This window comes from Schistocerca nitens, chromosome 7 (genome assembly GCF_023898315.1).
Source record: "Schistocerca nitens isolate TAMUIC-IGC-003100 chromosome 7, iqSchNite1.1, whole genome shotgun sequence".
In the NCBI taxonomy this organism is placed as follows: Eukaryota; Metazoa; Arthropoda; class Insecta; order Orthoptera; family Acrididae; genus Schistocerca; species Schistocerca nitens.
In genome coordinates, this window is record NC_064620.1 from 411,008,112 (window position 1) to 411,296,469 (window position 288,358).

General features: G+C 40.6%; 1 protein-coding gene across 1 annotated transcript; it reads left to right on the forward strand.

Annotated features, from left to right (window-relative positions):
- The first annotated feature begins 10,454 nt into the window (after positions 1–10,454).
- Positions 10,455–155,685, forward strand: LOC126195665 (uncharacterized). Its single transcript, XM_049934290.1, has 9 exons — positions 10,455–11,569; positions 23,425–23,514; positions 49,889–50,048; positions 62,683–62,724; positions 65,019–65,128; positions 107,877–108,023; positions 126,150–126,423; positions 155,010–155,167; positions 155,331–155,685. Exons 1-9 carry the CDS (start codon positions 10,455–10,457, stop codon positions 155,461–155,463), a joined length of 2,229 nt encoding a protein of 742 aa, XP_049790247.1. The 3' UTR covers positions 155,464–155,685.
- Positions 155,686–288,358: the final 132,673 nt, after the last annotated feature.

The following is a 288,358-nucleotide window of genomic DNA, read 5'->3' on the forward strand; positions in this document are numbered from 1 at the left end:
AACAAAGGTCGCATGAACGTCCATTTACAGAAGGTGTCCGAAGTGATGACCATTGGTATCAATGCAGTGCTGCAATCTTCTTATCATGGATTGAGTGGTATTCCTTATCACATCGGCACTTATCGAAGGACATGCTCTGACAGTTCTCTCTTGTATATCATGCAAATAGTAAATATTCGCCGAAAATGGCATATTCATCTAATGTCCATTGACATGTAAACACCATTCAACAGTTTTGCAATACAACACTATTAGGAATGGTAAGACTAGTATCATTGAATCAGGCAAATGTGAATGATGTATTCCTTTAAAGAACAAGTCGATATGCTTCTGATTTATGGAGAATGCCAATGAAATTCAGTGAGAGCTAGAGACTTAACATGCTGAAAGATATCCTCACTGTACCTACCATACATGTCGTACATTTAAATATGTGTATCATAAATTGAGAACAACTAGATCTTTAATGCATGGGAAATATATCTGGCAAATGAAAATTGTCAACGAGCAAATGGAAATTGGTAATCTTGCCATTGTGGTTCGAGATCCTTGTGTTAGTTTGTGTCAAATCGCAAGGGAATCCGGCATGAGCCAGAATAGTATTGTTCGTGTTCTGCATCTTCATAAATATTATTCTTAGCATATCAGTCTCCACCAAGAATTAACTAGTACATATTGTATGTGTCCCATTGAATTCTACCGATGGGCTCAACTTCAGATTCAGAGCGATGACACATTTATTAATTTGATTTTATTTACTGATGAGGCTACATTCATGAACCATGTTAATTTGCATAACATGCATTGTTGGGCAACTGAAAATCGACGTTGGCTGCGGCAAGTTGCACACCAAAAACCGTGGTCAGTGAATGTATGGTGTGGGGTTCTGGAGGACAGAATTATTGTCACTGCTATGCCCTCTAATAGAGCAGCTCGTTTAACCTGAGTGGAGTGTAGACTAGAATTCATCTCTTTGATGACAGCAGGATAAGAGTGTTTTCAGTGGTGAAAATCATCCAGAGCAATAATTGCTGTATGACTTTGTTGGAGGAACTTCATCAATTTGAGGGTCCAGTCTTTCACAGCTTATGACTGCTTGTGATGATTAGAGTTTATTTTTGTGGACATTAATGGATTTCACACATGTAGATTTATCATGTAGGTGATGAAGAATATCTTTTTCTGATATCTGTACCTCCTTTTTATTAATTTAGAGTTGTGTAAGGTGGATTTTGGAAGTATTAGGAGTTAAACTCTTTATTGTGCTACAGTGGGGAGCCTGTACACTGAATAAATTTTCAACTTCCAAGATCATGAAAATCATTTATTCATATAGATTACATTTTGGTTTGCATTTTAAAACTTTTTGTCAGATGATTTGCTGAAAATAGGTGTCCTCGAATCAATTTTTACGAGGTGCATTCAAGTTCTAAGGCCTCCGATTTTTTTTCTAATTAACTACTCACCCGAAATCGATGAAACTGGCGTTACTTCTCGACATAATCACCCTGCAGACGTACGCATTTTTCACAACGCTGATGCCATGATTCCATGGCAGCAGCAAAGGCTTCTTTAGGAGTCTGTTTTGACCACTGGAAAATCGCTGAGGCAATAGCAGCACGGCTGGTGAATGTGCGGCCACGGAGTGTCTTTCATTGTTGGAAAAAGCCAAAAGTCACTAGGAGCCAGGTCAGGTGAGTAGGGAGCATGAGGAATCACTTCAAAGTTGTTATCATGAAGAAACTGTTGCGTAACGTTAGCTCGATGTGCGGGTGCGTTGTCTTGGTGAAACAGCACACGCGCAGCCCTTCCCGGACGTTTTTGTTGCAGTGCAGGAAGGAATTTGTTCTTCAAAACATTTTTGTAGGATGCACCTGTTACCGTAGTGCCCTTTGGAACGCAATGGGTAAGGATTACGCCCTCGCTGTCCCAGAACATGGACACCATCATTTTTTCAGTACTGGCGGTTACCCGAAATTTTTTTGGTGGCGATGAATCTGTGTGCTTCCATTGAGCTGACTGGCGCTTTGTTTCTGGATTGAAAAATGGCATCCACGTCTCATCCATTGTCACAACTGACGAAAAGAAAGTCCCATTCATGCTGTCGTTGCGCGTCAACATTGCTTGGCAACATGCCACACAGGCAGCCATGTGGTCGTTCGTCAGCATTCGTGGCACCCACCTGGATGACGATTTTCGCATTTTTAGATTGTCATGCAGGATTGTGTGCACAGAACCCACAGAAATGCTAACTCTGGAGGCGATCTGTTCAACAGTCATTCGGCGATCCCCCAAAACAATTCTCTCCACTTTCTCGAACATGTCGTCAGACCGGCTTGTGCGAGCCCGAGGTTGTTTCGGTTTGTTGTCACACGATGTTCTGCCTTCATTAAACTGTTGCACCCACGACACATCCATAACTCCATCACCACATGTCTCCTTCAACTGTCGATGAATTTCAATTGGTTTCACACCACGCAAATTCAGAAAACGAATTATTGCACGCTGTTCAAGTAAGGAAAACGTCGCCATTTTAAGTATTTAAAACACTTCTCATTCTCGCCGCTGGCGGTAAAATTCCATATGCCGTACGGTGCTGCCATCTCTGGGACGTATTGACAACGAACGCGGCCTCATTTTAAAACAATGCGCATGTTTCTATCTCTTTCCAGTCCAGAGAAAAAAAATCGGAGGCCTTAGAACTTGAATGCACCTCGTATGTTAATTCTAGAAATAACGTCTCTTTTTGTGTGTCATGTCAGGTTCTTACACAAAATAAGAAGTAATATTTTGACGTTTTAACTTCTGAGCCCACGAATATGTTCAAAGACCATTTCACACAAGTTGAGTCTTTAATCAAAACACATTTAAAAAATAAAATACATTTAAAAATACTCTACAGGACCCTCCAAAATTTATTTCATGACTGCGTTGTATAAAAATATGAAGTCAACAGTGTTTCATTAATTTTTAAACTTTCTTTTCTCTGACTTCCTTGCAGGTCCTTGTATATTCCAAATATCTCTCTTTAAAAATCCAACAGTAGTTGGCCATCATAGTTGCATTCCAGTTCCATTGGTAACTACTCTTCATCTTCTTAATATTTTAGTAAAAATGTTCGCCCTGATCTTGACTAAAAAGTTCCAAATTTTCTGGAAAGTAGTTGATATGTGACTGTGGAAATTGGACTTTCACATTCATGTTACAACTCATCTTGAAATTTTGCAACATTTTTTCAACAACAGTCTTGTAATTAGAATCTTTGTTATTCTCTAGAAACTTCTCTGTAACAGATCAGAAGGTGCTCGATCATCATTTTCTCTCTTCTACATTGTTTTATCAAAATCTCCATCTTTCATCAGTTTCTGTATTTGAGGACCAACAAAAATTCCAGTTTTTAATTTGTCTTGTTTGATGAAGGGAAATTTCTTGGAAAGGTGCTTAAAACGGGGTCCGTTCTGTGGCAGAGCCTTTACAAATTGTCTCATCAAGCCAAATTTTATGTGTAGTGCTGGAATCAAGATTTTTTTTTCTTTTACAAGCAGTTTGTGCAGAATATTTTTAGTTTCAGGCACAAAATTTTTTCTCTCTGGTCAAACTCTTTTGCTCCAGTTCCTTTGCCTTGCCCGACTGGCTCATTCACAAAGAAAACAAACGTTTTTGTGAAACCAGTTTGTTGTCCTAGTAGTGACTTTGAAGTCACCATAGATAAGCCATTTATGTTCCTCATACTGGATACTTGTTAAGAGTATGTTCATGTTCTCATATGTCTCTTTCATTTGAACTAAATGGGACACAAGAATGGACCCATACACATTTTCATCGTGCAGCAATGTTTCTTTCAGTCTGCTCACTGATGAGTAGAAAAAGTCTCCACTGAGCAGGATCATGTTCAGCACCATAGAAGTGCATTAACTTGTTTATGTTTTTGCAGTAACCCAGGGACTTGTTCTGTGAAAATAAAGGAATTAGTTCTGTCTCTCAGTGTCTGTACCTTGAGTATCATGTTCCCGGATCCAGAAGAACTTACTTTTTAACTGGGAGCCAGTCCGCCCCCGGTAGCTGAGTGGTCAGCGCGACAGACTGTCAATCCTAAGGGCCCGGGTTCGATTCCCGGCTGGGTCGGAGATTTTCTCCGCTCAGGGACTGGGTGTTGTGTTGTCCTAATCATCATCATTTCATCCCCATCGACGCGCAAGTCGCCGAAGTGGCGTCGAATCAAAAGACTTGCACCAGGCGAGCGGTCTACCCGACGGGAGGCCCTCATCACACGACATCATCATCACTGGGAGCCAAGAAGTTCCACAATTTCCTTAGGCAAATTCAAACCTCATACATGATCATTAAGATCATTGTGAGAGAACAGTCATGGAGCAAAGTTACATTCAGGCTGGGAGACACCACTGTGATCTTTGTTGATTGCATCGGCTTTATTTTCGTCATCATCTTTTGCCATGTTCTCTAAAACAGCTGGAGGGAGAGGAGCAATCAGATCTTCCCCATGTGCAACTGCCTAATGGTTGAATCAGTGCTTGGATACACAGTTTATTTCTTATTTTTTGAACTACACTGTTGGACATTAACTAACAGAAGTAACAGTCATGAAGGTGATTTTTATGCTCCCTCCACACCTCACTAGTGGCAAACTGTCTGTGCTGCTCATCCCTTGTTCTAGCCACCAAGATTCATTTAAAAATAAGCATGGTAAGCTTTTGTCACAAAATCTCTTATAACCATTCTCTACTTAATAAACTGTATAATTTCCACAAGTGTAACAGAAAACATTTGGGGTTGTTCACATACATTGTTGACTTTTTAGTAACTACAAACAATAGGTGAACTCTATTATTCATACTGTCTTAAATATAGAAAATAAACACAATATAGCACTTAAATGCAAGCCTTGGAATAAACAACACTTTCAAGGTCACACAATAACAACTAGAGCAACAAGTCTTAACAGCCTAAACATATATCGGGTCACATTGAGAAATTTCCCTCCAGAAATATGCACAGCAGTATATTTTTGAAATCAAATTGTGACAAAACAGTATGTGACAAGAAAAACTGGAAACGGATTTGGAATCAGCATAAAAAGTTGAGGTAGACTCCCTTATTAGTTTTCAAGCTTCTGATACCATTTATACTGGTGTTACCGGTTTCGGCAGTTCTGTATTGCCATCATTGGATCTGCAAAAGGTGGGACCAAATGCTAGGATACAGCAATGAATACATGATACATAATAATATCCAAGATTTGCAGTACATGGAATAACAACATAGCTACATTTGAATGATTTCACAATCTTTTCTTTCAGTACAGTAAGTGGTGCTATACAGTGTATGTCCATGTTGTCATTATGAGCTATGCTAGCAGCTAGCATGTCAATTTTAAAATTATAGCTATTTACACACGTTATTGTGCCAAGTACTAGTACTCACACTCATTACTTTACTACTGACATATTCCAGCGTAAACTCCTTAGTGATATGTAAATCATCAGATGGCACAGTGGTAGTATGAACCGATATTGTCATCTCACAATAAGGCATGGATCGACTATTCCATATAATTACATATGTCTAAATTATTATCATGCCAATGGCCTTGCCACAGTAATAACACTGATTCCCATGAGATCACCAAAGTTAAGTGCTGCCTCACTGGGCTAGCACTTGAAAGGGTGACCGTCTGGTCTGCCAAGTACTGTTGGCAAGCAGGTTGCAGTCAGCCCTTGTGAGGCAAACTGAGGAACCACTTGATTCAGAAGTAGCAGTTCCGGTCTTGTAAACTGACATATGACCAGGGGAGCATTGTACTGACCACATGCCCCTCAATATCCACATCCATTGACGTCTCTGTGCTGAGGAATACACGGCAGCCAGTTGGTACTGTTCGGCCTTCATGGAGTGCTCGGGTGGTGTTTAATTTGGTTTAAATTATTATCATAATACACAAGCCAAGTCAGTATTCAACAGTTTTAAAAAAAATGTCTGTAAAATTGTGTGCAACGTTTTTAAGACACAATTCATTCGTAAACCTTTTTACATTATTACTGTAGAATACAGATTTAGCTTTTGTGTTTTGATAATTATTTAGACATATATAACTACAGGGAGTAGTAGATTCATGCCTTAATGTAATGTGAGATGATACTGATTCATACTACTTCTGTGCCATAAGATATACTTATGTAACACTAAGAAGTTCACACTGAGATCTGTCAGTTGTTAAGTGATGATGAATGTGAATACTAGTAATTGTCATAATAACGTGTGTAATAGCTGTTATTTTAAAACTGAAATGCCGACTTCTAGTATAGCTCACAGTACCAACATGGTCATACATTGTATAGCACCACTTATTGTACCAAAGGAGAAGATTGTGTAATGTGGAAGCATAAGTTTGCTGTTATTCCATATGTTGCATCTCTTGGATATAATTGTGAATCCTGTTCTGTTAATTGCTATATCCCATCTTTTGCCGATCTGAAGATGGCAACAGGGAATTGCTGGAACCAATAATGTGTATGAATAAATGATATTAGCCATCTTGGAAGCTGAAAATTTATTCAGTGTTTACAATACTACAGATCAGCCCCACGCTGATGATGTCAGAAGTGTATAATGTGAAGCATGTTTAGCTGTTGCCTTAATTTTCCTTATATTAATTAATTTTGGACATTTCTTGTTGTATTTTGTGTCCTAAGATATGAAAAATGTCTAATATTTTCTCTAGCTGATATTTATGACCTATAGCACTGATAAAGATATGTGAATTATTGTAAGACCAATATCTTTTATTTTCAGGTGAGGAAGACTTCCAAGAGAGCTGCGAAATGCTCTCAACCTAAGACAGCAGATATTGAAAGGTATGAGTGTGTTACAGTTTTTCTTTTAAGATGAAGTTTCACATAATATGGTAATAGAAAATACTAGATAGGATGATAACAATTATATCATGAAAGATAATCTCTTAGTATATAGAAGAATATGTGAAATAAGAGAGAGACAATCATTTACCTATAGAGGATTGGTGCATGGTCCACAGAAACATGTAATAGAAAACAGTTAAACAGTTAACTTTTTTCTATTATATGTATCTGTGTGCCACACACCTGTCCACTATAGGTGAAATGCTGCCTTTTCTTTATTTTACTTATTCTTGTGTCCAGGAATTTTCAGTATAAGCACTGTCCAGTCACATTAATATGACCACCTATCAAAAGTGTAAATAACCAACTTTTGCAGTATGGAGCACCACAAGGTGATCAGGAAGAGAGTTAGTGAGGTTCTGGAAGGTACCAATAGGGATATGGAGCAATGCTGACTCCAATGTCATGGGCAGCTGTACTAGTTTTCTTGATTGAGGATACATGGCACAAACAACCTGATTGATGTGGTCCTCACAGATTCTCAATAGGGCTTAAATCTGGGGGGGGGGGGGGGTTAGAGGAGTACAGTAAAGTCATCCTAATGCTCTTTGAACCACGACTATACACTGCGAGCTGTGTGAGATGTTGCATTGTCCTGTTGCTAGACGCCATTGTGCCGAGGAAATATAAATTGCATGCAGTGATGGACATGGTACCCAAGGGTAGATGCATACTTCTGTTGATCCATTATGCCTTCCATAATGACAAGATAATCCAGTGAATGCCACAGAAACATTCTCCAGACGATAATGCATGCAGGCATGCAGGACCTTTGCTTTCAGACCTTTTACACTGTACACACCAATGACCATCTGTCTGATGCAGCATCAAACATGATTCATTGGACATCCAGTTATGGAACTGGTGAGCAAATTCCTATCTTCATTGCCAATGAACAGCTGGCAGCAAGGGTACATGAACCAGACACTTGCTGCACAGGCCCATATGCAGCAATGTTCACTGAATAGTCTTTGAGGAGACACAGTTGGTAGCCTCTTGGTTTGTCTGAGCAGCCAGCAGTTGCACTTCTATTTGCCCATACACAACTCCACAGCTGTCGTTCACCTCTGTAATTTATGGCCCATGGTGCACTAGAGTTGCCTTGGCATGGGTTTTGGACAGTGCCATTTTGCCATGCAGGGTATACTTTAACCACTGCAGCATGTGAATAGTTTAAAAACTTAGCCATTTTGGAAATGCTTCCACCCTTGGCCTGAAAGTCAGTGATCATGCCCTTTTGGATGTCAGTTAAATTGCTTCGTTCAGCATTATAACAATGACTGCACTGTTTTCCGCATTCCCAAACATTCTGTGGATACCCTCCACTGCTAGTGCTGCCACATGCCATCTGTGAGTGGTAATTGTACATTGAGATCAAAAATAGGTGGTGGCCACATTAATGTGACTGGACTGTATAGAAAGGAATTTAACAGTGACTATGCCCATAGCCATGATGTTTGTGACTGCCATTACTCATTTATTTGGCTTGTTGAGTTCTTTGTCAGAGTGCTCTATTTACCCCAAACGACCCCCTGCCATACCAACACATTAAATGATGCAACTTCACTGCTCTGTTGATTTTTGGTCATTGACTTGGGTTTTTAAATGTTGGTCCACTGCTCAGTGCTTCTCATATTAAGTGAATGTTTGTTACGAAATAATGTTGTTGTTTTTGTTGTGGTCTTCAGTCCTGAGACTGGTTTGATGCAGCTCTCCATGCTGCTCTATCCTGTGCAAGCTTCTTCATCTCCCAGTACCTACTGCAACCTACATCCTTCTGAATCTGCTTGATGTATTCATCTCTTGGTCTCCCTCTACGATTTTTACCCTCTACGCTGCCCTCCAATACTAAATTGGTGATCCCTTGATGCCTCAGAACATGTCCTACCAACCGATCCCTTCTTCTAGTCAAGTTGGGCCACAAACTTCTCTTCTCCCCAATCCTATTCAACACCTCCTCATTAGTTATGTGATCTACCCATCTAATCTTCAGCATTCTTCTGTAGCACCACATTTCAAAAGCTTCTATTCTCTTCTTGTCTAAACTATTTATCGTCCATGTTTCACTTCCATACATGGCTACACTCCATACAAATACTTTCAGAAACGACTTCCTGACACTTAAATTTATTTATTTATTTAGTCCTTCAAATCCTATATGTATAGAATATATACAAGGATATTGGACATGGTTAGGTATTTACAATATAAAATACAGTTTGTATTGCAATCCTAAGGACTAGATATTGAGGTAATTTAACACAGATTCATAAATACAACAAACATTACAGGCAACATACAAAGTAGAATATTAATAATGCACCTATACTCGATGTTAACAAATTTCTCTTCTTCAAAAACACTTACCTTGCCATTGCCAGTCTACATTTTATATCTTCTCTACTTCGACCATCATCAGTTATTTTGCTCCCCAAATAGCAAAACTCCTTTACTACTTTAAGTGTCTCATTTCCTAATCTAATTCCCTCAGCATCACCCGACTTAATTCGACTACATTCCATTATCCTCGTTTTGCTTTTGTTGATGTTCATTTTATATCCTCGTTTCAAATAATAATAATAATAATAATAATAATAATAAAAGTAAAAAAAGTGAAAATATTGATTATTGCACACATTTATGAAAATAAAGTGTTTAAGCATATGTAACAGTAGAAAACTGACATTTTTTGATGTTCTGAAAGGACTATTCTACTAGTGTACAATGTAAGCAAGCTTAAGATCCCATTCATAAATGTTATCTCATTTAAGACGAAGAAATTCTGTGTGAACATTAGTGTCTCAAACCATTGACATCCAGATGAAACAGCACTAGATACTGATGTATTGCTGACCCAAGACTGGCACTTACATGCTACATTCAGCGATGAATGCTGTTTCAGAAAGAGAAAGATACTTGAATTTATCTAACTATTCAGCTGTTTTTGTCTGACTTTTATTGATGGTCTTTAATGATGCTCACCATATCAGGCCTATCTTTTCAGTTCTTGTGTATGGGAACAAATTAGTATTTCAATTTATTGTTATTTTTCAACAGATTTTCACCTTACTCATTGGTATTTAATTCAAGCAATTGTACAGAAGATCATACTGTTTAGTGCCTTTACCACAAATCATCATCATCATCATCATTATCATTATCATCTCGTACCTATATGTAGGAAAGTAAGTCTTAACTCATGTTAGCTTTCATACAAATGCCATTTAGTACATCTTTTTATCTAGCAATATTTTCTCTTATTTCACAATGAAGAAATTTATTACTCTCTATGTTCCTCGTTCTCAACAGACGTGAATAATTTTGCAGTTGGTAATTTCAAGTTTATTTTCTGTTTCCTTATGGGTATGGTCAAGAGCTTTAATGTTTTTAGTGTCTTATTTAGAATTAAATTGACATTATTTGTTTGATTATTCATAAGGCTTTTTGCATAGAACATTATATCCTCGTATCTGAAGTTCCAGGATACTCAGAGAGGAAGAGCAAAGGAAACGAGTGAAGATGAGAGAACTGTCCATTGTTAATAGAAAGTTAGATGAATTCAAGAAAGAGATTGAACTCAGCAAGAAAAGATTTGATAAGCATGCAAAAATCTTGGATACCTCTTTTAAATGTAACAAAAAGAAACCTACTCTTAAAGCACCATTATCTGTAAACTATGGTAAGACTGCTGAAACAGGACACCAGAAAGTTTTGCAATCCTTTAAGCACAGTTCTGCACAAATGTCAGATGAGAATAATGATTTCTGTGAACGTGATTGTGCAACCAATAAGGAACAACATGATACTTTGTGCCCCGAAAAGACTGAGATGATAAATAGGCTTGAACAAATGCAGTCAAATAACTGTCAAACAGTTTATCAAGAAAAGGAAAATTGCTCTGAACCATCAAATTATGCCAGAAACCTTCCATGTTTAATGAAATGCCCAAGTGTAACTGTAGAAGTTCGCAATAGTGTAGATAATATGCCTAAATCAGGAGATTTAATGAGTGGTTCTAAATGTGTCTCTGAAGCAGTGAACAGTACAACTATTACTGATACATTCTCAGATGAAATAATAAATTATAAATGTGATTCATTAATGTGCAAAGTTACGAATGTAGGATGCATTTGCAAATGTGATACTGATGTTGTAGGTGGGATGCAGGTAACAATAATTCAGCAAGAGAATGAGTCTTCAGGAGGTAAAGTTTCCATTGAAACTGAACAAAATTTTAGCCCACAATCTGATGTGAAAATGAGTAAGGATGATACCATAGATTTTATCAAAGATACACAAGAGGTAAATGCTGCAGAAAGTCAAGTGAGTGAATTGGAAATATGTTCAAAAAAAGATAGAACTTTAGACGATGAAGGGGATGAACAGTGTACTCATCTGGTATCGTGTGCTGAAACTGCATTGAGAAATTCTTCAAAAAAATGGTTTGCAGAAGTGTTTGTGAGCACACTAGTCAGGAAAGATATGCATACAAATCACAAGAAAATTTTTTTGAAGGGAAATCAAAAGAAAGGCACTTCTCTGTCAGTTAATGGAAAACCTGACAATAACAGAGATGGTAGTCAGGCAGAAATACTGCACAAATATTGGCTGTTGTGGAAAGATCACACCTTCAGGTAAGGCTAAAATTACTTGTCAAAATGTAATTTTAGTTACAGAATATGCTGCATGTATTAAAAAATTTGCACTTGATGTATGAATAAATTTTTGTAGATACTTAGTGTGATTAGTTAATTTTTTTATTATGAAGTAGACTTCCAGATATGACAGAACATATAAAACCAACCAGAATAAGTTATGTTTGATATATAAATTATCTCTTTACTAGTGTGTGATTTATTCTTGTGCTTATGTTATAAATAATCAAATATGTTGTCCCTCACTATCATTTTCACAGTGTTTTTTATTTCTATTTTATTTATTTATTTATTTTTTGAAATATTTGGTTCATCTTCTTAGCATAAAAGATAACATTTAATATCACATTTACTTTCTCAATTTTCATCTATTTCAGCTTATTAATTTGAAGATATTTCAGTTTGAATTTCTTTCCTGCGCAGTTCTACGGTTTATCAAAAAGCATATAATGTATATAGAGATTCTCAACTCTCTCTTAGGATTGGTACAATACTCTCTTCAGACACTGTAACAAAAATGGACGAATTTTGTAATCCTTAAAAAGGCCACCTACATCACTTGGTATGTTTTATTAGGATAACTAGCTTTGACTCATAATACAGATCATCTCCAGATCCACGCTCCAGTTAATTGTGAATGCAGCTTGCCAACTGGGTGAGGATTCAGTTTTCATGAAATCCTTGACCTGCTGACAAACTGTGTTTCACAGTAATGAGATGTACTGATCTGAAGATGACCTATAAAATTGTCCTGTCTGATGGATAGGCTGATGGTTATACTTTCAGTGGTATGGATGTCGACATCTGAGGGAAAAGATGAATCTCTCAAGTAATCCTGAGGAGTGACAAGGGGAGAGACATAGGAAATCCTCACCATTAAGATGGTTTCCACATTTCAGTGGAACTAGAAAGGGTTCAGGTCACATGTGGAAGAACTACACATATTAGCTCAGTGTAGACCAGTATATATCTGTCTCTAAAGAGACACACCTTATACCCCTGAGCTATGTGGCTACATTCTGCACAAAAAGGATGACCTTCATGGAGAGACAGCTAAAGGAGGAGTGGTTGGTTGTTTTCACAAACAATGCTTACCACTTCTCACTCCTTTCTCTCATGAGCAACTCACAAGCAGTCACTGTATCAGTATGTGTACATCATAGGGTGACGATATTTCACTCTGTCTGCCACCCCCACATGAGATACTAAATGAAGAGCCTTTCAGTGAACTCCTTACTCAGACTCCCCAACCCTTCATCATCTGTTGTGATTTTAACACACACAGTGTGCTTTGGGGTTCCACAATTACATGCCCCTGGAGTAGAGCAATTGAGAGCCTTCTCATGTCCTAATGTGTGTGTTTGTTGAACTTGGAGCAGAGCACATGCTTCAGCATTGCAACGGGGTTGTCCATGGCTTTTGGTCTCTTGGTATCTTCTCCGGGTCTCGCATATGCTGCTCAGTGGGAATTGGTCAATAAGTTGCACTCATGTCATCACTTCCTGACCTGGATCCATTTGCCAGACAGAGTGGTACCCGAAAGAAAGCTATCATGATGAGTGCTCATTAGGACAGACTGGACACTTTACAGTGAACTTGCCATGTTTGAACCCCATGACAGCACCTAGGAATGGGTAGATCATACACTCCTGGAAATTGAAATAAGAACACCGTGAATTCATTGTCCCAGGAAGGGGAAACTTTATTGACACATTCCTGGGGTCAGATACATCACATGATCACACTGACAGAACCACAGGCACATAGACACAGGCAACAGAGCATGCACAATGTCGGCACTAGTACAGTGTATATCCACCTTTCGCAGCAATGCAGGCTGCTATTCTCCCATGGAGACGATCGTAGAGATGCTGGATGTAGTCCTGTGGAACGGCTTGCCATGCCATTTCCACCTGGCGCCTCAGTTGGACCAGCGTTCGTGCCGGACGTGCAGACCGCGTGAGACGACGCTTCATCCAGTCCCAAACATGCTCAATGGGGGACAGATCCGGAGATCTTGCTGGCCAGGGTAGTTGACTTACACCTTCTAGAGCACGTTGGGTGGCACGGGATACATGCGGACGTGCATTGTCCTGTTGGAACAGCAAGTTCCCTTGCCGGTCTAGGAATGGTAGAACGATGGGTTCGATGACGGTTTGGATGTACCGTGCACTATTCAGTGTCCCCTCGACGATCACCAGTGGTGTACGGCCAGTGTAGGAGATCGCTCCCCACACCGTGATGCCGGGTGTTGGCCCTGTGTGCCTCGGTCGTATGCAGTCCTGATTGTGGCGCTCACCTGCACGGCGCCAAACACGCATACGACCATCATTGGCACCAAGGCAGAAGCGACTCTCATCGCCGAAGACGACACGTCTCCATTCGTCCCTCCATTCACGCCTGTCGCGACACCACTGGAGGCGGGCTGCACGATGTTGGGGCGTGAGCGGAAGACGGCCTAACGGTGTGCGGGACTGTAGCCCAGCTTCATGGAGACGGTTGCGAATGGTCCTCGCCGATACCCCAGGAGCAACAGTGTCCCTAATTTGCTGGGAAGTGGCGGTGCGGTCCCCTACGGCACTGCGTAGGATCCTACGGTCTTGGCGTGCATCCGTGCGTCGCTGCGGTCCGGTCCCAGGTCGACGGGCACGTGCACCTTCCGCCGACCACTGGCGACAACATTGATCTACTGTGGAGACCTCACGCCCCACGTGTTGAGCAATTCGGCGGTACGTCCACCCGGCCTCCCGCATGCCCACTATACGCCCTCGCTCAAAGTCCGTCAACTGCACATACGGTTCACGTCCACGCTGTCGCGGCATGCTACCAGTGTAAAAGACTGCGATGGAGCTCCGTATGCCACGGCAAACTGGCTGACACTGACGGCGGCGGTGCACAAATGCTGCGCAGCTAGCGCCATTCGACGGCCAACACCGCGGTTCCTGGTGTGTCCGCTGTGCCGTGCGTGTGATCATTGCTTGTACAGCCCTCTCGCAGTGTCCGGAGCAAGTATGGTGGGTCTGACACACCGGTGTCAATGTGTTCTTTTTTCCATTTCCAGGAGTGTATTATCAAAATGCTCAACCATCACCCTGAACCATCCATTCTGCAGTCTTCAGACCAGCTGAAAAGGTGGTCTGTCCCTCAGTGGACCAATGAATGCTACCTTGGCAATCTTGACCAGGTAGGTGCCTCTGTCTAGGTTCAAATGCGAACCAACTGTAGGAAATCTCACAGCCTTTCAGGTAGTAAAGGTGAAATGTTTCTGTATTATTAGAGAAAGCAAAAAGAGATTATGGCAATAATTATTGGCTGCCATAAAGTGTTCCAGAAAGAGTGGAAGCATTTGAGAGACCTGAGGAGGCTTCTAGAAGAGGAGGGAGATGCCCAATGACTGCTCCAGAGCAACCCGTGAGACAGCCCAGACTACGGCATCCTAATTTGGCTCTGTTATGACCACTGCCAGTCAGGATGCAGATTTCCGACACTACAGAATGGCTGCTGAGAGGAGCAGTTGGAAATTTACTCCCACCTATGATAAGAATACATCTGTCCCTTTTCCATATGGGGGCTGGATTCTGTGTTACCTTCAGTTTGTGATACATCACCTGGCCATAATAAGGTCCACTGTAGTATGTTATGGCACCTCTTAGGGTGGAGCAGCAAATTCCTCCTCACACATTTTAACTTCATTTAAGTGTCAGGACACTTTCTCAACTGTAGGAAAGAGGCAATTTTAATTCTGCTTTTAAAATGTGGGAAGGACCACACATCTATGAATAGTTATTGTAGTGTTGTCCTCACTAGCTGCGTGGGAAAGACATGGAGTGCATTATCAACCACCTCCTTGTTGGATCTTAGAATCCAGGCAGCTTCGTAGTGTGGGCTCAGGAAATATCACTCCACCTTTGATAATCTGACTCTTCTGAAAGCAGCTATACTTGACTACTCTGGTATCACTTAATGGATATATTTCTTGACATCAAGAAGGCAAATGGTACTACTTGGAGGCATGTTATCCTTGGAAAGAACCATGAATGGGGCTTTTGTGGATGTCTTTCCATATTTATATGGTCCCTCCAATATCGAGTCATTGGCGCCCCCTCTGATCACTTTGAGCAAGAGAACAGTGTCCCTCAAGGTAGTGATTCAAGTGTGACTGTCTTTGCCGTAGCTATAAATTGCATCATATCAGTAGTTAAATTTCCTGCCGAATGTTCTTTGTTTGTTGATAACTTCTCTGTCTTTTGTTCCTCCTCGAGCCTTGCAACAACAACTTGTGAGTTACAGGTGTCTACTTGACAGCTGGAGGAAGGGATGGAGAAGAGGGGTTTTAATTGCTCCACTGACATGTCTGTGTGCAATATTTTTAACTGTTACTTACTGTTTTAAATATCCCCTAAATTGTGGGTGGAGGACACTGTTCTTACTTTTAAATACATGGTTAGGCACCCTAGTGACCAGAAAAGATGGTCCCTAAAAGCACTCAGTATTTTAAAATATCTTAGTCACAACTTATGGGGAGCAGACGAAATTTGTATGCTCCAGTTTTACAGGGCCTATGTCTGGTGTTGGCTTGATTAGGGGTGCATGATATATGGGTCTTAGTTTAAAAAGTTGAAGGGTAGTGTGCCAAGAAGGAATTTGACTGGCCACTGGAGCCTTTAGAACCAGCCTGAAAATGACTTTTTGCATTGAGGCTAGTGAGCCACCTGTTCATATCAGGCATCAAAACCTCAGAGTGCAACAGGTCTGTAAAACATGGCCCACACTGACCTGCGTACCATAGCATTCCTTGGCTGCCAATGGAAAGGCTTTCTCATAATCATTAATGAGTGACAGGACCCTATGGGATTTGGAGGAAGGATTGCTTTTTAAAGTTTTACATCAAGGTTGGTGCCGATATCCACCATGCCTGTTGCAGAGGCCCAGATTTATTTTAGACCTGATGAATTTTAAGAAAGATTAGATTCCAAATTTTATGTTTCAGTCTCTTGTTTTTTTAACATTTTGGACAGGCATCACTGTTTTAAAGTTGTGTACCCTGGGACTCCCTTTGCTGTTCAGTAGTATTCCCACATAATGTCCTTAGGATTCATCTTCTTGTGAATGTACTGTGTTTACTACAGAGCTCCATGTAATCCTAAAGACATTCAAACAGATGAGGCACCTTCAAGGCAAACAGTTTCTCATGTGTTCCTCTTCTGTTAGGGCCCTACAATCATTGCAGCACATGCACCTGCCAGAGAAAATAGTCTAGCTAATACATGATCACCAGTACTAGCTTCAAGAGTGGTATCATTTTGCTGGGTATTGGGCCATGCAAGAATTTGGGGATATCACTGGGCAGACCAAGCCACCAAGGTGGCCAGCAGGGAACATGATGCAACATGATGTTTTACTTGCCTGTGGGGTGTCATTTTTCTGGTGTGTCAGAGATCCATGGGAGGAGGACTGGCTGGCAGTGATGGACAATAAGCTGTGGTTGGTGAGCTTTATGTCTGGCCGTGGGATTCATCCTGCTGCTCACTCTGGTGCGGTGAAGTGACCAAATCGCCACATCCCCAAACCCATGGCTTTCTTCTCTGATGAGAAGCTTTTAGGCTGGAGATTTTAGTGTGTTGCAGAGTGGCTGGATCATCTTTTTTGTTTCAGCAATCAATCAGCCACAGCCATCTGTTGTGTTCTTTTACTTCTTTCCCTTGCTTTTTCCTTTTTACTGTATATTTTCAGTCTGTGTGTGTTTGTGTGTGTGCATATGCATGCACTTGTGTGTTCTTAGGGTGTTCTTTCTGTTTTTCCTTGTAATTACAAATTTAATCATTTTGCATTCCTTAACCACACTCGTCTCATGAAATTTCAGTATGGGCACTAAAGACCATGCTGCCATGCACCTGCACCAACATATCACCACCACCATCATCATCATCATTGTTGTCATAATCATCATCCTCCATGTATGTGTTGACCGGAGAATTCATCCTGTTGTGCAACACAATAAACCCTTTGCCTAGTTCCGTTCCATTTAAATGATCTTTAGTGATACAAATGCATTGACAAAAACAGCCTCTTCTCTTTTCTTTAGAACGTCAGCATATCATCCCAGATCCACTTTGCCTCACCCTTCTCATCTCAGTGGACTACCACACTGATGGGTTCTTAGAAACAACTATTTGCATCAAATGCACCTATCACCAACAATAACCCAAATTTTACAGCTGTTACCTGTTCTGTGTGAGAAGTCCATCCCCTAAAACTTTGGTATTTGTGGATACCAAATCTGCATATGAAAACAGGGGTTATCTGAATGTGTTGATCACCATAACAGAGCCATTAATAACAAGCAATTTCTTGCATTTTTAATTTGGAAAGAGAGTCCCCCTGCCATCATCAAGCACATTTCTCATGTAATCCATTCAGTTGTAAACAGGCATGGGACTCCATCACCTGTCGCCAGATTCGAACATGGGTTATCTGCTGGGTATGAGGTAAAGGATGGTGAGGGTATGTCCATGGATGGCTCCTGAAGACAGAATAACAATATTGATCAACTGCAATACATTGGTTGTTGGCCCTCTAGGCAAGGTTTACTTTCACTCATAATATTCTCAGCAGTGATCAGGGTAGGCGGTGGATGCTCACACGTATGCCCGCTGTGGCAACTGTATGTGTGCTGGCATAACTGGAATCCACCGCCTCAGCAGCAGTGCTACGGGCATTCTGGGTCATACCATGGTGGCTGGAAATACACGCCTAGGGCCTCTGCTGTGATCAAAGCATAGGGGGCTTGGTGGCGGCAGCAGTGGGATAGGTCAGTGCCATTTCAGTGACCTGTCTGGTGTTGGCAGGCCAGAGCCCCTGGCTCCAGCCCCAGTCATGGCATTTGTGCAGGCAGCATCCCAGCATGAAGGCGACAGTGTGTTACCACAACCCACTCTAAGCAATGACTCCCATTACAGACAGCTGCCCACTGATGGCGTCATATGTTAGTGATGGTGATAACTGTATCAGTGGCGTCACTCTGGCACCTTTTAGGTGATGACCTGTATTACAACAGTGACTATTATGATGACTATGATGACAGTGATGACTTGGAACTGGTGGTGGTGCTGAGTTACACAGTCTCTGCATCACTCCAATGCCTCACAATGGTTGATGATGATGAACTGGCTGCCAGTCCTTAAGTATGGCTTTCTGCCACTGATGTCTGCAGTTCTTCCTCTGCAGTAGGTAAGTGGAATATTTTGATGTTGCTCAGTTAGCATAACTGACTCGATTAGTGCTTTCAATGTTGACACCCTAGTGTGCAGTGAGCTGCTTCTTGTCATTCCTCCTTTGGTCAATGACACAGTGTTCTCCTTTGTGTTGCTCAGCTTGGTGCTCCGCCATCCCACTTGCATTACGGTGCACTGCACAACAGAATGTAACTCACGTATGACTTCTGGCTCTCAATATTCCTTCACATTTGAAGTAACTTCATTACTGTTAAACTCCTATCTTCAACTAACTTAATCGCTCTAATCATTTGACACTCTACTCAATAACCAGTAATCTCTTTAATACATAATATCAGCAGTATCTTGAAAAAATGAAATCCATCACCATGGTTTCAACTGCCTTTTGCCCTGCCCTGAAATGAGAGATAACCCTACCCAAAATCCTACCTCTTCCTCCTAACTGTATTCTCTCTCCCAATTAACTTAAAACAGTGTTTTTTTTTGGTTCTAAACACTTGCTTGTGTCCTCGTACAGGTATTTCTTATCCAGTCAACTTAGCATAACACAATATGAACTATTACTGCACAGTATTCATATTTGGGTATAATATTTAGCATGCAGTCTACTCAGACAAAATGTCACTACAAGACTATTGCTAAATGCAAACTCCACCACCCAGTTGCTGAACATGCAATGCAATACAGCATCAGTAATTCAACAGCTGCTTCACCACCTATATCATTTGGAAGACATTTCTTGTACATAATAAAAATTCGCTTACAGAATTTCAGGAGGCAAAATATTACTACTGCCAGTAGGCCCTTGTAATAATACAGAACACTATCCTAGCTTTTGGAATTAATAATTACTTCCTTGAGGAGGAAGAATGGTAGTTTAGGAAAGGTTAAAAAGGAAGGGCAGATTACTCATACTCTAGAATGAGAGGAATTCACATGTTGTGAGGAAGAGGTAGACAAAGATCTTGTCCTGTTTGCCTCTTGGCAATACTGATATTTCACCCCCTAATGGCAAGTCTTAGCCAGCTATTCTGTCTCATAATTTTATACTTTTCTTGAGTAAATTTTCATTTCCATAAAATTTCAAGATCTATTTTTTTCTAGGAATTTAAGAATTAGTTGCGGTCTTCTGTGAATCATAGGTGAAAAGAGATATGTAGAGAGAGAGAGAAGGGCAGAGAGATGGAGTAGAAAACTAAAGAAACAAAACACCTCTAGTGTAGGTACTGTTAATGTGAGACAGTGAAGAGAGGAGCAGATTTTTTTTTAGCAAACACACTTCCCAATCTCAATCCATTAATCATACTAAAAAAAATAATAAAAGAAACCAAATATGCCTAGAGGTTTTAATATGTTCTTTGTCTCTTGAGAGCTTGTTTCTAAAATGATATTGTGTCTTGGACTATTGCTGTGGTATGTGAGGTCCATACTTATAGTGGACACGAGTGTTTACAAAGAACATTAATGTGAATGGTCATGCGAATGTTCATCTCTTGAAAAAGTGTTCTGTAAAATGTGAGTCAATGGAAACAAATTTATTGCAAAAATTTATTTAGAAAATTTACTGAATTAGCTTTCACTGATAAATCTGAGAGTATTCTTCAAACCCCACATACTGCCCCTTTGAGGTATGCAGATAAATTTATGTACCTGATGACTGTTCAATGCCTCATCTGTATGACGAGTGGTTGCCTGTACGTCTTTCAGTATTTAATAGAATAAAAAATTCGCTTCACTTACCAGTAATTTTGTATTTATTGGAAGCCTAAAGCTTCATTTTCAGCTGCCACCAAATAGTTATGGAACATAAATGTGTGGTGGTCAGGCCAGTCAGCCATGGATGGCCCAACCCACATCAAACAAACACTCTGGAGTGTAGGACCAGCAGCCGTGTTGCCCGGCTCAACAGCACTCCATGGAAGTAGTGACTTCACCTTGCAGTTGTTTGATGTAGGTGTAACCCCCACCCAGATGACTGTCTGGACCCACACATATATGTTTCCATAATTATGTGGAGGCACTACTGAAAACGGATCTTTAGGCTTCAAAGCTGATTATGCAATAAATAAGAAATTACTGGTAACCTAAATGAATTTTTTGTTCTGTTGCTCTATTCCTCACATGTGAATGTTTGCCTGATCAACTATTTCTTCCATTATTTGTACAACAACCAGAACTTTCTAGTATTGGATAAAAAAAGTAGACTAGTAACAGCTTACACAGAGGCATTTAAGCAGTCAGTATTTTCACACCACATCTACAAACTATCTATAAAGAACCTTAATGAAAAGAAAAAGAAACAGAATGCCCTTTTCCATGAATCGTAAAATCGATTTGCAGAGTAAAAGTGGAAATTTAGAGATGGAGCTGTTATATTTTCTCACTTAAAGCATCAGGACATTATGATACTTAAGCAACATGGTAACAAAGAAATCATGAAATAATCTGGATCATATTGAGCTCCACAGCTGACACTGATGTTGCTGATTAATGAAAACTGTCTCAACTATTTATTACAAATTTATTGTGTTTTGACCGGTTTCATTTGTAGGACATGTTTAGGGTGCCGAGTTGTGCATGATGCAAATGGCCTGGTTCCTTTATGCAGTGTCAAAGAACAAATCAAAAACAGTTTCATAAATATTCTGCTGACCGCATGGCAGAAGTATGGCAAGCATACACTGCATGCTGTGCTGTACTTTCACCAGGCTCTTGGCAGAATGTATATGATCATTGTTTGAGGATTTGGGCTGTAACATTACATACAACAACCAGAGAATTTGTGTCACAACTTTAGCATGACTTAACAACCTGAAGATGTTCTATGAATGTAGCCAGTTGTAACACAATAAATTTATGATAAGGTAGCTGAGGTAACATGTCTGCTCACATACCATCTGACTTTCAGAAAAGCATCATCCACACAATTCCAAAGACTACAAGAGCTAACAAGTGAGAGACTTATCGCACAATCGGCTTAACAGCTCATGCATCCAAGTTGCTGACAAGAATAATGTACAGAAGAATGGAAAAGAAAATTGAGGATGTGCTAGATGACAATCAGTTTGGTTTTAAAAAAGGTAAAGACACCAGAGAGGCAATTCTGATGTTGCGGTTGATAGTGGAAGCAAGACTAAAGAAAGATCAAGACATGTTCATAGGATTTGTCAACCTGGAAAAAGCCTTTGACAATGTGAAATGGTGCAAGATGTTCGAAATTCTCAGAAAAATAGGGGTAAGCTGTAGGGAGAGCCAGGTAATATACAATATGAAAAATAGTCAACAGGGAATAATAACAGCGGATGACCAAGAACGAAGTGCTCATATTAAAAAGGGTGTAAGACAGGGATGTAGTCTTTCCCCCCTATTGTTCAATATGTACATCGAAGAAGCAATGATGGAAATAAAAGAAAGGTTCAGGAGTGGATTTAAAATTCAAGGTGAAAGGATATTAATGATATGATTCACTGAGGACATTGCTATCTTGAGTGAAAGTCAAGAAGACTTACATATTCTGCTGAATGGAATGAACAATCCAATGAGTACAGAATATGGACAGAGAGTAAATCAAAGAAAGATGAAAATAATGAGATACAGCAGAAATGAGAACAGTGAGAAACTTAAATCAGGATTGATGGTCATGAGTAGATGAACTTAAGGAGTTCTGCTACCTAGGGAGTAAAATAACCAATGATGGACGGAGCAAGGAGGACATCAAAAGCAGAATAGCAATGGCATAAAGGGGATTCCTGGCCAAGAGAAATCTACTAGTATCAAACATAGGCATTAATTTGAGGAAGAAATTTCTAAGAACGTATGTCTGGAGTACATCATTGTATGGTAATGAAACATGGACTGTGGGAAAACCAGAACAGAGGAGAATTGAGACATTCAAGATATGTTCCTATAGACGAATATTGAAAATTAGGTGGACTGGTAAGGTAAGCAATGAGGAGGTTCTGCGCAGCTTCGGAGAGCAAAGGGATATGTGGGAAACACTGTTAAGGAGGAGGGACAGGATGATAGGACATCTGTTAAAGACATGAGGCAATGACTTCCATGGTACTAGAGAGAACTGTAGGAGGCAAAAATTGTAGAAGAAGACAGAGATTGGAATACATCCAGCAAATAATTGAGGATGTGGGTTGCAAGTGCTACTCTGAGATGAAGAGGTCGGCATGGGAGTGGAATTTGTGGAGTCAGAGGACTGATTGGGGGGGGGGGGGGGGAAGGCTGAGGTGGTTTTTATTATTCATTAACAGCAATTATGGAATGGTTTCTGTTTTAATGCACTGTTTTCCTTCTGGCTAAAGGTCTTCAGTGTACTGTATTCCCTTACATGAGGTTTTGAGTGATATTCCTTTAATATCTAGTTGATGTGCCATATGTTTATTTTTTTGCTATTCTTGTCAACTATTGGAGAAGGAATATATGGTAAAAATAACTCAAAATATTGCTATATTTGTTTACTTTAATAAGTACCTCTGTCTTAATCACGGCTTTAAACATCATTTCTATCCAAATAAAATTGTTTGTATTTAGTGTAGTGCTCAATATGTGTGCTCGCTGTGTCTAATATTTTCTGTTATTATTATATAGAGAAATGCAAAAGACTAAAGTTGATCGTCTTCTGAGTGCCCTGGAGGAATTCCAAAAGAATGACCAACCAGAACAACATGTGCAACAAAGGTAAAATTTTCAACCCAAGTTTAATTTAAATGTAACTTAATAATTACCGATGGTTACTGTAGTGCAGATACCACTTGTGCATTGTGAATAAGAAATTTTTTTTCAAAGTGATGGTTTTTGTCAACATGGTAATATAGTTATGATTATAATAGAGGGAAACATTCCACGTAGGAAAAATATATCTAAAAACAAAGATGATGTGACTTACCAAATGAAAGTGCTGGCAGGTCGACAGACACACAAACAAACACAAACATACACACAAAATTCAAGCTTTCGCAACAAACTGTTGCCGCAACAGTTTGTTGCGAAAGCTTGAATTTTGTGTGTATGTTTGTGTTTGTTTGTGTGTCTGTCGACCTGCCAGCACTTTCATTTGGTAAGTCACATCATCTTTGTTTGTAGATATATGGTAATATAGTTAGTTATATGCATGTTCTGTGGACATCTCACAACAATATGGAATGAGTCACTATTACAGTTACAGTACATCTTCTCAGTGAAAAATATGGCAACATGCCGACCATTTAAATAACTTCTAATTTATTTTTTACAGGTCCATACCTACCAACTTGTAAAATGGGACCCTTATAGGATCACTTTGTTGCATCTGTCTGTCCGTGTATTAAGACCCATTTTTTTTCAGGTACAGATAGAGGTATCAAGTTGTAATTTATGTCAGATATGAAGCTCCACAGTCACTTGGAGATATAAAAAGTTCAAACTTCTAAGTGAATGCAGTTAAAAGATACTGCCATTTATGTAATATATTTTGGTACTCACAAACTCAGTCATCAAAACCTAATGCAAACTACTCTGGTCTTGTGGTTTTATTTGAAAGGATACAGGTGACTGTAAGTTTACACACTTTGAAAAGACCCACTATATGCAGATCAGAACTTCCAAGAGATTTCCTTCTAGTGTGCATATAAAATATGATGACATGGAAATAGGAGAAGTTGAGAGTGTAAAATTCTTGGGATTAGAACTTGATAATAAATTCAGTTGGGAGCAACATACTAATGAACTGCTAAAGTGCCTAAACAAGTCTGTGTTTGCAATGCGAATGATGTCAGACATAGGAGATATAAATCTAAAAAAAACTGGTATATTTTGCTTATTTTCACTCCATTATGTCTTATGGTATCTTATTTTGGGGTAATTCCACAAACTGAGAAAAAATTTTTAAAGTACAGAAGTGTATAATAAGAGTAACATGTAGTGTAAATACAAGAACATCGTGTCGAAACCTATTCAAAGAATTGACCCTAGTAATGTAACCACAGCTTCTCAGTATATTTATTCCTTAATGAAGTTTGTTGCAAATAATACATCTCTTTTTCCAACTAACTGCTTAGTACACAGTATCAATACTAGGAATAAGAACAATATACATAAAGATTTAAAATCACTTACTCCTGCCCAGAAAGGAGTCCAGTATTATGCAACGCATATTTTCAATAAGTTACCAGCAAACATTAAGAGTTTAGTTTCAGACAAAGCACAATTTAGACATAATTTAAAAGAATTTTTGGTGGCCAACTCCTTCTATTCCATCCATGAATTTCTCAACAAGTGCAGTAGACCATTTTAATGAAAATTTATTGTACTTCAATTTTTGACAATACTTGGTTGTAACAGCCAAGTAACTGCCTACTGTGTGAATGATGGATGTATGGAAACCAGATGTAAGTCTTAAGTCTGTAAATAATGGAAGTTTAATTTTAAATCTTTTACATAATTTGACTGTTCTTAACTGAGGACATTGAAATGAATAATTTACTTTAATTTTTGACAATACTTGACTGTAACAGCCAAGTAACTAGCTACTGTGTGAATGATGGATTTAATGAAAGCAGATGTAAGTATTAAACATGTAAATATTAGAAGTTTGATTTTAATTCAGGTACATAATTTTACATTTTATTGACTGAGCATTATTAAAATTAATAAAATTCAAGTTTTTCTAATTACATTTTTGTAATGTGTTTATCTATCATGTTCCACACCCAGGAGGATTCCCTCTTTTGTAGGTCTATGGAATGAGTAATTAATCTAATCTAATATAACTTTAACTTGTAAGTCTTCCACTTGTCTACTTGGCCATGCATCTGCTAAATTGATTCTGCTCTCTGACTGGTTGTTGTTGCTTGCATGGAGTTTATCACCTTTATCAGATCTTAAATAGAGCTTGAGTGCTGAAATAATTTAATGAAATGAAGGTCATGTCATTATTGCAGTCAATTTTGATGGTATATAAATATAGGCAACAGTTAATGATCATAAAGTAGGACAAACAACACAGGTTAAGAGAGATGACAAATAAATCACGAACTGTTGGCAACACAAATAGGAGCAACATATAATTAGCTATCCACTGGGTGGTGTTTGGTTAGCAAAGACTAAGGTTTACCGTATTTACTTGAATCTAAGCCGCACTCGAATCTAAGCCGCACCTGAAAAATGAGACTCGAAATAAAGGAAAAAAAAATTTTCCGGAATCTAAGCCGCACCTGAAATTTGAGACTCGAAATTCAAGGGGAGAGAAAAGTTTTTGGTCGCACCTCCAAATCGAAACAAAGTTCGTCTAATTGTAATATGAGACACAATTTAGGTCGAATGAATGACGATATAGCTGCAGTAGTTTGGTTCGAGTCGTAAGCTTAGCAGTTACGGTTTACCAGGAGCCATTGCTACGCGTCACGCGCTCCGTCCATATTTATACGGATATCCTTCCTTTTTCACGTGCTTCGTCTGGTTTGAATTGATTGCTTATTTTTCTTTGATCTGATAAGTGCCGTTCTCTTTGTTATAGGTGTTTACGTCACTCTAAGCTGAAAATGCATTACTGTACTGTGTCATGCATTGTTTGTCGCATTCTGATAGTGCGTGTTTACGGCCTGTCGCCGCTCGCGGTGTGGCTTGCTTTTGTGCACGCTACCGCCGCTTACAAATAAAAAATAGAGAGGAATCGTTTCATTAGCGAAACATTTGTTGTTACTTACACTACTGCTTTCTTTGATAATGATCAACAAGAACCAAATAATAGACTGCGTATGATAGATGATGTTCTGAACGAAATTTTAGCGAAAATTTTTCTCCATTTGAAAATCTTTGCAGGTGCCTCTTTAGTTCATTACATTCAGCACAGAAATTAGAGTCATCTTAGATTTAAAAATCTAGTCAGTTGCCGTGCTTCATTTCTGACTGTATCACTATCAGGCATAAGAATAATACGAATATAAACATGACATGATATGTATATTCTTCTGCGTTTGCTGTTGTCTCACTCTAGTTTCGTAGTTTATTAGGCAGACAGGATTTAAATGAGATAGTAGCAAACACGAAACAGTACATGGCAAAATGTTTATATTCGTATTAATCTTATGGCGAAGAGAATACTACATGTGATTCACAATTCATAAAAGCTCCTATTAGCAACCATCTCTTCTCACAGGTAGGAAAAAATTCAGAACATAGAGTTGGCCATATTGACAAACATCCCAAACAGTCTTGCCAGTCGGATTTTCGTAGTACATTGAAATGCTGCTACATTCGAAGATCAACAATACAGAATTTGTATTTACTTCGTTGGATAATGTACCAAAATGCAGTGGTCGAAACTCTGGGCGGAGGAAAAAGGCTCGTCTTCCACTTTTTTTTTTTTTTTTTTTTTTTATTTGCTGACGCAGAGATTTTGGTGCCAGTATTTTATCTTTGTGCCTACAAAGCATGCCTGTGTGGCGCTACATATATTCGACAGCAGAAGTTAGTTGTGGCGGCACCCACCAACATTTTTCAGAACTCCCGCTTGCTTTGCACTCGATTCTAAGCCGCAGGCGGTTTTTTGGATTACAAAAACCGGAAAAAAGTGCGGCTTAGTTTCGAGTAAATATGGTAACTATTATCTACCCTGGCTCAAAACATGGATAAAGCGATCTGAAATTATCTAACACAGAATAGACTTTGATGGAATTATTCACACCACCAGATGTACTACACATAAGTTATACTATATTGGTGCAGCTGAGAACAAGTGGTGACACTGTGCTTCTGTTTTCTCTAAAAAGCCAGTGAAGCAATAGTGTACCCCTTTCTTGATGTGTAGCGCTGTATCTGGTGACAGTCATGGTGCAAGCATCTGCAGAGTAGTGATGTGTGGGGCCCATAATTCATTATTGCAGGCATGATATATGCAAAGTCATGGGCAGGCTATCTGTTAGACAGATCGCAATAACTCTCTGTTGGAGCCATGAAATCTTGGCAGATACCAGAGTGTGACACTCCCATCATCCAGTCATACCACTTTGACTCATTTATACAGCAGTATGCACAAGGAGATCAAACACTAAGGTAGCAGACCTGATATGAATAAGATTGCCCTCAGTACAGCAAGTTGTCCGAGATGACTGAGGTCTAAACCGTCGGTACAGCTAACACTTCACCACAGACTTCCCACTCAAGACCAGTGCCAGTTCGAATTCCTGCTCAGGACAAGTGTACCAAGTGCAAACCGAAAACAACAAACAACAAACAACAGTCAACGTGTAAAACAAGATGCTGGCATTATTATCTGCTTGCTGATAGTCATGGAAAAGGACTGGCAGAAATTATGAATGAAAAAAATAATAAAACAAAGTGTTGTTGGATTTGTGAAACCAGGTGCTACACTACGAGAAGGTGCTCAATACATTGACACATGCATCAACCAAGGAAGTTGCAACTCTTCCATTATTTTAGCTGGAGCAAATGATGTCTACAAAAACGAGGCAAAGTTTGCCTTGAGATATTTAAGGGAAGAATTGGAAAAGGTTACAGAAATGAAAGAGTTTCTAACGAGCATACCTATGAGACATGACCTCATGAAAACATTGTGTGTGAATGCAGAAATTGAAGCAGCTAACCAAAAGATCGAAAAAATTTGTAAGTTTTTCAGCAATGCAACATATATTAACACAGATAGGCAAAAAAGGGAAGGCTTCACTACCCATGGAATGCATAGAAACATGAAAGGCAAAGAAGCACTATGTGATGTAATACTGAAACAATTGAATCAAAATCAGTCTGGCTTAATGAAACCTACAATTATAGCAACAGCAACAGAATCATCAGCTTCAACTGAAGAACCACATACTTCAGTGATCCGAGAAAAAGCTGAAGAAACAAGAAACAGATCTCCAACAAGTTTAGCTACAGTGCGCCAAGTTAAAACTTCAAAAATCACATGTGAAACACCAACTCACTACGCATCAACCCGCACCACTCGTGAAAGGAAAGAACCACAACGTTTTTTATGCTAAGTGGCTCCAGAGAAATGTTACATCAATCGTGTAAAACATCATTCTGGAAAGAAAACTTCAACAGTAAAAGTGAACGGGGCTATGCAAGGGAAGATGTGTTGGAAACTATAAGTAAGTGTAAGTCTTCTTTCCTAATGCACTGGTTCATAAATGGCCGAAATGCAACATATCCTCAAGATAAAACCACAAAAATTGACAAGCTGCAAATTATTCTTTCACAAGGAAGAAATACCAAAGTTGTTTGCCTAAATGAACACTGGCTCATGAAAGATTCTATCACAGTTTTAAATAAGTTAGAAAACTTTAGGATAGTTAGTTGTTTTTGTTGGCAAATTAGTGCTCGTGGAGGCTCCTGTATACTGATTAACAATTCTTTGGAATATAAAGAAAGAGGTTTTAAATTTCTAAATGAAGAGCTTGTATTTGAATGTTGTTTTGTAGCACTAGAACAACAGAGTACCATCATCATCTCCATATACATAATTCCAGGTAGTGATGTAAATACATTATTCTTAGATAAATTCCAGTGTCTCCTATATAAACTCACTAAAGAAAGCCAGCCGGAGTGGCCGTGCGGTTCTAGGCACTGCAGTCTGGAGCCGAACGACCGCTACAGTCGCAGGTTTGAATCCTGCCTCGGGCATGGATGTGTGTGATGTCCTTAGGTTAGTTAGGTTTAATTAGTTCTAAGTTCTAGGCAACTGATGACCTCAGAAGTTAACTCGCATAGTGCTCAGAGGCATTTGAACCACTAAAGAAAATGGGGAAAATTTTGTAATTGCTGCTGATTTTAACATAGATACAGCAAGCAAAATAAGCATGTCAGTTACGTTTATTGTCGTAATTCAAGAATTTGGCTTTAGACTAAATTTCACTGACTTTACCAGAGTAAAGGAGTGAAAATCAATATGCATAGACAATATTTTAACAAATTATACATTTGAAGACACTCCAAATTCTCTTTAAACCTAAGTATCTCAGATCACTCTGTTCTGCTTATAGAATTAAACTTAAAAAAAAAAAAAAAAAAAATGGGAGGAGATGCTTCGTGAAAAGACAGTTCAGTGAACAAAACATAAACTTGTTCTGTTATAGATTAAATGAGACAGACTGATCATTACAATAAGAAAACTCATGTTCAGAAAATTTTGATAAGTTTTTAAACAGCTTTTTACATGTCTTCAATGATACATTTCCACCCATAGCTTGCCCAATAAGGGCAACAAATAAAGTGGATTACCACTGGCATAAAAATATCTAGCAATAGAAAGAGGGAGAGACATGCTGAGCAGAAATCAAATAAGAGTTCTGAGTCTATAAACTATCTTAAAGTGTATAAAAAAACTATTTAAGAAGGTTGTAAAAGCAGCAAAGGAAATGGAAAACACTAAATTTATTAAAAACATACAAATAAATCCCAGGCTGTAAGGACAGTAGTCAAATCTGAACTTGAAATCAAATCTCTAAAATAAAGGTACAAAACAAAATAATTGTACATCCTGCTCATATATCAGAAAATTTGAATAAATTCTTCATAAATGTAGCAAAATCTGATGTTGATGTAGACTCTTATCAAGATAATGTACTTTTGTTTGGCTCAAGTCAGAGCAAGAAAGAGAGCCTAATTAAATTTCACAAAGTAACAGTAAAAGATGTAGAAAAAACTATACTAAACGTAAAAAATAAAAATTATGTGGGATGGGATGAAATACCTGCCAAAGTCATTAAAGCAGCTACAAATATAATAGCACACCCAATACACAAAATAATTAATCAATCTCTTGAAGGGTACTTTCCAGAATTTCCAAAATGTGCAGAAGTCAAACTAGTATTTAAGAAAGGCTCCAAAGATGATATGGGAAATTACTGTCCAATTTCCCTTCTTCCTGTGTTTTCTAAAATATATGAAATGGTTGTTGCAATTCAAATTCAAAATTTCTGCTACAAATACAATGTAATCTAAAAAAAATTAATTTGGATTCCAGAAGGGCAAAAATACAATTCATGCAATCAATGAATTTGTGACTAAAGTTAGTTCCACTTTGGACAAGTTACAAAAAGCTGCAGGAATCTTCTGTGACTTATCCAAAACATTTGACTGTGTGAATCACTCCTTAACATCATATAAAATGAAAAAATATAGAATTACGGGTAGCGCCTTACAGTGGTGTAAGTCAAATGGCTGTCATAACATCTAGCAAAGGGAAATTCTCCTCGAAGCTGAGAACCATCTCACAGGGAGTACCACAAGGCTCAATTATGGGCCCAATCCTCTTTCTTTTTTATGTAAATGACTTACCCATAAATATAAATCATCATTCAGTTTTATTTGCTGATGACACATCAGTACTGGTAGGAAAAAAAAAAAAAAACACAGAAGAAATTCCTGAAAAAACTCTAGAAAACCCAGATGTTTGGTTCCGTATAAATGGCCTAATTCGAAATATTTCAAAAACACAGCTGATGCAATTTAAGACAAAACAGTCTTGAATAAATAATATTCACATTATGCACAGAAGCCAGGAGCTGAAGCAGAGCATGTTAAATTGTTAGGAATGCAATTGGACAGAACCTATAGTGGTCCTCATGCATAGATTAACTAAAAAATAAACTAAACTGCCTGACATTTGCTATTATAAACTTAGACTTCAGTTGATGGAGCGGTGACCAACTATTCTTAGTGACGTATAGCGATAGGATTGGAGGAGGAGAATTTGCACGTCTTCTGGAAGGAGAATGTATGGAAGGCGTAGAATGTTGCCGTTGGTTTATGGACATGCTGATGCATTATTATTCATTTATATCTACATCTACATAGTTGCTCTACAATTCACACTTTAAGTGCCTGGCAGAGGGTTCATCGAAACATTTTCATACTACTTCTCTATCATTCCACTCTCGAATGGTGTGTGGGAGAAAGGAACACCTAAATCTTTCCGTTCGAGCTCTGATTTCTCTTATTTTATGATGATGATCATGTCTCCCTATGTAGGTGGGTGTCAACAAAATATTTTCGCCTTCAGAAGAGAAAGTTGGTGATTGAAATTTCGTAAATAGATCTCGCCTCAAAGAAAACCGCCTTTGTTTCAGTGACTGCTACCCCAACTTGCGTATCATATCAGTGACACTCTCACCCCTATTGCATGATAACATGAAACGAGCTGCCCTTCTTTGCACTCTTTCGATGTCCTCCGTCAGTCCTACCTGGTAAGGATCCCACAGCATGCAACAATATTCCAGCAGAGGACGGACACGTGTAATATAGGCGGTATCTTTAGTGGGTTTGTCGCATCTTCTAAGTAGTCTGCCAACGAAGCGCAGTCTGTGTTTTGACTTACCCACAATATTATCTGTGTGGTCTTTCCAATTTAAGTTGCTCGTAATTATAATTCCTAGATATTTAGTTGAATTGACATCCCTTAGATTTGTGCTATTTATCTTATACCCAAAATTTATCAGATTTCTGTTAGTACGCATGTGGATGACCTCCCACTTTTCTTTGTTTAGAGCCAATTGCCACTTTTTGCACCATACAGAAATTCTCTCTAGATCATTTTGTAATTGGAATTGATCATCTGATGATTTTACTAGATGGTAAATTACAGCGTCATTTGCAAACAGTCAAAGGGGGCTGCTCAGATTATCACCTAAATCATTTATTATGTAAATCAGGAACAGCAGAGGGCCTATGACACTACCTTGTGGAATGCCAGATATCATTTCTGTTCTACTCGGTGATTTACCGTCTATCACTACGAACTGTGACCTCTCTGAGAGGAACTCATGAGTCCAGTCACACAACTGAGACGATACTTCATTTGCACAAATTTTGATTAATAATCGCTTATGAGGAATGGTATCAAAAGCCTTCTGGAAATCTAGGAATATGGAATCGATCTGACACCCCTTGTCGACAGTACTCTTTACTTCATGGGTTGCACAAGAACGATATTTTCAAAATCCGTGTTGGTTATGTATCAATAAGTCATTTTCTTCAAGGTGATTCATAATGTTAGAGTACAGTATATGCTCCAAAATCCTACTGCAAATTGAGGTCAGTGATATGGGTCCGAAATTCAATGGGTTACTCCTATTTCCTTTCTTGAATATTGGTGTGACCTGTGCTACTTTCCAGTCTTTAGGAACAGACCTTTCGTCAAGTGAGCAGTTGTATATGATTGCTAAGAAAGGCGTTATTGTGTGTGCATACTCTGAAAGGAACCTGATTGGTATTCCATCTGGACCGGAAGACTTGCCTTTCTTAAGTGATTTGAGTTGTTTTGCGACACATAAGATATCTACTTTTATGTCACTCATGCTAACAGCTGTTCTGGTTTCGAATTCTGGAATATTTACTTTGTCTTCTTTTGTGAAGGAATTACAGAAAACTGTATTTAGTAACTCCGCTTTAGTGGCACCATCATTGGTAACATTTCCATCGCTATCGTGCAGTGACAGTATTGACTGTTTTCGGCACTGGTGTACTTTACATACCACCAGAATCTCTTTGGGTTTTCTACCATATTTTGAGCCAAGGTTCAATTTGGAAACTATTAAAAGCCTCTTGCATTGACATCCGCACTAAATTTCGAGCTTCCGTGAAACTTAGCCAATCTTGGGGATGGTAGCAACGTGACAAAAATGTTAACTTTGCAGAAAAAAATTATCAGAAGCATATGCAGTGCAAAACCAAGAGAATCTTGTTCACCATTATTAAGAGATCTTAAGAGACTAAGTGTTCCCTCATTGTACCTGTATGAAATAATTCTTTTCACAAGTATTAACCCTAAACTCTTTTTGTCAAATAATTTCCAGCATAGTTACGAAACTAGAAACAAAGAAAGCTTCATGCTACCTACACACAGGCTTAATCTTTTTGCACAGGATCCACAATATATGGGAATGAAAGTATACAGTAAACTGAAAGACACAAATTTTGGAAAGGTCCAAGCTGAGGGAGTAAAAAGAGAATTGTGTAGCACCCTGGTGCAGAAATATCTTTACTCTGTTGATGAATTTTTTAATGATCTCACCATCTGAGCAGGATAAAAACAATAATAATAAATAATATTCATATTTTATTGTGGTTATATTAAAAAAATATTGTATTCCATGTAGGCCTATAATTTATCATTGTTATAGCTGACGAGTCTCCTGTACATAAAATCAGTGATTTAACTTGTACATTATGAGACAATAAAATATTGATTCTGATACACAGGAAGACTAGAGAACTGATCTGACAGACTCTCACAGAAAAAACATCTGAAATGAAGTTCCCTGATGAAATATCTGATCTTTCAGAAGTACGTACTGTAGTTCGACAAAGAGGTGGTCTCTCCCCACATCTGTTTAACATTGTATTAGACAAAGTGATAAGAGAATGGGAGAGATAAATTGTAGGTATAACCACCAGGATTTCAGGACGGAGAATCAAAATGAAGTGCTTAACTTTTTCTTATGATCTAGCTATCTTCACTAAGGCTAGTGAGAAAACCAGGTATGCCATAGGCCTATAGAAGTTACATGAGCATTAAACAAAGGTCTTCAAATATCATAATACAAGACTCATTTTATGGAAAATGTAGATAAAAGTATCAGAAGATTCACACTACAAATAAAATATGGGACAATTTCATATGTGCCTTCTTTTCAATATTTCAGAGAAATCAAAGCACCACCTGGACTAAACAGTAAAGCCAGTTTAGAAAGAGCCATCAAACTCTAGAAAGCATGCAGAATAACATGGAATAACTACAATAAATGACTGATGTGAAACTTGGGTATTACAAGACAACTGTCTCACCTGAAGCACTATATGCCTCAGAAACTACATCTCTAGGAGAGCATTAAGAATGAATGAAATTGCAAATGAAGAGTGAAAAATTCTAAGAAAAATTTAGGTCCCACTAATACAAATGGCATGCGGACTAAAAGAAATACTAGAAATCTATACAAAGCAATGGACAAGTTCTCTGATGCAATATGTAGAAGATGGTTGAAATTCCATGGACACATCTGCAGAATGGGCACCATTAGCTTAACAAGAAAACTGCTTAATATAAAAAATTCAAAAAAGGTAAAAATCACTTGGTTAGAAGAAGTTCAGCAGGACTTAAGAGAAGTGAATGCCGCAGAAGATAACATCAGGGAATACACTAACACTTTGGAATCCTAGTTGCAAATCATGCAAGAGGGAGGGGGGGGGGGGGAGACACTGAAAAATATTGGACACAAGAAACAACACAGCAAATTCATTAAGAGATTTTGGAAAGAGGATAAGAAAGAGATGCTGTCAGATCAAGCTAAAAAGTTTGAACATACTCTTCAACTGGGTGTAACAAAGAAAGAAGAAGAATACTAGAAGGAGAAATGATTTTTTATTTATTTATTTATTTATTTATTCATCCGTAGGCAACTTGTGTTGTATGGATGTCGTCAACTGTATACATGGTATGAGTATATACATAATAGTACTTCTGGTAGTACATATTTCTATGGTGAAACTTAATCGTTTGTACCCAAAACAAATACAGACCAATCTTAGTTACAAATAAATATAAATTTACAAATGTATTCTTGCATGGATTACACAAAACAAATACATACTAGTCTTAATTAAAGATAAATATAAATTTACAAAGGTACTCTTGCATGAATTGAGGTGAACACATGTCATTTACAGTATTCTTTGACAGTATAGTAACATTTATCTGCTAAATAATTTTTTGCAGCTTTCCTAAAGGCATGTATTCCAGTTTCAGCTTTGATCTTCTCTGGAAGTCTATTATACATTTTTAATCCATTAAATAATAAACTATTTTGGGTTTTTGTTTTGTTTTTTCGTATGAAAGGAGTGATGCACTCATCCGTAAAAATCTTTGGCAATCTATCTGGTGATATAAATATTTCAAGGGATAATAAAATTACAGTCAACATGGATGGAAGTAATATCTGCTTGACAACTCCTATACTGCAGAAGAATTTCTGAACAGAGTGTGTATGTGTATGTTTAAGAGAAGGACACATTGAATATACTTTCAGGATGGACCCAGTCTCACTTATGCTCTGGTCCATAGCTGTAGATATTATATCTCCTGAACTATGTGTTGTGCAATGACATAACTGAGCAGCTTGTTGTGCAATGACATAACTTAGCAGCTACATTCAATAGTACAAGTGAATACTGTCTGCAAAATTTGGTGCAAATAGATTTAGTAGTAAAGAAATGACAAATAAATAAAAAAGAAAAGAAAAAAAATGAAGAAGTAGAAGAAGAAGAGAGAGAGAAGTGCAAGTAGGACTCACCTTCTGAGGGTTCTGTACAAACTTAATTATGTATGTAAATAGCTCATCTATAAGTTGTGATGAGTGAGTTTGCAAGTATCAAGACAAATATCATAAATGGTCAAATCTTTTGATTTCAATGACTGCCGAGGACCATAGCCCTTGGCAACTGACATGAATCTCAATTTGATATCTCTACCCATTTTTGAGAAGAATAGGTCTTGACAAATGCCTGTACCTTCTGACTGCACTGACTTAGAGGATTAAATTTCTTACACGACACTGGGTCCATGGACATTATTATTTGACATTAACCTGGTTTTAACAGAGGGAAAGACGGACAACAAACAGCAAAAATATTTTTTTAATGTGATATAATTACAAGTCAACATTTTTCAGATTTTTCCTTTACTTATCCTGTGAAACCTTGCTTTTTGCCAAATTTCAAGTCAATGGAAAGTAACCTATAGTTACACATATACCACTGAGTGTACCTGCATAATTATATCAGTGTGTGATATGTAGCTAAGGAGATATGACTCATAAACATTGAAAAACTAGCTTTTCCGTAACACTCAGTACAAATTACTAAGACCATACTTATGCAGTGTTTGAGAATAAGAGCACTTAGCAACTTCCAAAAAAATTTTAAACATACATAATCCAAAACGTTTTACAGCTTTTCCTCGCTTACATGCGTAACGTCAAGTATTTATCACATAAATTAACTCATTTGTAAAGTAACCAGAAGCTTGAAACTGTTTTATGCATGGTAGTTTGCTTCTTTAAATAAACAGGGCTTTGCTGGCATTGATAGATAATGTGAGGGTACAGTTGAACACATAATTTAAACTTTTTAAATTTTTTTAAATTTTGTGCGACCACAGTAATCTATTAACGGAATGTAAATTAAGTGAATAAAACTTAAATGAATTAATTATGTTCTTAGAAGAGGAGTTTGTGGCACAACTTGACTACAGGGTGGCACATGAAATGTGTTACCATTTTGTTTTTGAATATAAACTTTATTGTCAATACAATCTGAAAGGAACATATACTACAATGAAGAGCCGTCCATGGAGATTTGTCCTAACTCAGCACATGCTCAATATGTCCTCCATTTCGTTTCCAAATGCCCTTCAAATGAACACTCAAGTTAGTGATTACCCTACGGCACACGTCTTCTGTAATTTCACTGAAAGCTTGAATAGTAAGTCTTCTGAGCTCCATTAAATCATGTGGACGTTTTGGGAAAATTTTTTCCTTTAGGTACCCCCCAAAGAAAAAAGTAACATGGATTGAGGTCTGGACTATTGGGGGACCAATTTTGTCCATCATTGAAGCGACCTGGAAATTTGAGTGAAATGATCCGCATGTCGAAATGCTCGTGTAAAAACTCCAACACAATGTTTGCAGTATGTGGTCTTGCTCCATCTTGCATGAACCACTGCGTGTTGAAGGGCAAGGCAGTAGCAAGAAGCTGTGGAATGAAGCTATTGCAAAACATTCTCAAATAACACTCGCTGTTCGCAGTTTCTTCAAAGAAAAAGGGTCCAGTAAGTTCGTGACTGGAAATTGCTGCCCACGCTGTAATCCTCGGAGCATAATGTTGTCGTTCATGAAGCACTTGTGGGTTTTCAGTGTCCCAAAAGCGTACATTTTGTTTGTTAATCACACTGTCTAAATGAAAATGTGCCTCGTCTGAAAACCAAACGTCGTTGAGAGTTTCTTCCCTATCCTCCGCCCACTGAGCAAACAGTAGTCTCTGCTGCTTGTGTTCTTCAGTGCACAGGTCATCGTGTATGAGTACACATGGAGGTCGCTTTTAAGAATGCGTTTAACGGAGCGTCTGGATATTCCCAGTTGCACTGCTGCCTTTCTAAATGATTTCCCGGGATTTCTCTGTACAGCAACTCATACCACTTCAATATTCTCTGGCAAACAAACAAGCTAGGCCGAGGTCGCTTCGCTTCCAATACTGTTCCTTCCTGTACAAATTTATCATACAACCTGTGGATGGTCTTCTTGCAAGGGGCCCATCGTGTGTTAAACTGTTGTCGAAAACGCCTCTGACTCACAACAACGCTTTTCATTTCATGAAAAAGTAACCCAATTGCCGATCGTTTCTGTGTTGTCAGTCTTCCATTGTCAGCCATTGCTGCTTACTAGTCTCCTAGTGGCAGTATTGTGAATTACATGTCATTTCATAACTCATTTATTTTTCCAAGCTCTGCTGGTACTGCTGTAGAGATCCCAGCGGGATATCTAATGTGTGTCATAAATTGTGAAAGAAACAATTGGTAACACATTTCGTGCGCCACCCTGTAGAAGAAGGGATCGGTTGGTAGGACATGTTCTGAGGCATCAAGGGATCACCAATTTAGTATTGGAGGGCAGCGTGGAGGGTAAAACTCATAGAGGGAGACCAAGAGATGAATAGTAGGTACTGGGAGATGAAGAAGCTTGCGCAGGATAGAGTAGCATGGAGAGCTGCATCAAGCCAGTCTCAGAATTGAAGCCCACATCAACAACAGTGATCTTCAGTGTGAAGGCTGATCAATTGTAGCTCTCCATACTGGTCCACCCTGTGCAAATCCTTGCGTAACTACACTGCAACGTACAACCACTTGCACATACTCATTGTGTTCGAGACTTGGCCTCCGTCAAAAATTTTAACTTCCTACACTTCCCAGTGTTAAACTTGTAAACTCTGTCCACAGGCCGTGGCTGGCCAATTGGTACCAGCCTCCTGCCATGTCATTGTCTGCCAATGGCATTATTGGATGGACGTATAGTGGGGGTTGGGATCAGCACACTGCTCTCCTAGCCACTGTCATTTTTGTGACTTGGAGCCATTACTACATGGTCAGGTACCTTCTCAACTGGCATCAGTAGGCTGAGTGCACCCTGTTTCAATGCTCCTTTTAAGGAAATATCCCTGACAGTACAGGGGATTGTACCCAGGCCCTCCTCATGGTAGTTAGCCACACTCACCACTCAGCTATGGAGGTGGACCTTCCCTCAATTACCAAAGTAATTATGCCTTGATATCTCAAAATGTATCATATCAAACTATCCCTTCGTTGGTAAGGTTGTTCCATAAAGCTCTTTTCACTCTGGATAGACACAAAACCTTGACCCGCCCCAATAGTACAAGTGTATATGCCTCCATGCTCCATAGACGATGAAGAGATCTGGTTGGCCAGTTGATCTGGGAAGACTCACAGACATAACTGCCTCAATAACAGTAACATATCAAATAATGTGCTGACCAATTTGTTCATTGTCATTAGAAGAAATGTGATTACCACAGATAAAAGTCCCCATTCTACATACACAAAGCCTTGGATGGAATCACAGGGTCAATGAAATCAATCAAGTAACTATGAAAAGGAATACTCATAGTTGAGACAAATAGAGCAACAAATCTCTAGGGTTAAAAAGTGCACGGGGAATATGCTATAACCATGGAGCTACATATTTCATTTAATGACTATAAAAGTTTCATATGAGGTACTGGTGGAAGTAAAGCTGTGAGGACTGGTTGTGAGTTGTGTTTAGGTAGCACAGTTGGTAGAGCACTTGCCTGTGAAACGCAAAGATCTTGAGTTCAAATCTCAGTCAGGCACACAGTTTTCATGTACCAGGAATGCCCAGTGTTTTCTGAAAAGAAAACATTTCAGAGAATTAAGATCACTCAGCATATGCATACAGTGGGACAAAAAAGATATGTAACACAACACTGGATTATATAATAATGAAATCATTCAGCTCAGCAACTGAATGACCCAGTCCTGAAACTGATGCGGGCACAAAAAGAGATCCACAGCTATTATCTCCAACACCTACACTTATCAATGTGATTGTGGAGCGGCCCCCTTCAACAATACAACAGTGAAGGCACAACCAAGAGATTGACTATGAAAGAATCACTGCTGTTCAGGCAAGCATTTCCCCTCAGCAAATTAACAGCCAAATTCACAATCAATCTTAAAGTGAAACTAAGCCTCTGACTACCCAAAAATTGTCACAAAGTAAACACCTAGAAAAAGGAATTGCCAAACCCAGAAGATCAGCCTTAAACCATCTGACTACACATCATTTGTATTTGACTGATGACCTACAAGATAACTTTTCAAATAATGTATTATGGATATTGATGTCTGCTCCAATGAATCCAATTAAACTCAACTCTAAATGAGATAGCAATCCGTGGTTAAAGGGCCACAGGCATCAATAGACAAGCTGCTGCAATCTTTATCCATCTCTTGGGCAAAAGTAGAATGCCCCTCCGAAGAACCAAAAACCATGTGGTGTGAGGAAGAAAAAATGTAAAATAAAAACTGACTTGGCAACTACAATTCCTTCAGCTACAACTCGTCCTAAATGTGAATATGAATATGAATTTTGACAGTGCATCACCCACCAAGATTGTGCAAGAACAACAGTAAGGGGCAGTCAGATGAAAATGAGACAGATGGAGGAAAAGTAAGTAAACCATATATTATTTCAAAAGCAATCAACATAACTGTTAATACATTTATCCTACTGTGAGACAAGATGGTCAGTACCACCATGGAAAAATGTTTGTAGTTATCTATGGAACCATGATTGTATCCAGGCATGCAACTCTTCATCCAAGGCAGATTGACAGCCATGAATGTCTTTCTTCAGGCTCACATGTTGCCAAGATTCGTTTGACTACACTGCAAAAGTTTTGCTGGGAAGCCCTTATACATCCTCCAGACAATCCTGATCCCTCCTCATGTGATTTCTGTATTTTTGGAGCCCCAGAGACAGACATTCATGGCCTTTGATTTGTTTTGGATGAAGAGGTGTATGCCTGGATACAATCATGGTTCTGTAGGCAAACAACAAATGATCATCTTGTCTCATGGGGGGGGGGGGGGGGGGCAAATGTATTAACAATTATGGCATTTACTTTTGAAATAATAATTATATTGTAATTATAATACTGCTACAGTGAAACTGCAATGGCTATTTCTACCATCCACCACTTTCTACCACTTATCTAAATGTCTGCAGCCAATCTGATTGTAGTCACTGCACTACAGGAAACTGTTTTTCCCAGGTGATTGTCACCTTATCATCAGAAATTGCAATGCATACCACGAGAACCATGCAAATACAGACAGAGCATCTAGAGGAGTATGTTCATTAGCAGGTGCAGCTTGTAATTATAGGCTCTATGGTGAAGCTGCCCTGAAATATATATTAAAATAAGTTTCTCAATAATGTAGTACAGAATTTAAATTTTAGAATGTGTTTCACATATTTTGCACACTGATTGACTAGAATTATTTAACTACTGGTCAATCTTTTTGGAACTGTTGATATGTGATGTCATGCGGTGTTTTTCAGACAGGTAGTAGGTAGTCTTAAGGCTGCACCTAGAAATGCTGCTTAGCTCTATGTAGCAGAGGTTTGGTGGCATGGCTTGCTGGGAGTACAGCTCTTATGGGCATCCCAAAGACTCTGGTGTTTCAGCTTAAGAGTGTCCTACCAACCTGCACACAATATTCACGCTCCACTGGTTACATCAAAAGGCAATGAACCGGGTTGTTGGAACTTCACTATCAAATCTCTGTCTTTTTCCAGAGAATACATGTTTGGCTAGAGTCTGATATTGTCCCCTCCCCCCTCCCAAAATTTTGGCTGTGATGACAGACTGATACATAGCGTAGCCCAAGGTCTAGGTTAGTTCTGATCGATAAATGTTCTGCTTTCTCCAATATAGAAACAATGAGTCACACCTGTTCATTAGTATGTGTTCAGTGAAGAATTGCCCTTAAGTACTAAATTAGAAGCAGTTGCAGCACAGCTACCAGTTACCTGTCAAGGTAACAGTGTGCAAAATTTATCTGCCACTAGACAAGGAGCTCTTCCTCCAAAATGTTATTGACCTAGTAGACCAGTTACCATCACCAATGCTACTATTAGGATACTTCAGTCCACAAGCTCTACCTCCACAACACCACAGAATCAGCCCACTGCAGCACCACACATGGCACATACTCCAGTTAACAAATCAACAGCTTTCTGCCCGGTTTACTGTGCTAGAATACCTATGAAGACCTATGCAATAGTGATTGTTTCCCAGTGATTTCCCTACCCTTCTCAACTTCCAACAAGTAAAATGCTCACCATGCTGGATATTCTGAAAGTCAAACTGGCCAGTCTTTAGCTTCAAAGTAAAACTTATTACTGACCTTTTAACTAGAAGAGACAGTCCATACAGAATATCACTAAATATATTTTACGTATTGCAGAAAAGACAAATACTTCCTTTTTGGGTTCCCCTTACTGGAAACTTGTACCCTGTGGCTAGGTGGCCAGAAGACATTGTAGTCATTGTCAGGGAACACAGATTAGCATTTCAGCATCAAGAATGTCATTCCTCCACAACTAAGACAATTTTAAAAGAATGTCAGCAATGTCACATTACCTAGTAAAAAAGAAAAAGAAGAGCTGTTGGGAACAGTATGTATCATCAGTGAGTGTTCATATTTCATCATGTATATGGCAAGTTACATCAGATCAGAGGCCACCAGCTTCCCACAATCACTGTGTGAATATCCACCAACAGCAAAATTATCACCAATTTGTCTTGACATTGCCAAACACCTCGCCCTGAAATTTGTCAGGACGTCTGCATTCAGCAGTTATCTTCCTACATTCTTACATCATAGGGTCACATTGGAATCTATCAACATTTCATTTTGCTCACATGTAGTGCAGTACAGTGACCCATTCAGCAGATGAGAGCTTCTCAGTGCACTAACTCAGCACAGACATATATCACCAGGGACAGATAGGATCCACAATCAGATTATAAAACACCTTAACAAAAAGAGGAAAACTCACATTCTCAAAAATTTTAACCGTGTATGGTAAAAGAAGAAAATCAAATCCCAGTGACAAGAAATTACCACCATCTCCATCCTGAAACTGTGGAAGATCCACACTTTTTACACAGTTATAGACCAATCAGTCTGACAAATAGACTGTGCAAGCTATTGGAAGGAAAGATAAACTAGCCTCAACTCATGTGGGCTCATAGCCCTGTACTGCTGCGGCTTCTTTTAATTCTGATCTACTATCTAGTGCATTTGAACTACATAGTTAGAGATGATTTTGTACATTAATCACAGTGATCCTGGACTTGCGCAAAGAATGTGAAACCACCTGGTGCCACTACATCCTTACCACACTCCATAGACAGCATTTTATGGTACCTGCCAATCTTCATCAAGAACTTCTTATTTATATGATTGTTCCATGTACATATTAGAGCAAGCCTCGGCAAACATCACACATAGGAGAACACATGTCCCTAGGGATCAGTCTTGAGTGTTGCACTCCATCATGATCAAACACCCAACACCATGGTCACCATTATCTCACCAGCACAATTTGTAGATGACTTCTGTGTACACTATAGTGCCACATCAATGTACATTGCTGAACACTAGCTCCAGAGAGCCATTTGAAAGGCACAAACAAGACTGGGTCCAGAAACATGGTTTAAAATTCTCTGCATAAAAAATCCAGTTCATGCATTTCTGTTGGCTGAGAACAGCTCTTCCTCACACTGAACTAACTAGAACTGTCTGAACAATGCTACTATTGTGTCTTTTCTTTGGTAGCAAACTGCAATGCTATGCCAACTGAAAATAAACCTACTTGATGAAACTCAGCGCACTGCAGTTCCTCATCCGCACCGACTTGGAGAGGGCGGATGGGGACAGATACATATTTCTCTTATGATTTTATAAGTTGCTAGTTCTGTCATACGTAGACTCTGGGTGCATAACATATGGATCACAGCTGTGGTGGTATTATGCCGCTTGACCCTGTCCACCACATCATGGATTGCTGAATGGAACTTTTTGCACAGGCTTCATCAACAGTTTTCTAGCAGAGGCTGGAGTGTCGGCACTAAAAGTCGGGTGACAGGAACTAATGTTATTCATTTCTGTTCCATATTGTCAGTGCAGGCTATTTACAATCTGAACAGACAAAGCAGATTGAGTATGACTGAAACCTCTGAGAAACAACCTCTGGAGGTATGTGGAGGAAGATCTCTTTCTGCTATATCTCCAAAACAGGTTACTCAGTCTGTGACATGTCTAGATTTGTCCCTCAGGTCAAAGAAGAATACCAATCTAATGACCTTCCATTGACTGTTTTGCTCAGTTCTCAGTGATTACCCCAACTCAGAAACTATCTACACTGATGGCTCCAGGATTGACCAGCTAGTGGATTTTTCTTTTGCTTGCAGTGGTGTATCTGAACAACACTCTTTACCAAATACATGTAGTGTGTGCCACATAAACACTCAGGAGAGTATGAGCTTCCTAATAAGATGTGAATCAATGCACAGTTTACAAACTATTGACCTATGTTACATACATAATGTTCTTGCATACATCATTCAGGACCAGCTAGCACAGTTTCATGATGTTGACCTTCATGTCAAATTCATTTGGAATATGCCAAGCAATCTAGTCTATTGGAACCCCTCCATTGATGTACAATCCCAATTAATACACCTAATCCTAAAAGGAATGCCAAATCACAATACCTAGCAAGAACTCATCCTGTGGAACAGTCAACAAATTCTGCCTGTAGTGGTCACCAGCTACCCTCCCCCGCCCCTGTCTCCTCCCCTTAGTCCATAGTCCACCATATGTTACTACTACAACACATCAGAAACCCAGACATCATACTTATTGTCCTAGACATTGGTCTACTTCAGTATCACTACAACAGATGGTCTTCTGTAATGGAAAACAAAGTATTTTTTTCCTCCGCATCATCAATAGCTTTTTGAACATTAAGTCATCAAAGGGAGCAATGAAAATGCAGTTTGGTCCCACAAAACAACTGTCATTATCATCATCATCATCATCATCATCATCATGAGTTTATGAAGAATTTGAAAAATGTAAGCTGAGATCACAAAAAATTAAAAGAGAAGTAAATTTAAATGTGATGGCGGACTGAAGTTTTGTACTAGTTAAGAGGAAGAAAAGAAATGGCTGGCTCTGAGCACTATGGGACTTAACATCTGTGGTCATCAGTCCCCTAGAACTTAGAACTACTTAAACCTAACTAACCGAAGGACATCACACACATCCATGCCCAAGGCAGGATTCGAACCTGCGACCACAGCGGTCACGCGGTTCCAGACTGAAGCGCCTAGAACTGTATGGTCACACCGGCTGGCCAAGAAAAGAAAAATAAGAGAATGTGGATTGGAGGAAAAGAATGAAAGATGAGCAACATAGTGAAATTTTGCAGAGAGTACATTCTAATTGATGCTAATACTTGGTTTCAGAATTATGAAATAAGGTGGTTGTGTACTTGGAAGAGACATAGTGACACCACAAGGCTTCAGATAGTTTCTATAATAGTTGATCAAAGGTTTTCAATGTCATTAGCCACATTTAGGAATTGAAATGAATCAATGATAACAGGTGAAAATTTTTGTCAGACTGTGACATGAACCCAGATCTCCCATGTAACGCTAGCTGTCGTTTTAACTACCTTGGCCATCCAAGCACCATTCCCTCTGTTACACAAATTCCAGCATCTTACTATTAGCATAGTATCACCTACCTGTGAAACTCTTATATATATGGTGCAATGACTGAAGATCCTTTTTGTGTTCTCTGCTTGTCGCAATGAAAGGAGACGACCTAAGATGCATCCATTCAGTGTGGATTCACATCAAGCCTAATCTGTGCTGGGAATCTGAAATGCTAAGTAAGGGGCTCTTGCAGGAATCTGAAATGGCAAATAAGAGGTTCGTGGGTATATGATAGTAAGACAGAGATTTCAAATCAGTTTTCAAACTGAGTAAGATTTTCAGGAGAAGATGTGGACTCTGGCCATAATTTATTAGTTACAAAATTCAGATTAAAGCTGAAAAAATTGCATAAAGTTATGAAATTAGCAAAAGGTAACTGGATATGTTGAAACAACCAAATACTGTTTGGAGTTTCAAAGGCAGCATTAGGCAATGACTGACTGAAATAGTTGAGAGAAATACAATATCAGATAAATAGAAATGAAAGAAGAGGAACTGCAGGTTATAAAGACAAGATCTAATAGGAATCCTTATTGAGAAGCTTATTTTAATTGATGAAAGAAGAAAATATAAAAAGGCTACAGATTAAGAAGACAAATAAAAATACAGACGTCTAAGAATGAGATTGATGATAAGTGCAAAGTTGCAGAGCAGGAATGGTTAGAGGAGAAGTGCAAAACTCTGGAATCATGCATGACTATAGGCAGGATAGACGCCATTATCGGTAAATTGAAGAAACCTTTGGTGAAAAGAGAAGAGACTTTGGAAACTTTTCAAAAACAAGAAAACATTAGGTAAAATACCTCCTCACAGCTGTTGTTGGAAGAGGGGAACACATTGCTGCTAAATAAAACAGAAACAGCTATCTTGTTGTACCTTATAATCAGTAAGAATGTAATCTTGCCAGTGCATGTTCATGAAATTACAAGTATGATAGAAATATGTGTATGAGGCAGTATGGAGATAACAGCAGAACATAGAGGAACAAATATGGCAGATATGAACATGACTAATGGCAGGCATATTGTTTATAACTAAGAAAAATCATCAACCCAGTGCAAATATACAGTGAATGCAAAAACACAATGAGACTGTCAAGACTAGAAGAGGATAATACTATAATGGTAACTTTCAGGCATGTCTTGAGAATTGATCATCTATACAGCAAAAGAATAACCTTCCCATCTCCAGAATTCATTGACAGAATTCAGCTAAAAGCAAGAACTTTACCAACAGAAATATATGACATTTGGGATCTGTGAAGAAAAATTTCCATTGGATGTTGTAAATTATTGGAGCTCAGTCTTGTCTACAGTTATAGTGTTCAAATTCCAGGCCAAACTATTTTTTATTGCAGATTATCAATGCTCCAGTGTGATGTATGCAATAGGCATGGATGAATGAATTAAAAATAGCTCAGAAAATAGACATGAGATTTGCATCTGTAACACAGGACTGTAGGAAAATCATAGCTTGTCTGTATCCAGGGGCTTAATACAAGAAAAGAGAAAATGCCATTCAGGCCAGCATCTGCACAGGTGATAAAGGAAGGCCAGACCCTATGGCAGCAATTATAGTTTTTATGACATACACTGAAATAATGAAAATTAGTTGGCTCTGTGCCAATCATGCTGTAGCTATAGAAGTAACGGACCAGGCTGGACATTTCACAAATACATATTTGCAGTATTGTCACAAGGGACAAATATAATCAGAGAAACTAAATGCTGTAACTGCTGTAGGTAAAAGCACAAATCAAGTAACAACAAAAGAAAAATAACTGCTTAGGTTCAGCAAAGAAACAAATGGCAATCATTTAGAGCTGTAAGATTTAATACAGGAACTAGATTTACAAATTGTCAACATACCTCTAAACCCCCCACACTTCACAACAAAGCTGCTGCCTCAGATGTTGACTTAATCCTAGACAGTTGTGAAATACCCTTAGGAAGGATATGTCATGGACAGTGGGAGAAAGTCTTACAGTCAGCGACCATAACCTTCTGTTGCACAACCACAGAAAATTCCACCAGAAATTAATTGGTGCCAAAGAATATGAGAGGCAACTATGAATTTATAGCAATACCAGACAAATATACAAAGACTTGTGGAACCACAAGAAGGGACAATCATGTGAATATTTTGTTAAAGAATGCCTTAACCAGTGGATAAGACCATGGGTGACCTTATATTTGTCACCAGGTTATATGGTGTTCCACAAACATTAAAAATTTGTATTTGTAATGTTTGTGGAACACCATATAACCTGGTGACAGAAAATATAAGGTCATCAGTGGTCTTATCTACTGTGAGAAACAGTGGAATTTGTAAACAGAGCTTTAGTGTCATCATTATCTCCATAGAAACATATGACATGGAAATTTTGATGAATATTGTGTGTGGATTTGAGACTTTATGATTACCTGAAGTATTGCCAGAAGTGAAAGAAATGAAAAGATGTGGATAAAAATTCTAGAACTCACTGGGGATAGAACCCTAGACATTTAGATCTGTATACCACTTTATTATATTAGACATTCCTCCACTTTGGGGGATTTAAATTGTTTTTGAGGATGTGATGATTTGTACTCTGGGAGCCAAAACATGTTTTGAATTTGACACTTGTCTCTCTCTTTTTGCCTGTTCCCTGGAACTAGTTGATAGTCTTGCTTGTTCACAAGTACAACAAATTTAGTGAACCCAAATATTCCTGAGCCAGTCGTGAAGAGTGGCAATTGGTGAAGAATTGTCCATGAAAGGAAGTTATCAAGGTCAAGACCTAGTGTGGCAAGAACTTTTAATTTTTATGTAATTGGGTTGAACTTCTTTAATTTTTTGAATGTTCTCCAAACTTTGAAACAAAACAGATCACTTTTTTACTAAAATAATATTAGCATTGTCAGTAAGTGTATTATAGCTACATTAATTAGTAAATATGATACATATTTCCAGAATTAAATTTTCACTCCACAACAGTGTGTGCACTGATGTGAAAATTCCTAGCGTATTAAAAATGTATGCTAGAGCAAACTTGAAATGGGACCTTTACCTTTTGTGGGCAAGTGATCTACCAACTGAGCTGTCCAAGTATGATTCCTGACCCTGCTCGCAGCTTTACTTGCACCAGTACCTCATCTCCTACCTTCCAAGCTTCACAGGTGTTGTTCTGCAGAACTTGCGTGACTAACATACATGGAAAAAAGAATATTGCAGAGACGTCGCTTGGCTACAGCCTGGGGATTGTTTCAGAATGAAGTTTTCAGTCTGTGTTGGAGTGTTCTCTGATTTGAAACTCCATGATACTGATGAGAATGTATACGGAAACGATTATACTTTGGATGATACTGTGTTTGCCAGGCTATTTTTATAATAAGATCAATTGCCAATTTTGGGATATAAAAATCAGTAACATAAAAAGTCTTACATATTTTCATCAATCACATAGCACAGTGAGGTAAAATGATTCATTTCTCTTAAAAACACATATTACATGTAACATCTGTTTAAGCGATTAGTATTGCTTCATAATAGAGTTAGCATTTAGAGAAATTTGTTATTAAATTTATGTATTATTGATATGACATGAAGAATATGGTGTTAGAAGAAAAAATAATTTGAAATGAAATAATTATGTATCAGCACTCTGCCATACAACTCTTTGTTACTCTAGGAAACAGAACATTGGGTAGAAAATGAAGTTGATTTTGTTGTTGATCACTAGTTGTATACAGTGGGCAAGCTTTTAAATAATGGAATAAAGTCAGCAAATACAGATTTGTACTTTGTGGGTATGCAACAAAATATAAATTTTAATGATGTAAACATAGCTGTTATATAAACATCTTAATGTCTAAGTTTGATGTGATCCCTGCAACATATAACTATCCAACTTAACTCCCCTGTAATTGGAAATGACTAGAAATTTAATTTGCTTGTAAATGGCTGAGGTGTAATGTAAGTTACATTACTGTTTCTCTCTCCACATTTAACGTGAGTCAAAAACTGGAATAGGACTTTATTTTGTGACAGTTAACTGTGTACATTATGCATTTGCTGCCTCCACCAAATTTCATTTGAGAGGATAATATAATAAAATCTGAAATTTGAAAGTGTATGTTTTTTATATCTGTGTTTTTTAACAAGAAAACACAATTTTTCTGCCATTTTGTAACAGGGCTGGCTGCCACAGTGCGGGTCCTGTATTAGACAGTCAAAATGTACGGAATAGTAGAGAAGATCTGTCTAATATGGCAGCTTACAAGAAGAGAAAAAATATAAGAAAATCTGTTCGCTGCCAGTCAATGCCAGCCACATCAAATGTTACAAGTTGCCAGGTAAATAAATAGACAGTAATCAAATCATGAATAATATTTCAGTGTGTATATATTGCTGGTGTGTATTTAGCATGCCCTTTTAAAGAAATTTGGGATAGTATTTATCATGAATACAGATCAAAGAAAAAAGAACAAATTAAATGAAGCATAGTGGGCAGTCAACTTAATCAAACTAGTATACATGCCACACCTACATCTCTTTTATCACATTTTCACAAATAATAATTTAATTTGTTGTCAGATGGAAGCTTTCAGTCTACTTTTTGCATTATTGTCACCACATGTCACAGAATTATGAAGAAATTTCAAGAAAAGTTTATCTTGTTTAGCAGTGTTTTTGTTCTGCCTACTTGTGACTCATTATCTTCACTATATGGTCAGTAGCACTCTATCCTTGCCATAATATTGTCTTTATTCTATCCTGGATTTTCCAATGTTTGATTTTATCTTTAATTCATTTATTCATACATCGTGTACTGTGAATCCTATCATGAAAGAGAGTCTCCAGGGATGTGGAACAAGACAAATTGTACATTAACAGGCAGAAGAAGCCAATGTTGGAAACTTATATATACTAACATAAGATTATGATTAATGCTAGTCTGCTCGCACTGACAACTGTGGGAGTTACTTCTAGATCATTTTATATATGTATGTTGGGAGATAAAGCAATTGTTTTAGAGAGCAACTGCTGTTTCTCTTAAACTACTCAGCTGCTGTTCTTTATTTAATACTTCAAAACAAAGCCTTATTCAATTTTCCACTGCCCACTGCCTGCAATGTGTATACTGGAATCTTCTTTTCAAGGTTTAACCTGTTGCCTGTTCCAGATTCACAACCAAAATCATCCTCATCTTTTTTTAGGTCTTCCAGTATCTCTTTTTCCATTTGTCTTGTAGTTCAGGGTCTTCTGGGGAATTCTGTGACCTGACATTCTCATGAGGTGTTGTCTCCAATCTTCATGATAATTTTGAACTCTTTCATTCATCAGGTTACCCTCCATTCAGAGGCTGTTGCACGCAGCGACCGTTATTTTGATTTGTAAATAATAGATTACAGCTATCAGTTGTCCTTTGGAATTTTTATTGGCAGATCTAGATTTCAGCTAGAAACTAGCCATTCTCAATGCTCTATCATTTTTGGTCAGTGCATGTAATGCCTGTTGGTTGGGCTTTGTCCACAGTTCATTGAATACTAATTTTCAATGATTTCTAGCTAATTGAAGATGCACAACTTTATGTGCTTGTGTGAGCAATGGCCTCTTGCGAGGTTACCAACTTCAAGTGTTCATTTCATGCAGTTCCTATCGCACTGTATTTTTACCAACAGGGGGAGGGGGGGGGGGAGTGGACCTTCATCATTTACTGCCTGCAGCAATCCCTGTCAGATTTGAAAGCAATTTTGATACACGAGCCATGAAACAAGCCTCTGGTCCCTCTCAGTCAGGATCATTTTTCAACCGCCATTCTGACATTCTGCTACACCACTGCTTGTAGACGTGTTGTACAATCCACTGCAAAATATCAACATAGACAGCAACTTCATACAGCATTTGGCTGTGAGCATGGCCAAACACAATTGCCCTTTTTTACCAGTCTGTCATATTCTTACAATTACTCATGGTTACATACAACGTAAACTTGAAACAAAAAGGTCTCACTGACACTACTTCCTGAGGCTCATGTAGAGGCAGTACATGCTCAATTGCTGCACCATCTGCAAAGGCTTAATCATTCATATGTGTTTGAGCACTGGAGCAACTAATTTTTTGTCTAGGGAGCTTAAGGTGGTGAATTATGAAATTTCTGGATACTTGAGTCTAATGGATTTTCTTCAGTGGCCTAGGAAAAATTAACTGAATTTAATGAAATACTCTTGAATTTAACATCATCTCTTTCACAGCTACTATCTACACGGAACTAAATATCATGTGCCTTTATTTTATGATTATTAATGCTCTAAATTGCCCTTGATGTTTTCTTGGAAGTTTTGACTTATTGTGTTTAGTACATGGTTGCGGCCTCCATGATGGCATGCTGAAGAATTCTGTAATATTGTTTGTAGTATTCCTTTAAGTCGTAATTAGAGCTAGTCCTCTCTGTTAAATAAGTCTCTGTGTACCAGGCCCAAGGTTTATTGATCTTAGGTGTTAGCAACCCTTTCTTTGAACTTCCACTGTAATTGCCCTGATATGTTGTAGATGAAAACTGGATTCATAGTGTATAAGGGGTATCCAATAAGTAATGCAACACATCTTTTTTTTCTCAGCCAGTTTCAATAGGAAATATGTGGAATTTGTTGTGGAAAATCATGAAATATTCCCACTTCAGCCCCTATAGTTGTATGAAGTTCAAATAGGTGGTGGCACTATACATAGTCTTAAATCGGCGTCTGTAATCGAGGTGTGTCCCAAGCAGAGAGCTGTCATTGAGTTTCTTTTGGTGGAGTGTCACAGATATTTATAGGCACTTTCTATGGAGACCTGGCAGTGTTGAAAAGCATTATGGGTCATTAGGTTAGGCATGTGTCATCATTGCAACAAGGTCACGCAAACATGTCTGACGTCCTATGTGCCAGCCATTCTGCACATATCTGTGACTCCTGCAATGGCAGAACATGCGGACTCTCTCATTCAAGGTTATTGACATATCACAATCTAACACCTTGCTGCACAATTGGACATCTCTGTTGGTAGGCTGACACAGTCATCCACCATTTGGGGTACTCAAAGGAGTGTGCCTGTTGGGTTCCTCACCATCTAACAGAAGACCTTAAAGAGCAACAAAGGACCATTTGTGTGGAATTGATTGTACGTTACAAGGCTGATTGTGAAATTTTTTTGTTGAACATCATCACAGGTGATGGAACATGGATTCATTACTTTGAAGTGGAAACAAAACAGCAATCCAAGGAATAGTGCCACAGCCCCTCTCCTCTGAAGGAAAAGTTCTAACCCACACCCTCCATTAGTAAAGTCATGCCGACAGTCTTCTGGGACTCTGAAGGGGTTATTCTGTTTCATTCCCTCCCTCATCGTGCAACAATCAACTAAGAAGTGTTTGTGCTACTCTTAGCAGATTGGCATTCCATGATAGTGCAAGGCCTTACACAAGTCTGTGCAACCAAGAGCAGCTCACAAAACTTCATTGGACTTTTCTTTCTCATCCACCCTACAGCCTGGATCTTGCACCTTCTGACTTCCTTTTGGTTGGTCCAATGAAAGATGCACTCTGCAGGGAGCAGTACATGGATGATGGTAGTTACTAATGCAGCAAGACATTGGCTGCAATGTCAACCGGTAGAGTTGTTCCGTATGGCCCTCCCAGTAAAGTGGTGTAAGGCCATTACATTTAATGAAGATTATGTTGAAAAATAAAATTCTGCAGACAAAAGAGTGAGGAGTAACATGGTGTATCAGAATCCTGAATAAAACCAACCTGCTTTCAGAATAAAAATTTATTGCATTACTTATTGAATGCTCCTCATAATAAGAATATTTTTAGGGAAGGATTCAATTGGACAAATTCTTCACAGAGTTCTTGCTGTGTCAAATTTGACCTCCATTGTCTGTGTCAGGAGATATTTCAGTAGGCTGTGCCTAATAGTTCACTGAAATATCTCGTGACAGCGATGGTGAAGGAAGTCATTGAAAGCCTGAGACTGATTAGTATGACATGCAAGAACTCTTACTAAATGAACCTGTTATGAAACATGCTGCTCTTCTTTGGATCTTCTTTGTTTCATCTGTTAGTCCTATCTGTACGGATCTCATACTGAGAAGCAGTATTCAAGTGCTGACTGAATGAGTATTTTGTAAGCTACTTCCTTTGTTGATGGATTACATTCCCTGAGGATCCCTGCCATGAATCACAGCCTGCCATCTGCTTTACTTGCAGTTGATTTGATGTGGTCATTCCACTTCATATCACTTTGTACACATACTTGTGGATATTTTATGCAAGTAACTGCTTCCAGTGATGTTCTGCAATTGTGTAATCATACAATAAAGGGTCCTCCTGTCTATGTATTTGAAATACATTATATTTGTTTCTTTTGAGGGTCAATTGCCACTCCCTGCACCAAGTGTCGATCCTCTGCTGGTATTTCTACATTTTGCTACAATTTTCTAGCCTTGTGACCTCCTTGCATACAACAGCATCATTCACATAAAGCATCATGGCACTTTCAATGTTACCTACTAAATCATTTGTGTATATTTTGAAAAGTAATGGTTCTGTAACACTCCCCTGGGGCAAGCCTTAAGTTACTTTTGTATCTGGAGACTTCTGTCTGTTCAGAGTGACCTTATGTGCTATGTTTGCTGGAAACTCTTCAAGTCAGTCTCACAGTTGTATTTTGTTCATTAGGTGGCAGTGTGGAACTGTATTGAATGTCATCCAGAAGTCAAGGAACATAGCATCTACCTAGGCATCTGTATGTAGTGCTTTCTGGGTCTCGTGCATGAACACAATGAGCCATATTTCACATGATCATTGTTTTTAGAACCCATGTTGATTCCTAAACAGACTTTTGGCCTTCAGAACTGTCATAATATGTGAGCATAAAATGTGTACCAAAATGCTGTAAATGGCTGATGTTAGAGATATAGGCCTATAGTTCAGAGCATGCGATTGATAACCCTTCTTGAAAAATGGGAATAACATGTGCTTTTTTTCCATATATTCATATTGAAATTGTCTCAGTGCCACTGTGATCTAGAGAGTGTCTGGACAAACCACTTTGATCTATTTAGTGAATTAACATAAGACCAAAACCTGTTAGGATTATGTGTCAAGTTGGTAGAAAGAATTTTACTTATGAATTTTCTCTTTGCTTTTGTAGCAGTTTTCTAATGAATCATATTGGTATTCTATAAGGTCCAGTGGCCTTCCCCCTGTTGAGCAATTTAGTTGCTTTTCAATCCAATTGTCACTTATTTCAATGTCAGTCATTTTGTCCTTTGTGAAATGAATTAATGGAGGCACTGCAGTGTGATCTTTGTCTGTGAAACAGTTTTAGCAAAAGACATTTAATATGAATATTTCAACTTTTCTGTGTTGTCCTCTGTCTCAGTGCCACTGTGATCTAGAGAGTGTCTGGACAAACCACTTTGATCTATTTAGTGAATTAACATAAGACCAAAACCTGTTAGGATTATGTGTCAAGTTGGTAGAAAGAATTTTACTTATGAATTTTCTCTTTGCTTTTGTAGCAGTTTTCTAACAATGCTGTTGAACCAGGGCGGGTATTTTCCATCCTTCACAACTTTGCTTAGCACATACCTGTCTTCCACTTTCTGTGTGTAGGGCATGCTTGACCTTCTCAAGGGAATTCTACTAACATCCACTAGATAGCAGAGATTGAGATATTTGCATCTGATACTGTCATAGAATCATCCAAGCCTCTGGTTTAAACTTTCTACTTTGGTCCAAACCAGAGGAACATGATCGGTTCTGGGAATGATACTGGAAAAAGATAGCTCTACTTGACCCCCATAAATAGAATGGACACAAGGTTTCTTTCCTGAAATGCCCACTATTTTCCTGAGGGTCACTCCATCAGTTGCTGAGTGCTGGAGCTCCCAGTGGCAAACAGACCCATCCCCTGTACTTGTCTAAACCTCTCAGGGTGATTGTCCACTGTCCCAACAGGCAAAGCATCCCATGCTGATCAGATGTACCTTCATCAACAGGTAATACTTCAAACATGCTTTTAAGATGTAAGGGGACAACCTTGTGGCTGGTACCCACTTTTTCCTTCTGCTCACAGATTCGCGACCCCACCACTGTTTGCCAATCACCATCAGGTAAATGTTGACCAGCCGGTATGTGCAGGTTGGAAGCAATAGCATCAGGGATCCCAGGGAATGCTAAGGGCTCCAGTGATGCCAAAGCATTCGTCTCAGATGCACCTATATCACTGCAGCTCAGGGCAGCAGTCTGAAGCATGATAACTTTCACCAATCCCAGCTTCCAGCTGTTTATGGTCAACAGCCAATTCCCCGTGCATCCTTACACAATGAGTGCATTCCCTATCCAAGTTTAATCAATTATTTCCTGAACCACAGGCAATATAACCATAACCTAGGACACTGAACTCACTCAACACAAGTGACTGAAAAATTCATGAACTCTTACAACAGAAATAAATAGCAATACAAAATACTGCTAAAAATGCATATTGTTCACTTCTGCTTGGGAGCCAGTAAGAATAACATTAAACTAAACGAAGTACACAGTCTGTGTATAAACAATAAGGTAGTGCTACTGCTGCTCATTCCATTCTGCAAGGAGGCTGGAGCTCTACTCTAACCAGTAAACCACTGTGATGTGTGTGACAAAGGTTAGTTCCCATTATACCACTTATTAAGTTGTCTTCTTGTTCTATTCACATACGAAGTGTGGCAAGAATGACTGCTTAAATACTTCTATACATATAGTAATTAGTTGGGTCTTGTCTTCACCATCCCAATGGGAGAAATACATAGAAGTCAGGTGTATATCTATAGATTTTTCACTTAATACTAGTCTTTGAAACTTCGTTAGTATGCTTTAGGGCCACAGTTGGCATATATCTTCAGATGCGTGTCAGTTCAGATTTTCCAGCATTTCCATGGTGCTCTCCTGTGTGTGAAACAAATTTGTGACCATTCATGCTGTCCATCTTTGTTTACCTTCAGTATCTCTAGTTAATTATACTTTGCATGGGTCCCACACGGTTGAGCAGTATTCTAGGATAGGTCACATAAAATTTTTTTAAGCAATCTCATGAGTGAATTGATTACATTTTCCCAGTATACTACCAATGAAATGAAGTCTTATCATCTGTTTTACCTGTGATTAACACTCAGATATTTGTATGATGTGACTGATAAGCAGTCATTGATATTTTCGCCATAGTATATTACATTTTTGCATGTTTTGAAGTGCGCAATTTTACATTTATGAATGTTTGAAGCAAGTTGCCAATCTTTGCACGACTTGGAAATCTTATCAAGATATAACTGAATTTTTGTCCAGTGTTTTTCAGACAGTACCTCATTAAAGACAACTGAATTTGTCTGCAAAAAGCCTGAGATTAATATTAACATTTTCTGTGAGGGCTTTGATTTGCGACTTGAGCACATCCCTTAAACATACCTGTAGCTGCTTCTACATCTGTCGATGACTTTCTATCCAAGATAACATGCTGCATCCTCCCTATCATGGAATCTTCAATCCATTCAAAATTTTTGATATCCCTGATGACAGTACTTTTGTTAAAAAATGTTGGTGTCATACTGAATCAAATATTTTTTGGAAATCAGGAAATACTACAGGTATATGATTGTCTTGATGCATGGATTTCAGAATGTTGTGTGACAAAAGGGCAAGTTGAGTTGTGTGTAATCAATGTTTTTGGTATCCAGTCTGGTTGATGTAGAGATCAATGTGCTTGAGATACCTCATTATGTGCAAATAAATAGAGGTACCGTGCAAAGGAATTTAAAACATCAGTAGGCAAATCATTTCCAGAAAGGGGGCACACACACACACTCACAAACACATATACACACACACTCAGTGTAAACACTAGTGCCACCACAAAACCAAAGATGACCAACATCGGAAGTTATTTTTTGTGTGTCCATCCTTTTGACTGGAGGTCTGAGGGACTATGGCTGTTCACTATTGTAAAACAATGAAATACCTACAGCCATCCTTGTGCTGTCATTTATTGTGTAGTTACCAGTTTTGGCACTTCACTGCACCATCTTCAGGCCTTAGTTGATTTTAAAGGGGTTATCATGATCCATACATATGATGCATCGGTGGCCAATATAACTGTTTTACACAGAATATCTCTGACTGTGAGGTCAGCTCTCCACCCGTCAACAGTTGAAGGAGTAGATTTGTTGATTGAACACCAAACCCTACCTTATTTAACAACAACAAATCTGACAGAGGAACATGAGCGAAGAGAGAGACAGCATCCGAACTTGTAAACATATCGGAGTCATTCAGATGCATTCCCTGTAATCAATGTAAGAAATCTGCTAAGTTCTTAATGTGATGCTTAAACTGATATACTAGTGAGTTATACAGGATAGCACAGTGTTTCGTTGCATGATATGTCAGAGCACTCACAATCAGTCTTAAGAGGCACCCCTTCCTTTTGGGCCTTTGGAAAGCTATATATGCTAGGGGACGGTACAATAAGAATTAATACTCTAGAACAGGAACTTTTCTCCAGGAGACTGCCAGTCATTTTCATAATTTGTTTGTTGGGCTAGCAGTGATCCTGCGATATGCTGAATCAAATAGTAAACACTGATCTTTTGAACATAATCCTATCTATTCAACACAACTGTAACATTGTCCTAGTTCATGGGTAAAATAACAATATCAGGTTCCACTCATAAGTGAATGTAATGCAGTTCTTTAATGTTCCTGTCTAGTTTTATGTTTGTAATTTGTGTTTATTCTTGAGCTGAATTACATATGATTTGATATTGTTTTGTTATTGATTATTTTTCTTTTAATTTAACTTAGTTTAGTTTTGGATTTGATCATTAGTGATTAGTGCTCAAGATTCAGTTTATTCTTATCAATCTAGTTCTGTTCAAGACTCAATTTATTTAGCTTTTTACCATTCTAGCATTTTTGACATTGTAGTTTTAATTTAAAGAATTATAATATATTGTTAGTTGCTAGATTAAGATTGTTATCTTTTTATATTTTTTGAGGGTAGATTGTTTCCTACTTTACTTTTCATTCTAGGTTGAAGTTATCAACCTGAATGGATACAGGCTGGTGTCTTTTCAATTTTTTGTACTGTAATTGCTGGTTTGCCGTAGTTATTACTTGTATTTAAGTTTATGACTTTTGTGATATATTTAATTTCCTTTATTATCTGATTTTGATACTTATCATCTTATATTTTTATAATTTTAGCATTTTTAGTAAAGACACCAATATTTTTAGTTCATCTTTGATTTCCTAAGGTTCTTGTAGAGACTCCAATTTCTCGTAGTCTAATCCTTGCCAGTGTTTTATTGAAACTAGGTGGATATGGTACTTTTCATGTAATAAAGGTTATTTATTATTTGAATTTAAAGTTTAATTACTTTGATTGTCTTTAGGTGTACTAGGTGGTTAATTGTTAGAATTATTTGTTTAAGGTCGATTTAAAGCCTTTAATTGCTTGTTCTTCTGTTACTCATATGAGGATGGTTACTGGTAGTTTAATAACTATAAATTGGTAGGTCCCTATAGACTCACTGTCTTTAATAGTTGGTAATGGTTTCTGTTCTTCTGGTTTATTTTGTTTATCAAATATGATTTATGAATGGGTAAAAAATGTCAGGAGAAAACACATATAAAAGTTAAGAAAATGTGCGAGCTTTCAGAGCTACTGGCTATTGTGCAAGCTTTCAGAGCTTGTGGCTCCATCTTCTGGCAGAAGGGTTGAAGGAAAGGAAGAGGAATAACCAAAAAGGACTGGTGAGATTAAGGATATGGGGCGAGTTACAGAAAAGTCATCAAGAACCAAGGCTCAGGGGAAACTTACCGGATCGAATGAGAAGGGAAGACTCCTGTCCAGTATGTCTTCCCTGACCTAGTGTTCTGGGTGACTTCTCTGTAACTTTCCCCATTCCCGAAACCTCACCAGCCCTTTCCCATTATCCCTATTCCTTTCCCTTCAACCCTTCTGCCAGAGGAAGGAGCCACCAATTCTAAAGCTTGCACATTTTCTTAACTTTTATATGTATTGCCTTTTGCAGCCACTTGATGAGTAGATTTTTTATCAACTCAGTTACATTATATTTTCAAAAATTGATTATTTTCATTGATTTTTGAATGTTGTGGTATATGAAGTTTATTGGTTAATAAGGATCCAATTAATATTATACCTAGTGTAACACTTTGATGGTTCCTTTTAAGATCATCAAATATAGCTACTTCCTCTTCTTTAAATTTAGTGGGTAAATTAGGTTTATTAAATAGATTTATACCATGATCTTCTTTTAGATTTGTAGTATTAATTTCTTTTAGAGCTGTTTCTCTATTGTATATGTTTTCTTGGTCTCAACATATTTCTTATTATGGTGGTATATATTCTTCTTCTCTTGGTTATTTGCATGAATATAATCTTTTATTTTTTAAACATTCTTAGTTTGAAATGTGAGTTTTTCTTCATTTTATTTTACTTATGTATTTTAATAAAAATATTGTCTTGTGGGATCAATGATATGAAGTTCTTCATCTTAGACTGGTGTTTATTTTATGTTTGTTGATTAAATTTTTCTTTGTTTTTGCCTTGAACTATAATCTTTAGTTTATGTATTTATGGAGTTTTTGTTGAATGGGAACTTCTTAAATTTGAGGATTTTAAAGTGGTGATGAATTTAATTTTACACTGAATATCTCTTATTTTTATATCTTTTGTCAAACACAGAAGTGCCAAAGAATCTGGTACAGGCATGCATATTCAAATACAGAGGTATGTAACAGAGTTTATATGACACGGGATAACTAGTAGATCCAGGAAAAACCCAGGAATTTTTTCATCTGGAAGGAAACCGGGAAAAACCCAGGAACTTTTTTTAAAAGTCACTGGAAGTTTTTGCTTTAGATTTCAGTCAAATTTTTGTAATTTTGACTGGTAATAAACAATACTCTAACAAAGGATATTACTGTACACCACTCCTGCAGAATAATACTGCGGCATTAAAGTATGAATGAGAGAGAGACAGAGAGAAGAGAGAAGAGAGAGAGAGAGAGAGAGAGAGGAAAAAAAAAAGAACTTAAGTTGCAAAGGAAATGTGCCATATACAACAAAAAAAAAACATATTGCCCATACAAGCGTCTGCCACCAGCAAAATGTGTCAAAGGCTTTAGGGAGATTATGGAATGCTTCATAACAACAAATTGCCTCTGGTGAGCGTGATGTCACAACTGTTTACGTTAGATTCGTTTGAGCAGTTGTGAGCAGGCTCAAGCATATGCGCAGTTGAGTTGCGCATGTGTAGCACCTTCTCCCACTTCTGGCTACAGAACTGTGGCTGTTAGCTGCATAAGCAGTAGCAGCAAGCAGCAAGCAGCAATATGCTACCTGGAAAAATTTTACTGGCAGGCGCAACCTACCAGATTCACTGGGGGGCAAACCGAGTTATCTGCCCTGGGTGGCAATTATAAGGGGGGGGGGGTGGCGGAGGGGAGGGGTTGCCAAATTCATATTCTTGGGGAAAAAAGACCTTGTCTCACAAAGCGCATAGTATCCAGCACATGTTGGTCTGTCGATCATTCATATGATTTTGAAACACATCCCTGTTGCTTTTTGAACATATTCTGAGTTTATTTCTGGATGAATCATAAGTTGATTTTTGAATGTATGCATGTGTCTGCCAGGGGAATCCCCATCACATCTAGAAATAAATCTTCCTGCAGACAGAAGGGGAGAGGGCTGTATGCACTCAGTGGAATAAAGCCGAACAGTTGAATGCCAATTGCTGTTTAAAGACTTACCTTACGGGGAAAAAAGGACAGGTATACACTCGCACACACACACATATCCATGTGCACACATACAGACACAATATTATCATACACTTATGATATGTATCTACTATCACACAATGAGAGAAACAGAAATGTCTCCACTTAAATGTTATCATGATGATCCTGCAGGATTCCCAGTGCTCCTTCAAGCTTGCAAAACAAGTATTGACCCAAATCTTCATTTAATGATTGCTGTAAATTCTGTTGATGTTTCCCATGTTGTTTTCCTCTTTAAGTTGTTATAAAAACTGTCATGAGGCTGATACTGTGCAAGTGGTTGCTTTCCATTTCTAGTAAATTTTGTATTAGCCTTTAAACAATAGAAAATCTAGGATGGAATAACAATAATTTGAAATGGATAGTTTACTATTCACCACATAGAGGAGGCTTGGAGTGGCAGACAGTCACATGGAAAAAAAATACTGGGCCGTGTGTGTGAATGTGCACAAGTGTCCTTTGCCTTCATCCAATGAAGGGTTTAGTCCGATAGCTGATTCTATCTAGCAGTCTTTTTTCAGTGTGTCTGTCTGCCACCAAACACCCCTTCTATGTGGTGAGTAGCAATCTGTCCATTTTATAATGTTAACATTTTTAGCCTTCAGTTGTATTAAATAAACCTCAGTGATGGAAAATGTAAATCAGATGAGTAATTCACCATAATTGTATAATGTAAATGTTTTGCTGGCATATGCATTTTTCACACATTCTTATGTGATTATAATGTTAGATTATGAGAAAAATTGTAAATTTTGATACAAGTTTGATTAATGAAAATAGAGGAAAATTTAGTTATAGTGTGCTTCTTGTCTCTCTACTTCAGCATAATTATGTCTTGCTTAGGCTAATTTCATTCATAAAATTCTTCAGTCAGTGGACACTCTTTATTTACAGTAACATCATTATTAATTCTAATCATAATAAGCTCACTGCAACATATCCTCCATCACAATCACTCAATGGAACTGGAGTTCTATTTTTAGTCTAACTACGTGTTTAGGATTAAACATAGACAGGCAAACAAAGTATGAGTGAAACTTGAATGTTTCTGACATCCAACTAATATCTTAGACATAATTTGTTTATGGATGTTGCAGATCAACAAAAGAAGAGGAAGAGAAAGAAACAGAAAACAACAGGTAATTTCATTCACATTAACTTATTCTTTAAAATACTTGCTATTGTAATGCCATGTAACTACTATTAATTTTTAAATTCTTGATTCTTTTTTAAAAAAAATACGTAGTTCTCTGAAATATTTTGGAGCTGACAATTGTGTAACTTATTTCAACAAGTATAATGTTTTACAAAATAATTGTAGATAAGAATGAAGGAAAGTATTCTTTGTTGGTAATGTTGAGTAAGGTGTCATATGAGAGTTGTTGTTGTTGTGGTCTTCAGTCCTGAGACTGGTTTGATGCAGCTCTCCATGCTACTCTATTCTGTGCAAGCTTCTTCATCTCCCAGTACCTACCTCAGCCTACATCCTTCTGAATCTGCTTAGTGTATTCATCTATTCATCTCTTGGTCTCCCTCTACGATTTTTACCCTCCACGCTGCCCTCCAATACTAAATTGGTGATCCCTCGATGTCTCAGAACATGTCCTACCAACCGATCCCTTCTTCTAGTCACGTTGTGCCACAGGCTCCTCTTCTCCTCAACTCTGTTCAATACCTCCTCATTAGTTATGTGATCGATCCATCTAATCTTCAGCATTCTTCTGTAGCACCACTTTTCGAAAGCTTCTATTCTCTTCTTGTCTAAACTATTTATCGTCAACATTTCACTTCCATACGAGAGTAAGAAGACTTTTTGTCTTTATTTGACTTAAAGTTTCATATTTGGTTATATTATCTGTACACCTATCTTCCATTTACAAAGGTGAGACCATTTTGTGGATTGACTGACTTCTCATTTTCGCTCTGAAATTGTCAATGAAAAATATGTTCTCACAAGATGATATTTTTTAGAACAAGACTGGAAAAATGTATACTTACAGGGTGTAGTGGAAAACATTGGGCTCTGAACAATTCTGAATGAAGACAACTCATAACACATATTTGGCCATGTCAGCCATTTTACCCAGGTGATGTAGCCTCTCTTTTCTCCTCCATTCAGTTTGAAGGAGCTTGTTTTTCAGCCTCAGCCTATATAATTTTTGTAACACAAGCAAACCTTTTGTGTGTACAGTAAATGTGTCCTTATGGAAAGATATATTGAATGAGACACAGCTTGGTTAGCTTACCTTTTTACATTAAGGTGTATGATGCACATTAGTTTTTATAGTGAAGGAGGTAGTTTAATTCTATATTATGTAATTTGTTTAATGAAGGTAATTTTATTTACTTGATTTACCCTATCAAGAAAGAGACATCATTTATACACAACCATTCACTAAATCAGCACAGTGTTTCGTTATGAAATAGTATCAAACTTAAAATAATGTCCCACCACTTTTACTTATTTTCTTTGTGTGTTTCTAAAGCTTCAGCAATAGAATTTCAATTAGAAACAGTTAGCTTGCTGATAATGAGCCCAGACCACCAGTTCATATAGCACAAGCATGGGGAAGAAAATGGAGCAAAGCCCTTTTTATTTATTTTTTTTTTTTTAACCATCCTTGCATTCACCTTGGATTATTTAAGAAACCATGAAAGAACTACATACTAGATAGGAGAGACTGGATAGGGGTTTGAACCTTGCTCCTTGCATTTACATGGAGTGAGATTCAGTTTCTGACCAGTCATCTTAATATAGGCTTTTCATGGTTCTCTTAAGTAAACTAAGGTGAATGGCAGAATGGTTTCTATGGAAAGGAAACAACAGACTTGTTTTTATGACCTACGTTATCTGGGCTTATGCTCCAAATCTAATGACCTAGTTATTGACAGTACCCTGAATTCTATGTGTAATCCCAAATGGAAATAAATTAATACATAATTTAGGCAAAAATACATGTGACTCAGCATCTCCACTGTATGGTGAGTAGCAACTTTTCAATTATTATTGTGATGTCATTGTTTCTCATACCTTTATGAAATGTAAAAGTATAGCTGACATCAAGTAAAGGTTATTTTGAGTGCCACTAAGAATGGTTTTAATGGAGGTGGTACATCCTTGTGTTTCTGTGAATGGAGAATAATAAGGGTAATCAGCATCAGAGTGATAGTTGGTATTTTTTCCATACAAAGCTCATAGAATTTTTTGAGGACAGAGTCACATGAAATCCCAGAAAGAAACCTGATATTTATCCACTGGTCCTTCAAATCAAGCCCTTTTAAAAGCTTTCTAGAATTTCTGGTACTAGTTTTTTATGAAATTGGCAAACATGTACCTGTTTGTTATACCTGGTCATGCCAGTTTAACAGACATGAATAATGTAACCACATATTTACTGTATTTGTTACTTAAAATGCATGTTTTTCTGTTTAGGATATGATCGATCATATTGAGAACAAAGTGCGTGAACTAAGTGCAGAAAGACAGAAGAGGGAGGCTGCCCTGTCTCAAGAGAAAGAAGAAATGCACATGAAACCTTATGGGTAGTGTACTGGTACCAGAGTGGAGGGCTCATATTTCATAAGTCAGAAATTTTATGACTGTTTCCTTTCAATTTATTACTTGACAGTCTGGGTGCTGCCATCATTTTAGCACTTGTCTTCAATCAGTTACTTGATTTTCTGTATATCTCATCAGATGCCATTTCTCTAGTCATTTGTAAAAAGAATTTTAACATATTTCTTAAAGTAAGGACTGATTTTATGAGATGTTTCAAGTTCCTGGTTTATGTTATATATGAATACTTTGCAAAAATCAGTACTTTATTTGAACTTAATCTCTGATGTTTCTATAGAACAGAAGGCATTCAGGGGAACTACAGTATCTGTCTCATTTGCAGTAGCAATTAACCTTTTCTATCATATCATCATCATCTTCTTCATTATATATATAAATGTGTCATCAGACAATTTACAGTTGAAATTTGTCCTCTATGATGACTTATTCCTTGTGTTTCTTCTAGCAAGGTATTTCTTCCCTCAGATCAGTCAATATACCATATATTATACCTCTTGTTTTTTTGCTGTTATTTTTCCTTCAGTGATAGTTATCATCATGTACCCCTACAATTGTAACCACCTAACAATTTTGAGATCAGACTGAAACTTGAGCTATAAACTTCCTGTGGAGAGGAGAAGGTGCCTGTCCAATCTGCAACACTAGGATTGTGGCCAATGGTTACAGTGCCACATAGTTACAGTGTCACGTAGCTATTGCTTTGGCAGGATATTGCTGATTGTGAGAGCTTTGAGTCAGAGTGAGTGACATCAGGGCAGATGATCTGCAATGAAACAGATAAAACAATCACACAGTGGTGCATACACTGAACCTGCTGTCTCATTAGACTGGGATAAACACATTAATACACATAATTACAATTGCATGATCTTCCCATTCTTATCAACTGCCAACTCAGTGGGAAGAGAGCCAAGTGAAGAGAACTGGAGTCATGTAATTTGTCCAGTGCCTGGCTCATTCAATGACTGATGAATAATTTGTTATGGCTACAAAACATTAGGATGTGTTTGCTGAATTTTCAGCTATAGAGAAGCTGAGGAGTAGGTCTCTATTAATCTCAGAGATACTTTGGTCTTGCAGTAATGAGGAGACGTACCAGACTTCTTTACTTCTCACGGAAGATTGAAAATGTGTCAGGGGCTCATATTTCATTGGAATATAACACTACAAACCAATAAGGATCTGCACAATGACTTAAGTGTGCTGATGTATTCACTGTGTTCCTTGGATACAGTGAGAATGAAGAATAATAGAGTAGGTACAGGCATCTTTATTGTTGTCTTTGAGATGAATAGCCTTCATGAAAAGTTAAGATAATAGTATACTGATGTTATGTTAAACACTACATGTCTCCACCTGTGAAGTGCTTCAAGTGCCCAAGGTTTGTGCGTATGTCATTCTACTGCACCAACAATCCTATCCATGGGAAGTGAGGAAGGGCAACACACAAAGAAATGTCATGTGAACAGAATATGTATGAACGGTCCAGAACAACACTGCTGTAATTTTCCAACCTGCAATGTATTCGAGAAAGAGAAGAAGAATATAAAACACTTGACCACCTGACATATAAAGGTGCTAGAAAGAAATATGGAAGACTCCACCCAATTGATATGGTGTCATGCTTCATGGGGCCAGTTATAAAACATTCACTACATACTACTCTGACAAAACATTTTCTATGCCAGACCAAAGCCACCCAATGAGCAAGACTCCCCACCTAAGGAAAAAGTTACCTCCCTATCCTCTCCTCACCCTTCAGCCCCCAAACATCCAGCAAACTTTTCTCAACCCTGTACCTTATCCAGCACCTCCAAGAAAGCAAACACATACCACAGTACTCTATGCTGAGAATGAAGCATATCTGTGACCTGGCATCAACCAGTGGCAGGAAGAATCATTGGCTGCAGGGTGCAGAGCAGATAACTCATCTTTGTTCCTAAAATAAAGCCAGTAAAACCCTCCCAGGAACTAAAGCTTCATAGGGAAAACAAGAAAAACCCAAAGGTGAAACATGACTTGGTAACCCTAGCTGTCCCTTATCCCACTCCATTCAGGTATGAGGCTATGAATATAGAAGGCATGTCACTTCACATGCAGATGTAACTTGAACATCAGTTGACACTCTCCCAAGAAGCTTAAGGTAAACTTCTTTTTCAATATTAGAACAGTAGAACTGTAATGTCCTTTACTGCTGCCTAGATGAGCACCACATACTGAACACTACCTACCCTGTTGTGTTTGTTGCAGCACAAGAAACTAGGCATTTATAATGTCACTGAGCATATATAAGAATAATAATACTAATGAACAGATCATCTGGGGGGTTTTCACATTGGAACATTCTGGTATCTGTGTGGAGCAAGTGCTCTTAAACATCATAGTAAAAGCAGCTGCAGTCCATGTTCAGATTTCCAACAGTATAACAATATCGAGATCAATCCCAAGAAATAAGGGGCCTCATGCAACAACTTCCCCCCATCCTTCTTGCTAGTGAAGTTATTTAATGCTCGCAACCCACTGTGGGGTAGTGCAAATAAGTCCAAAAGGTGTCAGACTGTAGAAAAATTACAGAACTCACTGTGTACATACTCAGTACTGGAGCTGTAACACATTTCAGCACAGCTCAAGGCATGTACGAGGTGGAATCCAAAATTCTTGGGACTGGTGCTGCCATCTGGAAAGTAGGAGTAGTAGATCTTTGCACCACTAGGTGGCAAGAGCTGCGTATCTGGTGAGTCAGTGAGTGGATGGCATTCACCTGGGAGGACATGTTGCGTGTCCACAGTGATTTCTGTAATACTCTGTGTTTGGTGTGTGGCCATTTTATAGCATGTTGAAGTGTGCACGGATCTTCATCTGATGATCCAACCTTCTTGTCATGGGTTATCACCGGTGACAAGAGCCATATTTATGGTTATGACCCAGAGACAAAGCGACAATCGTCCCAGTGGAAGCACCTGGACTCTCCAAGACCGAAAAAAGCGAGACAGGTGAAGAGCAAACTGAAGAGCATGATCATCGTTTTCTTTGATACCAAGGGAATTGTGCACAAAGAATTCATCCCATCCAACCAAACAGTGAATTCCACGTACTAGTGTGATGTTTTGCAACAGCTCCATGAAAACGAGTGGCGACGATCGCCCAGACTTTGGCATCAAGGGAACTGGCTGCTGCATCATGACAGTGCATCCTGTCACACATCCTTGCTCACCAGGACCTTTTTGGCAAAAAACAACATACTTGGCACCTTGCGACTTTGCGCTATTCCAAAAACTGGAACTCAAGTTAGAAGGCCGTCAGTTCGACACTCTAGAGAGGATTCAAGAAGCGTCGCTGGCAGTGATAAACACCCTCAAAGAACAGGACTTCCAGAAAACATTTGACCAGTGGTGGAAGCACTGGGACCAGTGTGTACGTGCAGATGGGAACTACTTTGAGGGTGATGGTGACCATTAGTCCAAAGGTAACGTTTTCAACAGATGGCAGCACCAGTCCCTAAAATTTTGTGTAGCACCTTGTACATCTGAAAATTTGTAATACAAACCAGACTCACACATTCCAGTGAAACAGCACAATCACCTATGTTATAGCCATTATTTTCCATTATTCTCTCCCTTCTAATTACTAACTAACAGAAAACCCAAGTGGTCAGCTTTCAGTGCCAAAGTAGTATTTGAAGTTAACCAAAAGAATGTAAACAATCATACACACTACAGAAGCGAGAATACCCTGCTCATCAGGGTAGCTCCATTGGAAACTTGTTTCATGATGGTGAGAAGAGATTGCTGAAACCAACATACTCGACATTTGAGTGCTTTAATGGTTTATGGGTCATCCTTCCTTGGCAAACCTAATTGCCATTAAAATATTCTATGTGGAGGCTCACTTTTTAATAGGACAGGAAAAAAAAAGAAATCTTGGGAACAGTAAAATCAGTCAGAACCCATATGTCTTCTTCAGATGTATGGGCTAAACTGCAGCTGAGATTACTTCCAAACCTCCACTCAAAACATATGTCTCTGACTCTTTTGTGTCTGAGTCAGAACATTCATCAGCATGAGATTGGAATTATCCTATGACTTCTGCCTACATTACTGGTCCACATCAATGGTTGCAGCCAAATTCTAGTTCCAGGGACCCATTTCAAAACCTTGAGACTAGGTCCTGTATGGTGGCTCCAATTCTCCTCTCTAAATACCCACATCGTGCACTTCCTGCAGACCTCAGAATATGGACCTGCATCTCAAATTTTACCTAGCTAATCAAGTATTAAACATGATGGAGCAGTTTCACTTCCTAGGTTTTCTTTTCATTGAGAAGTTAACATTGTTACCATACAAACACCAGTTAAAGGTTCGCAGTGGGAAAAGATGCAACACACTGACACACTGATTCCTCATTGGTACATTTAGGGGAGCTGATTGTACAGTTCTTTTATGATTCTGTGAATCCTTAATACAGGGTGGGCAAAATAAAATTGTTCCAGAAAATTCACTGACAGAAAATATCACAACACCAAAAAATAATTAACATAGATTAATGAAATTTTGGGAATATATTTGTCTATGTAACATATTTAAGTGATTAACGTTGCAGGATCACAGGTTAATGTAAGCTTGAGACAAGCAATCGCAAATGTGAAATGCTGGTACATTAATAACATGTGTAACCACCAGAATGTTACATGCAAGCATGCAGATGGGCATGCTTTGTGTTGTACAGGTGCCAGATGTTAAGTTTATGGGATGGAGATCCATGCCTGTTGCACTTGGTTAGTCAATACAGGGATGGTTAATATTGTTTGTGGATGATGCTTAAGTTGTCTTCTGATGATGTCCACTATGTGTTCGATTTGGAGACAGATCTGGTGATTGAGCAGGCCAAGGCAACTTGTCAACACTCTATAGAGCATGTTGGATTACAACAGAGGTATGTGGGCAAGTGTTATCCTGTGGGAAAACACCACCTGGAATGCTGTTCATGAATGTCAGCATAACATGTTGAATTGTCAGACTGATGTACAGTTTTGCAATCATAATACATGAGATAACCATGAGAGTGCTTCTGCTGTCATAAAATCACACTCTAGACTATAACTCCATGTATAAGTCTAGTGTGTCTATCACACAGACAGGTTGGTTGCAACCCCTCAACTGGCCTCCTTCTAACCAACACACAGCCGTTAGTGGCACTGAGGCAGAACCGGCTTTCATCAGAACACGCAATAGATCTCCACTCCGCCCTCCAAGAGCTCTTGCTTGACGCCACTGAAGTCACAAATGATGATGATTTGGGGTCGGTGGAATTCAAGCTATGGGCTGTCTGGCTTGGAGCTGTCTTTAAAGTAACCCATTTGTAATAGATCTTTTGTGTCTCTGTGGTGCCAAATGCTGCTCAAACTGCTGCTGCAGATGTAGCAAAATGCACCAGAGCCATACACCAAATGTGATGGTCTTCCATCTCAGTGCCTCATTACCGTACAGAGCCCAGTCATCTTACGTCTGTACATTCTTGTGACCACTGCTGCCAGCAATCATATACAGTGGTCTACACTCCGCCAAGTCTTTCTGCAATATCCCACAAGGAACATCCAGCTGCTAGTAACCCTATTACATGACATTGTTCAAACTCTATGAGGAGTTGATAATGGCATCTTTGTCATGTCAAAGGCGTTCTTGACTAACATCAACTCACCATGTCCAGTCTCAAAGATAATTAACACTCATGACCATTACAGTGTGTATTTAAAGGAAACCTGTTATGTAACCTCATAGTGGCGCTACTAGCACCACTCTTATGTGACTGGTGCAAAATTTGAAATGACATCGTCTTTCAGATGTAGAAACACTTTTGTTTGTCACACAACTTCTTCCTGATGTTGCAAAAAAAATTCTGTCAGTGTATTTATAAGACTCATGTGGAATTGACCCTTGCTAATGAACAGGAGAACTGCCCATCACAGAAAATAAATAACTGTTTGGATATTTTCCGCAAGACAGAGCAACATCTCACAATATTTGGTGATGAGAGGGCAACAAGCAGAGACCGTGCAATCTATTGATCATCTTGACTGCCTGACCTCTCTACCTGTGATTTTTACCTATGGGGAAAATTGTGGGTCAGGATTTATTCCTCACACAGTGGAAGAGTTACAATGGAAAATTAAAAACACTATTGCTACTATCCCTCAGTTAGAGGTGTTACGTGGTGTCCCACAGTTTGAAACATTGAACTCATCCCTGCATCAGTGTCATGGTGGCCATATCCAGAATCTTTTTTGATGTTCATTAAAAAGTGTCAGTTTTATTGTAAATATTTACGGGGCCAGTTTTATTTTGGCCACTCCATTGTCCTCTTTAGATTACGGATGCATGGTACATGGAAACATACACCACGTGCATTAAACTCACTACAACGTGGTTCCGGTTGGTCATTCTATGCATATAGTCCAGAATATTAGAAATCTGTACCATCTATAACCCTGAATTGAGCAAATACCAAATTCCCTCCCTAGGTACCTGACTATATTAGTATGATTAAGGAATTGACTCAACGTCTGTGTGTGTGTGTGTGTGTGTGTGTGTGTGTGTGTGTGTGTGTGAGGTGATGGTTTGGAGGTGGGGAGGGGGATTCACAGTGGCCCATGTATTGACTATGTCCCAAGGAGAGAACTGATGCTGAATACCTCTCTGCCCTTGATACTGGTAAGTAATGGAATAACTGTTAGAAGAGTTCTAAGATTCAGAAGAGAATGTGGATTTTGCCATAAATTTTGATAATCATATCAACTTTTTGTTGATGTGTGGAGTGAATGTTGAGGGGAAGCCTCTCACTGCAGTAAGTACTGTTAGGGGCTTGTACATCTATGTCTTCATCAATGCTGTGCAAACCACCATGAGGTGCAAGTGTTCCACCTCCACATTGATATATCCAACAAATTATTTTAGTCTTTCTAAGAATTTAATCCTTCTAGCACCAGCAAATCTTCTCTGTCTTATGTTCTTAATTTAAGCCTAACTGACATCAGTATTTTCCCAAGTGTCTTCTCAGATTTAAGTTGTTGCATGCAGTGGATGTGAAGAGAGAGTTTTGTCCCATAATAATAGCCCCAAGGGGCCTCCAATTGAGCTGTGCACCAACACTCTCTAGCATTATCTTAATTTTGTAAATGGATAACTTCTCTTTAGCCTTCATAAACCAAGAGGTTTTTCGTTGGATATTTACACATTCTTCGCTTGCTTGTCATTACTTCTGTCAAGTAAGTATAATGCAGTACTTTGTCACATCAAATAGACTGGACACTGAAGAAGGTCACTGTTTATCCCCTTCTCATCATCATTAATTGTAGAGTTCACCTAGGATGGAGGGGGTGTCATCACTGTGAAGCTACAATCATCATCATCTTATTTAATAACTTGCACTCTCTTTTCTCATAAATTTATTATACAGATATTATGTAAGGCTTCGTCCACATATCTGTCACATAAGTATTAAAAGGAAGTGGAAACTTCTCACACCTCTCTTAACTATTTTATCCATTTCTTTCTCATATACTCATATCAATTCCCTCTGTCTTAGACATAGCTATTTTTTTAGTTTGCAGTCCTTCCTGGGAGACTGCTCTTAGATGCTGGATGTTGCAGGTTGCAGACACAGCAGTGTTTACTCTGTGGAGGGGTTATTGGCCAGGTGCCATGCCTCTTGGGCATGTTGTGGTTGCTGGGTGTCAGCTGTCAGCCACTTACTATTGCATCCCTCTGAGGCGGGGCCATGTATGCAGGTGAAATTGCAAGAGCTACTCACATGTTTGAGGTCAGTTTGCCTGTCTCCTGGGGCTCTGGAAGAGTCCATCTTACATCCAGCCATTTCTGCATTAAGTAAATCATTTGCTGTAGTCCATTTTTGGCTAATGAAGTGTAGCTTCCTTGCAAAGGTACTCTTAGTTTAATTTGACAAACCATGCCAACAGTGCTCAGCTGTGTACAGACTCTCTCAGGCTCCAGGTGTGATTCCCACAAAACAAATGCTTATATGAGTGGCAACACTTGAAAGATAAAAAAAAAAGAAAAAGAAAAAATGCTCTTAATCAGTACTATATGCTATTGCCTTTCTACAGGCATCACCCAGTAATTCCGGAGCATCTTTAGCTCCTAAATTATCACACGGAAACACCAATACAACCAAAATAAACATATAAACTCTCATTTCTCTTAATAGCTAGACTAGGCTGCACCACACTATCTCAGTGGAGTTTGAGAATACTATTTGTTGCACTGCTATTAGACAGTATGCCCTGCAACGCAAAGTTCCTTCAAAATATGTTTGTAAGTTATCTTCCCTTAGCTTTTCATCTGTTGCTGATTAAACTGGCATCGAGAACAAAAATAATGCTTGTGACTGCCAGTTGGTTTCCCTACTGGATTTCTCCAAGTGAGTACTGTTTTCTACTGTTCCCTTTTCTAACTCATGTTTGATGATGAGTTCAGCTGACAATATATTATTCTCACATTTTAGCTTGACTTTAGTTATTGACCAAGTTATCCCTATTCACCCTTAACTTTTTTCTTTCTTTTGGCATTCTGCAACTTTCACGAAATTGGTGCCACTTGGTTTGTCTCCATTCTTAATGTACTTCTATTACTGGTTCTCCTTTTATTTTAATAAAATTTTCATAATATTGTGTGTTAATCTGAATTCTCTCTTCTCTCGGTACCTGATTTTGCAGCTGGTTTGCAACTGGTAACATGCATGGAAGAACTAGTCGTCCAGTCTTCAGTCTGTGTGTCAAATGTGGAATGTAACTGCTGATATTGGCTGCTAAAGAGTATTCAACCAGGTCATCAGTTCTATGAATGTGGTCTATTAGTTGTATGTTTGTAACAACCTTGACCTTTAAATCTACTGCTCATTGAAGTTGTGGTCTTGCTATGCAATGTCAGTCATAGCTGTTTTGAACTTCTTCATTATCTGCAGGAAAGAGCTGTGATAATGGAAGATTATGTTTGCTGGCCATTGGCTACGACATTGTGTAGCCACTTCATTTCAAAATACTTCTGTATTTAACAATCCCCATAACACTTTAACATATAAATTAAACACTCACATTTAAGCTCATAATAACTAAACTCATTGACAGGCAGATTATTAGCATCCCAAACTTAAGAAGTAAGTAATTAAGTAAGTAATTCCGTACAATTTCTTTTTTTTCTGTCTTAACAACAGCCATTGTCATCTTGACCTCTCCTTCCCTGGCATCTATGGCACCCTAAAGTTGCTATGTCAAAATGTAAACAGTTCCTTCCCATCAGAAAAAGACTCACCTTCTGTTGTGCCTTGTAGGTGTACTGCACTTACATGTGCTTTTCGTGTCTGCACGTAAATAAAAAAATGTGTGCACCACATGTCATCTTTCCTCTGCCACTTCCACCATGAATTAAGGTTTCTATTTGACCATCTTTCATTGGCACAGTAGGAAGGAAATGGGACATGTAGCTACCTTGAATAACAATGTATACCACCACAAGTGCTGTTTGATTTTCTACTCACTGTCTGCATGGTATTTGGCTAATTTTTGTTCACATACTCATTGTGAGCAGGCCAATGATGCAGATAGATCTTGTGATCCAATCTGCCTCTGGATGGTATTAGGTGGGAGGTGTGTGCTGTTAAAAATCCGCCATGCACAGGCTGTCACTAGATGATATTTACTGTCACGAGAAGAACAGTTCCCATATAGTTTCCATCTTGTCGTTTCGAACCTACATCAGGACATGCTTATACACCTCCAGTTTCCTCTTTCTACTGAATTTTACTCCATTTTGGCAACTTTAAGTTGACAGAGGCATTTTCCTTCCCTATCTTCTGGGTTTCCATAACTGAGAAACCCATTTGTGACACCTTATAACTACTTGGAAACTCAGTACACAGTATTTCTAAAAAAGAAAAAAAAACCCCTACTTACTGCACGAACACACACACCCAAACAATATAGAAATTTAATAAACACCTTTATGTTTCCATTATTCTGTATTCCCCTTTCAGTGCTTGTGATAGGGTCTACTACAAGAAAAGAATGACCACTCAACAGTAGATGGACCATCAAACTAAAGGTAAAACTTCCAGATTTTTTCTCCACTAGCTCCAACTATTTAATGGTTTCAGAATAGCACTAAATCACCGATGTTAATCATAGACTTTTTACTGTTCACTCATGCCATTCCATTCATTCATGACATTCCATTTCCAGTGCTTCGTTTACTCCTATGCACTATAATGCTATCTTTAACTTCATTTGCAAACCCACATTTGGTGGAAAAGGTAATTAAGAGCTTCTCAGCTTCTGCAATGGGTTTCCTTGTGAATCTGCTTAGCACCAGCTCAGCTGTTGGGTAACTAGCGGTGTTAAGAATTAAACTATTAATAATAGTTATGAACTGTGGGAAGTATTCTGCACATTTTGTATGTTTATCTGAAAAGTGTAAATGAGCCGGTGTTCTAATTTCTCAGAAATACCTTTCTGTCGGATTTGCCACCACATGATAAACAGTCATCCACTGTATGGTGATCCTCACTTTGCGTCACATTAATCCAAATTCAGGAGGTGAACAGAGAATTATTGTCCAGAGAGACACCTTTAGGATTACCAAAACATTCTGCATAGTGTCTCAGGCAGCTTACCAGAGAGGTTATCACTGTTATCATAACTGGATACAGTTAAATGTATTTAGTACATACATCCAAAATGGGAGACAAGGAATGTACTACTCCTCTAACTGCCAATACGAGTCAAGATGGACTGATACAAAAATGTTTTGCTCCAGTTCAGTCAGCCTTCTGCTTCCTGGTTTTCCCTTCTGCCACAGGACACACTTTACTAACAGTTTAACTGTTATCATCTCCATCTTCTTGAAATGAATGCCATGTTTCAGAATCATGGGGCAGTTTGTAGCATCATAATGGGTGTAAAGCAGGTGAGTCCAATTGTTAAGCCTAGCCAGCATTTTCTGTGGTCTGCAGAGCTTCCATCTCTTGTTGTTTGTTGGGTTTGGACACTCAGTCCCACAATTTATGATACATGCATACAGCCTTGCTCTCTTGAGCTTTGAGAATTTGATTTTTTTACAGAGTGATTTGGAATCATCTGACTGATTTGCAGCTGTTTCCTGTTGCATGTGCCTCATCTTGGCATCATATGGTAAGTTCTTAATCATGTGAGTGACTATTTCCTTGCTCTCCGGTTGGTACAGATGTTTGTCAGGCATTCCAAGTGGAAGACAGGATAATGTGCCTGGAATAACATTGTCCTTGCTAGGCATATAGTGGACAGTATTACCAAACTTCTGCAGCACAAGTGCCCATTGAACTAGTCTGGCATCCAGGTGCCGACAGCTCTTCTGAAATGTTAGTGCTCAAGGGTCGGTCACTGTCTTTAACTGGTTACCTAAAATGTATTGTTGGAACTGTTACAGACTCCATACTGTGCTTAATACAGTGTATATACACCCCGGGATAACTTGGAAATCCTGGAAATTTTTTCATCTGGGAGAAACCTGGGAAAAATACAAGAATTTTTTAGAACTCCAGGAATTTTTCATCGTTTTACTTTGCAGTTAAAGTTTTGTTATTTTGACTGGTATGAACTGATAATCTAACAAAGAATTTTACCCTAACTTGCTACTGCAGAATAATACTGCAGCAGTAAAACATAAATGAGAGAATAACACAAAAATAAGACTTAAGTTACAAAGAAAATGCGCCACTTACAACAGAAAAACACAGTGCACACACAAACATCTGCCAACAGCAAAATGTGTCAATGACTATGCAAACTTTGTAACAACGAATTGCTTTTGATGTCTCTTTTTCATGGAGCTTGTTTGATGAGTGTGATGTCACAGCTGTTTACATTTTTAACGGATAATGGTAAAATATTGCAAATGGTGGTTTCAGAAGTATTTTCAAAGGAAATTTCCTTTTCTGCAGGATAAATTATGTTATGTGTGGTGAATTTCTTAAATCATGGAGTGTTCAGGCTCTCATTCGAAACTTAACCCTGAGAACTAGCCACTTAGAAAAATTTTGGGGCCAAAAGACCAGCCATTTATGCCATTACTTAAAATTTTACTGAAACATTTGTGTTTGACATATGTTAAAGGGTAATACACGCTTAAAAAGACACGAGTTTCAAGGTTAGTTTTTCATATTTATTTTAGTTCTTCCATAGAGTAAAAATTATGCATTAACAGTGCTAAAAATTATAATTATTCTTCCAAAAAAATAATTATCTTTCCAAAAAAAGTTTGAAGTGAATTCTTGATCAATTTCACATGTCATTGGCTTCTCTATGGAAAAGTAAGTGCTTGATGGTATGTGTATTCAGCCACACAACCCACAAAATGTTCTGTGCATCACAGTGAAATTTATAATTATGCTCATAAGAAATATTCAACTGCTGCAATTTAAGCTGCGCTCTTAGGATCCCACCAGCCACATCCTTGGAAAAAAAGAAAACAGCAAAAAATTTTTTACAACCTTTATTAAATTTGAAAGCTTAGCTCTTCTTGTAGCTATATATATATATATAGGTTAGTTAGGTTTAACTAGTTCTAAGTTCTAGGGGACTAATGACCTCAGAAGTTGAGTCCCATAGTGCTCAGAGCCATTTGAACCATTTGAACCATTCCACGTGGAAAAAATATATCTAAAAAGAAAGATGATGAGACTTACCAAACAAAAGCGCTGGCAGGTCGATAGACACACAAATATACACACAAAATTCAAGCTTTCGCAACAAACTGTTGCCTCATCAGGAAAGAGGGAAGGAGAGGGAAAGACGAAAGGATGTGGGTTTTAAGGGAGAGGGTAAGGAGTCATTCCAATCCCGGGAGCGGAAAGACTTACCTTCGGGGGAAAAAAGGACAGGTATACACTCGCACACACACACACACATATCCATCCACACATACAGACACAAGCAGACATATTTAGAGACAAAGAGTTTGGGCAGAGATGTCAGTCGAGGTGGAAGAGTAGAGGCAAAGAAGTTGTTGAGAGACAGGTGAGGTATGAGTGGCGGCAACTTGAAATTAGCGGAGATTGAGGCCTGGCGGATAACGAGAAGAGAGGATATACTGAAGGGCAAGTTCCCATCTCCGGAGTTCGGATAGGTTGGTGTTGGTGGGAAGTATCCAGATAACCCGGACGGTGTAACACTGTGCCAAGATGTGCTGGCTGTGCACCAAGGCATGTTTAGCCACAGGGTGATCCCACTCCCAGATTCAACCAAACAGCCCTCGTCAAAGATTTACTGTCCTACACCCATACTCTCTGCCACCCTCCACCTCAAAAAACTATCCAATCTCCTGGTTTCCCACCTCCGGAAAGGCAACTCACTCACCCTTCACAACCTTTCCAGCAAACCTCAACCACCTCTCATTGCACACAAACCCAGTCTCTCCCATCTACTCAATCTCCCACTTCCAGCTCCACTCCCTCCAAAACCTCAAAATTCCTTTCAACACAATCTGGAACCACAACACCCTAATTCAGTAGTTAACCTTTCCTCCAAACCTCTCTCCCAATCCGAAACCTCTGTCCTATCCAAAGGCCTCACCTTCAGCCCCACTCCCAGATTCAACCAAACAGCCCTCGTCAAAGATTTACTGTCCTACACCCGTACTCTCTGCTGGAAATATCACTTTGCCACGAAGAAAAATGATCCTAATCCTACTCCTAATGATCCAACTCCCCAAGACACCATCCAAATTGAACCCTGCCTGTAACAGTTCCGTCCTCCGTCACAGCGGGACCCACCTCCTCTTCCTCAAAATCACCCTCTCCAAACCTTCCAGGAATTTCTGACTTCCAGCCTTGCATCTCAATCCTTCTTAAAAAACCTTAATCCTACACCCAACATCACCACTGCTGAAGCCCAGGCTATCCGTGATCTGAAGGCTGACCGATCCATCGTCATTCTTCCGGCGGACAAGGGTTCCACGACCGTGGTACTTGATCGTCGGGAGTATGTGGCTGAGGGACTGCGTCAGCTTTCAGACAACACCACATACAAAGTTTGCCAAGGTAACCCCATTCCCGATGTCCAGGCGGAGCTTCAAGGAATGCTCAGAACCTTAGGCCCCCTGCAAAACCTTTCACCTGACTCCATCAACCTCCTGACCCCACCGTCACCCCGCACCCCAACCTTCTACCTTCTTCCTAAAATCCACAAACCCAATCATCCCGGCCGCCCCATTGTAGCTGGTTACCAAGCCCCCACAGAACGTATCTCTGCCTACGTAGATCAACACCTTCAACCCATTACATGCAGTCTCCCATCCTTCATCAAAGACACCAACCACTTCCTTGAACGCCTGGAATCCTTACCCAATCTGTTACCCCCGGAAACCATCCTTGTAACCATTGATGCCACTTCCTTATACACAAATATTCCGCACGTCCAGGGCCTCGCTGCGATGGAGCATTTCCTTTCACACCGATCACCTGCCACCCTACCTAAAACCTCTTTCCTCATTACCTTAGCCAGCTTCATCCTGACCCACAACTTCTTCACTTTTGAAGGCCAGACATACCAACAATTAAAGGGAACAGCCATGGGTACCAGGATGGCCCCCTCGTACGCCAACCTATTCATGGGTCGCTTAGAGGAAGCCTTCTTGGTTACCCAGGTCTGCCAACCCAAAGTTTGGTACAGATTTATTGATGACATCTTCATGATCTGGACTCACAGTGAAGAAGAACTCCAGAATTTCCTCTCCAACCTCAACTCCTTTGGTTCCATCAGATTCACCTGGTCCTACTCCAAATCCCATGCCACTTTCCTTGACGTTGACCTCCACCTGTCCAATGGCCAACTTCACACGTCCGTCCACATCAAACCCACCAACAAGCAACAGTACCTCCATTATGACAGCTGCCACCCATTCCACATCAAACGGTCCCTTCCCTACAGCCTAGGTCTTCGTGGCAAACGAATCTGCTCCAGTCCGGAATCCCTGAAACATTACACCAACAACCTGACAACAGCTTTCGCATCCCGCAACTACCCTCCCGGCCTGGTACAGAAGGAAATAACCAGAGCCACTTCCTCATCCCCTCAAACCCAGAATCCCCCACAGAAGAACCACAAAAGTGCCCCACTTGTGACAGGATACTTTCCGGGACTGGACCAGACTCTGAATGTGGCTCTCCAGCAGGGATACGACTTCCTCAAATCCTGCCATGAAATGAGATCCATCCTTCATGAAATCCTCCCCACTCCGCCAAGAGTGTCTTTCCGCCGTCCACCTAACCTTCGTAACCTGTTAGTTCATCCCTATGAAATCCCCAAACCACCTTCCCTACCCTCTGGCTCCTATCCTTGTAACCGCCCCCGGTGCAAAACCTGTCCCATGCACCCTCCCACCACCACCTACTCCAGTCCTGTAACCCGGAAGGTGTACACGATCAAAGGCAGAGCCACATGTGAAAGCACCCACGTGATTTACCAACTGACCTGCCTACACTGTGATGCATTCTATGTGGGAATGACCAGCAACAAACTGTCCATTCGCATGAATGGACACAGGCAGACAGTGTTTGTTGGTAATGAGGATCACCCTGTGGCTAAACATGCCTTGGTGCACAGCCAGCACATCTTGGCACAGTGTTACACCGTCCAGGTTATCTGGATACTTCCCACCAACACCAACCTATCCGAACTCCGGAGATGGGAACTTGCCCTTCAGTATATCCTCTCTTCTCGTTATCCGCCAGGCCTCAATCTCCGCTAATTTCAAGTTGCCGCCACTCATACCTCACCTGTCTCTCAACAACTTCTTTGCCTCTACTCTTCCACCTCGACTGACATCTCTGCCCAAACTCTTTGTCTCTAAATATGTCTGCTTGTGTCTGTATGTGTGGATGGATATGTGTGTGTGTGCGAGTGTATACCTGTCCTTTTTTCCCCCGAAGGTAAGTCTTTCCGCTCCCGGGATTGGAATGACTCCTTACCCTCTCCCTTAAAACCCACATCCTTTCGTCTTTCCCTCTCCTTCCCTCTTTCCTGATGAGGCAACAGTTTGTTGCGAAAGCTTGAATTTTGTGTGTATATTTGTGTTTGTTTGTGTGTCTATCGACCTGCCAGCGCTGTTGTTTGGTAAGTTTCATCATCTTTCTTTTTTGATATATTTTTTCCACGTGGAATGTTTCCCTCTGTTATATATATATATATATATATATATATATATATATATATATATATATATATATATATATATATATATATATATATATATTCATTATGTGTATGTTCATGCTGTTTGGAATGATCTTTCTACTGGCTGACTACATCATGTCTCCTACACTCTGAATATCTACTGCCACTGGCAGGTTAGATCATGTGACATGAGCTATGTTTGGTTAACAAGAGCACCCCACAATCTTGATTTCAGTGCTTTGGAAGCTACCATGCTTTATTTTGTGAATGTTGTGTTTATGATTTCATAATACGAAAATATGCTGTGTAAATGTTGCTGTGTGTCACAGATCTTTCCAAAATGCATTGTTCTTTCTGAGTTCCATTTCCTAAAGTGCAAGAAAATTCTAAGCCGTTGTATAAAATGTTCACCATTCAAAGGATTGATTAGTTTTACAGCTGCAAAGGAAGTGATACTGTCACATAACAGAAAAAAATGTGTTTTCACTGGGAAGTACTTTCACTTGAGAAAAAGTATGTTTTCACCAAGGAAAAAGTGTTCTTTCACCCGAGAAAATGTGTGCTTTTGACAGGGAAATCTGGGAAAAGTCTGGGAATTTTTTTCTTGGCTGCATATACAAACTGTAATAGATTCTTCTCAGTCACAATGTAACTTCGCTCATTCACTTAACATATAATATGAAGAGGAGGGAGGGTGGGAAGAAAAAAATTGCTTGATGTTCTGTTTGTTCTCCCATTCCATATTCTTGGTTCAACTTCACACTGATGGCATAGTATGAAGTATTATCACAAAGAAACTCTGGATGGTGGAATGTAATTTTATTGTTAGCAAGTTCTTAAATGCCCAAACCTCAAGCTTGCATTATTCTGTCCAACAGAAGACAACAGTCTCCTACAGAAATTTTATTAAGTGGACACTATTTCCAGTGTAAGCAAGGTCATACGTAGGGAAAAATTCTGTCGACACTAAGAAAACTTTCAACAGTTGCTGGCTTTCAGGTGAACGGAATTGACAAGTGGGCTCCACCTTCTCATCACATGTTGATGTACCCTCACTGTTCACAATATGACTGAGGAATTTCACTTCCTGACAAGCAGACCTACACCTCCTTATCGAGAAGATCATGCAAGCACATGAAACTGCTTGTAACACTTCTCACAGAGCTACTCAGTGCTCTCAAAAACTGTTTAGGGAGTTTGCAATGTCATCAATGTACAGGGTGACTTGTCTAGTGAGATCCTGATCCAAGCCAGCATCCAGTGTGTGTACAAACATTACAACACTTAGATTTAACTCAAATGACAGCACAGTATGTTCACAACTCTTGCCATTGACTAAGAACACTGTATTTTTCCTGGACTTCTCAGGTTTTGGAATGTTTCAATACAACACAGTCATATCAAACATGGAAAAGAGTTTTGCTCCCTGAAAGTGAGTCAGAAGGTCTTTGACTGCTTCTGGTTAGTCTCAAACAATGGAAAATCTAGGATGGAATGTAACAATATTATGAGAGGGAAAGTTGCTACTCATCGTATAGCGGAGATGCTAAGTTGCAGATAGGCACAACAAAAAGACTCTCACAATTATAGCTTTCGGCCATTAAGGCCTTTGTCAACAATAGACACACACACACACACACACACACACACACACACACACACACAAACACACTTGCAAATTCAAACGCAACTCACATACATGACTGCAGTCTCAGGCAACTGAAATCACACTTTGAGCAGCAACACCAGTGCATGTTGGGAGTGGCAACTGGGTGGGGGTAAGGAGGAGTCTGGAGTGGGGAGGCGGAGGGATAGTATGGTAGGGGTGGCGGACAGCAAAGTGCTGCAGCACCCAGTCGCCACTCCCATGCAATGGTGCTGCTGCTTGCAGTGTGGTTTCAGTTGCCTCAGACTGAAGTTGTGTGTGTGAGTTGTATTTGTGTGTGTGTGTGTGTGTGTGTGTGTGTGTGTCTGTCAATTGTTGATGAAGGCCTTAATGGCCAAAGGCTATAATTGTGAGAGTCTTGTCGTTGTGCCTATCTGCGACTCAGCACCTCCACTATATGGTGAGTAGCAACTTTTCTTCTCATAATCTGGTTAGTCTTGTTCGGTTATCAGAACCCGATTTATGTGGCAAGCATGTAACACTAACTATGCCCTCTTCATGTTTTGTTTACAGAGGGAAATACCTTATTGAAAGTATTCCTCAATCTGTTTATTACAGTCCACTTGATCATCTTATTTAGCTCATCCTTTACCATCTCACACCTTACAATGACTTGGGGTAGGGGACTGAAAAATTTGTTTGATTTCTTTTATTCGAAGAGAACAAGTATATGTCAGTAGTCTCCCTGGTCTGTCCTGAAAGAATGCTACATACAGACATATCTTTTGGTGCAACTGTGACTGCTACTTGGGACTCGAAACAGCTCTCTTCATGAATTTGTTTCTCCAATTCCCATTCCCACAAGAGTGAGGGCCGCTGAGCCTGTCTCTTTCTCTGTCTGCAAGCAATCTGGCTGGCCATGTACTTGTCCTTGTACCCCAACTGTGGGTGAGCACAGTCATAAAACCGGCATTGTAGGGGGCCTTCCCCTTTTCAAGTGTGCATTCAGAGCTCCATAAAAAGGCTGTCCTAGCTTTCTCCCATGTATCCTAATGCCAATTTCAGTTAGGTTATCTACTCAGATCAGCCATTGAGGACCTAATAAAATGGGTACAGATAGTTGTCACAGTGCGTGGGCCAGCTGAAACAAAGTAACAGAGATAACTGCTGTGACGAAGCAAGCTGGGATATTTTTACTTCCCCTCTTGTTTTGCCATCTGCCTCCTTAAATTCGTTTTTTTTTACTTTTAGCTAATTAACGTTAACATACGTGAGCATAATCTGCATTTTCATAAAAGAGAAAGATTTCTCTTCAGTTTTAAAGAATATAATACGAGATCTAATTTTGTGCTTGGTTTTAGGTGTGTAATTGATTTTCTAATTTATTTTGACTATTCCTAGTTAGTATCTTTCATTATAGGGCAAAATCAGTAATTGTTTCGTAACTTAAATTCTGTTGTTGACTTATAAACAAATATAAATTCTGTAATAACTGTAAACATTTGGAAGACGAAATGCTAGTATTATTAAAGTATCTACACCCATGCTCCTAAATTATGGATAATGTTGATACATGGTTAAACAATGCTCTGGTGGGCAGTTTGAGGGTTTAAATCATCTTGGGATATGACCATGCGGTGCATTTGACCTGCGGTTGTCGCACGGTGTTGCTGGCAGCAGTCCACATACGCAGAGGTGTGTTGGTGCATGTCAGAGTATGGTGCAGCGAGTAAGCCTGCAGATGTTTTCAGACATGCTAATGGTGACTGTGTGTTGAAAGTGGCTCAAAGAACACATATTGATGACATTATGAGAGGTAGAATACTAGAGCGACTGGAGGCTGGTCGAACACAGCAGGTCGTAGCACGGGCCCTCCGTGTGCCACAAAGTGTGATCTCAAGATTATGGCAACAATTCCAGCAGACAGGAAATGTGTCCAGGCACTACAGTACAGGACGTCCACAGTGTACAACACCACAAGAAGACCGATACCTCACCATCAGTGCCCGCAGACGGCCACAGAGTACTGCAAGTAGCCTTGCTCGGGACCTTACCGCAGCCACTGGAACAGCTGTCTCCAGACACGCGGCACACAGACGACTGAACAGACTTGGTTTATTCACTCGGAGACCTACAAGGTGCAGTCCACTGACTCCTGGTCACAGGAGAGCCTGTAAAGCCTGGTGTCAAGCACACAGCACATGGCCATTGGAACAGTGGTCCTAGGTTATGTTCATGGACAAGTCCAGGTATAGTCTGAACAGTGATAATCAGTGGGTTTTCATCTGGCATGAACCAGGAACCAGATACCAACCCCTTAATGTCCTTGAAAGGGACCTGTATGGAGGTTGTGGTTTGATGGTGTGGGGTGGGCTTATGTTTGGTGCACATACACCCCTGCATGTCTTTGACAGAGGAACTGTAACATGTCAGGTGTATTGGGATGTCATTTTGCACCAGTATGTCCACCTTTTCAGGGGTGCAGTGGGTCACACCTTCCTCCTGATGAATGATAATGCATAGCCCCACCGAGCTGCCATCGTGGAGGAGTACCTTGAAACAGAAGATATCGGGCGAATGGAGTGGCTTGCGTGTTCTCCAGACCTAAACCCCATCGAGCGCATCTGGGATGCTCTTGGTCGATGTATTGCTGCATGTCTTCAAACCCCTAGGACACTTCAGGAACCCCGACAGGCACTGGTGCAAGAATGGGAGGCTATACCCCAGCAGCTGCTCGACCATCTGATCCAGAGTATGCCAACCCATTGTGTGGCCTGTGTATGTGTGCATGGTGATCATATTCCCATACTGATGTCAGGGTACATGCACAGGAAACAGTGGCGTTTTGTAGCACATGTGTTTCGGAACGGTTTTCTCAACTTATCACCAATACCATGGACTTACAGATCTGTGTCATATATGTTCCCTATGTGCCTATGCTATTAATGCCAGTTTTGTGTAGTGCCACATTGTGTGGCACCACATTCTGCAATTATCCTTAATTTATGAGCATGAGTGTATTTGGCTCTAGTCAGAAACATGTTAGCAAAACCAGCCCTTAATTAATTCCAAAGTAATTAACAATTTGGCCAAAAGTATTGTTTATGTAATGATATTTGTTAATTTCATGATTTAAACAAATAATTTGGCCTAAGTCTTGCAGTAGAAGAAACTGTTAAAAAGAACCAATTTTTTGATGTATTCAGTTAATTTAATGAGTTAAGTTTTAATTGTAATTTCTGTAAATTTAACTTAAATGTGTAGTTTCAGTACCCATTATTACGAGGATATATAAGGACCCGAATGTTGGTTCTGAGATAGTCAGTCCAAGGCTGAGTTTCTGATGAGAAACCTGTGTTTGTTAGAACAATAACAATGCTTCAACTTCACTGTGAAATAAGTGTTACACGATTAGGCCATGCTTTAAGACAATGACAGTGTCTGCTCCATATGTACCATTTTATTCTTCAAGAAATGTGGACTATGTGGTTAGGCTTTTACTGCCCGTAGATGTTCAACAGGAAACTATCGTAGCAAGACCGAAACACGCAAAGACGCAGGTACCACAACACGCGGCGAAGCATTTTCGGTGGAAAGGAGGATAACACCATCCCTAGCCGTGAGGCGGTAACGCAAAGCGTAGTAGTTCTGCAACAGATCAGAAGTCTTAGCGGACGGACAATCCGGCCAACCCTTCTGAATACAGCGTAAAACCCGGGAGAGAACGCATAGCAGCCGCCAGCCGGTCCCGGGTGATGGGGAACCCGTCCACAACCCGCTGCTTGGCAACATCCAGGTGGAAACACAAAAGTTTGTCCCTATCGAATGGCAGATCAGGACCCATGGGAAGACGAGACAGTGCATCAGCATTCGCATGTAGAGCCGTCGGCCAGAAATGAATCTTAATAATTGAAACGAGACAAGTGAAGAGCCCAACGCTGGAGGTGGTGTGCAGCCTTGTTGGGAGTGACATTGATGGATCAAACAAGGAAGCTAGTGGTTTGTGGTCCTTAACAAGATGAAATTTGGATCCATAGAGAAAAACACCAAACTTATGAAGAGCATAAATTATGGACAAAGCTTCTTTTTCAATTTGAGAATACTTTCAGTGGGCATCCGTGAGCATTTTGGAGGCATAAGCAGTGGGTTGTTCAGAACCGTCAGGAAAATGGTGCGCAAGGATTGCACCAACCCCGTATTGAGAGGCGACCGTGGCAAGAACAAGATGTTGACCAGGTGGATTAGTAGCCAGGCACAGGGTCTGTTTCAGCATAGTCTTCAATTTCTGGAAAGCCGCATCACATGACGCGGACCAGTGAAAGGGCACATTTTTATGCAACAGGTGATGAAACGTCTGAGCCACCAAAGCAGCAGATGGTAAAAATCTGTGATAGTATACTATTTTCCCCAAGAAGGCCTGCAGTTCCTTAACAGATGTAGGGCGAGGAAGGGCATCGATCGCAGCGACAGTTTGCTGAAGCGGATGAATACCATCCCAAGAGTGTTGAAACCGCAAGTATGTGATAGATGCCTGAAAAACTTTTGATTTCTGAAGGTTACACTTAAGACCGGAATCTGTAAGACATGAAAAAGTGTGCAGAGATTCTGAAGATGTTCTTCAGTGGTGGAGCCAGTGACAACAATGTCGTCCATGTAATTTATACACCCAGGAACAGGGAGCAATAATTGTTCCAAGAATCGCTGAAAGAGAGCAGGGGTGCTGGCAACCCCGAATGGCAATCATTGGTATTGATAGAGGCCGAAAGGTGTGTTAAGGACCAGGAACTGCAGGAAGCAGCATCGAGAGGAAGTTGATGATAAGCTTCTGACAGGTCAAGTTTAGAAAAATACTGGCCTCCAGCAAGTTTAGTGAACAATTCTTCAGGTTTGGGCATAGGGTAAGTGTCGATGAGGCATTGAGCATTTACAGTGGCTTTGAAATCGCCACAGAGATGAATATAACCATTGGGCTTAGCAACGACAATGACAGGAGAGGACCACTCACTGGAAGTGATAGGAAGCAAGACCCCTGAAGCAGTGAGACGATGCAGCTCCCTTGTGACCCAATCACGAAGGGCCACAGGAATGGGCTGAGCCCGAAAAAACTTAGGCCGAGCAGTGGGTTTGAGCTGATATGAGCTTCAAAGTCGTTTGCACAGCCTAACCCAGGAGAAAAAAGGGACGAAAATGTCGTCGACAAGGAACCCAATTAAGCATAAGGAATAGCATCAGAGTAGATATTGACAGAGTCATCTATGGAGAACACCAAGCGAGGTGGCGCAGTGGTTAGCACACTGGACTCGCATTCAGGAGGACGACGGTTCAATCCTGTCTCCAGCCATCCTGATTTAGGTTTTCCGTGATTTCCCTAAATTGTTTCAGGCAAATACCGGGATGGTTCCTTTGAAAGGGCACAGCCGATTTCCTCCCCCATCCTTCCCTAACCCGAGCTTGTGCTCCGTCTCTAATGACCTCGTTGTCGACGGGACGTTAAAAAACACTAACCTAACCAAATGTATGGAGAACCTAAAAACGTGAAAGGCATCGAAACCAAAAAGATTCTCCGCGTTACTATGGTCGACCAAAAATACGGGAACAGTGCGAATGACGGATTTGTAAGATGCCTCAGTATCAAATTGACCCAAGAGAGAAATCTTAAGTTTATTGTATGTCCGTAATTGTCTAGTGACAGGTGATAGGATTGGAGAACCTAACTGAAGATACATCTGAGAATTGAAGATAGTGGCAGCAGAACCAGTATCTACCTGCATGCGAACATCCCGACCAAGTATGTGGACAGTGAGGAATAACTTCCCTGAAAGGGTAGAAGTACCATTGACAGACAACACAGAAGCAGAATCAGCATCACGTGCATGAACATCAGGTATGCGGTCGCATTTGCAAACGGATGACACATGACCCTTCTTGTTGCATTTGTGACACACGGCCCAACGTTGGGGACAATCCTCCCATGAATGCCAGAATGAGATTTTCACTCTGCAGCGGAGTGTGCGCTGATATGAAACTTCCTAGCAGATTAAAACTGTGTGCCCGACCGAGACTCGAACTCGGGACCTTTTCCTTTCGCGGACAAGTGCTCTACCAACTGAGCTACCGAAGCACGACTCACGCCCGGTACTCACAGCTTTACTTCTGCCAGTACCTCGTCTCCTACCTTCCAAACTTTACAGAAGCTCTCCTGCGAACCACACAGAACTAGCACTCCTGAAAGAAAGGATATTGCGGAGACATGGCTTAGCCACAGCCTGGGGGATGTTTCCAGAATGAGATTTTCACTCTGCAGCGGAGTGTGCGCTGATATGAAACTTCCTGGCAGATTACAACTGTGTGCCCGACCAAGACTCGAACTCGGGACCTTTGCCTTTCGCGGGCAAGTGCTCTACCAACTGAGCTACCGAAGCACGACTCATGCCCGGTACTCACAGCTTTACTTCTGCCAGTACCTCGTCTCCTACCTTCCAAACTTTACAGAAGCTCTCCTGCGAACCACGCAGAACTAGCACTCCTGAAAGAAAGGATATTGCGGAGACATGGCTTAGCCACAGCCTGGGGGATGTTTCCAGAATGAGATTTTCACTCTGCAGCGGAGTGTGCGCTGATATGAAACTTCCTGGCAGATTAAAACTGTGTGCCCAACCGAGACTCGAACTCGGGACCTTTGCCTTTCGCGGGCAAGTGCTCTACCAACTGAGCTACCAAAGCACGACTCACGCCCGGTACTCACAGGTTTACTTCTGCCAGTACCTCGTCTCCTACCTTCCAAACATTACAGAAGCTCTCCTGCAAACCACGCAGAACTAGCACTCCTCAAAGAAAGGATATTGCAATATCCTTTCTTTCAATGTCTCCGCAATATCCTTTCTTTCAGGAGTGCTAGTTCTGCGTGGTTCGCAGGAGAGCTTCTGTAAAGTTTGGAAGGTAGGAGACGAGGTACTGGCAGAAGTAAAGCTGTGAGTACCGGGCGTGAGTCGTGGTTCGGTAGCTCAGTTGGTAGAGCACTTGCCCGCGAAAGGCAAAGGTCCCGAGTTCGAGTCTCGGTTGGGCACACAGTTTTAATCTGCCAGGAAGTTTCATATCAGCGCACACTCTGCTGCAGAGTGGAAATCTCATTCTGGAAACATCCCCCAGGCTGTGGTTAAGCCATGTCTCCGCAATATCCTTTCGTTCAGGAGTGCTAGTTCTGCGTGGTTCGCAAGAGAGCTTCTGTAAAGTTTGGAAGGTAGGAGACGAGGTACTGGCAGAAGTAAACCTGTGAGTACCGGGCGTGAGTCATGCTTCGGTAGCTCAGTTGGTAGAGCACTTGCCCGCGAAAGGCAAAGGTCCCGAGTTCGAGTCTCGGTCAGGCATACAGTATTAATCTGTCAGGAAGTTTCATATCAGCACACACTGCGATGTAGAGTGAAAATCTCATTCTGGAAACATCCCCCAGGCTGTGGCTAAGCCACGTCTCCGCAATATCCTTTCTTTCAGGAGTGCTAGTTCTGCGTGGTTCGCAGGAGAGCTTCTGTAAAGTTTGGAAGGTAGGAGACGAGGTACTGGCAGAAGTAAACCTGTGAGTACCGGGCGTGAGTCGTGGTTCGGTAGCTCAGTTGGTAGAGTACTTGCCCGCGAAAGGCAAAGGTCCCGAGTTCGAGTCTCGGTCGGGCACACAGTTTTAATCTGCCAGGAAGTTTCATATCAGCGCACACTCCGCTGCAGAGTGAAAATCTCATTCTGGAAACATCCCCCAGGCTGTGGCTAAGCCATGTCTCCGCAATATCCTTTCTTTCAGGAGTGCTAGTTCTGCGTGGTTCGCAGGAGAGCTTCTGTAAAGTTTGGAAGGTAGGAGACGAGGTACTGGCAGAAGTAAAGCTGTGAGTACCGGGCATGAGTCGTGCTTCGGTAGCTCAGTTGGTAGAGCACTTGCCCGCGAAAGGCAAAGGTCCCGAGTTCGAGTCTTGGTCGGGCACACAGTTGTAATCTGCCAGGAAGTTTCATATCAGCGCACACTCCGCTGCAGAGTGAAAATCTCATTCTGGAAACATCCCCCAGGCTGTGGCTAAGCCATGTCTCCGCAATATCCTTTCTTTCAGGAGTGCTAGTTCTGCGTGGTTCGCAGGAGAGCTTCTGTAAAGTTTGGAAGGTAGGAGATGAGGTACTGGCAGAAGTAAAGCTGTGAGTACCGGGCGTGAGTCGTGGTTCGGTAGCTCAGTTGGTAGAGCACTTGCCCGCGAAAGGCAAAGGTCCCGAGTTCGAGTCTCGGTCGGGCACACTGTTTTAATCTGCCAGGAAGTTTCTCCCATGAATGGTTCGTAAAACACCGCGGACATGAAGGAAGTTGCCGGTGGTTTTTCTGCAGTTGCTTAGAGGTTTGTTTACGGTGAGGCCGAGGCTGCACTGGGGAGTGTACTGTGGCCACATTGGCCAGCTGGGACATGCCGCACACTTTGTCAACAGCGCACAGAGGTTGGACTTTCCCGATGTCACCCCATGGCTCTATTTGCGCTCCAGCAGCGCGAGAAATTTCAAAAGACTGCGCGATGGATAGGACTTCCATCTAGAGTCGGATTTGCCAACTGAAGGGCACGTTGCCTAACATCTTTGTCGGGCACTGACCAAATAATAGCATCCTGTACCATGGAATCGGCGTAGGATTCTTTGTGAAAGTCAGTAACAAATTGACACTTTTGACTGAGGCCGTGAAGTTCAGCAGCCCAAACGTGATAGGATTGATTCGGTTGTTTGTGACAAAGATAAAAGGCAACATGAGAGGCTACCACATGCGTATGCTTTTGAAAATATACGGACAGAAGTGAGCACATTTCAGCAAAGGACATAGACGCAGGATCTTTCAAAGGAGCCAATTGTGACAACAACCGATACATATGAGGTAAAATCCATAAAAGGAACAGAGACTTACGTGTTTGTTCATCTGCGACATGAAACGCCAAGAAGTGCTGCCAAAGTCGTTTTTCGTAATCAGACCAGTCTTCCGCCGTCTTGTTGTAAGGGGGAAAAGTAGGTATAGACAACGACGAGAGACGCCCCGCATTGGATGCTGCGACGAAATCATGAATCGCTTATGTGAGAAGCATTTGCTGTTCAATGGGACCTTGCAAAAGTTGCTCTAAAGTAGCCATGGAAACCTGTGGGTCAATGATGAAAAAGGAAAATCACATCCTCGTCACCAATTGTTATAACATCAAGTTTAACAAATATATTTCAAGGATGACACAATACATGTTAGTCACAGATCAAGTAAACAAAGTAAGACATGTGTACACTGTAACAGTCAATCACTGAGTCCAAGGCTAGCTGCTGCTGGCTGGCTGGCCGCTCTAGGTGGCGCTGCTGCTGCTTGGCTGGCAGACAGCGCCGCATGTAGAGGACGCGCGTAGGTGCGCGGCGGCACTTTGAAAGATCGGCGTATCACAACCCGTTCACCTGCAATCTATTAATGAGGCTTATTGAAAGTTAAACGATAGTGCACTAGCCACATAACTGAGTGTTTTTTTTTTTTTGGGGGGGGGGGGGGGTTGTGATCAGTGAAAGTAAAGTACTGTAAAACAGTTTTTCAGCCAGTGTATCAACACCAAGGACAATCAGTGAAGAAATAAAGCAGGCAGAACCCCTACACTGCTCCTGTGTTCTATAGTACCAAAAAATTGTAGTTCTTTGTAGGGGCTGTGGTATGCGTACTCCATCAGATGACACACATTGCAACGTCTGCTGATGGCTATTGTTGGCAGTTCCTCTCCCTTCAAGATCATTGGACACAGGTAGGAGGAGTAACTCGACTGTGTTTATCAGTTTCTTTCAGTCATGCCTGGAACAGAGGCTATCACAGCAGGCAGCATGTATTCCACCGTATTTTGTGTGACCTATGTCACCAGTGGTAGACTTTCATTTCTTATGCCTTGCATTTTCAATTTTCACTTGTTACATTCCAATCTGCCTAGTTTGACAAGCAGTAATTGGCATTGCTGCTTTTTTTCTGACTGGCTATTCTACCTACCAGATCTGTCCACAGTCTGATGATGGAGTGTTTGTGATCTGTTTTTTGTGGCATGTTTGCCCATTGTTTATGATATTCCACTGTATGTACTTCATCTGTTGTCTAATACAAACAGAATGTCTGAAGACTGCTCAATTCTTACTATTGGTATAGTCAGCAGTTGTCTTCTTGCTCACTCAGACATTCTATGATACATAACCAGAATCATATCTTCTGAATCTGTCAGCATACTGTGAAAATCTTGCACCCTGAGAGTTTCGCCATTAGCAGTGTATGCTGTGCTGATTATAAGAGCATATCTAACTGTCTGCTAATGTGCCCAATTCAGAAATCATGCCCAGAACTCTCTGCTCAATTGTACAAAATCCTGAAAATACCTGCTGCTGATATGCCATCACAGGCTCACTTCAGGTATCGAATGCTGACTGAACATGTTCAGTCACTCATGGGAACTTAACATGAAGCAACTAAAACCAAACACCAAAATTGTGGAGAGAATCAACTGGGTGGGTCTTGGAACTCATTCACTCTAGCTTCTCCCTAGAAGCTGAGGGAATATTTAGGTGTGGACATCATTTACAACATTAAAGTATGAAATTTCCTCCTGTTCAGAAGGTTGTTTGTTCAAGCTTGCTGGAACTGCCATAATCTTTCTGTGGAAGTAATTTATCTTGATTGGTTCTATTCCCTGTGTATAAATCTATGTGTACATCTACATGCATACTTTGCAAGTCATCATATAGTGCATGGTGGAGAGGACCTTGTACCACTAGTAGACATTTTCTTTCCAGTTCCACACACAAATGGAGTGGAGAAAAAACAACTGTATAAATGCCTCCATATGAGCCATAATTTCTCTTTCTTATCTTCATGGTCATTATGCAAACTGGGCATGGGTGGCTGTAGAATCATTCTGCAGTCAGCCTCAAATGCTCTCTGAATTTTCTCTTTAGTACCTCATAACAAGAACATAGGTTTTCCTCGAGAGATTCTTATTTGAGTTCACAAAGCATCTCCATTTGTGTGCCGATTCAAGCTGCTGGTAACAAATCTAACAGCATGTGTCTGAATTGTTTCAATGTCTTTCTGTAATTAGGCCTTTTGGAAATCCCACACACTCGAGCACTACTCAAGACTGGGTCCTACTAGGGTTCTGTGTGCAGTCTCTTTTATAGATCAGTTACACTTTTCTAAGATTCTGCCAAAAAACCAAAGTTAACCATTCATCTTCCCTACTACCATCCTTAGGTGATCATTCCATTTGATATTGCTTGCATTGCGATGCCTAGATATTTCAATGGCATGATTGTGTCAAGCAGCACACTGCTAATGCTATATTCAATTAGTGCAGTAGTGTTTTTCCTACTCATCTGCAGTAACTTACATTTTTGTACATTTAGAGCAAGTTGCCATTTGTCACACCATTTAGAAATTCTGTCCAAGTCTTCTTGTATCCTGCTACAGTCACCTAATGATGACATCTTCCTGTACAAAAAAGCATCATCAGCAAACATTTGCAAACAGCTGCTGGGCTTGTCTGTCAGATAATTTATGTATATAGAGAATAAGAGCAGTGCTTTCACACTTCCCTTTGACAATCCTGTCAATCCCCTCGTCCCTTATGAAGTTTTGCTGTCAAGGATGACAAACTGGATTTTATTACTTAAGAAGTCTTTTGAGGCACTAACACATTTGGGGACCCAAAGCATATGCTCAGACCTTCATTAACAGTCTGGAGCGGAGCACTGTGTCAGCTTCTTTTTGGAAACCTAGGAACCTGGAACCTGGAACTCTAGGAACCTGTCTGTTGCCGTCCATCCATTGCAGGATAGCATATGAGATAAGGGCAAGTTGAGTTTCACATAAGTGATGCTTTATAAATTCTTGCTGATTTGTGGACAGCAGATTCTATGTTTCAAGGAAATTTGTTATATTTGAACTCAGAAGTCTGCAGCAAATGAATGTTATGGATATTGGTCTGCAATTATGGAGGTCCATTCTTTTACCCTTGTTATATACAGGAATCTGTGCTTTTTCTCAGTTATTTAGGACTTTGCACTGGGTGAGAGATTCATGACAAATGCAAGCTAAGGAAGGGGCCAATGTCATAGAGTACTCTCTGTAAAATCGAATTGGGACTCCATCCAGACCTGGTGACTTATTTGTTTTCAACTCTTCCAGCTGCTTCTCTATGCCAGGGATCCCTGTTACTATGTCCCGTATACGAGAATCTCTGTAATGGCCAAATGATGGTACGTTTTAATGATCCTCTTGAGTGAATGCTTTCTTAAACACAAAATTTGGAACTTTAGCTTTCCTTTTCATTGTATTTTCTGTCAATATACTCACTAACATTCTTCTCCTTGCTCCCTGTCATACATTGATACCCCTGGGCTGTGCTAGGTGGAGCTATGTGCAGTATCCAAAATGTTAGGAGAAAAAAGAAATGGAGATGAGAGAAAACATCCTTGAAAAATTTAATTCATCACAGCCAGTCATCTGTAAAGGAGTCAACTGATTCTGCCTTCAAATTCAAGGTCATGTTAACATTACATCAAGGTAAGCCTTCAATTCTTCTAACGAAACATCTCTCCATGAGTGCCAAATTGACTGTTTTGTAAGTGGAGTGACTTTTGGTATCTTTTCTTTATCATACATATTTATAGCATTCACAGTTTCAATAATAAAACTGTCAGCGAAGAAGAGTTGGATGTATTAAAATCAGAAATTGGTCAAACACCATAATGAATGGTGAAACCGTCCAGTATGATAAAAAAAGGAAACTTCATGAGATCACTGTGGCTATCACAATAAACCTTCCAGGTTTTTGCTACAGGTTGTGTCTCTTTTTCCACTCCACCAGTAGATTCTGATCCACTAGAACTGATAACACTGCACGTGGTAGACATTTCTTCCCAGTCATGTTCATCACTAAATTCTCATTCGTCCTCAATGTCTTCAAGAAGCCACCTGGCAATGTCATAATCACTCATACATTTTCTACCTGCCTTTATACTATTAGAAACATACAAACGCAACACACTTTAAGCGGTCAAATCTTTATACTATGTGCTCCCATTCTTGCTAATTGAGCTGCATCCAGAAACCTCTGTCAAATTCTGCCAACAGTCTCTGGGTTGTGGCCAGCTGTTTCATTTTAAATATAATGTAGGGCAATTTATAATTTAGGTTCAAATGGCTCTGAGCACTATGGGACTTAACATCTATGGTCATCAGTCCCCTAGAACTTAGAACTACTTAAACCTAACTTAACCTAAGGACATCACACACAACACCCAGCCATCACGAGGCAGAGAAAATCCCTGACCCTGCCGGGAATCGAACCCGGGAACCCAGGCGTGGGAAGCGAGAACGCTACCGCACGACCACGAGATGCGGGCTATAATTTAGGAGATGAGCATTAAATGAGGGGTAGGTATGTTTTTCCCAATAGAAGCACATCAGAGAAGTAATATAATGAAATGGTGGGATACTATTGATGGCGACTGTTGGATCTACTGCCCAAATTGTAGCATAGCCTCATACCTGAAAGGTCTTCCTCTCTCCTTGATCATGGCGAAAATCTATAGCAGGTATTTCACCTAGAACGTGTTGCAGAACTAGGGACACTGTGAAAACCACAGACAAGCAACAAAGAAGAAGAGAACCTTTTTTGTCACCCTTTGCTCAGAAATGGCCATGAGAGAGAGTGGCTGATGCAGCCAGAAAGCAATACAATGGGACACACATCCTCTGTTCACGGCTCACTGTACCACCAACACCCAGAGGACCAGCAAAACAGCTGATGACAACACCCCTAGTGTGATAACTTGCTGAATATGAGATAGTGCAAAGTGGATGAAAATTACGTGCATTTCATTCCATGATAAGAGGTTAGTGAGTATGTTGAGTACATTCTTTGGTCCTCTAACCCAATTTCTCACTGGTTATAGGAAGAAAGAGCCTATGCAGTTTTTGAAAACCACTATTATTGTGGAATACTTGAAATTTATGGTTGGAGTGGACAGGGCTAATCAGTAATGTGGTTGCTATGGTTTTACAAGACAGTCATGCAAGTGCTGGATAAAAAATTTTTCTTCTGCTTGACTGAAATTGCTGTGGTGAATAGGTATATTCCTTACTCAATAGACAAAAACAAATGGGGAGAGTGGCTGCAGACTCATCTTTCCTATAGAAGAAATATAGTCAGACATTTAGTCAACCAGGTGAGAGATACAGATTCAAAAGAAGAGAGAAAGACGATCGTCGTCTGACTCTGAGGAGAGGCTAAATGGGAAGAAGCATTTTATAATAGGGGAGGGGGGGAGGGAGGGAGGATTACATGATTTGCAGCAAACACAGGAAGAAAGGAGGAAGTCTGGAATTCCCCCAGGAGAAAGTTTTAAGGAGTATCATACAGAAAAAAAAAAAAAAAACGTAGACAGCTGTAAACAAAAACATGATGTAGTTTCAGAAAGTAGTGTAAAAGAAAATGAAGTTGTCAAGTGGCCACATATAGCATTTTATTTTTTTTAAACAGTAGTGTAACAGCCTGTAATCTCTTACATCTTTAGTCACATAAAAAGAATAAAAGCTGGATATAATGCAGTGCATAGAAAAATTTGATTGGAAAGGACTATGGTCTCTCCAAAGTGTGTGAAATATCAACGAAATGTCTCAGTCTTAAAATAGGACATACTTTCTTGACATTGTTGTCATGTTCTGCCAAGCACTGACTAAAAAGTCAGTTAATGTAAAACTCTTTCAGTTACTGGTCTCACACTGATTACATACTTTTCTAATTTTCTTCCACAAATTATTCTTTTGCCTCTCTTGAACTTTCCACATACTTTGCTCACCATCTGGAAGTCTCCAGATGTTTGTCCTTGCCATCATACTTCATTGAGTCAAAAGGACATTAAGAATATTCTCATCAATTAACAACTTTATAGTTTTCTTTTCTCCATCTCTGTCATTACAGTCACATTCAAAGCACCTAATTTCAGATGATTTTAATTACTTTCGTTATCTGTGAGTGGAAGTTTCTTTATCTGAACACAGATTGCACAACTATAGTGTCAATTCAGATATGTGATGATGGCCATGCACTGGAATTATTTCTGTTATTGCAAAAAACCATTTGCTAGAAAGGGTTGTAGTTGTTGGGATTAGGGATATCCTGATGAATCTTTCTGTAGTGTTTTCTCATCACCCTATGAATTCTTATTCCATTTACCATATTTGGTTCTTCCACATCTAGAACAATTTCTCACCTCTAAGACAAGAAATTGCCCTCCTCCTTTTTCAAGATAAGGTGGATTGTTTATCCCAGCAATCATTTAATCACCACCTAAATTGGCTTCCTTATGTGATGCCAAATTTTTACTAAACAGTGGTGTCGGCTAATGTTTTATCTTCTTTAGGAACTGGACATTAAAGGTATCAGCAGTCCTCTGAAACATGTGTCCTGATCTAGTGTTTATTATTTCTTCAATAGTTATTGATTGTTTGTATCTTTCATTTGCTTTTTAGGAGAAATTTTACACACTACACAGCATCAACTTAAAGTGTTTTGACAGGGATGCAGTTACCTACAAAAGCTTTTTAAATGAGTAATTGAAGAAACTGCATAGTCTCATTCAAGTACTTTATTTTTAACTGAAATACAATTCTGCAAATGGTATAGGAATAATATGTGAAATCATGTACAAGGAATTATTTTAAGAAGTGTGATGTAAAGTTAAATCAATTTATTCTTAGTTGAGTTAACATACCTTATACACAGTGGTATACACTGATAGACAAGCTTCAAAGAATTGATATTATTGAAATGATATCTTCTTCTGTAGTGGTCAATCCAAGGATTGGTTTGCAACAGCTACAATGGCAGCTTGTCTCCATTCCGTGCGTCTTTCAGCTTTTCTCTTCATTTCTTTATAGGTGTTACATCCCACATCTTTCACGATTTGATCCATGTACCTCAGTTGTGGGCTTCCTCTTTGTCTTTTTCCCTCGACATATCCCTCTATGATTGTGTTCAGGAGTCCTTTATGTCTTAATAGATGGCCTGTAAATTGCACTCTTCTTTTAACAGTGAAACTCCAGAAGCTTCTCTTCTCACCTGCTCTTTCCAGAACCACTTCGTTTGTGACCTTGTTGATACATTGAAATGATATACATGTCATAAAATGGTATACACAACATAAGCTTGTTGCCCTTGTGTTTCATGCCTTTGACTTTCAGTGTTCCTCAGTAGGAATGCTAATCACAATAATGTCAGACTCTGATTCACAGAAAAACTGCATATCATTGTGAGTGTGGGTGATTCTCAAAAACTGAATGTATTTTGTGTGAGAAAGTAATGGCAAGCTTATCATCCCTTATTTTTCACAAAGGGTACTGTCACTGTGTTAGCCTATATGGAAATGTTAACAGAAAGGTTTATGCTGCAAATATTGTAAGAGGTCCCTAATTCTCTCTCAGGGAAAATTGATGTTCCTCCTCATTTTCTTGAAAATATTTGTGAATAACTGGTTGCCAACCCACTAGAATACTGAGTCAGCTGTGCTGGGAACAGAGGTACACTGATGCTGCTTTGGCCTCTCCCATCTTCTGATTTTACTCCATGATTTCATTTTGTGGGACACATGGGGAGTGTTGTGTATGTCCCCTTTCTACTTCAGTAATTGAATGCTGTGAGCAACCACACTTCACATGGACTGGACGTAATGTTATTCCACAGAAATTGATCCGAGGGGGGTTCTAAGTTCCACATTAACAGGCAGAAGCAATGACTGCATGCAATTCCCATAATGTGTACAAATGACAAATTACAATTAATGCTAGTCTGCTAAGTCTGATAATTACAAGCTACTTTGGAAAAGCCAATTTTCCTTTTCTGAAAATACTCAGCTTCTGTTTTTATGTAATACTTCAAAGAAAGTATTATGTAAAACGAAGGAAAGGCAACCTCTCACCTACAGCTGATGGAAGTGTGGCTTGTAGAAACATGGAACATAAAACAGTATTGATCTTTCTCTAGTACACACAGTCACACACACAACCTCACAGACACTCAAACACACATGGCCACAGAGATAATGATACTTACTATTGATTATCAATAGCAGTTGCATGAACAGGTGGAGGTGGGAAGGTGTTAGAGAAGGAAGCACAAAATGAGGAGGGGTAGTGGGATAGAGTTTGAGGCAGGTCTTTAGGCAGATGATGGTGATTGCACAACAAGACAAAAAGGAATTGTTGGGGTAAAGCATATAAAAAGCAGAGAGAGGGAGAAGGGGGGAGGGAGAGGAGAAATGGAGTGGAAGGTGGAGATCCAGAAGGAGACAGGGAGGGAAAAGACGAAGGGAGAGGGGGGAGATGGGAAGGGGAGAGAGAGGTGGGGGGAGATAGAGAGTGTGTCCTCGTGGTTGAAAGGGGGGGGGGGGAAGAGTGGTGGTAATCTCAAAGGGGAAGGAGTGGTGTGGGCAGAAGAGAGAAGCAAAAAGATAAGGTAAGGTAGTGAGAAACAGGATGGTGGAGATTTAGGCCAGGGGATTGTGAGAGCAGATGATATATTGGGGAGACAACTCCCATCTGTGTAGTTAAGAGAAGTTAGTGCTGGAAGGGAGTATCCAAATAGCTTGCATAGTGAAGCAGCTGATGAAGTTGTTTGGCCATTTGTATTGTGGCACATGTTTGGTAGCTGGATGGTCAGATTCATGGTTTTCTACAGTTCGGTGATGGCCATTCATGTGAATAGACAGTTGTTTACAAGTTATGCCTACACAGAATGGTGCACAGTAATCGCAGCATAGCTGATATAATGTGGCTGCTTCTTCATGTGGCCTTGCCTTTTATAGGGTAGAAAATGCCTTTGGCTGGACTGCAGTAGGAGTGGTGGGAGGGTGTATGGGACAAGTCTTGCACCTGGACTGATCACAAAGAAATGACCCATGGTGTGCAGGATTGGGAGCAGGATTGGAATACAGTTGGACAATGGTATTCTGTAGGGTGAATGGGCAATGAAACACAATGTTAGGTGATGTGGATAGGATTTTGCCTAAGATAACCCTCACCTCAGGGCACAACGAGAGGTAGTCAAAGCCCTGTAGAAGGATGTGGTTGAGCCTTTCAAGGCCAGGGTGGTACTGGGTGATCAGAGGAGTATTTCGAATTTCTCTGATCTTTGTCGATTGGAATTGTCTCCCCAGCTCTCACAATGACCCTGGCCTAAACGTTCACTAACCAGTTAGCCATTTTCTCATCTACTCCTTGCACCCCTTGCAATCTCTATCCTCATTTCCACCTTCCTCTCCTTTTCTCCTTTCCTCCCCTCCCCTCCCCTGCCCCTTTCCTCTCTGTCCCTCTTTTAGGCTCTACTCTCTGAACTCCCTTCATCTTGTTGTACAGCCACTGAGTCATCCATCTAAAGGCCTGCTTTGCAGTATCCCACTATCCTCTCCTCTCCTCCTGCATCCTTTCCTACCCCCTCACCACCTCCATCATCCCAGGCAATTGCTATTGATATTCTGCAGTCAGTCTTGCCATGGCTGGAGGTGTGTGCATTTGGATGTTTGTGTGGTTGTGTGTGCTTCTACTAAAGAAAGAGCAAGAGCTTGAAATCTAGATAAACACTTTTTTCTAGTGTCTGTTTCTAAGTGCCAATTAGGGGAGAAGTTGCCTTTCCTTTATTTTACATATTATTCCATCCAGGTTTTTCCATTCTTGTTAAAGCATTTATGTAACTTTACACAGAACAGTACCAGTCATTTATATACACTTGTCTATATACCTCCCAGAGTTCTAATGTTCTTATAAATTATTAAAGTGCTTACCGGTAATAAGGTATTAATTTAATTTGCATTTGTATATCTGTATATCTTCGATTACCTGCTGGATGTCAACTGGAAAACTGTTACATACTTTTGCATCTGAGTATGAAACTCATTTCTGAAATGTAGACAGGGATATGTAACTTATATGATTATGTTTCCTTTTAGTATTGTGGTTATGAAATGCCCTGTTCTTAAATTTACACTTGTTATTGACCACAAGCACAACTTGCAATAAATGTATTGGCATATGAATGTAAGAACCACTCCTCTGCAAAATGTTTTGTTATCAACTTACTGTTATATTCTTATTGTATGCATCTGTAGAATAAATATTTTTTTGCCTTAGCGGTAGTGTGTCAATTGACAATAACGAAAGAAAGTATGCTAGCAACCCTGTCTGAAGGTCAACACAGTGAAACAGATTTCTAACTGTAAAGCAGACAGAACTGAGCTTTTATTTATTTTTTTGTTTGTTTTCATCAAAGAACACCTCACAATAATAAAGTAGTTGTCATGGTAGTACAATTAAAATCAATAGCTGAAAACATAGATTTACACAAAATGCTTGAGTATGCTCCATAAGGATAGGACAGATGGTTGACATGGTTTTGATCGTGGAACCAGCCTGGGATTTGCCTGAGGTGATCTAAGAAAGCCACAGAAAACCCACATGAGTATGATCAGACACAGCAAATTCCATCCTCCCTAATATGTGGTCAATGTTTTACCAACTGCAGCACCTCATTCATTTGGTCTGTCTTATACAATGTTCTTTGACTTACACACAAATATCATCTGATAACTAATAATATGAAACACAGTTTTGTTGTTCACTGCCAAACACACATTAAGGACATTTGCTGATGACTTCTGGACCATGATGATGATGCTATGCCCCTTGTGATAGCTCCAGCCTATTTGGACATCCAATTTCTGGGGCACTAACACTGAGTTATATTCCATGTTTCCTTTGTATCCTACAGTATTAGTAAGACATTATGATCATGCACTGTAGATTCTGATTCATGACTTCCTTGCGAAAGCAATAAACTGTGATCATGCACTGAAATGTGACCAGATGTTGTACTTAACCACTTTCATTGTTACCCAGCATTCTGAATACTTCAAGTAATCTTTAAATGTATAATAAGCCTTAGTTATGAAGAATGTCTTAACAGTCTTTTTAAACATATGTGTTACAGTAAGATCTTTCATATTCTTGGAAATTTATTATATAATTTTATTCTCCGATAGAAAATACTGTTTTGCGCTTTTTGTTTGTTTTTCCTTGGTAAATGCAAACCCATACTGTTTCTTGTGCACTGATTGTGTGTAGAACTACTAGTGGAATACTTAGATGTTATCCCTGATATGCTTCACAGATTGGTAGATGCACTCACTTGGTGAGGAAAGGATGCCCAGTTATCTAAACAGCTCTCTACAGTGAGCCTGGCTACTACTTCTCATTATTATTTGTATGGCCCTTCCCTGCAATTTAAAAACTGTGTCCTTGTTTTGTGCCTTTGATCTCCAGAAAAGAATCCCATAGTTAAGAAGTCAGTGTATGTAGGAACAATATGTCACCACAAGACATTAGCCGTTACAAACTGATGATAACACCCTAAGAGTGTAACATGCAGATGACATTGCCGGTATCTTGTGTGTGCTCATTTTATGTTAATTCATTGTTCATCCCTAAGATCTCTGTGCCTGTTACACAGTCTCTAGATTTTTCATCTGTGTCTGATGTGGCAGAGTTCTTTTCCCTCTTTATCCTAAAGTGCATGCTGTTCATTTTCTTTATATTCAATGTCAGTTAATTACATATTGCCCAATTGTAAAAATTCTTAAGAACTTCATTTGCTTTTTCTAATAGTGACTCTGGTGTTTTACCATTGACTATGATGTTTCTGTCATCAGAGAAGATAACTTTTCCTTTATGTCTTATACTATCGGGAAGGACATTAACAAATATGATGAACAGAACTGGACCCAAAACACTACCCAGTGGAACACTGGTGTTTATGTGTTTCTTATCGGACAAATGTTTTACTAAATACTTATCATCAGGAGGTATGTTAAATACCTGTACCTTTTGCGCCCTATTTTCCAGATAAGACTGAAATCAATTGTTCACTATTCCTCCTACAACTAGTACTTCTAGCTTGTTTAGTGATGTTTTACTGTCAACTGTGTCAAAACCCTTGGGCAAGTCTTAAGAATATGCTCAAACCACAGTCATCTTTGTCAAGAGCATCAAGAACCCTTTTGTGAACACAATAATAGTTGATGATGTACTTCTCCCACTGTGGAAACCAAACTGTGCTTCATTAAACATGTTGTATTTCTTCATGTAACTCGTTAGTATATCCTTCATAATAGATGCAGTTAGTTTTGAGAAAGAAGATAGTACTGGAATTGGCCTGCAGTTTTCAATACTTTCTGCATTACCTTTCTTTAGTGAGGGCACAAATTATGCATGCTTTAGGAACTCTGGAAAAATACCTGAACTGAACCTATTTATTATGTTTATGAATGGGGCTTGTATGCTGTCAATGAACCCTCTCAGAACACAGACTGGAAACTCATCTAGCTTATTTTTGTTTTAGTAAATTCACCTATGTGTTAGTGCCACCTCTGTTAACTATCCTTATCAGTGCCTAAGAATTTCATACCTTGACCCTCATTCATGGTGTTCTTATTGATCTTTAATTTTGGTACCTGTACAATGTTTTTGGAACTGCATAATCTAAGTCTTTGTAAGATAAAGTATTAAACTCTTTGTTGTTACCAATTGTAATACTGTTCCATTTTGCATCTGAATGTATATGAATGTATTTGGTATGGGTAAACTTTGGCCTGTTATCAGTATAACTGTGTCATCAGCAACCATAACGGTTTATGCAGACTCATGTGATGTTCCAAGTAAATCGTTTGTTTAAGTCAGGCACAGGAATAAGCCTAGCACCAAACATTGGGGGACACCATATTTAATGTTTTCCCATTCCAAATTTAGTCTCATTTCAGTGGTATCATTTGTAAATATGATGGTTTGTTTTTCTACTGTTAAAACATGACTTTACCATTGAAGAGGGTACCTGTAAATCCCTAAAAGTAGAAATTTGCAGTCTATACAAGTGAATCCATGGGAACCTTGCAGAAAATGGTGACAAGGTAATTTTTTTTTCTTACATATTTCCACGAGAACTGAGTTTATGATATCCTGTTTCACTTTTTCTGTAAAGGATCCTATGTCAAAGTCAGACAAAGCATTTATTGAAAGACTTCCATCAGAAACACTTTCTGTACTCCATTACACAATGTCTTCTAAAACATTTTTGGGAATGGACAAAGGAGGAGTAGATAGTTCCAATTCATGGACACTTCCTCATACCAGCCTTTAAAGATCGATGTTACTGTTGCATATTCCAGTATTTCAGAAACACACAGTTACTGACTGACTGATTGAGTTTAATTGGATTTGGACTCTATCCTGTGAACACAAGATTTCAGTAGGTTGAAAGATAACCATATCCATATTCTTTTCAGTGATCTAAAGAAATATTCAGTACTTGTCTAAGTAGATCTAATGCTCTGCTGTCAGTGCTCCATTTGTAGTCCTTGTGTGTTCTGCTACTGTTAGAACAAAATAACTGAATTAATTTGTCTTGAAGCAATGTTATCAGATATTCTGATATCATCTGCTTTACAGGTTTTATTCATTTTCAGCTTAATGATACTCCAAACTGCCTTTGATATGTTGACCGAATCATCTGTTTGTGTGCTGTGAATGGGTTTTCTTCTTTCATGGTAATGTGAACAATTTTGCAGGATTGTTGAGGTTTACTTTTCCTCTGCTTTGAATAAACTTGTCTCTCCATTGTACAAGATACATGTACTACATGTGTTATTAATACTTTATTTTTGCTCTCACAGTAACTCTCCTTTCCACATTTGTAAAGGAAAACTGGATCAATTAATGCTGTAAGAATATTTATAGGAAATATTACATTTTTCATAAAGTGTGTCCTTTCTCTAAGAAGCTGTAGTTGTTGCTCAAATTCATGCAGTATACATCTGCACTCTTAAGAAAATTGTCATTGTGTACTTACATGACTACCTGATTGATGGATTTGTTAGTTTCCATGCAAAATGCATTTTGCACAGTAGAAGAGTTCTTTGTACAAAATAAATGGAAGTTTCTGCAGAACCTTTATGCCCTACACAAATGCTAAATTCACAACTACCGTCTCTCTCTCTTTTTTTCAAGCATTTCAATTTGAGAGTATTAAGTAATGTGCAACAAATTTAAAATGATTAAAAAATAAACTACAGCACAGTATTCATACATAAATGAATCTGAAGTGAATTGAAACTTTCAAACTGTGTAATCTTTGCATATGTACATCTGTGCAATGTATTTTGTAAATTTTAAGCTTTAATGTTTTTATTTGGCAGATCAGAATAATGGTGTGTATGATATCCTGATGTCCTGAAATATTTTTTGAAGAATGTGTTCAGGATAATCATGTTGTACTGCACACACACACACACACACACACACACACACACACACACACACACACACACACGCACACTCTGCTAGCCATCAAAATTTCAACACCAGGAAGGATAGCAAGTAATAAAATGTTACATATTTGACATTTACAGATTAGGAAGGATTTAGTACACAGAGCAACCACCTCTGGTGCCCACAGCAATTCTAAACCAGCTGGGCTTCAAGTCACACTGAACTTGGGGGCAGGTGCATGGATGTTGCTCCATACTGCTCCAACTTTGTGCTACAGTTCTATTTATCAGTCATAGTGGCTGGCAAATAGTGGCATACCAGTCTCCCAGAACCCAATAACCAGATGTTTTAAATGGATGCAAGACCTGGAAAATATCCTGGCCATGGCATCAGTTAAACTCCTTCTGTATTGATATAGATCAGGACAGCATTGGCAACCTGCCATCTTGCATTATATTACGAATAGAAAATGTCACAGGGACCTCAAAGATGGGGCACAGGCAACAAATTTTAGCATATCATAAATGTTTCCAAATTAGCAACTATGCAAAAAAGAGATAAACATTTTGTGTATTCAGTAGGACCTCTTGCCAGCTGCTGTGCCTATATGATGATAATAAGTGCAATTTGGTGACATTCATTCTCGTGTGAGCCTTTATACACGTATACATGCATCATGATGCTTTATGGAGAATCAGGACCTGTCTAAAAAAAAACATGACATGGTCCATTCCTGCTTCTGGTGTTGTCATTAAGTGGTGATTCATAGTGCTCCAGACATTTTCACACTGTCCATGTGGATACTTGTTTGCTATAAACAACTGACTCAGAGTTACATGACGCAATTATGTGATCCTACATGACCGAGCAAACAATATGAATGCCCTGTCTGGCTGTAATCAGGTTGGGGAATTGAAATTCTGCTTTACACTGGGTATGGCTGTCATTGATCCACTGATTCCATTTTCACATGACAGTCATGAGATCCCAACCAAATCGTGAAGCAGTTAACTGCAGACTCGATAGGCAAAGATTCTACCACTGCTGAACTGTAACACTGACATTTCTTCTTCTTGCACTAGACATAATAGAATCTGCTCAAAAACAACCAACATCCAAATGTGATTTTTAATTGAGAAATCCAGTGCATGAAATTCCTTATAGGAAGCATATAGATGGCATTACTTGTACCTGCTTTGTGTGGTTCCACTGAAATTTGCATATCCAAGCATGTAATACACTTCATGCCAATTTGAAGTTTGTTGTATGCAACCTCCATGCTGTTCCAATTCTAATGGCCTACAGTGTACATATTTTTTTTTTTTTTTTTTTTTTTTTTTTTTTTTTTTTTGTTATCATAAGGACTTCTTGAGTTGTAGAAGACATTCTGACTTATTTTGTTGCTTATGTAGCACTAACAGTAAAACATAGTTTGGCTAAAATGTGAATAGTTTACCATCTGTTTCATTGGTTTCAACTATATTATTATTATTATTATCACCATTCCAGAAAAGTGCCATTCTGGGCTCTACAACCAACAAGACTTATTGCCAGTGAGAGCATACGCCGTGCTCAGGAGAGGAAAGAAGCAATCAAACTACGACTAGAAACAAAGAGGCTGCAGCAGGAACAACAGGCTGCTGCTGAACAAATGAGGTAAGGACATGTTGAGACATGATTACATTTATTTGTTAGTAATTTATTTGAATTAATTTACTCCATTTCAGTTATAGCAAGTTATTATATTTTCAAATCCACATTCAATCTCTCTCTCATTTTTGACTTGGGATGCACTGTCTAAATTAGAGTTGTGGTAAAGATTCACAACTTTCATTTAGAATGAGGTGATGTCAGATCCCTGTACAGACATATTAAGTTTTTACTTGGCTTCACGAATACCGGGATGATTTCTGTAAAAAAAACAACATAGATAATTTCCTTCCCCTTTGTTTTGCAATGGACATCATTCCTAATTGTTGTTGATGGTATGTTAATCTAGCTTTTTATCTGTAGTGGAAGAGTCTGAACATTTTTTAATCATATTTAGTATTTCAAAATAATTAATTGAACTACTTTACATAGCTGTATGGTCTTACACTGAGATTGTTAAATGAAATGCACTGTATTTGTCTCGACAGAATTATATCAAGTTCTATGTTTGGTAAGGCAATATGCTATTTTACTGTCAATTCCTACACTTTTCACCACAAGGCAGCATGTACCTCTCACTTAAAGAACATACTGCTAGTAACTGTAACAAATAATTTTCCTTTATTCTAGCTTGGCTTCACTCATATATTCATACCATGGTCAGTCACTTTCGTACAGTGGTTTTCAAACTTTTTGATTGTAGGGCTCCCTGAACGTAAAGACCTGCAGCTCTTTTTTCAAATGACATCTGACTCAAAAGTCTGAGGAGTAAATAAACTTAAGTTTAGAAAAAATGAATAAGAGTAATTATTTCTTTATTGGCTGTTGACATAATACATTTAAATGTTACTACATCTTATTCTGGCAACAAAATTGATGAGAAGGATGAGCTGCATTCTTCATCATCAGTTCCTCAAATCTTGGCACAGGTTAGGAGATTGTGAGTCACAGCTCTTTCTCCAATCTGTATTTTGTACTGGAATCAAATTTTCACTCTGTGGCAGAGTAGGTATTGACATGATACTTCCTGGCAGATTAAAACTGTGTACTGGACCGAGATGAAATGAAATGAGACTCTAACTCAGGACCTTTGCCTTTTGTGGGAAAATGCTGTAGTGACTGAGCTACCCAAGCACAACTCACACCATGTCCTTACAGGCTTATTTGTATTTTGTACTGACAACTGACAGTGCTGCAAAATGTGCCTCGCAAAATAGGATGTTGCAAAAGGTATCAAAACTCAAAGGGCCTTGTTATTTATTTGGAGATATTTCTGCTTCAGCCAACTTCAGAACTCAAACACTGATGAGGAAATGAACTTTGACTCGAATGCGGAATTTGAAGAAATATTAATAAATTGTTCTTGTTCTGTACTGGTAATTATTGATGAAAGTTCTGTAATGAAAGGATGCTTGATCCAGTTGTATTGATCAGCTTCTTCTGGAGAGTGTTTCAGAGAGTAATCACTGAATTCAGTTAAATGATCAACAAACAAACATTTCAATTATATGTGAATGTAGACATTTCCGGTTTATACTATTGATGAGAAGCTCTTGTGTTTCCAGCCAGGTGGCAATATTAAAATACTGCTACTTTTTGAGGAATGTTATACTCATTGCCTTCTAACAAAGTGTCGCAGTTATGTGGATATTGTAATGTTTATACTAGTTGTGCCCCCTCTCCACTTGCCAGTGGCCAGACAGATGGCCACTGTCCTGTTGGCAGTGGGGAAGGGTTCAAAATGGCTCTGAGCACTATGGGACTCAACTTCTGAGGTCATTAGTCCCCTAGAACCTAGAACTAGTTAAACCTAACTAACCTAAGGACATCACACACATCCATGCCCGAGGCAGGATTAGAACCTGCGACCGTAGCGGTCTTGTGGTTCCAGACGGCAGCGCCTAGAACTGCACGGCCACTTCAGCTGGCAGTGGGGAAGGAGTGAGGTTGTAGTAGTTGAGGTAGTGGGTGCATGGGAGGCTCCCTTCATATCCATGTTTTGGTATTCTAGATATGTATTGCATGCTGGACAGTGCTGGGAGCACTCTCAACATACTTCTGCTAGTACAGGTTTCTATTCTGAATTGAGTTAGTATGCTTTGTCCTTATTGACCAGGTTCTTATGAATCCTTATTTTTTGTGGGTTACTTTATAATGCTGTCCCAATAGTCAGTTGCTCAGCATAGCATCTTGCTGTTATGAAAATCAAAAGTGCAGTCTTCCTTTATACTGAGCTCTGCTATCTCTGATTTCCCTCGTGTCCCATTCATATATGCGTGATGTGCTCCTTACAGTATTTCAAAATTCAGTTATGCATTTGCCAGATCTATTGTGGTCACATTCACAAGAGATGCTATATATCCAAGGCACATTCAGTTTCAGTGAGTCTTTTGCAGAGATGATGTATTCTTTTGCTTAATAAGTGGACAGAAGGTCGTTTTTATGGTGGATTTTTCAAGCACCCAGCAATTTTGGCTGAGAGTGATCCCAAATAAGGAAGGGAAGCGAGTCTCATTGTCTTCTTCCTCTCCTCCAGAGTTTCTGCATCTTTTCTCCTCTTGAAAGCACTACTACTCTGTGCTTCACTGAGCCCATTGTTGTGAAGTCCATCCTTCAACTATTGTAATTTGGGTGGGAGGCTTTCCTTGTCACAAAAGACGCATGTCCTATGTACCAGCGTGGTTAGCACTGTCTACTGTTGCAGTAGATGGTGGCAGTTCATTGCATGCAGGTACAGCCTTTGTTGTCTTCTTCCTTTGTACTGTAGGGCTTAGTGTATCGTCTGCTTTCTTCTTTATTAATATGTCAAAGACAGGGAGACAACCATTCTCCTCTATTCCCATAGTGATTGGAATGTTTTGATGGATGCTGTTGAGGTAGTCCAAAACTCATCCAGTGCCTGTCTGCCATGCTCATACACCACAGAAGTATTGTTGACATAACGGAAGAAGTGTTTCAGTTTGTAGCAAGCAGTTTGAAGGGCCACCTCCTCAAAGTGTTATATGTAGAGCTTTTCAATCCAAGGACCTGTGGGGATCCCGTGGACACGCCATCTATCTGTTCATAAAACTCTTCATTCCATTTGAAGTAGGTGGTCCTTAGTGCATGTTCAAAAAGTTTAACTATTTGTGGCTCAAAATGTTGAGCAAGGAGCACTAGAGAATCTTGCAGAGGTACTTTTGTGAAGAGCAATACAGCGCCAAAGCTTATGAGCAGGTCATCCCCTTGTTGTTGCATTTTCTTATTTATTTCCATAAAACTGGGTGCATTTTGCATGTGGTGACAGCAGTGTCTGATGAGGAGTTTTAAAAGCATCGATAGATATTTGACCAGCTCATAATTGTGTGAGTTGATGATGTCTAGTATTGTCAGCAGAGTGACACTTCCTTCTGGATTTTGGGAAGTCCATAATTGTGTAATATTATTTGTGCCATAGGATACAGCCACTTATTAACTTCCTCTGGTAGGCTGTGTTCTTCACAAGAGAGACAATTTTCCTGGTCATTGTCAAGTGTCCGTCCTTGAGCTTGCTGGATCCTTTATCAGCAAGCCAGTTTTATGCTGGTAGTCATCTATGTGCAGCTGCATTGTTGCTTTCCTTTTGCCTTGTGAATGGACAATAGTATCAGCATTATCTCTCAGTGATCAACTGCATTTGAAATATCAGATTCTGTACTTACATTTTAAATTTGTCAATGCTGAGAGAGAAACACTAATAACCGAAAACAAACAACAATTAAAAATGATCTGCATTTGACAAAACTAACCTACAAACTGATTATTATTGAATAGTAACAAATGAGTTGTCCACACATTATTCCTTTATTCAGCAACCAAAGAAACTAAATCATTATTTTTGTGAAACCACTGTGATGCCCCTGCCCTAAGGCCACAACATGCCTACTGTATGGCTATGACACCCCTGTGAGCTGTGATGCACAGTTTGAATACCTCTGGTTTAGCATAATACCTTGCTTTAATGTTGTATGGAAATTCAAGTTGCATCTTTTAATATGTGTGTTCAACCTTATTATATGTAGCTATCATGACTGCTTCTTCTGTCTGTATGTGGTAAGTATTACTGGCAGCTTAATTTATGTAAAATTACTGCATGTTATAAAATAGTTTACCTGTTTCTTCACTGCTTTAATAAAGTGACAAGTAAGTGCATAATAATTATTTGCTGTAAATGAATCTGTGCTTTCTGTTCACAGAGCTTGCATTCATTGTATTGCTTGCCTATGATTGTTTCGCTTACAAAAGAAATGAGCAGCCTAAAACATAATTTTGATATTATCACAGAAACAATTTAACTTTCTTTCTTTTAAGTTGCATTTTTTTCCAGTTACAACCTTCTAAATTTGTTTCATAGGTCCCTTTCACTGAATCCATGAATGAAGATCGTAAAATCAGGCTGTTGTTCAATATAAATTAAAGATGGAGAAAGTTTAGGCACAAGGGGAGAAGTATGTAAGCGTAATAAATACATGTATTTGTCAGAGAAAGCAGATACAAATTGCCAATGCTGCTACCAAAATGCTTAACCATTCCTTTATGGTGCCCAGTGCTATTGCCTGAATTATTATTGAGATAATTTCATGAAATATCTATCTTTTGAACTGAATCTTCTTGGGATCTGTGATGTAATTCATTTGAATGCATTCCTCCAAATCGTGGAGTACTTGTCCAACATATTACTACTCTTTGTTAAAATATTTTGTACACACATGACAATTCTAGATCATACGTTAACTAGTTATATCGAGCTCACAACAGATAGCTGTAGAAGGAACTAGCACAGAATCAGCTGAAATGAAGTATATGAGACAAATAATGTACATTTTAAATGTGCTGCATCTTTAAGTAAATTTATTTGCCTTGAAAAGTTGTTTTTCAAGTGAAAACTGTGAACTTCTCAATAACAAAAGCCATTTGAGTATCATGTGGCAGAAAGAGACAACTATACAAACTAGCCAGGATAAATACAGATTGAAACTGCTTTTATATTTTAGAAGATATTTTTAGTGAATGAGAAGAAATGCAATAAAATAAAAACCTTACATGTAATTCCACAGATTAAAAATTGTGAAAATAAAACAAACCAATAAGAAATGTAATTATTAGATCATTTTGTTACCAGAAAGACTTTTCTACTTATCTTTTAACTAACTAGACAGTTCATGAGACCGAACATATAGCAGGCCTCTTTAACAATTACTACTAAATGTAACTGAGAAACTTGGTGTTGTAAGCTCAACAGATAAAGCTTTGCAGTACCGTCTGTGACAATTAGTATCACAAGCATCCAATCAATTTGAGATCATTACAACTTCTCCCTGGTCTACCAGGGAAATAATTTACTCTCTCTTAAAAGCATGAATCATCATGGGGTTGATAACATTTCAGGCTAAATACTAATCATGTTCTTATACTAGAGCTATAGTACTGTACCCAGCCGTATACTTAATGCATCACTTTCATGAGATAGCTTTCAAGAAAAAGTATGCCATAGTTTAATCGTTCTTTAACAAAGATAATAGAACTGATGTTAGTAACTATTGATGCATTTCAGTATTAACTTCCTTCTCCAAAGTTTTATGAAAGGTAATGTATTTAATATGGTTGATCATATTAGCAACTTTAAGATTCTAATCAATTTTTCGTAGGCAGTTAAGGTTTATAATCTTTGAGATACAATAAGTAAGTGTTTCACTTGATATTTAACAGATAGGAAGTAAATGTGTATGTAACTCCCATGACACATCTTCTTCTGAACTGTGACAAATTGATTCAATTCTGGGACTTAGCCCTTGCTAAATGTTAATGGCCTGCCATCTTACAGTTATAAAGCAGAAATAGTGATCTTTGCTGATGATGTGAGCATAATAATAAGCCCAACAGATGTGCAACTACAGAAGGAACAGTAAATGAAGTAATCAGAAGTATTATTGACTGGTTCTCAGTGCATGGTTTATCACTTAGAAAAAGTGCTACTCATTAAATTTAACTCAAGCAAGATATACCATCGTCAATAACAATATTGCACGGGGGGGAAAAAATATAAAACTGATTGCTCAAAAGTCTTTAATGTGCGTATTTGTCAGTACTTGAATTTGAAATCACTTGTCAAAGAGCTTATCAAATGGTTAAGCTCAGCAACACATACTTTAAGTGTTACTGCTGATTTTGGTCAGGAGAGCATTAGAAAATTAGTTTACTTTGCATACTGTCATTAATTCACGCCAAAAGGGATAATTTTTTGGGCAATTCCTTACACAGATATGAAGTATTCATTGCACAGAATTGCATTGCAAGAATAAATACAAGCTCAGTTACACCTAGAGTATTAGTAACTGGAGGACACCCTATCTTGGGATGCAATAGGTGCATTGCACTCAGGCACTGGCACCAGGGCGGCACCAAAGGCTGAGTGTATGATCAGTCACTAAGCTAATTATTAATTTTTAAGCAAAACTAATAAGTTGATAATTGTATTACTTATGGGTGTCATATGAGTGGCAGGCTTCTAAACACTCAGGAATCACTTTTTTAAATGGGCACTCATCATATTGACATTGTTGCAAAGTAGACTAACCAATTTATTTTTGGTTACTGTTGAACTACGGTTGAACACTGTCTCTGTATTGAAATTAAAGCAATTGTCAAGGATTTTGTTAATACCGCAACTTGTAAGTTAGATTTTCTTTAAATAAGAGATAGTCCACAAAGTAAGTTCAATTTGGTTATATAAAACAAACATGTACAGATACAGAAAAAATATTTATTGTACAAAAATCTACAACTGTTAAACTACTTTTCTACATAGCTTCTGAAATTTTGTAGGCACTTGTCATAGCGTGGCACAAGTTTTTGTATTCCTTCTTCATAAAAGGTTGCCGCCTGTGTATTGAACCATGTGGTAACGTGTTCTTTCAGCTCGTCATCATTGTTGAAGTGTTGACCACTAAGGACAGATTTTAGGTGTAAGAAGAGATGAAAGTTGCTAGGAATGAGGTCCGGGCTGTATGGAGGATGCAAATGCATCCCAGTGAAATTAATGTAAGTCATTTGGTCACATTTGTCACGTGAGGTTGAGCAATATCACAGTGGGGGAGGGGGGGGGGGGAGGAAAAATAAAACAAAAAAAAACTTTTTTGACAGTAATCCTCAGCGCTTGTTCTGTATTGCATGGCGCAATTTCTTAATGGTCTCACAGTAACCATATGCATTGATTGTTTGGCCTCGTGGTAAGAAATCAATAAGCAAAATGCCTTTTCTGTCCCAAAAAATGGTGCACATGGCTTTTTTGAGGTGTCAAGATTTGCTTAGGCTTAACCTTCATTGGTGATAAACTGTGCCTCCGTTCCATTGATTGCTGTTTTGTTTCAGGGTTGTTGTACGATACCCAAGTTTCATCCCCCGTGACTATCCAAGAAAGAAAACCATCGCCTTCTTCATTGTAGCATGTCAAAAACTGAAGTGCACTGCCCATCTGTTGTTTTTAGTGTGCTTCAGTAAGAATTTTGGGTACCCAACGTGAGCAAATTTTTCTAAATTTCACTTTTTCAGTAACAATTTCATGAATTAGTGATCATGAGATTTGCTGAACTTCCATAGCAAGGGCACTAAGTGTAAACTTGCACTAAGTGTAAACTTACAGTTGTGCTTAATCATATCTTCAATTGTGGGAACCAGTTCGTCATTAATCACAGACGGATGTTCACTTCGTTCTTCATTGTGCACTTGATCACATCCTTCATTGAACAGTCTGACCCATCTTCTAACCAGTGAATCACTCATAGCATTTTGTCCCTAAACCTTGCAGATTTGCTGATGAGTTTCCTTTGGTTTAATATTCTTTGCATTTAGAAAACGAATCAAAGATCTGATTTCACATGCACCAGCATTTTCAATTATGGCTGACTTTATAAAGAAGCACTACAAAGCACATGTGGGCAGCAGTGATCTTTTAATTTGATTCAAAGAAATGAAGAAACTTTTTCTGCAGTAGTGGTCAGCATGCACATACATATTACATATAGCTTGTTGCATGCTGACTTAACAATGAATATCAAACAATTTCACAGTTTTTCGTGTACGATAAATTCAAAATATTGTCTAATATAATAATTTCTTTTGTAATAAAGAACATAAATATTGTATTTATGATTTTTTATATTGTTCCTCACACGTTTACTAGTCACTACTGGCTGTGAATATGAACACACCAAATAAGTTTCAAATGAAAATATGAACATAAACTGCAAGCTACTGTTGCTGATTTTGGGTTTCAGGGGATTAAACATCTGAGGTCATCAGGCTCCTGTTCACCTTTATAATTTCTTTAGGTATTGTATTTTTGAAAGTAATGCTCATTGGTGGCACAAGTAGTGTCAGCTGAAGTAAAGCTAACACAATTGTATTTAGTTGGTTATTAGCAGATACAATACTTGCTAACACAGGAATTCAGTACTTGTATTTTATTTATCTCATATGTTTTACAGGCCATCTGTCCTGTTGTACAGGAGGCAGCTAAAGTTTTATCTTATACTAAATTGTGTAAGACTATTCTCATGAATACAGTATTATGTGTAACAGAATAATTTTATTAAATTGTGTTTCCATGAACTTTAATGAGAGGTATTAATTTTGGAATGAACCTCTTATGAATGTATTAATTTTTTTCGTTTGGTGAGAAGTTTTCAGCAAAAAAGATGTTAATTTCAAAGATGTTCAGTGAAGAGGTAGGTAATATTATTAGCTTCTTGAATAATGAACAACACAATATTCTCTGAGTGTCAGCACATATGTTCCTAATGAACATTTTGCAATAACAAGATTTGTAATATGTGCCTTGAATAATCCCCCTCCCCTGCCCCACCCTCTCCACCATCCAAGATTAAACTGTATCTAATCGTAGACTCAAAGAAATGTGATATAACAGTTTTGTGCTATTCATGACTGTTTCCTAGATTGTATGTGCACTGGAACAGCAAGGCTGTTTCGCTTAGTAGATAAATAATGTATGTGTATGTACTAGTTTAAAATTCTAATGTACGAGCTAAACTTCTTCCTTAACTTTATTTTGACTAGTGTCACTAATTTTTGACTTGTGTAAACACAGCCTTTCAAATGTTAAATTTAAGACCATTTTCTTGAAACTATGGTTCTTGATTTTTGTTTTTTTATGACACCAACAGAAATTTTGTGTTTTCATTTTCAATGAGTACCAGATTACCATCTGAAAACACGACTGGTTTGTCCTGATAGGCGATTTATGTGAAAGAGAAACAGGATTGATTCTAAAATCGAGACTTATGGGACTCATTTGGAAATTGTACTCCTTTCATATGCAAAATTTTTAGTATTAAATGTCATGATTACTCTTTGTTTCCTGTTTATTAAATTAGAGTGGAGCTACTGCAGAGCACTGCATCTGATGCCATTTCTGCCTAGTTTATAAGCAGCATGAAGTGATTCTGTGGATCAAATGATTTTATAAGGCCACAGAAGATACCTGCAACTTCATTTCTTTTTTCCAGTTATGAGCTGATGTTTTCAATGAATTTTTTCAATTGTATTCATAGCATTTTTCCCTTTTTGGAAACAGTATATTGATGTCTGAGGAAACATTGTATTTTGAAATAGTTTTGTGAGTATTTTCAAACATTTTGAATAATATTCTAAGGATAGAGACTTGTCTTTTTGTTAATATTTCACATCTGCATACTTAAGTACCCTTTTGAAAGTTTGGTTATTCTCATGATTAATTGATTATGCAGCTCTGCATTTTAAAATCTTTTAAACAACGTTTTGGTATTGAATAATGGTTTTTATACTTTTGGAGCATTGAAGGTGAGCATGTAAACAGTTCCTCACCATCAAGTAAGATTTTCTTGGAAATGAGGACAATGATTTATGCTTCCACTTCCATTCATAGATATGCATCATATGTTGGTAGGCATATTATTTTTTACAAATTAGTTCAGAACTGTCAATAATTTAGAGTATACAATGGAAAAATAAACCAATAAGTGACAGTTCCAGGTTTTAACTTTTTAAGGAAGAAATTTTTTACATTTAGCTATTTTACCATGATCTTCTTAAAGGGTGGTGTCTCTTTTCATAATTTCCAGTTGTATATGTTGTGCAGATATATTTGAAGGCATTACCATTGTTATTGATTGCATGTGCAAACTGAGGCATAATACCTAGTTTAATGTGCATTGAAGGGAATAATATTTTGGAATATTCCACAAGTGGCTCATGTTTTACATTGCGGAGCCAGCAGACAGAGATCTTCAGAGTGGCCTTCTTTCAATTGTTCACTCCGTGCATGACTGTTCCATTCACACAAGAAACAAGAGTGTTTGGTGTAACCTATTTATAAGCCCAGTAACAGGCTTATCCTCCTCAACATTACCACACAAAAGCCTCTGATGGTCTTTGTAGTTAATGCACTCCAGCAAATGCTTAACAGTTTTATAAGTTTCTTTCATGTGAATGGAAGGGGCAACTGAAATAGGCCCAAGAAGATTTACCTTGTGTAGTAACACACTTTTTAAGCTTAACTGTGAGGAGTCAGCAAAAGGTCTCTGCAGAGAGATCTGATGGCCTCTCTGTGTAGACCGATTTCACACCAAGCAAACCATGGACTCACGTTCAGAGAAGGAAGATACAATGTGCTGTTCCCTTTTTCTGTACCATGCAAGAGTAGCTCTACATGCAAGAAAATTTTTGGATTTGAATCTTGATCCTAACACTTTTGCACTTTCTTTTGATAAGTTCTGTTCACGGATCAAGCCATTAACTAGTTATGTAAATGCCTCTGGTAAGGTGGCACTAACACTGGACTCAAAGCCTTTTATGAAGTCTCTGATATTTATTCATTGTTTAAACACAACAAATGTCCCACAAATAAAAAAAATAAAAAAAACTCACACACATCAGCACTACTTAAATAACCGCACAAACCCATAATTATTGCTCGACTGCAGTCAGAAAATTTCATTGATGGACTTCACTTCTTCTTCTTCTGCATATATAAATAACACACTGCCATACTGCATCTTCCTGAAAGAACTACAAGTATATCAAGCTGTTGTGAAACAAAATATCAGGCTATGATGAAACCTTAAAACAAATTTAAATATGTCAAGAGGCTGTGCAATAAAATACCATGTTGGTGCAAATTTCTTAAACACATATTTATAAAATTTACAATTACTACAAAACCTGATGTGGTTGATACGAAGTCTTGTGTTTTTGAACTAAAAAAATTATTCATCATTAGACATAGATGCCATACTGAGTTGTGATATTAAAGACAGAAAATTTGCTGTTATATAATGCACAGTTTTAAACACTTTGGTGGGTATTCCATCTAATCCTGTGGAGTTTTCATTTTTGAAGGAAATATGAGGATTTTGTACATCCTGGTGGGAACAAGGCTAAATGCCAGATGGGTATCACTATTATGGCCCAGGCCATTGAAACTTACTGTTTTGATATACACCACTGGCTTAGATTTTGCTACATTTATGAGAAATTTGTTGAAGCATTATTATATTTGTACAGGGTTCACGATAGTAGTATTTTTTGGTTTTACTCTTGAAATTTCTTGGCAGTTAACTCCTGAACCATATTCTGATTTAATATCAGACCATGTTACCTTTGACTTGTGCCTGTGTCCTAAAATAAATTCATAATCTGAGATTGTTTGGCAACCTTCACAACCTTTTTAAATACAAATTAGTAATGTCTCACATAGTCAATAAAGTCTGGGTTGTTAATGTGTTTCAGTTCTTTATGTAACTCTTTTTTCTCACACTAGATGATTTTATGCCAGAAGTAATCTGTTTAGTTTACCTTTGGCTTTTTTATGCCAGGTTCTAGGTGGTAATTCATTGAATACCTCTAGAAAAATTCCTAGAACTGATCATAGTTCTCAGCAATTGACATACTATGATCTATGAGTAATTTTGATGCATTTATCTTGTCATGGAACAGTTTCACACTGTTTCTGCAAATTTTTCTTATATAAACTTTCATACCGTTTGGTATTTATTCCTGACAACTGAGTAAACAATGCAGAATGCTCATAAATTCCTAAGTCACAAAACTTGTTTTTAATCATGTACTTTGTTAACATAATGGCTGTGCAGTTAGTATAATGGTCATTATCTCTTATCAGTTCACAAAAGTTTAGTTCAAAACCAGGGACCTGGATTAAGTCAATGAACATTTTTGAGCCACTGTTATGACATCACGCTTACTTTTATGGTAACATTTTTTTTCTTTCTTTCTTAAGTTTCTCTGCAAAATCAGAGTTTGGAGAAGAAAATTTTACTTGCTGTCCTTCCTAAAATACTTCAAATTAATATGACTATTGAATTGATATCTTTTAGCTAAATGCAACACCTTTTGAAAAATCACTTGTGACATTAAGACCAGTGAGCCCACTAAGCAGTTATGTTCAAAACAGAGTTTCTGGGTTGAGCATTGTGTGACTTGGCGAGTTGCCGTTTAGTGGTTGGCTAGTGAGTGGACACTGGGCAGTGTGCCTGAGTCGTTGAAGTTATTGAAGCAAACTACGTATGTAGGTAGGGAGTTGCTAGGTTGGTTGCAGCAACCTAGCTTAAACTGAGAATGTTCACTGGTAAACACTGAAGCTACTTCTTCCAGATGTGCTGTGAAAAATCTAAATACAGTAATGAACTGAAGTTAGAGGTGTGATGACCTCACTAAAATTATTACCATCTGTATAAAATCATAATTAACAATTTTATTACCATTTATATTAAAAATTGTTTACAAAATGCAGACAGGCAACATACACTTATGACATAAAGTTGGATAGGGCTTAATGTCAGCTAGACAATGGTGTTGTTTAAATTATTGTTAAAAAACAAATTGTTATAAATTATTTGTTAGATAGGTCACAACATAGTACCTAAACAAAGATTTCTACATACATACAAAATGGTTAGTTTCAGCAGCAGTGATTTGTCCCATAATCCTGATGTTATTTAATAAGAATTCTGATACCATAACATAATGTTTCTAAGATTGTCATTTGAATAGCGTAGGGCTGCACTGTAGGAAAGCTATCCATTTGACCTGGTACTGCTGTTCCATTTGTGGTGTATAATATGTAAATAAAGCTAGTTATTTAGTTACAGTATGTATAAAATTGCATAATGCAATTTCAGACTGCAAATCAACTAAAAGTATATGTCATGTGTGTTTGCAATGCTGTAATATGTGTAATTTTAGAAATGTTGTCAATTTGTGAGTTGCTACATTGAGTAAATCAGTTGGTCACATGACCAAGCTTGTAAATGGAGTAGGGATCATTATCTTTTGATCTTCTTCTGATGGTAAGATTTGTGTGGCCAGAGAGCCACCTGAGCTCAGAAATATTTTGATGTGCACCAGTTTGGAACTTAAGAATATCTTGATGTATACCACTTTGGGACTGAGGAACATTGTGGGATTCTGAGTGATAGTGGGCTTAAACTCATAGTAGGACTATTAGTGACAGAACTTTTCAGTCATAGTGAATTTGTTACTGTTGATGAACTTTAGGACTGTGGTGCAGTTCAGGTGATTCGATGCATGACTCTATGCCTTAGTTTACACTCATTACTGCCTGTGAAGACACTACTTGCTCTGAAAAGTCAATCAGTTTCATTTCTTGTTTCTATATTGTGTTCAGTTGCAATGTGAATGAGGTCACCATTCAGAATAAATTTGTGCCTGATATGAATAACTCAGTAGTCAAAATTAATCTTTAGTTGTAGCCCACATTATTATACTTCAGTATAATAATCTTTGTGACATACCTTTAATATCTGAAGGTAGCTAGGGTAAAATACAAGGAGTGAAAGGCTATTTACAACGTATGTAGAACCCAGATAGGAGTCAAAGAGCATGAAGGGAAGCAGTAGCTGACAAAGGAGTGAGACAGGATTGTAGCCTTTCCCTGGTGTTATTCAACATGTACAATGAGCAAGCAGTAAAGGAAACAAAAGAAAAATTTGAGGCTTGCTGATGATATTGTAATACTGTCAGAGACAGCAAAGGGCTTGGAAGAGAAGTTGAATGGAATGGACAGTGTCTAGAAAGGAGGAAATAAGATAAACATCAACAAAAGCAAAACAATTATAATGGAATGTAGTTGAATTAAATCAGGTGATGCTGAGGGGATTAGATTAGGAAACAAGACATTTAAAGCACCAGATAAGTTTTGCTGTTTGAGCAGTAAAGTAACTGATAGTGGCCAAAGTAGAGAGGATATGAAATGTAGACTGGCAATGGCAGAAGAAGCATTTCTAAAGAAGAGAATTTTGTTAAAATCGAATATATGTTTAAGTGTTAGGAACTCTTTTTCTGAAAGTATTTGTATGGAGAGTAGTCATGTATGGAAGTGAAACATGGACATTAAACATTTTAGACAAGAAGAGACTACAAGCTTTCAATATGTGGTGCTACAAAAGAATTCTGAAGATCAGCTGGGTAATCACAGAACTAATGAGGAGGTACTGAATAGAATTGGGAGAAAAGAATTGTATGACGCAATCTAACTAGAAGAAAGGATTGGTTAATAAAACACATTGTGAGACATCAAGGGGTCACCAATTTAGTACTGGAGGAAAGTGTATGGAGTAAAAAAATCATAGAGGGAGACCAAGAGATGAATATAGTGAGCAGATTCAGAAGGATGTAAGTTGCAATAGTTATTTGAAGATGAAGAGACTTGCATGGGATAGAGTGAAATGGAGAGCTGAATCAAAGCAGTCTTAGGACCAAAGACCATATCGAAAAAAAATTCAATTCATTTATTAATTTATTTGTTTAACTCACTGATATGTCTATACTAAATTAATGTACCTCATGATTGATCCATGTTTCCGTAAGGGGTTAAGGCAACAGTCCACATTTACACCTCTCCTGTTCAGATGGGCCATACACAAATTTAAGGTCATACACTTGCTCTTTTGTTATTAGGTAGCAATAAATTGGTCTCAGCTAGTGATTAATTTCATATTAAATTGTTACCGTTCCCCAATAGCATTGTACACTCCTCATTCAAGCTGTCAAAATCTTTTTTTGGTTGTAACTTCACCAAGCACCCAGAAGCACCAAGAAAACTGTTTGGGATCACTTCCTTCTTCTTCTTATAATTCAGGCTTGCTTATTTTTCTATTTGTGCTTTTTTCTCGATACTTTTTTTGATTCTAGGATACTGGAACTTTTGTTTAATGTCACTTGGTAATAATGACATGCTATTACTGTATTTTCTACTAGTTAACTTCAAAGGCCTAACTCACTCATGATAACATTTATTTAGTGTATTTTGCAATGCATATGACATGTATAACTATAGTTATCTTCTATTTTTGGTATATTATCACATACAATGTTTTTTTTTTTTTATTTTGGAACTCTTTCACAAAGTATTACATCTTTGTTTTTCTAGAACAGCTCATGTTTTATGAGCTGATCGCTATTTTTTTTTTTACTCACACATGTACTTAATTTCTCATTCATTCCAGAATTTTGTATTAAAATGTGAGATAGCACAGATATAGTATTGTCCACAGCATTGACCTTGGCATAAAAACATATCAGGTCATGAAACACTGTGCACAAGAGATACTTGAAATTTTATGGTCATATTTATAGAATAGACAGTAATAAGCTCATTAAAATGCTACCCAAAATTATTCATTCAAAGCAGTTTGAAAACAGCTTGTTAGAGGAAACTAGATAATATTTATGAGACATGAACTTAATAGTAGAATACTAGTAATGAAGCACAAATTGATGGCAAAGCTAACAGCAGAATGTCAAGAAATGGTCAGAAGAATAGGAGGAAAAAATAGTGAATTCATGAAGAGATGGGAGGATGTGAAGGCACACAGGATTAAGCACACTACCAAGTTTGAATTGATCTCCAAGAAAATAAAATGAAAAATGAATAAGCATGTTCCCTGTCTGTCAGTCTTGTTCCATGCTTTCAAATGGTACTTGCTATGTAGATAACTGTCTTCTCCCAGTGATATTGCTGATTTTATTTCTGAGGGTGTTTTTGTGAAGAAATCTGAAATTTTTACTTGTGAATATAGAGATAAATGTTATTATCTGTGGTTATCTGAACAACAATGAAACATTTAAGCAGTGACTTAACTACAGACATTTAGATATAAATCTTTTCCTGTTCTTATTTAGCAGACTAAAGGGGAAAATTGGTGTTAAGTTGGGAGATAGTTCAAAACTCTTGTTTCTAAGAGGAATAATATGGAGATTGTAACATTAATATCTGATTTTTTAAATAAAAATTTGCTACTTGACCTTTACAAGAACATATTCATTTGCAAGTGATTTAATTTGGAATAATAACCCAGAAAGCATTACCAAGAGTTAATATTTGATCAGATAGTAAAATAAAGTAATGTTAATACTTTACTTCAATGTCCAGTAAAGAGGCCCTGGCTTCATCAGTATCAATTTATACTCTGATAACTTTTGTTGTGATTTTTCATTTACTAAACGAAGGTAAAATATTGACATAAATCGAGTTGTTGACAGATTTGATTTTCAATGTAAAATTTCATACAAGGTCTTATGGAAAAGTAATACCTCTGATTTTTTAAAGTGACAATTCTTAAAGCTTTTTAAATAAATCAAAAGTTTTTTCATCCTACATCTTTATTTTTGATGTCTACAGATTTACATATTTCTCAACATAGTCACCCTGGCAACATACACAAATCACCCAACAAGAGACCAGTTTGTTGATATCTTTGTTGTAGAATGTCTGACTTTGTTGGCAGAGCCAGAATTTCACCTCCACTTCCACCACTTTATCACTATCAAAGTGAAGTCCTGTAAGCTGTTTGTAAAGTTTTGGAAACAGATGACATACAAATGGGGTGTAGTTTGGACTGTGCGGAGCATGATCAATGACAGTGAATCCAAGGTGTTGGACCATTGTGATGTTGCAGCATTTGTGTGTGGCCATGCTAAAGGAGAGGTTACCCCATGTGTGGACAAACTCTTCAAATTTGAATCTTGATTACAGCATACCCTTTCTCAAGCACCAGCATAGTAACATTACATACTACTGTGTTACGCTCTACAACTTGGAGCCCTCTAGTGGCAGACAGCTGCAAATATATGGACATGAAGAATGAATTTATAGAATGTTAATAACATTAGTCTTATTTAAAAAGCATGGAGAGTTATGACATAAAAAAAATTGGAGGCATTACTTTTCAGGATGCCCTCATAAAATAGATCACTCTACAATTTTGAGCCCTTTGTGGCAGATGGCTGCAAATATGTAGACATAAAGAATAAAATGAATTTATTTATAAAGTTTAGAGAGTTATAACATAAAGGAAATTATAGGCTTTACTTTTTGGAATTCTCTCATAAAAAAGGTCTCTTTAACATTAATGTACAAATATGCAAATTACTGCTAAGGTGCTTAAGTGTTTTAACTACTTCATTTAAAAAAAACTCCAGTGTTATACTCACATTATTTGCAGCATCAGATTAATTTATTAATCATTTAACAATCATTATGTATAGGACTGTGTACAGTTTCGGTAATCAGACTGAATATTACTAAGTGCTTTTGTAGAACATCCTAACCATTAATTTTATACGAGAACAACTGCACCACATAAGTCCGACTACTTCTTCTCTAAATATGACAATCTTGCTTCAGCCAATCCCAAACTTGAAAATATGCCTTGTAAAATATTAAAATTTTATGCATTTAACAACAGTATGTTTTTATTGTTGGTAGGCACAAAATTCATAATTCTTTCATACAGTATTGAATAATGAGACAAAAGTGTGAAATATGGTCACATAATAATAATAATAATAATAATAATAATAATAATAATAACACAATAAAAGTATTAAGTTCTTTACTAATTAGATGTATCATGTAGTATAAGAAGTCTGAGTCTGTTACATTACTACATACAAAATAATTATATCGATTGCGAATGAGATTTTCATACTGCATCTTTTGCCTCACTCCAACTTGTAGTTTCCTTTAAAAGTCTGAGGCACAGTTGTTCACAGAGTTGATACAGTTTGTAACTTGTTTAGGTTGGAGGCTGAAAGAGAAAGAGTGCGTGCTCTGCATGAACTGGTGTGGACACAATATAAACGGAAAGTTTCCCGTCGACTCTTACTGGATCCACTACGTGCTCTTGTTGCTGAAAGTCATCAGAAACAAGCTCAAGCCTCTGCTTTTGCTTGTCGTCTGTTGCTTAGGAAGTACTGGAAGGCATGGAGACAAATTACATTTGAGAAAATGAATGTGCTTTCAGAAGTAGTGCGGCGAATTAGGATGAGGCGTGCTTTTCAGGCATTTCTTGAGGTAATTATTTTCTGCACAATTTCTGCTCATGTTCAAGTATCAGTTTAATTATAAATTTTAGCTTCTCTTACAAAGTGAATGGGATTGCACTGAATAGAATGTTTGTTTTTGTATGTAAGTGTAAAATTTGAGGGGTGTTACATCATGGAATCCATTGTATTCTAATACTAATATTTTAGTGTTTCAAAATACACCAGTATTTCTGAAGTACCGCTGATGATTGGATCAGGAAACACGGTAGTGATTTTACTTCAAACCTTCACAGTCTCTGGTTCTCAGTTCAGTTATCACAGCTGGGTGGCATACTGGAGATTAATGACACACAGTAGTGCAACATATTTGTGGAAAGACAAATGTAATACATTTTACAGGCTAAACAGTGCTTAACATGACGCAAGGTTGCCTCATTTTCTGAAATGACTTTGAGCTGTAATACTTGAAAGGAGAGGTCCCCAGCAGTGGGATCGACTTTTTGAAACAATCTGTATGGTGATGTAGGTTAAGGTCCAAAGAATCACACCCTGCAGCCATTCACCCTGGAAGGCCCTCATTGGCAAGCAATAATAATAATAACAATAATAATAACAACAAATTATTTTAAAATCTTTTGCGAGATGACTCTGATCACTATTTTTATTCACTTAGTTGGTTTGCTCACTTTTTTATTTATACTCCATTGTCATGCCATATTAATCAGTATACTAACTTTCTCAGTTGCTCTTATTTTTTATTGCTATCGTTCTTCTTTCATTCGGGTTCTTTGTGTATGTGTTTTTGATTATTTCCTTTTATTTATCATGATGTTTAAGTGTTTGAAAATGCTGCTCTGTCAGTTAAAAAACAAGAGATGAAATAATCTATTTATATTGACTGTGCAATGGTGTCAACAATATATTTTTCATCACAAGATCTAGATATTTTTTGATAGCAATTGTCATACAAACATTCAAAATATAAATTCTTATTGGAATATAGACAAAATAACACATCTACATCTACATCTGCATCTACAAGATTACTCTGCAATTCACATTTAAGTGCTTGGCAGAGGGTTCATCGAACCACAATCATACTATCTCTCTACCATTCCACTCCCGAACAGCGCACGGGAAAAACGAACACCTAAACCTTTCTGTTTGAGCTCTGATTTCTCTTATTTTATTTTGATGATCATTCCTACCTATGTAGGTTGGGCTCAACAAAATATTTTCGCATTCAGAAGAGAAAGTTGGTGACTGAAATTTCGTAAATAGATCTCGCCATGACGAAAAACGTCTTTGCTTTAATGACTTCCATCCCAACTCGCGTATCATATCTGCCACTCTCTCTCCCCTATTACGTGGTAATACAAAATGAGCTGCCCTTTTTTGCACCCTTTTGATGTCCTCCGTCAATCCCACCTGGTCAGGATCCCACACTGCGCAGCAATATTCTAACAGAGGACGAACGAGTGTAGTGTAAGCTGTCTCTTTAGTGGACTTGTTGCATCTCCTAAGTGTCCTGCCAATGAAATGCAACATTTGGCTAGCCTTCCCCACAGTATTATCTATATGGTCTTTCCAACTGAAGTTGTTCGTAATTTTAACACCCAGGTACTTAGTTGAATTGACAGCCTTGAGAATTCTACTATTTATCGAGTAATCGAATTCCAACGGATTTCTTTTGGAACTCATGTGGATCACACAGATGATGATTTGAGCAAAAGCAGGGATTATAAATAAAACAAAATCCAAGCAAAATAAGAAAGAGAAATAATGAATGTAATAACATGAATGAAAATGAAAGATGACAAAAGAGAAGAAATTAAATCAAGGTTAACATATTACAATAATTAAAATCACATGAAGAATGACTCCAAGTAGAAAAAGGCTTATAGGAAGAAAAAATGAGAGAAAACGAAGTATTTTATATGTTGGCAAATATGATGTGACAAAGGAAAAGAGAAAAATTTACATTTAAACCATTTCATCATCATCATCATCATCATCATCATCATCAGCCAATTCAATCATTAAATAATGTGGCCTCTTCGAGTTGTGGATTCAGGTAGGCTTTCAGCAGTTCTCTCCAAGTGGAATGGTCTGGGCAGTTCTCTGCTGGGTGCCACTAGTGATCTTCTTGATATCTTAGTCCCATCTGTCTGGTGGTCTGCCTCTAGGCCTCCAGTGCTCTCTCGGACTCCACTCCAGTACTAGCTTTGTCCACCTGCTGTCCTTTCTTCTCACAACATGGCCAGCCCATTGCCATTTCAAGGACCCCACTGTCTCTAAGATGTCCTTAACCTTCATCACAGATCGGATGTCATCTGCCCTTTTCCTGTCCTTCTTGTGTAGCCCAGCATTGATCTTTCCATGACTCTGTGCTGTCCTAAGTTTCCCTTTTGTAAATGAGTTCAGTGTCCATCTCTCACAACCATATGTCAGCACAGTAAGAATGGATTGATCAAATAAGGTTTTCTTCATTTTTACTGGCATTTTTGATCTGAATACTGTTGAATACCTCCCAAAGCTTGATGCGCCGATAGATTTCTGGCCTTACATCTCCCTTCATATTTATAATCTGGTCAAGGTAGATATATTCACTGACCTCTTCTAATGGACTGTCCTTGACTTTCACATCTCAAGCTGGGACCCATTTGTTGGACATTACTTTTGTTTTGGAAAGGTTCATTTCAAGCCAACCAATAGACATTCCGATGAAAGATCTGTAACTAAGTTTTTGAGCTCTGCAATATCATCAGCAAATCTCAAGTTCATAAGCCTTCTTCCATTAATTTTAATTTCCTTACCTTCCCAGCTCAGCTTTGACATAGCCATTTCCAGTACAGCCTAGAACAGTTTTGGGGAGATGGGATTGCCTTGCTTGACACCCCTCATGATGTGGAATTGTTGAGTTGATTTGCCAATATTACAATAACCTGACGCACTCTCGTAGATATTGCTGAGCACTTTAATGTATGCTGCTCCCACTCCTTGCTCACTCAAAGCTTGGAGGACAGTTATATGGCTAACAGAGTCAAACGCCTTTTCGGAGTCAATGAAGGCAATGAAGAGAGGCAGTTGGTATTCATTTGCTCTGCTTATCACTCCACAAATGGTCAGAACGTGGTCAATAGTGCTCAAATAGCTTCGGAATCCTGGTTGTTCTGTTGGTTGGGCTGAGTCTCGGGTGGAACTAATGGGATTTAACAGGATCTTTGTGAAAATTTTGTACAAAATTGAGAGCAAGCCGATAGAACGATAGTTTTTGATATCGTGAATACTTCCTTTCTTGTGTATCAATATAATCTTTGCCTTGTTCCATGATAGTGGGATTGAAGCATAAACCATTTAATTGAATAAAAATAATGATCAAAGTAATTTCAATAAAGATTTAAAAATAAAAAATTTCCAAGCTCGTGTTGAGATTTGAACCCACAACTTTTTGCAAATGAGGTCAGTAACTCAACCATTACACTGCACAACCAGTTTGTAAATTAATGCTATTTTTAATAGTTATATAGAATCAAACAGTGAATCAAATGTGAACTTTATCAGTGGGACAAGTAAATTTGTGTGTTAAATTATAATAAAGTAATACCATTGGAAGAATGACCATTCTCTCAAAACTCATTTCAGGTTGAAAGTATATGTTACTGCATGTTATTATTAGTCTATTAATTTATATCACATATGTTCTCAGGTATTGAGGCTTAGAATACTGACCGTTGCCATAAGGTGTTTGAAATAAACACTCTTCGTTTCATGTTAACTTCATAACATACTGCTGATTGTTATGATCTTTTTGTTATGTTCATAGTCATAGTGGCAATACTATGTACTGTTGCTTCAGCTACAGATAGTCATAGAAAATGAATAATTAAAATAATAATATATTTTTAATCAGTTTACATTTTTTAAATGGGCAAATGTGATTTTAATTCATCAGGTGTTTTTAATTTGTCCCTTACCAGTAGGTCTAGAGTTTTTATTGAGAACTTCCTTGCTGTCTAATTAGTGGTGAAAATTTGAGGAAGTAATCATCTACTGTTATTTACTTCTGGAAAGCAGTGTCACTGTTGTCATCTACACATTGTGTGACTTTAATGTTGATACCAGGTCACATTTTATTGAAGTTGCTCACAATACAAAAACATTTCTGTCACAAAAAGTACTCTGTAGATCAACAACCAAATAACAGCACACACCATTCACTCTCCACTCACAAACCAGTCCATATCCAGAGAGTGTCAGTAGCACAGTTGCTAAGAATCCACAGAATGCCCAGAGGCTAAACACATATGTTGAGTATTGGAGATTTACATCTACATGTACATATGTACTCTGCAAACCACCATGGGGTGCATGGCAGAAGGTACACCCCATTGTACCGATTATTAAGGTTTCTTCCCGTTCCATTCATGTATGGAGTGTGGGAAGAATAATTGTTTCAGTGCCTCTGTAGATGCAGTAATTATTCTAATTTTATCCTCCTGATCCCTGCATGGGCAATACATAGACGGTTGTAGTATATCCATAGAGTAATAATTTATATCTAGTTCTTGCAACTTTGTTAATAGCTTTTCTATTTATTTTTTATTTACACATCAAGTTCCGTAGGACCAAATTGTGGAGAAATCTCCAAGGTCATGAAAGGTGTCAGTATGTGTAATTACAACATAAAAGTAATAACAGATAAAAATAAAATGTTTAAGAACCCAAAAACGTCAATCCATAAGTTTAAGTAAACACAGTCAACAATACAAGAAAATCATCTTACTTTTTCAAGGAACTCCTCAACAGAATAGAAGGAGTGACCCATGAGGAAACTCTTCAGTTTCAGTTTGAAAGCACATGGATTCCAGCTAAGATTTTTGAATTCGATCGGTAGCTTATTGAAAATGGATGCAGAAGTATACTGCAGACTTTTCTGCACAAGTCTTCGTTGATCCATTATGGATCGTGGGATGACGGCTGGCATGAACTTCTTGATGCAATAATTTAGCAACAGCTGTATGTATTGTAGAAATTTATTTTATTTTATGAACTTCTATGTGCGACCAGTTTCGGCATTACGTTGATGCCATCTTCAGGCCCCACTCGTCATAGTCATAAAATCGCTATACACAGAATGAGCCCTATAACTGGATCCGTGAATCAATCATGAGCTGTTGCAGGAAGATTGATTCACGGATCCAGTGAGCTGTTGCAGGACGATTGATTCACGGATCCAGTTATATGGCTCCTTCCGTGTATAGCGATTTTACGACTATTGACGAGTGGGGCCTGAAGATGGCATCAATGTAATGCCGAAACTGGTAGCACATAGTAGTTCATAGAATAAAATAAAATTCTGCAATGCATACGGCTGTTGGTAAATTATTGCACCAAGAAGTTTCTGCACAAGAGTTAAGGAAGTCCTATACAAATACAGGTTTGATTCCTGCCGGGTATTAACTGAGTGAAAGCTGCTTATTCTTGGGAATACGCTAATATTGTTAACAAGAAATGACAGTAAGAAATATATATATTGAGAGGCAAATGTCAAAATAACCAGACTCATGAACAGGGGTCAACAAGAGGTTCGTGAACCTACACCATTTATTGCCCAAACCACCCATTTCTGAGCCAACGATATCCTTTTAGAAGGGGAAAGAGCTACCCCAAAATATACTACCATATGACATAAGTAAATGAAAATAAGCAAAGTAGACTACTTTTTGTGTTGAACGATTGCTCACTTCAGATACCGTTTGAATAGTAAAAATGGCACCATTAAGTTTTTGAACAAGATCCTGAATGTGGGCTTTCCACGACAATTTTGCTATCTATCTGAACACCTAGAGATTTGAACTGTTCAGTTCCACTAATATTCCCATTCCCATTCTGTGTTAGAAACTGTAAAAACTGAGGCTTACTGGGATTTAATGTTACTTTATTTTCTACAAGCCATGAGCTTAGGTCATGAACTGCACTATTTGAAACCGAGCCATTGTTGTATGCAACATCCTTTACTACCAAGCTAGTGTCATCAGCAAATACAAATATTTTAGCATTACTCGTAATACTAGAGGGCATACCATTCATATAAATAAGGAACAGGCGTGGCCCCAACGATGATGCCTGAGGCACTCCTCACTTGACCGTACCCCACTCAGACCCCACATCACAGCTATTCTCAAAATTGTGAATAATGACCTTTTGCTGTCAGTTGTTAAAGTAAGAGGTGAACCAATTCTGACTACTCCCCGTATTCCATAATGGTCGAACTTCTGGAGCAATATTTTGGGATAAAACACAATCAGATGCCTTAGTCAAATAAAAAAACATGCCTAGTGTTAAAAACCTGTTGTTTAACCCATCCAGTACCTCACAGGGAAAAGAGAATATAGAATTTTCAGTTGTTAAATGACTTCTAATGCCGAACTGTATATTTGATAACAAATCGTGTGATATAAAATGATTATATATAGTTACAGCCTTTTCGATAATTTAAGTCAAAACTGATGGCATAGAAATAGGTCTAAAATTGTGTACATTATCCCTTTCTCCCTTTTTATAAAGTGGCCATACTACTGGATACTTTAATCGTTCAGGAAACTGACCAGTCATAAAGGCAAAATTACAAATATGGCTAAATACAGGGCTAACATGGACAGCACAGTACTTTAATATTCCGTTAGGCATTCCATCATAACCATGAGAGTCCCTAGTCTTCATTGATTTGATTATTGACTCAATCTCCCCCTTGTCTGTATCAACGAGGAGTATTTCAGACATCAATCTCGGAAAGGCATATGTGAAGAAAGTTATATGATTCCTTGTAGAAACTAAATTTTTTTTAAATTCACCAGCAATGGTCAGAAAAGATTGTTAAATACTGTAAATATATCTGATTTATTAGTAACAGAAATATTTTTTCTATGGACTGACTTTATATCGTTGGCCTTGTGTTTCTGACCAGACACTTCCTTCACAACTGACCATATGGTTTTAATTTTATCCTGTGAATTAGCTATTCTATTTGCATACCACATACTCTTTGCCTTCCTAATAATGTTTTTAAGCACCTTGCAGTACTGTTTGTAATGGGCTACTGTAGCTTGAATGTGACTACTTCTAACATTTTGATATAATTCCCACTTTGTTCTACATGATATCCTTATCCTGCTGTTAAGCCACCCGGGCTGCCTATTACTGCTAGTACCCCATTTAGAATGTTCTAATGGAAAGCAACTCTCAAAGAGCATGAGAAATGTGTTAAGGAAAGCACTATACTTATCACTTATGTTATCAGCATTATAAACATCCTGCCACTCTTGTTCCTTGACAAGGTTTAAAAAATTCTCTATTGCTGTTGGATTAACTTTCCTACATAGTTTGTAATTACGTGTGACATTTGTTTGAATACAAAAGCCTTTTAGTGTTAAAATTCGTGCAACATGGTCTGAAAGGCCATTCACCCTTTTACTAACAGAATGCCCATCTAGTAATAAAGAATGAATGAAAATAATGTCTATGGCCGTGCTAGTGTTCCTTTGCACCCTTGTCAGGAAAACACAGTCTGCATCAGATCATATGAATTTAGGAGATCTACCAACATCCTTTTTTCTGCACCATCATATACAAAATTTATATTGAAGTCACCATTTATAACTAATTTCTGGTACTTCCTACAAAGTGAATCAAGAGCCATCTGTAGCTTGAGCAGAAATCCTCTGAAGTCAGAGTTAGGGGACCTACAAACAACAATAATTAAAAGTTTAGTTTCACTAAATCCAATTGCCCCTGCAGAACATTCAAATATCTGTTCAGTGCAGTGCCATGATACGTCTATGGACTCAAATGGAATACTGTTTTTACGTACATAACCATTCCCCCACCCCGCAAGGAAGTCCTGGAAAAACTGCCAGCTAATCTGTATCCTGGTAAAGGAAGTCTCTGAATTGTCAGGTTATGTAAGTGGTGCTCCGACATACCAATAATTTCAGAGTCAACGTCTATAAGCAGTTCACTAACTTTATCTCTAATACTTCTTATATTTTTAAAAACAAAGATGATGTGACTTACCAAATGAAAGTGCTGGCAGGTCGACAGACACACAAACAAACACAAACATACACACAAAATTCAAGCTTTCGCAACAAACTGTTGCCTCATCAGGAAAGAGGGAAGGAGAGGGAAAGACGAAAGGATGTGGGTTTTAAGGGAGAGGGTAAGGAGTCATTCCAATCCCGGGAGCGGAAAGACTTACCTTAAATATGTCTGCTTGTGTCTGTATATGTGTGGATGGATATGTGTGTGTGTGCGAGTGTATACCCGTCCTTTTTTCCCCCTAAGGTAAGTCTTTCCGCTCCCGGGATTGGAATGACTCCTTACCCTCTCCCTTAAAACCCACATCCTTTCGTCTTTCCCTCTCCTTCCCTCTTTCCTGATGAGGCAACAGTTTGTTGCGAAAGCTTGAATTTTGTGTGTATGTTTGTGTTTGTTTGTGTGTCTGTCGACCTGCCAGCACTTTCATTTCGTAAGTCACATCATCTTTGTTTTTAGATATATTTTTCCTACGTGGAATGTTTCCCTCTATTATAACCACTTCTTATATTTTGATGAAATATGCTAATTCATTCTCTACTTGGAAACATGACATCCTCTGAAGGTGAGCCATTAGTTAGAGGGACTTACTTTAAGCAGGTATACCTATCAGATGACTTTAATTTAAAATAGGTGTACTTCTTACACCAACTACTGCAGGAATTTTTCCATGAGTGATCCCACCACCACCTACTACACTGTCTCCTGTAAGATTTGCCAGTCTCCCCTTCCCATACCTATTGAGGTGGAGGCCCTGCCTAGTGGAAACAGCAGCCACATTTGTTGTGCAACACAAAACATTCTAGTTAGGAAGGAAGTGCCAACTCCACTTTGGAGAGCATGTTGTTGACTGCCTTCAGTGTGCCCTGCTTGCCATCAGTTTTTCCATTTAACAATGAGGTGACTATGTAATGTGCTTCATGTGTGTCTGTTGTTACTGGAAGTAGTACTCATATTAACATTTGATCTTTCTACAGAAAAACATGAATCCAGTTGTACAACTGAGATGATACTCCATAGTCACACAGTCTGATTAGAAATCATTTGTGAGGGTTCAAAAGCCTTCTGGAAATTAGAAATATGGAATTCATTTGGTGATTGAAATTTCATGAGAAGATCTTGCTACAACGAAAACCATATTTGTTTCAATGATTGCCATCCCAGCTCACATATCATATCGGTGAAATTCTCTTGCCTCTTTTATGATAAAACAAAACAAGCTTCCCTTCTTTGGATTTTTTCAATATCCTCCATCAGTTCTATCTGGTAAGAATCCCATACCACACACCAGTACTCTAGCAGTGAATGGGCAAGTTTAGTGCAGGCAGTCTCTTTATTAGACCTGTTGCATATTCTAAGTTTTCTGGAAATAAAATTCATTCTATGTTTTTCCATCCCCGTAGCATATGTGATACTTCTAATTTAAGTGGTTCACAGTTGTAATTGCTAGGTGTTTTGTTGACTTGACAGCCTTTAAATTAGTGTGGTTTATTGTGTAACCAAAATTTAAAGGGTTTCTTTTAGTACTCATGGATGGCCTCACAATTTTCATTATTTTGGGTCAACTTCAACTTTGTGCACCATAGAGATATAGTGTCTAATGTCATTTTACAATTGATTTTGATCTTTAGATGACTGTTAGATGGTAGATGACTGGGGGCTGCTCAAACTGTCTCCTAAATTGTTTATATAGATTAGGAACAGCAGAGGTCCGATAAGACTTTCTTGGTGAATACAAGATGTCACTTTGCTCTACTTAGTGACTTTCTATTATTAGAAACTGTGGCCTTTCTGGTAGGAAATCACAAGTCCATTCACATAACCGAAATGATGCTCCATGGGCATGAACTTTGAATATGCATCTGTTGTGAGGAATGGTGTCAGAAGCCTTCTGTATATCTAGAAGTATGGAATCAATTTAGATCCCCTGTTGATAGCACTCATTACTTTGTGTGAATAAAGAGCTAGTTATGTTTCAAAACAATGATATTTTCGAAACCGTGCTGAGTATGCATCAATACACCATTTGTTTTGGGGGTAATTCATAATGTTCGAGCACAGTATATGATCCAAAATCCTGTTGCAAATTGTAATTAGTGATATGGGTCTCTAACTCATTGAATTACACCTATTTCCTTTCTTAAGTATTGGTGTGACTTTTGCAACTTCCCAGTCTTTTGATGAATGAGCAGTTATTTAAGACTGGTAGGCATGGAGCTACTGTATCAGAATATTCTGAATGGAATCTAGTTGGTATACAACCTGGACTGGAGGTCTCGCTTTTACTAAGTAATTTGAGCTGCTTCATTATACTGAGTTATCTACTTCTAAGCTGCTCATATTGATAGCTGTTCTTGATTCAAATTCTGGGATGTGTGGATGATGTGGCGTATTCTACACCTTATTTTGGATCTATATGACAATGCTGTGCTGATTATATTTATATGTTTTGACAATGCCATTATGGCCTTATCACTTTAGGACATGGTGTAAAAAAGATCTGAGGATGGTCATATGGACTGAAACTGGTCATCGTCTAAAGAATTGATATTGTGATCAAAGACTGGAATAAAAAACATTTGACAGTATTGGATCACTGTTTGTATATGCGACTATGTCGCAGTTGGTGAAAGAAACAATCCATCACCATTGATATTTAACGTATTCTCTCTGAACACTGTTAGTTCGCTTGTAAAAATTTTCACTAAGCTTACCTCCGGTTGTAGGCAGCTTTTGGTACCTAAAACTTTTTGAACTTCAGCGCTTTCTATTAGCACTTGGAGCTATGGCAGTTTAGGTCTAAAATAATGATTGCTGCCACATCTATCCTTGTCCTGTGTTTGTCCTGCACCTAGTGAAACTGAAGCCTTTTCTATATTTTCCCAAGACACCATAACCTAAAAATCCACCTAGTCCATTCCACACAGCCCCTGCTACATGTGCAGACACTTCCAGTATGTAGTGAATCCATGATGTATTAAGCATAACCTGAAACCCCACCATTCTATGGTACAAGTCGAGTAATCTGCAGCCTACACAGTCTCAGAATCATGTGGGCATCTGACTCAGACCCTCCACTTGGCTCTGTACCAGAGGTCCACAATCAGACCTATTGATGATGCTACAGATTGTGAGTCCTGCTTTATCTCACAAGTAAGAATGATAATTTTTAGCAAATTCAGATAGCCTCCTAAAATCAGAGAGAATCTTTTCTCATCCAAAGCAACACACATCCTTAATTTTAACATGAGCCACCAGCTGCCATTCACTATACTCTTGTGTTCTTTGTGGCATCAGGAAGTACCTGTTCCACATCTGGAACGACTCCTCCCATTATACTTACAGAGTGCATACAGGATTTCTTCCCTTCTGTGGTAGCCACTTCCCTAAGGAACTCCACTGCACACCTAACATTGGAGCTCCCAACTACCTGGAATTCCCACTCTCCCTCCCTCTCCCTGTGACTGACTAGATCTTGCAGGCTGAGAGGCTTCCTCTGAAACAGGACAAGTGACTGCTTCTGTCCCAGAAAATCTTTTGCTGACTGCCACACTTTGAAACAATCTCCCACTTGACCACAGGTGAGGGATCAACCTCAGTGTGGGCAGTAACTGGGTGGGCCACATTAGTGGACGAATCAGGGAATACGTGGGTCATAAAAAGGGGTCATGTGCTTCTTTTGTGCCCAACATTGTACTTGTAGCATAGGTGTTCACAAGTGTCCAATCCTCCCATTGTGTAATTGTAAAAAGTCATAGTTTTTTGCGTGCACCTGCATCTTAAAGTATGAGGTTGGAACTTAAATAGTTGCAACTATTTATTCACAAGCAATACAAAAGAGTTACATGTTTGCACCTGTTACTGTCCTTCAAAGTACTCACCAGCATTGTGTAGAACCCATTGTCAGCGAAGTGGTATACCATTAACAGAGCCTGTTCTGTTGATGGTGCTAATGGAGCTGTATACTGCCTGTCGAATCTCTTGAACAGTTCTGAAGTGAATGCCACAAAGTGGTTCCCTCGTCTTCGGAATCAAATGCACAGTATTACTGTTTATTTATGGAGAACCACCTGTGACCAGCTTTGTGAAAGAAGTGGCGACACTTTCTGCGGTACCCACCCATCATTTTGCGTGACAATGTGTGGTTGCATACAGCTCAAGCTGTGGCTGCTCTGCTTGGTTGATGGGACTGGGAAGCACTGTACCTATCCACCATACTCCCTGGACTTAAGTCATTGTGACTTTGATTTGATTCTAAAGATGAAGGAACCACTTCGTGGCATTCGCTTCAGAACTGTCCCAGAGATTCACTCCATTTGCACCATCAACAGAACAGGCTCTGCTATGCAATACTATGCCTTCCACATCACTGGCAACGGGTTCTACACAATGCTGGTGACTACTTTGAAGGACAGTAACAGGTGTAAACATGTAACTCTTTTGTATTGTTTGTGAATAAATAGTTGCCACTATTTAAGTTCCAACCCTTATATGTTGGCATCACATTGCATTCATTATATTAGAACTAAATAGTGAGACTTCCTCAGAACATAAAACACAATACATATTTTTCTCATAAAACCAGGTAAACTTGAACTCATCATCTAAGTGTTTATTGAGCAGGAGCTCATCAGGAATTTTAATGTTTATTTTTGTCTAGTGTTCCCACTTAAGTTGGATTAAAGTCAATCAATATTCTGGCTTGTAATTAGACTGCCTGAAAAAACCATTAGACTGCATTCTTTCATATATCTCAAATGTGTACAAATAGAAATTTCTATATTCTACTATAGCAACTTCTTTTTAGTCCGTATTTCTTTGGATGTTTAGGCAAATACTGTGTAAATGAGCACTGATTTCAAAATGAAATGAGTTAGTCATCAGCTGTCTGATATTCTATAGTGGTATATGCTTTCATGTATTTTTTTCAGATAAGGGTCTAAAGTTCATGAGTAGCAAACAGTAGGCAGATACCTTCATCTCATGATCATGTAGACCTTCTTAATGTATAAATACCAAGTGACATGACTATTTGACATCTCAGTTCATTAAATAATCAGCCTCTATTGCCTTTTTATTTTTTAAGTTGGGCTACTTTGGCTAAACGGCTGCTTGTTTCTTTTGACTATTATTCACAGTCACCATTTAAGTGCCAGAAGTGGCTGTAATATCTGAATAAATAACCTTATCATGTTCAATCTGAGAAACATCTTGCAGATTCATCATTATCACCATCAAAAGGTAATTCTGCAACAATTTCAAGGCATTTTGTCCCAAAAAAAAAAAAAAAAAAAAAAAAAAAATGCGTTATCAGGTTCCCCACAACTAAAAGGGGAAAAATTGTACATGAAATCATTTGTAAATAATTCCATTTAGTTATATAAAAACATATAAATATTTTATTTAATCTTGTTACAGAAAACACACCTGCACCCCATCAGATGCACAGAAATTACAGTTTAAAGCAAAACAATAATACCAACAATATCTCTGATTACACTATTCTGAATATGTAGACAGTGAAAGAAAATACATTTCTGTAGAAAGTTTCTAAACAGGCAAAAGAAAATTCTCTCAGATCACTTTATCTAACACAAATACTTGTCTTTGCACTACATCATTAAAAAATGTAAAACAGTTCAGGAAAGAGTGCAGCATTCAAGAATGTGCTGTTGCAGTTACTTGATTTAACAAATGTAACAGCTGCGTATTTTTTGTAAACACATATGACTGATTAGAGAATCTGATCTTGAAGGAAACTATAATTTAATACATTTACATTAGTACTTACATTGAGATACACATATTGTGGGAAAACACTTTTCACTCAGGAGTCCCTAAACTGGATCCTCTTCTCCAACCACAAATTCAATTTTTTTATGATCACAGTACATTCATTAATAAAGGATTGGTTTTCTTTATTTTACAGCATGACGACTTTCACAAAATAATAACAGCATGACAACTTTCACAGTGCAACCAAATCGTAAAATCAGTTTAGTGGTTGACAAGCTATGTTAACAATTCCCCCTGTACAAAAAGATATATATAGATATCAAACCTAATATTAATGATGTCATTGTCTCAAGTTCTGTGTGAGACTAACTTTTATGTACACACATTTGTAATGGTAAAATGTATGTATAAAGTTACGTTGTGCAAGACGCGACAGTTGGCTGCGACTGCGACGCTGCCCCCTCCTCTTTTCCCACCCTGGCAGACGGCGACACGGCCGCAACACGACTGGAGTCGTCGCCGTTTCCCAAGCTCCGGTCGGCGGCGGCGGATTCAAATACATAAGAAAAATAAGAATTCCGATTTTCTTGCTGTAAAAAATACTGTATGTTAATGCAACAAAGTTACATCGGCTCCCAGAGTTAGTTTTTTGATACAGACTCTCCTTTTACTTTAAAAAATTGAAAAGTATCTCTTCCGGTTTTGCGTGTTTTTTTCGCTGTATATTACTTCTCTATCAATTGCGAGGAAAGTAAAAGGCACAAAAAATTGATGTGTGCGTATCTTACAGTTTCACATCACAGCTTGATAATGAGGTGTCTATTTTTCCGATATTCGTCACAGTTGTTCCGATACTTAATTTACAAGTAACCTACTGCATAAAATTTGAATTGTGTACAGTGAAAAATGTGGTCGCTGGCTACTTTACGTATGGTTCACGTTAGGTCATACATCGTTGCCGATGAAAAGAAGCTAACATATCGAAATTATTTTTAAAGTTGAGATCAGAATGATATCGATCTCCGTTTCCGAGATTTGGGCTCATATATCTCCGGGAGCGTCGCGACTAGCCGCCAGTTCTGTCGACGCACAATGAGAATCGTGTGGTCATCACACGATAGAGAATGCATTTGTTTTGTTTCGCTGACACATTTGAACCTAATGAAACCATTTTATGTCATATATTTCTCCGGTATGAGTTACTAATATTTCTCCATATGGTCTTGACAATTTCATTTAAAATGCCACGAAATGTAGGTTTCTTAAAGCCAAGTGATCAAGTAGAACTCATTTTCTTGGTTTTGCTGAGGCATCTGAACCTTTTCCAAGCTTTCTTTCTCGTTTATTTCTCTGATACGAGTCCCGAATATTCCTCCATCTGTTTTTGCACATTTCACCTAAAATTCCAATGAAAGATAAGTTTATTAACAATAAGCGCATGCTAGCGTCATTGCATTGTTTCAAGTTCTTGACAACAACATAGGGTTACACCTTAAACATCCAGAATTTTCATTTTGAACGTCTACAGTATACACTGGCAGAAATGTGGAAGAAATAATGTCCGTGCTTGTTCACAAAATTTCCCCAAATTATACTTGTCAGTTTCTCCCATGCAGAAACTTTTGGAACAAGCTAAGGCAACTTTCATAGCCGACTGACTCTTTATTCCCATCCAAATGAACTTCCATATTCTTATATTCTGACAGCATACATCGTTATGGATGACATGAACATTTAATCTTGCCAAGCTGCACTCAAAAGATGACTCCAGGATTTTCAAAAGACGAATTTCAATTGTGAACTGTGTCAGACCAGAAGGGCCTTGTAAAACAGTAGTGCACTTTTGGCACAAGTTTTTTGAGCACCATCTTCTACCAATGAATTGAAGTGAATGTGACAAATTACTTCTTGCAGCATACTGTTTGCGCAATCTGTTGAGAAACGCCTTCCTCAAAAACGAACATCTATTGATTACAGAAAGCTGTACAACAATCTGGTGGTGGTTTTTCACAACTAGAAGGTATCATCAAGACACCAATCTACCGTTTACTTTCAAAGTGGAGGTATTGTAAAATGTAACTTTCTCGTTGTACTTTAGATTGTTCATTTTATAATGTACTTGCCGTTTCCAATTTTTATCGTCACAAAAAAAAAGAGTAATGCGAAAATTGACTTTAAGTTCATTTTCATCATTCTAATTCTACATCTGCAGGGATTATACTGATTTTCATAACAGGCCTGAAAAATTTGCATTAAGGCGAAAATATTATATATTTCACTCACCTGCCAGTTTCAACTGTGCACCAATTTCTTCCCAAATTTTGTCTCTGAACATAGTGTCTCTATATTTAGGGTTCTTCAAATCGTAAAGGCAAGGATGTTGCGAGACCAGCTCACAGAGCATCACATCCTGTGAGTGGCTCATTTCAGTTTTCCTTGACTGGCTCGACATCTTTCTGGCAGCCGTACGTCTTTGTGTCGTGCGACTTCCGTCGCAACACTGCTCACTGGTGCAGTGCTGCGGCAGCTGCCGCAACAGTCGCGCGTCGCAGCCCAAATTCGAACTGCGCATGCGCCAGCAGGCAACTTCTGACGTCACGTAGCGACCCGTCGCAGTCGCTAGTCTGCGTCGCGTCTTGGACAACGTACCTTAAAACAGGGTCATGCCCAGTCCATAAGCTTGTGGGAAATGTTGATCCACTGCAAGTATTGGTTGGTATTGAAGCTATACACTTTATTAACACTCAGTGAGAGACACATTAAACACTGCAACAGAACTCACTCGAATGATACATGCCAGTCCAAAGGCACGAGGACAGAGAGCATAAAAACGAAGACATGCTACACTTCAGTGCTTCAGAGATAGCTTTTGATTAACTGTGTCACTACACAGCCCCCCCCCCCCCCCTCTCCCCATTGCCGCCCTATGAAGACCAGACCTCCTGGGAGTCATCATCAAGAACACTGTTGAGGGCTTACTATAAACCTATGTCATAGCAGTGTGTTGGTACCAGTGAAGGATAAAGACCTCATGTTTGCAATGGAGCTTTGACAGAGTGAGTGCATAACATAACTTGAGAACATGTATGTAGTTCCCTGTGTATAAAGCTATTAGGGCCCATGTGCCTGAATGCCAGAGATGGATTTAATTTGGAGATGAAATGCCTCACTTGTTGCAATAGAAATGGAGGGACTTGGTGGGTGGTCATATTACTGTTCAAAAAATTCCAAAGGAAGTCTTGGGTGATCCACTGTGCACGAACTCTACTGCAGAAGTTCCAATATGAGATTTAATTGCTGCATCTAGTGGTAGGGCAGATAGGCACAAATAGCCATGGCACTTTAGGGAAGATTTTGAAGATTACATTTAGATTAGATTTACTTTCATTCCAATTTATCTGTAGTGAGGAGGTACTCCAAGTTGTAGAAAATGCAAAATGCTATTGTTTCACTAGGTAGCTAGTGGTATGGCGGTGTTTATAGTCACTTGAGTTTGCCAGCTCATAGAACAAACTGGACTCAGATTGATGTCCTTGGTTAGATGTGACATTGGTGGGACACCCAAACTAAGAGATCCAATTGTTTAGGAAAGACTGCACCTCAATTTCCACTGAATTGTTCATAATAGGCACTGCTCCCACTCAGCTGGGAGACCTTCAGTAGCCAAAAAATGTATTTAAAACCTTGTACAGGAGTGAGAGGTTCCACAAAGTTGATATGTATGTTTGCAAAACGCTGTATAAGTTCATTGAAAGACCCAGAATATTTTCGGACATGGTGCTCCACTTTATCCATTTGGCAAGCCAACCAAGTCTTTATCTAGTCACGTTTGCTGCCTGGCCATATGTATGCATCAGTCACCATTCATATTAGTTTGGCCCCTGATAATTCCACATCAGTGTCCTGCACCATTGCTAGCTACATGGAAACAATATTAATTCCGGAAAAACAGTCAGTTTCACAATTACTAGCCCTCCTTACATGGCAGATGTTAGTAGTAAATTGACTGGTGAATTCCAAGTGGCAGAATTGTCTTGGTGATAAGGATTCACACAGTGTTTTGAAAGCAAAATGAATAGTTTTGTGAGCAGTGGAAACTGTGAAGGTGCATGCCTTCACTTACAGCCAGAAGTGCTTAATGGCTTCTTACACGACTAACAGTCCTCTGTCAGAGGCACTCCCTTAAATTTGTGACTTGGACAGTTTGTGCAAAAAGAAGCTAGCTGTTTTCCAAGTATCTCCTATTTGTTGGTGAAGTGCTACCCCTATGACTGCCTGGCTAGCGACTCCACAGTGATGAGGGGAGCAGAATGGACAGAGTGCACTAAATGGATGGCAACGCTTGCACTGGATATGACCATGCCAAACTCTTGTAAAATTTTGGGAGATCAAGTGATGTGACATTGTCCTCTTGAATTTCGTCCTTATGATGTGCCAGTGAGGGGCACCTGTGAGGCTGCTGTATGAGGAAGATGATGTGTAGAAGTTTGCCATGTCCAGAAAATGGCATATCTGTTGGAAGATATCTGGAATAGGTACAGACTGAATCACATCAACTTTATGCTGTAAAGGCATGATGCCAGAAGTGTTAATCAAATGGCCTAAGAATTCCACTTTTCTCTGCATGAGAACACATGTGTGTCCTTGTCCATTTGCAACATGTTCTTTGAAAGTCTAACAAGTAATTTGTTGATGTATACCATCTTCTGATGGACATTCTAGAAAAGTAACACATTGTCCAAATATGCAAAACATTAGGGCAAACTATGGAGCACTTGAAGGCACCACAGGAAACTGATAGTATGCCTTCTTAAAATAGATCATGCTGTATATCCATGCACCCGCGAATGCTTTTCTAAAGTCCTGTATATTGCATATAGGGTAATAGTCTTGGGTTGAATGTGCATTCAAAGCATGATAGCAGTCACTAGGATCTGTCCCTTTTCCTTACCAAGTGTAAGGATGATGCTCATGGTCTGTCAAAACAGCTAATAATACCTGTCTTTCTTCACTGCAGCATATTTTTCTGGTGCTAACTTGCGAACTTTGAAGGTTACCTGTGGTCTTGGAGTAGTTGGAGTGTGATGGCTAGTGTTGCATGTGATACTAGAGAGCAGTGCAGGTTGCTGTTTAATGTCTGTCAAGGTAGCTGAAGAGATAAATGGGAAGAAATGTTTTCACTTAAACTCCTTATTTCATTTTGAGCCTTCTCAGAGTCTTTGATTCTTTTCCAGATTCAAGAACTGTATTTTCCTTAGCAATGTTTGTCTTCACCTGTCCAGGGGCCATTAACTCATCAGGTATTTGTAATTTGTTGTAAGTGCACACTATTGTATGAAGTTCCTTGCTTGAAGAATCTTTGGTGTTGACAGCAAAGCCCATAGAATCCAGGTCACTTGTCACTACACCTGTAGCAGAGGTGTAATTCAAAGCATGAGGCTGTTCATAGAAACTGCATGTCAATAAACAATCTTATTGTTTATGCAGATTTGAGCCTTGTGGTTGGAAATGTCAGTGTAAAAGTAGTGCAGGAAATCAGTGCCAAGAAGTGGTTCATTGACATTGGCAGTCAAGAAAATCCACTGCAGTTATTTCTGGAAACCCAATTTCACCACTTTGATGCATTTACCAAAAGTAGGAATTTTTGAGTTATTAGCTATGACAAGCCTGGATGTAACTGAAGGTTGCTTTTCTAATCTTGCCAGCAAGACACTCACATTGATCCAGAGTCGATTGAAAATGTTCCTGGACATACAAGTGACGTCATCTACCAAGACTGTTAATAACAGGCTGTCAATTTGGCATTCCTGAGAAATCTACATAGCCTATACTGGGAAGGAATCTGCGTCTTGTGTTGAAATGGCATAAACTGACTCTGGAAAAACAAAGCGGTAGACCTGTTGTATACTTTGACTTTGGTGGTTATCCACTTCAGTTCAGAGTGACAGGTTGACAGGTCATACCTATTCCCATTTGTTATTGTTGTTTGGGAGGCTGCAAGGAGCTGTACATTTTCTTACCGATTGTCCATATTCAAAAGGATATAAATACCATTTATGTCATTGTATGTTGACCTCATGCTGGGAGTTGTGCCAGCTGCTGTGCTGTGTGCTTTCATGAATGTTTCTGTAGTTTGCCTGAATCGCTGCTGAAACTGCTCAAGTTGCATGGGAATGAGATAGTGGAAGCAGCTGTCCTCTAGCTGCAGGCAAAGCAACTAAACCTGCAGTGCCATTACCAGTTCGTGGACCCTCACTGGCATCATCATGCAACAAAATATTACTTATTTGGTCAGTTCTGAGTAACTGAGAATCTTTGTCTATGGTGTTATTTGAAATCACAAGAGTTTTAATAGCAAAAGGTAAGTTATTGAAGCATACTTGTTTTAATATCACGTTGGAAACTTTAGATTCAGTGACTAGTGTCCTTAGATCACAAAATAATTCAGACAGAGATGTATCACCAATAAACTCATTCTCTAAAACTTTTTGAATACCTGGTTTAATATCCCTACCAGCAAATGTCGAGATGTAGGCAATTGAGCTGGCATGGGTAGAACAGTAGAGCAGTTCAGACACGAGCAGTTCAGACACCTGACATGTCATATAGGCAGACCCACTGACAGAAGTGTATACTTATGAGCAGCTGTAAACAGAGCAGGCCAGTGCTCCTGCAGCATTAAACCACTGTGGACCTAGTCTAGCACTTTGTGCCGAGTGCTGTCATGTGCTTAGTCGTTAGTCACCAGCCGTGTGTTGAGCATATTGCTGTGCATGTATCTACATGGGTTAAGACACTTTGTTTCCCATAGCTCAGTTCACACGGTGACTTCACAGGGTTCTGTTCCCCCGTTGTTACTGAGTCACCATTGGCCTGTGCTGAACCTGTGCTGACTGTGTTGACTCAGTGGCATTGTCATACCTTCTGCAGATGCTAACTGCAGTTCTCTTAATCTGTGAATACTGTGGAGTATGTGGTCTTTCAAGAGTGTGTTATTGTAATTAGAGGGCATATTATGAACAGTGTCTGACAATAACAAAGAGATTAAGTGCCTAAAGCATTAATTGTCAGAATGAATTGTAGTTTTTCATCACATACACCATAGGCAGCAAATGAAAGTTTTAATAGTATCCTCACACTTAATGTGTTTCTTGTGATCCATGGCTTTCTGTGGGGTCACCACTTGTGGAAACATCAATCCACAGTAAGTACCAGAAATACTGGCTGTTATCGAAGCCACAGACTTTTAATACACAATGAGAGTTACATAAAACACTCAACAAAAATCTCTCAAATGAAACGTGCCACCCCAAAAGGCAGGAAAACAGTGAGCCTAAAAGCAAAGATATTTTACAGTTCATTGTTTCAGAGATATCTTCTGACTAATTGTGTCACCACAAGCTCCACAGTTGTCTGCCAACTCTGGTAGGTGTCAAGGATGAAACATCAGTTTTGCCACTCTCACAAAGCTGCTACCTGGTGTGGACAACAAACCCCCTCTTTATTCTTCCTTATTGTCATGGACCAAGTGTATCATTTATTGATGTTCTCCTTCAGAGTATTGCTACACATAAATATCACTGGCATAAAGAATTACTGCCACTTTCATAATTTCATCACTGAAGCTACTGTTTACTTGTGTAGGATCTCATTCACTGAAGAGGAGACATTTCCAGCTAATCCCATGTCTGAGTCTTTTTCAAATGATATAGGAACATGTCTAACACTACTACTTCTACTACCACCACACACACACACACACACACACTCACACACACACACACACACACCACCACCACCACCACCACCACCACCACCACCACCACCAGCACCACCATCACCTTCACCGTAAAAACCCATCTCAGAAAACAGCAAAAGAATAGATGTACTCTAAGTATACTGATTACTCTAATTTATGTTAGACACTTCGTAATGAACTATGTTGGGAAAGATCCTGGAATGTGACTATATTTGAGTCCATGGTCTTGTGGCAATATTAGTTGAATAACAAAATATACGTGGGATTCCAGAGGTATTAAGTGGCTTCATTTTCTTGTGCTTTCATTGTGTGCTCCAGCTGATAATGAGTGAACAGTAATCAACCAATAGTTTGTAGAAATTTAACCATTGATCCATCTTGAAGGCTTAGAATACTTTTGTTAAAGTAAATTCATAGTGGAAATAAAAATATAGAGAGCTGTCATATCATACTATGTTTTTTCTAATTACTATTTCTCAAAATCCTTTTATATGAAGAATCCTAATTAGTTAAATAACTAAAAATAAAATAAAATAAAACTCCTGACTTAAAATACACACATCAAAAAAAGTTTTGCATCACCTCAGTTCTGAGAGTTCCGGAACCTGTACAGAAAATTGGAATAGAGATCAACAGAAAGTTCATTTCCGCCCTTTTTATTGCTCATGAAAACCACACATTGCATGTTGTACCACCATACAGCGACACCTTCAGAGGTGGTGGTCCAGATTGCTGTACACACCAGCACTTCTAATACCCAGTAGCACGTCCTCTTGCATTGATGCATGCCTGTATTCATTGTGGCATACTATCCACAAGTTCATCAAGGTATTTGGTCACATAGCTCACAGCATGGTTCTTGGCCCTGATCTGGTGACACCATCCTGCCCACTCTGGCTATTACTGCTGCAAAGTGCAGGTTTTACCGAGTGTGGCTACCCTATCTCACAGTCCTTTTGTGTATGTGTTGATACAACCTACATGTTACCACACTGCACTCACTGGCCATTGATAGTTAATACAATGCTCTAATGCAGCTTAGTTACAAATTCCTAGAAGTTTCACTTAAAACTAAGTTGTGATGCTACAATGTTGTTCCTTGGATTTGTCCTTGTCCCACTGTCCCATTCCTTATTACAACTGGCATAGACTCAGCTTTGGTATGTAGGAAGGGCCTGAGGGGCCAGTTTTGTGTGCACAAGATAACCTATTGAGTCAAATGGCCTTGTACTAAATCACATGTTGTGGTGTTTTGGGTATGCAGAAGGAAAGAGCATTTCACTAAGCAGTGTAGAGAGAGCGCATAGTTTCAATGAGGAAGGCCATGGGTGCTAGGGAAGTATTAGTCTGTGTAGATAGTAGACAATTGTAGGCATGGTTTGTTGTGAATAGTGCTGATATGTAGATTAGGAGTTCTCCAAAGGGTTGATGCAAGTAGAAACATGGCCTGATGTTCATGGAGTGTCTGAGTTGTGTACGCAGCTTTTTGTTTCTTTTTCCTTTCTGTGCCACATGCCTACTCTGTTATATAGTAAGATAGCTCCAAACTGCGATATAGCACTGACAAAGTGAAACGTAGCTCAGCATTGCAACAGTATCATTTTATGGTTCAAGTTTTTTTATCTTTGTATCTTTATTATCTTTGTATCAAGTAGCAGAAGCTTTCGAAATGTGGTGCTACAGGAGAATGCTGAAGATTAGATGGGTAGATCACATAACGAATGAGGAGGTACTGAATAGGATTGGAGAGAAGAGGAGTTTGTGGCACAACTTGACTAGAAGAAGGGATTGGTTGGTAGGACATGTTCTGAGGCATTAAGGGATCACAAATTTAGTATTGGAGGGCAGCGTGGAGGGTAAAAATCGTAGAGGGAGACCAAGAGATGAATACACTAAGCAGATTCAGAAGGATGTAGGTTGCAGTAGGTACTGGGAGATGAAGAAGCTTGCACAGGATAGAGTAGCGTGGAGAGCTGCATCAAACCAGTCTCAGGACTGAAGACCGCAACACAACAACAACATCATATCACACTGGCTCAAAGCAGTGTAACTAGGTGCTGGGATCCGTAGATGCAATATGATTATTAATCTTCATGTCACCATTAAACTGCTCCAGGTCCCTTGAGTACAGTGGGCATAATAGCAGAAAATCCATGTAGGATAGTTATCTGAACCAGTGTGATGCATGGTGCAAAGACATTCATGTATTAGGGACTTATGACTAAGAAGAAACATCGAGTGTTTTTCGGTAATATTAAGAAACAAAGGTTGAAGAAACATGGAGTATTTTTGAGTAATGTTAAGAAACACAGGTTGAAGAAACATGGAGTATTTTTGAGTAATATCAAGAAACACAGGTTGTAGCTGGGGACAGCACTTGTGGTTAAAGACTGTGGTCAAGAGATTGCAGGGCTCATAAAGCACAATACACTGGATATGAGCAGTAAAGTTTAGGGTGTAAGTGATAATTCTCTGGCTCTTATGGGCATTACAATGTGTGTCTCTACCATGGATTACTTTACTGTTGTGAATAGTTCAGGTTAAGTGTAAGAGTTTCATAATGTTGCAGGATGCTGTCCAGATCCATTCTCTGCTCTCCTGCTAAATAGGCAGGTTGAAGACAAATACATTACACCATGTGTCATGACTTAATAAGAATAGAGGAAAACTGTGCTTAATGTGTGTGGGAAAATAGAGTTGTATATACTATAGCATCACAAAATTGTAATACGTTTACAGATTTGGTAGCAGACTAGAATTCATAAGACTGAATTCTCCCCAAGTGGGGAGTAATTGTTGCAGCATCTACTTGAGTGGACAATGACAGTTACAGAACAATGCTTGGGGCAGTACATTCCAGGCATACACTACAACAAGTGGGGCCTTTTGTCACAACAAGGCTTACCAGATGAGTATATCTGGGCCTCCAGCCCAGTGGGAGACCACTTGCACTGAGGACTTGTCTCTCGTTACTTGACATTAGATCTGTCCTGTCCTGATGTCATGCTGGATTTCTAATATGTCTGCCACTGGCACTGTGCTGTGCTTGAACTTCAGTCCTGTCTACAGCTCCAGCATTAGCACTGATGTAGCCTCCATTCCCACCACCAGCCTCCACAGTCCTCATCTGCTACTTGTATCTTGTACCTGATGTTAGACCTGTCCTGTCCTGATATTGTACTGGCATTCTGACATATCTACATCTACATAATTACTATGCGATTCACTTTTAAGGGCCTGGCAGAGGGTTCATTGAACCACCTTCAAGCTATTTCTCTTGTCTCAGTTATGTGACTGGGTTTGTGATTTCCTGTCAGAGATGTCACAGTGCGTAGTAATTGATGGAGAGTCATCGAGTAAAACAGAAGTGATTTCTGGCGCTCCCCAAGGTAGTGTTATAGGCCTTTTGCTGTTCCTTATCTATATAAATGATTTGGGAGACAATATGAGCAGCCATCTTAGGTTGTTTGCAGATTATGCTGTCATTTATTGACTAATAAAGTCATCAGAAGACCAAACAAATTGCAAAACAATTTAGAAAAGATATCTGAATTGTGCAAAAAATTGGCAGTTGATGCAAAATAACGAAAAGTATGAGGTCATCCACATGAGTGCTAAAAGGAATCCGTTAAACTTCAGTTACATGATAAATCAGTCAGATATAAAGCCCGTAAATTCAACTAAATACATAGGAACTACAATTACGAGCAACTTAAATTGGAAGGAACACATAAAAAAATGTTGTGGGAAAGGCTAAGCAAAGACTGTGTTTTATTGGCAGGACACTTAGAAAATGTAACAGATCTACTAAAACTAAGGAGACTGCTACACTGAGTACATCAAGAAAGTTCAAAGAAGGGCAGCATGTTTTGTATTATAGCGAAATATGGAAGAGAGTGTCACTGAAATGATACAGGATTTGGGCTGGACATCATTAAAAGAAAGGCGTTATTCATTGCGAGGGGATCTTCTCACGAAATTCCAATCACCAACTTTCTCCTCTGAATGTGAACATATTTTGTTGACAGTGACCTACATGGGGAGAAATGATCACCACGATAAAATAATGGAAATCAGAGCTGTTACAGAAAGATATAGGTGTTTGTTCTTTCCGCGCACTATACGAGATTGGAATAATAGAGAACTGTGAAGATGGTTCGATGAACCTCCTGCCAGGCACTTGAATGTGATTTGCAGAGTATCGATGTAGATTTAGATTTCTCTACCATTCCCTTCTTGAATAGTGTGTGGGAAAAATGAACACTTAAATCTTCAAAATAATTTCACATTCTGAGGAGGAATTTGGTGATTGAAATTTCATGAAAAGATCCTGCCGTCATGAAAAACACCTTTGTTTTGATGATAGCCACTCCAGTTCACATATTTCCATGCTGCTCTCTCCTGATTCCTGATGTACAAAACTAGGTGCCCATCCTTGAACTTTTTCAGTGTTCTCCATCGATCCTATCTGATGTGGATCACACACCAATATTCCAGAAGAGGATATGCAAGCATAGTGTAGACAGTCTCACTAGATAGACCTGTTGCATTTTCTGTGTTCTGCCAGTAAATCACAGTCTTTGGTTTCCTTTCCCTACAACATAATCTACATGATCATTCCAATGTAAGTTATTCATAATTATAATCCCTAAGTAGTTAGTTGAATTTATAACCTTTAGATTTGTGTGATTTATTGTGTAGTCAAAATTTAGTGGATTCCTTTTGGTACTCATGTGGATGACTTCACACTTTCCATTATTTAGAGTCAGTTGCCACTTTTCACACCATACATCTATGTTGTTTAAATCATTTTGCAATTTGTTTTATCATCTGATGATTTTATAAGATGGTAAATGACAGCATCATCTACAATCAGTCTCAGAGTGGTATTCAGATTGTCTTCTAAGTCATTTATGTAGAACAGGAACAGCAGAGGGCCTATAATTCCTTGGGGAATTCTAGATATCACTTCTGTTTTACTTCATGACTTTGCATCAATTACAATGAACTATGGCCTCCCTGATGGGAAATCATGAATCCAGTTGCTCAACTGAGACAATGGTCCATAGGCATCCAATTTTATTAGAAGTTGCTTGTGAGTTATGTTGTCAAAAGCCTTATGGAAATCTAAAAATATGGAATAAATTTGAGATCACCTGTTAATAGCACTCATTACTTCTTGAGAATAAATAACCAGTTGTGTATTGCAAAAAAGATATTTTGTGAATGCATGTTGGTTGCTTGTCAATAAATCATTTTCTTGAGGATAACTCAGGAACACAGTATATGCTCCAAAAACCTGCTGCAAATCAACATTAGTGATATATGTTTGTAATTCAGTGTATTATTCCTTATTCTTTTCTTGGGTATTGGTGTGACTTGTGCAGCTTTCCAGCCTTTAGGTATGGACCTTTCAATGAGCGATTGGATGTGTATGATTGTTAAATATGGAGCTATGGTATCAGCATACTCTGAGAGGATCCTGAGTGGTATACAAAAGGGACTGGAGGCCTTGCCTTTGTCAAATTATTTAAATTGCTTTGCTGCACTTAGGATACCCACTTCTTAGTTACTCGTTTTGTTAGTTGTTCTTGGTTCAAATTCTGGAATATTTACTTTGTCTTAATAATTATGAAAAATCCTCCTTGATTGCACAAACTACCTGGTGTTTACCTAGGTTTCAGCGTGGGTAACCACACCTTATTCAGAACAAATATAAAACAGCTTGCCTGAATAGGCATAGTCAAAGGCTAAAATCAACATCTATAGAGGCAAGACCCCATAAAATTTTTTTACAAATACACGGTACATATGTACCAAGTCAATAATATTACTTATCTGAACCCTGTGTGTGCTGCCTCACCCCAGCCAATGTACGATGGTCACAGGCTCTCCACCGAACTGAGGCACTGCAGGCTGCTCAGATGCACGGCTATCGAAATCATCGTGCATGTACGTGGCCAGGAAACGCTCTTCGTATGGATGAGAGCGGTATTACAAAGATAACATGGATTGGGACGTAACTGATTGCCAAAAGTTGTCAAACAAATAGCAATTTGAGCAAATGATAAAAGCGATGATGTGGGAATTAAGACATATTTAATAGCAATGCACGAAAAACTTTGTGAACGGATGGTAAATCAGCTACAAGCTAATACGGAGGCCCTAAAATTAGGTAGAAATTACAACTAAACTAAAAGTGCAAGGCTTCGGCCAATGATCTTTGGCAGCAAACAGCACTTAAAATGTGATTCCCCCCCCCCCCCCCCCCCAAGTTATCTATTGGCTACACACAGTGAGTGAACAGGAGGCAAATTTGTTATAAGCAGGTCATGGTGATGAAAAACATCTGTTAAGGTGCCTGATTGACATTTTGACATACATAATATTTTTGTATGGTTATATCTTAATGTTCCTCAACTTGTTTCTTTGCACTTCTTTCCACCTTTTTCTGTCCTCTCTCCACCACTACCACTGCTGGATTTTTTAAATTTCCAGTCAAGCTTTCTCTGTGTATCCTGTTTAGCATCTTGGCTTCAGTATCTATACATTACATTATTAGGACTGTGAGGCCAACCTGTTTGTAATTAAATACTTTATTTTTGATCCGCTGAGTGCCTCTTGTTTCTGTATTCATCTAGGAGTCTAGTTCTTTTCTTTCTTTCCCATTTCATAACTTTTACTTTTTCTTAGTAAATTAAGGAAAATTAACCAGTATTTCTGAAATGGAGGTGCAATTTTTTGTTTTAGTGTATTATCTGTGATAATCATCTTCTCCATGAACTTAAATGGTTTAAATTTTTATTTCATTCTTAAAGCCATAGATACTCTGGCAACAAAAGGGAAGGGAAGGGGTGAAATGAAAGAAAGAAAGACATTTAGAGCAGGAGCAAGAAACGAATGGTTACTACAAATATTAAGTGTTTGTAATAAATTTCTCTTAAGTTTCATACATAAAATGTCGTAAGTTAACAATCAAGTAAAAATGATAGAAAATTAATAACCAGTTGTCTTTCTGTTAGATTAAAGCTGACAGTAGGAGGCAGCATCAAGTAGCAGAAGATTTTTATGATGTATGGATATTGAAAAGACAGGCATTTTTAAGGTGGAGGAGCTTTGTAGAAGAACAGTTGACTCATGAAGCAGCTGTAATGCAAATGGCATTAGAGCATTATAATAGGTATGCAAACTGTATTATGTATACATCTATAACCCTCTGATTTGATGGATGTTCAAGTTTGTGTAAAAGTATACAGAAATTTCTTTAAATGTTCATAAGTGTAGTATGTTACACCATTGTTCATACCATTCCAAAGTATAATTGATTTTACTTTTCATTATAGAACACTGATTTGCCGCTACTTCAGGCAATGGTACAAGGTGCGAGATGAAAAGAAACGTAAAGAACGGCTTGAAGTGTGGCGTATACGTGTACGTGAAATACTTCCAGACTTCATGCCTCCTGATACAGACTAGCACTACAGGGCTTACATATTACACAAAATAATGCACATAACAAAATGTGTTTTATGTTACAGCCTGTAAATATACACCTTTACTGTTTCAATTAAGCAACAGCTGGTGTGAATTGATCTTACATACTGAAGGAAAATGGAATCACTATTAATTATTTGAAAAATCCTTTGATTGTTCTTCTTTTGCAAGAGCAGGTTTTACTCTTTCTTTTTGTTTGTAATATTGTGTAGAACCTAGCATGTAAAATGTAGGAGGGAGATGATTAAAACAAATCTTGTTGCACACAGTTATTGCTTTGTTTTAGACATGCAGACACTGCATTAAAGTATTTATCCTTTTAATGTTAGTAATTGAGAAAATCTTTACTTATTTGTTCCAGGGATAGTGAACATGAAATATTATAATGGTGCCCTTTGTATCAGTTTCAATGAAGCTGTTTATTTACTCTTAGGGTTACATCTGTTCACAATGAAGTTTATCAGTCTCATAGAGGATAATTTCTTTATTAAATTCAAGCAGTTTGTTGCTGTTGTGAGCAACAATACTGTGATATGAGCTATGTTGTTCTTTACTAATTATTATTTAAAAAAGTATGTCACTGTGGAATCTTAAAAAATACAGTGTGTGAATGAATGAATGAATGAATGAATAAGTAAATAAATAAATAAATAAAAAGGCAACCACAACATCACAGAGACTGCTCTGGAGGTGATGAAATGTATAACTCAGATTAATACAGTGTAGTAAATAGATGTACTAGATATGAGGTGTGTTCAAAATGTAAGGTGACTTTATATTTTTATGAGAACTTATTTATTTATTCATCAATATTCATGTTGTCCCCTTCAAAGTAATTCGCCTCAGATGCAATACTCTTGTGCCAACACTTCTTTCAATCCATGAAGCACTTCTCATAATCACTTTTTGGTACAGCCTTGAGTATTCCATCAATGCAGTTTTTATTTCCTCAAATGTTGAACATCTTCGTCCTTTCATAGCTCTCTTCAGTTTTGGGAACAGGAAAAAGTTGCAGGGGGCCAAATACAGTGAATATAGTGGCTGAGGCATGATTGTCATGTTGTTTTTGCCAAAAAATCTCTTACAAGCAACAATGAATGAGCAGGTGCATTGTCGCGATGCAAAAGCCATGAATTGTTTTTTCACAATTAATGCTGCTTGCAAACAGTACATAACATTAAGGTAGTACTCCTTACTGACCATACGACCTTGATGAAAAAATTCATGTTGCCTTATGCAATGATAACTGAAACAAATAGTGAGCAAAACTTTGATATTTGATCGAACTTTGTGTGCTTTATTGGTCTTGACTCTATGGGATGCTTCCATTGGGACTATTGGGCTTTGGTTTTGAGATCATAACCATAATTCCATGTTTTGTCGCCGGTTTTGGCCGTTTTGAGGAAATCAGGATCATCATTGAGGTCATTCAAGAGCTCCAGAACGATGCTCATGTGATGGTTCTGATCAAAATTGAGAAGTTTTGGAACAAATTTTGCTGACACATGTCTCATGCCCAAAAAATCCATAAAAATTTCATGAGATGAGTCAACCGATATGCCAACATCCTCAGAAACTTCTATTACAGTAATCTGATGATTCTTCAGAACAATTTTCCTCACGCTTTCATCGTTATCATCTGTTGTTGATGTGCTGTGGCATCCAAAGTGAGGCTCGTCATTGACATCTTCTCAGCCATCTTGGAAGAGCTTATACCACTTCTAATTTTTTTTTTTTTTTACATAGAGAAGACTCACTGTATGCCATGTCAACATTTGAAGTGCCTTAGAGCACTTGATTCCATTTTTCACACAAAATTTGATGCAAATTCTTTGCTCCATTTTTTATAATAATCGAAATTTGCTGAGCACACTAAAACACGTCTAACCTTTCTATCTGTCAAAAACAAACAAAGTATGCTGTATGCGTGAAACTGAACATATTTTCAGGGCATGTGTACCAACATAACAAAACAAAAAATTGCTAATCGAATGTACATTGCCTGTGCAATTTGAAAAGTCACCCTACTTTTTTGAACATCCGTCGTATGTCAACTAAATTTTAACCTTAAATCATAAGGATGTACATCATCTACTATTAATCGTCACTTATTTAGTTTTCATTTAAATGCCTAATTTATGTTTCTAGGATAGGAGAGTAGTTTACTGGGTTATCACAATTACATTATTCCTGGCTGGTGGGCCTCAGAAGTTCTTTATCTCATCCAGATGCCAATGTCTTGTAAATTGCGCCATAACTACATGAGTTGTATATATCTTAGGCATATTGTTGAAGATTGTATTGTTGTGGGCGAACAACTATGTTTGTACACATCCTTCCAGAGTTTATGTTTATGTGAAAAACATATAAATAATGAAATTCTGGCAATATGTGTTATAGATGTTGCTTGTCGAACTTAGAAATGGAAAAAAATCTTGAATAAAGGCACATGATCATATCCATCTTGGTGGTTTCAGAAAACTACAATTATTTACATGAGAAAGAGTGTGAAAATTTTGTTGCAAATCAAGAAGACTGAATTGTCCATAAAGAAACTAAAGCAGAAATTTTTTGTTAGTCCAGTTAGGTGTTACAGGGAAAGCTGCAGGAAAGGTAATAAAGAAAGATGCAAGGTGTGAAGTAAGCCATATAAGACAGGATTCCATGTTCCCAAGAGCTTCACAGAATTTCTTGCTAGAGTAACATTTCGTAAAAATATTTGAGGTGTACACCTTACATCAAGCAAAGGATAAAATGTCATGTGAATGTCCATTGATGGGGCAAAAACATGACCACTGCTCATCACTGTCTGGTGGCATAACAGGCATATGACATGGGAAGGAAAGTATATAGAATGCTTGGAAATTCCTGTTATAGACTCCAAGGACTTGTACAGCGAGTGAGCACATAATATTGTGAACAGGAACCCATGTCCAGGAATGTACCATTTCTGTTATGTAACAGTTTCAGTTCATATGTTTAACTCATCCACTTCTGCCTGAGGAACAGAATTTGGCATGGCACAATATAATTATTAGGTGGCAACTCGAAAGGAAACATAGTGAAGCATCCATTTACCACTTAAGCATGTTTATTTATATTAATTTATGAGACTCCACTATAGGTAGAGGGAGATCTGCTGGCATGAGTTCTGGCTGCTGCACTAAAGGTGGGATGGAGCGTGTGTACCAGAACATGCTTCGTAGGTACAATGTCTGTAACAATGTTGGTGGTTGTCTCATTGAACCATTATTGTAATGCATCTGTACTGTTCAGTATGTAGTACGTTGGGTTCTTTCTTGTTTTTGAATAATGTAAACACATAATGTTTAAGTGTTAATATAAACAAATGTGCTTAAGTGATAGGTGGATGTTTCATTATGTTTCCTTTTGAATTGTTATCTAATAACTGTAGTGGGTCATGCATAATTCAATTCCTCAAGCAGAAGTGGGTGAGTTAAACATCTAAATTGAAACTGTCATGGAATGGAAACAATACATTTTGAGACATGCATTTGTATTCAAAATATTATGTACTCATTCCCTTCTACAAGTCCTAGAAGTTTGTAACGGAAATTTCTGAACACCCTGCATAAGCAGAGCAGAGGTGAATGCGGAGCCGTGTGGAGTGGCCGGTTGGTTAGAGGTGTCATGTCTTTGATTGCGTGGCCCCTCCCGTCAGAGGTTCGAGTCCTCCCTCGGGCATGGATGTGTGTGATGTTCTTAGCATAAGTTAGTTTAAGTAGTGTGCAAATCTAGGGACCAATGACCTTAGCAGTTTGGTCCCTTAGGAATACACACACATTTGAACATTTGTGAATGGGGATCATTCTACAGAGTGCCAACAATCCAGGAAAAATGGGAAGATCAGGAATGATCAGGAAATTTCATGCAAGTAGGACATATCATGGAAATATCATGGAATTTCATAAAGTATCAGAGAATGTTTTTAATTTCATACTTTGTATTACAAATAAGTACAGTTTCTGAGAAGAACCACTTGTATAATGTGCTTTTAAAAAAAGTCTGTTATCTCCATGCATCATTTATACCATCAGGCAAGTGTCAAATCATTATTTTTTACTTTAATCTATTTTTTAATTTCAGGCTATTGCATTCAGCATCAGCATACTTTCAAGGCCATTAGTTGACTGATCCAGATTTTAAGTTTTGGATGGAAGAAGTTAGAAATGATTCTAAGAGCACAAAATGCAAGCTTTGCAAAGTTACATTTTCTGAAAGTAATGGGATGTCAAAAATCATGCTAAGTGATCAAAATGTATTTGCAAAGTTAAAAACTACAAAAATACCACTCCTCTTTAGAGTTTTTGAACTCATCTGCAATATACTAGTACTGATACAATGAAACATGATTAGACAATGAAACATGATTCTTCAGAAAAATTAACCGTTTCTCATCCAGTCATAAATGAAGAAAATGAACTGCAAATTCAGAAATCACAAAGTACTGTCAGCTTCTTTCTTCTCAAAGAAGAAGTAAGCCATACAGAAATACTTTGGTAAATTCAGGCACTGATGACTTACAAGTCAACACACTCAACTGGAAGTGACCTACAATTATTTAACCCCTTAATACCTGAATAAATTTCTAGATGAAAGACCAAGATGAAAAACTGTAGCATGTCAGAGGTACTTGAAACACTGAGGAGACTGCTGCACATGTCAGAAGTGTTGGTAGCTTTGTGTAGAATCAGCACATACCGGCACTGGCACAGTTAACCTTCCATTTATTAGCACAGCAATGGTATGATGAGAATACATGACACTCGGCACTCAGGTGTTAAACAGATGTTTAGTAGTGAAATAGTCAGAAGAATGGAACTGCAGGAAACCAAAATTGCATATTCAGTTCTTTATGGGACTGTCCCTTATTATAATGATAGACTGAGGAAATCCATTAGTTCTTGTAACGATTTTGCTAGGCCTGTGTGATTTGGTGAGTAACCCGATAAAGTTTGTCAAGAAACTCAAATGGATATAAATATCAGATTTTGTAGCAATAAGAAAAACAAAGTTTGTACACGGTACTTAACATCTATTTTCCTTCATCATACAAGATCTAAGCTGCTTCTGTTGTTCAAGGAAATGCTTCTACCTTTTACATGCCTCAATAAAATTTTACAATTCTCAGTGGATGGATAGAATGTTCTTAAGTTTTTCAGAGATCATAAATCTGAGTTGCAGTCTACTAAAGAAATCAGTTATACCTGATATTTCTTGTTGCTTCATACCAATGGTCATGTCCAGATATGCTAACATCCAGGTGAATTGCTGCTTGAAACAGACATTGTGCCAGAGATGAAGTCATTGAATGCGTTTGTTAAGTTTTGGGAACAGATGAAAATCGGATGGGATCAAGTCAGGATGGTATGGAGGATGATCAATGTCAGTAAATTCACGCCACTGTTGCAGCGCTCATGTGTGATCTAGCATTGTGTGCTGAAGGAGGGGGTGCTCCATGTGTAGATAAACTCTTTGAAGTCAAATGGTTCAAATGGCTCAGAGCACTATGGGACTTAACATCTGTGGTCATCAGTCCCCTACAACTTACAACTACTTAAACCTAACTAACCTAAGGACATCACACACATCCACGCCCGAGGCAGGATTCGAACCTGCGACCGTAGCAGTCGCGTGGTTCCGGACTCAGCGCCTAGAACCGCTCGGCCACCGAGGCCGGCCTTTGAAGTCGAAACTCAATTACGGTATGCTGTTTCTCACACACCAGCAGACTGATGTTACACATCGCGATGTTACACGCTACAATTTGGGGCTCTCTATCAGCAGAGGGCAGCAAATATGTAGATAAGAAAATCTCATTTTCGTCACAAGGACTGGACGTCTGACCACTGTTCTTCAGAAGCAGCTAAATAGTACATGACTCACTCCTTGCTTCAGTTGTCTCTTTCAATTAAAACGACTGAAGGAAAGAAACACTAATTCTTAGTTTTTAGCACAATAAAAAATTACCTCACACAACAGTGAGGAGGGTTCATTTTTTAGTAAAAGGAACACGCATTATGCTGGCTTGGGAATCTTCTCCTTAAATGGTATCCTTTGATTTCATCTTGTTTGATAAGAATTACAAAAATATTTTAAGCCAGCACATTTCTTTAGATGAATACGCTATAGCGCCTTATGCTTTGTTCGTTGCTGTTGTAGTGTGAATGTGTACACAGCAGTTTATAGGTTTGGTGTAATTTATCATTATTTTATTGGTTCCCACTGCATGAACTGTTTATCAGTATGGCATGAAATATTTATATGTGCCAGAAATTTTTTAAAATTTTTCCTTGGACACGAAATATCACACTTGAAAATGGCCGTAAAATCGAAACTGCATCGTGGTGACTGAAATTAAAAAGACAGTCAGTGATGGAAATATTGTTCTCCAAAAAATTTGGCATCCTGCGCAACAAAAGATCATTATAACAGGTTCTTGTAGTGGCTTTCGGCACGGCACTCGCCGTTTGGCGCTGGAAATCAGTATGTCTGTCACCATGTATTGCTTTTACACCAACATCGTGGGCAGAATGCAAGGCAAATATCCAGGGCCGGCGCAAGGCACGCGCGAAACGTGCGGCCGCACGGGGCGGCACTTTCCGAGGGGCGGCAACTCTGCCGCCCTCCCCCTTTTTTTTTAGGACAAACTCAACATTCATGCCCAAGAGGGGATTCGAAACCAAACGTCGGAGGGAGCGGCTTCGGGAACTGTGGCATGGCGCCTCGACTACCTGCCGGCCGCCGCTGTTAAACAAGGGGAGGCAGGAGGACTAATTTCTTCCTCGCCACTGTGGCAGCACCGTCGTGTGTACGCCGGAGGAACAGAGAGGGGAAAGCAGTCTGGCGCACACGCCAGTATTGTTATGAGTGGAGCGTTGTCAGCTTGTTACGCGCCGTGCGTCTACTCACAACAAATTTTGCAGCTACATGTTAAGCCTGAAGCAGTTTTGCTAAGCCCTTCAATGGCAGTTTCCGAGTGTTTTATTTTTCCCTCATTAGGGGAAAAAAATGGTTGCACATTACTGCAATCAAACATGTCCAACACCTACAATGGCTAGAAGTATTCCGAATGGGCAAAAACGCTGTGAGTAATTACAAAGGATAAAGACATAGTTAATAAGCCTGGCATAAGTTGGGTTCAAAAATGGCTCTGAGCACTGTGGGACTTAACATTTGTGGTTATCAGTTCCCTAGAACTTAGAACTACTTAAACCTAACTAACCTAAGGACATCACACACATCCATGCCCGAGGCAGGATTCGAACCTGCGACCGTAGCAGTCGCGCGGTTCCGGACTGTGCGCCTAGAACCGCTAGACCACCGCGGCCGGCTAGGCATAAGTTGGGTTTCGACGTATTTTTGAACAGTTTTGCTATCCGTTTCTGGTTTTTGAGCCATGAAACGCCTGTCTCCGCCTGCATGAACAACAATTAAACTCTGACCGGCACTTTTGTTTGACAATACTACTCGCACACTATCCTTTCCCAACATTTATTTACTGTATAATGCGTGTGAATCCATGTTTAGTCTTAGTAAACTACTGGTCGCTTTGATTCTGATGAAAACCTGAGAAAGTATGGTCTTTCAGCGACAATGCCCTCTCGTCCGCACAAAATAAAACATTAATTTTGACACCTTCTAAAACGAAAATCCGTAGACAGAACATTGCTTCTAAGGGTTTCCTTGCTGGCTTTGAAGCTCATTTCTGTTTGAAACAGTTGTGCAGTTTTCGCAAAGTTCGCATTTCTTTCTATTGTTCGTAATGCCATAGAAATTGCTGCCTGGTAATACATTTATCCATATCATCGGTCACATAACTTATTGTGAACTTCTTGCTTCTTCTTCTTGGGCGCTAGTTTAACCGTAGCTTCGCTGTACCTCGTCACGTGACCTAGTTACTGGCACTGCCGCGTCACCACTTCACCTTTCCAGGCAATAGGTATTGTTGCCTTCTCTACAACGAAAACTGCAGAATTTCGGTAGTTGGCCGAGGGAGTCAAGATTGGTCAGAAGCACTTTCATTGCGTTTCGTAAGAACAGAAGAATTGGTGCTTCCGAATTTCTTGCAACTTGGGATGTAATAGGTAAGTGCTTTTCATGTAACGTACAATTAGTATTGTGCATGCACGTTACTCATAGGTCAGAATTTTTCTCCTTCAAGATTGCAGAATAGGAAAATTTATTTTTCTTACGATCTGTTACTTCAAAAATTGGCAAGTCGATAGATAAGCATGCGTCGTCCCAATAGCTAGAATCAAAATAAAGCGAAGAAAAGTGACGTGATACGGCGATGACTAATTTGCTACCCCTTATTCCATAATCAGACACGAAAGAAGTGACACATGGAAATTACGACAGATGTCGAGTGTCAGTTCTTTGAAATGAACAACCGCAGTGCAGCGAGTTAATATATTTCGACTAGCATTAGTACCCGTCGATACCCGGGTGTGTATTTATTGCATTATTATGTTACTCCATCTCCTTATTCTTCCTCTCTCCATTGTCTTCCGCCCCAATCTTTGACCGTTTCACCTGCGTCTGTAGTGAAATTCGGCCTGAAATTCAATTTCACGCGGCTCAATTCTTATGACTTCATCTCTTGAACAGTGTATCCTACAGCAATATAATTTTCCGTTTACGTGTAGTGGAATATCAGGAAATTGTCCGCGAAGTGTGTTGAAAATAAAGTTAGTACACTGACATCAACAGTTAGTTTCACGTAATCGTTCTTTACAGGCTGGATCGAAACATATCCTACGGTAGAAAAAGACTGTCTGGCAGTGAATATAGGAAAAGTCGGGCGCTCAAGGAAGATGACGATAAGAAGCAAAAGGATGCACTACAACGATATTTCAAGCCAAAGAGAGAACGACCTAGCAGCGGCGAGGGTGGAAAAATAAGAGCAGAAACTAGTGGACTACTGCAGCTACATCTTCATCTTCAGGACATGACCAGAAAGTTGACGAACACAGTACTGCGACCATCGCATACAGTAGCAATGCTGACGGTGGGCCACCCATAAAATGTTCAACAGACCTCGTCTGGACTCAAGACCTGCTTTGTGAAGGATGCTCCGAGATTGAAACATCCGGCAGAACTAAAATTAGGCGACCCGATTCGGAAAATACCGGAGGAACATCAACCGACGTACCACCGGAGGAGGGACTGAAGGGGAGCCTAAACTGGAAGACACAATTGACTCAGATCCCGGAAGATGGCCGGAAATTATTACCGACTGCATTCGAACGATTTTGGTCATGCGAGGTCCTCCCAAGCGCATTAAGGAAGCTGAAGAATGTCCTAAAAACGCGGACAACCGGCGTTTCAGCCCTGTGCACTACAGCTATTCTTTGAAGAATTTAGAAGCAGATAGACATTGGCTGGTGTACTCAAAGAGCAAGGGTGCTGTGTTCTGCTTTTGTTGCAAACTCTTTTCGTCATCTACAGTAAAAATTGCAAAGAACGACATAAGTGACTGGCGGCACCTTGCTTCATATCTCCAAAGTCACGGGAAGTCTACCTATCATTTGAATTCACATAAAAAGTGGATCGTGCTTTCCGAGGCACTGAAAACGTCTCGAACAGTCAACGCCCATCATCAAAGGCTTCTGAATACTGAAAGCGAACGTTGGAAAAATGTTCTTGGGCATCTTAATAGCAATAATTCATTTCCTGGGTCGGCAATGTTTGCCTTTGAGAGGAAGTACAGATACACTCTTTCAGCCCGACAACGAAAACTTCTTGAAACTAGTTGAATTATTCGGAAAGTTAAGACACTGGATGATGGAGCACCTGCACAGAACAAAGCAAGGTGATAACAATGGTCATCATTATCTTGGAAAAGAAACACAGAATGAAATAATTAATCTTATTGGATCATCTATAACCAACATCATTCTATTAATGATGAAATCTGCAAAGTATTACACTATAATACTGTACTGCACACCAGATGTTTCAAAAGTTGAGCAGATGACAGTTGTGGTACGTTTCGTCCAGGAGACAAGACACGACGTGGTACACGATGTCCGAATTCGGGAGCATTTCCTGGGATTTTTCCCAGTGCCCGATCCTTCGAGCTCCACTTTTACACAGGTCGTACTCAAGTTCTTGGAAGATAAAAAAATCCTATTGTGTAATATGAGAGGGCAAGGATACGACAGTGGAGCAAACATGAAAGGAAAGTAGTCTGGTCTCCAGAAAAGAATTTCAGATCTGAGGAAGAGAGCATTTTTTGTACCATGTAGCAGTCACTCATTGAATCTTGTTGTAAACGATGTCGCTATGTCTTCTAAATATGCTGTTTCCATGTTTTCGATAGTGAAAAGCTTGTACGACTTCTCATCCTCCGACATTGGGATGTCTTGAAGAAGTATCTGCCTAACCTGTCGCTGAAGCCACTGAACGATACTAGGTAGGAAAGTCGCATCGATGCACTTACTTCCTAGAGGTTTCAAATTGGAGGCGTTTATGATGCACTGGTTCAGACATCAGAAGAATTAACATTGCTCTGAGAATTCTCCTAACACTCCCAGTGACAGTTGCGAGTGGAGAGAGGAGTTTCTCAAAACTGAAATTGATAAAGACTGTAACCTCCCCACAACAAAAATGAAATGACAATACTTAATGGAAATGGAGCCAGAGCTAAGTGTAGGTTCCCGCACGTATGTTGTGCGGCAGCGATGCTGAGACATTGTAGAATCTCTGACCAGAGCAGTTGCGCTCGACTCGCAGTAGCGAGCAGTCAGTCAGTCTGCAGTAGTCAGTGCTCAGTAGTGCTTGGAGTCGGTTGCTAGCAGTAGCGGAGAGCAGTCGGCGGGCGTCGGCATCGCAATGGTCGAGATTCAGGACGAGGTATAATTTATTTAAATAAATAATCATGCAGCTTTGCGCTCATCAGATAATGTAACGAACAGTCATTGTAATTTAACTTTCAAAAATCGCCCCCAATAATAATTTTGATTTAAAAGCAATTTTAGAGACAATCATTCAAATTTCCTTCCATTTCCTTTTAACAAAGATTTTTTAAAGGTACTTCCAATGCTTTTCATGCAAGCGCCAGAGAACAATAAGAGCAGAATTTTGACATGCAGTTTCACTAAGGTAAGAAATTTATTCTCGTTTCGCACAGGGCAAACACCGACTTTTCGGTTGAATTGAGTTTAGGTTATCATTACAGTTTCATTATCATGGGATTAGCGTTCATTATTTAATGGGAACTTGTATTTGAGTCAGATAGCGAGCTTTCATTTAATTGTCTTTGTCATTAATAGTTTTGTCGGGAACCTACACTTAGCTCTGGCTCCATTTCCATTAAGTATTGTCATTTCATTTTTGTTGTGGGGAGGTTACACTTGGCGACACCCGGTCCAGGATCGTATTTCGTAGAGAATCTTTTGAAAAACAGTCAGATATCTGCTCTTATTTCTTAGATATAATTAGGATTCGGCGCAACGCTTTTACTAATTTGTGACTTTCTTTCCTCAGATCATCGGCAATTCGTTGCTCTGTTGTATTTGAGTGTTGATTTTTGCATTGTGTTATTTGCTTTGTGATTTATTGTGACTATTGTAAAAATGCCGCGAAAGACTATTAATAGTACGTCGCGAGGTGTAGTGAACGAATTTACCGACTTAAACAACGTGACCGATAGTACTAGTGACACGCAGTGTAATGATGACAATCCTGCGTTCACTGACAATCAATGCGTTCCAACCACTAATGATGACTTTTGTCTAAATGATGAACAAAAGAACTCAATTGTCTCCTCTGTTAATTTGACGACAATTGATGACGCGGGGCGTTCTGTTGGAATGAGCGCTGCCCAGCTTAACACACCCGGTTTGGAAAATTCAAATAACGTACGGACAAATTTCTCTAATGAAAATGAGCAAGATACACAAAGTACGACGGATTTATTTAATTCCGAAATAATGTCTGACAGTGTACATCTGACTGATAAACCTTTTTGTAAAGTACATAATGACCAAATGGTCACACAGAACGTGACAATTGCATGCACCCCATCACAGAGCACTGAGAATGTAGCAGCTACTATTGGTTTGGAGCAATTTATGGCAGTAATGCTACAGTTTAAGAACGAATTTAGCGTAATTTCCAAACAACAGAATGAAAAGCTAGACAATAATGACGAAAATCTCAAACAACTTAGTGAACAGGTCAGACAACAGAGTGAAAAACAAGACAAACTTAGTGAACAGGTCAGACAACAGAGTGAAAAACAAGACAAACTTAGTGAACAGGTCAGACAACAGAGTGAAAAATTAGACAACAATTCCAGGCAGCTTAGTGAACAAATTAGAGCCGTTGCCGCGCAATGTCATGACACTAAGGAACAGTTACGCGAGGAAATCGAGGCTTGTTCACGAAAAAGTAGCGAAGAAATTAAGTCTGTTGCTCAGGAATTAAGGGAATTGCAAACAGCTGCAACAGAAACACTTAGAGCGGAAATCAGTACAGTCGCTAAACAATGCTCTGAAAAAGCTACACAATTACGCGACGAGTTTAAAGCAATGACGGTAGAACTTTCGCGCACAATGGATGAAAAGATTGACGCAAAATTCGAACAACAGAACACACAAATTAACGAACGTCTTAGTCTTCACATACAGAACAGTGATACGCGTTTCCGCAAATTTATTGATGATCAAAATAAAGTCAAACGTCAAGTCATGGAAACAATCACTGCTCAGAGACAGGAAGACAAACGTAAAATGTTTGCGAAGGCAAAAACATATGTAGACAATAATATTGCCACAATGTCCGACGAAATTAATACATTCAAACAGTCGAACACAGAATTACGTGATGAAATTTCGGATCTTAAATCAAAAACAGATACACACACAATAGATATTCAAACAGTGACCGACAGACTCGAACAATTAGAACTAACACAGGATTCCGATGTCGTGAAAGCTGATGTTAAAAAACTGAACGAAACTACACGTAAGTTGCAAAAACAGATTAACGCCTCTGATTCTAAAACCGATGATCAGGTTAAAATACTGACTGAAAAATGTGATGAATTGGCCAGTCGTATTGATGTGATCGAAAGTACTAATGACAACAAATCAGACGATACTTCACCGGTTTCATTTAACCAAACACCGGAATTTCAAAATCTACAGCAGACTATTAATGAGATAGATTCATCTAATAACACATTGCGTCGAAAACTGTCAAGTTTACAGCAGGAAGTAACAGAGTTGAAAAATATTTCGGTTAATAACGCATCACAGCAGACGCCACTTTGCGAACATTTGTCAGATTCGCGCAACGCGTGCAATTTGGGTAATCTACAAAGAGCACCCGACTTTGATTCCGAACAATCACAGTTCAACAGATTCTCTTACAACCATGAACCTGTTCCATCACACAGAGACGATAATTTCGATTACAAACATTTTCTGTCAGTGAGAAAGTTTAAAATATTTAAAAACGACAGAACACAGATTCACCCGCTAGATTGGATACAACAGTTTAGCTTTGCTTTTCCACCGACTTGGCCCGTTACGCACAAACTGGAATTTATTTGCAGCTTTTTGGAAGGCGAACCGGCAACTCGTATGAGGCCGATCGCGAGACAATGTTATTCAGTAGAGGAATTTCAGAATGCTTTTCTGTCAGCGTACTGGTCGAAGACGACACAGCGCGGAATTAAAGATCAGTTAATTAGCTTACCAAATTATGAGAACTCCAATTTTCCCAGTGTCACTCAATTCTTTGAACACATGGTGCAACAAAATCAGTATTTAAGTGAACCCTATAGTGAATCTGCACTCATTCAATTATGTATCTCTAAATTGCCACGATCATTAAGAGTGTCACTTTTAACAGGTCAACAAAAAGAAAATATTTCGGCATTCAGGGATCTGCTGCAGCTTTTAGAAGTGCAGCAATCAGATTATTCTTTCGTAAACAAAAATTTTTCATATAACAACCAAGGCCAACAGACGTACAGCAATTATGATCAGACACGTAATTTCAATAGGAAAAGTAACAGACGTTTTAGGAATGAAAACCACCAAAGCTTTAATAACAGACAAAATTCTAATTATCAATATCGTCAAAATTCTGAGCAACAAGAATCACATTTTGGTAACAATAGACGTTTTCCACCACAACAGCATGAAAGTCAACCGGTTAACATGCCTAACCAACAATGGAATGCACAAGGTCAACCAGGCTTTAATGTTTCGCCGCGTACACGTATAGTCCCAGCTACGACAAATGGTGGTGCACGGCAGCAAGGAAATAACTACGTACAGAGAAGACAGTTTTTCAATTCCAATCGCAATGCACCGTATAGGAATGACTATCACGATAGACGTAAAAATGACGAGCACAATTATCAACGTACATATAATAACAGTCGATCATACCAACAGCAAAATTATCCACAAGAACATATTCTCGTGAATGAACCCGACAGTAGGTATCATCCAGAGCGTAATACGTCTGGAAGAAGTAATAGGACAGTTCAAATAGTAGAAATGCCACAACATCCTCCTGATAATAGTAACACGTCAGATAGAATTTGACTAGATACTGTAAAAATCGCATCTTCCAGTAACGTAAGCAATACTTATTGACACGCAGAATTTTGTTCACGAGAATGTTATTTGAAATATGCTTTGCTGAATACACCACTTTTATCGCACCCAGATCTTACCAGAAATTTTTCCATTGCCACCGACAGTTCCAACACAGCTTTAGGCGTACATATTTTTCAGGAAATTGAAGAACATGGCTCAATAGTAATTAAAAACATCGCAATTGCAAGCCGCATTTTGTCACCTGCTGAACGAAATTATTCCGTTACTGAACTAGAAACATTATGTGTTGTATGGGCTTTTACGAGATTTCGGCACTTTCTTTATGGCAGACATACCACCGTTTACACAGATCACAGAGCTATACAATTTTTACTTTCAGCTAAATTCACTCACGACAGACTAAGCAGATGGAAGCTATATTTACAGGAATTTAATTTTTCAATAGTTCACATTCCCGGCACACAAAATGTAATAGCAGACGCATTATCCCGTTCTCTCAGCAACAATCAGCAAGACGTAGCAGCCAACTTCTGCAAAGCAAATTTCAGCATCATGTACATTCAGCAAGTCGCATTTGAAAATTTTATTTCATCGTCATTACAGGACATAGCACGAGAGCAAAGCAAAGACAATGTGTGGAAAGAAATTAAACACCTTTGGCAAGATAAGAATAATGTTACGATTAGAAACCACTACACTGTACGCAATGACATTCTGTTTCGCCGCTCTCATCCAGACAGTAACAATTGGTTATTATGCATTCCTGACGAACTGGTTAACAAATTAATCTGGTACACTCATTTAAGCTACGCACATTATGGAGCAAGAAAATGTTTTCTGATACTGAGACAGAACTGTTATTTTGCCAGCATGGAAAAACGTATACGACGAGTTTTAGCGTCATGTAAAATTTGCCAGAAAGCTAAGTCTGACACCACTTCACACATTCCTCCGTTATATCCCATTGTACCTGTTAAATTAAGACATATGGCCGCAGTAGACATTTTTGGTCCAATTCCGAGAACTAATAGAGGTTTTTGCTACATCTTTGTCGCTGTTGAACTCACTTCAAAATTTGTTACCTTCACTCCGTTACGCAAAGCTACTGCTAAAACTGTTTCGAAAGCATTTGTAAAGCATTTCTTATTTCATGTAGGGCATGTGATGAAAGTAATTTCTGACAATGGATCACAATTTCGTTCTGTCATATGGACACGCATGTTACGAGCTAGAAACATTTCTCCGATTTATATATCCAAGTACCACGCCTCTTCGAACCCTTGTGAACGACTAATGAAAGAAATTGGTAAACTGTGTAGAATATACTGCCACAAAAGACATGTTAATTGGGACACACACATACACTCATTCCAAGATGTAATTAATTCCATTCCAAATGAATCCACTATGCTATCTCCGTCTGTTATACTGAAAAACGTTGAACCACCAAACAAAATCAAAGAATTAGTAACATTTCCTACATCTCGTCGATTACGACACCACGAAATAATTGACATTGCGCTGAACAACATCAAACGTGCCGCAGAGCGCCGGAGAAGACAGCAAAAACAGGTTTGTAGACGCCGAGACTTTCACGTTGGACAGAAGATATTAGTACGTACACACTATTTATCCAGCAAATTAAAAGGTAAGTGCAGTAAATTTGAACTTCTATACGCAGGTCCATATCGGATTCGCAGCATTCCTCACCCCAATGTTGTACACGTCGAAACTCTGAGAACCAGAAAATCGAAAGGCAACCATCATGTGTCAAACATTAAACCCTTTATCGAATGAAACCACTTTACGATGTAACATGCTATGAGGCCGTTTACACATTTTATGACCACTTATGCAATTATATTGACATTACTAATTACTGATGATTATCGTATTTTTTCTTGGCAAGTGCCCGGCAAGGTAAGGTTAGCAGGTCGCTTTTCTTGTCGTTACACATCAGACTGTGCACATTTTCCATTTTTTTGTATGTATGATTGTTTTTACGTTTTGTTTGTATGCACTGTGAAATAATGAAGGTATAACACACCAGTTGACTTTGACATTTTTGCCCTGTGATATCTCAACATCGTGACTGTTTTACATTTTCTTTTTTTTTTTTGCTGCTGCTGCATTGTGATATTCTCTGTACATTTTTGCGTTTGAACACTGTCCATGCTTTTGACATACTACGTTTTCTGTCATGTTATGCTGTATGCTTAATTGTGTCACCATTAACCAGTCATTATCTAATGGGTATAGGACTTAAATGCAAGACATTAATCTTTGTTCATCAATTTCAGAAATAAATGATGCGTACAGGAAATGAATTAAACAGAAGTGGGAATTTCACCTATGGAATAAACGAAAGAAGATGCAATAAGCTAATGAGGACGAGTAAATGGATCAGAATTAACAAGCATTAACCAGAATATATTATACACATCACAGAATAGCAGTCTTAACTAATTTTTTCTTTCAGAATACGAAGCGATTGATGCAAGCTGTCAGACAGAACTACACATTTTAGTTTTAAGTGATGAAATATGCTAGGGATTAGGAATAGTTGTGTGATGAATAATGAAATGATTTTTGCAGATGATAATGAATGCTGATAATGAACAATGATGAAGAATATGGTACTATGAATAATGAAGTTTTTGTTTACAGGTGATGATAATGATGGAGTTATGATGATATGAATAATGAAGTTTTTCTTTACAGATGAGGATAATGTTGAAGTTATGTATTTATGCTATGTAGTTATTTAAGTATTTGTTGCAGTTTACTTTGACAGCAGGTGTTATATTGCGTAGTAGGATGACTGAAGGTTTTGGAAAGGACAGCTATGAAACACATTTTTTATACACATTTCACTACCTGTTAATTCGAAGTTCACTACTTTTCAGCATAGTCTGCGTTTCTTCTTTCAGCTCAATAATCCATTTTGTATTTTTCTTTCAGGAGAAGCTTTTTATGATAGTTACTAAACTTGTTACTTATTATACCTGTTCTAGTACTTGCATTTTTCTTACCCACTTGTGTCTATCATTTATAAATGTGATAACCTTGCTACAGCTGACTCATGACGAATGACGTTACACAATCTTTTCATTTATAGGAACAACCTAGAAGCAATTTTTTCTCTTATTTCTTCTTGCTTTCCCTTATAATTACCCAAAGCAATGCATTGCTAGCAGAAAAAACAAAATGTATTAACAGTCCCAGATAATGTCACTAGTTTATGATAATTCTGAATAACACTGATCAGCTCTGAATAGTATGTCACTTGAATAATGACTTCTTAATGATACCAAAACATAATTGCCACTATCTATTGTAATGAGAATACTTATTATGCCTATGCTTATTAATGCTACTAATGTTTTGTACTATTCAATACTTGCTGGCCACTGAGTGCCCATAATTAATGTAATTACTTATAATGCCCATGCTTGTTAATGCTATGACTGTAATTAACTGATTTTTCTAATAATGATTTCTTAATGATATGAATAATACTGAATGATGAATAATGTTTTATACTATTCAATACTTGCTGGCCACTGAGTGCCCATAATTAATGTAACTTATAATGCCCATGCTTATTAATGCTATGACTGTAATTAACTGATTTTTCTAATAATGATTTCTTAATGATATGAATAATACTGAATGATGAATAATGTTTTATACTATTCAATACTTGCTGGCCACTGAGTGCCAATAATTAATGTAACTTAACGTTTTGTTAGTGTTTTCAATGATGACTTCCCATATTAATACTGAATGATGATAAATATTTTGTACTAATCGAAAGTTGCTAGGCCACTGAATGTTAATAGTTACTTGTAAATATGTCATTTGAATGAGGAAAAATGTTTTGTAATACTCAATACTTGATGGCGATTGATTACCACTCTTGTCTTTAAATTAATTAATGAACATTTTTCTGTAATACTACATTCATGGTACAGAAATGTTCAATGACTAGAGTATGGATACCGCAAACTACTTATGTAATCACTAATTAAGACTTGTGTGTTAGTTAATGTCCTTCACCTTCTGACCTAACTACCTGAATTACTGTAACATCCATTTGTCTTGTCCATCCTCATTATCATGGAGCACTATATTTGGTTTTTGCACTAATTCTACGTTGGTGTGCCGCCTCTTAAAAGCGTGGTGTTGACACGACATGCTGTCCACCACTGTAGGCGAAGAAACTACTTATGTAATCACTAATCAAGACTTTGTTATGGAGCACTGTGTGCCGCCTCTTAAGAGCGTGGTGTTGACACGACATGCTGTCCACCACCGTAACCGATGAAGACGTTATTCTGGTCCCACTGTTTGGTGTACCTGGTATACTGCCAAATGATAGTATGGAATACTACTACGACGTTTCACTGTCTTGATAAGCTGATAAATACTTCTGGGAACGGAACTGCAGATTGTATCACTTAGTTGTGATTCTGTGGAAAGATATGGACTTTCAGTGCAGCTATGTGCAAACTAAAGTGCTACAACCATGATGCAATCCTTCCTTTCCTATCCTAATAGTGAAAATCATTTTTTTACTAACACCATTTATGTTCATGGCATATACATTTTTTCTCGATTTGTTGAACTCTAGTGCGAGTACACTTGTGTCACTTGTCGACATGATTTTTGCCATTTGTTGTCAAAATACTAAAGACATTTTCGATTTGTTTTGAAGTGCAGTATGTGTGCACTCTTGTCCTCTATATTGTATATACTTTTTGTGATTTGATGATTATTTACCCTTGCGTTTATTTCTTATATAAATATTCAAAAGTTTTCAGTGCATGTGCACTTATGTGAATATGTTTTCAACTGAACTCCAGTGCCTGTGCACTTTTCTCATTTTTCGATATGATTTGTGTTCATTCTGTATACCTTTTATGATTTATGTCATTTGTTACTCATTGTATATACATTTCGTCTTTTGCTGATATGTTCTCCACTGCAGTGCATGTGCACTCATGTCACTGGTCAACATGATTTTGTTCTGAACATGCTACAGAATCTTACAGTGCGTGTGCACTTTGTTATTTGTCAAATAATTTGTATATACATTTTTCTGATTTACTGATACGCTCTCTACTCATTGTACTTATATTTTGTCTTGTCTGTAATGTTTTGTAATCGGTGCATGCGCACAACATTTAATTCATGTGATACATCTAAATATTTTGTAAATGTTAATTAATTAAAAGAAAAATTTGTTACGATGGCAAGTCCAAATGACTCACCATCGCTGCCAAATTTTTGCCCCCCCAGTGGAGGGAAATGAAATGACAATACTTAATGGAAATGGAGCCAGAGCTAAGTGTAGGTTCCCGACAAAACTATTAATGACAAAGACAATTAAATGAAAGCTCGCTATCTGACTCAAATACAAGTTCCCATTAAATAATGAACGCTAATCCCATGATAATGAAACTGTAATGATAACCTAAACTCAATTCAACCGAAAAGTCGGTGTTTGCCCTGTGCGAAACGAGAATAAATTTCTTACCTTAGTGAAACTGCATGTCAAAATTCTGCTCTTATTGTTCTCTGGCGCTTGCATGAAAAGCATTGGAAGTACCTTTAAAAAATCTTTGTTAAAAGGAAATGGAAGGAAATTTGAATGATTGTCTCTAAAATTGCTTTTAAATCAAAATTATTATTGGGGGCGATTTTTGAAAGTTAAATTACAATGACTGTTCGTTACATTATCTGATGAGCGCAAAGCTGCATGATTATTTATTTAAATAAATTATACCTCGTCCTGAATCTCGACCATTGCGATGCCGACGCCCGCCGACTGCTCTCCGCTACTGCTAGCAACCGACTCCAAGCACTACTGAGCACTGACTACTGCAGACTGACTGACTGCTCGCTACTGCGAGTCGAGCGCAACTGCTCTGGTCAGAGATTCTACAATGTCTCAGCATCGCTGCCGCACAACATACGTGTTTCAAGACATACCTCCGATCAACGATGAGCCAAACTCGTTTGAATGATCTTGCAACAATATCGATTGAACACGAGCTTGCAGAGGACTTCCATTACACAGATCTTGTGAAAGAGTTTGCAGAAGCAAAAGCCAGGAAGGTTCGATTTGTCTAGTATTTTTTAAATTTTTATATTACGATCAGTGTCTTGGTTATTTCGTGTGTTGTTTCTTATTTTGTTCAACATTAAATAGTTATTGTAAATATTATTGTTCAAACCAAATTATCGTTAAATTGTAAATATATTTTGTTTTCCATTGAATACATTATCTGTTCACAGCCACTGAAAAATGTTTATTTACGTTAACTGTAAGTTCATGCCGCGTGGGATTAGCCGAGCGGTCTCAGGCGCTGCAGTCATGGACTGTGCGGCTGGTCCCGGTGGAGGTTCGAGTCCTCCCTCGGGCATGGGTCTGTGTGTTTGTCCTTAGGATAATTTAGGTTAAGTAGTGTGTAAGCTTAGGTACTGATGACCTTTGCAGCTAAGTCCCATAAGATTTCACACACATTTAAACATTTTTGAAAATTCACAAGGCTTATTAAAATTGCTAGATTTCTTCAACCAAGTTTGACTCCATTTTTGAGCTGGAGCTCAGCGACTGTTTTGTACAAATCTGTAGATAATGTCACCAATCAGTCGCAATTTTTGTTTTTATTTTCCAGATCTACATAGATATCGGGCACAGTGTTGCTATTCTCAATGCTTTGAGTTATGTTTACATCTATACCGTCATGCTGAACGTAACTGTCAACATGACGAATGGTTCAAATGGCTCTGAGCACTATGGGACTTAACATCTGTGGTCATCAGTCCCCTAGAACTTAGAACTACTTAAACCTAACTAACCTAAGGACATCACACACATCCATGTCCGAGGCAGGATTCGAACCTGCGACCGTAGCGGTCACGCGGTTCCAGACTGAAGCGCCTAGAACCGCACGGCCACACCGGCCGGCGTCAACACGACGTTTTAGATGTAAGCACATATTAAAAGCTTTGAGACTAGGTTGATCTGAAAAGTAAAAGCAAAAATTGTGATTCATTACTGACATTTCCTACAAATTTGTTTAAATAAAATTCCACAAACGTTTTGAAAAAAAAAAAAAAAAAAGAGGGGGAGCGGCAATTTAGCAGCTCGCATGGGGCGGCACTTGGGCTTGCGCCGGCCCTGCAAATATCTTTGTACTCGAAGCAAGTTACCACATCAAGCAGTATTTTGTCGACCTGCCTTAGTCCCCCCCCCCCCCCCTCCTTATATTTCGAAATTTTCTGTATGTGCAGCAGTTTGTGAAGCCCTTCCCTAACACATTTTCTGCTACAGTCTATACACCGTCGTTTTTCATAGCTATAGCGCTTCGGAACACACAAATAAACACCTTCATAATAGAAATCGGCCCAGAAAAGAATCATCGGCGTGTAGGTAGGTTGGCTCAGCGAATGTTCGTGTAGTTCTTCCAGTGCGTTAATACTAAATTCTCTGTACAATAATTACAACTTACATGTACGCTTTTTCACAGTTCAGTGACAGTAATCAACACTGAGTCACACATAAACTTAACTGCCAACCTAGGTGCAGCTCTGAGATTCAAAATAAACATGAAAATATGGATTGATAAATTGGATTTTTGGATAGAATCTCTTAGGGAAAACACGTGGATCACTCTGAACTAGAATACAATGGAGAAAGCTCTTTCTTCATCGTACACCAGCCGCATTCGGCCTTTCGACGTAATCAGGAATATAGACGCTTTTGATCTCGTTACTACTGCATCTTGCACTTATGAGGGAAATTTCAACTTGTCAGCTCGGAAACTCAGATAATTAAAATATGTGCCCGTTACAGGAAGAATCTGCTAGGGAAAACACCTGGATCACTCTGAACTAGAGGACAGTAGAGAAAGCTCTTTCTTCATCGTACACCAGCCGCATTCGGCCTCCGACGTAATCAGGAATATAGCCGTTTTTGATCTCGTTACTACTGCATCTTGCACTTATGAAGGAAATTGCAACTTGTCAGCAGGGAAACTCAGATAATTAAAATATGTGCCCGTTTCAGGAATTTATGTTAAGACTGTTTTAACGTTTTTTAAATTACATGACGATCCCATGGTAGTTAACATATAGGAAACCAGCGACCGTAAGTTTGTTACAGCATGTGACGAAAAATTGTAGAAAGATTGTTAGGTAAGTTAAGAAAACATTTCTACCTAATAAGTGCGATATGAAGCAGATTGCAGTTTATCTGAGTAGACACCGCCACACTTTCATATCAGGAGACAAAGATGTGATGGACGTAGTTCAAGATTATTATACAATACCTTTAGATATGCGATGAAGAGTCAGGTTGTCTAGTATAGGACAGACCAGTTTTGATTCCTTTGCCGCGTCCGAATGGTGCTACGAAAGCAGAGAGAGCATTCAAATGAAGTTAAAGGCCGGATGACAAAGCTGAGAGAAACCAAAATGAACGTAACGTGAGCAATGCAGGAAGTGTTAAGTGTATTCCACGTAAATTTTTGACCTGCAGAGCTAATGAAATATCCTGAGCAATTATTGCTGTAGTTACAAGCTTCACCTGCTACTACAACTACCTGGAAACTCAGGTAAGACCTGTGGTTGCCGCGCTACAGTCCGCAGACGTCTACCGCGTCACCGCAAGGACCTGTAGGTACAAATTGTCAATCAAACACAGGCGGGTTCTTGCCAGAGTGCATATCAGCATTGCTGCCAACCCAAAACATGCCGTTCTGTTGTCAAACTTAAGCAACCGTCATGGTAAAGGACTGCCCCCGCTTCGCCAACAGCTGTCATTTATATCGCTGCTGGGGGCGCGACATTTGCGGGAATTACTTCGTGTCCGCCAATCAGTTTGCTGAGCTCGGCAGTTCCGTTGTACTAGGACTTGGTATCTGCCGATTGTTATTGACTTTTGTGATTGTGTTCAAGGACTGCCGTTGGAGATTTGGTAAGTCTGGTCTTATACTATGACACTCTCTTTAGTGGTTGAAGTCTAACACAGACATGTTTACCATCCTCCCTCATATGTTATCTCTCATGTGATAATATCGTAGTGTCATTTTTCACCAGGATAATGCTCGTCCTCACATGCTACATGCCCCTATAAACTGTTTGCGTGTTGTTGAGGTATGCCTGTGGCCACCAAGATATCTAGATTTGCTCACTATGGAACACAGAGGGGACTACCTCGGGTGTCATCTGTCCCTCAACGTCTGCATCCAGGATATCAATGACAAGTTACAACGGTTGTGGGTCGGCTTGCTTCAGTATAGGATACTACGGCTCTGTGACATTTTTTCCCGTTCGAATCAATGCATGCATCTAGGCCAGAGGGGATGCAACGTCGTACTGATAACTGGGTTCTTACTGCCAAGTTATTTGCAAAGTTGACTCGATTTTGCAATCACTAAAATAACATAATATGGCCTGTCAACCCGTGAAGTTTCATTTCGTTTCCTCCTCCTCCCCTTCTGGATGCTTTACTTATATTCGTCAGGCAGTGTATATCGCGTGAAATAGCTACGACGATAAAACTAGAGAAATTAGAGTTAGGGTGACTTAGTGAGAGTCGATCATCGCATGAACCATTTTCAAATGGAACATGAAAGGTGAGAAATGATAGACATTTGGGAGAGTGCCTGTGCGATAGTCATTGTGTGGTCGTTTCATGTGCATGTGTGTACGACAGTTTTCGTTCGTATCCACATTCGTTTGTTTTCATCAATGTCAGGGCGATTCATACGTTTGAAAGGTGGAAAGTCCTTTGGGCTTGCCTTTCTTTAACTCAGTTCATTATTCAGTTCATGAAGACGTATGCAATTAGGATACTTGTATCGAGTTCTGATGTCACCATGATCGATAAAATGCTTCTTAAGGAGGTCTGACAGTGGCTGTGCACTAAGTTCATTGGTAGTTTATGAGGAGGAATTAGAGGTGATCGGACTGCATTTATGTTTTGTTGTGCAGTTACAGCTGCAGATAGGCGAAGGAAAGCTGGTTGAGTGTGGATAGTGAAGAAGGCCACTTCACTGCCGTTAGTTCCTACAACAAGGAGGGATGCGGATGAAGGTATGACGGATGGGCATCAGAGCCCCAGTTACCACTTTCACGCAGAGGAACTGGTGTACACGTTATGTGCAGCGGGGGGAGAGAGCAGCTCTTAGCGGTCCACAGTACAGGGTTATTACAAATGATTGAAGCGATTTCACAGCTCTACAATAACTTTATTATTTGAGATATTTTCACAATGCTTTGCACACACATACAAAAACTCAAAAAGTTTTTTTAGGCATTCACAAATGTTCGATATGTGCTCCTTTAGTGATTCGGCAGACATCAAGCCGATAATCAAGTTCCTCCCACACTCGGCGCAGCATGTCCCCATCAATGAGTTCGAAAGCATCGCTGATGCGAGCTCGCAGTTCTGGCACGTTTCTTGGTAGAGGAGGTTTAAACACAATCTTTCACATAACCCCACAGAAAGAAATCGCATGGGGTTAAGTCGGGAGAGCGTGGAGGCCATGACATGAATTGCTGATCATGATCTCCACCACGACCGATCCATCACTTTTCCAATCTCCTGTTTAAGAAATGCCGAACATCATGATGTAAGTGCGGTGGAGCACCATCCTGTTGAAAGATGAAGTCGGCGCTGTCGGTCTCCAGTTGTGGCATGAGCCAATTTTCCAGCATGTCCAGATACACGTGTCCTGTAACGTTTTTTTCGCAGAAGAAAAAGGGGCCGTAAACTTTAAACCGTGAGATTGCACAAAACACGTTAACTTTTGGTGAATTGCGAATTTGCTGCACGAATGCGTGAGGATTCTCTACCGCCCAGATTCGCACATTGTGTCTGTTCACTTCACCATTAAGAAAAAATGTTGCTTCATCACTGAAAACAAGTTTCGCACTGAATGCATCCTCTTCCATGAGCTGTTGCAACCGCGCCGAAAATTCAAAGCGTTTGACTTTGTCATCGGGTGTCAGGGCTTGTAGCAATTGTAAACGGTAAGGCTTCTGCTTTAGCATTTCCGTAAGATTTTCCAAACCGTCGGCTGTGGCACGTTTAGCTCCCTGCTTGCTTTATTCGTCGACTTCCGCGGGCTACGCGTGAAACTTGCCCGCACGCGTTCAACCGTTTCTTCGCTCACTGCAGGCCGACCCGTTGATTTCCCCTTACAGAGGCATCCAGAAGCTTTAAACTGCGCATACCATCGCCGAATGGAGTTAGCAGTTGGTGGATCTTTGTTGAAGTTCGTCCTGAAGTGTCGTTGCACTGTTATGACTGACTGATGAGAGTGCATTTCAAGCACGACATACGCTTTCTCGGCTCCTGTCGCCATTTTTTCTCACTGCGCTCTCGAGCGCTCTGGCGGCAGAAACCTGAAGTGCGGCTTCAGCCGAACAAAACTTTATGAGTTTTTCTCCGTATCTGTAGTGTGTCGTGACCATATGTCAATGAATGGAGCTACAGTGAATTTATGAAATCGCTTCAGTCATTTGTAATAGCCCTGTACAATGTCCCAGAGACTCTAAACTAAATTTTTACAACTTTTTCAGACGAGTCGTGATGGCCCGGTGCCTTGATAATTGTACCTGGCTATGGAGAGATCATTTCTCTGAATCTCTAGGTAACCACCTACTGTTCCTTGTGGACCTTCCAGCCGAGATCCGTATCTCATAGGGTTGTGAAAATCATTTCGTAACGGTAATAACATCGCTCGGGATTCTCTCTCTCTTCTCTTTTTTCCGAGTCACGCAGACACCCTTGCCTAGCTGCTTCTCGTGTGTGTGTGTGTGTGTGTGTGTGTGTGCAGAAACAGTTACTTGATTGGAACGCCGACCACTTCAGTTGATGAAGCGGTGACCAGCTATTCTTAGTGACGTATAGCGATAGGATTGGAGGAGGAGAATTTGCGCGTCTTCTGGAAGGAGAATGTATGGAGGACGGAAAATTTTGCCGTTGGTTTCTGAAAGTGCTGACGCATTGTTATTGGTCGTTTTAGCTGTTTGAGAGTACCTCACGTGGATATTTTTGGAAAAATCATAGTAAAGAAACAGAGAGGAGATTCGTGCAGAGGTCGTGGTGTGAGTAAGATTGCGGCATAGACCATGGAAGGTATGGATCACGTTGACGGGCAAGGGCAGCGATATGAATTAGAGCAAGGATTCGGGACTTGGACATGGAAAGCGGGACCGAGCTCCACCATTCGAGTTGATGCTGGTGTATGCTGAGCATTCCGCAGCTCCAGCACAGTGGGAATTTTTAAGGTGAATTTTCACCATTCACAATGAGCGCCTCCAAACAGCTGTAGTCGCTGTCCAGTTTGCTGTTCATGGTAGTTTGCAGTTCACAATCACTGTCAACGAATTAGTTTCAATTAGTGTTGGCACAGTTAATGTCGGAGCAGGAGCTAGTTTTCCACCTGCTCCCCAATTTTGTAACTGTAGATCATTACATACATTATATTTCACTGTATATGAACTTGGATTTAATCAATGGTGTTTATATCAGTTCATGTCCACTGTCATTGTCTGTTGGTATAACAAATTTATAGTTTCATAAATCTCATCTGTTACTTCACAAGATATTTTTACCTTAGGCCTACGCATTTATTTATTTCATTCACTAACGTGGGACTTGATAGGAATTAGTTTGAAATAATATACATTATATCAACTTTAACTTCACTGCTAAGGTCCACAGTCAGTTATTTACTTGCAAACTTTCTGTTGAGTAACATTTTACAATAGTGTAACTGTAGGATGCTTCTATGCTATAGGATATTTCGGGGCAGAATTTCTGTAGAGGTACCCACATACAGTACAACAAAGTAGACATTTTGTATAAATTGTTGTTCCCTGGCAGGATACAGAACTTTTTGAACCTTTTGTGACGTAGCAAGGCCAATATTATTGAATTAATACTGTGTATAAGCCAATGCCTGGCAGGATCGGGCTTCGCTATGTGCATTAATTTACAGTCACTTAAATTCAATATAATTATCAGTTAATTTTCTTCATGTGACAGGATTGTGAAAATTTTGATCTGCGGTAGTTATAGTTACTGACATGAATTTAGTAAACTATGTGTTTTTTCTTTTCTAGCTGAATTTTGTGTGTGTCAGTTGATCTGCGTTTGCCGCACCAGGGGTAGTTGTTTATGGCGTCGATAATAGTATTGTTCAGTTTTGGAGGGATTTATTTTTTTTAAGATAATTGTGTCGAGAAAGTGTAGGCTTTTCTGTTGGTGTGTTGTTGTTTTGTGAGGATAGGAGGTAATTAATTTAGTTCGTATAGCGATATGCAAGGGGATCACGCGAATGCTAACGAGAAGTAGGGCACGATTAGAGTGCGAAAAGAATATAAACAGCATTTTGGTAATGTGGATCAGGAGCAAAGTTGGAAAATAGTTGAGCCCAGTTATCATTTGATCAATTTTTCTGGGGAACAATCTGATAGAAGTTTTAACAGTATGGATAAGGCAGCGTCAGCTTGTGAGGAACTTAAAGGTGCGTTTGATGACAGTGAGGATGAAAGAGGTGATGATTCCAGACATGATGAAGCTGTAGTCAGAATTACAAATGCTTCAGCAAGGAATAATTATAGGTCTGTTTCGCCACAAAAGCGATGTAGCACGATGAGTTCACACGTGCCTAGTCCGAAATTAGCCGTAGATAAGAATACACAGAAGGATGCTATCTTAGAATTTTCAAAGAAGGAAGAAGAGATAAGGCAGAAAGCAAGTAAAGAAAGAAAGGAATTCAAGAGGAAATTGAAGAAAGACATAACCGAGATCAAAGATGAGGTGTCAACAATTGAGAAAATGACAGTAGATGCGAAGTACTTAGCAGCAGCGAGAAGATGTGATAGAATTGCGGAGTGATCATTCACCGAGTAGTGCACTACAGACAGAAATAATTAATGACATCAAAGTTATACGAGATTGTGTAAAACATGTAGAAAGTCGATGTGTGAATAAGCCGAAAGAGTACAATGATGGTCTACTATGAATACAGGAAGAAGTAGGTAGGGGTGGTTCGAATTCCGACATAACGGAGCTGGTGTATACAGTAGACTCCACAGTTCGTCGACCAGCTGTTGCGTACCCACCACAGCTGAGCACTATGCCAGCCACTTGATGTGACTCTGAACCCAAGCGATCACACAACTACGTGCCACTGTGGACGTATGTCTCATATGTTAATGATGAAGGTAGTACCAGAAGATGTAGCAGTAATTTATGCAGTCAGTTCATCTCTCACCGGGAAGTAAATCGAGTATCAGAAATGAGGGAAAGATCGAGCACAAATAATGACTTGGTAATCGACCATAAACATTTTACCTCCATTCATAATTTCCAGGACTATCGTGACAATCGCAATACATTACATCCAGAACCTAGGGTAGCTTAATTTGATAGCTCGATGCAATCCTCTTGCCTTTAGGATACTAAACTGGAATTTAGATGTGGACACATGGAAGGATTGGTCACGGAGAAAATGCAAGGCATTGTGATCACGCGTAGAACATAAAAGAGAATTAGGAATGATTTCCTTGCTAGCTACAGGTCGTGTGAGATGCAGGGCAGAATAAAACAGGAGATCATGATGTGTAGGGACTTGGAATCAGTGGGCTTCAGAGGGCACGTGAAACTATTTGAATCATTAGTGAAAAAACGACATGTGCAGCGCTAGAGAACTGATCCGTTTCTGCTACATGAAATTACCGCTCAACTAGTAACAGGTGCTTGCAGGAAGATGTGGAGATAGCACTGAAGCCATCAAAAGCGTCCATAGAGAGCTAGTGTTTTGAATACACAGCACAATACATGTGAGAGAATAGAAGAAATCACGAGGATGACTTCTGTGGGCTTTCAAATAGAAACATTGTTAGGAGGCACAACAATAGAAATGGATCAGAAGTAGAACGCGGTTATAGATGACCGCAAGCAGAAGTACCACCTCCTGAGAGAAGAAACAACTAGAACAATTCTGATCAGGCGAATAACAATTGGAGTTTTAAGCAAAATTGGAGAGAACCATATAGGAGAGCTCAGCAGACAGAAATCATATAAGTGTGCCCACTGAATCTGGGAATACGTCACATAACTGACAAACTGAGACACACACGCGACTCAAACTGGAAAGGCCGAATAAATTTGCTAGAATATGAAGACTTAGGTCAACTAGTGTTAGAAGAGAAAAAGAAAATACAATGACAAGATCTGCATCTCTTTATAGAGATTACATAGGCAATTTTAGGTTGGAAGGAATTTTTGATAGTGGCAGCCACATCTCTGTGATATTAGAATGACCACATCAGTTGTGTTTAGAAATTCATTGCTGGCTGCTTCTGTCACTGAAGAATACAACGACTGAAGACGCATTATTTGTGAAACATACTGAGGTACAACTTCCAACTCACATGGAATTCAAGTGTCAAACCCATACGTTATAAACAAACTTCTTTGACACGCTACATTTGGTGTGGAGTTCCTGCATGAATAACAGGCGGTATTATACATGAGCAGGGGTGAAGTGATACTATGAAGGATGCTGTCATCCACTTACAGTACAGAGAGCAACCTATTAGAGTACAACAATCTTCTGGTGTTTGCTGCCTCGTGATGACTGGGTGTTGTGTGATGTCCTTAGGTTAGTTAGGTTTAAGTAGTTCTAAGTTATAGGGGACTGATGACCATAGATGTTAAGTCCCATAGTGCTCAGGGCCATTTGGTGTTTGCTGATGACGTTGTAGTGAATGGGAAGGTGTCATTGTTCAGTGGCTGTAGGAGAATAATACAAGATGACTTAGAAGTCTAAGTTAATGCGGATAAGAAAATAAGTAAATAAATAAAAAAAATCCCGTAATGTATGAGTCATCATCACTAGTCGTTTTACTCATTGCTCAATTTCGTGACCTCATTTCCTCATTCATTCTTACGTAGTTGAAACTTCAGACAGATGTTTCCATCCACAGCGATCTACTGCCTTTCTTAATATAATGTGAAGAGGCAGGCGGCTGGTAATCTTCTTCGCTTGATTCAACCATCTGTTTGCTGTTCTCCCAGGTGGTCTTCTGCCCTCAGTTTTTCCCTGTACGGTGGTCTTCTCTAAATTATCCCCTTTCTTTTTCAAAATATGTCCAAGGAACTGAAGGTATGTTTGGCTGACACGAGAAGATAACCCTCTTGTGGTTTTAAGTTCTTCTGTTATTGAAACATTTGTTCTTCGTTGTGACCACGGTACCCGTAGCATCCTCCGCCAGCAGCTCATCTCGAAGGCATCAATGCGGCTCTTATTACTACATTTCACGGTCCAGGTCTCGTATTGCATAAGAATACAGGAAACACCAGTGCTTCTACCAAGAGCATCTTCGTTGTCTTGGATATTGCCCGAATGGCCAAGAATGATTCATCGTCTTATCTCGTTATCACACTTTCCTGTGCAATTGATCAGAGAGCCTAGATATACATAATCTTTCACTATCTCCAGATTCCTTAAGCATCCTGTGAGTTGGTTTTGATCGATGCCTTGGCGATTTATAAACATAATTTTTTTTCATGTTTATCTCTAAGCCAAGACTTATATCATTCACTCTTGCCAACAGATTACCAAGTTCTTCCTCACTTCCTGCTATGAGTGTAGTGTCATCTACGAAGCCTAAATTGTTGATTTTCCTGCCGCCAACTGAAATCCCACCGTCCCAGCCATCCAGCGCTTTGGTTCAAATGGCTCTGAGCACTATGGGACTTAACTTCTGAGGTCATTAGTCCCCTAGACTTAGAACTACTTAAACCTAACTACCCTAAGGACATCACACACTTCCATGTCCGAGGCAGGCTTCGAACCTGCGACCGTAGCTGTTGCGCGGTTCAAGACTAGCTCCTAGAACCGCTCGGCCACTCCGGCCGGCAGCGCTTTCCTGATTACACACTCTGCATAGGTATTTAGGACATCACACACATCCATGCCCGAGGCAGGCTTCGAACCTGCGACCGTAGCTGTTGCGCGGTTCCAGACTGTAGCTCCTAGAACCGCTCGGCCACTCAGGCCGGCAGCGCTTTCCTGATTACACACTCTGCATAGATATTTAGGACATCACACACATCCATGCCCGAGGCAGGCTTCGAACCTGCGACCGTAGCTGTTGCGCGGTTCCAGACTGTAGCTCCTAGAACCGCTCGGCCACTCAGGCCGGCAGCGCTTTCCTGATTACACACTCTGCATAGATATTTAGGACATCACACACATCCATGCCCGAGGCAGGATTCGAACCTGCGACCGTAGCGGTCGCGCGGTTCCAGACCGTAGCTCCTAGAACCGCTCGGCCCCCCGGGCTGCAGCGCTTTCCTGATTACGCACTCTGCATAGATATTGTAGAGCTGAGATGACAGTATGCAACCTTGTCTGACGCCATTTGTCATATCGAAAAATTCCGAGTATTCATCATCTACTTTTATGGTTGCGGTATGGCTATTATTAGGACCTTTCAGTAAGGATACCAGGTGTTTTGGAACCCCAGACTCGTTAAGCACATGTTTGAGTACAGTATTAATAATGCGTTGCTTCACACTGTCACATCGATTAAATATCTAAGCATGACGTTTCAAAGCAACATGAAATGCAACAAGTATTTAAGGACTGTTGTAGGGAGGGCAAATGGTCGACTTCGGTTTTCTTTCTTTGGAGAATTTTAGGAAAGTGTAGGTCATCTGTAATGGAGGCCATGTATAGAACACTAGCGAGGCCCGTTCTTGAGTACTGCTAGAGTGTTTGGGATCCACACTGGGTCAGATTAAAGGAACACATCGAAGCAATGCTGAGGCGGGCTGCTAGATTTGTTACCAGTAGGTTCGATTCGATCAACACATAATTATTACAGATGTGCTTTGGGAACTCAAATGGGAATCCTTGACGGAAGACGACTTTCTTTTTGAGGAACACTTTTGAGAAAATTTGGAGTCAGTATTTGAAAGTGACTGCAGAGCGATCTACTGCCACCAACGTACGTTTCGCGTAAGGACCGCAGTGATAAGACGAGAGAATGTAGGACTTGTACGGAGGCATATAGACAGTCATTATTCCCTCTCTGTATTTACAAGTGGAACAGGGAGGAAAACGACTAGTGATGGTAGAAGGTAATCTCCGCCACGCACCATACGACTGCTTGCGGAGTATGAATGCAGATGTACTCGTAGATGTAAATGTAATGTAGATCATTTTTTTCTTCTATCGTTGTACTTGTGAATGTCTCTGTTCAGTATTCCCAGTTACTTAAAGAGACGCCTGCAAGATGTACGTGTCTGAACCCCACGCATAATCCTAATTACTTTCTTTACCTCAATTAATACTTTTTGCCTAAATGAGAAGTTATCCCATTATATTATATTACAATATACCAGTGAATGAAAATATACAACATATGTTAATTTACTGACTTCTGTGCATCCAGAGTTGACAATTATTCTTAAGGCAAAACCAGCCAAACCTGAACAATTTGGTAGGTCTACTCAGGGGCGTACCGAGGAGCTAGCGAGATAAGTCCCGAGCAAGGCCTCAGGCACAGAGGGATCGGAAAAAGTGATAGGAAAAAAAATTAAAAGAAAGACAGATCAGAAATACGACACAGCCGCTAAAACTTGACCTCGTTGACATAATTAATGAGTTTACTTCACTCAAAGCAAAAACATACAAAGTAAAATTATAATAAAATCCCAGTTAGTGTCGAAAAATATTTTCTTACCTCTTAATTATAGTCATTTTTCTTTTAATTATAATTATTTATGCAGTATTAATAATTTATGAGGAAAAAGTAAGATCTTTTTTATTATTCGGTCATACTACAATCAACGTACAGTAGCTCCCATATACAGTAAGATATTGATTTTGTTTTACTACTATAATATTTTAGAAAATTTGTACAATCTGTTTTGCTAGATCGATACATTTAATGTGTTGCGTGCATCATTTTTCATCAATATAACTAATTTAAGTAATATTTTTCTATAGTGTTTCATTTTTATTAAATCTTCTTGTAAAATTATAAAATTTGCCGACTCTGCGTAGAAAAAATTGGGAAAAGTAATTTACACTTGGCGGGTGGGGGGGGGGGGGGGGTAGATGCAGCTTTGGATGTTCTGCCAGGTGCGTAAGATCACCTCTGACCTATGGCTCTGCGTCTGTTACAATGTGAGTTTTCATCAACATGCACATCTAAAAATTCGGAGCTTTCTGCCATGTTTATTATTTCTTGTTCGTATACGAGAGTAAAAGGAGGTGGGACATTTTTGACAGTACAAAACACTTCTTAGTGAAATTTTAGATCCTGTTCTTTCCTTTCGAAACACACTGGAGGTTCAGAATAATTTGCTGGTGATAAATTGGATGACATGTCACCTGAAGAGAACACTTCTTAATTAAATTTTCAGTCCTTTCGAAACACACTGGACGTTCAGAATAATTTGCTGCTGATAACTCAGATGACGTATCACTCGAAGAAAACATTTATTCCTAGTTTGAAATCGAAAATGTGTCTGGAGATCTAACTTTGGAACTTTGCTGCAAGTCGGAGCGGTTATAACTTGAATAGTGGCGGAGGTAGGTGCGAAAAATTTCCATAGGAGCCGCTGCGCGGCGCGACCGGGTATTGGTGATGAACAGCGCCGAGGCACCGGAGATTGACCTTCGCCATTAGGAAAGCGCCGGGGGAGGCGGTCCATCCGGCCTATATTCCGCGCGGCCCATCACCGGCGAGACGTCTTCGGCAACCTCCGGAGCTCGCTGGCGCTCCGCGATGAAAAGTGATACCCGGCACTGCGCGGAGCGAGGCAGATGAACCGCCGCACTTTATGGCGCCTTTATGCTGAGCGCAACCAGGGGAAAAGAATGGCTTTAATAAGGCGGCTCACGGCGAAAAAACACGACGCCTGAAAGATGGATGGCTTCTGTGGTCCACCGGCCGTGGGCGCGGAAGAGGGGAGGGGGTATCAGTGGGGTTAAGGTGGAGCGCAGTCCCGGACACAGTGTGGCCGCATCCGTCTAGATGCCTCTGGTGCACTGCTGGGACCACAAGCTCTCTTCTTCCTGTCTTTCTTCTCCTTTTTCGGATTTAGCCTTTAGTTTCTTCAATTCGTTAGACATAGTACCAATGTCGGAAACTACTCATCATTGAATACAGTCATCTACATCTGAATCTACTTATGTACTTCGGAAGCCAGTGTAGAGTGCGTGGTGGTAGGTATTTCACACCACTATAAGCAATTTCCTTATTTTTGAGTTTTCCTTTTTCTTCCACATACCTTTCGTTCTCTCCTCCTGAGAGTTAAAAGCAGGTTGTTGTAGAACAAACATGTCTCTTTTCAGTCAAATACCCAAGTAGGTTGAAAGTGGGGCAGATGAGCTTACAGTTAGGAATATTTGGGAGGAAATTTCCAGTTTAAGCCTTCACCTGACCAAGGGAACCTCTTGAAAACCTTGATCAGAACAGGGAACAGGACGTACGAGTATTTTTAATTAATTTCTGGAAATGTTGCCCGTCGTACCAAGAAAAAACTAAAACTTTTGTAATGTTTTTGTTTATGTATGTATGTACACTGTCCAGTCACATTAATGTGGCCACCTGTCAAAAGTCTGAATAGCCATACAATAATTACGTAAAAAGGGGTACTCAATGAGTTATCCCTAAGATTACGCAATGTTGGGCAATATGTTTCCACTAGATTGTGTGCGAGAGAAGGTAAATAAATTGGGCGACAGAGAGCATCCAGTGTAGCGTCCCTCGTGACGTGATATTACGTCAGCCATGTACGGAAATGACCATTACCGCAGAAGGCAAAACACACACACACACACACACACACACACACACACACACACACTGATGAGCCACAACATTATGAGCACTGCCCATGGCGAGGTTGAAGGCATCCTGGTAGTGCTGCAGTCGCGTGACGCAGTAAGGAAAGAATGTAAGCGGAAGATAGACGAATGGGCATCATTATACACTCCTGGAAATGGAAAAAAGAACACATTGACACCGGTGTGTCAGACCCACCATACTTGCTCCGGACACTGCGAGAGGGCTGTACAAGCAATGATCACACGCACGGCACAGCGGACACACCAGGACCCGCGGTGTTGGCCGTCGAATGGCGCTAGCTGCGCAGCATTTGTGCACCGCCGCCGTCAGTGTCAGCCAGTTCGCCGTGGCATACGGAGCTCCATCGCAGTCTTTAACACTGGTAGCATGCCGCGACAGCGTGGACGTGAACCGTATGTGCAGTTGACGGACTTTGAGCGAGGGCGTATAGTGGGCATGCGGGAGGCCGGGTGGACGTACCGCCGAATTGCTCAACACGTGGGGCGTGAGGTCTCCACAGTACATCGATGTTGTCGCCAGTGGTCGGCGGAAGGTGCACGTGCCCGTCGACCTGGGACCGGACCGCAGCGACGCACGGATGCACGCCAAGACCGTAGGATCCTACGCAGTGCCGTAGGGGACACTGTTGCTCCTGGGGTATCGGCGAGGACCATTCGCAACCGTCTCCATGAAGCTGGGCTACGGTCCCGCACACCGTTAGGCCGTCTTCCGCTCACGCCCCAACATCGTGCAGCCCGCCTCCAGTGGTGTCGCGACAGGCGTGAATGGAGGGACGAATGGAGACGTGTCGTCTTCAGCGATGAGAGTCGCTTCTGCCTTGGTGCCAATGATGGTCGTATGCGTGTTTGGCGCCGTGCAGGTGAGCGCCACAATCAGGACTGCATACGACCGAGGCACACAGGGCCAACACCCGGCATCATGGTGTGGGGAGCGATCTCCGACACTGGCCGTACACCACTGGTGATCGTCGAGGGGACACTGAATAGTGCACGGTACATCCAAACCGTCATCGAACCCATCGTTCTACCATTCCTAGACCGGCAAGGGAACTTGCTGTTCCAACAGGACAATGCACGTCCGCATGTATCCCGTGCGACCCAACGTGCTCTAGAAGGTGTAAGTCAACTACCCTGGCCAGCAAGATCTCCGGATCTGTCCCCCATTGAGCATGTTTGGGACTGGATGAAGCGTCGTCTCACGCGGTCTGCACGTCCAGCACGAACGCTGGTCCAACTGAGGCGCCAGGTGGAAATGGCATGGCAAGCCGTTCCACAGGACTACATCCAGCATCTCTACGATCGTCTCCATGGGGGAATAGCAGCCTGCATTGCTGCGAAAGGTGGATATACACTGTACTAGTGCCGACATTGTGCATGCTCTGTTGCCTGTGTCTATGTGCCTGTGGTTCTGTCAGTGTGATCATGTGATGTATCTGACCCCAGGAATGTGTCAATAAAGTTTCCCCTTCCTGGGACAATGAATTCACGGTGTTCTTATTTCAATTTCCAGGAGTGTAGAAGATACGGGCCGCAAATGAGGAAATCCACTGATGTAAGCGCGTTTTAGAAAGGACTTATTGATGTGGCGCTGCGGCTGGAAACGAGGATCTTTGAAACGGCGAAATTGGTCGCCTGGTGACGTACTACTGTCGTGTGGACCTATGGAAAGTGGTTGATAGATCATGAAATGACGAGTAGGCCACATGGTATTGGACGACCACGTCTCATCACAAAACGTAGTGGTCCGATGATCCCCCACTATGTAACCCAGGATTGGAACCGATCTTTGATAGATCTGACGACAGAGTACAAAGCTGATGGAGGCACTGTTTCGGAGCACACCGTGCAAAGGCTGTTGTTAAACATGGAGATCCACGTCACGCGAACTCCGCGTGTTTCTGTGTTGACCTCACGATGTTTTCAGTTATGACTGCATTGGGCACAGCATCACTGAATTTTCAATAGGAACGTGCTGTCTGTCACACGAATCGCATTTCTTGTTACATCAGGTCGATGGTTGGGTCCTTACATGCCATCATTCAGACGAATAGCTGCACGAAACGTGCACTGCGACACAGATGAATTATGCTATGGGGTACATTGAGTTGGGCGTCCATGGAATCTGTGGAGGTAATCTAAGGTGTCATGAAAGCAGTGAACTACGTGTACATTACTGCGGACCCTCTGCATCGCTTTATACTTCACGTATCTACCAGTATGATAACTGTCCGTGTTGTAAGGTCAGAATCGTGCTACAGTGTTTTCAGGGGCATTATAGTGAACTCACACTGATGTCTTGGCCAGCAAATGTGCCTGATCTGTACCCATTAGAACACGTATCTGGCACCAGCTGCGTGCTCATAAACAGCCATTCCATAGACATCTTGTGCCTCATACTTCTGGAATTCTGTCAAGGACTTGTAGAATCCTGTTGTACTAAGTCTGAAAAGTGGAACAACATGCTATGAACCAGATGGTCATAATGTTTTGGCTCATCAATGTGCTGCATGCCCGTAAACCACCATCCCATAATTTTCGGGAATTGCTTGACCTGTGCTTAGACATCTCGTGTCACATACTTGTGGAGTCCTGTCAAGGACTTGCAGAATCCTTTTGCACTGTGTTTGAGAAGTGGAGCGACACGCTATTAAACAGGTAGTCATACTGTCTTGTCGGTATACAGGGTGATTCAAAAAGAATACCACAACTTTAAAAATGTGTATTTAATGAAAGAAACATAATATAACCTTCTGTTATACATCATTACAAAGAGTATTTAAAAAGGTTTTTTTTCACTCAAAAACAAGTTCAGAGATGTTCAATATGGCCCCCTCCAGACACTCGAGCAATATCAACCCGATACTCCAACTCGTTCCACACTCTCTGTAGCATATCAGGCGTAACAGTTTGGATAGCTGCTGTTATTTCTCGTTTCAAATCATCAATGGTGGCTGGGAGAGGTGGCCGAAACACCATATCCTTAACATACCCCCATAAGAAAAAATCGCAGGGGGTAAGATCAGGGCTTCTTGGAGGCTAGTGATGAAGTGCTCTGTCACGGGCTGGCTGGCGGCCGATCCATCGCCTCGGGTAGTTGACGTTCAGGTAGTTACGGACAGATAAGTGCCTATGTGGTGGCGCTCCATCCTGCTGAAATATGAATTGTTGTGCTTCTTGTTCGAGCTGAGGGAACAGCCAATTCTCTAACATCTCCAGATACTGTAGTCCAGTTACAGTAGCACCTTCGAAGAAAAAGGGACCAAAATCTTTATTGGCTGAAATGGCACAGAAAACGTTCACCTTAGGCGAGTCACGTTCATACTTAGTTGTTTCCCGCGGATTCTCAGTGCCCCATATACAGACATTGTGACGGTTGACTTTCCCGTTAGTGTGGAAATTTGCTTCATCACTAAACACAATCTTTGAAACGAAAGATTCATCTGTTTCCATTTGAGCAAGGATAAAATCACAGAAATCGATTCTTTTAATCTTATCAGCTGCAGACAGTGCTTGAACCAATTTCAGACGATAAGGTTTCATAACTAACCTTTTTCGTAGGACTCTCCATACAGTTGATTGTGGAATTTGCAGCTCTCTGCTAGCTCTGCGAGTCGATTTTCCTGGGCTGCGAACAAATGCTTGTTGGATGCGTGCTACATTTTCATCACTCGTTCTCGGCTGTCCAGAACTTTTCCCTTTGCACAAACACCCATTCTCTGTAAACTGTTTATACCAACGTTTAATACACCACCTATCAGGAGGTTTAACACCATACTTCGTTCGAAATGCACGCTGAACAACTGTCGTCGATTCACTTCTGCCGTACTCAATAACACAAAAAGCTTTCTGTTGAGCGGTCGCCATCTTAGCATCAACTGACGCTGACGCCTAGTCAACAGCGCCTCAAGCGAACAAATGTACAACTAAATGAAACTTTATAGCTCCCTTAATTCGCCGACAGATAGTGCTTAGCTCTGCCTTTTGTCGTTGCAGAGTTTTAAATTCCTAAAGTTGTGGTATTCTTTTTGAATCACCCTGTATATTAACAAAACGGAGGGATCTGATTGGTCGAAAACACAATGAAGCACTTTTCTACCCTGTGTCAAGGTAACAGAGCAGCAGTCTGGAAGGGATGGCAGAGGTTAGCGGTTATATGTCGGACGTAGATCCTGATGATCAAAGTAGAATCTGTCTTATCAGTTAAATGTAACTGTGTTATGGTGCGATACGCGAGTGTACGAATGTCGTAATCTACATACAGCGCAGATGGATGATAAGTGATTGTGTAAGCGTGTTTTTTTAAACCACCGCAAAGGAAATTACTAGCATTAAAAATTGTACCCCTTCAAAAAACGTGCGAGCTATTATTCGACCCTTAACTCCTGTCGGACTTCACATCATTCTACACTGTTACAGCCATTCATCCAGATCGTGGGTCTGGCAAATCCACGACCAGCGCTTCTACTGTGATGAGGGGACATCGTCATCTGCAAGACAAAGGTTAATGTATTTCAGGCACCTACAGCGAGAGGCGACGGACATGCGTGTCTCCGCCGGCCGGCGTGGCCGTGCGGTTCTAGGCGCTACAGTCTGGAACCGCGCGACCGCTACGGTCGCAGATTCGAATCCTGCCTCGGGCATGGATGTGTGTGATGTCCTTGGGTTAGTTAGGTTTAAGTAGTTCTTAGTTCTAGGGGACTGATGACCTCCGAAGTTAAGTCCCATAGTGCTCAGAGCCATTTGAACCTTTTTTTCCCCCATCAGCAATCTCGCCGAGTTCAGAGGATTTATCAGCAATAGATTCTGTGACCGGTCTTTCTAACGCAAGTGGAGTGCTGAAACCAACATTTGCAGCGCGAAAAGCTGCGAAACGTGCAGCAAGAGAGTCAGTGATGCTCTGGAGGGTATATTATCTTTGTCCGCAACTTGAATGAATGAGGTGTTAAGCTGATTGTGCGATAATTCTCGCACTTGTAAGCTCTTGCGGCTTCGGATTTGTGTGGATGACACGAGAGCTATTTGGAAAGTAAATTCCAATCGGACGCGAAATTGAAACCACATGAAAATCAAAAACGTTTTATTTGCAGTAGTTTGCTTCACATTACAGCTACTTCTCTACATAGTCGTCGCTCCGACTTAGACATTTCTCGTAGCGTTGTACCAGCTTTACATTATCCTCGACGCAGAAGGCAGCCAATTCTTTACGCCCGTCAGCAGCTCGTTATCTGCGTCAAAATGTTGTTTTCATAGCCAGTGTTTGATGTGAGCAGAGATGAAACTCATAACGAGAGATTTACGGGCTGTGTTGTTGGTATTAAACAATTCCAATCGAAAACGCTGCAGGAGCATGTTCATTGCCCCTGCTGAGTGCGGCAGAGAACTGTCATGAAGAAAGAAACGCATGACTGTTATGTGGGCTGCACGACATAAGGCGAAATCTGTCACCAGGCCCCCATACATGGCGGGAAGCTCTAATTTTTTAGGCATCTATACGTATGCTGAGAATTGAAAAGGCGACATGCCGCGATCGACTGGCATGCTAGAGACACTACCCAACGCAACTGCACAAAACGTCATCGGGTTTTCAAAATGGATTCCGTTTCGCAAATGATCGGAACTTACTTTCCGAACAGCCTCCGTATTTTTCCGAAAGTCAGATTATGTGTCGCCGACTCATACATACTACATACCAATGTGAACAGTCGTTTTGTTGCCCATTCCCCCAATGATTTTAGAAATTCTGGTGGAATGTTATCTATCCCTTCAGCCTTATTTGGTCTAAAATCTTCTAAAGCTCTTTTAAATTTGATTCTACCACTGGATACCCAATCTCTTCTAAACAGACTCCTGTTTCTTCTTGTGGTGTGCGTACTGTAAGAACTTCAGTACACACACCATCAGATTATTTGACTTGTCGCTCTATGCGAGTGTCAGCAATATGTCTCATGGTCTTATCGTGGCGTGTTTATCTTCTGCCATTAGGTCAGACGATAGAAATGCCACTTGCACGCTTAGAGTAGCAGATTGACGGTGACTAACTTTAAACAGAACTTGATTAATTTTCACACACATTTATTAAAATAATAACAATCATAGATATTACATAACTTGATTCTGGATGCTGTTTACAATTGACAATCTGAAGTTCCTTTGGTCTTGGTACATTAATCTTATTCTCACATATCTCTGATACTTGACAAAGTGTCTATACATTTCTCTTCATGGATATGTACAGGAATATGATAATCTTATTAGGCGCAGACTGAAACTTGACTACAGACAAATGCAGACTAATGCAGACTGACTAATCGGAGGTCTATATACTTGTTATAATACCTCGAGCGTTCAGGTATCACTGTGCGATTGTGATCCGCGAGGAGAAAAGGTTCTACGTTAGCAGCAATCTCATTGGCTGCGAAACATATTAATACGTGGATCGGCGGAAGCAGAATTTGGTCCATCTCTAAGACAGCGCCATCTCGTAGTGCGGAGACGGACGAGCGCTGCGCCTGCGCTGTTGTGCGTAGCAGGGCGCGCTCTAGTGGGAAAGTTGTGTACGCACTGACTACGCGGAACTATGTACACAATGCTTCTTCTATCACGACAGAGAAATCTTCCCCTCATAGAGGCCTTTCCACCTATCCGCTCTTGCCTTCGCATTTAATAGTGGACTTTCCTTTGCGCTCTCAATTTTACCACTCTCTCTTTTAATTTCACCCAAGGTTGGTTTGAATTTGCTATATGTTGAGCCAGTCATTTCGACAGTAATTTCTTGTTAGATTTTTTCTCATTTTTCATTCAGCCATTTCGTCTTAGCTTCCCTGCATTTACTATTTATTTCATTCCTCACCCCGTACCTATCTTTTACTTTCCAACTCCTATGACTGCCCTTTTTAGTGATGTCCATTCATCTTCAACTGTACTACTACTGAGCTATTCCTTGTTGCTGTAAGACAACTTCAAGTGTCTCTCTTCAGTCCTTAATAGTTTCGTACCATACTTCTTTGCCTATTGATTCTTCCTGATTAATGTCTTAACCTTCAGCCTACTGTTTCTCGTGACGTATATAATTTTCAAACAATTTACGAGAATTCAGTCAGGTAATATTTACGACCGCCGACATTTCGGCGGGAGTACACCTCGCCATTTTGTACCTTGAAAACGGCGGGAGGTACTCCCGCCGAAATATCGGCGATCGCTGTAAATATTACTTGGCTGAATTCCAGTAAGTTGTTCAGCCTACTCATCATCACTACTATATTGTGATCTGAGTCTATATCTGTTTCTGGGTACGCCTTACAATCCAGTATCTGATTTTGGAGTCTCTGATTGACTATGACGTAATCTAGCTGAAATGTTTCCGCACCTCCCGGGTTTTCCCTTGTGTTTCTTGAACAGAGTATTCGCTATTGGTAGCTGAAATTTGTCACAGGTCTCAACTAGTCTTTCTCCTCTCTCGTTCCCGGCACCAAGCCCATATTCTCCCGTAAACCTTTTTTCTACTCCTCCTACAACAGCATTCCATGACTATTAGATTTTCATATCCCTTTACGTACTGCATTACCTGCTCTATATCCTCATATACTTTCTCGGTCTCTTCATCTTAAGCTTGCAACATCGGCATATATACCTCAAATATGGTTGTCGGGGTTGGTTTGCTGTCGACTCTTATGAGAGCATCCCTATCACTGAACTGTTCGCAGTAACACACTGTCTTTTCCACCTTCCTATTCATAATGAATTCTACGCCTGTTATACCATTTTCTGCTGCTGTTGATGTTACGCTATACACCTCTGATCAGGAATACTTTCCTTCTTCCCATTTCACTCCACTGACCTCCTCTGTACCTAGACTGAACCTCAGCATTTCCCTTTTCAGATTTTCTAGCTTCTCCACCACGTTAAAACTTCTGACATTCCACGCCCCGATTAGTAAAACTTCATCCTTTCGCTGGTTATTCAGTCTTTTTCTCACGGTCACCTCCACCTTGGCTGTCCCCTCCCGGAGATCCGAATGTCGAGGTATTCCGGAATCTTTTGCCATTTATCTATGAAGACAGTTACCAGATAGCTGGGACTCCTCATTAACCTAGAGCTACAGGCCACAGGCCCAGTGGACACACATTATGTGTCTTTAGTGCAGTGGTTTCCATTGTCTTCTGCATCTTCATGTCGTTGATCATTGCTGATTCTTCCGCCTTTAGGGACAGTTTCCTACCCCAAGGGCAAGAGAATGCCCTGAACGTCTGTCCGCTCCTCTGCCCTCTTTGACAAGGTTGTTGGCAGAATGAAGGTGACTTCTTACGCTGAAAGTCTTCGGCCTCGAATGCTGATTATTATTCAGAATTTAAGTAGTGGCGGGGTGTGAAATATGGACCACGAACGTTTTGATTGCTAATCAAAGACGCCACCCCTAGACAATGGATGTTTTATTTTTTATTTTTTTCCCTACTGGTCCATAGCAACGAAGGGACGCACTTCTGTGGAACTACTCCATAGTCGCCGGCTCTGGATACTCAGGGCCACACCCACGCGAGCCCAACTGTCGCTCCCACTTCTTACCGAGCACAGAAATATCGGTCTCCACCTTCGGTAGAGTTCCAGATATCATCAGAGACGCCTGGGGCGACATATGTTTACTGTGGAAGCTGTTGGTGCCATTTTAAGAAGGCAGGCAAACCAGCTGTGCCTGTACCTGGCGGCTTCAAGCCACACACCACCATCCCCAAAGTCAGCAAGGTAGAGCTTCACATGCCAGACAGAGAAATGCTAACAACCACAGGCCAGTGACACCGAAGCAGTTCCCTTCCGAAGCGGGACTCTTTCCGACTTCCAGCATCAATGACTTCCATTGGGTTCTAGGAGACTTGTACACAAACACGAACTGACTCCAGAATCATGGAGAGACCCCAGCCGAAACCAGAGGACACAGCAAAAATGCAGAAACCAGCTGACATCGAGTTAGAGCTCCACCGTACTGATACGGCGATTCAAATACATACAGACACTTTCGACCATAAGAGCCAGTAAAATGGATGAGGGGTGATATATCTCTGTCGTCAGACAGCTAGCCGGTAACTGGAGGCCTCTGATGTCATGTAGGAAATAAAACTAGCCACCTTGGCAACATGAACTGGGACATACAATGATGTGCTCTAGTAGCTACGTCACTGACGCCGTATATACGCGACGAGGCTGCTTATTGCTTCTCAGATGGACAACGCTCTGGACTGCCAAAACACGGATGCTGAGAGACTCAGCGGGACCATGGACTTCTAGATTCTTCTTTTGATGTCTACCATTTTAGGATGACTCGACACAGACCGTTTATGTGAACTGTTAAGTGACAGTTGTGTGCCCATTCTCACTGTATGCACTTCCATAGGTGTAACAAAAGTAGCACTTTTCCCCTTTTCCCTACTAATCTAATGTTATATTCCTGTAGAAGTTGAAAGTTTTCCTGTATGAAGACGACTTACCTCTGTCGTGAACTACACCACTAGAATTCTGCAGGTGACAATTGACTTATTACCCATTCTGGAACAATGGATTTCTATAAATGGACAGTAAATGTGAAATCATCTACAGTATTATTTCAGTGCACCCAGTGACTCTCACCGAAGTAACTGTGTTCTGCCTGTACCATTTCTCTATGAAGATAGTTACCAGATAGATGGGATTCCTCATTAACCTGCGAGGTGTGCATAAAATATGTTTGTCAGGAATGTGAGTCTCGTACGTGCTATGGTACGATTTTGGTATGAAATGAACGTTTGCGCTGCTGTTATGCCTTACCGAGTAATGCCACACAGTGGAGGTAGTTTTTACAAATGTACCACAGACAGCAACCTTGAAAAGTTTAGCAAATGTCAACAAAAAGCGATGTGAGTCTGTGTAGCAGCAATGCGATCCATCCCAGCCCCTAACAACTGGAAAGTAAATGTTTATGTTCCCCACGTATATTGTTGCTTATAAACTCCATGGTCTGCGGTCGGGTGGCAGCACTGATATACCCCAACACCTGACGAACGTCATACTCATACCTGCTGGCAAGGTCCTCACGTACTGCACTGGTGCCTCTATGCCAGTTTTTGAAAAGACAGGTGGTGTATGGTTCAGCGACTCAATACGCGTTCTTCGCATACCGTGGGAACAAGTTCTCCCTAGGAATATCTCCACTCAGCGTACTGAAATGCGATCAATACTGTCTCTTACTTAGTTATTAAAATTACTATGTCTCTATGTATCTATTATCCGATTACTCGTGACCATAGAGTATAAATTTCGTAGGAGCATTTAGAACAACTGTCGAACGGACGAGGGTAGGCCGCTTAACGAAGTATAATAATAAAAAAACAAAACAAAAAAAGTAGTGAATACGGGTCCACTAATTTGAGGAACATAAAAATTGGGAAGATAGTGAAAGAAGTGAAACTAGAAAGTGTATGACATGGCGTGTTGTATAACGGTGTCAAAAGTTAAGTAGAGAGATAAGGTCCAAAATGAAGAGTAGGCTGCCAAGGATAGCCACTAGAAGCCTTTCAGAACAAAGGACCAGACTAGAGGTGGATATGGGGAATTTTGGAACAGATAACATGGTACTGAAAGGAGCAGCAGAACAAATTTCGGAAATTTGTGGTAAGGTCTTATGGGACCAAGCTGCTGAGGTCATCGGTCCCTAAGCATACACACTACTTAATCTAACTTAAACTAACTTACGCTAAGGACGACACACACACCCATGCCCGAGGGAGGACTCGAACCTCTGACGGAGGAAGCTGCGCGGACCGTGACAAGATGCCTCAGACCAGCAGCAGAACAGAGATACTGCATAGATACAAGGGAGTTATTAAAGACATTACATCGGATATGCAGAATATGGAACGAGTAAGTAAGAGGCGATAGGAGGCGTGAAACGAAAAGAAAAATTAAAAGACTGATAGCTATATTAATAGTAATTAAAAACATGCAAGAGGCGAAATAAAAGTATGCCATTAATTTGTACTCTAGTTCTAGGTTGTCGTTTTTCAGTTAAACGCTACGAAAGCAATAGGTACGCTGTACACATCAAAAACTTGACGCTTTTATAACGAAATTTCGTGACATTACGACTTTAACACACTACACTGCAGTCTTGCCATGGATTACTTGTATGAGTGTTGTAAAGTAGCAGTTATATTTGCAGCGCAGTCTGTGTAATTTTTCAAGCAAGTAGCGAACAAATATTCTGTGAAAATGGAGGAGGTGTGCCATTTTTATATCGCTCGAAAAAAAAAATCGGTTCATTTTGTGTCCAAGCTCGACTACTGCGCACGCGTGGAATGAAGAGATAACAAAATAGTTTGTAACCTCACTCACATTTGTTTAATGTAATATGAATACGTTTTGTGAACATTACTAGGGGCTCTGAAATGGCAAAATCCTCAGCATAGGAACGTGCAAAGAGTGAAGTGGTTCTAGCGCTACTGATACACAGAAAGAATACAGCAGTATTTTCATGTGGGTTTTTGAGTGTCTTCATCGGACTTTTGACTACAGTATGAGATTTACTAGATGCTGAACACGGTTCACAGTTCTTTTAGCGGTTTCTTGGAAATAAAAGACCATTCGATTCACATTTTTAAAATTAACCTTGACAACCACAGATTATTCCATATTAAAGACAGTGGCCGTGTTTAGACAGTGATAACGTGCCTCATTGTCTCAGCAGAATCGTAGGTCCTAATGGATGAACCATGTTGTTCCAATAATATCTTTATTAAACGAGGGGGCGTGGCAAGAGCAATGGAGTGGCAAATCACTTCGATGAGGCAGAGGGCAGAAGATCAATGAAAGCGTGTGATACTAACCACTAGGCACACTTGAGCATGATAAACACTATAGGTGACTGGAGAAACTTAGCCCTGTTGCTAAAGCAGGATTTCTGTTGATACAAACTAGCAGTATCTGTATATTCACTGCTGCTTCTACTACGCTAGCTTTTCTGTTTAAGATCTTTGAGGCGAGTGCAGCATCGACCAGTGACAAGCTGTGGACGAGTGAGACCTTAAAGGTGGTTTTCATGTTTTGAATGGGAATAAAGCGTTCTTCTTCAGTTCTGCCCTATTAGAGACTGGGCATGAGTGAAGGTGTGCTTTTGTCTGTGTGTTGTGTTGTGCTAATGAGTATGGTTACATTGAGAAAGAGAAAGAGCTATGTATGACAGTAGCTATGGGTTTTGCATTGGTGAAGTCGGAATCACAACAGCATACAGCTCTTTCCTTGAATCTGCTTTGGAACACTAATGTGATGTGTACTTTGCTTTGCAGGTAAGATAAATGATATTATACTTGCTTGTTTCATCTGGTAGCTTAAGGTGGAAAAACATGTTCAAATGTGTGGAAATCTTAAGGGACTTAACTGCTAAGGTCATCAGTCCTTAAGCTTACACACTACTTAACCTAAATTGTCCTAAGGACAAACACACACATCCATGCCCGAGGGAGGACTCGAACCTCCGCCGGGACCAACTGTACAGTCCATGACTGCAGCGCCTTAGACCGCTCGGCTAATCACGCGCGGTTAAGGTGGAAAGAAAACAATTTTATTCTAATCTGTCATCTCACAAACAGGCAATTTCGAATTATCACTGTAATAAAAGTGATCACAGCCCATCTTAATTATTAGCCCTTCCAGTTGAAACTTAAACACATTACATACTGTATTATTTGTAAGTATAACTTATTTATCAAATGCAAAATTAGTTTTCATAATAAATATTAATTGCATTGATTGAAGTCTCCTTTTGAATAACGAACACTGCTTTTTACATCTCAATTGTTCATAGCATTTATTCAATGAATATGATACAAGTACCTTTAAGTTTATCAGCCACAGGAAAGAGCAAAGACAGAATGCGCATTAAAAAATGACCACATTACTCTTTTATAATTCCTTATAATCAGTGAGTAGAACCGAAAGATGACAAAGAGTTTAATTTCCTGGCGTCTAGCGCCTCTGGAATTAAACAAGACTGTCTACATTCCGGTTATACTCTTTTTATTACTGTTTAGGTGTTTTATTTTATCTTTTTCTGTGAAATAGGCAAATTATCTATACCATTATACAAAGAAAAATTGTCGTTTAAGGTTGTTACCAAATACACCGAAAAGTTCTTGACTTGTTTACTTCAAATTCTTACACGATAATTTAATAAACTGTCGTTGGAACATGGGCGAAATATTTTTAAATATATACGATCTATATATATACCTATGATTTGTACGATCGTATGATGGGCAAACCTTGTTAGCAAAAACCTGGAAATGTTCTTGACCGATTTAGATCAAATTTTTACCCGAGTCTCTAATAAACGTTCAGATGAACACAGGCTAGATATTTCTTCATATGTGAGGTATATAAATAAATGTATCATATTATATGAAGAAGGCCGGCCGCTGTGTCCGAACGGTTTTAGGCGCTTCCGTCGCTACGAACACTACTTTATACACCTCAATTGTTAACAGCATTTATTCAATGAATATGATTCAAGTACCTTTAAGTGTATCAGCCACAGGCGCTACCATCCGGATCCAGGCGGCTACTACGGATCCTGTCTCGGACATGGATGTGTGTGAAGTCCTTAGGTTAGTTAGGTTTAAGTAGTTTTAAGTCTAGGGGACTGATGACCTCAGACGTTAAGTCCCATAGTGCTTAGAGCCGTGTGACCCATTTTTATATGAAGAAGAAACGTTGGTAGCAAAAGTCTCCAAAAATTTCTTGACTGATGTACTTCATATTTTTACACGATCCTGTAAATAAAAGTTCAGGCAGACATTGGCTACATACTTTTTAAAATATATGTGTCATAAATATAAACATAAGCTCTATACCGCTGTGCAGGGTGAGTCACTAACTACTGCCACCCAGAATAACTCCGAAAGTATGATAGTAGCAGAAACTTTTGTGGGACAAATGTTGCATGGGACAACGGGGCCCGTAACATGACGTTGGTTTTTTGTTGCTATTGTGGTCGCGTCAGAGATATGAAGGTCAACTTTGTCTCTTTAAATGGGATGCTATAGTTTGGTACTTATTTTCTAATAGCGGCTATCGAGACGAATCCAGTGATGTGTAACAGTAAGGTCTTTGAAGGTCAACGAAGCTCAGAAAGGTGGCTAGAACGTCCATTTACAGAAGGTGTTCGAAGTGATGACAACTAGTATCAGTGCAGTGCTCCAAGCTTCTTATCATGGACTGAGTGGTACTCCTTATCACTTCAGCACTTATCGAAGCACGTGCTCTGACAATTCTCTCTCGTATATCGTGCAAATAGTAAATATTTGGCGAATACGCCGTATCCGTCCAACGTGCCATTGCCAAGTGAACACCATTCGATGGATTCGCAATACAACACTAATACCAACAGTAACACTAGTATCGTCGAATCAAACAAATGTGAATGATGTACTCCTTCGAAGAATAAGTCCATATGCTTCTCATTTACGGAGAATGCCAACGAAATTCAGTGAGCACTACAGACGTATGAAGGCCGCTGTGGCCGAGCGGTTCTAGGCGCTTCAGTTCGGAACCGCACTGCTGCTACGGTCGCAGGTTCGAATCTTGCCTCGGGCATGGATGTGTGTGATGTCCTTAGATTAGTTAGGTTTAAGTAGTTCTAAGTCTAGGGTCCTGATGACCTCAGATGTTATGTCCCATAGTGCTTAGAGCCATTTGAACCATGTTATGTCCCTTAGTGCTTACGAGGTGCATTCAAGTTCTAAGGCCTCCGATTTTTTTTCTAATTAACTACTCACCCGAAATCGATGAAACTGGCGTTACTTCTTGACGTAATCGCCCAGCAGACGTACACATTTTTCACAACGCTGACGCCATGATTCCATGGCAGCGGCAAAGGCTTCTTTAGGAGTCTGTTTTGACCACTGGAAAATCGCTGAGGCAATAGCAGCACAGCTGGTGAATGTGTGGCCACGGAGAGTGTCATTCATTGTTGGAAAAAGCCAAAAGTCACTAGGAGCCAGGTCAGGTGAGTAGGGAGTATGAGGAATCACTTCAAAGTTGTTATCACGAAGAAACTGTTGCGTAACGTTAGCTCGATGTGTGGGTGCGTTGTCTTGGTGAAACAGCACACGCGCAGCCCTTCCTGGACGTTTTTATTGCAGTGCAGGAAGGAATTTGTTCTTCAAAACATTTTCGTAGGATGCGCCTGTTACCGTAGTGCCCTTTGGAACGTAATGGATAAGGATTACGCCCTCGCTGTCCCAGAACATGGACACCATCATTTTTTCAGCACTGACGGTTACCCGAAATTTTTTTGGTGGCGGTGAATCTGTGTGCTTCCATTGTGCTGACTGGCGCTTTGTTTCTGGATTGAAAAATGGCATCCACGTCTCATCCATTGTCACAACCGACGAAAAGGAAATCCCATTTATTCTGTCGTTGCGAGTCAACATTGCTTGGCAACATGCTACACGGGCAGCCATGTGGTCGTCCGTCAGCATTCGTGGCACCCACCTGGATGACATTTTTCGCATTTTCAGGTCATCATGCAGGATTGTGTGCACAGAACCCACAGAAATGCCAACTCTGTAGGCGATCTGTTCAACAGTCATTCGGCGATCCCCCAAAACAATTCTCTCCACTTTCTCGATCATGTCGTCAGACCGGCTTGTGCGAGCCTGAGGTTGTTTCGGTTTGATGTCACATGATGTTCTGCCTTCATTAAACTGTTGCACCCACGAACGCACTTTCGACACATCCATAACTCCATCACCACATGTCTCCTTCAACTGTCAATGAATTTCAATTGGTTTCACACCACGCAAATTCAGAAAACGAATGATTGCACGCTGTTCAAGTAAGGAAAACGTCGCCATTTTAAGTATTTAAAACAGTTCTCATTCTCGCCGCTGGCGGTAAAATTACATCTGCCGTACAGTGCTGCCATCTCTGGGACGTATTGACAATGAACGCGGCCTCATTTTAAAACAATGCACATGTTTCTATCTCTTTCCATTCCGGACAAAAAAAATCGGAGGCCTTAGAACTTGAATGCACCTCGTAGAGCCATTTGAACCATCCAACTAGAGACTTATACGCTGAAACATATCCTCAACGTACTCACCCTACATGTCGTACATTTAAATATGTGTATGATAAATTGAGAACAACTGGATCTTTAACGGATCAGAAACATATTCGGCAAAGGAAACTTACTAACAAGGAAACGAAAGTTGGTACTCTTGGCACTGTGGTTAGAGATCCTTGTGTTAGTCTGCGTCAAATCGCAAGGGAATCTGGCATGAGCCAGAGTAGTGTTGTTCGTGTTCTGCATCGCCACAAATATCATCCTTACCATATCAGTCTCCACCAGGAATTAAACGGTACGGATTGTATGTGTCGCATTGAATTCTACTAATGGGCTGAACTTCAGATTCCGAAGGATCACACTTTTATTAATTTGATTTTATTTACTGACGAGGCTACATACACGAACCATGGAAATTTTAATTTGCTTAACATGCATTATTGAGCAACTGAAAATCCATGTTGGCTGTGGCGAATTGCACACCAAAAATCATGGTCGGTGAACGTATGGTGTGGGATTCTAGACGACAGAATTATATGCCCTTATTTCATCGAAGGAAATCTTAATGGTAGGAAGTACTTCACATTCCTGCAAGAAACATTAGATCTGTTATTGGAAGAAGTACTCAGCTGATTTATGTGAGAAAGTTTCCGACATGATTATGGCCGCACGACGGAATTAACAGACTTTGAACGCGGAACGGTAGTTGGAGCTAGACGCACGGAGTGCTCGATTTCGGAAATAGTTAGGGAATTTAATGTTCCAAGACCCTCATTTTCAAGAATGTGCCTAAGATACCAAATTTCAGACATTACCTCTCACCACAGACACCGCACGGGCCGTCGACCTTCGCTTAACGACCGAGAGCAGCGACATTACAGTGCTATCGTACGTGCAACAGTTCATGAAATAACCAACGAAATCAGCGTGGGACATACTATGAACGTAACCGTTAGGACAGTGCCGCTAACAGTACGACATCGTCTGCTGTGCCTCTCCTTGACACGTGACCATATCGATTTGACCCCAGGCGACTAGAAAACGCTGACTTGGTATAATGAATTCCGATTTCAGTTTGTAAGATTTGTTGGTAGGGTTCGAGTGTGGAACAGACCTCACGAAATCATGGACTCAAGTTGTCAACAAGGCACTGTTCAAGTGGCTCCATTATGGTGTGGCTGTATTTAAAGTGGATGGATTGGGTCCTCTCTGCCATTTGAACCAATCATTCACTGAAAATGGCTACGTTCGACTACTTGGACCAATTTGCAACCATTTGTGGACTTCATATTCCCATTTAGTTTTTATAGATGACAATGCGCCATTTCATGAAGTCACAATAGTTCACGATTGGTTTGAAGAACATTCTGGACAATTCGATCATCAAACATGAAACCCACCGAACATTTAAGGGACATAACAGAGAGGTCAGTTCGTGCACAAAATCCTGCACCGGCAACAGTTTCGCAATTATGGAGTGCTATAGAGGTAGCATGGCTCAATATTTCTGCAGGGGACTCCCAACGAATTGTTGAGTCAATGCCACACCAATTTGCTGCACTACTCCGGGTCCGATGCGATATTAGGAGTTGTCCCATGACTTTTGTCACCTCACTGTAAGGTAGAGAAGCGATTTTAGGCTTCTATTTCTCGGTCCTAGTCTCAACCTATTTCTCAGGCATTCTTGATAGCGATTGCAACACCCGTTCAATCTGATGATCCGAGCACCCATTTCTTCACAATATTCACAGGTGTTCAAATTCTTTGATGGGGCTCTTTTTGTCTGAATTTGTTTGAGCTCTTTGGACCATGGCCTTTAATACAAAATTTCTTTTTGACATGATGATGGCTCGAGGTGTGGAGATGGAGACCAATGTGCGTAGGTACTCTATATATGTTGTGACCCAGGGATCGGTCCATTCTTCTCTTAACTAAGACACCGAGTGAAGGTAATTGGCCATCTTTTTCAACTTCCATCGTAGATTTCGTATTATGATGGATGGAGTTGAGATGTTCCAGGAACTCTTGAATCTTTTCCACTCCATGTGGCCACACTACACATATGTTGTCCACATACTGATAGAAAGAGGCTGAGACTGAGACCAGAGAAGAGAAGTCTAATGCTGGACCAGTATCCGGAAAGATTGGCAGACACCCACGAAAACATGACATCCAGTGTAATTTACTCCCTTCAGTTAACGTAAATAACGTTCTTTCTAATATTAAAGATGGTCTATGTCCTAGAAAGCCGCCTGTGTGTCATTTTCCATGCAAATGTGGCATGTCTTATATGGGGCAGGCTACCAGAACGGTCGAGGAGAGATGGTTCAGATGGTTCAAATGGCTCTAAGCACTATGGGACTTAATATCTAAGGTCATCAGTCCTCTAGACTTCGAACTAAATAAACCTAACTAACCTAAGGACTCACACACATACATGCCCGAGGCAGGATTTGAACCTGCGACCGTAGCAGCAGCGAGGTTCCGGACTGAAGCGCCTAGAACCGCTCGGCCACAGCGGCCGGCGAGGAGAGACGCAAGGAACATCAGTGACATACCGCAATAAAACAACCAACCAAATCAGCTGTTGCTGAGCACTGCCTCAAATAATCACGAAACGAAGTGCAATGAGGCAAGTATCGTGGTGGAAACACCAAGTTGCTGGAACAGCACAATTATGTAGTCTATAAATTAAAGACATCAGAAAACCTAATAAACATTGATGGAAGCTTTAATTTAAATAATGTTTGGGGTCTGGTATTTAATTTATTGAAATGTCACCAGTTATCACATCCACCAGAGTTGGATAATTTATATTTTATGGAATATCAATGCTCCTGAAAACAAAAGAGCATCAAAGGGCATAGTAGGCATTTCAGTAGTTTCATCTGTTAACTTATGTATGGCTTAACGTAAAGTGACTTTTGCTATTTTTAAAACTAATATTTCGGCAGATAATTCCTTCGCCAATGGACCCTTTTTCTCCCAAAATTCTGCAATTTCTAACGTGGCAGCGTCCTGTTTCTCTGAAATCTCTGCCTATGTTGCGAACATATTTTCGTAATTTTTCAAGATTTCAGTCCTTTCGGTCCACATTGTCACTTGCGTCGAAATTTCTGTTACACGGTTGAACACCACGGACGTTGTTGAAGACTTCTATTCAGTTTTTGTAAACAGTGTGTCTAATGGATCCGCCGATTGGCTTTCCTGAGTTGTACATTCTTCCACTCCAGGGCTCAATTCGACTTTGCTCGTCTGATCAGTATCACTGTTATGTGTTTAGTTATTTTGATCATAAACTAGATTTAATCAAAATTCCGAAAATGGAACTTTCTTTTGTATTAAAATGACTAATAACTAGGGCTCGGATTTTTCGGTTTTTATAAAATGTACTTTATCCCTTTATTTTATTGGAATAGCCGTTTGTAGAATCAAATAAACATTTTAGCCTTTTTGGAGTCTGTTATAAGAAATATAATGAACACTGATATTATCAAACACAATTTTGTTATAATTTTGGCACAGTTACTTGAGTTTATTGTGGGAAATATACAATTAACGATTCCTTATATGGGCACTCGAAAAGACTGTATAGACAACTGAGATATTTATCCTAAGTACAATTATTCTGTCCTTTTATTATACACTACTGGCCATTAAAATTGCTACACCACGAAGATGAAGTGCAACAGACGCGAAATTTAACCGACAGGAAGAAGATGCTGTGATATGCAAATGATTAGCTTTTCAGAGCATTCACAACAGGTTTGCGCCGGTGGCGACACATACAACGTGCTGACACAAGGAAAGTTTCCAACCGATTTCTCATACACAAACAGCAGTTGACCGGTGTTGCCTGGTGAAACGTTGTTGTGATGCATCGTGTAAGGAGGAGAAATGTGTTACATCACGTTTCGGACTTTGATAAAGGTCTGATTGGAGCCTATCGCGATTGCGGTTTATCGTATCGCGATATTGCTGCTCGCGTTGGTCGAGATCCAATGACTGTTAGCAGAATATGGAATCGTGGGTTCAGGAGGGTAATACGGAACGCCGTGCTGAGTCCCAACGGCCTCGTGTCACTAGCAGTCGAGATAACAGGCATTTTATCCGTGTGGCTGTAACGGATCGTGCAGCCACGTCTCGATCCCTGAGTCAGCAGATGGGGACGTTTGCAAGACAACAACCATCTGCACGAACAGTTCGACGACGTTTGCAGCAGCATGGACTATCAGCTCTATCAGCTCGGAGACCAAGGCTGCGGGTACCCTTGACGCTGCGTCACAGACAGCAGCGCTTGTGATGGTGTACTCAACGACGAACCTGGCTGCACGAATGGCAAAACGTCATTTTTTCGGATGAATCCAGGTTCTGTTCATCATGATGGTCGCATCCGTGTTTGGCGAAATCGCGGTGAACGCACATTGGAAGCGTGTATTCGTCATCGCCAGACTGGCGTATCACGCGGCGTGATGATATGGGGTGCCATTGGTTACACGTCTCGGTCACCTCTTGTTCGCATTGACGGCACTTTGAACAGTGGGTGTTACATTTCAGATGTGTTACGACCAGTGGCTCTACCCTTCATTCGATCCCTGCGAAACCCTACATTTCAGCAGGATAATGCACGACCGCATGTTGCAGGTTCTTTACAGGCCTTTATGGATACAGAAAATGTTCGACTCCTGCCCTGGCCAGCATGTTCTCCAGATCTCTCACCAACTGAAAACGTCTGGTTAATGGTGGCCGAGCAACTGACTCGTCACAATATGCCAGTTTCTACTCTTGATGAACTGGTATCGTGTTGAAGCAGCATGGGCAGCTGTACCTGAACAAGCCATCCAAGCTCTGTTTGACTCAATGCCCAGGCGTATCAAGGCCGTTATTACGGTCAGAGGGGGTTGTTCTGGGTACTGATTTCTCAGGATCTATGCACCCAAATTGCGTGAGGGGTTGGGTTGTTTGGGGAAGGAGACCAGACAGCGAGGTCATCAGTCTCATCGGTTTTAGGGAAGGATGGGGAAGGAAGTCGGCCGTGCCCTTTCAAAGGAACCATTCCGGCATTTGCCTGGAGCTATTTAGGGAAATCACGGAAAACCTAAATCAGGATGGCCGGACGCGGGATTGAACCGTCGTCCTCCCCAGATTGCGTGAAAATGTAATCACATGTCAGTCCTAGTATAATATATTTGTCCAATGAATACCCGTTTATCATCTGCATTTCTTCTTGGTGTAGCAATTTTAATGGCCAGTGGTGTATTTTAATGAAAAGTCTTTCACTGGATTTTTTTAATGTTACACTCCCATGAAAGCACACACTTAAGACGTGTATCTATACACGCTTATCAGCCAGACCTTTGGCACGGATAACAGCGACGATGGGGCGTGTCATTGAAGCCATGAGGCTTTGGTAGGTCGCCGGAGGGAGTTGGCACCACATCTGCACATACAAGTCGCCTAAAACTAAACTCTGCCCGAACAGGCCACGAAGGCCCAACGGTACCGACCGGATGCCTTTTCATCCTCAGCCCACAGGCGTCACTGAATGCGTATGTGGAGGGGCATGTGGTCAGCACACCACTCTGCCGGCCGTATGCCAGTTTACGAGATGGTAGCCTCTACTTCTCAATCAAGTAGCTCCTCAGTTTGCCTAACAAGGCCTGAGTGCACCCCGCTTGCCAACAGCGCTCGGCAGACCGGATGGCCACCCGATACAAGTCACTCAATTCCCGTAAATTCATGGGAAGGAAGCAATAAGCTCTGACGCCATGTTCACGTCCCAGAAGTGGTCTATCAGGTTCAGATCTGGAGAGTTGGGAGGCCAGCACATCGACTGGAAGTAACCACTGTTTTCCTCAAACCACTCCGTCACATTCTTGGCCTTGTGACATGGCGTGTGCCGGCCGAAGTGGCCGTGCGGTTAAAGGCGCTGCAGTCTGGAACCGCAAGACCGCTACGGTCGCAGGTTCGAATCCTGCCTCGGGCATGGATGTTTGTGATGTCCTTAGGTTAGTTAGGTTTAACTAGTTCTAAGTTCTAGGGGACTAATGACCTCAGCAGTTGAGTCCCATAGTGCTCAGAGCCATTTGAACCATTTTTTTTGACATGGCGTGTTATCTTGTTGAAACATGCCTCTGCTGTTGGGAAACATGGTCGTCATGATGGAGTGTTCGTGATCTGCAACCAGTGTACGATACTCGTCGTGGTGCCTTGCATGAACTCCACTGGACCCAAGGATGCCCAAGTGAATGTTCTCCAGAGTATAGGGAACTGTCACCAGCTTGTGTTTGTCACGCAGTCAAGGTGTCAAGAAGCTGTACCCTTGGAAGATAACGGATTGTGGACCTCCCATCGGCATGATGAAGAAGGTATCTGGATTCATCAGACTATGCAGGCTCTGCCACTGGGCTGAGGTCTAGTGCGGATGGTCACCTGCCCATTCAGTAGTAGTTGCCGATGTCTTATAGTTAACATTAACACAAGCATGGGTCGTCAGCTGCGGAGGCCCATCGGTAGAAGTGTTCAGTGCACTGTGTGTTCAGAGACGCTTGTACTGACCTCAGCAATAAAGTCGGAAGTTAGTTCCGCAATATTTCACTGCCTGTCCTGTTTCACCAATCTGCCCAGTCTAAGACGTCTAACATCCTCAATGAGGGTTGCCCACCCAACCCGATGACGTCTGGACATGGTTCCCATATGTTTCGTTACGTTTAGAAGACACTCACCACAGCACTCCACGAACACCTGACAAGCTGTGGAGTTTCCGAAATGCTCATTCTAAGCCTCTGGGCCATCACAACCTGCCCTCGATCAAACTCAGGTAGATCACGAGCGTTCCTCACTTTACACACAGACAGCCGGCCGCTGTGGCCTAGCGGTTCTAGGCGCTTCAGTCTGGAACCGATCTGCTGCTACGGTCGCAGGTTCGAATCCTGTCTTGGGTATGGATGTGTGTGTGATGTCCTTAGGTTAGTTAGATTTAAGTAGTTCTAAGCCTAGGGGACTCATGACCTCAGATGTTGAGTCCCTTAGTGCTCAGAGGCATTTGAACCATTTTCTACACACGGACAACACGCTCACCGATACTACTTGCACCGTGCGTGTGTCTGACAAGCAGTCATTCCTCGCCAGGTGACGCTGCTATCGCCTGGATGGGCTTCTATCGATAGGTCGGTGATCGTAATGTTCTGGCTGATCAGTGTATGACCAAAATCCTGTCATAACTGACTACAAATTTTATGTTACATTTTGCTATTGGAGCACACAGTTAATCTCATTTTTGAGTTTTATGAAGTGAAAATTTTTCTATCTCACCTCTGTACATTTTTGTAGGTTGAGAGGATAACTGGGTTGTGGTCGGAGGACATTCTGTTGACTGTCCTTGCGGCCACAAACCCTGCGATCATCCTAGTGAGAGCTATGTCTAACACGTCGGGCCTGCCTCCATTTTTTGGAAAATGTGTGGGCTCGACCGGACCCCATGTTTCGAAGTGGTGGATGCGCGCTAGTTGTTGCAGTTTGGCGCCTGCTCTGGAGGTTACTCTAGAATTCCAATTAGGGTGTTTGGCATTGAAGTCGCCTCGGGATGCTGTGTTCTGCGTATCTATATAGCTTCTTGGCCGTCGTCCGCTACTGTACGCCAGCCAATCACGTTCCTCCGGAAGGGGGTATCGCGTCGGTAGTGGCGTGGGGGGATGGTGGGGAGGGGGGGAGGGGGCGGCCTGGCGTCAAGACCCGATGGCTATCCAATCTGTCAGCGGATGTCGCTGCCTTCAGATCGGAGAGTTCCTGACGTATTTTGTCATTTGTGGGATTCCACGCTGCACTGAGCTGAAAACCGCTATCCCTGTTTACTAAATTGCTGTGCAGACATATCTCCACTGCCTCTTTGAAGATCGAGTCCCAGAAACCGTTGGCGCTGCACAGGTTCTTCGTTTTCTCGAATTCGAAGGTGTGTCCCTCGAGAATGCTATGTTCTGCTACCGCAAACTTGTTTGTGTGTCCTAGTCGTACGTTCCTGGTGTTTTCAGCACAGCGCTGGGAGATACACCGTTGTGTCTGCCCGATACATTCCACCCCACACTCGCACTCAATACTGTAAATGCCCGGCGTCTGCAACCCCAGCTGGTCTTTGGTTGAGCCAACAATATCTTTGCCTACGGAATCTCCTTAGCTCTACTCGAGGGTCACTTCGATGAGGACGCACTTAGACTCTTTCGTCTCGTGTTAACCACAACGTACTTCAAATGTGGTGGGAAATTCTATGAACAAACAGATGGTGTTGCCGTGGTTCCCCCCCTGGCCCCAGGTATTGCCAACTTGTACGTGGAGCACTTTGAAGATGTGGCACTGAACACCGCCCGCCATAAACCAAAGGTGTTCTCCAGATACGTAGACGACACTTTTGTAGTGTGGCCCCATGGCGAGGAAAAACTACAGGAGTTCCTACGCCATCTCAGGGGCATACATGACAGCATCAAATTGACCATGGAGGTAGAAGACAATGCCTGCCTTCCCCTTGGATATTTTGATCAGGAAAAATCTGGACGGTACGTTTGAACACTCGGTCTACAGCAAGAAGACGCACACGGACTTATATCTCAATGCTCGGAGCTACCACCATCCAGCACAACGTAACTCAGTACTGAACACCTTAGTACAAAGAGCCAGGTCGATCTGTGGCAGCGAGAGTTTGTCGCGTGAGTTAGCACTTCTGCTGGAAACCTTCCGTTAGAATGCCTACACCGAGACACAAATAAGACACGTCTTCCGTGCAGACAAGAGGCGGGAGGAGAAACCAGAAGACGACGAAGCAAATTGTGTGGCGTTTCTGCCGTTTGCTGGACCGCCAACAGCCAAGATCGCAAGATATTAAAGAAGCACGAAATAACGATCATCTTTCGCGCACCGAAAAAAGTCAAAGATATTCTTGGCTCAACCAAAGACCAGCTGGGGTTAAGATGCCGGGCATTTACAGTATTGACTGCGAATGTGGGATGGAATGTATCGGGCAGACCCAACGATGTATCTCCCAGCGCTGTACTGAACACACCAGGAACGTACGACTAGGACAGACAAACAAGTTTGCGGTAGCAGAACATAGCATTCTCGAGGGACACACCTTCGAATTCGAGAAAACGAAGAAGCTGTGCAGCTCCAACGGTTTCTGGGACTCGATCTTCAAAGAGGCAGTGGAGATACGTCCACACAACAATTTAGTAAACAGGGATAACGGTTTTCAGCTCAGTGCAGCGTGGAATCCCACAATTGACAAAATACGTCAGGAACGCTCCGATCTGAAGGCAGCGGCGTGCGCAGATAGATTGGATAGCCACCGGGTCTCGACGCCAGGCCGCGGCCCCCCACCCCCTCCCCCCGCCACTACCGACGCGGTACCCTATTTCGGAGGAACGTGATTGGCCGGCTTAAAGCAGCGGACGACGGCCAAGCAACTATATAGATATGCAGAACACAGCATCCTGGCACTTCGCCAGGAGATGATAGGTACGAAACTAATTGAAACATTGCCACAAGGCGACGTCACACTCGGCTGATGACCCGAGAAGAATTCATCAGTGGAATACGCCGAGAAACACAGCAATCGCATATCCCTATTTGTGTTCAGACTTAGATTTCTCAAAATGTTTTTAAATTTGTATCCAACCACTAAACCTACAATGACCACTGCCACGAAAGTTGCAGACCCAAATAATAGGTTCTTTGATATTAACCATAGATGTGTGTTTGAGTGCCAACTCCTCCCTGTGGATTACTTAGGCGAGATTGAGTGCGGAGCTTGTGGGTTTTGTTGTCTACGACTGCACACAGAGAGTAGTACCTGCGAAACCAAAACTCGCCCCTCTGCTGGCGGCTTTGTAGCGGCGCCACAACGCAAAGGCGCAGAGGCTGGGCGAGCGCGCAAGGTGAGCGACGTTTAGCGCCTCGCACTCTCTCCTGCGACGTTAATATTCCAAAAGGCGGCGCAGCGGCGATAGTAGGGTAGGCGTCGCGTCGTTATCATGTAATTAGTTTTGAGGCGCCAGCGGCTTCATTAAGCGCAATTTGCCGGCGCCAGGAAAAAGGCGAACGGAGACAATGGTGCGCCGGGCTTAATTGTAAAACCGGGCGGCTGGCGCGATGCAGGAGAGGAGCGGGGTGAGAGTGGGGGGGGGGGGGGGAGGGAATTGTGGGCGGGCTGTGTCGCCAGCTGGGTGAAAGCTGTGTGGGCGGAGCTGCTCCCGGTGTTTGTGTTCAGACAGAATCACCTCTGGTAGCACTCTGTCGAGTGCGTACAGTTCTGACACGTTACTCTAGCACCCAGTATCGAATTTGTGAGGTGATTTCGAAACATCTTGACAAATACAATTGTATTTATTTTGGTGTTACAGTCTCTCGTTGAATTTTTGAAGCTGCATCATGTTCGCTATCGACTGTGCTATTTATTAATTTATTATAACTGCTGAACATTTGGCAAAATAAAAAAGTACCAGATGACTGGAAAGACTCGATCATTATCGCTATCTGTGGTATATATAAAGCAGAATGTATGAGTGTATGCCCAGAATCTCCTCCTACAGCCCTGAAATAAGTTCAACAAAATTGATCAGAAACAGAATGGCTCGCTAGTATCAGCACTGTGGGATGTATGTAATCTCCTAGATCCAACTGGAGCAGAGATATGGGCAAAAACGTTCCTTTCAGCCCCTGAGGCATAGCCTACTCTGCGCAAGAGGCAGGTGATGTGGGAACAGTGTCAGCCTGCTAAAGCAACCTGCTTTGCATAGCAGCCTACATGTCAGGCACAAAAATGGTTTTCTGGACTTCGACTGTAGGCTGCCCTGCACAACAGGTGTGGTGTAGGAGTCATAACGGCATGTTTTATCGACCTAATTTGTATGGTGTCCTGTATGTCAGGGAAAAATGAATGATTTTTGAGCCCCTGATGTATGGTCAACCCTTGCATAATAGGTGTTTTACAAGAGTAATCCTAGCTTGCTTTATGGGATTGTATTGCAGGGGCTACATATGCTAGTGAGCATGTCTGATGACAGTGAAATCTGGTTTCACAGGACAGAATGGATTAGGTCGTGGAAAGGGACCAAGATCAGTTACTGTTAGCTACACAAGAACACACAACTTTATTCTGCGAAAACCAATGCACAGTTTTATCTTTAAAACAACAAGGATCAATTCACAGCTGAGGGCCCAAGTATCCTCTCAATAGTAAAGTTTAAATAATGCCTTTTAAAACACAAGGATTTAGAGAAACGGCTGAATGCCTTACTTAAGTAAAATTAAAATATCCTTAAATAATTCCTTTTAAGGTACAAGAATTTAGACACATGGCTAAAGGTCTTACTTAAATAAAATTAAAATATCTTCTTGGCTAAAGGCCTAAATAATATTTCAGATGAGCAAAGGATATTCTTAAAAGGCCAGCATTTACAAATTTCAGCTAAAAGTCATATTAAGGAAAATTTAAATTAATTCCTCAGCTGAAAGCCCAGTAGTATTTCAACATAATAAAACGGAACTTTTAAAGACAAGCATTTAAACAACAGAAAACCATCTTAAGAAAACTTGAAAGATCTTGATGGCTGAAGGCCCAAACAATTATTCATAATAATTAAAGACAAACCTTAAGATAAGCATTTACACAGTATGGCTGAAGGCCATTTTAAGATTTTAAGATAATTAAAGAGAAACCTTACAGACAGGAATTTACACATTATGGGCCGAAAGCCAAAGATTTTAAAACAAACGCGCCTGGAAGCCTAAATATTGAGCAAACATGAATTTTAAATAAAACATGGCTGAAGGACTAACCTTAAAATAACTTCACACAAGGTTTGGCTGCTGAAGGCTTGGCATAGTATTTGTGACAAAATAAAATCACAATCACAAACAGCAGAACAGTGGTGATAAGAAGTGTTCCAAGGGTCGACTCTAACAACAGTTTAAGTGAGACAGGCAGCCAAGTGTAACATTAAATAATTGGGTGGCAGCGCGACTTAGGAACGACTGACGAACTAGCCAACAACCTAATCAATTGCCTTCCACGCAACCAACGGTATGACAACCGAAAACATCAGTGAGGACAAAGATCCAACTCCGTGCGTTCACGCCACCAGTGGCCCCAGCCTGACCTCACGCTGTGGAGACTTCCTGGCAGCTCTGTCACAACTGAACGACTGGCTACTCCAGTACGCAGACAGCATTCATCTGCTCAGTGGAAATCACAGAAGCTACACATAGTGCCACGTAAACACTTGCACCAAGAACTCTGACAATCCTGAAACCAATCACTGTGGAACAACAAGCAGAAATGACGTCACTCTCACAGAGAGTTTCCATAAGCAGTAGGCGACCAAATACACATCGTCCGATGAGACGACCAATCGAACGACCAACCAAGGTCATCCCCAATCAAGTTATGAGTGTGAGCAATGGTCGGGCGAGTCCTGGCTTTTCGGAGCTCACTGCAGCTCCAGCCCAACTCAACTCGATGTCTGTTTGGAACTCGGAGACACGATGGCCCGGGCACACTGGCTTGTACCTAACCATGCGGAGGTAACTCTTGCCCATCGGCGACGACATCTCTGCACGAGGAAGGAACCAACCCACGTCCGGCAAGATGACCAACTGACAAGGCCCAGAAATGGTCAAAAGACCAAATATACGTCGCCCAATGACACGACCAACGAAACGACCAACCGGCGGTCATTCCCACTCCAATCTCCTTCCATTGAACAGCTCATGTTTCTGGCCACCGGTCGGCAAGTACTTTCTGTCCGCACCTCACTGGCACTCCGTCCCCGACTGGACTCCTGACAGACGAGGACCCGGAAATATTAACTGTCGCTCCAGAGATAGTACGACAGTGCACTTATCGATAGGCGCTGCTGCTGCCACTCACGGGCAAGCAAACCAGCAACTTAGTGACACCAAAAAAATTGAATAAGAAAGAGGTGGAAAAACCATAAAAACAAGATGACGAGCAATAAACGGCATGACCACCAGCCGCGCACAGCTCAGATAGGTTGAGATGGATAGAGGAGGAAATGGACGGAGTGAAGGGGAGAAGGAAATGGACAAAAAGTGGGGAGGAGGTGGAAATGGATGAGGCAGGTGGAAGATGTAGAGGATTTGTGGTTATGTGGAAAACGAAGATGGGGAAGTGGAGATGGAAAGAGAGAGCAGGAAGATGATGGTCAAAGGGAGGGGGAGGAAGATACGATAGAGAGGCTGGAGGAAATGGACAAAGAGAGAGAGAGGAGGAGATGAAGAGACAGAGAGTGTGGGGAGGAGGAGATCATAAGAGGTGGACAGAAAGAGGGAGGAAAGGGGCAGAGAGACATAGAGGGGGGAAGGAGGAGGTGTGTTCAGTACATATATCTAATGCATCTGTTTGTGAAGCCATGGGGAAAAGGCTAGTACACAAGAAAGGCGATGAACAGTACTGCAGGGATTACAGAGGAATTCCCCTACTAATCACAACATACACAGTAATGTCACATATAAAATTCCAAAGACTCGTCCCTTTACTGGAAACATTGTAGGGGACTACCAGAATGGTAATCCCTATCAACAGTGGACAGTATATTTTACACAAGATCATGAATGAAATAATATAGGAATGCAACAAGAATATCCCTGTACTGCGAAACCTGTTCCGAAACTGTGAGCTTCCGCACCTTCATAGAAAAATGTATATTTACCCCTCTTTATGCTACCCTCCCCCTGCCACCGAGTTTCTTGAATAGCTGTAATGTCTACATTCGTTTAATAATGTCTGGAATGTTCCTGGCCTGTTCAAACTTTTAACGTTCCATGTTCCCAACCTGAAAGTTCCTTTCGGCCTGAATCTCTTTGAAGTAGGTTTCGTCCGGAGATCCGAATGGGAACCTAGTTTTCCTCCGGAATATTTTACTTCAAAGGGACCCATGCCCATTAATGTTGCTGATTATTGATGAATAGATTTGATAGTAAGAGAAGAAGAAACAGGGATGGTTCATCACGCCATCGCCTGCTCCCCACCGGCTGTCCGCGACTGCTTATTTTTTGTATTCGCAGCTACCCTTCGTATCTGAAGGCCGTATCCCCTATCCGCAACCTGGGGACGCGCTGTGCCGTGGTGGTAGGGGCCCACGAGATTGCTTCACGCAATCAGAGATATAAGGTTCATTAGTGACCGACTATCAGTTATAGTGTTGTCCGGCAGGTGGAACAGACTACTAGTAGTTAATGTACACGCACCAACTGAGGACACTGAAGAGGTTGTTAAAGACGGATTTTATGAAGAACTAGATCAACTGTGGGAAGAGTTCTCCTCGTATGATACAAAATTAATCATAGGTGATTTTAATGCGAAGATAGGGAAGGAGGAAGCATTCCGACCTACAATTGGGAAAGAAAGTTTGCATAACATTTCGAATGATAATGACACAAGGGTGGTTAATTTTGCTGTTTCAAAAGACATGATTGTTGAGAGCACACATTTCAAAAGGAAGGACATTCATAAAGCAACTTGGGTCTCTCCGGATGGACACACCTGAAACCAAATTGATCATATTCTTGTACATCGGAGATGGCACACTAGTATAGAAAATGTTAGGACTTTCAGGGGAGCAGACTGCGATTCTGATCATTTTCTTGTAGTTGCCAAAGTTCACCAACGGCTATCTACAGCAACATCAAGGTGTCACAATGCAGAACTTGTTAGGTTCGACACTGACAAGCTAAATAATGAAAAATTTAGAAGAAGGTACATGATAGAAATTTCAAATAGGTTTGATGCTTTCAGGACACACGAAGTTCAAGACGAGGATGTAAATAAACAGTGGATCACTGTGAGGAATAATATCAAAGAGGAAGCGAAGGTCACAATAGGTACAATTAAGAAGAACAAGAGGAAACCGTGGTTTGACGAGGAATGCAAGAAATTGGTAAAGGAAAGGAGAAAAGCGCGATTAGATTGGGATGGAATGGGAGACAGAAAACGAGAGGAGTTCTTGAACTTGAGAAGGGAAGTTGGTCGTAGGCTACGGGCAAAGAAGAGGGATTATTTGAACAATCAGATTACAAAAATGGAAACAAATAGTAAAACAAAAAGCATTAGGGAACTTTATCTAGACATAAATGGGTATAGGAAGGGCTTCAAGGCTAGGACAAATGCACTTCGAGGGGATGCTGCGGGAATACTGACAGACCCCAGTGCTGTATTAAGTAAATGGAGGGCGTATTTTGAGCATCTATTAAATGTACACCAGGAAGCAGGAAATGAGCAGGCGTACAAAATACATACAGCAGAACCCCAGATACCTGATCCAACGTTAAAGGAAGTAAGAGATGCAGTCAACAAATTGAAAAACCAAAAAACACCAGGATCAGATTGCATAACTGCAGAATTAGTTAAAAATGGAGGACAGAAATTGGTGGAAGTAGTTCACAAAGTGATAACTAAAGTATGGAACTCAGAGATGATACCTGAAGAGTAGCAGGAGTCGATTCTGATCCCAGTTTTTAAGGAAGAGGACAAAATGGATTGTAGTAATTATAGAGAGGTATCGCTGTTACCAGTATGTTCCAAAATTTTCTCGAATATTCTGCTAAGCAGGCTTACACCATATGCAGATGAAATTGTGGGGATTACCAAGCCAGCTTTCGGAGGAACAGATCAACTGTAGACCAAACATTCACCCTGCGTCAAATTTTGGAAAAGAAATGGGAATACAATAAACCAGTTCATAATCTTTCAATAGATTTTACAAAAGCATATGATTCAATATTGCAGTCAAAATTGTACAGAATTCTTTTGGAACTTGGAATACCAAAGAAGTATGTTAGACTTTTAGAAGCGAGTTTGAAAAACACAAAAGGTTGAGTACGCGTGGGGAAACTGGAGTCAGAAGAATTTGTAATAAAGAACGGACTTAAGCAGGGAGATGCCCTGTCTCCGCTACTTTTTAATTTAGTCGTAGAATATATTGTACGAATGGCAGCAGATAATTCAGAGGGTGTGGAGTTAAATGGAAATATTAAGATATTAGGGCATGCAGATGATCTAAACATCATTAGCGATAGGAAAGAATCTGTAACAGCAAATGCGAATGCGTTAATCAAGGTTAGTGAAGATGTAGGTCTAAGGATAAGTGAAGACAAAACTAAATACCTGGCTACTACTAGAATGCTAACAGCAGTAGATCAGGAAATGTTAAGAGTTGGAGACATGCAGTTTGAAAAAGTGAACACATTTAAGTATCTAGGGGTGGACATCACTTCGAGAAAAGAGATTGAATCCGAACTGAAGAAGAGATTACGGGCGGGAAATGCGTGCTACTTCTCACTGAATAGATTACTTTCATCACGGATATTGTCTAGGAATTTAAAGATTAGAACATACAAAACTACTATTCTACCAGTTATGCCGTATGGTTGTGAGACTTGGTCACTTACTGTGCAAAATGAAAAGCCGTTTCGAATATTTGAAAACAAAATATTGAGAAAATTTTTCTGGACAAAAAGGGATGACATTAGCGGAGAGTGGCGAAAACTGCATAACGAAGAGGTTCACGAACTCTATTCAAGCCCTGACACAATCAGTATTATTAAATCACGTAGGCTGCGATGGGCGGGTCACGTAGCTCGAATGGATGAGGGCAGGGCAGCGCGCAGAGTACTGGTAGGGCGCCTAGAAGGTAAACGTCCTGTGGGGAGACCGAGGAATAGATAGGAGGACAATGTGAAGGCTGATTTGAGGAGCCTAGGTATTGAAGGTGAATGGAAGGAAACAGCCCAAGACAGGGACAGATGGCGAAAATACGTTGCTGCGGTAATGGACTCTCGAGTCCGGTATGACCAGTGAGTAAGTAAATAAGTAACAAGAATATCCATAGCTTGTCCATTTACTTTCAAAAGCCTCATTATTCAGTACACAGAGAAATGGTTTGGGGAATCGTGACAGAATATGGAGTCCCAGAAACTCATTAGCATGGTCAAATTGTGTATGGAAAACACGATAAGGAGGGATCATACTGTGCCTCGTTGTCGAACAATCTGGTCTGAAGCAAGGCGAGACGCTATCCCCACTCATCTTCAAACTTGTCGCTGAGAAGTTAGTAAGGGAAACCAAACAAACAACAAATGGAAAAATCACTCATACCAACCAAATATACTGGCCTACGCAATTGAGATAGTTTCAATAGTAGATAAGGTATGATATTCAAGAAACGTAATGAAACCGCGATGAATATTGGTTTAAGAATTCGTGAAGACAGAATAAATGTTCATACAAATTGTAAACATGACTACAGAACAACATGATGACCTAATATCTCAGCAATGGCCCCAACTTCAATATCTTGCTGTAAAACTAACTGCAAGAGAAACCAAGTCGAATACCACATTAGACTATGGAACATAAACAAAGTTTACTTTTCCTTCCAAACACATCTATCCTCCAAACTTCTGATCAGGAAACGAAGCAGAAAGTCTGTAACATAATCATATGGTCAGTATAGCTGTATAGAGTGGAGACATTGAGCACCAACTAACTGTCCTCGAAAATAAAGCGTGCAGAAAAGATTTAGTGCCAACATTTGACCAAGCAACACAAATATGGATTTGGACATCCAATGAAGAACTATCCAAGTTAGCCGACCATCCCTCGATAGTGAACACTTCCAGAGTGAGACGTTTGCAACGGACAGCCCATTATCAGAATGAATCCTGACAGAATAATTACTCATATACATGACAGGAAGATGGGAGGCTCTAGACCCCATGGACAACCAACAAGTAGATGACGAGTTGAGGCAACCTCAGACTGTAGACTGATGGGTATCACTAGATGGATGGAAGCGGCGGGAATATGGCTATAGTTGGAAAATTGTGCCTTCTGGTACTCAACTAATTCTTCGAAATTTTCCAGGCAGGTTCGAACGGATGTTACTCTGCAGTAATTTTTCTTTTTCGACAAGAGACTTCCTCTTCTGATCGCCTTCCAGTTGCCAGCCAGGATTTCACATATGGCAGTAGGTCGAATTCAAACAGAGAACATCAGACAAGGCACGTGATCCACCAAAAGGACGTTTCTTAAAGCGTTTACAATGTCACTCTTGGAACTAAATGAGTATTCACACTCTGCTGTTGATATAGCATTATCGTCTGAAGCACACAACAGTAGCAGAAGATCAAGAATTTCTCCTTCAATAATTTTATATTATTTGTTCTCCCTCAAAGCTCCTATAATTTACCTTATACAACACTGAAGGGAAAAATCGCAACACCAAAAAATAATTAATGTAGAATAATGAAATTCAGGAAATACATTTGTCTAGGTAAAATATTTAAATCATTAACATTGCAAGATCACAGGTTAATGTAAGCATGAGATAAGTTATTGCACATTGAAATGGTAGTAAATTAATAAACGGTGTAACCTTCAGAATGCTGAATGCAAGCATGCAAACGTGCATGCATGGTATTGCATAGGTGCCGGATGTTAGTTTCTGGGATGGAGTTCCATGCTGTTGCACTTGATCGGTCAATACAGGGATGGTTAATGCTGTTTGTGGATGACGCTGGAGTTGTCGTCCGATGAAGTCCCATATGTGCTCGATTGGAGACAGATCTGGCGATTCAGCAGGTCAAGGCAACGACACTCTTTTTAGAGCATGTTGAGATATAACAGCGATATGTGGGCGAGCGTTATCCTGTTGGAAAACCTCCCATGGAATGCTATTCATGAATCGCAGCAGAATCAACAAAAAAATGGCTCTGAGCACTATGGGACTTAACATCTGTGGTCATCAGTCCCCTAGAACTTAGAACTACTTAAACCTAACTAACCTAAGGATATCACACACATCCATGCCCGATGCAGGATTCGAACCTACGACCGTAGCAGTCGCGCGGTTCCGGACTGAGCGCCTAGAACCGCGAGACCACCGCGGCCGGCGCAGAATCAACAGACTGACGTACAAATTTGCAGCCAGGGCACGTGGGAAAAACACAGGATTGCTTCTGCTGTCATATGAAATCACACCCCAGTCCATAAATCCAGGTTAGGCCTGGTGTGTCTAGCAGTCAGATAGGTTAATTGGAGGCCCTTACCTGGCCCCCTTCCAACCAACACACAGCCATCACTGGCACCGATGCAGAATCAGATTTCATCAGAAAACACAACACACCTCCACGTCTTTGTAGTCTTAAAGGCATTCTTGACTAAAATCAACACACCACTTCCAACCTCAAAAGTATCGAACGCTCACGACCGTTACAGCGCGTATTTAAAGCAAACCTGATTTGCATCCTCATAGTGGCGTACTAACGCCACTCTCGCGTGACTGCCGCTGAATCCAAACAGATGCCATCTTTCACATAAAAACACGCCTACCAACTTTCATTTATGTTACCCACCTCCTTCTTGGCGCTGGGATTTTTTTCCGTCCTTGTATCATCATCGGACCGATTCTTGATAGTTGTCGTCAGCCTGCGAACATTGTCATGTAGGATAAAAACAAAATATAAAGATGAGCAATGCTTTTCGTGACTGTCATATGAACTTTTTTTTAGTTACCTGTCTACTGACTGAGTTGAGGTGGCTCACCACAAATTTCTCTCCTGCACTAATCTCTTCATTTCGTAGTAGCGCTTACATCCTGCTTCCTCAGTTATTTGTTGCACGTCTTCCAGTCTCTTTCTTGCCCTTACAGCTGTTACCCTCTACAGCTCCCTCTAATACCACGGATGTTATTCCATGATGTCTTCACTCATGTCCTATAATCTTGTCTCTTCTTCTTGTTTGTGATTTCCATATGTTTCTTTCTTCGTAATTTCTGCGGTAAACCACCTCATTCCTTGCCTTGTCATTCCACATAATTTTCAATATTCTTCTATAGCACTACATTTCAAACGCTTCGTTTCTGTTGTGTTCCGGTTTTCCCACTGCCATGATTCACTACCATACAATGCTGCACTCCAAATATACATGAGCAGAAATTTCATCCTCAAATTAAGGACTATGTTTGATACCAGTATTCTCTTGGCCACGAATGCTCCCTTTGTCTGTGTTAGATTACTTTTTATATCGCCCTTTCTTTGTCCGATACGGGTTATTTTGCTTCTAAGATAGCATAATTCCTTAACTTTGTAACTTCGTTAACGTGAATTCTGATGTTGAGGTTCTCGATATTCTCGTTTCTGACACGTCTCATTACTTTGATGTTTTTCCGGCTGACTCTCAGTCCATATTCTGTACTCATTTGATCGTTTATTCCTTTCACCAGATCCTGCAATTTTCCTTCACTTTCCCTGGGGATAGCAATGTCGTCAGCGAATATTATCAGTGATATCCTTTCACCATAAATTTTAATCACGCTCTTGAACGATTGTGTTATTTCCGTCTTTGATTCTTCGATGTACAGATTGAACAGTAGTAGCGAAAAACTTCTCTGTCTTACAACCTTTTTAACCTGACTACTTAATTCTTCGTCTTCAAATGTTATTGTTCACTCTTGCTATGGTATATGTTTAGTATTACCAATCTTTCCATACATCTTACTTTTCAGTTTTCTTAACAGTACAAGGATAAATCTTTAGGACACCTATTTTTATATATTTGTATCACTTGTTATTAAATTTAAGAAGTAGTGTGAATTGATCACATAAATGTGTCTAGTTCACTTATGATTCCATTTGTTAAACATCTGTTGTGGGAAAAGTAGACAGCGTGAGCTTTCAGTACTTTCTTTGTGAGATTGTGTGTTCCATGTTAACATATGTTCTCTATGGCTAACCAGAGTACAAACTCTGGAGGTCAAGTAAAACAAAACAAAACAACAAACATCTTACTCCGAGCCTTTCCGGAATTTCGACCGTCTTGCACAATTTTACAATGTCAACCGATTTTTCTGGGTCTCGTATCCAATGAAAGTGTCTTGCTTTTTCTTCAGCCTTGTTCCCGTTATCAGTCTCTGCGTCAGGTTCAAATGGCTCTGAGCACTATGGGACTTAACTTCTGCGGTCATCAGTCCCCTAGAACTTAGAACTACTTAAACCTAACTAACCTAAGGTAATCACACACAACCATGCCCGAGGCAGGATTCGAACCTGCGACAGTAGCGGTAACGCGATTCCAGACTGTAGCGCCTAGAACCGCACGGCCACCCCGGCCGGCCGCTGCGTCGGAATTGCCTCTATGTTGCCTTTACCTTTCCTACAGCTAAACTGATTGTCATGTAAGAGAAACACAATTTTCTTTTCCTATCTTCTGGATATTATTCGTGCCAGCAGCTTGGATGCGCGAGCTGTTAAGCAGATTGCGCGATAGTTCTTACACCTACCTGTTCTTTCTATTTTCGGACTTGTGTGGATGACGTTTTTCCGAAAGTTTGATGGTGCATGGCCAGTATTATAGATTCTACACACCTCCTTGAATAGTGATTTGGCTGCCATTTCCAGCAATAATTTTAAAAATCCCGATCGAATGTTATCTGTCCCTTCTGCTTTACTTGATCTTAAGTCTTCAAGAGTTATTTTAAATTCTGACTCTAATAGTGGATCCCCTATGTCTTCCATAGCGACTCCAGTTGTTTCTTCTCATATCACATCATGAAGTAAGTCCTCTCCATCATAAAGACCTTCCACCCATCCGCTCTCTCCTCTACGTTCAACAGTGGACTTCGCATTGCACACTTAATGTAATCACCCTTGTTTTATGGTTCACCGTAGGTTATATTGAGTTACCTGTATACTGACTCAGTCCTGCCGACGATCATTTCTTTCTCAATTTCTTCACATCTTCCTTGCAGCCATTTCGTCTTGGCTGCCCCGCATATCTTGTTTATTTCACTTCTAAGAGATTTATATTGCTTTATTTCCTTCTTTTCCCAGTCATTTTTTCACATCCTTCTTTCGTCGATTAGCTGAAGTATCTCATGTTTTACCCAAAGTTTCACCGCAGTTAGCTTCCTTGTACATATGTTTGTCTGTCCAACATCGGTGATTATCTTTTTAGAGATTTCCAATCCTCTTCAACTGAAGTGCCTACGCGAACTTCAATCGCATTCTTCATTACCTCAGCATCTCACTAACTTCCACACCAATTCTTGTGAACAGCTCTCTTGAACTGCAGTCTGCTCTTCATCACTATTAAATCGTGACCTGAGTCTGCATCTGCATCTGGAAATGCCTTACAATCCGGTCTTTGATTTCAAAGTTTCTATCCGATCATGATGTAAACCAGATGCAACCTTCCTTTGTCTCCGGGTCGTTTGCAAATATACCTCTTGTGATTCTTAAACAGAGTATTCCCTTTTACGATTTGAAATTTGCTGCAGACCTCAGTTAGGCTTTCCCCTCTCTCTTTCCTACTGCCACGCCTAAATTCTCTCGTAACCCTTCCTCCTATATTTTCCCCAGGAACCGCTTTCCAGATCCCCATGACTGTGAAATGGAAAATTCCGAGATAACTTTCTACCACCTCTACGGCGAAGCATTAAAGAACCATAGAAAGTAAAATTGTCGCTACACTCATGAATAAATATGACTGTCATGCGAAACATCACGCAACAATAAAGCAGTTTTTACTCGACTCTCATAATTTTGAGTACTGTCTCATTAGAGCATTTAATCCTTTTTATTTACAGGTTAAGTTCCATAGGACCAAGTTGAGGAGCAAATCCCCAAGGTCATGGAATGTGTCAGTACATGAAATTAAAACACAAAAGTAGTAACAGGTAAAAATAAAATGTTTACGAACCAGAGAAAAAAATGAAGCCATAATTTTAAGTAAACGCAATCATCAATGCAACAAAAATCAGCTTAATTTTTCAAGGAACTTCTCTACATAATAGAAGGAGTACACACGAGGATACTCTTCAGTTTCGATTTGAAAGCGCATGTATTACTGCTAAGATTTATGAAATCTAGTGGTAACATATTGAAAAGGGATGCAGCAGTATACTGCACACCTTTCTGCACAAGAGTTACGGAAGTCCGATCTAAATGCAAGTTTGATTTCTGATTAGTATTAACTGAGTGAAAGCTGCTTACTATTGGGGATAAGGTTATATTGTTAACAAGAAATGACAGTAAGGAATATATATGTTAAGAGGGCAATGTCAAAATACCCAGACTCGTGAACAGGGGTCGACAAGACGTTCGTGAACCTACACCACTTATTGCCCGAACCGCCCGTTTCTGAGCCAAGAATACCCTTTTAGAATGGGAAGAGTTACCCAACATATAATACTATACGACATAAGCAAATGAAAATAAGCAAAGTAGACTAATATTCGTGTGGAACGATCAGTCACTTCAGATACCGCTCGAATAGTAAATATGGCAGCATTATGTATTTGAACAAGATCCTGAACGTGGGCTTTCCACGACAGTTTACTATCTATCTGAACACCTAGAAATTTGAACTGTTCAGTTTCACTAATCATATTCATATTCTGTGAAATTAAAGCATCAGATATTGTTGAATTGTGTGTTAGAAACTGTAAAAACTGAGTCTTACTATGATTTATGGTTAGCTTATTTTCTATAAGCCATGAACTTACGACATGAACTGCACTATTTGAAACCGAACCATTGTTGCACATAACATCCTTTACTACCAAGGTAGTGTCATCAGCAAACATAAATATTTTAGAGTTATCCGAAATACTAGAGGGCATATCATTTATGTAATTAAGGGACAGGAGTGGCCCCAATACTGATCTATGGGGCATCCTCCACTTGACCATACCCCACTTAGTCCCCATATCACAGCCATTCTCAACACTGTGAATAACGACCTTTGGCTATCTTTTGCTAAAGTAAAAGGTGAACCAAATGTTAGCTACTCGCCGTTTTCCATAATTGGCCAACTTCTGGAGCAATATTTTGTGATCAACACAATCAAACTCCTTAGTTAAATCAAAAAATATGCCTAGTGTTCGAAACCTTTTATTTAACCCATCCACTACCTGACAGAGAAAAGAGAATATAGCATTTTGAGTTGTTAAACGACTTCTAAAGCCGAACTGTACATCTGATAGCAAATCGTGCGATATAAAATGATCAATTATCCTTACATCACAGCCTTTTCAATAAATTTAGCAAACACTGATGCTACAGAAGTAGGTCTAAAATTGTCTACATTATCCCTTTCTCTCTTTTTATAAAGCGGCTTTACTAGTGAATACTTTAATCCTTCAGGAAAATGACCATTCGTAAAGGAAAAGTTACAAATATGGTTAAATACAGGGCCAACATGTGCAGCACAGTACTTTAATATGCTACTACGTACACCATCATATCCATGAGAGTCTTCAGTGATTTCATTATTGACTCAATTTCCCCCTTGTCAGCATCACAGAGGAGTATTTCAGACATCAACTCTTAAAGGCATTTGCCAAGAGAGTTATATGATTCCCTGTAGAAACTAAATTTTTATTTAATTCACAAGCAAAGCTCAGAAAATGATTGTTAAATACTGTACATATGTCTGATTTATCAGTAACAGAAATATTTTTACTACGAACTGACTTTATATCGACGACCTTGTGCTGCTGACCAGACACTTTCTTCACAACTGGCCGTATGGTTTTAATTTTATCCTGTGAATTAGCTATTCTATTTAGATACCACATACTCTTTGCCTTCCTAATAACATTTTGAAACCCTTACAGTACTGTATGTAATGGACTGCCGTAGCCTGATTGTGACTGCTTCTAACATTTTGATAGATTTCATATATAAACTCTTTGTACAGACTATTCAAAAATGACATGCTCCCACAATAAAAGGACAAATTTTTAGAGTTATTTTAAAGAAATTACACACAGTCGTATTTACACCAATGATGCACGAAAATTAAATATAACAGAAGAAAAGCATATGCAAGTTTAGCAACAAATTTCTTTAAATTAATTATAATCGTTCTAGTGTTAGGGGGGGATGTAGCAGAAAACGTAAACATTTATTTAAAACAGCATTACAGCCATGTTTATCAATGTAAAAATCTAAAATTTTGCAAGTGTAAAGCAAAATATCTTTGTTTTAATGAAAAATATGATAAAATATGCACGATTAATAATCTGCCAGAAATTTGAATTTTTAATTTTTTAAATAAAAAGCCATAACTCAAATTCTAATCATGCAATTAATCTGAAAATTTTATTGTAGTGTCCTGAGAAGGTTATAAACCACTGAACTACAATTATCAGTTTATGGTACAAATCATTTCATTAACAGAGTATTTAATTTTGCACATCCAAAATTAACTTTTTTTCTACATACAGTCATTTAAAAGTCAGAATGTAATTGCAGAATCTCGTATTTCTTAGTTCCAGGGAGACAGCAACACGTTTGGAACAGTTCCTGTAAATTTCATAGCATTGGCGCTTATACGTTTCGAGAAAAGGCTTCTAATAACGTAAAAAAATGTAAAACAGAGAAAATGAGGTTCAAAGATTTTCTTCGCATACTTCTACGTCTAATAAGCTTACAGGTACGTCAATTTTAAAATCCTCCATACTGATACTCCTCATCCTCCAGATTTCTCTTCTCTTCTCTTCGAATCTGCTTGGCCTGTATTTGCAGGCTTTCTTGACCCTGCTCTCCTCGATGGTGTGAAATGTTTTTGCTGTAAACACACCAGGATCTATACCAGCTCTCTTCAGTACTTCAGTTCTGCCATTATTTCCGTTACTGTAACACAAAGCTGCATCAGAGACACCTATTTTTAGTACTTCAAATCCACAAAATGTCCTTTATGAGTATCTTATCCACATTAAATTTCTGAGGCTTTCATTTGCATTTTGTGTCTCTCGGTGAAGAAATTTCCTCAGAAATCAGGATCTGCAAGAAACCTGAATGTGGACTTAATTGCATTCATAACAGGTTCTGATAATGAGTGTTTGTCTGAATATGTCTCATTTCTGTTGCTGAACCTACACCAATCGTCTTTCGTACACAGATTGTGCATTGGTGTTTGGTCGGTGGATAGTTTGTCGAAAAAAATTGCCCACACAGCTCGCCTCATTGCCTCTAATTTATGTGTGTTTCTCCTGATACCTCTCCCATAAAATAACTGAAGAGAATCAATTTCTAAACAAATTATGAGGGTGTTGAGACAGCATCCGTCTACAAATTTAAGTTCCTTTATTCAAAAGGTACCATTACCAGCTTCAGATCATTACAATTCATCGTCAGACAGCTTTCATGCTTTCATTAGAACGTGTACTGCGTTTTTATTGATTAGTTGTCCTAAAATATAAATAATACATAATTATAAGCACGCCACACAGAGGGCTGCGTTACAGATTTGCATTGGGATGTGACTTAATGTGAAATGTCGGTCTGAAGTATTTGTTTTTTTATAGTTTTCGTCCAACAAATGATGTTCGTAGTTTTTACCACATTATTATTGTTGCACACATAAATTTGTTTGATTGAGCACTTTAAATGTGTCACAGAATACATTTCCACCACATTCTTATCAATGCACACGTAAATTTCTATCACTGAGCGCTTTAGATCTGTCACAGAACACATTTCTAACATGCATCACATGTTTTGATAGATACGAAGTGATACATGCTGGAAATGTAATCCGTGACAAATCTAAAGTGCTCAATGATACAAATTTATACGTGCACCTGGAGGAATGTGGTGAAAACTACGAACGTCATTTATTGGACGAAAATTATGAAAACAAACACTCCAGACCGACATTTCACGTAAGACACGTCCGAATGCAAATCTGTAACGTAACCATCTGTGTGGCGTGCTTATAATTATGCATTATTTATATTTTAGAACAACAAATCAATAAAAAATGCACCACATGTTCTACTGAAAGCATGAAAGCTGTCTGACGGTGAATTGTAATTATTCGAAACCGGTAAAGGTTCCTTTTGAATAAAGAAACTTAAAATAAATTTGTGGTTGGTTACTGACTCAATGCCATCAACATTTTGTTTTCAAATGACAGCAGCTGTCTCCAGCCATGTCAATATATGAAAAAATTGCATGGATCAATTTCTTTCAGAGTAAGCCTGCCTTTTCCTCCTAGTGGTTTTCCATCCTCAAGTACTTCACCTTTCTCCCCTTTCAGTAAGCCTCTTTTGGATGTGGCCAACACATTCCAACTTTTCTATTGTTGTATTGTACGGATTGTTATCTTTTGCAGCTTTGAACGAAGAGCAGCCTCCATCACTAAGGTATTTAGTATATCTAACACCACACTGGTCCTCAGATCTCGAGAACATCCTCACATCTGCAGCAGCCTCCATGCCCCCACTTGAGCTACTATAATTTTTAGATAATGCTACTGCATGCTTTTCTTGCCACAATTTCTCACTGCTTCATTGTTGGACATTTTCCTTGTAGCACACTGCATCTGAAAGTTTACCTGACTCAATACCAATAACATATGCAACTCCATACAGAGATGTGTGACCCCTTTTCATCCAGGGGCTATCTATAGACACTCACAGGTCATTAAAATTTGTAGGAGATTCACTTTCATGAATATCTATCCAAGGATCTTTTTCTTTTTGGTTTATTTCCACCAATTCCTCCATTGCTTTCTTCATGGAAACTTTGACAGTACCGCATACAGCATCAGAAATTTATTTATTTATTTTGTCAGACCTTGCACAGGGTAGAAGCTTGTTCAGAAAAACAGACGATAAATTACCTCCTTCTCCGCCCTGTCCATGGCAACTCAGAGCATATCCTAACCTTAAATTGCTTTCATAGGTACCAGTGTCGGGTTTTTTGGAGGAGGAAAATGAAAATTCATATCCACACTAATTACAAATTAATTTAAAATCTCAAGCTATTCTCACTCTTCTTCCTTCAACAAAAATCATGCGTTCCGTATTTTTACAACTATAACATGAACCTGAAAACTTTATAGCCTGACAGACAAGCTCTAAATCAATGAGTCTCAATCCAGTGGAATCCATATCAACATCATTCACGCACCTGTACAATTCTCCTGTCTCATGTTTCGGTGCTGAAGCTGAGAGCTTATGTTCTTCATTTCGAGCTGCTTCCTCTTTTTTGTTGGTAAACTGATTTCCATGAAACCGCCGTTTTCTAAACACAATTTTTCCACCACCTATTATGCATGAACCTTGACTTTCACCGAAAGGTTTGCGAATTCAACCTTCCACCTACTAATATGTGTTAGTATAGTCAAAACGTAAATAAACCACATGCAAGAAAGTTTTCAGGCAAAGATATAGATGAAACTTCCTGGCAGATTAAAGCTGTCTGCCAGACCGAGACTCGAACTCGGGTCCTTTGCCTTTCGCGGGCAAGTGCTGTACCAACTGAGCTACCCAAGCACGACTGACTACTCGTCCTCACAGCTTTAATTCCGCCAGTACCTCGTCTCCTACCTTCCAAACTTCACAGAAGCTCTTCTGCATACCTTGCAGAGCAAGCACTCCTTGAAGAAAGGATATTGCGGAGACATGGCTTAGTCACAGCCAGAATGAAGATATAGATGTCAGCCACAGATATAGATGTCACCCAAAGATATAGAGAGAAAATAGCTTTTACACTGCCCAAAATTGCGCTGAAGCAAGCAGATATCCAAATATCGGAAAAGGTGGGAGTGGCTGCCAGTGCAGAATTAATCTGTTTAACAGTTTAAAGGAAATTCTAAATCTGCTATCACGATAAAATTCACACACATAGGTTAAACTATGTAGATCAAGAAAATAATATTTTTGGAAAATCGATTTTTTATACCAAAATCTATTACTTTCCCCCTTAAGTACGTTAAAGCATGGGCCATATATATAAGAGCTATGCAACAACTGCTCGAAAGTAACGTGCTCCTAAAGTAACGTAAAAATCTCGGATTTATTTTATGAGCATAACATGGAGTCATAGGAGCAACGACGTACATGGCATAATTTTCTACTAAAAATTCATCCACAAAGTAAGTTATAATGCGCCTAGTATATGTACAGTTATGATCTGTTCCTACATCAAAATCACAAGTGTCACTAATGTATCCATGTATAATGCTTCCGTTTTATATACCTGAAAATGGCCTAAGGCCGAAATTGTACAACCCTATATAAAATAAAGAGAATGTTAGCTGATAGCTGTTAAATCCTGCCTAGTTGAGGAAACCTGCTTTCTCAGATCGCTAGACAAACAATTCAAACATCGTATTATTGAGTTTCATTACGAAAAGTAAATGACAATACTTCACTTTGAGAGTTACATAGATGTGTCGAAATCAAAGGACGACATCCGAAATAAACAAGATTCTTCAGTACAGCAATTATAATACAAGCGAAGTAATGACCTTTGACACTTCTATTCAGGTCGCGAGTCTTGAAGCTTCTCTTCGATTGCACCGCATCCAGTCTGGCGCGGTGCTTATGTCCTCTTCACATAGAAACCACTGCTGTGGCGTTGTCGTCCTGAAGAAGAATCGGTCAGCGTGCAATCGGCCGACGTCTTGTCCCAGCCCTATCTGTTCTGTCGTTCCCGTCTAGTGTGCTGGCGCTCGACTTTACTACGAAACATTCCTACCCACAAGAGCGACGGACTGTCGTCATAAGGGAACTCGACAAAGGCGGGTAAGGCAGGAGAGTGGATACTGCGATGGACTGGCAGCTGTGGCAGCAGGGGACGGCAGGCTTCCAGTCGTACCCTGCCATTCGGCGTGCGCTCTGGTGGAAATGTCCCCCGGAGAACGCCCAGACAAAGGTGGGTGAGGCAAGAGAGTGTATACTGCGATGGACTGGAAGCTGTGGCAGCAGGGGACGACAGGCTTCCAGTTGTACCCTGCCATTCAGCGTGCGCTCTGGTGGAAATGTCCCCCAGAAAATGCACAGACAAAGGCGGGTAAGGCAGGAGAGTGGATACTGCGATGGACTGGCAGCTGTGGCAGCAGGGGACGGCAGGCTTCCAGTCGTACCCTGCCATTCGGCGTGCGCTCTGGTGGAAATGTCCCCCGGAGAACGCCCAGACAAAGGTGGGTGAGGCAGGAGAGTGTATACTGCGATGGACTGGAAGCTGTGGCTGCAGGGGACGGCAGGCTTCCAGTCGTACCCTGCCATTTGGCGTGCGCTCTGGTGGAAATGTCCCCCAGAAAATGCACAGACAAAGGCGGGTAAGGCAGGAGAGTGGATACTGCAATGGACTGGCAGCTGTGGCAGCAGGGGACGGCAGGCTTCCAGTCGTACCCTGCCATTTGGCGTGCGCTCTGGTGGAAATGTCCCCCGGAGAACGCCCAGACAAAGGTGGGTGAGGCAGGAGAGTGTATACTGCGATGGACTGGAAGCTGTGGCTGCAGGGGACGGCAGGCTTCCAGTCGTACCCTGCCATTTGGCGTGCGCTCTGGTGGAAATGTCCCCCAGAAAATGCACAGACAAAGGCGGGTAAGGCAGGAGAATGGATACTGCAATGGACTGGAAGCTGTGGCAGCAGGGAACGGCAGGCTTCCAGTCGTACCCTGCCATTTGGCGTGCGCTCTGGTGGAAATGTCCCCCGGAGAACGCCCAGACAAAGGTGGGTGAGGCAGGAGAGTGGATACTGCGATGGACTGGAAGCCTTGGCTGCAGGGGACGGCAGGCTTCCAGTCGTACCCTGCCATTCGGCGTGCGCTCTGGTGGAAATGTCCTCCGGAGAACGCCCAGACAAAGGCGGGTAAGGCAGGAGAGTGGACACTGCGATGGACTGGAAGCTGTGGCAGCAGGGGACGACAGGCTTCCAGTTGTACCCTGCCATTCAGCGTGCGCTCTGGTGGAAATGTCCCCCAGAGAACACCCAGACAAAGGCGGGTAAGGCAGGAGAGTGGACACTGCGATGGACTGGAAGCTGTGGCAGCAGGGGACGACAGGCTTCCAGTTGTACCCTGCCATTCAGCGTGCGCTCTGGTGGAAATGTCCCCCCGAGAATGCCCAGACCAAGGCGGGTAAGGCAGGAGAGTGGATACTGCGATGGACTGGAAGCTGTGGCTGCAGGGGACGGCAGGCTTCCAGTCGTACCCTGCCATTCGGCGTGCGCTCTGGTGGAAATGTCTCCCGGAGAACACCCTGACAAAGGTGGGTAAGGCAGGAGAGTGGATACTGTGCTGGACTGGAAGCTGTGGCAGCAGGGGACGGCAGGCTTCCAGTCGTACCCTGTCATTCGGCATGCGCTCTGGTGGAAATGTCCCCCAGAGAACGCCCAGACGGATATATGTCCACCTCCTGAGGCTCATATAAACATGTAGAAGGCGTCATCTGCTGCAGCGTGGCCTGGTCCAGCCAGCTCCATAGGTAGGACGAGAGGAGGCGGACGAGGCGAAGGCTTCGTCTCCATGGGGTCGTCCCGCGGTATCATGATGACATTCTCTGGCGGCTACTGTGCCCGCGTTGTCCTATGGATCTGTGAATCTTGGGGAATATATACAGAAGGATCACCGTGCACATGACAGTGGCGAATTTAATCGCGATGTCGGCGCTGCAGTCCGTATGGGCCTGAAATAAGATACATGCATGCCCCAAGTCGACATGGGATCTCGCCTCACGACCACCATCTGCTGCCAGTAAAAACCCTTTAAAGCACAATATAATGGGGTGCGAAGCGATGCTTTCGGGCTTCCTTCGGCACCTGATGCAGAGGAAGGTGAAGCAGGTGGAGCAGTGTCCGATGGCGGCGGCCGTGGAGCAATTCCGCCGGCGATGGTCCACCTTGTGGGTGCGAACGATAGTTGCAATGCAGTTGCGATGCTTGATCCCAGGTGTGTGCTTGAAGATTCTGAGAAAACGTTCCGCTTCACTGTTTGACGATGGATGGAACGGTGCATTAGTTAGATGCTGGATGCCACTGCGTTCACAGAGTGTTTCAAATTCATTTGACGTGAAGTGAGGGCCCCTGTCCGACGCTATGACTTCAGGCAAACCCTTCGAGGCAAAAATATAGAGGACAACACCTGAATTGTGCTACGTGACGTTGTCGAGTTCATTGGCACAGCAAAAGGATACTTACTATACTAGTCAACCACAATCACCCAACGAGTGTTCCAAAAAGGTCGCGCAAGGTCTATATGCACACTTGCCATGTCGATCGATTACGACTTAGGCCAAGCAGAGAATTTTTATGAGGGAGCGGACTGATTTTCCGCACAGGCGTCACACTTTGACGTCATCTGTTCTATTTGGGCGTCCCTACCCTGTCAAGTACAGTGCCGGCGCGCTAACTGTTTCGTACGAACAATCCCTTAGTTTCCTTGGTGAAGTAACCGCAACACTTATTTTTGCAAAGCTTTGGGGATCAACACACGTGAATGTCCACTGTCATTTTGTACAAGAATCACTCCTTCCTGTTTAGCGAGGCTATGCCGACGTGCAAAGTACAGGCGTACTACGTAGTTCTTTATGCTGTGCAATCAGCGAGGTCAAGATGTGCGAATGTACTGTAGCAAAATGTTCAACTGTGAATGAGCTTCACTGGCCTGTGCAATTTTCCTATAGTTCAGAGGAATGGATTGAAGCAATTCAGAATCCTGAGCATCGATGTGACAACAAGATGCAGCAGAAGCGTCAAAATATGTATCAGGGCCAATCGGATGACGTGAAAGTTCGTCCGCATTACCATGTTGAGCTGTCGGACGATACGCTATCTCGTACTGGTATTGAGACAACAACAAAGCCCATCTTTGCAACTTTTGGGCAGTTCGTACAGGAACCGGCCTCGTCGGATGAAACAAGGACTGTAATGGCTATTGATCCGTTACTACGTAGAATTTTCTGTCATACAAGTAGTGGTAGAATTTGGTGACACAATACACAACAGGCAATGCCTCTTTCTCTATTTGTGAATAGTTTCACTGAGCTTTGGACAGCACTTTTGAGGCGAAAGCGATAGGCCTGTCTTTATCATCATATCTGCGCGAAAGCACTGAACCAATTCCGTAAGAGGAAGCGCCAACTCGTGACACAGCTGGTTTCTCAGGATCAAAGTGAACCAAGCAATGCTTCTTTAAGTTTTTGAAAAGCGTCTTAGCACTCATCTTTCCAAACAAAGGGGACGTTCTTGCAATGCAAGCGATGCAATAGAGCTGCGATTTCTGCAGCATTCCGAATGAACCGAATATAATTCTTCATTTTCTCTAAGACTGACTGCAGTTCTGTGACACTGCAAGGAAATGGTAGGTCTCGTATGGCTAACAAATGTGATTGAAGAGGATGTACACCTTGACTGTTTGACATGACCGAGATGCTGCAACTCAGATTTAAAAGAATACTTGCCCAGTCTACACTTCAGTCCTGCACCAGATAACACACGAAACAAAACACTTAAATTTGCAAAGTTTTCAAGTGTACGAAATGCTACGACAATATCGTCCAAATAGTTTGAAGAGTATGGTACTTGAGCAGTCAGCTGTTCCAAATACCGTTGGAAAATAGCGAGTGTGGAAGCACTGCCAATAGGCAAACGCAACAAGCCCAAATGAGTGTTCACAACACACACGTTTTGAGATTCTTCATCTACTGGTATTTGAAGATACGCGTCACGCAAGTCAATTTTCGAAAAGTAGTGACCAGCGCCTAATCTGTCCATGAGATCCTCTGAACGTGGCTATGAATATCAATCACAGTTTGTGGGTTGGCTGTAGACTTAAAGTCAACACAGAGGCGAATGCGACCTGAAGGTTTGGCGAGCAAAACCAGTGCGCTTGCCCATTGACTAGCTCGTATCGCTCGATAGCTCTTCTATCTTGCATTTCTTTAAGTTTAGCAGCGACTATGTCGCGTAATGCAATGGAAACTGTTCTGGCCCGGAAAAATTTCGGCTGAGTATTGTCTTTCATGGTAACATATGAAACAAAATTGTTAGCCTTGCCTAAACGTTCAGAAAAGGGTTCAGAGAATTCTTTCAGCAAGCGAGCCACACTGTCTTTGGCATTAAATGCAGTGCCGGCCGGGGCTGCCGCGCGGTTATAGGTGCTACAGTCTGGAACCGAGCGACCGCTCCGGTCGCAGGTTCGAATCCTGCCTCGGGCATGGATGTGTGTGATGTCCTTAGGTTAGTTACGTTTAAGTAGTTCTAAGTCTAGGGGACTGATGACCTCAGATGTTAAGTCCCATAGTGCTCAGAGCCATTTGAACCATTAAATGCAGCCACTGACAACAAATTGTCCTGAATTTAAAAGCCAAACATATCGAACGAATGAAGGCCAAATATGTTGGCAGAATGGCGTGAAAGTTACAGTTTGTGTGTGTTAGAGATATATGGCAAGCAAAGTACATTTTCTGAGAACGGGAATGTCTTTTCCATTATGAGCCAATAAGTGCTTGCTAGTTTTAGACTGGCGTGGGGAGCCTAACAGTTCATGTGTGTTGCAGTTCAGCAATGTAACAGAGGCACCCATGTCCAATTGAAATTTTACGCGTTTTCCACTAATATGCAATTGAACATAAAGTTTGAAGGACTGTCGTAGCACTGAAGAAGCAGTTTGCTTGCTAGTTTTGCTAGTGCCTACAGCAGGCTTTGAATACACTCCATTGATTACATGGGCCTTGTGATTGGATTTTTGTGTGGGCAGAATTCCTATGTTTGTTCCATTGCAAACATATGGATTGCACGTGACCTTTCTTGCCACAAGCGTGACACTGTGCTTGTTAGAACGGGCAGACTTGGCGTTTGTGCAGTGAACAGCACCGAGGGCATGATTTAATTCTGTTCGACTGTGTTGGGGACTGTTTACACGGCATGCTGCACACATGCTGTTGCTGCTTACTGGGTCAGTCGTAAGCAAGGGACTGACAAGTTGGTGGCTGCTGAAATTTAGGGGCTGCTACGGTACCTGAATGACACTGATATAGTATTTGCACTATGTGTTGAAATGATGTATCTGACTGTTTTAAAATCTGTTCATCACTATGCGACTTAAGTGCTGAGGTCATCAGTCCCCGAGAACTTAGAACTACTTAAACCTAACTAACCTACGGACATCACACACATCCATGCCCGAGGCAGGATTCGAACCTGCGACCGGAGCGGTCGCTCGGTTCCAGTCTGTAGCGCCTAGAACCGCCCGGCCACTCCGGTCGGCAACATAACATCTGAACATCTGAATATAAAGCACCACAAGCGCATTTGAGTTTTGCATTTACTCGTCTTACCCTGTAAATCTGTTAGCCTCTCGCAATAAGTTTGTTCTGACCTTTTCTTGCAACAAAAGAATTGGTACCTAGCCGCCACCACATCCTCTTGTTGGTCATAATAGTTAGTTATAGAATCTACAGCCTGATGATAGGAAAGTTCACTCAGAATTGCATTAGGGAACAATTCTGAAGCAGGCGAAAAACTGCACTTCCTAGTATGGACAGAAGGTAATGTAGTTTCATAGTACCTGGTATGTTGTGAGCAATTACATGGGCTCGTACCGTTGCAATCTTTTCCATTAAACTGCCGAAATGGCCTTATGACACTTGGAGCCACAGTTGTAGTTTGCACTGTACTGGTGGCTTGAGTCATCAGGAGCTGCTGTACTTTGTTTAGCAACGAGGCAATTTGCTGGGTCTGAAACTTGTGTTAGCTGCGGTGCATCTATTGTTTGAAGCTGAGGCGCCTGAGCAGGGGGTGTAAGAGGTGGGTTGCTCATATCGAAAGAGACAAATGCAATAAACAGACAATGCGAGCAATAAAAATGAACACCCAAGAAAAGAAAATGTCTTCAACGCCTACCTGAAAAAACTGATTCGCAAAAGCACTATAAGAGACACTATTTAAACATGTAAAAACACCCCTGCAACGAAAAGAGAAAGTAGAATTAAGGCGCCAGCTAAACACAAAAGCCGAGGAGCAAAGAAAATAGAGAATCTGTGGTGGCTTTCTGCTCTGTGTTGCCGCTATGAGATCCGTTGACCTTCGCGTAGCAAATGTGCAGTCCTGCCTAGTCATCAAATATAGGGTGTCTAGGAAACCTACTTTCACGGATCGGTAGACAGACAATTCAAATAAATCGAATTAATAAGTTTTATTACCAAAAATAAATGACAATAATTAACTTTGAGAATTACATAGATGTGTCGCAAGCAAAGGGCGACATCCGAAACAAACAAGCTTTTTCAGTATAACAGTTCTAATGTAAGCGAAGTAATGAGATTTGACGCTTCTGTTGAGCTTGCTAGTCCTAAAGCTTCTCTTCGACTGGGCCGCGTCCAGTCGGGCATGACGCTTATGTCCTCTTCACATGGATTTAGCTGCTGTCATGTTGTCACCATGGAGAGGGGTCGGACAGCGTGCAATTGGCTGACGTCTTGTCCCAGCCCTCTCTGCTCCATCGGTCCCGACTGGCATGCCAGCGCTTGACTGTACGCCATAACAATGTCATCATGAAATCTTTCAAAAAATTCATCGCAGCTGCAGACCCTATCGCACTGAAAATTTTCATCTGCCTTTACGTACTGTATTACGCATTCAGTATTCTCATATACTTTCTGTGTCTCCTTAGCTTTTGCTTTCCAAGTTGGAATGTGTAACTGAACTCTCGTTGTTGGCGTTTGTTGCCTTGAACCTAATGAGACCAACCCTGTCACTGAACTATTCCCAGCATTCCACTCTCTCCCCTACTTTCCTATTTATAACGAATCCTACTCATGGCTTATTATTTTCTGCTGTTGTTGATATTACCCTATATTCAACCCACCAGAAATCCTTACCTTCTTTCCATTTCACTTCACTAGCTCCCACTATATCTAGACTGGGCCTTTACACTTGCCTTTATAGTTTTTCTTGTTTTCCTACTGCGTTTAAACTTCTGACATTTTGTGCTTCGACTTGTAGAATGTTCTCCCGTCATTGGTTATTACATATTGTTCTCATGGCCACCTTTTTTTTGGCAGACCCCTACCGGAGATCCGTATGGGTGACTGTTCCGGAATCTTTTGACAATGGAGAGGCCATCATGAAACTTTTTTCATTGCATGCCACATGTCCTGTGAATACACATAAGCATATATCTTTAATGCAGTGATTTCCGTGGTCTTCTGCATCCTCATGTCGTTGGTGATTTCCGATTCTTCCTTCTTTTAGGGGCAGTTTCGCACCCCAAAGGCAAGGAGGTACCCCAAAACTCTATCTGCATCTCTGACCTCTTTGACTAGGCCTTTGGCAGAGCGAGGGTCACTTCATTTGCCAGAAGTCTTCGGCCGCCACTGCTAATGATCTTTATTCAAAATTTAAGCAGTTGCTGGGTTCTAAAACGGGAACCGGGACGTATTGATTATTAATCGAAGATGCTATCCCTACATCACTGGTGCTCTTCTTGTTTATTAAGTTTTTTTCTAATGTCCATATAATAGAAAATACAAAATGACTAAGCAGGAGTGGCTAGAGGGCAAATGTAAGGCTTTGACTCATGCAGGACTAGGACCAACTTAGGCAATCGTGTGTGTCAAAGAGGCGCTTCCGGGTCAGGGAGATACGTCGACCCAGAGTCAAACCAGAACGGCGAATTAACGAAGAGGGTCGGTGTGCCAGTCAGGATGTGGCTTTTAGACTGGCTTCCAAGTATCGCCCCAGTTACGCAATCCGCAAACATTTAGAGAACTCTCGATCACTTTCACATGCCGGCCGGAGTGGCCGTGCGGTTCTAGGCTCTACAGTCTGGAGCCCAGCGACCGCTACGGTCGCAGATTCGAATCCTGCCTCGGGCATGGATGTATGTGATGTCCTTAGGTTAGTTAGGTTTAAGTAGTTCTAAGTTCTAGGCGATTGATGACCTCAGAAGTTAAGTCGCATAGTGCTCAGAGCCATTTGAACCATTTTTGAACCACTTTCACATGAATAACACTACACGCAGACAGTGTGGTACACATACTGGGCCCCGAGGGTGGGGGTGGGAGGCGGGGTATAAACGAGATGATGAGAAAAAGAGCACCAGGGGACTCCAAATCCGTAAATAACCATACCGACGCTGCGTTGATGTGGGGAATGACACAAGAAAATGAGGAAGAAGCATGCATGACTACGAGGAAGATGGGCTCGTCCTATCAGAAAATTAAAGCCTTTGGCGAAAAGAGAAGCAACTGTAGAAATAGAATGAGCTCAGATGGCATGGCGGTACTACGCAAAAAAGGAAAACTGAAGATGTTTCAAAGGAAAACAACTTGATGACAAAGTTATAGAAATGGAAGAGGAAATAAATGAAGATGTGACGGGAGATATGATACTGTTAGAATAATTTGACAGGCATTGAAATGCTTACGTGGAAAAAAGGGTCCTGGAGTAAACGGCATTCCCTCGGATTATGAAGGCAATTGGGAGACCAACCTCTGGAAAGATGTTTGGCTTCTGGAGAAATGTTAGAACACACATGACAATACTGATCTTACGACTTATCTGAGGATATAAGTTGAAGGAAGGCAAACCTATGATTACAGAAATTTTAGGTTTGGAGAAAGCTTTTCACAATGTCAATGTTGACTAATTTACATACTTTGAAATTTTGAACGTAGCAAGGATAAAATATAGGGAGCGAAAGTTTATTTACAATTTGGACACGGAACACTATGTACAGTAGTTGAGAATTGAGTGAGGCAAGGTTGTAGTCTATCCCTGATGTTATTCAGTCTGTACATTGAGCAAGCAGAAAAGAATACCAAAGAGGAATTTGGGAAAGCAAGTTCAAGGAAAAGAAATAAAAACTTTGGTCATTGCCTACGATACCGTAATTCCCTCAGAGACAGCAAAGGACTTGGAAGATGAACAGAATAGACTATGTCTAGGAAAGAGCTTATAATACGATCATCAACGAAAGCAAAACAAGGTTAACGGAGTGAAGTCGAATTAAATCATTCTGAGGAAATTAGATTATGAAACACACTACATGTAGTGCACGACTTTTGCTAATTAACTGATGGTGGTCGAATTAGATAACGGCAATAGCAAGAAAAAAGTTCGTAAAAAAAGTGCAATTCCTTGAAGTGTAATACAAATTTAAGTGTTAGGAATTCTTTTCTGAAAGAATTTGTCTGCAATGTAGCCTTGCACGGAACCGAAACGTCAACGATAAACATTTAAGACAAAAAGAAGTGGTTAAAATGGCTCTGAGCACTATGGAACTTAACATCTGAGGTCATCAGTCCCCTAGAACTCAGAACTACTTAAACCTAACTAACCTAATGACATCACACACATCCATGCCCGAGGCAGGATTGGAACCTGCGACCGTAGCGGTCGCGCGGTTCCAGACTGTAGCGCCTAGAACCGCTCGGCCACTCCGGCCGGCGAGGAAAAACAAACTGCATGCAGGGGTGGGCATGGTCCTCAGGGATATGAATAGTTGTGAAGATGAGTTGAGCCTTTCAGAATGATGAGATCACCCAGGGAATGCCAGATTATAACGCTCCCTCCTATAGCCTGGACTCTTTCGACGACTGTTTCAGGGTGTTGCCTTTCAGTCGTTTCATGCCGAACAAGCCAACGGCCGTCAGCCCGATGGAGCATAAAACGTGATTGATCTGAAAAGGTCACCTGTCGCTACTCAGTGGACGTCCAATTGTAGTACTGGCATGCAAGCAGTCAGCATGGGTACATGAACCAGATGCCTGCTGCAGATGCCAATACGCGAAACGGTCGTTTAGGAGACACTGTTAGTAGCCCTTAGGTTCATCTGGGCGATCAGTTGCTCAACAACTGCACGTCTTTTCACCCGTACATGTCACCGTAGCCGTCGTTCACCACTGTCTTCTATGGACCGTGGTGCATCACAGTTGCTTTGGCGCCGAATTTGGATAGTAACATTTTGCCATCAAAGAGGTATTTTAATCACAGCTGTACGCGAACAGTTTACAAAATTAGCCGTTTCGGAAACGCTTACATCCTTGGCCGAAATAGGATGATGATGCCCTTGTGGACGTCAGAAAAATCGCTCCGTTTAAGTAATACAACAACGATGGCACTGTTTTTCCTCATGCCACCCCCGCACGTTTTATATACCCTCCACTGTTAGCGCCACCACCTGCCGTGTGCGAGTGGTTTTTGGACGCTGACATCGAGCATTACAGACCCATATCACTGACCTCGATTTGCAGTAGGATTTTGGAGCATATACTGTACTCGAACATTATGAATCACCTAGATGAAATACTTATTGAATCATAACCAACACGGATTCAGAAAATATCGTTCTTGAGCAACACAGCTAGCTTTTTATTCCTAGAAGTAATGAGTGTTGTCCACAAGTGATCTCAGATAGATTCCATATTCCTAGATTTCCAGAAGGCTTTTGATGCCGATCCTCAAAAGCGACTATTAATCAAATTGCGTGCATATGGAGTATCGTCTCAGTTGTGGGACTGGGTTCGTGATTTCCTCTCAGAGAAGACACAGTTCGCAGTGATGGACGGTAGATCATTGAGTAGAACAGAAGTGATATCTGGCGTTCCACAAGATAGTGTCATAGGCCCTCTGCTGTTCCTGATTTACATAAATGATCTAGGTGATAATCTGAGCTGCCCCCTTAGATTGTTTGCAGATGACGCTGTAACTTAGCATCTAGTAAAATCATCAGACGGTCAATTACAAATACAAAATGATCTAGAGAGAATTTCTGTATGGTGCGAAAAGTGGCAACTGGCATTAAACAAAGAAAAGTGCGAGGTCATCATTATGGGTACTAAAAGAAATCCGATAAATTTTGGGTATACGATAAATCGCACAAATATAAGGGCTGTCAATTCGACTAAATACCTAGGAATTACAATTATGAGCAACTTAAACTGGAAAGACCATATAGATAATATTGCGAGAAAGGCGAAACAAAGACTGCGCTTTGTTGGCAGAACACTTAGAAGATGCGAGAAACCCACTAAAGAGACAGCCTACAGTATACTTGTCCGTCCTCTGCTGGAATATTGCTGCGCGGTGTGGGATCCTTACCAGGGAGGATTGACGGATGGCATCGAAAAAGTGCAAAGAAGGGCAGCTCGTTTCGTGTTATCGCGCAATAGGGGTGAGAGTGTCACTGATATGATACGCGAGTTGGGGTGGCAGTCACTGAAACAAAGGCGGTTTTCTTTGAGGCGAGAACTATTTACGAAATTTCACTCACCAAGTTTCTCTTCCGAATGCGAAAATATTTTGTTGACACCCACCTACGTAGGGAGAAATGATCATAATAATAAAATAAGAGAAATCAGAGCTCGAACGGAAAGATTTAGGTGTTCCTTTTTCCCACGCGCCATTCGAGAGTGGAATGGTAGAGAGGTAGTATGAAAATGGTTCGATGAACCCTCTGAAAGGCACTTAAGTGTGAACTGCAAAGTAACCATGTAGATGTAGAGCATAGGTGGTGGTCACCTTAATGTGACTGGACCGTGTATGATCTGCATCTTGTTCGTCTTGTAATTCGCGTGGAATACCTCGAGGTCCAAACAAATACTTCCCTTTTGGGTCGCACAATTTTTGCACCTCTCGGGTAACGTCCATTCCTGTTAAAAACGCGACCGCGTGTCAGGAAACAAAACAGTGTGAAAAAAGCGGATGGGAGCACAAAGCAGCCACCTGACGGGAGGCTTAATGAGACCGAAAACCCGCTAAATTAACGCCGCCCCTGTTAGCAGCTGCGGTATTCTGCTGGACAAGTAAGGGCGTAAATGGTGCGACCAGGAACACATAGAAATGTACATTACCGCATTCTGCGCACGACAGAATGTTGGTCTTAAATCCGCATGAGTGTCAGATCAGTACGAAAAGCTCCACTGATTCGTTTCGAGACTTTAAGAGAACATGAATAAGTTTTTGTCAAGGAATACAGACAGTACTCGCATGAAAGTAAGAATCGAATATGATGAGCGACCAACGAGGTACATTGCCAATAAAAAACGATGCTCGTCACAAAAAACTATGTCACAATTACAGCAAAATTTCGAGACTGAATAAATTAACAAATAAGAAAGAAGTTTAGATGGTGGTTTTTAATGCGTCAGATGCTTCAATTAGGCCCCCCTCCCCACCCTTGCATACAACGAATTGCTGTGCGGTGTGGGATCCGCATCAGGTACGACTGACGAATGACATCGGAAAAGTACAAAGAAGGGCAGATCGTTTTGTATTATCGCGAAATAGAGGAGATAGTGTCACAGACATGATACGTGAATTGGAGTAGCAATCATTAAAACAAAGGGCATTTTTCTTTGCGACGGGATCTTCTCATGAAATGTCAATCACCAGTTTTCTCCTCCAATTGCGAAAACATTCTGTTGGTACCCACCTACATGGGGAGAAATGACCATCAGGATAAAATAAGAGAAATAAGGGCTCGCACAGAAAAATTTAAGTGCTCGTTTTTCCCGCGTGCCGTTTGAGAGGGGAACGGTAGAGAGACAGCTTGAAGGTGGTTCATTGAACCCTCTGCCAGGCACTTTACTGTGAATAGCAGAGTAATCACGTAGATGTAGATGAACGCACAGAACGTTCACACAACCATGCGAAACTGTCAGAAAAGTCGCTGATTGGGATCTTGTTCAACAAGCGCGGCACACTCTGCACTTTGTCGCTCGTTCGTATTGATAACGCCAAGTGTCGTCATCCATAACACTTTTCCCAGAATATAACTGTCCGCGTTTTTCATTTCAATCAAGAGGTGGCACGCACCCACTTGTAGTCTTTTGTTCGGCAGTCAAGGTGTGCACTCACTTTTTCTCTTCTTCAGAACGTTCTGGAGAATGTCTTAGCAATTTATTTAGAGATGTCCAGTTCGTTGCTGCTGCTGCAATCCGTTTCCTGACACAAGGACGTTCACACACTATGGCCACACATCCAATACCTAAAACTGCCTGTTCACAACTAACTGATCGAATGCACTTCTGTTATTTACAGTTCTTAACTCGAGCTGCCACTTTAGATGCTGCGCTGACGTACCTTATACGGACGCCAGGAATAAAATCAGTTTCGAAACTTTTTGGACGGACATTGTACAGTGATGCTCATTCAAGGCGAATTGCTCAAAGTCTTAGAAAAGCTAAAGGAAATGTAGATTTTCGTTGGGAGCGGTGTTACATAATAAAATCTACAAGAAACATAGAAATGGATGAGATCGAGCGTTTATAAAATTAACTGTCGAAACTGTAATAAATTTTATGTTGGTCCAAGAGGCAGTAATTTCGTCATCCGATTTAGAGAGCACACTTACGAACAGAACGAATGTGCTGTTGGAAATCATCTGATCTCCCATAATGTGGGCTATATACACTCCTGGAAATTGAAATAAGAACACCGTGAATTCATTGTCCCAGGAAGGGGAAACTTTATTGCCACATTCCTGGGGTCAGATACATCACATGATCACACTGACAGAACCACAGGCACATAGACACAGGCAACAGAGCATGCACAATGTCGGCACTAGTACAGTGTATATCCACCTTTCGCAGCAATGCAGGCTGCTATTCTCCCATGGAGACGATCGTAGAGATGCTGGATGTAGTCCTGTGGAACGGCTTGCCATGCCATTTCCACCTGGCGCCTCTGTTGGACCAGCGTTCGTGCTGGACGTGCAGACCGCGTGAGACGACGCTTCATCCAGTCCCAAACATGCTCAATGGGGGACAGATCCGGAGATCTTGCTGGCCAGGGTAGTTGACTTACACCTTCTAGAGCACGTTGGGTGGCACGGGATACATGCGGACGTGCATTGTCCTGTTGGAACAGCAAGTTCCCTTGCCGGTCTAGGAATGGTAGAACGATGGGTTCGATGACGGTTTGGATGTACCGTGCACTATTCAGTGTCCCCTCGACGATCACCAGTGGTGTACGGCCAGTGTAGGAGATCGCTCCCCACACCATGATGCCGGGTGTTGGCCCTGTGTGCCTCGGTCGTATGCAGTCCTGATTGTGGCGCTCACCTGCACGGCGCCAAACACGCATACGACCATCATTGGCACCAAGGCAGAAGCGACTCTCATCGCTGAAGACGACACGTCTCCATTCGTCCCTCCATTCACGCCTGTCGCGACACCACTGGAGGCGGGCTGCACGATGTTGGGGCGTGAGCGGAAGACGGCCTAACGGTGTGCGGGACCGTAGCCCAGCTTCATGGAGACGGTTGCGAATGGTCCTCGCCGATACCCCAGGAGCAACAGTGTCCCTAATTTGCTGGGAAGTGGCGGTGCGGTCCCCTACGGCACTGCGTAGGATCCTACGGTCTTGGCGTGCATCCGTGCGTCGCTGCGGTCCGGTCCCAGGTCGACGGGCACGTGCACCTTCCGCCGACCACTGGCGACAACATCGATGTACTGTGGAGACCTCACGCCCCACGTGTTGAGCAATTCGGCGGTACGTCCACCCGGCCTCCCGCATGCCCACTATACGCCCTCGCTCAAAGTCCGTCAACTGCACATACGGTTCACGTCCACGCTGTCGCGGCATGCTACCAGTGTTAAAGACTGCGATGGAGCTCGGTATGCCACGGCAAACTGGCTGACACTGACGGCGGCGGTGCACAAATGCTGCGCAGCTAGCGCCATTCGACGGCCAACACCGCGGTTCCTGGTGTGTCCGCTGTGCCGTGCGTGTGATCATTGCTTGTACAGCCCTCTCGCAGTGTCCGGAGCAAGTATGGTGGGTCTGACACACAGGTGTCAATGTGTTCTTTTTTCCATTTCCAGGAGTGTATATGACAACTGATGTGGTTGGCGGAAGAAAGCGCTAGGATGGAAACCATCAAAATACTCACAACATGTTTTAGCGTTTTTTATGATCATATGCGAGCAACAAGATCTTTCCTGATCCATTTGGAGAACTGCGTAACAATTAAAGGACAGACCTCTTTGCGCTGTACGTACAAAAGATGTTTGTGTTAACTTAAGGATGCATTTAGTGTGAGGATTTCACTTGTAGCGTTAAACAGACTATTCTACAGTAGATGCCAATGAGATAATCACGTGTTGCATTGCACGAATGCCCAAGTGATATTTTTGTTTGTATAAAAACAAAACCTTCAAAGAGTCAGAGTGGTAACGGACAGTGTTAAACGTAAGTAGTGTGAATATTTCATGGAAAGATCTTAAAAATCGTAATTCACTAGTTTTTCCATTAACGAAGTCTACCGCCTACATCTACACTGCCCCTCCCAAAAGTGTTTTGAAATGCGCATAAAGTTTTCCCTCACCCCCACTACGGTTGCATCTGGCACACTTGATCTACCGGTATTTTTCTGTCTGCAAACACACCAGTATCCCTAAATTTCGATACCAACGCACAGCGTTCGGTTTACATTGCAGTTCTATCGCAGAATTCGATCTGAATGCACGCTGCACCGTCGTAACAGCTAAAAATCTCGCATATTCCGACACAGAAAAGCTCTTTCTTGCTTTGTCGCTGTTTTGTCAAGGCAGTGCACTCGTAACGCCAACTGCTAGCCGCAGTGTAAACTCGGAGAGCTTACGATTCTATTAATACATCAATCATATTTGTATACGTAATACTATGCAAACAATAGAACTTGGTGAATCAGTTATTTATAGTAGTCCTGTTTTTAATTTGCGATTGCTTGCTAATGAAGGGATCTAGAAGGTTCGAAATTTATTAAGGTGTCTATTTAGTTACTTTATTCCTTTAATGGGTACAAAATCCTTTCATGCTCGGCTGTCGTTTATAGACCTACAGTAACAATATTACTCAACGCACACTGCAACGTGTATGTGTGTCGGCTCGATGGGGATGGTTGTTCAAGTCTGGTTGACACAGGTCGACGTCCGTCGATCGCAACTCCGATCTGTAACTGTTAAAACAAACTTCTCGCTTTTTTTGGTTAGTTTCAGGTACTACTCAATTAACAGATACCCGCGTACCAAAGGAGCAGCAAGCCGAAATGTATGAGCGGCCCTCGCTTGTAATTGAAGCGATGGTGTTCGAAGGATGTCTGTCGTCTTTACTGCTACACACAACGACTGCACCACTCGGTATCGCAACAACTCCCTTTATCTGAAACAATAAACCAAATATCCTTCGCGTGTTCGCGACGGGCTTATTTGCTTACGTGAAACTTGATAACAGTAGTTTTTGTGCCTGGTTTGCAAATGAATGTTCAAACGTAGATAATATGATATCTCGAATCATAAGTTCCACATTTCAAGCCGATGCCACGTTATAGTCTTGCGAGGATGTTGATTTGTGAAGTATTATAGCGTCGTTAATGCGTCGCTACTGTCCTAATTCAACAACACCTAAGTCGTAAATCCAGAGATAATGTATTCTCTCAATAACGTACAGAAAGCGTTGTAATAAAATGAGCAATTACTGTTCACTGTTAATAATGTTACACTCAATCACCTTTAGCTTCGGCCTTCTATCAAGAAAATAATTATTTCACTGTTACACAATAAAGTTCAATTAAATGATGTGGACGACACGAAGTATTAAAGTTATAACTGTGTTTATTGAACTACTGAATTATCTAACCACTGCACTGGAAAGCACACCGATCTGTCATTCCAGGAATTGAAGCTACGATTTACATCAGCAATTCTGACATTGACTACAGATTTCAACAGCACGGCGTACCTGTGAATTCTTCATGATTGTGTGTATATGTTTCCTGCTCAAGTCTGTTTGTGGAGTTCATGTCGGCGTTTGGTACATTGCTGTGTCCTTCAATGTTCGTGACGATCACAGATCACAACGACTAAGTCCCAGGATTGATTAAGTATCACACGAGTTACTTTTCCCTCGCGTATAATATCTGTTCCGTTGTCTGGCTAAGCGGTAAATGTTCTGTCACCTTTCTATCACCAGGACGATACTTGAAAAAGTTTAAGATTCCAGATCGTTCTGAAACAATCTAGCATCGGTAAATAAGCGTGCTTCTATCGCGACGTCTACAAGAGAGCGAATTAACATCTCCACTGAAGTTTTTCATTGCAGTCGCAGCGAACTTACAGCTCGATGCGTCTACAACTCCTTTCTTGGATAAATGTTATCTCTGATCACATTTTCTCGTCTGGGTTTTAATCTTCGTAAAGCATATATTTTAATTCTTTATTTAGAGTTTCATGCTTGGTAGATTAAGTGATCATCTGATAGTCTTTCATTTAGTTCTTTCCGTGGAATAGATGTTACTAGTTCCCTGGCATTTATGTTGGTCAAACTTTCAGTAATGTTAATACGAGGGGCGTTCAGAAAGTAAGCTCCGATAGGTCGCGAAATGGAAACGACTATGAAAATCCGATAAAGCGTTGCACAGATGTGTTGGGTAGTGTCTCTAGTATAACCACAGTTAGCATCACGTCGCTCTTCTCATTTCTGAGCTCGCAGTGAGTGCGTAAAGATGTCTAGAAAATAGTGTCTGCCGCCAAGTACGAGGGCCTGGTGAGAAATTTCGCCTGAAGCTATGCAGCTAACATTACATAACTGTCGTGCTGTTTCTTCTTCAAGACAATTCTCAGCCGCATTCTGCAGGGGCAATGAAGATGCTCCTGCATCGTTTTCAAATGGAAATGTGAGATTACCCACAATACAGTCCGCAATTGTCTCCACCTGAGTTTCATCTCTGGTCACATGAACCGCTGTCTTTGAAGACAACATTTTGACACAGACAACGAGGTGTAGGCCAGCGTGGAGAATTGGCGGAAAGCACTGGCGGCTGCCTTCTATGATGAGGCTATTGAAAAGTTGGTACAACGCTATGACAAAAGTCTAAGTCAGAACGGCGACTACGTAGAGAAGTAGCTGAAAGGTGTAGCTAATTGTTACAAGTAAAACATTTCTGATGTTCACTGTGGTTTCAATTTGGCAATCAATCGGAGCTTACTTTCTGAACAGGCCTCGTATTTTGCTGGCAGTAGCTATCGTCAAGGCCAGGATAAATAATTTTTATATCTTTTGCTGTCAAAAGAGATGGCATTAGGGGATCTATATTTGGGGTGTTATAACACGTAACACTGTTCGCTCCGCTACTAGCGAAAAATCAGCGAATATCTGGCACTTATAACCGATAAATTCCGAGCACAAACCCTGTCACTTGTCCGTGTGGTGCGTGCAGGTTTCTAATCGCGCCAAGCGACACTGATTTAAGACCTGTCCGAGCTTCCCGCGTAGACTCACTAACTGTCCAATAACATTCACACGTCCAGTGAACCGGTAAGCCCTAAACAGCCAGGACGTTTGTTGTTGTTGAGTCGGAAATAACTCGTATAGTTCGCAAAAATGAAAATACTCATTATACTGTATGAATACCACATATTGGGTGAGGCGACAGTACACGTGGGATTTTCTTAGACACTTCAGGGAGAGAATGATTTAAGTGGCACTTAATTTACAGCACTAGTTTCGAGAAGATGCAGAATCGCAAATCGGGAATACAAGGGCCATTCTGTAAGTAATGGCCATACGTTTCTTCCCAGAACATAATTATTCATAAGAACTAGAATTTGGTGACAGTATCAGCCAACGTTTCTGTTACACGCATTATTTTTCTACATCATCTCCATCATGTCGTATAGTCTTACCCCAGCCAGAGTTGTGTGGCAACACTCGTTCTCTGTTGGTAAATGCCCTTGTCCTGTGATCGCAGGCATGTTTTCACTGCATGAATAACGCTCTGATCATCTGTAAAGTGAATCCCACACGGAGAATTGCTAGGTTACCCCGAAGTAGGAGGACACCTGGTCTAAGCTAGGGGGCGTATGAGCCAATGACGTACAGTCCAGTTTGCGGTATGTGTGTGGGTGTGCATTGTCCTGTTGGAGCAAGATTTCAGAGGATTCTTGTGACACCGAATAAGTCGGGAACGGTACTCGAGTTTGTTCAGTCTTCGTATATATCTCTGAATGGTTGACCCTTTTGCCAACACATACAGGCGAATGACCAGGAGAATGACATCATCACTACCCAACCAAAAGACTGTCATACTGACTTTGCCACCTAAGAGAGCTTGTAAGGGATCCGTGATCCCACGAACATAGATGCTAGTATCCGACGCCCGGGTCGATAGTAGACAGGAGTCGATTGTCAAGCGCTGCAGGAGGCAGGGAGACTAGTGTCGAGTGCGGAGTAGTAATGGAGAGTGTCGAGCGAGCTGTAGTGCTGGAGAGACAGGCAAGAATGGTGGTCGAGTGAGTTGTAAACGGTAAAATTCACCGGAGTATGACGAGTGAGCACGTCCCCCTGTTCGTCGTGGAGTTGACCCTCACTAATACCGATTCGCAAGTGATATGAAACAGAAAGTGACAAGTGCCGAATTACGTGTTTCGCGTCGGCCAGCAACAACCATGGACTGCAGTGAGGATTGTTGTGAATGTTAACCATCAGCATTGCGTGTGACGAAGTACTGAAAATCAGCAACCAATAAAAAGGTATAACTGTAATTAGAAGTGTAAGGCGAAGGTAGCAATTGCCTCAGAATTTGTGTGTTAGTAGAATATATATATATCAGTTTGTACATCGCAACCTTTGTGGTCCTTAATAATAGACAAACTTTCAATGATTCCACTATTCAGTCTCAGAATAGCCGCACTCGGTTGAAATACCCCCGAAACCACAGGAGAAAAACCGATAGCCTTTCATCCATTAAACACACTTTCATATAATTATAATAATTAACTGTTTGGCGGCTTCGATAAATTACACAAAACCCAATAAAGAATTTAAACGGGGGTGTTTCAAGCTGCCTTCAGTTTCTTCTCTTTGGTTGTTGGCGGACGATGCAACTTAAGTCACAGCCTTTTTATTTCCGGCTAAAAATGATGCATTGAAGTTCTGTCACCTGTAACGATCTGTGATAGCGAGACCTTTACATCGTCCTCAGACTACTCAAGCAGTTTAGACGGAAAGACATTTTCTTTGAATCTTGTGGTCAGCTGCAAATATTCGTGGGACCCATCCTGAGCACACTTTTAAATGTCCATAAGTCTCCATCATTTCTTATTTCCTTCTAATGCTTTCCAATACGTGTAGAGTCAATTGTCAAATTGTGATGCTACGGTTTGCAAGAATAATGGCATCCGCGCGATTCATCATGTTGGGAGAAGTGATTGTGACAGCACTTGCCGAAAGTGCTTACTCAAAAATTATAATGATTTATCATACGTTTGGTATTCGGGAATTTGATATGTGGCACATTTTCCTTTGGTCACCCCGTGAACCAGGAGCAACTTGTCGTGACATTGACTCAACAAGTCGTTGGAGGTCCCCTGCAGAAATATTAACCCATGCTGCCTCTGTAGCCATCGATAATTGCAAAACTGTTGCTGCTACAGGATTTTGTTCACGAACTGGTCTCTATATGTTCGGCGGGATTCGTGTTAGGCGATATAATTGTCCAGAATGTCCAAATCAGTCGCGAACAATTGTGGCCTGGTGACATGGCGCATTGTCATTCATAAAAATTACATCCTTGTTTGGAAACATGAAGTCAATGGTCTCCAAGCAGCCGAACACAGCCGTTTCGAGTCAATGATCGGTTCAGTTGGACCAGAGGACCCAATCCATTCCACGTAAATACAGCCCACACCATAATGGAGCCACCACCAGCTTGCACAGTGCCTTGTTGACAACTTGGATCCACGGCTTCGGGGCGTCTGCGCCGCACTCCAACCCTACCATCAGCTCTTACCAACTGAGATGGTTACGAATGTTATAAAGCAGCTGCGTGGTTAATTAACATTATCCTGTGGTTTCAGATTATTGGTATAACATGCATCCTGCATCCACATATGTGTCAACATCAATGCATATGTGTAAATTAACATAGAGGCACTGTACTGCGCCAGGGTGTCACATAGCAGGTCAGCTTTATACTGACAAGGGGAGGCCGCCAATTGTGAAATTCAGATTCGATTCATACTGCGCATAATAAAAGCTCATGGCCAGAGGTGTAATGTGGCAAAGCACCAAGATGCACTTCTCAGCCGTTGTCGAGAAAATCGACAGTTAAAAGAAACCGTTGCGGTGAAATACTCTCTACGATTAATAGTTTTCTACAGCGTCGTGGCGTAGCGGTAAGCGCTCGCGTTCGTAATCCGAAGGTTGCCGGATCGAATCTCGCGCCATGCAATTTTTTTTATTATTAGTTTTTTTGTAATTCAAATATATATATATATATATATATATATATATATATATATATATATATATATATACTATTAATGAATTGCTTATGCATGTTGGTGAAGGCGGATCGCTCTCCAATTGTACCGCCTCCATTTTTCCGTTTTTTTAACAGGGTGTACCAAAGCTTTCCCTTCCGCACTGATTTTCGACGATGTTATAAGTTTCGCTAGGGACCGCATCTACCTTCTTTCGAAGTTGGCAGGCAACTACGCTGTAATGCGGCGGCTCGTTTCGGCCCATTCAACACCTGTCCTTCAAGTGTAACGAGCGAGTAACGGAGTTTATATTTCATACCTGCCACAGCGAATTTGTGCTCGTGGGGTCTCTATTCTAATTCTAATGTTTGACTTACGCTATACGTATTCGTTTCGGAATATCGTTTCTACGTCTTCCGTTAACTATACGTTGTTAACATTATGAAGACAATTAATAACATTTGTGAAATACAACTTTGTTTGCGGAAAACATAATGATGTTCGAAGTCGCCAGTTTTTCCACGACAAACGGCTTTCAACAACTTATTATATGCATAATTGTTGCAACTGATTGCCGGGAATTATATATATATATATATATATATATATATATATATATATATATATTTGAATTGCAAAATACAAATACTAAAAAAAAAAGTTGCATGGTGCGAGATTCGATCCGCCGACCTTTTTTTTTTTTTTTTTTTTGTTGAATAAACGTAGAGTACATATATATATATATATACACAAAGCAAAAGTTCTTCAAGGTACCAGTTAAACATATACAAATGAGTGTTAGGTAAACAAATTATTGGAATAACAGTAAACACAACAAAATATAACACATCCTGTTTTCCTTTTTTTTTTTTATAATTTTTAGTGAACAAACTAAAAGTACATATATATTTACTATGCAAGAGTTCTTCAAGGTACCATGGAAACATATACAAATGACTGTTAGTTAAACAAAAAAATATTAAAATGAAAACCATTAAATACAACAAAATATAACATATTCCGTCTTCTTCCATTTTTTTGTAAGTTTGTTTTTATTTTTGGTCGATGCATGAGAACGTGGATAAGGGTGTTGCATCATGTGACAGGTAGGCATGGTACACCCCAACTTTGAGGGGGGTCAAGGAAGACGCTGCGGAGAAAACCGGCAAAAGTTTGTCGGTAAGATGGTTTTCGGGTGAGGGTGCTATGCGCGGTCACAACTTTGTACCAGAAGTCAAGGACTGTATGCGGACCACTCTGAAAGAGGTATTCTAAAGCCTGTCCTCGAAACCAGATTAGGGTATGGTGCTTAGCAAGAGGGTAGTGAAATGTCTGGGGCAACAACAGGAAATCCGGGGTTACCGTCGTTGGCGGGGCACGGAGGTAAAAGCCCACGATTCGTTGGATGAGGAGCCATACGTTTTGTTTCAGGGGGCACGTAAGACGGTGCTCGTCGGTGTCTTCGAGCTGACAGTCAGGGCAGAGTGGGGAGGTGGCCAGTCCTATGCGATAAAGTCGGCTATTAGTCGGGAATTTTCGATAGACTAAAACATACCAGAGTGCAGACACAGACGACGGTAAAAAGGATGCATGCACACACCCCCAAACCGTGCGCCAGTTAATGTCAGGATGCTGTAGCACCATGGGGTCGCAAGGATTGGACAGCAGAAACAAACGATAATAATCTTTGGTACGGTGAGGACGGGTGACTGGAAGATCGGCCCGAACGTAGCTGAGTTCTATGAAACAATTGGCGACGTGGTACAATAATGGAGAAATAGGTGCCACATTGATCGGTGGATCGAGAGAAGCTGGTCGGAGGATATCTAAGAGACTGCGTGTTAAGGACGGGACCGGCCCCTGCCAGTGCCGCAACAGAGTGTGGACAAGAGTGCAGAAGATCGTGCCCGCACGTTGACGAGTCCGAGGCCACCTTTTGCAGGAGGCAGTGTTAGAGTGTTGTAGCGGACTTGGAAAAGTGCCCCTGCTGACACGAAATATCCAAAGGCTGATTGGATGCGGCGGCCAAGGAGTAACGGCATTGGGAGGATCTGGGCGACGTGTACCAGTTTAGGGGCGACATACATGTTGACATAGGACACACGTTGGAGTTGGTTTAAGTTACGGTGCACTTGAACGCGGACATGGTGCCGAATCGACTGCAAAAGCCGTCGGTAAGCCAGGGCCACTGTGCGGTGTGTGGAGCTCGTAAATTCGATACCCAAGTAACGAAGGGTGGCACCGACTGGGAGAGGGGTCGGCACCATAGCCGGGAGGCCGCGCCCAATGTGCATCATAGTCGATTTACGGACGTTAAGAATGCTACCAGAAAGACGTCCATACTGGTGGATCCATTGGATGGCGTCATTGAGTTCCGTGGAGGAGCGGGTGAGAAAGAGGAGATCGTCCGCATAAGCCCTACAGCGAAAGGTGTAGTCACGCAAAGTGAGGCCCTGCAGTCTAGAGGTAAGTCCAGTGATGAGGGGCTCAAGTGCAATGACATATAATAAAGTAGACATAGGGCATCCTTGACGCACAGAGCGGCGTATAGGAATCGGTCCTACAAGCCTCCCATTGACTTGTACCATCGAGACCGCGGGAAGCAGTAACCGGCGAATGGCATCGACAAAAGGCAATGGGAACCCCATACGTGTCGCCACCATGAGGAGGAATGGGTGTCGAACGCGATCAAAGGCACTCGTGAAATCGACGGATACCAGTGCTGCACGAAGGCGACAAACCGACGCCAGTGCAATGAGGTCACGGCATTCTCCTAGGGCTGTTTGTAAGGTGGCCCCACAACCACGTGCAGTCTGCTCAGGTGAAAGGACCGTAGGTAAAGACGGTGCGTAAGCGCGCTGCTAAGAGCCGTGCATAGATTTTATAGTCTGCATTCAGTAGTGTAAGGGGGCGATATGCAGAGACATGAGACCCTCTCTTCGGTTTAGGCACAGGTAGAAGAATGCCAGTGACGAATTCAGGTGGAATTGGGAAGGACGGAGTAAAGAGTTCCTGAATCATTTCCGTCCAGCGAGGAAGCATTAACGTGGTGAACGCCCGGTAAAACTCCACTGGGAGACCATCTGGTCCGGGTGATTTGTTCTTGGCCCCTTTGTTGATCGCATATACCACCTCTTCTGCGGTGATTGCAGACATCATGGACGTTGACTCCGCTACGGTGAGGGTCCGATCAGGGGAAGGACGGAGATCATCAGGAATGGGCGTCGCCATCGGTTCATCATCATAAAATTGGCGATAATGATCAGCAAAGGCAGACACCACTGCCGCCTGTGTTGTGTGGTGAACACCATCGGAGGTCGTGATGTTGGGGACAAAAAGTCGACGTCGACGATTATGGTCGGATGCGGCATGGATTGTGGATGGGGTTTCGTCGTGGAGGAGGTCTTGTCGTCGGGAACGCACCACGACACCATGCAGTCGTGAACGTTGAAGAGAGAGGAGACGAGCTTTAGTACGCTGTCGTTCCCTATGGGTGTCTGGTGATGGAGGGAGCGCATCGAGCTCACGGAGGACGGCGTAGTGAAAATTTGTGGTGTCTCGATGCCATGCTGCTGCTTCCTTGCCACATTGTATGAAGGCCTTTCTGATCGCAGGTTTGGCACATTTGAGCCACCAATGGAACGTGGATGTGTACTGCGGAAGACGTCTTTCGCACGACGCCCATGTAGTGGCAATACATTGTCGGCAGTGTGGATCATTAAGGAGGGAGGTATTAAGCTTCCAGTAACCTCTGCCGCGCCACACTGACTGAGGTGGCAGAGCCAGGGAGCAAATGACGGCGCAGTGGTCCGAAAATGCAAGGGGCCAACGTTCAGCTTGGGCGACTTCATTGCCAAGGTGGGCAGAGACATAAAACCGGTTCAGTCTGCTCGCAGAATGTGCTGCATAATGCGTAAAACCGGGGGTATTGCCATGAATTTTCTCCCAAACGTCCACTAGATGAAAATCTTCGACTAAGGTGAGCAGCGCCGGGCATGGCGAATAACCACGCACTTGGTCCTGCGGATGGAGGACACAGTTAAAATCGCCTCCCATGATAAGGCGATCATATCGTCCAGAAAACAGGGGCGCCACGTCATGTCCGAAGAAGGTGGACCGCTGCCGACGGTTCGTGGAGCCAGACGGGGCGTAGATATTGATTACGCGCGTGTCGAAGATGGTAACAGCCATGCCTCTTCCACAGGGAAGGATTGTCGTGTCCTTGAGTGGGATTCCTTCGCGTATGTAGAAAGCCACTCCACGCCCTGATTGATCACATGTGGAAGTGTATGAGTCGTAGCCGTAGACTGGTGGTAGGGTGGCAACGCGTACTTCCTGAAGAAGGGCGACGTCGACGTCAGAGGCCCGAAGCATGTCACATAGGAGTTGCAGCTTGGGTGCAGTGCCGATCATGTTGATGTTCAGTGTGGCAAACCGGTACGTTTGTTTCAGTGTTGGCGGACGCGCATCTACCATCACCAAGGGGAGGGCACCGACAGGAAGTCCCGTCTCATCAGCTGCAATGCCTCGCTTTTGATGTTAACAGGCAGCCTTGTCCGGCGGAGGCAACTCATCCGGAGGAGGGGGCGTATCTTCCTCAACGTCGTCGGCCCATGTTCCTGTGCCGTGGGTCTGTCCAATGTCCATGGGAATGGCGTCGTGGTGAGAGAGATCTGTAGTTGTCGGCGGGGAGACAGGCGTCTCAACCTGCGCACCGATCGTTACATTGTGCGTGGCGACCTCCATGGTGGTCCCGTCCTGCGAAACGTCTTGTTCATCTTGAAAGTTGTCCGCCGACCTCTGTGTGGAAATGTCGGCTGGCTGGGTGTCGTCGTCGTCGTCGTCGCGGGTGGCGACGCTTTGAGAGCCCGTGGGTGAACGGCGACGGCGTTTGCGCCTACGTGGCGAGCGTTGTTTGCGCACGTGTTCCTCAGTGTCGGACGACGGCAAGGAGGAGCGTCGACCTGGTTCGAAGGCGTCGGTGGGGACAATGAAATTGTCAAACAGGTGTTGTGAAGAAGTACTGTTCTCCTCAGCTTCCGGTGCGGGAGCCTGTTCGGCGGCAAGGTTGTCAGGTGGGACGTCCGCACCGTCCAAAGGTGACTGGGACGGTGGGACGTGCCGATCGGAAGGACCGGGCGACGGACTGGACGAAACTGTAGACGTGGCAAGAGCCGCTGCGTAAGTGACCGGTAGGGCGGTCATCGTGGGTGTGACGGACGCTTCCGACAACGGGAGCTGCGCGACACGTCGTTGAATGCATTCAGACCGTAGGTGACCTTCTTTCCCGCAACCGGAACAGGTCCGAGGTTGGCCGTCGTACATTATAATGGCACGGCAGCCTCCGATACGTAGATAGGAAGGCACGTGTTTCTGCAACTCGATGCGGACCTGTCTAACACCGTTTAAAACGGGATAGGTTTGAAATTGTACCCATCGTTCGGCAACATGTTCCAGAACGTTGCCATAGGGACGGAGCGCCTCGATGACGACGTCTGCAGGTAGTTCGAACGGCAGTTCGAAGATCCTTATCGTCCGTGTGCCGAGACCTGCGTGATCGACGGTAACGGGTCCGACGTTGCCGTCGGAATGACAGAAGCGCAGTCCACGTTTTGCCTCTTGAAGCACCTTGTCGCACGCCGCATCGTTGATCATTTTGACGTAGACGGTACTGCTAACTATGGACAAGTGGATACCAATTAGATCCGTTGGTGGTATCTTAACTTCATCGCGTATAAATCGTTCTACCTCCAGGGCCTTGGGTCGGGCGAAGTCGGAACAAAAGTTGAAACGTAATGTCTTCTTCCGATAGTTGTGCGCCATGGTGGTCTAGAAGGGAAAACGGCACTTACAGCGGCCGAAGTAAACACAAACACACCGTGCGCGCCTCGCCCGCAGCGCTCTGGCGCGTGACCGCCTCGCAGCACTGCCGGCGGCAGACTGGGTCTCTATTCTAATTCTAATGTTTGACTTACGCTATACGTATTCGTTTCGGAATATCGTTTCTACGTCTTCCGTTAACTATACGTTGTTAACATTATGAAGACAATTAATAACATTTGTGAAATACAACTTTGTTTGCGGAAAACATAATGATGTTCGAAGTCACCAGTTTTTCCACGACAAACGGCTTTCAACAACTTATTATATGCATAATTGTTGCAACTGATTGCCGGGAATTATATATATATATATATATATATATATATATATTTGAATTGCAAAATACAAATACTAAAAAAAAAAAAAAAAACGTTGCATGGTGCGAGATTCGATCCGCCGACCTTCGGCTTACAAACCCGAGCGCTTACCGCTGCGCCACGACGCTGTGGAAAACTAATAAACGTAGAGAGTATTCCACCGCAACGGTTTCTTTTAACTGTCGATTTTCTCGACAACGGCTGAGAAGTGCATCTTGGTGCTTTGCCGCATTACACCTCTGGCCATGAGCTTTTATTATGCGCAGTGTGAATCGAATCTGAATTTCACAATTGGCGACCTCCCCTTGTGAGTGCATTTTGCAGGACGCTGCGTCCTCTGTCTGTGTCAACTCACCACCCCTGTCAAATGCACACAGATGTTACTAGCCTTCATGAATTACTTTACTCAAAGGAAGTTCTGAGTGCTATTGACAACGGATTTCAGATTGGTTCCGTATTTCCAGGAGAAGGCTTTTGCACTGTACCACACAAGCGGCTTGTAGTGAAATTGCGTGCTTATGGGATATCGTCTCAGTTATGCGATTGGATTCGTGATTTCCTCTCAGAAAGGTCACAATTCGTAGTAACTGACCGAAGGTCATCGAGTAAAACATAAGTGATTTCTAGCGTTCCACAAGGTAGCGTTACAGGCACTCTGCTGTTTCTTATCTACATTAACAATTTAGGATATAATCTGAGCAGCCGTCTTAGGTCATTTGCAGAAAATGCTGTCGTATATCGTCTAATAAACTCATCCTAAGATCAAAACAAATTGCAAAATGATTTAGAACAGAATCGTCGGGCGTGAAAATTGGCATTTGACACTAAGTAATGAAAAGTCTGAGGTCATCCATACAAGTGCTAAAAGGAATCCATTGAACCTCGCTTACACGATACATCAGGCAAATCTAAAGGCTGTAAATTCGACTAAATACCTAGAAATTACAGTTACGAGCAACTTAAATGGGAAAGAACACATAAACAATGTCACGGGGAAGGCGAACCAAAGACTGAGTTTTATCGGCAGAACACCTAGAAGATGCAACAGATCCGCTCAAGAGTCTGCCTACACTATTTTTGTCCGTCCTCTTTTGGAGTACTGCTGCGTGGTGTTCAATCCTTACCAAATAGGATTAACGGAGTAAATCGAGAAAGTTCAGAGAGGGGCAGAACGTTTTTTACTAACGAGAAATAAGGGAGAGAGTGTCACAGATACGGACTATTATTTGGGTGGAAACCATTAAAACAAAGGCGTTTCTCGTTGTGGGGTGGGGGTGTCTTCATACGAAGTTCCAATCGTCAACTTTCTCCTCGGAATGCGAATATAGTTTGTTGACTCCGACTTACATAGGGAGATACGATCTTCATAATAAAATAAGAGAAATCAGAGTTCGTCCGGAAAAATATAGGGGTTCGCTTCTCCTCGCGCTGTTCAAGAGTGGAATAATAGAGAGTTATTGTGAAGGTGGTTCGATGAACCCTCTGCCAGGCACTTACGTGTGATTTGCAGAGTATACATGTAAATGTACATGTAGATTTGTGTCAGAAACCCCCCCCCCCCCCCCCTTAGCCGACATGCAACTTGTTGCAGTGCTCTCTCAATACAATTTAGCGATATCCAAATCACACAAACTATAAGTAACGGGAAATTTGTATGAGAACTAAATCTACTGCTCGAAGCTGAAAGCCTTTGAAACGCTGCTTTTTGAAACTCAGCTTCAACATATGCACTCACAAAGCGCCTGAGGACATTTCGCAAGTGTCTATTGAGGTTATGCAATCCGTCAGCTCGGTTAGCATACGTTTGCAGTGGTACCCTACACCCGTCTTTTATCTGTATATCTATGTAAGCTGCAACATGACAGCAGTTGCTCGTTCAGATCAATGTCTGATGTGTCACAGCTCTGTGCAAAGAGACGGTGCATGATCGATACCACCCCCACTGCTTCTCGCAGTTGGCAACGTAAAAGCGTTACCGGCAGACGCCCTAGGCGGTAACCTGGGTAAACAGCGGATCCAATGATGCGCGACTGCTGAACTACGCGTTCTGTGGCTTAGACTACGAACGCCCTCTGCTGCCGTGATGTAGCATAGCCGATGGCAGCTACACGCCCAGTCATAGGAGCAGAGGGTCTTCACTCTTAGTCTCCCTTCGACATTTCGCTCGTGAATTAGTAGCGGGAGCCTCATACTGCACGACACTCTTCAGTTTGCTTCTTGTAACAGCTGGAGTCTATTGCTGTTTGTACTTCTGTAAAGTTTCCTCGCAGCGCTTGCAGAAAGCTATGTGTAAATTAAAACTTCTGTTCTCTCTGTTTATGTGTTCGCTAATCATTTCTGCTCCACTCCAGCTTGCTTACGACGACAGCTGCCGCACCATACACTAGCCCATCTCTCTTCACCTCTGTGTGCCAAGTAGTAAACAGTAGATTGCATACTGTTGATTCAACTACCTAATGCAAAATGCAGAATAGTAGTTCACGGTATTCTGCTGTGATACCACTGCATCACAGTCCACATAAAACATGAAAAAACATGAATAATCTGCGATATATGTGCAGAATTAGCTAGCATTTCAGTCTGACGGTTGTTTGGACGTACGTATGTGAAAATACTAAACTAGTTTACCATCTCCAAGTAAAATAGTCTACTGTCGTACTTTCCCACGATAATCAGACAGCCGGCCGGAGTGGCCGTGCGGTTCTGGGCGCTACAGTCTGGAACCGGGCGGCCGCTACGGTCGCAGGTTCGAATCCTGCCTCGGGCATGGATGTGTGTGATGTCCCTAGGTTAGTTAGGTTTAATTAGTTCTAAGTTCTAGGCGACTGCTGACCTTAGAAGTTAAGTCGCATAGTGCTCAGAGCCATTTGATAATCAGACACTATATCTATTAAGACAACCTGAAAAGTGTCCCAGGCTGACGAAAAACACTCAACGAAAACCCGAAACGTATTATGGAGGTGTTAATCGTAATTATTAATTGCATCGAAGATGACAGGTAATCACTGGTGTTTTACGAGTGCATATTGACATTAACGTACCGTGGTGGAACTGTAACACATTTCTTCATATAAAAATATCTATGATACCGTTGGAACATTAACACATCGAAAAGCGACATGGTCATGTGAGCAATTTATAAGCTCTTAATAAGTAATGCGTTAAGTTATCTCGGAAAAGGCTACGAAAAGAGCACGGTTTCCAGACGGTGTGTGTACATCAATTTACACATTGAGTGAGTGGTATCGTGTCACATACAAAGAAGTCCATATTGGAATCTGGCGTCAGCCTGTCGTGGACTGCTTCCCTTCCAACACCAAACAGAGGCAGACTAGTGGAAATCTCCTACAGAAATATGCAGAATGCCATAATACTTCTTACGCTTTTTCCCCGTTTTACATGATGGATCGTAAACTATACATGATCTGGACACTAATAGGTACTCAAACTGGCAATCTTCTACTAACATGTGCACTATAACACTCCTTATCTAGAGGTATTATATCCATTACAGATTTGAATCTATATCTGAATCACGTATTTTGACCTCTAGCCAGTAATTTGACAAGTACAAAGAAGGTATGCTATGTTACCTCTTAACTCTTACATAAGGTTGTTGTTAAGACACTTCACATATGCCTGGGTGTACGCTACTAGTTCTTTTGTTCGACATTCTTGCCGAATTCCCCTGCAGAACCAAAAGTTAACTATTTATGCAAACAAATTACCATTAAAAGCTCTTATTCCATTGGTTTTATACTTTACAAATGGTTGTCATGATTAGATCCAATGTAACCATCCATTTTAAGCAGATCTAGATGTGAATGGAGCTTTATTAACAGACTTTTCGAACGTGTGTGTCCCAAGATAGGTTATCAAAGAATCAATCGGAATTTGTTGCATGTTATTGCTATTTATCTGTATTCCACTGGTAAAGGGGATCGTACTAATGGTTAGCAGAATACTTACAATTACAGATTGCATCTGTACAGTACGTTGCGCTGTCCTCAAGTTTCATAGTTCACCCTCGTCTCTGTGTTGTCACATCGCATTTGTTCGCACCTTCAGATAGCCAACCCAATTGGCCGCATCGAAAGTGGACTTTTTTTGCGCCTTACCGAACACAACGCGCCGACGACTCGCTCTCACGAATTCATGCCTACCACTTCACAAGCGAAGTATTTATTGAACACCTGGAGAGTGATATGCAAACTTGAAGAGACGTTCTGCCCACTGATGTATGTCTCTTTTCACTATGTCTTGTAGTTTTTGAGCTGTTGTCTTCTGAAACTCAGGAGATAGTTAGGAATAATTCTGTATGCCCTACCCCTCTCACTCCAGCCCCCTTAGAAAACGAAACGGCGGAAAATATTCTTCTCATATTGTTACATCTCACTAAGACATTAATTAAAGTAACTGTACATTAATGTTTTCGGGATATAATTGTTAGTCAAAGGGTTAATGCAGTAAATCGTCTCGATTTTGACGTTTAACATTTTCGACCAGTACTCCAACATATGGCTGCTTACTACTGCCGTTTACAGTAAATGCTAACATCCTGTATCCCCAGTGCAGCCAGTTTCCCCATACCCTGTGTTTAAAGCGATGTGTAAACCTTGCTTGAGAATTTGCAATAGCTTGTTCATTCAATTGCAATTTATATTCTTCTTTTATGCCAGTTGTCTTCGCCACTTACTCCAATTTTTCGTTTCTTGCCTTCGATGTCTTCCATTTACAGTTTTTCTATCTGTATGCATAATACATTAACCTTGCTTAGGGGCTCATTACCCAAGCAGACAAACTGCAGAACACTGTTAAATACTACACAACAGTTGCTCTGCAAGTTATTCGGTAACTGATACTAGATGGAAGAGATTCGCAAAGAGTGCAGTGGGGCACATTTTAAATACTCTTTGTTGGTCCTTGCAGAGAGGCACACACATAAGTTCTATTCTCAGCTATAGAATTCTATTTTGGAGTAAACTGGTAGACATTAATTCATTTGTTAAATTGCTATTTCTTTGCTTAGGAATATATAGCGATACAAAACTCTAACAAGGGGAGGCCGCCAATTGTGAAATTCAGATTCGATTCATACTGCGCATAATAAAAGCTCATGGCCAGAGGTGTAATGTGGCAAAGCACCAAGATGCACTTCTCAGCCGTTGTCGAGAAAATAGACAGTTAAAAGAAACCGTTGTGGTGAAATACTCTCTACGAGTAATAATTTTCTACAGCGTCGTGGCGCAGCGGTAAGCGCTGGAGTTCGTAATCCGAGGTCGCCGGATCGAATCTCGCGTCATGCAATTCTTTTTATTATTATTGTTTTGTAATTGAAATATATATATAAATGAATTGCTTATGCATGTTGGTGAAGGCGGATCGCTCTCCAATCGTACAGCCTCCATTTTTCCGTTTGTTTAACAGGGTGTACCAAAGCTCTCCCGTCCGCACTGATTTTCGACGATGTTATAAGTTGCGCTAGGGACCGCATCTACCTTCTTTCGAAGTTAGCACGCAACTACGCTGTTATGCGGCGGCTCGTTTCGGCCCATTCAACATCTGTCCTTCAAGTGTAACGAGCGAGTAACGGAGTTTATATTTCATACCTGCCACAGCAAGTTTGTGTTCGTGGGGTCTCTAATCTAATTCGAACGTTTGACTTACGCTGTACGTATTCGTTTCGGAATATCGTTTCTACGTCCTCCGTTAACTATACATGGTTAGCATTATGAAGACAATTAATAACATTTGTGAAATACAACTTTGTTTGCGGAAAACATAATTATGTTCGAAGTCGCCAGTTTTTCCACGACAAACGACTTTCAACAACTTATTATATGCATAATTGTTGCAACTGATTGCCCGGAATTTTATATATATATATATATATATATATATATATATATATATATATATATATATATACACACATTTGAATTACAAAAAACAAATACTAAATAAAAAAAGTTTGAATGGCGCGAGATTCGATCCGGCGACCTTCGGATTACGAACCCGAGCGCTTACCGCTGCACCACGACGCTGTAGAAAGTTACTGCTCGTAGAGAGTATTTCACCGCAACGGTTTCTTTTAACTGTCGATTTTCTCGACAACGGCTGAGAAGTGCATTTTGGTCCTTTGCCACATTACACCTCTGGCCATGAGCTTTTATTATGCGCAGTATGAATCGAATCTGAATTTCACAACCGGCCTCCCCTTGTAAGACCTGCACTATGTACTCTTACCTCGAGTTGTTTTATTACTAGTGGATTATTTTTTGTAAAAAACTCCTTATTTGAACTCCGAATGCTGTAGCATTCTATCCAAATACATATGAGCTGCAAGTAATGTGTATTTGGAATCATAAAATATGTGTAAGCAGTCTGACGTGGAAGGACTGTATAAAACCAGAAGCGGTCCAACGCACATACACACACACACACACACACACACACACACACAACTAAAATCACACTTAGAAGAGGTAAACGGAAGAACATGTGACCAGAAGTGCTATTGTCTTGATCTATACCTAGAGGTTTCTGCTACTGGTTAGAATAACTGTCATCAGTAAAATCGGGTTGTCCATTGTGGTTATATTGCTACACTAATACGCCTTTTCTGTGTTGGTCCTACACATATAGAGATACTGTGACAGACTGATGTGAGATCTAACGTAACACCTTCCAGATATTTAAATACATACAGTACAGGTAATCAAAGCCGATATTTGGTTATAAAATGACACTCTGTATTGGTACAGTAGTTTTTTTAATTGGCAATCGATTACACAAACTACGAAAACATCGACACAGACAGTTGCATTGTAGAGAATCTCTTGATGGAATTCTGCATTATTCTACTGCATGTCTCTTTATTCATCATAAGCAAATTGGATTTCAATTTCAGTATGGTATATGTTTGTTGAACAATGCTGTCGGTTTTCAACGGAACATTTTTTAATAGCTGTAGCGAGTTAAGGACTGGCTATTCGTTGCGAAATTTTGGTGTAGAGCTTGAAGTTCACAATTTTTGCTAACGAATTACCGTTAAATGCAATTTTTCCATCGGTTTTTAAACTCTGCAAACTGTTGTTGTTTTGCTAGGTGCACAACATTCAATCTATCACATTTACGTGTAATCTAGGCATCTTCTCTAAGCAGATCCATATGGGAATGGAGCTTTATACACAGATTTTTCATGTGTCATTTACTGTACTAAAGATTTTCGATTTGGCATCTTTGGCCAAGAGTCCAATGTATGGAAACTTACCACTGCTGTTTACAGTAAATGATTGTGTCTTTTATCCGCTGTTGCATCCAGATTTCTCCATATACAGATCCTATGACCGACTGTGGTGGGATCTAAAGTAGCAGTAAATACGTAGAGTTGAGGGTTGTATTCTGTGGAATTATATACATTCCAGCTAATAAGGATCGTAAATGGGCTGTGAAACTAAGGTCTGTGTGCTTTTACTTTTAATTATTTAATGCGGACGTCGATTACACAAACTAGCGAAACATCGATTCAGACAGCTGTATTGTCGCCATTCTCTTGATGGAATTCTATGTGTTCTGCTGGATGACTGTCTGTTCTTAGTAAACATATTACATTTCAAATTGAGTATGGGATGTATGTGGTGTACAAGAGTCTCGGATTTTTAACATGTTATTATACATCTCTGCTAACAAAAGACAGGCCTGACTGTCTTGCTGACAAAGATACCGACATATAAATGTGTCTATGTCAATTAAACTTAAGGAATCGCCTTTTAAGTCACTTTTAGATGTGTTCAAAAAATGGTTCAAATGGTTCTGAGCACTATGGGACTTAACATCTGTGGTCATCAGTCTCCTAGAACTTAGAACTACTTAAACCTAACTAACCTAAGGACATCACACACATCCATGCCCAAGGCAGGATTCGAACCTGCGACCGTAGCAGTCGCGCGGTTCCGGACTGCGCGCCTAGAACCGCTAGACCACCGCGGCCGGCTTTAGATGTGTTAACTTCGTGTTCTAATGTTACAACAGAAACCATTATGTGCGTAAATATGCTGAAGTTCAAGTACACTACACTAATATCAATATGCACTGGTAAAATATCAGCGATTATCCTTCATTTTCGATCCAATCTATAATTGTATATAGCATGGGACACTTACCAGGTGAGGGTAAAGGTATACTGGGACAATGTTCGTTTCAGTCCAATTTGCTAGTGCAGGTTGCCTACATCAGAGTCAGGTATACAATCAGGGGCAATCCTCTTGCTCTCCTTTGACTGACAGGTACTTAATGTATTGTTCTCCTTGGAGTGACAGGTACTTCACTCATTGTTCTGTTAAAAGGATTCTTCCTTTTGATTGACAGGCACTTAATCTATTGCTCGACCATCCCTCCCACTCCGCTGCCCCATCAGGAAACCTCACCCCTCGCTGCTACAGGTACACTTTCAGGTCTGAGTTATTACAATAGCCCCTCTCCCTCTTATCAATTTGATTGACTACTTAATTAAATTGATCAATCAATTAACCTCCCACCCACTGGTAAATCCCCTCCCCTCTCCTCCCCAGAAAATGACAGGAAGTTCAAATTCTATCAGGACAATGCAATGCACCACAGCTACCTCCCCTAAACTAAGAAAATGGCAGGAAAAAAGGGCACTTTGGTTACCTCCACTAACCTAAGTCATCCAACCACCACCTCTTCCTAGGAATTGGCTGGAAAAGGACTCAGCCTGTGCTAGATAGGATGGACATAAGTCTTTATTTTCAGTGTTTATTTAAACAGTTATAGGCAGTACTGCCATCAAGTGGTTTCCAGTGTTTATTTAAACAATTATAGGCAGTACTGCCATCAAGTGGTTTCACCCCACGGTCTGGAGTCCAACTGACCTAGTACACTGTACTGCCACCAGAGGGCACTGTCATCCCTTCCATGATGTAATCCAAGATGGTGGTCTGGTGGGGGAGAGAAAGGAAATTCAAGGGTGTATTGTTTATTTATAAAAAGATCTGTTTGTGAGGGTTGGATTTCTTTTGCTCATCATTCTCTGATGTTTGGAAACATGTAGGTCTTGTAAGAAATAATTACATAGAGCAAACATGATGCATCATCTGTTTGGCAGTGTAGTCTGGGTGTCTTCACCTAGCCGGCCGAAGTGGCCGTGCGGTTAAAGGCGCTGCAGTCTGGAACCGCAAGACCGCTACGGTCGCAGGTTCGAATCCTGCCTCGGGCATGGATGTTTGTGATGTCCTTAGGTTAGTTAGGTTTAACTAGTTCTAAGTTCTAGGGGACTAATGACCTCAGCAGTTGAGTCCCATAGTGCTCAGAGCCATTTTTTTTGTCTTCACCTAATGTTTGGCCGTTTGACGGCACTTAACCTATTGTTCTGTTAGGTGATTTTCCATGTCACCTGCATTTCCTTAAACTATTGTACCACCTTTGATAACAAATTAAGTAATTAGTTATGTCCTTACACCATTTTCTGGTACACTTTCCGAATTTCACATGCCTTGAAACGCCATTTCTGTCGCATTCTTCTTTGGCACCCACCCCCTTAAACTGTTGTACTGCATTTTACATAAAAATTATGCAAATTAACCTAGTGTTCTGCACTTAACCTGTTGTTCTGCTAGATGTCACCCACTGACACACACCCTCCCCTTAACTATTGTTCTGCTAACACCACATTGATATAGAAAATTTATGTAGATTAATAATATCGATATTCTTCACATGTATGGGGTAGTATTTTTAATTCGCAGCATCCTATTGGTCAGTAACATCAAAAGAATATAAATTAAACAAAATATCACTAATAAAAACACATTCTGCCCCACGAAACCAAACGTCGACGCCAAAGCCACCAACTCTGCACACGTTCACAAGGAGTCGGGATGCACTAGCGGTCCCTGCGAAGTGACAATGTGGCCGTCAGCTGCCAAACCACGCGTGTCAGTTTGGGTCCCGCAAGGATGAGACGGCAGAATCTCTTTCATACATGACACCCGAGAGACACCTTTCAAAACATGTGTTCACCTAGGCACTGTTGCTGGCGCAATGATACATAGATGTGGTGTGGATACACCACTGAGAGAGATGTTGCAATGCTTCGCAGAATAGCACAGGGTGCATTCTTTCTAGCAATCCTAATGGGACAGCCCGTCTGTCACTGAATTTACCCATCAAACTGCTGCTGCTGCCTGTGTGGGAGCACCATCCGACATCTGCTGAGAAGAATTTCAATGGTAAAATTATTTTGTGCAGATCGCTACATTGCACTGATAGTTAAAACCTGCAAAAGCTGTCTACAGATCATCAAATACACACAAGACTCACAAGAATATTGGGAGACAGGAACACATTTACCAGTGCAACTACAATTAAATATTACGATTGCTGCTGCAGTCTGACTCCGATCGATGTACAGGTAATATCTCCTCTTGACGACAGTGGTTCTGAAACGAATCTCAGTATGTATAGCGCACCTAATTTTCCACATAAAAATCTCTCTCACAACCTCACAGTTATCGATGTGCTGCATCTAGATGTCCCTCACGATAGGACACACACTCATTTTCTCTGGTCATGCCACAACATGAGACACTAACAGTACACTGAAATACATAAACATTTTACACAAACAATGCAGTTATCGTTTATATCTGTACAGTGCCCGAAAAAATTATGGTATGCCTTCACTCATACCGGCTATATGTTTAGATTTTTCTCAAATCTAGTAAAATATCTGACAAAGCCTTTTGGTGGAGTAACAACATCTTCTGGGGATGGATAGCACCTGAACAGTGATCGTGTACATGACTGCAATATGAGGAATCAGTCGAAACGGAACACAGAGCCATCAGCTATTCCATCACTGTGACAGATGAGTTTAAATGTGGAGGTTGTCAGTCACGTTCGAACAGCAGTTTGGAAACTCTCCACAGTGCCGCCAAACTCTTCCAGTTTTCTTATGTTGTAACCATCTTTTATCTAAAATCATCCAGAGCATGTGGTGTGTTATGGTAGCAGCAATAGCAACATGACTTATACCGTGCGACGTCTAGTTTTCTGTGAGAAGCACTGAGTCAGAACATGTTAATGTCAGTTTACAACCTGACACAGACCTTGAGGTCGTGGTGAAAAAAAAAAAATGTATGGCAGCGGACAAAGCGTGTTACATAAGAAAAAAACAATGTTTCAAACAACAACACAGGGTAACAGGGAGGGTCTCTTCGACTTATGGTATAGTTTGTGGGATACAGTCATCCTCATAGAGTACAGGCGAGGAACCTTTACACTGGTCCAGGCAGTGGATCAATAGCTTTATAATTAATAGGATCACTACATGTGCTGTATGCCGGAAAGCAGACAGTATTTATTTTCGATATATGGGAGGAGAGAGATGCGGTAAAAATCTAATCAACTTCTCTGTCAGATGAAGTTAGTCGGGCTTTTATAGTTCCTAATTTTTCTCTGTTGTATGGTACAGAATAACAAAGATAGCGTGTTGGGGTGATAGATGTGAATGGGCCCTGAGGGACACGGACCTGTAGTACTTGTACATAGTTTGGGGGTACAACACAGTGTAGTAGCAAAATGCTCGTTCTTCTCCCAGTTCCTGTTTCCATCGAATGGTTTAAACACAGTCCTATCGCAGGAACTCAGCTTAGCCTGTTTCTACATGGGCTGCAGAAGGTGGTAGATTATTCTCCGATTTCTACTCAGTCCCAACTTACATTGGAAAGATCACATGCGCTAAGCTTCAAGGATGGTAGCACAGAGTCTGAGGGGCACTTGCAAGATACATAGGGACTACCTAAAGCCACGTTGGAATTTTACTGTAGCAGATAGGTTCGAGAAAGGTGACTCATTTCGAGATATGAGAGTTCCAGAAATATGATTCAGTAGTGGCTGTAATGATTCAAGAACTTCTTGATAGGATCCAACGCAGGTATGTGGTTGAATGGAAAGACTTGATTCCAAATCCCAGACAGCATTTCTACCAAAAGCGCAGTACTAGAGATCTGAAAAGCTAGTGTACATTTCTTACGATCACAATCAGCACACCATCTACTACTATTTGTGATCCTTCTCAATCAACCATCGCCTATAAGCCAGTCAATATATCACCAAACCTCTGACATGGCATCGAGACAGAATGCATTATAAATATTGGAGAAATATTTAGCAGCAGTGGTGTGAGGGAGTTGCAAGTAGTGGTTTCATACCACACTCCTTAGCCGAATCACTTTCAAAATTCGGTAATTTTATTACAAGGTTGCATTGTTGTCGACGTGTAACTGCACTGTTGGTCTGATACTATACACTCCAGCGATCACCATCTATATTCAGTGACACGGTATTTGTCTGGAAAACCCCACTTAATTCAGAGGTAATGCGATACGTAGATTTATAAAGCCAGTATAGCTTTTAACATGGATACTTGTATGCACCTGTAAAACCAAGACCACTTGTGATGGAAATATGGTTGTGTTTTTTAACATCTGCAGTTTGTAAGATGATTACACCCTTCTATCTAAGACACGGTGGTACCGCTCACAAGAAAAACTTATGAGACATGTCCACCCATCGTTGATTCTCGGTCAGTATTATTTCGTATCACTGGCAATCATTTATTGGCGAAGTATTATACTTAGTAGTAGGGGGTGCATGATAGGTTCGCCTTGACCATAATGCTTGTAAAGTATGTGTTTGTGCTCCGACATGTGCAAAGGAAATGACTATGTCCAGTCATAAGGAAGGTATGGATTTGACGTGGAATATTGTGATAGCAAAGGGAAGAGTATGCCAAGTCATAGCAATGGTACAGGTATTTCTGTTTCCAGAGCCACAACCGTCAGCAGGGTGTATTTCTGATACTTCCCTCATAGTCGAATGTCGTTCAATTGAGACCGCAATCATAACATTTAATTGTAAGTATAGCGATCTAATATATATGTGACCGATTTCCTAGGATAATTCTGTCTAGGGGTGCTTGGCGTGCAGCGCCGGTGTCCTGTGCCGGTAATCATTCACGTTTCTCGTTAATGGCAGGAGCTGTCCGAATGGAGAGATCTGTTGGGGGTGTAGGAATGTAGCTCACTTAACTGTATTGTCCTTTAGACGGCCGAATGGAACTAATACTTAGTATGTGCTGGGTAGATTTCGTGATCGCGTGAAAATCTGAGAAGATTCAACATCGACATGTTTGCGTTGGGCCATTATTTCATCCCATGTAAATTTTTCGGTTGACTGCTTCTCCACATTTTGCATCTTTATTTAGCTGAGAGAACATCGATTGTCGTGTGTGCATCTAGCAGGTGAAAGACAGGTGGAAGACGCATTTTCTGGTTCTCTAGACATGAGAAACACCTTAGTTGACTTTGTAATTATAGGGATGTGGAAATATCAGTTTCCTCTAATTTTTTCGAGTTCTCATGTAAAGGCCTTCGCAGACAGGCCACGCTCCACCTCGTTAAAGTTTCGAGTTTGTAGAGAAATAATTTCCAGTCTATATCTTCGGAGTTACGTTGCGCGAGCGATCGGTAGGGTACTAGTATGTGCTTGATATCGGGATGCATCGCGTAAATGGTATAATATTATGGCAAACCATGTGAAAATACATGTGTTCTTGCAATCCCAGAGTGTGGAGATATGTATAGAAAAGCAAGCAAGCAAGCAGGTCGGGTCCAGAAACAGAAATGCATTTGTGCCAAGGGGAAACGAGCCCATCTTTGTACAACAGTTCTGAGAGTGACTTCGATCCACTGAGGGCGCTCTGGTCACATGTTGGGAGTGGATGACTATGAGACCTTGTGGGAAATATCTCGTGCCACGAGTATACCTACAGTGCATGTGCTTATACTGTCTGTCTTCGCGGTATATCTACAAGTAATGTAAAAGGGGCGATTCTGTATGGCGCAGGATACGAATTGTATGTTTAATAAATCGACATAGTACGCAGTGAAATATTGTTGGGCTGGAGAACGGTTTCACACACTAATATTCAAGCTCCTGTCCTCCGTGGGAAAGCAGTGTAATTGAGTAAGAGTCTTTCCGTATCTGACGATATCTAGGGGAACTTTGAAGGGTTTAGTTGTCGATGCAATATGGCAATCTGGGTAAAATAGTCTTTTGCCACTAAAAATTCTTGTCTGCAGAAAGAAAGAAAAGGGATTTCAGTACACCAACCCACATCAGTGATGTCTTTCCAAGCATTACATTCACGGGTGCTGTATTCATTATCATACACAGTTCCAGACACCTGTCATTCATAACACTTGTTTGAGAGAACCTTGGCAGGATGCAGAATCTTCCAGAAGTGCTGATTCGAAGACTTTGTCAGATAATTTCTTAGCACTGAGGAGAATCGAGACATACAGCCGAGGTGAGTGTAGGCATACCATAATTTTTTAGGGCACTCTACAGGTATAAAAGATAACTGCACTGTTTGTGTAAAATGTTTATATATTGCAGTGTACTGTTAGTGTCTTATGTTGTGGCATGACCAGAGAAAATGAGTGTGTGTCCTATCGTGAGGGACGTATTTCTTCAGCGCATCGATAACCGTGAGGTTATGAGAGAGATTTTTATGTGGAAAATTATGTGCGCTATAGATACTAAGATTCATTCCAGAACCACTGCCGTCAAAAGGAGACATTACCTGTACAGAGATTGGTGTCACACTGCAGCAGGAATCGTAATATTTAACTGTAGTTACACTGGTAAATGTGTTCCTTTCTCCCAATATTCTTGTGAGTCTTGTATATAGTTCATGATCTGTAGACAGCTTTTGCAGGTGTTAACTATCAGTGCAATGTAGCGATCTGTAAAAAATAATTTTGCCACTGAAAGTCTTGTCTGCAGAAAAATAACTGGTGGACAGTGCTCCCACACAGGCAGCAGCAGCAGTTTGACAGGTAAATTCAGTGATGGACAGGCTGTCCCGTTAGGATTGATAGGAAGAATGCACCCCGTGACATTCTGGGAAGCGTTGCAACATCTTTCTTGGTGATGGACTCGCACTGCAACTATGTGCCATCACACCAGCAGCAGTGCCTAGGTGAACATGTGTTTCGACAGGTTTTTCTCGGGTGTCATGTATGAAAGAGGTGACACTGCCTCATCCTTGCAGGACCCAAACTGACTCCTACGCGTGGTTTGGCAACTGACGGCCATGTCTTCACTTCATGGGGACTGCCGGTGCATCCCAACTCCTGGGGACGTGTGTGGAGACAGCATCATAAACGATGGGCGTTGAGGGATGGGATATGTTTTTTAATAGCGATCTTTTGTTTGAATTATATTCCATCGATTTCACTGACAAATAGGACACTGCGAATTAAAAAAAAACTGGCCCATACATTTGAAGAATATTGATATAATTAATTTGCATAAATTTTCTATATCAATGTGGTATTAGTGATACAATAGTTAAGGGGAGGGTACATGTGAGTGGGTGACATGGAGCAGAACAGTAGGTTAAGCACAGAACACTACGTTAATTTGCATAATTGTTATGTAAAATGCAGTACAACAGTTTATGGGGGTGGGTGCAAATGAAGAATGTGACAGAAATGGTGTTTAAAAGCATGTGACATTCGAAAAGTGTACCAGAAAATGGTGGGAGGACACAACTAATTACTTCGTTTGTTATCGAAGGCCAGCCGTTGTGGCCGAGCGGTTCTAGGCGCTTCAGTCCAGAACCGCACTGCTGCTACAGTCACAGATTCGAATCCTGCTTCGGGCATGGATGTGTGTGCTGTCCTTAGGTTAGTTAGGTTTAAGTAGTTCTAAGTCTAGGGCACTGATGACCTCAAATGTTAAGTCCCATAGTGCTCAGAGCCATTTGAACCATTTTTGTGGTACAATAGTTTAAGGAAATGGGGATGACATGGAAAACCACTTAACAGAACGATAGGTTAAGTGCCGACAAAGGGCCAAACATTAGGTCAAGGCACCCAGAGTACAGTGCCGAACATTAGATTATGCAACATGTTTGATTTATGTAGTTACTTCTTACAAGATCTACATGTTTCCAAACAGCAGAGAATGATGAGCAAGAGAAATCAAACCCCCCACAACTGATTTTTTTATAAATAAACAATATACCCTTGAATTTCCTGTTATGAGACCCTTCGTCTCCACCACCAGACCGCCATCTTGGATTGTGTCACGGAAGGGACGACAGTGCCCTCTGGTGGCAGTACAGTGTACTAGGTCAGTTGTACTCCAGACCTTGGGGTGAAACCACTTGATGTCAGTACTGCCTATAATTCTTTAAATAAACACTGAAAATAAAGACTTATGTCCATCCTATCCAGCACAGGCTGAGTCCTTTTCCAGCCAATTCGTAGGAAGAGCTGGTGGTCGAATGACTTAGGTTAGTGGAGGTAGCCAAAGTGCCATTTTTTCCTACCATTTTCTTAGTCTAGTGGAGGTAGTTGTGATGTGTTGCATTGTCCTGATGGAATTTGAACTTTTCACAATTTTGTTCATGAGGGGGGAGGGGAGAGGGAGGGGGTGGTGAAGCAGTAGTTTAAATGACTGTCAATCAGAAGGAAGGGTCCTTTTAGCAGAACAGTAGGTTAAGTACGTGTTAGTCAAAGGAGAACAATAGGTTAAGTATCTGTCAGTCTAAGGAGAACCATGTGTTTGCCCCTGAGTGTATACCTGCCCTTGATGTAGGCAACCCGCACTAACAAAATGGTCAGAAATGAACTTTGTCCCACTGCTACGGGTGGGGTATGATTATCAGGAGAAAATGTGATGGGGACCTATTTTTCTTTGGAGATGGTAAACCAGTCCAGTGTTTAAATATTCATACGTCTGAACAACTGTCAGACTGAGACGCTGTGTAATTTTATACCTACATCACAGATTATTCATGTTCTATGTGGATCATGGTGCATCACCATCACCATAGCAGAGTGTGAACCATTATTCTGCAATTTGCATCAGGTACTTGAATCGATAGTGTGCATGCGATGTCTCCATCCACAATCGGACTTTGATCTGAGTGAGAGATCAGTGTCGGTCTGCTGTTTACACGGAAATGTGGGCGAGCATTTTCCTACAACAGTCTGTCAACATTCCTGGGCCTCTCATTCACTTTCTAGAACATGGCACCAGAATTAATACAGAATGAAATGTGGATACTTTGCAAAAGTGAAGCTCGCCATCAAGTTCAGTCGCCCAGGAGTGTTGGTGGATGGCATCATTCTCTTGTAGAATAATGTTTCCCCTCACTTTATCATGGCTGTTTCGAGTATGCTGCAAAAGTTTCGCTGGAAGACGCTGATACTTCTTACATACGGTCCCGATTTCTCGCCATGCGATTTCCATATTTTTGATTTGATTCAGAAGCCTAGCACCGTGGATACAGTCATGGTCACATAGGTAACTGAAATCCTTTTCGCATAAAGGAAATGACCGTCTTGTCTCACTGCGGGATGAATATATTAACAGTTATGACGATTGCTTTTGTAGTAATAAACAGTTTATTTACTTTTTTCCATCTGTCTTGCTTTCAGATGACAGCCGCTTGTATGAGCTAGGGGAAGAGATAAGTGCGAGGCATATTCAATGAAAAATCTCACTGGAATGGTCAGTGCCTGGTGTCTTGTTCATTTTAAGTATTGGGGATGCTAAAATTGATACCCCTCATTTGTGAACTGCGGCGATCAACATTGGTACAACAGCATTCTCTTGTATGAATACATTTTTATATTCACAATTTAAAATTTATGCTTTCAGTCTGCCGTCTCAAGTTTCAAAATCCACGAGATATTGAATGCAAAATTTGGGACCTTCGTTGATTTTGCGTATGATCAGTTATTTTGAGGATCCATAGCCTGGATGTGACTATGAAAGTTATTTTAGGTTTCAACCATGGAGTTTCAAGCATGGCCTTGTCAGTGCCAGGTACCGTGTTCGTTCTTGCTTACGTCGGGAACGTTCAGCAGCAAACGACCCTACGTTATACCAAATTGACCCAACGGCAGGGTCAGTTATGACTGGAGGGTGCACAGGATCGCTTAGACTGAGCCGCGCATTAATGGAAACGTATCGTACGGTCGGCTGATCCACATTTCTTGTTAAACTACATCAATGGCCTTGTCTGGATACATGTCATCCAGCTAAACAGTTACTCGAAATATCAACCGTTCCACTGACTCATACTTGTGGTTGCATTGTTATGCTGTAGGTAACAGACCTGGGCTTCCGTGGTAAATGTGGATTACGGTGAAGACTATTTCCAACCACTTGCATCTCTGCATCCCGGTTGTCTTTCGCGACAGCGATGGTGTCTTCTAGCAGAATATCTGACAACTTCCACGAGAACAATCGTCTGTATCACGGGGCCAAGTGATTTGAGAAGCATGATAGTCGTGTGACTGGGGCCTCCCGTCGGGTAGACCGTTCGCCGGGCGCAAGTCTTTCGATTTGACGCCACTTCGGCGACTTGCGCGTCAATGGGGGTGAAATGATGATGATTAGGACAACACAACACCCAGTCCCAGAGCGGAGAAAATCTCCGACCCAGCCGGGAATCGAACCCGGGCCCTTAGGATTGCCTTCTGTCGCGCTGACCAGTCAGCTACCGGGGGCGGACAGCATGATAGTGAACCGACGCTATTGTCATGGCCACCGAATGTGATTGACATTCACCCGGAGGAACACATCTGGACACCAGATAAGCTCTCAGTAATCGCTGGCTCTTACTTTACGGGTACTGTGTTATCTGTGCGTTAACATCTGGTGCCGTACACCTCTAGAAATTTACCAAGAAATTGTCGAATCCATGCAGATTGCTGTTGTATTACGTTGAAAACTGAGCCTTGCCCGCGAAAGGCAAAGGTCGGGCACACAGTTTTAATCTGCCAGGAAGTTTCAAGTGTAAGAAAGCCTAATCTGGACGTGCTAAGTAAAATATAATAAAAAGAGTTGCAAAAGTTGTAAAAGTCACTGAGATTTTCGGGGCTGACATTGCAGACTCACAGAAAAAGTAGAATGTAGTCGTGTTTTTTTAGCTTGCTTCTGTAGGATTGGTGTCCAGAGTTCCGGGATGAACAGTAGTTGGTCACTGCGGCATCCACGTGGCCTCGCCTCACCTCGGCTCAGGTGGCGCTTTATTACGACCGTTTACGAGCTGCGGGCCGAGTTGGGCAGTTGCCGGCCACGCGACGGGCATTTACGGCCCCCCTTCCCACCAACTCGCAACTAGCAAGTCCTTCTCTGGCACCTGTCGCGCTGACGGCCACTGCGAAATACTGCCCTAAGGAAATTACCCCCTCGGCTAAGCGCGACGCTACGTCGCTGCCGACGAGAACCAGCGAAATGTACTCACATATTCACAGCGCCTACTCGTCATCACTGCTTTCGTTCAAATTTATGGCATATGCAGGTCTTGGCCACTAATTAAAGCGTTTGAAATGGGAGCTCCACATGATCAAACGCTTAGAAAAAATAGAACTTTTGGCGCGGTTCGAGCGGGGCATGAGCTATTTATGTTAACGTTTCTATCACGCAGTGATTGGCGTAGGTGCTATGGTACAGAATAGTAATACGAGGGTGGTGAGCTCGAGTTCCTATGGGAAACTGTTTCGTTTTTCTTTTTTGTTTTCAATATTTGCGTTGCTTACATTGAAAAGAAACTGAAATAATGGTAAATATCTTGCATTTAATATTTTCATAAAAGGCGTGAAAAGGAAAGGCAAAGGATAATATGGGCTAGAAAATAAACTTCAGGAAAGAATTGTAAGGCTTACACAAGAACTTCGTATTTAAATTTCGATAGCTTATTGTTTTACAGTTGTTGATATACTCGTGATGTGGTGAAAAAATGAAATAATAGTATGGCAGTGGTGGCCTGGAGCCCCCACATGGGACTAGTGGCAAGCGTTTTCAGATGACGCGACATTGGGCGACTTGCATGGCGACGATGATGAGGACACACAACACCCAGATCCCCAGTGCAGGAAATGTTCAATGCGGCCGGAAATCGGACCCAGGACCACTACATGACAGTTAGACGCGCTGACCACTCAGCTAAGGAGCCGGAATGATGGGGCGATATTCATTTTAAAAACAGGGGAATAGTATGAAACGTCCTGGCAGATTAAAACTGATTGCCGGTCCGAGACGTGGCCTCGTGGCCTTTGTCTTTCGTGGACAAGTGCTCTACTGATTGAGCTACCTAAGCACGACTCACGACACGTCCTCACAGCTTTACTTCCGGCAATACCTGGCCTCCTACCTTCCAAATTTCACAGCAGCTCTTCTTCGAGACTCCCAAGACCAGCACGTCTGGAAAGACATGGCTTAGCCACAGCCTAGGGGATGTTTCCAGAATAAAATTTTCACTCAGTCATTCTGGAAACATTCCCCAGGCTGTGGCTACGCCATGTCTCCACAATATCCTTTTTTCCAGAAATTCTAGTCTTGCAAAATTCGCAGGAGGGCTTTTATGAAGTTTGGAATGTAGGAGACAAGGTACTGGCGGAAATGAGGCTATGGGGACGGATCGTGAGCCGTGGGTGGGTAGCTAAGTTGGGAGAGCACTTGCCCAAGAAAGGCAGAGGTCCCGAGCTCTGGTCTCGGTCCGGCACACAGTTTTAATCTCCCAGGAAGTTTCATATCAGCACACACTCCGCTACAGAGTGAAAATTTCATTCAGGGTAATGGTAGTTTTCTCGGCAACTTGAACAAATTATAAAAGCGGCATTTTTACAATTGCATGGTAGTTTCAAAGTTTCTATAGAAAAACAGGTCCGATTTACATTCAGAAATAGTTCTGTCATCGCACGACAGGTACCAAACGACCATTAAGTAACACTACGCCAAATATTGGCGAGCACAGCTGGCGATTACAATGATGCTGTCTTTTTGGGATGAAGTGACATGGGATGCTTTTGAGACACGATAAGAAATTCCTCAACATGACGTTTGGACGCCGTTTGTTTTCGTGTCGCAACGAATACAATGTATTTGTGTCGAACGCAAAGAAAAAAATGGTTCAAATGGTTCTAAGCTCTATGGGACTTAACATTTGAGGTCATCAGTCCCTAGACTTAGGACTACTTAAACCTAACTAACCTAAGGGCATCACAGAGATCCGTGCCCGAGGCAGGATTTGAACCTGCGACCGTAGCAGCAGCACGGTTACGGACTGAAGCGCCTAGAACCGCTAGTCCACAACGGCCGACCGAACGCAAAGAAAAATAATCTCTTAATACTTTTTATGTTATGAACATTTCCACAGAGTTTGGTAAGTACGGGACTGGTGCTTCATGCTGTAACACTTTCGATTTCCGTCAATGTGCGCTGCTCACTTTTATAATTTTCTCGATAGTGCAAATGGGCTTCGTTACACACATTGTATCTGAACAGTCAGTTTTGATACATCAACGAAAATCATTTATGAAATAGATGGAAAACGCAGGGATGTCATGCTGAAATATCTTGAGGAGAAAGCTGAAGACATTGACAGAGAAATGGACTTGTTACACACACAGAAAGTCGAAACAACCTTGGATGAAATTAAAAACAAGGCCACCAACTTTACGAGTGCTATGGGAATTCCACCGATGAACACAGAAGAGAAGTTGGATAGTTGTAAAGAGTCAGTAAAAGGCCTCTGCGTGGGTGAGCACTTCTCTGGTGACCTTGTTGAAGAACTGGGGTTTGATGTGGTCTAGTGGTAGCGGCATTGGTCAGAAAGCAAAACTTCCTCGTTCCTGCATTCGTACCCTTCCACCGATTACATTTTGAATAAAAATAACCAGCAATGGCGGCAAAGTCTTTGGCATAAGAAATCACCCTCACTCTGTGAACGGCCTTGTCAAAAAAGGCGAGGGAGTGGACGAAGGCACAGTGCACTCTCTTAACCTTATGGTGGGAAAATGTCCCTAAAAGGCGGAAGAATCACTAATGACCAACGGCGTGAGGATGCATTAAAGACACATAACGTGTACCAAGGGGACATGTGGCCTGTAATAGAAAAGTGTCATGATGATCTCTCCATTGGCAAAAGATTCCGAACTACTCCCCGACTCGGATCTCTAGGTAGATATTGCCAAGGGAGAGGTGGCCATGAGAAAAAGAGTGCATAATCAACGATAGGATGACATTCTGCGAGTCGGGGAGTGGAAAGTCAGAACTTTGAAAATCTGAAAAGGGCTCAATCCAGATATACTGGGCGTCAGTGAAATTAAACGAAAAGAAGAAAGGGATTTCTGGTCAGTCGAGTATAGAGCAATGCCAACAGCAACAGAAAATGGAATAACGGGAATAGGATTCGTTATGAATAGCAAGGTAGAGCAGAGAATGAGCTACTATGAACAGTTCAGTGGTAGGGTTGTTCTCATCAGACTCGACAGCAAAGCACCACCGACAACGACAGTTCAGGTAAACATGCCTCTGTCACAAGCGGAAGACGAATAGAAAGAGAGAAAATATATGAAGATATTCGCCTGATGATTCAGTAAGTAAAGGGAGGTGAAACTTTAATAGTCATAGGGCATTGGAATCCAGTTGTAGAACCGACAGATACAGGAAAATTGCAATTAGGTTACATCATGGTCAGCCAGAGATTTGAAAATCAGATACTGCGTTACAAGGCGTATCCAGGGGCAGATATAGACTCACTTCAAAATTTCGTAATGATGAAGTGTAAGTTGAAATTTGAGAGACTAGTCATTAAGAATCAATGCGCAAGAAAGTGGGATACGGAAGTACTAAGGAATGCACTTGAAGAAGGCTATAGATACGTTGATAGTGAATAGCTCAGTAGACAGTTAAGTTGAAAAGGAATGGGCACCTCTGAAAAAGAAAATAACAGAATTTGGAGAGAAAAACTTATGTACAAGAAAGATAACTGCGAAGAAAACATGGACGACAGAAGAAATACTTCAGGTGATCGACCAAAAAAGGAAGCACAAAAATGTTAAGGGAAATTCAGGAATACACAAATACAAGTCAATTAAAAACTCCGTCCGAGCAGGCCTTGGAAGGCCCACCTGTACTTCTCAATCAAGTAGCTCCTCAGTTTGCCTCACAAGGGCTAAGTGCACCTCGCGTGCCCACAGCGCTCGGCAGACCGGATGGTCACCCATCCAACTGCTAGCCTAGGCCGACAGCGCTTAACTTCGGTGATCTGACGGGAAGCGGTCTTACTCGTTCATATGATCTGTCAAGCTTGAAAAAGCGTTCAACAATGTAAATTGGTGCAGGATGGTGAAATTCTGCGAAAAAGAGGAGTAAGCTGTAGGAAAAGACGGGTAATATAGAATGTAGAATGAGAGTGGAAGGCGCAACAAGGTGCACGGATTGAAAAGGGTGAAAGGGAGGGAGGTGGTCTGCTATTAAATCTGTACGTCGAAGAAGCAATGACGGAAATAAAAGAAAGGTTCAAGAGTGGGATTAAAATTGAAGGTAAAAGGTGTCGATGTTAAGATTCGCTGTTGACATTGCTGTCCTCCGTGAAAGTGAAGAAAAACTGCAGAGCTGTTGAACGGAATAAATAGGCTAATGAGTACAGAATTCAGATTGAGAGTAAACCGAAGAAAGACGCAAGTAATGAGAAGTGGTAGTTACGAGAACAGCGAGAAACTTAACATCATAATTAGTGACCACCATGTAGATAAAGTTAAGTAATTCTGTTATCTTACAATACATGACGGATGACGCGAGTACGTCACAGAATGAGAGACAAAGAGGTCATTCCTGGCCAATAGTACTATCAGAAATCGGTCTTAGATTGAGAGCGTACTTTTGGAGGATATTGTATGGAAGTGAATCATGGACAGAGGGAAAACCAGAAGAAAAAGGAAGAGTTTGATATGTGGTGTTATAGAAGAATGTTGAAAATTAGGAGGACTGATACGATAAGGAATGTGGAATTTGTCAATAGATCCGCCGAAAAAAAAAACACTCAAGAAGAAGGGACAAGATGATAGGACGTAGGTATACATCAGCAAATAACTTCCTTGGTAGGGGAGAATGTTGAACA

What these genes read in the sequence shown, in the direction of transcription:
- LOC126195665 (XM_049934290.1), top strand. Translation starts at nt 10,455, where the DNA reads ATGAGAGAACTGTCCATTGTTAATAGAAAGTTAGATGAATTCAAGAAA. An exon ending in TGGAAAGATCACACCTTCAG is followed by an intron (nt 11,570 to 23,424) that starts GTAAGGCTAAAA and finishes ATTATTATATAG; the next exon opens with AGAAATGCAAAAGACTAAAG. An exon ending in GCATTAGAGCATTATAATAG is followed by an intron (nt 155,168 to 155,330) that starts GTATGCAAACTG and finishes TTTTCATTATAG; the next exon opens with AACACTGATTTGCCGCTACT.